The sequence below is a fragment of the Macaca fascicularis genome, chromosome 20 (assembly GCF_037993035.2).
Source record: "Macaca fascicularis isolate 582-1 chromosome 20, T2T-MFA8v1.1".
NCBI classification, from domain to species: domain Eukaryota; kingdom Metazoa; phylum Chordata; class Mammalia; order Primates; family Cercopithecidae; genus Macaca; species Macaca fascicularis.
The window spans coordinates 14,746,171-14,998,391 of record NC_088394.1 but is presented as its reverse complement, the minus strand read 5'-3'; the positions used below and the strand labels follow the sequence as shown (position 1 = coordinate 14,998,391).

The window sequence follows — 252,221 nt, the reverse complement described above, 5'->3', positions numbered from 1 at the left end:
CCCACCCTGGCCTTCTCCCAGGAGGAAGCCCCACCCGCACCCAGGTTTCTGGCCCCAGGGTGATGCCAAGGCCCCAGCCAGAACTAGGGAGCAGCCACACCAGGCAGAAGGAACCCTGGAGGGCCGCAGCTGTGCTGAGCCTCTGGGAAAGGCCTGGACTCCGGGCTCCCAGGCCCACACAGAGAGAGTGGGCGCAGGCCTTGCCTATGGGCGCTTTCCTTGAGGCCTGGGGAAGGAGGACAGGAGGGTACCAGCACCCAGTTACCGCCACCTCCCAAGCCTCCCAAAATACTCGCAATGAGAAACTTCCCAAGCGAACAGACAGAAAGTATTGTATGATAGGTTTTAAACACTTGGATTGAACAAATGTAGGCTTATAAAAAACAGACACACAAGTCCATTGCCATATGGTGATGCTAGCCATGGGACAATGGTGGAATATAGGTGCTTCCAGAGGTATCCTTGGGACAGTTTGGTTTTTTGGTGGTTATTTATTTATTTATTTATTTTGAGTTTCGCTCTTGTTGCCCAGGCTGGAGTGCAGTGGCACGATCTCAGCTCACTGCAACCTCTGCCTCCTGGGTTCAAGCAATTCTCCTGCCTCAGCCTCCCAAGCAGCTGGGATTAGAGGCGTGCGCCACGCCCAGCTAATTTCTTTTGGTATTTTTAGTAGAGATGGGGTTTCGCCATGTTGGTGAGGCTGATCTTAAACTCCTGACCTCAAGTGATCTGCCCATCTCGGCCTCTCTTACTGCTGGGATTACAGGCGTGAGCCACTGCGCCCAGTTTGGGACACAGTTTGAAGTGTTGTGATGGCTTTCTCGTTCAACCACATCAGAAGAAGGCCGTGCCCACCCTGTGATATTCTGGAGAGAACATGAAGAAACGAAGCTAGGCCTGATGCAGTGGCTTACGCCCATGACGATGGAACTTCAGGCATTGGTGGAAGGAGGACCACTTGAAGCCAAGAGCTCAAGATCATCCTGGGAAACATGGTGAGACCCCTATGTAGAAAGAAAGAAAGAGAGAAAGAGAGAGAGAGAGAAAGAAAGAGGAGGGGAGGGAGGGAGGGAAGGAAGGAAAAGAAAGAAGAAAAAGAAGGAAAGAAAGAAGGAAGGAAAGGAAGGAAGGAAGGAAGGAAGGAAGGAGAAAGTGGAAGGAAGGAAGGAAGGAAAGAAAGGTAGAGAAAGAAAATAAAAGAAAATTAAAAAAGAAAAGAGAAGAGGAAAGCAAGCAAGCCCAGTGGCTGGTGGGTACCTGTAGTCCCAGTTGCTTGTGAGGCTGAGGCTGGAGGATCACTTGAACCCAGGAGTTTGAGACTGCAGTGAGCTGTGATCGTGCCACTGCACTCCAGCCTGGGTGACAGAGCAATATCTTGTCTCTAAAAAAAGGAATCTAGTCTAAAAATCTTTCTGAATACAAGATTTTAGGTCAAGTGGCTCTTACAAGATAGATCCAAAGCTACCTAGAAACCAGAAGTGTCTTCACCCACCTCAGCCTTGGACCCTTGACAGGGGGTGACTGGGAGGCCTTTCATTGTGCCCTTGCCCACCTGCCTTGATGGTATTTGCTCCTCTGCCAGTAACAGCAGAAATTGGGGTCAAGGGCGGTAAAGTAAGACCAACTTTCTGTGGCCCAGGCCCTCGGAGCTGAGATGTCAGATGACAAGAGCTGCCTACCCTTCCTTAAAGTCATCCAGGGCCTTATAAAAATATTCCAGAGGCCAGGCACAGTGGCTCATGCCTGTAATCCCCACTTTGGGAGGCCAAGGCAGGCGGATCATGAGGTTGGGAGTTTGCAACCAGCCTGACGAACATGGTGAAACCCTGTCTCTACTAAAAATACAAAAATTAGCTGGGCATGGTGGTGGGCGCCTGTAATCCCAGCTACTCAGGAGGCTGAGACAGGATAATCGCTTGAACCCAGGAGGCGGCGGTTGCAGTGAGCAGAGATCGCGCTACTGCACTCCAGCCTGGGTGACAGAGTAAGACTCTGTCTCAAAAAAAGAAAGAAAAAAAAAAAAGAAATTCCACACCGCAGGCACGGTGGCTCATGCCTGTAATCCCAGGACTTTGGGAGGCTGAGGCAGGTGGATCACTTGTCACTTGAGGTCAGAAGTTTGAGACCTGCCTGGACAACATGGTGAAACCCTGTCTGTACTAAAAATACAAAAATTAGCTGGAAGTGTTGGCGGGTGCCTGTAATCCCAGCTACTCAGAGGCTGAGGCATGAGAATCGCTAGACCTGGGAGGCAGAGGTTGCAGTGAGCCGAGATGGTACCACTGCACTCCAGCCTGGGCAATAGATAGAGACTCAGTCTAAAAAAAAAAAAATTCCAGGCTGGGCACAGTGGCTCACACCTGTAATCCCAGCACTTTGAGAAGCTCGAGGCAGGTGGATTGCTTGAGCCCAGGAGTTCAAGACCAGCCTGGGCAGTGTAGTGAGATCCTGTCTTTACAAAAATAAAAATGAAAAAACTAGCCGGGTTTGGTGGCACATGCCTGTATTCCCAGCTTCTCAGGAGACCGAGGCAGGAGGATCACTTGAGCCCTGGAGGTTGAGCTGGCAGTGAGCTGTGATAGTGCCACTGCACTCCAGCCTGGGCGACAGAGTGATACCCTATCTCAAAAAAAAAAAAAAAAAAAAAATCAGATATACAGAGTCACCAGTTTCTTAAAATAAGAAAGAAAATAATGATCAGGCACGGTGGCTCAAGCCTATAATCCCAGCATTCTGGGAGGCCAAGACAGGTGGATCATGAGGTCGGGAGATCGAGACCATCCTGGTTAACACGGTGAAACCCTGTCTCTACTAAAAATACAAAAAAATTAGCTGGGTGTGGTGGTGGGTGCCTGTAATCTCAGCTACTCAGGAGGCTGAGGCAGCAGAATGGCATGAACCCAGGAGGCAGAGCTTGCAGTGAGCCTAGATCGCGCCACTGCACTCTAGTCTGGGTGACAGAGCAAGACTCCGTCTCAAAAAAAAAAAAAAAAGGAAAGAAAATAATAATAACAATAATAATAGAGTAAAATAAAATTCCAGGTCCCTGTGGACCTCAGCTTAACTTTGCTGTGTGGAATGAAAAACACAGGGCAAGTCAGAGCTGTAGATGCTTCTGCTCTGTGCGGTTGGCCTTCGGGGCAGAGCCTGTGATAGTGCCAAGCTTTTATCATGTCCTGACTGCGTGCTCGGCATTTTCTACACCTGAGACCACTTCACCATCAAAGCAACCCTGCAAAGCAGGAACTGTCATTTATTACCATTTGACAGATGAGGAAACTGAGGCCACAGCAGTGCAGTTACTTGCTCAGGCTCCTCAGTCCAGAAACTGCTAGAAGGATGCTGGGAAACTGAGTGTGAACTGCCAGCCCCCTCATGCTCAGCCCCAAGGGTGGTGTTGACAGCTCCCTGGGGCATCCTAATAGCTTCCAAAGGCAGAGAAGACAAAGACAGGAAGTGACTTGTACAAGGTCCCCCTTTGGGTACCCCCACGTTATTATTTTTTTTTTTTTGAGACAGAATCACGCTCTGTCAGCCAGGCTGGAGTGCAGTGGCATGATCTCGGCTCACTGCAACCTCCCTCTCCTGGGCTCAAGCAATTATCCTGCCTCAGCTTCCCAAGTAACTGGGATTAGAGGTGTGTGCCACCATGCCTGGCTAATTTTCATATTTTTAGTAGAGACAGAGTTTCACCATCTTGGCCAGGCTAGTCTCCAACTCCTGACCTCAGGTAATCCACCTGCCTTGGCCTCCCAAAGTGCTGAGATTACAGGCATGAGCCATCTCACCCAGCCCGGGTACCCCCACTTTTGAACAGATGCCTCTATGTCATTGATGCTAAGGTGTCTGTGTCTGGAGCATCTTCTGCTAGCCCCCGTCCCCACCCCCCGGGCATCTCCTCCACGCCTTCCAAGCCCCACCAGGAGCTTTGGTTAGGTGACTGCTATCTCTGCTCATGCCCATGTGCGTCTGTCCTTTTCTTTTTTCTTTTCTTTTTTTGAGACAGGGTCTCACTCCCATCGCCCAGGCTGGAGTGTGGTTGTGCCATCTCACCTCACTGCAGTTTCGACTTCCCAGGATCAGGTGATCCTCCCACCTCAGCCTCCCTAGCAGCTGGGACTCCAGACACGTTGGCCACCACCAGCTAATTTTTTCATTTTTAGTAGTGATGAGGTCTCACTCTGTTGCCCAGACTGGTCTTGAATGCCTGGGCTCAAGTGATCCTCCTGCCTTGGCCTCCTGAAGTGCTGGGATTACAGGCTGAAGCCACTGTTCCTGGCCTGTGTCGGTCCTTTTCTTATGATCACATTCATTAGTCCCCTGCCATTTGTCTGTGAATCCCCTGGGGGAGGCAACCCATCTCTCGTGACCAGCAGCCCTGGCACCATGCCAGGTCTAGCACATGGTGGGGCACAATGAAGGTGTGTTAGAAAATGAATGACAGGCCAGGCACGGTGGCTCATGCCTGTAATCCCAGCACTTTGGGAGGCCAAGGTAGGTGGATCATCTGAGGCCAGGAGTTGGAGACCAGCCTGGCCAACATGGTGAAACTCCATCTCTACTAAAAACATAAAAATTAGCTGGGCGTGGTAGTGCACACCTGCAGTCCCAGCTCTTTGGGAGGCTGAGGCAGGAGAATCGCTTGAACCTGGGAGGCAGAGGCTGCAGTGAGCCAAGATCATGCCACTGTACTCCAGCCTCCATCTCAAAAAAAAAAAAAAAAAAAAAAAAAAGAAGAAGCCTGGTGCAGTGGCTCACACTTGTAATCCTAACACTTTGGGAGGCTGAGGTGGGTGGATCACTTGAGGTCAGGAGTTTGAAACCAGCCTGGTAACATGGCGAAACCCTGTCTCTACTAAAGAATACCAAAAAGTTAGCTGTGCATGGTGGCAGGTGCCTATAATCCCAGCTACTTGGGAGGCTGCGGCAGGAGAATCGCTTGAACCCAGGAGGTGGAGGTTGCAGTGAGCCAAGATTGTGCCACTGCACTCCAGCCTGGGTGAGAGGGCAAGACTCTGTCTCACAAAAAAAAAAAAAAAAAAAAAAGAAGGGAGGGAGGGAATGGGGTTGGGATTGCAGTGCCTTCCCCCTGTGGTGATGGCAGGGCTCCCAGGAGGCCAAGAGCTCCAGGCGCTGGGTGGACAGAAAGACAAACTGCCCCAGATCTACAAAAGGGTCCATGGTTCCTGGTGGGCTGGGAAGAAGATCCTCGCCGGCTAAGGCGGTGACGCCACAGTCACTCCAGAGGCTGGTTCAGAGCCTGGCTTCACCATGAAAAGAGGTACCAGAAATGCAGCCGTGACCTGGGATCAATTCTTAGCCCTTTCGAGTTTCAGATCCCTTGGTAGCAACGACAGGGATGTGAAAGGGTTAAGTTGCATGGTACCCATAACTGCGTGTATGGTCTGGCATGTACTAAGTGCTCAATAAATTGTAGCAATTATCATTTGCTATTAAATGTGGATAAACGGTTGTGCCTGCATATGCTATGAGTAGATGTAGAAGTGCCTGGAGTGCTCTCTTCTCTCCTTTGAGACATAGTCGGTTGTCTCTGGTTTCAGCTTCATCTTTGCCACTCAGTCCACTGAAATCAAAGTGGAGGAGGCACTGGTCTAGCTGGGTGGGCCAGCCTGGGCCAGCCTGGCCTGGCTGGACCTGGTCACCCAGGGAGGAAAAGTTAGCCTCAGAGTTTTGGCAGAGTGGCCAAAGTGTGTCAAGAAACTAGAGGAAGGCCAGGCACAGTAGCTTACGGCTGTAATCCCAGCACTTTGGGAGACTGAGGCAGGAGGATCGCTTGAGCGCAGGAGTTCAAGACCAGCCTGGGCAACATAGTCAGACCTAGTCTCTACTAAAAAAAATTTTTTTAAGTACCTGGGCCTGGTGGCATGCGCCTGTAGTCTCAGCTACTTGAGAGGCTGAGGCAGGAGGATTGCTTGAGCCTAGGAGTTCGAGGCTACAGTGAGCTATGATCACACCACTGCACTGCAGCCTGGGTGACAGAGGGAAACTCTGTCTAAAAAAAACAAAAAACACTAACATAATTCTAACCCAAGTGGAAATGGAAGAATTGATCAAGTTCCCTATCAGCATAGAACTTTTCTCTGGAACCCACATGACTAGGGTTGCGGCACCGACTCTCAGACCAATACCAACTTAAAAATAAATGCTGCTGCATTTAAAGTTTTTTGACCAGAGGTTGCACTTGGCAGCCTGCAGGCTAAGTTGAGCCCACATATGTGTTTCATTTGGCCTGTGGAGCCTTTAAAAATAATAATAAATTTGACTTAGTGGCCAACATTTTTAAATCAGGAAATTTCATATTTTAAAAATCCAGATTTCTGGCCGCTTCTAAAAAAAGTGGATGATCCAAAGATTTGGCAGCAAAGAGCCTGTGTTCCCACAGGGCCACAGTCACTTGGGGCAGAATAGTGGTATATTTGTTGTGAGGGTATGCTAGCTGCTGTTACAGACAACCCCAATCTTTCAGTGGCTTAGCACAATACATGTTTATTGCTTGCTCATATCACTGTCCGAGGAGTAGGGGACGGGCATGATTCTCAGAAGACAGGGATAACTTGGGGGCATCCTAGAGTCTATTTACCATCCTTCTCAAAGGAAGATGAGGGGCTTGTTATTTGTGTGTTTCAAGAACTGTTACAGGTTTTGCATTTAGCAAGGCCTAAGTTTGGGGGTTCTTTTTTACCCACAGCAAGTAAAAGTCAGCTTGCTCACCTGAATTAGAAGGGCAGGGTGGAAGCCAAAAAAAAAAAAAAAAAAAAACCCCGGAATGGTGGGAAACGTTCATTGTGCGCCAGCCTGGTGATTTGCTCAGCAAAACTCAAGTTGATGTGATATAAACAACGTCTGCTGCTTCCAGGGGCCTGCCACAATATTTTCTTTTAAGTGCTACTCACGCCTGAAATACACTTCTGGTTTTGAAATGTGGTTCTCAGCCCATGTACGTCTACAAACCACCCGCTCCCTTATTAAGAGTTCCATTTCTAATTCTTGAATGTAGGTTTCCTAAGCGCATGATGTCAGCCCAGATGGGAAGTCTGACAGGGCAGGGGGACGGGAGGCCTCCCCTTGGAGAGGGTCAGCGCGATGACAGGGCAGCGGGGCTTTTGCACTGGGAACTTAGCATCATCCCCGTGCAAGTGGCCACTCCCTGTTAACCAGAGCCCAGAGACCTGATTACTCTGCTCCCCAGAGCCCAGAGACCTGATTACTCTTTATATTTTCTCTTTTTTCTGTTGTTAACTTTCTACGTTTTGCTGCAAAAATAGTGAATCCAAAAGCCATATAGCATCTCTTTGCCAAGGCCATAATACTAGGAAAAAACTTGGAATTTTCTCTGCAATTTCCTCCCCACTTCTCACCCCTCCTGGAGATATTATCAACAGCATGAGGCGTGGCGAAGCCTTCACAGGGGTATGGACTTTCTCTACACTCCAAGAAACCAAAACCAACACACATATACACACATATGTCATGACAAATGTATATTTATTTTTACAAAAACAAGATATCAAAAATCAGTGATACAAGATGAATAAGTTTGAGAGATCTGCTGTATATAGCTAACAATAGGATACAGTGCACATAAACATTGGTTAAGAGGGTAGATCCCACGTTAAATATTCTTACTCCACACACAAAAGGACACATGGAAAGTTTTGGAGATGATGGATATATTTATTACCTTGATTTTTTTTTTGAGGCAGTCTTGCTGTGTTGCCCATGTTGGAGTGCAGTGGCGTTCTCTCAGTTCACTACAACCTCCGCCTCCTGGGTTCAAATGATTCTCACGCCTCAGCCTCCTGAGTAGCTGGGACTATGGGCGCACCATACCCGGGTGATATTTGTATTTTTAGTAGAGATGAGTTTTCACCATTTCAGCCAGTCTGGTCTTGAACTCCTGGCCTCAAGTGATCAGTCTGCCTCGGCCTCCCTAAGTGCTGGGATTACAAGGTAATACTTGATTCTTGATTGTGGTGAGACTGTCAACAGGTGCATGCATATGTCCAAATGCATCGAATTATACACATTAAATATGTGCAGCTTTCTGGTATATCAATTACACCTCCAGACATCTTTAAAACAAAACAAACAAACAAACAGAAAAACCAGACTATCAACTTTTCTCACTTAACTATATTCATTATCATGTCAGATCAACCCATCAATCATTCCTTTAAATGGCTTCCTACCATATCACGACATTGATGGGTCAGCATTTACTGAACCGTCCTGGGTGGCGGATGTTTAAAATGTTGTCATCAGAAGAACTCCATGACAGAGGAAGCCAGTTAATGTGTGTCATTCCGAATTTGCAACGGGAGAAACTGAGGCACGGAGCCGTTCATGTGGCCAGTCCAAGGCTCCCACCAGTTCCCAAGAGATGTAGGGGCAGAGCGGACTCTAGCACTGCTCTTGCTTCATGCCTCCACAAGGTGTATTGTTAAACTTGCTCCTGCACTGCCACTGTTGACAAACTGCCCGTCCTTGCTAAAGCTAGGATCCTCACAGAAACCTTGCCTTTCTCTCTTGCTTCAGAAGTCCTGTTAGGCTAGGCGTGGTGGTGCACACCTGTAGTCACAGCTACTTGGAAAGCTGAGGCAGGAGGACTGTTTGAACCCAGGAGTTTGAGGCTGCAGTGAGCTATGACTGTGCTACTGCACTCCAGTCTGGGCAACAGAGCAAGACTCGATCTCTACAAAATAAATAAATGAAAAGTTCTGTGGAACCCTATTCTGCCACTAACTGTACATAACAGACAGGTGGGTTAGAGGAGTTTAATTCCTTCTTTCCCAGAAAGCCACGGGCTTCTTATGCAAATCTACCTCCTCCCTCCCGCATGGTCATTTTTGCATGCTGGGGTCCCTAAGCATCTCTCTAGGCTCTGTCTCACCTGCCTCTCCTCCCCAACCCCAGCATCAGAGCCCTTCTTATCTTCCCTTTACACGCCCAACAGAGGCGAGGGATTGATTCTGCAAAGAACAAAGAGAGTGGACTTCAAGGTGACTTTCAGACATGAAATTCACACAGAAGTTATAGAAGTCCAAACATGGCTTTATAGATTCATGAACACAAGTGGTTTAAATGAACACAACATGTCTTGCTTATTCAGACGCATGATCAACTTCGCCTGTTTCAGTCTAAACAGAACCTGTATCAAGGATTTAGCTCACTAGTTTCCCATACTGCAGCGTGTGCCAAACTGCTTTTGCAGCTCAGGCACCCCCAGATTTCAAGCAGAAGTTACAGTTTTGAGACCTAGGTGTCATCTTTCAGGCTTGAAAAAAAAAAAAACAGCAATCACTTCTTCATACACACATATATATATCCTTAGTCATTTTGTGTAAATTTTTTTTGCATAAATGGTATCTACAGTACATTATGTAAATTGTGTTTTTCTAATACATTCTCCACCTGATGCAGACAGGCAGTGGTGGGGATGGATGAGAATGGGCTCTCTCCCCGGGTGATGTCACAGAGAAGGAGTGCTGGTCTACTCTGTGGATGGGGACAGAAAGACAAGGACAGCACATCTGGGTGGACAATTCCATGCTCTTCACAGATATTGACCTACCTGCCCAGGAGCAGTGTTTGTCTTTGTTGTTGTTGTTTGTTTGTTTTTGAGATGGAGTTTCACTCCTGTCACCCAGGCTGGAGTGCAGTAGTGCAATCTTGGCTCACTGCAACCTCTGCCTCCTTGGGTTCAAGCGATTCTCCTGCCTAAGCCTCCTGAGTAGCCAGGACTACAGTCACGCACCACCATGCCCGGCTAATTTTTGTATTTTTGGTAGAGATGGGATTTCACCATGTTGGCCAGGCTGGTCTTGAACTCCTGACCTCAAGTGATCCACCCTCCTCAGCCTCCCAAGGTGCTGGGATTACCAGCGTGAGCCACGTGCCTGGCCCATACATGATCTTTTGTGGCACCTCTTTAAAAAGAAATGAATGGGCCAGGCACGGTGGCTCATGCCTGTCATCCCAGCACTTTGGGAGGCTGAGGCAGGAGGCTGAGGTGGGAGGATCGTTTGAGCCCAGGAGTTTGAGACCAGCCTGAGCAACATAACGAGACCCCATCTCGAAAGGAAAAAGAAGAAGAAGAAGAAAAAAAAGCCAGGTGTGGTGCTAGCGCCTGTAGTCCTAGCTACTTGAAAGGCTAAGTTGGGAGGATTGCTTGAGCCCAGGAGTTTGAGGCTGCAGGGAGCCTCAATGATAGCACCATTGCACTCCAGCCTGGGCAATAGCACGAGACCCTGTGTCCAAAAAAGAAGTAAAATAAAAAGAAATGAATAGATGCTCCAGTGAAAACAAGAGAACATTCGACATTTCTTCGCTTTAATTCTGAATTGTTCTAATTTGCCTGTGTCCCAAAAGGTTATTGTTGTGTTAGGGTGGGGGCTTTGAGGGACAGAGTGATTCTGGAAAAAAAATTGCACATGTAATACAAATCATCTTGAAGAAAACCCAAACAATATACAGCACACGTTTACCTGGTAAGAAGTGAAGGAACCCTTTCAATAGCTCTCCTAGTCTACCTCCCTCCAAGGGGATGATGCTATTTTGGTGTGTACCCTTCCACCCCTTGTGTACCGCTCCTGGGGACCAGCAGCACCAGCATCACCCTAAGACACTTCTTAGAAATGCGGCGTCTCAGGCCCCACTCTAGACCTACTGAGTCACAACCTGCTTCTTAGCAAGATTCCCCAAATTGAAGTGTAAAAAGCACTGGTATTTGCTATTTTTATATCATTAACTTACCTATTTATATACATGTCTACACACGGGCTCCTTCCTGGGTTTAGAATACGGCTGTCATGGCCGAGTGTGGGGGCTCACGCTTGTAATCCCACCACTTCGCGAAGCCGAGGTGGGTGGATCACTTGAGGTCAGGAGTTTGAGACCAGCCTGGACAATATGATGAAGCCCCGTCTCTGCTAAAAATACAAAAATTAGCCGGGTGTGGTGGCGCACGCCTGTAATCCCAGCTACTCAGAAGGCTAAGACAGGAGGATTGCTTGAACCCGGGAGGCGGAGATCTCGGAGTGAGCCAAGATCGTGCTACTGCACTCCAGCCTGGGCAAGAAAGCCAGATTCTGTCTCAAAAAAAAAAAAAAAAAAAAAAAAAGAATATTGCTCTCGTTTGAACAGTGGTCCTCAAGGTGCGGTCCAACATCAGCATCTCCAGGGAGCTCGTTAGAAATGCAAAGGACCTGGGCCCAGCTCCGAGCTGCTGAATGCAGAATCTGTGTTTAACAAGCCCTCTAGGGGAGGCTGATGCACGCTCACTAGTGTGGAACCCCTGCTGTAGAAGGGGGACACTTACCCCGGGAGCTCCTGCTCCTTCCCTCTCTCCCTGTTACCTCCCGAGAGCCCGTTCTGGCCTGGCCAGTTCACCGAGGGAAGCCCAGAATCCAGTTCCACCAGGCACACACCAGGCGCTCCACGAACGCCTCCTCCAGTTAGGAATCTCAGACTGATAAAGGCTTCCCCAAATTCACTCAAGCTGGGTTTTTCAGAGTGCACGATGCGGCGGTCCTCGATTGGGGTCATTGCATAACGTCTTCAAAGGCATTCCAGCAGCCCCTTGGTGCATCCTTCGTGATGCAAAGAAAACCTGTGTGATCTGACCGGAGCTCCATTTACGGAGGCCGCCTCCCAAGCAGCAGCCTTTCCCGGCAGCTGCTCACAAGCGCCCATTTTACAGAGGGGCAAGCGGGGGCTCAGAGCGGGAGGTTTCAGATTTGCGTGTCAGAATTGCTCCAAGCCTGGGCAGGGTTGCTTCTTTTTCGAATGCAATGCCTACAGTGGATTTCCTTTCAAAAATAGCAAGCCAGACAGACACCAGCTGACTCTGGGTGTGGGCTCTGTATCAGGCAACGGCAGGGCTTTTGTTAGAGCGGATAAAATTGGATTTTCCTGTGCAGAAGAATGTGGAGGAGCCCTTAAGCCAAACGCCAGAAGCTGGAAGTCTCCTTGCCCCAAGGGTGTTGGAGCTTCCCTGAGGCCATGATCTGCAGCCGACCTTTTGAGTTTGCGAGTCCCGCCCCACCCCCGGAGCCCACCACCTTCTCCCAGGGGATAAAGTGTCCCGGGGATAGCTGTGTGTACGGAGCCGATCGCCGGGGCTGGCCAGATTTGCGGCCCAGACGCGCCGAGGCTGGACCACCCAGACTTCTATGTTCTGCGAGGGAAGCAGGGGAACTTGAACCCAAACCCTTGAAGGAAAACAGTTGGTCAGTTCCGCAGTCCAAGGGGAAGGATCTACTCGCAGAATGCGGTAGGAGTCGACCACTCCTAAAAAGTCTCCACCCTACAGGATAAGGCTGGACACCAGGCACGGACGGGGTTCGAACCCGTGATCTTCGGTTTACGAGACCGACGCCTTACCACTTGGCCACCGCGCCTGCGTTACGATGGCGGCTTCGCGAACCTCTATCCTGGCGCTGCTCCCGTGCGCTCGCTCGGCGGGCACGAGCGCGCACCGCCCCCTTCCCCGTTGCGGCCGGCGGGGCGGAGCTTCAACGGGCGCGCGCCGGCGGGTTCGGGGTCTCGGGGGCGCGGCTCGCGGGGTCCTCCGTCTCCCGCAACGGGCTGGGGGACCTCTGAAGCCCGGGCGCGGCTGGATCGGTGTCCCGAGGGTCCCACGGGCGGGGCGCCGGCCGGCGTCTCAGAAGCCGGGTTCGAATCCCAGCCCTGCCAGGGATGTGGCGACTCGGGCAGGCTCGACTCGGAGCTTCAGTTTCCCCTCTAGAGCGAGGCACCCAGGAAGCCAAGGAATGGTGGCAGTTTTCAATGGTGGCAGTTTTCCTTATCAGCCCGACTCCGGGCCGTCCACCGCCGCCTTGCAGGGATCCCACGCCCAGCCAGGGTTGCTGGATGGAGGCGTGAGATTTAAAAAATAAAAGCTCCTGGAATTTCCGCCTTTGGGAGGCCAGGGCGGAAGAATCGCTTGAGCCGAGGAGTTCGGGGCTGCAGGGAGCCGAGATCGCGCCACTGTACACTAGCCTGGGCGACAGAGGGAGACCTTGCCTCAAAGAAAAGAAAAAAATAAACAAACAAAAAACCGAAAGTTTCTTCTTCCCCCAATTTACCTGTTTAGCCTGGATGTGTCCCCGGTCCCAAGACGAGCAGCAGCACCTGGGATTTTGTTAGAAATGCAACTTCTCTCCCGCCCAGACCTGCAGACTCGGCGGCTAAATCAGCCCCAAGGCATCTGACAGTTTAATGTGCACGCTCATATTTATAGATTCAGACATGCCCTTTGATTTCCACACAAACGGACTGATTTACTGTTCTCTGCACTTTGAGTTTTCATGAATTAATGTGTGATGTGTTAATTGAATGGCTCTTGGTAGGTAATACAGTTTAATCACCACAACTAATAGCATTGTTTGAGAAATATAGCAATTTCTATTATTCATGCATATGTTGTGTAATATTAACACAATATAGCAAATCATATGTACTAAAGTATATACTATAATTAGTGGGATTATTATGCATGGGTGGGTTACCTTAGTCTCTAGTAGCTACCTCTTTTCCATTGAGTGGCTGTGCTACAATTGATTTAAACTTGCTGGAAGGTGGGCATTAGGTTGACTGGAGGTATTTTGCGCACAGAACATTCTGCTATGTGTGTCCCTGTCTGCTGGTACCAGTGATGCGGTAGGGTATATAGGGGCCTATACTAAGAACGTGCACAGCCTACCATGCAGGTGTATAGGCAAATAGGAAGCTGAAAAATACCGGGGAGATGCTTTAAATGTCAAGGTTTGGGCAGGTGAGTAGAAAAGGTATAATTTTCCCTCCAGGCATCAGGACTGGAACCCTGAGGCTTTGCACCTGAAGTGCTGTGGCGCTCTAAGTGCAAATCACCGGGTAGCTCCCCAATTAAAAGAAAGACTTGGAGAACATTTTCAGAAAACGTGCACTACCAAGCATTGCTTCTGAATAGCAGATGATAATACTGGCTCCACTGTCCCCATCCCTTTTTTTGTTGGGGCAGGAGGGTGGGTGTTTATTGGGTTATTGGAATTAACAGTGCTGAAGTGGCAGAGGCTTATGAAAAGAAATTAGCAAATGAAGGAAAATCACATGGGGGCTGAATCCAAAACTAACTGGCAGGTAGAATGGAAATTGGATTTTAACGGGTACTTTTAAAATCTTTGTCTTCTGAGGGAAGGGAGGCAGTTGAAAGCCTCAGGTGTCCCAGGCACATGAAAAAGGGGCGTATGTACCTTGATGGCCAGGTGGGATGCCCTTTGTATCCTCAGGGCCTAGGGGGCCCTCTGGCCCTTTGTGAGCCCTAAAATAGAGCACACAGGTGGCAGGTGTTGGGCTGATAAGCCAATTTATCTGGGAGGTGAAAAGGAGACCTGAGGAGCCCTGGATCACAGATAACCTGGAGCGTGGAGCTGTCTGTTCTGGCCCTGGCGTCTGCACAAGGTATGTCCTCGACAAGTATTGTCGAACATGTACGATTCCCTTCCACGTGGTTCTAGGAACCCTCCAACCACTGTACTAACAAACGTCCCAGTGCTGAACTTTCAGCAAGGCTTTTGGTGATCTCGCCAAAACCTTCCATTTCTCAGTCATAAGGAATTGGCCATCGTTCACCCTTAGTGAAAAACGTTAAGCAAACATTCCCTGTCCTCTGACAGGGTCCGTGGTCCAGGTGAGGTCCTGATGGCACACAACTGTGACCCAATCCTAGGCCTCCCAAATGCTAGGGCGAGGAACCAGCGTTGGCTGAAGCAGACGGTGGTTTCAAGGGACTAGAAAGGCGATATTTTAATTGAGGAAATGTCAGAATTGATCTGATGACAAAGCCGAGTGCCATGATGGAATACTTTTCATCTTTTTTTGCTTCTGTATCATTTAGTTGCCTAGACCTGAATAATTTATAAGCATCCACTTTTCCTTTGTGTTGAAACTTAGGCACTCTTGGCCGGGCGCGGTGGCTCAAGCCTGTAATCCCAGCACTTTGGGAGGCCGAGACGGGCGGATCACGAGGTCAGGAGATCGAGACCATCCTGGCTAACACGGTGAAACCCCGTTTCTACTAAAAAATACAAAAAAAACTAGCCGGGCGAGGTGGCGGGCGCCTGTAGTCCCAGCTACTCGGGAGGCTGAGGCAGGAGAATGGCGTAAACCCGGGAGGCGGAGCTTGCAGTGAGCTGAGATCCGGCCACTGCATTCCAGCCTGGGCGACAGAGAGAGACTCCGTCTCCAAAAAAAAAAAAAAAAAAAAAAGAAACTTAGGCACTCTTTTCTACTTTAGATATATATTTTGTTTGTATCTATATCATCTATATATCTATACATATATATGTCTTTAATCTTTTTTGGCTTTTTCTGGCACCTCTATTTCCCTGTGCCTGTCTGTAAAGTAGAAATTCTTAGGCCGGGTGTGGTGGCTCATGCCTGTAATCCTAGAACTTTGGGAGGCCGAGTTGGGTAGACTGAGCTCAGGAGTTCGAGACCAGCCTGGGCAACATGGTGAAACCCAGTGTCTTCTAAAATACAAAAAGTTAGCTGGGCGTGTTGGCATACGCCTATAGTCCCAGCTGCTCCGGAGGCTGAGGCAAGAGAATCGCTTGAACCTAGGAAGTAGAGGTTGCAGTGAGCCGAGACGGAGTGAGACTGTCTCAAAAATTTCTTAACCTGAGCCCACGCACTCAAGCCCAGGAAATGTGTGAATTCCCCAAAAGTATATATAAACTGCGTATGTAGTTTTCCTGGAAAAGGGATGTCACAATTTATCAGGGTTTTTGTTTTTGTTTTGAGACAGGGTCTCACTCTGTCGCCCAGGCTGGAGTGCAGTGGTGCAATCTCGGCTCACTGCAACGTCTGCCTCCTGGGTTCAAGCGATTCTCCTGCCTCAGCCTCCTGAGTAGCTGAGATTACAGGCGCCTGCCACCACACCTGGCTAATTTTTGTATTTTTAGTAGAGATGGGGTTTCACCATGTTAGGCTGGTCTCGAGCTCCTGACCTCGTGACCCACCTGACTCAGCCTCCCAAAGTGCTGGGATTACAGGCATGAGCCACTGTGCCCGGCCGTTATCAGATTTTCCAAAAGACCTCCTGAGGGTCTTAGAAGGCTGAATGCCTTTTTACTTCCTCTCTCCCTTCCTGATGGTGCCTGATTAACCTAAGCCCCACGGGGATACAGTATCTCTCTAAAGTGGTTTAGCTACAACTGTGGGTGTCTGAAAAATTGTTTCTGAACAATTCAATGGCAGTGTCTCCGAGACACTTTCTGGCTCCAGGGACAACCTGGGCTTCCCCCAGTTCCTCCATCCCGGCTCACCTCGTGTGCCTGGTGCCTGCTGCCCTCCACAGAATGAGGGTGGGCAACAGAGGCTCTTCCTGGCCTGTGAGGGGCTGGCACCTGCGTTATGTCAGGTAAGCCTTGGTGGTGGCTGGGTGGCACCTGCAGGTTTCATGAAAATGCAGGCTGATTCAGTTAGTCTGGGCTGGGTCCGTGGGGCTGCCTTTCTGACCTCCCAGGTGATGCTGCTCCCTGGTCCAGGGCCTCACTTTGGGAAGCACTACTTTAAAGTATTCCTGGATACATTCATTTGCTTGTGGAAGAGAAAAAACCCTTGGGCTTGGATATTTAGGTCATCTGAGGTCATGACAGCAGGCTTTTTACTAACACCCTAAATAAAGATTTTATTTAAAGAAGGCACACTTAGCTACTCACAGTATCCCAGCTCCTTGAGGCAGGGGCCCTGTGTTGTGAGGGATGGGCAGGGTTCTTTTTGTTTTTTAAAGAGACCAGGTCTTGCTCTGTCACTCAGACTGGAGTGCAATGGCACGATCATAGCTCACTGCAGCCTCTAACTCCTGGGCTCAAGTGATTCTCCTGCTTCAGCCCTGGGCTCAACTGGTCCTCCTGCCTCAGCCTCCTGAGTAGTTGGGACTAGAGGCACATGCCGCCACACCTACCTGGCTAATTTTTTATTTTTATTTATTTTTGGAGATGAAGTCTTGCTCTGTCACACAGGCTGGAGTGCAGTCGTATGATCTCTGCTCACTTGCAAACTCTACCTCCCAGGTTCAAGGATTCTCTTGTCTCAGCCTCCTAAGTAGCTGAGATTACAGGCATTTGCCACCACACCCAGCTAATTTTTGTATTTCTAGTAGAGATGCTGTTTCACCGTGTTGACCACGCTGGTCTTGAACTCCTGACCTTAAGTGATCCACCCACCTCAGCCTCCCAAAGTGCTGGGATTACAGGCCTGAGCCACTTCTCCTGGCCCCAATTTTAAAATTCTTTTGTAGAGGTCGGGGAGGTGGGGGATCTTGCTATGTTGCCCAGGTTGGTCTTGAATTCCTGTGCTCAAGTGTTCTTCCTGTCTTGGTCTCCCAAAGTGCTTGGATTATAGGTGTGAGCCACCGTGCCCAGCCTCAGCACCATTTGTTGAAATGATTACCCTCTCCCTATTGAATTGCCTGGGTACCTTTGTTAAAATTCCATGAACTGTGTCTGTGTGGTCTATTTTTGGTCTTTTTATTCTGCTCTGTTGATCCATATGTCCATCTTTATGGCAATTACCACCAGTCTTGATTATTGCATATTTATAGTGGTTCAAAATCAAGTGCTGTAAATCCTTCCACTTTGTTTTTCTTTTACAAAATTGTTTTGCCTATAATAGATCCTTTGCATTTCCATATAATTCTTGGAATCGGCTCATCAGTTTCTATAAAATGCCTTCTGGGATTTTGATGGGGAATGCGTTGAATCTACAGATGAATTTGGGGGAAATTGATGACTTAACAGTATGGAATCTTCTATCCATGAATATTTCATTTCCCCATTGTTTGATGCTGATGCCTGTGAATCTTTAATTCTGAATTCATTTCTTTGGAATTGAATTATGTGAGTTTCCTGTGATTTTTCAGTGGAGGAGGAGTTGGAATGATTATGGTAACTGTATTCACCTCCTTTTAACACCCTGTCCAAGTGAAAATCCCCACCACATGTGGGAATTGTGTCAGCACTGACAGAATGCGGCGAGATGTGTGGTCTATGTAACCAAAAATCTTCTGGCTTGAAAAGAGAGGTGATGATGATTGTTTCAACACCCTTAACAAATAATGGCAACTACACACAAAATGTTACAGGGATGAAAAGTAGATTTTTTTCCTGCACAGAAATTACAATTGTACAGGATGCCCTGGTATCACCTCATCAAATCAGTCTTTGAACCTCTCTAACCTTGGAAAATATCTGTTTAAATTGGTTCGTTCCAGAGCCAGAACAAGATCAAGTTGGCAGCTATGAATAATAAAAAGTTTTGTTCTTTTTTTCCTTTCCTTTTTTTCCCCCCCAGATAAGCTGTAAAAAGGTCAACCAGATTATCTGAGCTACAACATTAGCATGCAGAGTAGACAACGGGTTGATCTATATAAGAAGCAGTAGACAGTGAAAGAACAAAATTGCTATTTCTCTTATCATTCTTCCTGCGTGGAGCACAGGGCCCCCACCCTCCCAGCTCTAAATTCCCTTCTTCCCTCCTTCCTCCTCCTCTTTTTCAAGGTTGACCACTGTTAGGAGTTTACTTGGAATCATCACATTATCTTTTCTTTTGCTTTTGTGTTGATATTTATTTATCCATAGGAAATAATTTTGGGTAGGATTTTTTTCTCCCCACAAATGGTATCATATTGTATACTTTTTTGTTGTTGTTGTTGAGACAGAGTCTCGCTCTGTTGCCTAGGCTGGAGTGCAGTGATACGATCTCGGCTCACTGCAACCTCCGTCTCCCGGTTTCAAGTGATTCTCCCTGCCTCAGCCTCCTGAGTAGCACAGATTACAGGCGCCTGCCACCACACCTGGCTAATTTTGGTATTGTTAGTAGAGATGGGGTTTCGCCATGTTGGCCAGGCTGGCCTCGAACTCCTGACCTCAGGTGATCCACCCTCCTTGGCCTCCCAAAGTGCTGGGATTACAGAGGTGAGCCACCGTGCCCGGCCATACACATTTTTTAATGTACATATTTTGGATTCTACAGACCACTGGAGGTCCAGCCATATTCCCTGTGGCTCTAGCTCATTCCTTATTTGCTGCATTCTCATCCACTAGGTGACTGCACCACAGTTTTCATAATTCCCTGCTGGATGCTATAGCTCGCTCCTGTAGTCCCAGCACTTTGAGAGGCTGAGGTGGGCAGATCACCTGAGGTCAGCAGTTTGAGACCAGCCTGCCCAACATGGTGAAACCCTGTCTCTACTAAAAATACAACAATAGCCAGGCATGGTGGTGCGTGCCTGTAATCCCAGGTATTTGGGAGTCTGAGGCAGGAGAATCGCTTGAACCCAGGAGGCAGAGGTTGTGGTAAGCCAGGATCATGCCACTGTACTCCAGCCTGGGCGACAAGATTAAAACTCCATCTCAAATAATAATAATTATTATTATTCCCCTACTGCTGGCCACCTAGGTTGTTTCCAATTTTTCTTCATTACAGCTTGTCTTGCATTGTTGCACGTGTCCCTCATGCACACGTGTGGAGTTCTTGGCCATGGATATAAGGTCCATTGCTTTCCTCAGATGACCTCTGTGTGTTGTATTTTACCAGCCTTATCTGCTAAAAATACCTGCTTACTGGTGAGTGAGCTGGCCATCGGTCCCACTGGACTCCAGGAGTGATGTTTGCTTTTGCTCGAGTCTCTCTCATTTTTAGCTTTGTGTGGGGTTAGTTGAGAGGAGGTGGAAATAATGAGCCTCACCCTTTGTGTAACAACGTGGTCAATGTTTACCCAGCTGCTTGAGATGCGTGTTGTGGGTTGGAGTGTACTGGTATCAAACCAAATTCCTTTGGTTCTTTTTAGTGTTATGAGCTTGTAAGATACAATATGTAAATGTCCAAAATTAGTTCCTTCACATATGTTGCTACTTTCTGTAAAGTAGTAGGAGAATCTCACATGATGAATGATAGATGGTATGCATTTTGCAATATAGGAAATAATCATTTATTTCCCTTTATGTGTATTCATATTATACATTTCAAAAACTCAGACCTTTACTCACATTATTCAGGAAGCGATTTTGATAATGACCTTTTCCTAGACCTTGTATTTTAAGATCCCTGGTACATAAATGACACAATCTTCTGGGTTGCAATGTTTAAGAGACGAAGTCTCACTCTGTCACCCAGGCTGGTGTGCAGTGGTGCAAGCTCAGCTGACTGCAATCTCCATTTCCCAGGTTCAAGCAGTTCTCCTGCCTCAGCCTCCAGAGTAGCTGGGGATTACAGGCGTGCACCACCAGGCCCAGCTAATTTTTGTATTTTTAGTAGAGACAGGGTTTTACCATGTTGGCCAGGCTCCTCTCCCACGCCTGACCTCAAGTGGTTTGCCCACCTCAGCTTCCCAGAGTGCTGGGATTACAGGTGTGAGCCACTGTGCCTGGCCTGGGTTGTAATTGTTTTAAACTAGTACGGTGTTTTTGTGAACTTATGCTTACTCTTGGACCACCTTCCAGATACATACTCAAGCAGTGTATATGTGGTTAAGGATGGGATCTATGTTAGGAAGTTTAAAGTGACTATTTAAAAATGTCATCTCCTGTCATCAGACACCAATTATCATCTCCTCAGCTTTTGGTGTGGGAGGTGATTATTCCCAGTGCTGTTCTTGGCAACTTGAAAAGATAAATGGGTGGAAGGAAATGAGAGCAAAGTGTGATGAATTTACTTACTGAGCCAAACATACCTTTTGTGTTTTTCCCTTGCGGCTTTGCTTTAGTGCTGTAAAACTGTAAATGTCCATGTGAAACTCAGGTGTAAAAGTGTCGAACATGAAATGTGACCTTTATGTTCTTCCTTTATCCATTATTGACACATTAGAATTTCTTGATGGAAACGTGAATAACATTTTATCGGAAACATCTCGTTGTTCTTTTTCATGGTTCTTAAAATGCTGTCATTCTTGCAACACTTTCTTTGCAGCTGTTTGTTGGATGCTAGCTTATTGCCCTGGAAGTCTAAATAGGTTTTCTCTGGTGTTTACATCTGCGTGTTTCCCATTTGTTATGGTATATTAGTATCATTTAATCCTCTGCAGTCTTTAAAAATAGGTGGGGCACAGTGTCTCACACCTGTAATCCCAGCACTTTGGGAGGCCAAGGCAGGAGGATCACTTGAGCCCAGGAGTTTGAGACCAGCCTGGGCAACGTGGTGAAAACTTGTCTCTACAAAAATACACAAATTAGCTGGGTGTGGTGGCATATGCCTGTAATCCCAGCTACTTGGGAGGCTGAGGTGGGAGGATCACTTGAGCCTAGGAGGCCGAGGCTGCAGTGAGCCATGATGGTGCCACCGCACTCCAGACTGGGTGACAGAGAGAGACCTTGTCTCAAAAAAATGAATAATAATTAAAAAAAACCTCGAGGGAAACTATTTAGAGAAAGTATAAATACTGTAGCCAGACCTCATCCTATCTCAAATAAAAGGTACTATTTCCATCCAGGTAAAAGCACCTGTAGAAATCTAGGTGGTCTCTTTTTTTTTTTTTTTTCCAAATTGTTTGCTTTGTTGTTTCTTCATGTCCTTTTGTTATCCTTCCCTCCCACCCCCAACAACTGCCATTCTGCTTTCTGTCACCATATGTTAGTTTGCACTAACAAAGTAATTTTGATTTCTTTTTGAGACGGAGTCTTGCTCCGTCACCCACGCTGGAGTGCAGTGGCAAGATCTCAGCTTGCTGCAGCCTCTGCCTCCCGAGTTCAAGCAATTCTCCTGCCTCAGCCTCCTGAGCAGCTGGGATTACAGGCGCCCCACTAATTTTTATATTTTCAGTAGAGATGGGATTTTGCTATGTTAGCCAGGCTGGTCTCAAACTCCTGATCTCAAGTAATCTACCTGTCTCGGCCTCCCAAGGTGCTGGAATTACTGGCATGAGCCACCATGCCCGACTAGTTTTTGTATTTTTAGTAGAGATGGGGTTTCACCATGTTGGTCAGGCTTTCTCAAACTCCTGAGCTCACGTAATGTGCTTACCTTAGCCTCTGAAAGTGCTGGGATTACAGGCGCGAACCACCGCACCTGTGCTGGGATTACAGGTGTGAACCACCACACCTGGCCCACATCCTGGAATTGTATGTACATGGAATCAAACAGTATGTGCTCTTTTTTCCTGGCCTCTTTCCCTCAGCATAACTGAGACTCACCTGTATTGTATATTATTGTGTACCAAGAATTCATTCCTTCTTGTTGTTGAGTGGTATGGAAATTTGAGTTGTTTCTGCTTTTTGGCTATTACCAATAAAACTACTGTGAACATTTGTGTATAAACCTTTGAATAGACATGTGTGTTCATTGCTTTTAGACAGATACACAGGAATGCCATCCATGGGTCATAGGTTTATCGTTTTAAGAAACTGACAAACTGTTTCCCCAAGTGGCTGCACCATTTTACATTGCCACCAACAGTGGAGGAGAGTTCAGTTCCCCCATATCCTCGCCAACACTTAGTGTGGTCAGTCTTTTTACTTTTAGTCATTCTAATAGGTGTGTAGTGGTATTGCATTGTGATTTTAATTTGCATTTCTCTTTTTTTTTTTTTTTTTTTTTGACGGAGTCTCGTTCTGTTGCACAGGCTGGAGTGCAGTGGCATGATCTCAGTTCACTGCAACCTCTGCCTCCTGGGTTGAAGTATTTCTCCTGCCTCAGTCTCCTGAGAAGCTGGGATTACAGGTGCCCACTGGCACCCCTGGCTAATTTTCGTATTTTTAGTAGAGAGTGGATTTTACCATGTTGGCTAGGCTGGTCACACTCCTGAACTCAGGTGATCTGCCCACCTAGGCCTCCCACAGTGCTGGGATTACAGATGTGAGCCACTGTGTCCAGCCAAATTGCATTTCTCTAGTTCTAAGATGTTGAGCATTTTTTCATGTGTTTGTTTATTTGACATTCATTTGTTGTCTTTGGTGAAGTTTCTGTTCCATGCATTTTTCATTGGGATTTTAAATTACTAAAATGTGAAATGTTAGGCCGGGCGTGGTAGCTCACGCCTATAATCCCAGCACTTTGGGAGGCTGAGGCGGGTGGATCACGAGGTCAGGAGATCGAGACCATCCTGGCTAACACAGTGAAACCCCGTCTCTACTAAAAATGCAAAAAATTAGGTGGGCGTGGCGGCGGGCGCCTATAGTCCCAGTTACTTGGGAGGTTGAGGCAGGAGAATGGTGTGAACTTGGGAGGTGGAGCTTGCAGTGAGCCGAGATTGCGCCACTGCACTCCAGCCTGGGCGACAGAGTGAGACTCCGTCTCAAAAAAAGAAATAAAAAAAAAAAAAAAAAAAAAAAAAAAAAATTGTTGTTTGTTTTTGTGTTTAAGGCTAGCCAAGTGAAGCAGTGGGAATGGATGAAAGAACAAAGAAACTTACAACTGGTTGTGACCAATTGGTTGTAAACTGCACTCAGACCAGTGAGATTCTTGATAGATTCTGAATATAAATCTTTTATCAGATATGATTTCCAAGTATTTTGTCCCAGTCTGTGGCTCTTTTTAGTCTTTTAACAGTGTCCATTAAAGAGCAAAAGTTTTAAATTTTGATTAAATCAAATTATTAACTTTTTCTTTTATGGATCATTCTTTTTTTGTTATAGCTAAGAAATCTCTACCTAACTCAGTCACAAATGTTTTCCTCTACAAATTTTATAGTTTTAGATTTTATATTTAGGTCTATGACTCATTCAGAGTAAATACTGCATATGATATAAGTTACAGATTGAAGTCCACTTTTTTGCATATAGATATCCATTTGTTTCAGTATCTTTTGTTGAATAGACCATACTTCCTCAACTGAATTGCCTTTGCACCTTTGCTGAAAATAAGCTGTAAGTTGTCCATATATGCCTGAGTCTCTTTCTTGACTCCATTTTTTCCTATTGATCTATTTGTCTATCTTTACTGTCTTAATGTAGCTTAAGTCTTTTTTTTTTTTTTTTTTTTTTTTTAAATAGAGTCTTGCTGTGTTGGCTAGGCTAGAGTGCAGTGGCATGATCTCGGCTCACTGCAACCTCCACCTCCTGGCTTCAAGCAGTTCTCCTGGCTTAGCCTCCCAAGTAGCTGGGATTAGAAGCGCGTGCAACCATGCCCAGCTGTTTTGTATTTTTAGTAGAGATGGGGTCTCATCATGTTGGCCAGGCTGGTTTCGAACTCCTGATCTCAAGTGATCCACCTGCCTTGGCCTCCCAAAGTGCTGGGATTACAGGTGTGAGCCACCGTGCCCGGTCAATGTAGCTTAAGTCTTGAAATCAGGTAGCATTAGTCTTCCAACTATTTGTTCCTCCTTTTTTTTTTGAGTCTTGCTGTCGCCAGGCTGGAGTGCGGCAGCACGATCTTGGCTCACTGCAGTCTCCGCTTCCCAGGTTCAAGGGATTCTCCTGCTTCAGCCTCCTGAGTAGCTGGGATTACAGGTGTGCACCACCACACCCAGCTAATTTTTTTGTATTTTTAGTAGAGATGGGGTTTCACCATGTTGGCCAGGATGGTCTTGATCTCATGATCTGCCCGCCTCGGCCTCCCCAAGTGTTGGGATTACACAGTAATCTCACAGGTGTGAGCCACTGTGCCTGGCCTGTTTCTCTTTTTGACTATTCTATTTCTTTATCATTTCCATATGAATTTTAGAACCTGGTGACAATTTCTACAAAAAACCTGTTGGCATTTTGATTGCGAGTATGTTAAATCTGTAGATCAATCTGGGGAGAATTGACTTACTGGCAATATTGAGTTTTCCAATGCCTGGACATTATACATGTTTTGATTTACTTAGGTCTTCAATTTCTCTGTAAAGTGTTTTGTAGTTTTTAGCATACAGACTTCTCATATCTTTTGTCAGATTTATCCCGTGTATTTCATATTTTTGATGCTATTATAAATGGCACTATCAAAAACATCTCAATTCCTGATTGTTTATTGCTAGTAGATAAAAATACAATTGACTTTTGTATATTGATCGAATATTTTGCAAATGTCTTTCTCTCTCTCCACTCCTTAAGGGACTGAAATTACTGATAGAGTAGGCTACCGCAGGTTGTCTCTCACCGTACTAATCTTCATTTTTTTCTTTTAAATTCTTTTTTTTTTCATTTTGCATAGTTATGATGTCTTCATATTCACTATATTTTTTCTGTAATGTGTTATTTTCCATTATTCTCAGTCAGTGCATTTTTCATCTCCAAATATTGTAGTTTTCATCTCTGACAGCTCAACGTATTAAAAAACTTGTTTTTGTTTCTACTTAACTTTTTGATCATATGGAATTCAGTTAAAATGGTTTTAATGTCCTTGTCTGCAAACTGACATTTCTGTCAGTTCTTTTTTTTTTTTCCTAAACAACTTCTGCCTTTAATAATTCTTTTTAAAAACAACTTCCTGGTTCATTATAATTAATTAATTAATCACTAAATATGTCATTTTTTTGCTTGTATTTGTTAGATGGATCTGGAGCAGGGATTAGTCTATAATCCTCAATGCTGGGGAAGGATTTTCCTGAATACTTTTAATGTCCCTTGCATGATGAGTTCTTCCGCTTGGCTGGTGGCAACAGGCACTATTCCCATCACTGTATGAGTACTGGGAGCTGTTAGTAATTTTGGGGGTTGTTCTTTCCCAGGTCATGTGGAATGTGTTTACACCCATATACCTGTTAGTGCTCTGTGCTGAATATTAAAAGAGACCCTCTGTAGATTTCCAGAGTTTTCTCAATGTAGCTCTCTTCTCTAGTATTATGTGCTACAAACTCAAGCTGTCTCGGCCTCCTGGATTCATTGCCCTGGCTGCCAACTTAGGAGTCCACTGGCGCTACCTGACTTCCCTGGGCAACAGTACAGCTCACCTTGTTTCCTGTCCCTCAGAGAGAACTCTTTTGTTGTTTGATATCTAGCATTTTCCAAAAGGTTTCATGTATTTTGTCCATCTTGGTGGTTTCAGGTAGGAAGGCAAGTCTGGCCCCTGTTACTCCATTTTGCTTGAAAGCAGGTCTTCTGTGTCATTGTTTGGAGGTACTAAGTTTTAGAGTGCTTTATTATGCATCACTCAATAACCAGAAGACTAGATTTGAGGGCACAAAAAGTCACTCTTACAATAAATGTGCTTAAAATAAATGGATGTTTACTAAGAAAATTGGATTTCTTTTGAGATGGAGTCTCACTTTGACACCCAGGCTAAAGTGCAGTGGTGCGATGTTGGCTCACTGCAGCCTCCACCTTCCTGGTTCAAGTGATTCTCCTGCCTCAGCCTCCTGAGTAGTTGGGATTACAGGTGTGCATCACCACACCCGGCTAATTTTTGTATTTTTAGTAGCGACGAGATTTCACCATGTTGGCCAGGCTGGTCTCAAACTCCTGACCTCAAGTGATCCACCTGCCTTGGCTTCACAAAGTGCTGGGATTACAGGTGTGAGAGCCACTGTGCTCAGCCTACTTACCATAATGTTTTAAAGGTTCATCCATGTTGTAGCATGAGTCAGTTCATTTCTTTTTTGGCCAAATAATCCATTGTATGAATATACCACATTTTATCCATTCATGAGTTGATGGACGTCTGGGTTGTTTCTACTTTTTGGCTATTAGGAATAATGGTGTGGTAAACATTCAGGTACAAGTTTTTGTGTGGACATATATTTTTCATTCTCTTGGGTGTGTGCCTGGGAGCAGAATTGCTGGGTTATATGGCAACTCTATTTTTAAATTTTTTAGAAGAACTGTTCAATTGTTTTCCAAAACAGTCACATGATTTCTACCACAAGCAGTGTATATGGGTTTCAATTTCTCCACATCCTTGTTGATGCTTGTTATTATCTACCTTCTTAGATTATAGTCATCCTATCATCTGTCAAGTGGTATCTCATGTGGTTTTGATTTGTATTTATCTGAGGTCAAGCATTTTTTCATGCACCTATTGGCCATCTGTATCTCTTCTTTGGAGAAGTGACTTCAGGTTCTTTAGTCATTTAAAAATTGTTTATCTTTTTATTATTGAGCTGTAATAGTCTTTTATATATATTTCAAATACAAGTCTTTTATCAGATACATGATTTGCACAATTTTTCTCCTATTTTGTGGGTTGTATTGAATTTTCTGGGCGGTGCTATTTGGAGCACAGAAGTTTTTAGCCTTGGTGATACCTAACTAACTTGTCTAGTTTTTCTTTTATTGCTTATGATTTTGCTGTCATATTTAAGAAGGTTTAGCCTAACCCAAGGTAACACAGATTTTCTGTTGTCTTCTACAAGTTTTATTGTTTTAGTTCTTTTAGTTTGATCTATTTTAAATTCTTATGGTATGAGGTAGGGAGTCCCAATTCATTCTTTTGCATGTGGATATCCAGTTATCTCAGCACTGTTTGTTGAAAAGACAGTTCCTTCTCCCATTGAATTATTTTGGCTTTTTGTGTGTGTGTGTGTGTGAAAAATCAATTGACCATAATATGATAATTTATCTCTGTACTCTTAGTGCTATCCTATTGATCTTTATGTCTATTCTTATGCCAATACTACACTTTGAATACTGTAGCTTTGCTGTAAGTTTTTAAATTGAGATGTGTGGGTCCTCCAACTTTGTTCTTCTTTTTTCAAGATTTTGGATATTCCAGGTCCCTTGAATTTCATATGAATTTTAGGATCAGCTTGTCCATTCTAGCAAAAAGCCAGCTAAGATTTTGATAGGGAGTGTGTCCAATCTGTAGATCAGTTTTGGGGAATATTAACATGTTAACAATATTAAGTCTTCAGATCCATGAACATGGATGTCTTTCCATTTATTTGTCTTTTAGAAATATTTTCAGAGTATAAGAAGTTTTCAGAGTATAAGTCTTATACTTCTTTTGTTAAATTTATTCCTAAGTATTGTTTGTGATGCTATTATAAATGGCATTGTTTTCTTAATTTCATCTGTGGTTTATTCATTGCTACTGTACAGAAATGCAATTGAGTTTTGTATCCTATGACCTTGATGAATTCATTTTATTAGTTCTAATTGATTTTTAGGAAATTCTTTAGGATTCTCTATATGCAAGATCATGCCATCTACAAATAGAGATTGTTTTATTTCTTCCTTTCCAATCTGGATGCCTTTTATTTCTTTTTCTTGTATAATTGTCCTGAGTAGAAACTCTAGTACAATGTTGAACAGAAGTTCTAAGAGGGGACATCCGTTTTTTTCCTGAGCGCTGGGGACAAGCATTCAGTCTTTCACCACTAAGTATAATGATAGCTGTGGGTTTTGTGTAAATGACCTTTTGACGTGAGAAAGCTCCTTTCTAGTTCTAGTTCATTGCATTTTTATTGTAAAGGGGCGTTGAATTTTGTCAAGTGCTTTTTCTGTGTGTATTGGGATGATCATGTAGTTTTTGTACTTTATTCTATGGATATAGTGTTTTGCATTAATGGATTTTGAGAGGTTAAGCCAACTTTGCATTTCAGGAATAAACCCCACTTGGTCATGCTGTATAATAGTTTTTGCATATTACTGGATTTGATTTGCTAGTATTTTATTTAGGACTTTAGTTTCTATATACATCAGAAATATTGTTCTTACTAATCTTTTTTTACCATGAAATATTTCCAACTCACAGAAAATAGGGATAATTAAAATCAGCTAGTTAACATATTAGTATTTTGCTATATTGGCTGTAGAATTATTAAATGAAATATTAGAAAGTTAAAGCCTCCTTTCAGATGCTCCCCAATCTAATTTTTTCTTTCCAGAAATATTCTGAATCTTGAAACTGACCTGAATCCTTACCACCCATGTTTTTATACTTTATAAAACACACAGCCTTGTTTTAAAATGTTACTTGAATTATGCAGGCTTTATTCTGAACTTTTTCCCCCTTCAGCATTTTGTTTCAAGATTCTTTTACATTGGCACATTAGATTTAGTTAATTCCTGTAAATTGCTGCATTTAATGGTTCTCTAATTGAAAGGCATAGGAGTTGCTTGCAATTTTTGCTTTGTAAATGCTTTAGTGTTCATTCTTATACATGATTTCCTGTGTACGTCTGTGTTTCTCAAGGATGTGTACCAAAAAAATTGATTTGCTGGATCACAGAGTTTGTGTGTCTTCAACCTTGCTAGGTATTTAAAAATCTTATCGCTCTTGAGCTTTGGTATGTGCTAAAATGGTTGCAGAAGTCCCAGCAAGATAATTAAGTGTTTAATAACAAGTCATTTTGCATGGCCCAGTCAGTAGAGTTCACTTAAAATGCTCCAGTCTTGGAATCCATGTTCTGGCTGGATTTAATCTAGTAAAAAGCCATACATTGTATGCCATTAAACATCTGTGAGTAGCTACTTTAGAAAATGTGAGATTGAGGAGGTCTAATCAAGATAGTTAGTGGAACCTCATGATAGACATGAGTTAAGCTGTACTCAGTTGTATTCACAAAATATCTGGACAAAGGCAGAGAGTTGTATATAGAGTCTACAGGAATGGTGCTATGGTTTGAATGTTCGTGTCTCTAAAATTCATGCTGAAACTTAATCCCCACGCAATGTGTTAGAAGTTTGGACCTTTAGGAGGTGATTAAGTGATGAGGGCTCTGCTCTCATGAATGGGATTTAGTGCCCTTATAAAAGGCAGCCTATTTGTGTGTGTGTGTGTGTGTGTGTTTTGGCCTTTCTGTCCCTTCCTCTTTGTGAGGGTGCAGCAAAAAAGCACCATCTTCCAGGCAGAGATCTGGACCTCACCAGACACTGAATCTGCTGGAGCCTGGATGTTGGACCTTACAGTCTCTAGAACTGTGAGCACTACGTTTCAGCTGTTTATAAATTGTCCGGTCTGAGGCATTTTGTTATAGCTCCCTGAACAGACTAGGACAAATGGTTTGGGTTCTGGGGTTTCAGAAGCTTGGTCTCAAATCTGTGCTGTTTCCTTTGTGATTTCAGGCAAGTCATTTGCCTTTTTTTTTTTTTTTTTTTGACATGGAGTTTTGCATTGTTGCCCAGGCTGGAGTGCAATGGCATGATCTCAGCTCACTGCAACCTCCACCTCCCGGGTTCAAGCGATTCTCCTGCCTCAGCCTCCTGAGTAGCTGGGATTACAGGCATGCGCCACCACGCCCGGCTAATTTTGTATTTTCAGTAGAGATGGGGTTTCACCATGTTGGTCAGGCTGGTCTTGAACTCCGACCTCAGGTGATCCACCAGCCACGGCCTCCCAAAGTGCTGGGATTACAGGCATGAGCCACCATGCCTGGCACCATCTTCTCTGTCTTTAGTTGCCCTATTTATTTATTTATTTTTTTTTGAGACGGAGTCTCGCTCTGTCGCCCACCTGGAGTGCAGTGGCCAGATCTCGGCTCACTGCAAGCTCCGCCTCCCGGGTTTACGCCATTCTCCTGCCTCAGCCTCCCGAGTAGCTGGGACTACAGGCGCCCGCCACCTCGCCCGGCTAGTTTTTTGTATTTTTTACTAGAGACGGGGTTTCATCGGGTTAGCCAGGATGGTCTTGATCTCCTGACCTCGTGATCCGCCCGTGTCGGCCTCCCAAAGTGCTGGGATTACAGGCTTGAGCCACTGCGCCCGGCCTAGTTGCCCTATTTATAAAATGGGGATAAGAGTTCCTACCTCATAGACTTATTATTAAATGAGGTTATACATATAAAATGACACAGAGCCTGGCATACAGCAGTGTTTAATACATGTTTGTTGCTATTACTGTTGTCTGTCTCCTACCATGTTTCTGTTGATTGGCACTGTGCAACAACAGCGAGGAAAAGGGTGAAGCAGTATTTGGTCTTTGGTTGTAGCATCTTCTTTTGGTCTCTGTATCGTAGTTTCTCTATCTCTAAGGAATTTATTTCTTTCCAAGTTGCTTAACAGACATAATTTAAGTGAAGAAACTAGGCTGCTTGTTCAACCAGCTTTGTAGACTTTTTGTAATGCTCAAAGAGGTATTGTACCAGAACCATTCTACTTTTTGTCTACGGACTGTCATGTGCAGAAGAGCTTTGTTTGAAATTCTGCTTAAGGTGATTTATGGGTCTATGTATGAGTGAGAAAACACATCAAAGCTCTCAAAGGCCTTTTTTTTTTGAGATGGAGTTTCGTCTGTAGCCCAGGCTGGAGTGCAATGGCGCAATGTCGGCTCACTGCAACCTTCACCTCCCGGGTTCAAGAGATTTTCCTGCCTCAGCCTCCCAAATAGGTGGGACTACAGGCATGCACCACCACACCCGGCTAGTTTTTTTTGTGTGTTTAGTAGAGATGGAGTTTCCCCATGTTGGTCAAGCTAGTCTTGAACTACTGACCTCAGGTGATCCATCTGCCTTGGCCTCCCAAAGTGCTGGGATTACAGGCGTGAGCCACTGCGCCTGGCCTCAAAGGTCATTTGAATCTTGGATGGGAAACACTTTAAATTCTTAACAATTAACCTGACTAAAAGCCCTTTTTTCACCATTAATAAAACTTCAGCTTTGGCCTGGACAGTACTAGCATTGAAATAATTTGGGGTTTGGATGCTTCTGACAAGTCTTCTGTATGTCCAATGGCAAGCAGGAGGATGCTGCAGAGTGAGCACCCATAGGGCCATCATTTGTGGATTTCCCAGTGGAATGACCTGTGACGCAATCGCATGAAACAAAAGGGGCACAGAAAATGTTGATCCATCCTTGTTTCTCATCTCATCACACAATGTAGGTTTAATTTAATTAGCCTGTCATGCATATTAACAGAAAAGATAGGACATCAAGATGAGATTTCTTTCTGAAAGTTAAATTGGAAGTAATATCTGGCCAGGTGCAGTGGCTCACACTTGTGATCCCTGTGCTTTCAGAGGCTGAGGCGGGTGGATCGCCTGAGATCAGGAGTTCGAGACCAGCCTGGCCAACATGGTGAAATCCCATAGTTACTAAAAAATACAAAAATTGGCCAGGCGTGGTGGCACATGCCTGTAGTCCCAGCTACTTGGGAGACTGAGGCTGAGGCAGGAGAATCACTTGAACCTGGGTGGCGGAGGGTTGCAGTGAGCAGAGATTATGCCACTGGACTCCAGCCTGGGTGACCGAGCAAGACTCTGTCTCAAAAAAAGAAAAAAAAAGCCGGGCGCAGTGGCTCAAGCCTGTAATCCCAGCACTTTGAGAGGCCGAGACGGGCGGATCACGAGGTCAGGAGATCGAGACCATCCTGGCGAACACGGTCAAACCCCGTCTCTACTAAAAAATACAAAAAAACTAGCCGGGCGAGGTGGCGGGTGCCTGTAGTCCCAGCTACTCGGGAGGCTGAGGCAGGAGAATGGCGTAAACCTGGGAGGCGGAGCTTGCAGTGAGCTGAGATCCGGCCACTGCACTCCAGCCCGGGCTACAGAGCGAGACTCCGTCTCAAAAAAAAAAAAAAAAAAAAAAAAAAGAAATAAATAAAAGAAATAAATAAAAGTAATAAAATAAAAAAATCTGTTGCAGGAAAAAACAGTTTCTCCAATTAACTCTGACCTTGCCCAAGGGGCTGTCCGCCATGACAGCTTCCCGAGTTCCCTGTGACATCCCTTACTCACTCCTCTTGGGCTCCCAGGGCACGTGCTATGCTTCCTTTGGCACGGTTTTCTCTCACACCAGCAGAGAGGTCTATTTTCTCCCCAAGGGCAGAATCTCTGCCTGGAACATACGATACTTTACAAATGGTTTAACTCTTTGTGCATCATCTCACTGGTCTGTTGAGGCTGCACTCTGGTTCCCTAAGTGTAATGAACATTCTGCTGTGTTTTGGTAATCAATATCTTTCTTTTCCCCCTTTCTGTGGTTGATACTCTGTCCTTTTTTCTTAATCAAATATTGATATATAAATTATAGTTATTAGAGTTTACTCGTTACTATTTTGTTTCTTCAAAGCAAAGAGAAAAAAATATTTTAACAAAACTGTTTTAAATGTTGGCTTCTGAGGTGAAATTAAATGCCATCTTACTAAAATAATACTGAATTCTAAACATCATTTTGTACGGTCTATAAAAATACCTCATATAAATAGTTGCTTTTGAAACTTGGCTAGGTTGAAGGATTATGTAGGTCTTTCAGGAATTGTGGTGGTGGTGCATTTATACTATTGAATCGAGTCGGTTTTCATTGTGTGTGTGTGCGCGAGTGTGAAAATCAACCCCCTACGGAGAACTACGTATTACTAACTTTCACTGTGGAAGAAAGAAACTGACTTTGGTGTAAATCATGACATGTTCAAGTTCAGCTCATGCCTGTGAGTTTCTATTTTGTATCTCATGGTCTTGGATCCAGGGGAGGGTGACAAGTTCACAGGCTTTGCCCGGTGGCTTTCTGTTGTGAGTTGTGTGCTGAAGGTATAGTGTCTCCTCCTAATAAATCCACTCCCGTTCCACAGTCTACCATGGCTCCACCAACCCATAGGGAGTGGTCTTTCCTCTGCACAGCAAGAATCATAGTACATCAAAATGTCTTTTATTTGAGACACAAAAATGCAAAATTGCTGAGATATCAAACATTTCCCGATCAGCTACAATACTGCCACTATGTACAAAAGATCTGATGATAAATGTGCACACATATAAAAATACAGTATGCATTACCTATGTACAGTACATGTGCAAAATGTATGGCATTCAAACATGATATGGAATTGATTTCAGGGGTGCAAACAGCAAATACAAAGGCATCATGGTTTTTCTTTTAAAAAACAACATAAAGGCAATACATGAATGGACCCCCGATTGCCATAATTTTGTGTTGATTAAACGAGTGCTTTAGCAAGCAGGGCTCTGCAGATTGGTATCTTTCTCCTTTTTTTCATAAAGTGAGATGCTAAGACATAATGTGACAATGAAAAGAAGAAGAGAAACACCTATCACATTGCATTTCTACTGCAAGCAAGAAAAGAAAACTAATTTCTACATAGAAAAAAACTTTGTATTACTACTGAATGTTATTCTTAAACCAACAAAACGACTCTATGCTATTTTACATGAAAACAATAGAGAAATATCTACATCTTTGTGAAAATTATAACCTTAGATGGATAATACCTTTTGGGACTGATTTTTGAGATCTCATTAGTCTCAAATTTTAAATAAAAAGTGCCTCCTTTTGGCAAATACTTGGCAATGCCTTTGGTTCCTTTAAAGCAAGTTTGCATTACTGTTGGTTACTTGAGGTCAAGTACTTTTGGTAGATACTAAACCCTTTCCTAAATGCTTCTTCTTCCTACCAAATTAGCAAGATTCCTTACAGCATCACGTAGAGAGGTAATTGTTATGACTTTCAGTATTCTATAAACTTTGTTAAAGCTTTGTCTTAGTTGGCATAAAGCTCTGTTAAACACTATAGATGTGATGATATCTCTGATAATATATTTTATTTGATTCCCGACAGCACCTTGTAGATCCGAGATTGCCATCTTATTGTCACAAAACTGTGACATCACAGAGCAAAGTGTTTGCATGGAGGGTAAGAGTTCTTCTGTAAACATGTGCAGCTTTTCGAATTGTAGGCCTTCCATGAAAGATTTCAGGTAGAAACCCTTTGTAATGATGTGTTTCCTTGGATACTGCAAGAAAGGGTGAATGCGGAAAAAACACGGACCTGCTTATTGCCATGCAGACAGAGTCACTTTACAAATAAAAATGTAGCTCAGAGAGGCTGCTGAATGAGCAAGTTATTGAAGGTTTGAACCAGGAAAAAAAATTACTACCTCTTAGTTGTTTTCCAGTTTTGACTGAAATCACTTAAAAGATGAGTTGAAATGCAGTTAGGATGCTCTCCAGATACACACTGATGCACTTGTCAGCTATGTTCCTTGAAAAACCTGGCCTTCCAGTTAATGTTCTTTGATAAGTTTGGAATAGTTTCGTGGCCTCTAGGGCGGTGGGGTGGTGTGTATGGGTATTCTGTTGTCCGTATTCAACATTCATGTTTACAGCAGCGGATATTGAAAAATGGAGAGTTATTTGTGAATTCGGTTACATTGACACGTGTTGCTCTGCTGGTAGACACTGAATAGCTGTTCTCTCTTTACATTTCTCTAAAAAGTCCCCAGCGGCACCATGAGCTCCCCATCCAGGTGACAGCCAGGACTTCTGTGAGGCTAGCCGCAGGTGGGTGCATGGAAGCTGGTGAGGATGTATACTGAAATGTGGGCTTCTCACAAATATTTTAAACCCTGCCAAAGTGCTTTGCCACGTCTCTAAGGCCTAGTCCATTTGAGGACTGTAAAGGGACTATCCCATCACTTGTGGGGACAGCCATTTTGTCAACTGCTATGGCTGATTTCAGCCTGGGAATTCTGAAAGGACTCTGAAGAAAGCTATGCTGCCTGGAATGATCTGGAGCTGAGGGTCCAGGAAGCCTGAGTCAGCTCTGGTGACAAAATAGGTAGTGCGCTCCTGAGCCATCACTCAGGGTATGCTGACTGCACAGTTCAGAGGTGCTATCTCATTACTATGACTTTGCCTTCCATAGGCAGCAGCTTGCAGGCAACACCACCCCGCCTTTGCCACTGTTTCTAAACAGCGCTGAAAGCCAAAAAGTGTCAGTTACATGGATCACAGAACCATGTGGCTTTTAAGAAGGAAATTTAAATAACATCTCTTTAGAATTACAAAAATATTCATATGAAACAAACACAATAGTATCTAAGCAAGAAATTCCACAAATTCAGAATACATCTATGTACAATTATGTGGCAATATTATACAGTAGATTGCACATTTCAGGAAAAAACACTAGAACGTGAACCACTAACACTGTCCTATGAGGTTTCCTAATAGATGCTTTGCTGAAATGTACAAGATGACCACATACCCCTAGACTTTCAAAGACTTTACAGAAGTTTTGGTATAACTTTTTAAATTCATCCCACCCCCAGTAGGATGATCTGATTATCTACATACAGCACAAAGGTAAGGCTGACACTACTGTGTTTTGAGAACATGTAGGAAAGTAAGATGGGGATGTGAGATAATGCCTTTCTAGGAGTTACTTTCTTGGCAGTATGATACTTTGCAATATGATACACAACAGTACCACTGCTTAAACCACACACGTGCATAATGAAAATTCAACTGGCGACTTTGACTTGTGTTGTAATGGCTGTGACACTAACCTAAACAACAACAACCAGTCTTTAGCCAACATCCACCCTTTCTCACTGCACTCACCATCACGTGCACTGAGTCGGGTCAGAGGGGCCTTGTTTACAGGGCCTCATCTTTGGTCATGTCACATGAGTGTGGGCACACAGCGTGCCCTCACTCTGACCTGGAACATGCAGTGGAGATCCTGGAAAGCAGCAGCACTCGTGTCACAGGTGCCTGGCTGGTGACTCAAGCCAGGGGAGAGGAGGGTCAAGTGGAATGGTGCAAATGAAGTGGCTTGCAGAATTAATGGGCTAGAGACGCCTTGCCTTTTTAAAAATGAAATACTGGTTTATAAAGGTTTAAACACATATGTGAAGTGGGGACTTTAGCAATTCATAGTCAAGAGAGTAGGCTAATGAGATAGCATTTTTTTTGCACTGCACTGTGTATTTTTGGAGAGCAACCTTCCTGTGGCATGTTTCAAACCCTATTTTAAAAAGCAATAAAGGGACCAGAGAGCTAGAAAACTTATCTATACAATTCAGGATTATGGAAATATAAAGTTATTCAATGAGAGTCAATGGCACTAGTGTTCGGTTACCTCCTACAGTCCCACTGATATTTGGTGCTAATTTAATACGCCATTCAAATCTGAATGAAGAAGATGCTCAGGGTCTAAGTATGGACCTGATAAGCCCAGACAGAAACCCTCAGCAAAAACACTGTGGCCAAGAACTGTAAGAAAAATACTTTCCCAAGTAAATAGCCTGGCCCTGGAGACAGGCCCCTCTCAATGGAACTGACTCGAGGATTCACAGAACGTCTAGTGTGGTAAACTCTTGTAGGGCTTGGTCAAATGACGGTGTTCTGGTTAACAGAGAGTTACTGTATCCCATGCGTTGGTTTACCAATTTCTGAACACTTAAACTATTCATCACAGACTACACTGAGCACAGTGGCCTCTGCCTTGAACCACCTGGAAGGCACATGAGCACTGTTAGTGCCTTTGAGTCAGGAAGTGCCAGTGAGCAGAGGGCTTCAGCGTGCTCATGCTGGAAAAGCAGACTTTTGTTACACATAGTAAAATTTATAAACCACACACACACAAATCAGAAATAAGATCAGCTCTTAGGCAAAACACAAACCCAGAAATGATTCACAAATTCTTTCCAAGTAACGGGTCAGGCTGCCTCTCGCATGTCAGTATGGAACATTTACCATTTTGTGACCCAGGGGAACCAACCTGACCCGAGGGTTTACACAAGGGTGAGGTGGAGAGCACAATATTATTACTTAAGAAAAACCTCCATGCTCTTTTGGTAGATTTCAGTTTTTTGTTATTTACATTTTGTCATATACCTCAATGACTAGCTTGAAATAATCCTGTGATAGTTGGCATTTTAGAAAATTCTTAAGAAATGACTTGACTTAACAAATATGTAATAACTGTTTTCTATATAAAAAACACTAATAAAGCCTCCAGTTTTTCAATCTTAGGCTTGACAATATAGTGAGAGCTCTGGTAGAACATCCAGTTACAAGCCTGTAAAATGATAACCAGGGTTAGTGACAGAAGAAAGAGGGCCAGGGCGGGGACCTGGAGGCCCACCTCATGGCACAGTCTGACCTGTACTCATCATGGGAATGTCCTGGTAGATGACAGACCTTCCCCTTACCTTCCATTCTTCTAACTCACCAGCTCAGAAAGATATTTCATGCTAAAGCCTTTTCTTGGTTCTTTGAGATGGGTCTGGTTACCTGAAAGTTAGTCAGCAATTCTTTAAATACAGAAATACACGTGGCTCAAGTACTCTAGAAATATTCGAGCTATTAAAAAAGTAGGACCTTGGATACCCATTTTCTTACCCCAATGTAGGCTGTACATATCACAATGTCAGAGCATACATACAAATGTCTAATATATACATTAAAATCAATCTAAGCAACCCAGAAGGTTGCTAATAGAATTTTCAGTGTTATCAGTATACCTGGACTTCTGACAGTATTTTGTAGGTATCTTCTGTTTATGGTGAAAGATCTTGCATTTAAATTTAAATTTGGAAATATAAAGTATGATTCCAAAAATCACAAAATAAACTACAACATCAAAAAAAAAACAACACAGGTTTCTGAATAGAACCAAAAGTCTTTAGCCAGAAGCGGTCATTGAACTGGCCAGGGCTCTCTACTGCCTTTGATCTCTGCCGTGTCTTGGGCCTGGCTCTGGCCATCTCTAGGAAGTACCAAGTGCAGTGACCTCTCACCTCCCTCATCAGCCTCAGTTTTTGAGTGGAGCTGTCTGCCTTTTATTTAGGGTCTTAAAGTGATCAGAGAGATTTAAATGTAGTTAATTACCAGAATCCTAACGTCACTGCTGCATCTATTACTCTTCTTTGTTTTTTATGTAAAGGTACTTTTCATTCTTTACTGAAGTCTGGAGAAACATATGAGTCGTCTTTGACTGGTGTGTTTTTCAGAAGGCCCTGTGCTATGTTAAACTGTAGAAATTCACTACTGAACACAATGAAATGTTTTCAAACTTGGGTTCCAGGCTATGACCTTCCACCTATTCTTTCTGTGACAACATATTTTGATTGCAACAATGCAACTATAGATCTATCTCTAAAAACTGACCTTTTAGAATCTTCATGTTCTTAAACCTCATCAACTCTCAGATAACAAATCTGTGACGTTAGTCCCATGGTAGTGGTAGGTCCTGTGGGTCTAGAAAGTCGGCGGAGAACATGCTTGGGGTGGTGGTGCTGAGAGGAGTGAGTCCTGAAGAGGAGTTGGGCATGGTAATGTCCAACCACTCCATGTTATCCAAGTTTGAGTCTGACAGGTCGAGAGACAGACAGGGAGTACCTGCAGCAAACTGGGTCTCGGAAGTCTCCATGGGTGAGTGTGAATGGTCCAGCATACCTGAGTGACTCAGCAGGTCATTCTGGAGGTCCTCGATCAGAGAGAAGGGCTCTCTGTCTTCACTGCTGCTTTGTAATGGAGCAATTTCATTGGCTGAGGGTAAAGTTCCATCCAAGAAAGCTTCTAGTTGGTTCTCTAAGCTGGCAGATAAACTGCCCATAGGTTCTAAAGATACAGGTGGTGCCATTTGGACTTGGGGTGGTGGCCGGGACACCACTGTATTCACTGGCATTGTGGTGATGCTGGCTGTCACTGGTCTCATTTTGGAAATAGGAGAAGGTTCTTCTTTTATGGGGAGGGAGATCTCTGTGTAAAATAAATGAAGTAATTAGTAACTAAAGATTTACTACTACTTAAAAATTTTTATTAATTACTAGGACAGTTACTTTACTATTACGCGATTCCTTCTACGCACGTCCATCTTAGAAGTAGGAAGAGAATGCTATTGGTCAGGTACAATCCTTGACAACCTTTAGGATGATGGATCATTTTAGTTAAATAGATAAACATAAAAGTTTATTACATTCTTTTTTATTGTAAATTTAGTCAGCAGATGTCCAAGGCCAGTTTATTACATTCTGATATGCTTTAAATTCTTTTCAGTAAGACTAAGCATTAAAAGCAGTTATATCTCACTAGATAGGAATCAATGGTTTCAGATTATTTTATCTTTGAGTCCTTATTTTGTCATTTAAAGTTTTAAGATAGGGCTCATATCATCCTATGAATCAATCTATAGCAGCATGATACTCCTAATATAAATGTTGAAATGTACATCCTGAGTTTGTGCTGAGACATGAAGTACATCCTCATGTTATAAAAGAGGTAATTCTATTCTTCTTTCCTTTTTTTTTTTTCATCATTACAGTTGGACTGGGTACCCAATTTAGCCAAGTGCATTCTGTGTAAAGTTCTGAAAATATACAATGGCATTTGATTTCATTTCTGAATTAAAGCTAACACATGGTCCCTCTGATCCTTTTCTTTTAAGGTGAGGTGGATCACTTGATTATTTCTTTCACTTTTTGGTCTTGTTTTCTGAGTTTATATAAAATTTTGATTTGGTAAATGTCTTCATTATGTGTTATTCCCTGCCAGATCAAGTAGCAAATTAACAGACCATCTTCTATAAATACTAGTGTTCACTAAACTACATATATGAATACAGTATCTTTTAAAATTTTATGAGGATATGATTGGTTTCATTTATATGCAGATACACTAGGAAAAATAAATTTAATTAACAATAGCTCTTAAAGCTCAATGATTGGTATGTACAAATGGCTGAGAAAAGGAACTTACAATTTGATTCTTATAAATGAATTGTCAACTGTGTGTACTGCATTTATTTTTGAATGGTTTGTTACTTTTAGTTATCAGTAGTCATCTCTAAAACTGTTTTGAAAGCTTTAAGTGTAATCTAAGTAACTATTCTTTTTATTTTTGTTATTTTTATTTTTTTGAGACAGAGTCTTGCACTGTTGCCGAGGCTGGCTGGAGTGCAGTGGCATGATCTCAGTTCACTACAGCCTCTGCCCCTGGGTTCTGGTGATTCTTCTGCCTCTTAGCCTCCTGAGTAGCTGGATTACAGGTGCCCTCCACAATGCTCAGCTAATTTTTGTATTTTTAGTTTCACCATGTCGGCCAGGCTGGTCTTGAACTCCTGACCTCAGGTGATTTGCTTGCCTTGGCCTCCCAAAGTGCTGGGACTACAGGCAGGGCCAGGCACAGTGTCACTACTAACTAGTCTTATAACTAACTATATAAAACTTGGTTCTCATTATTACTGATGTTAGTAGACAATAAGATGAAATAATATACTTATTAGATACTTTGTCATAAAAAAAAATCCCATTTAGAAAATAGCTTGATTGTTTGTATCACATTTTAATTTCCAAGTTTAAGGCGCCTGCCACCACACCGGGCTAATGTTTGTATTTTTAGTAGAGACAAGGTTTCATCATGTTGGCCAGGCTGGTCTTGAACTCCTGACCTCAAGTGATCCACCTGCCTCAGGCTCCCCAAGTGCTGGGATTATAGGCGTAAGTCACTGGGGTTGGCCAGCTTAAATTATTTTTGTAAGGCCAATATAATTCTTAGCAAAAAATACTATTGGCGTTATGTAGAGCTATAGTCAAATATCAATTCTCCATGTCAACGTCAACTTCAGTGTCAAATGATACATGCTATAAATGGAGAACTTCTGATCACTATTTGAAAATTCAAATAAAACTTTCATCAGGGTAATTTTAAGACTATGCTAAATATGCAAATACTATCCAGGATTTTTTTTTTAAATATTGATTTTTATACTTATTTTTAAAGATATGTAAGCTGAGGCAATATCCTTATTCTTTTTGTGGCTAATGTCCCTTTTAAATAAAGATGATATAAATCTAAGATTTCATATTATATTGTAGAAAACGCTTTAGCATTGACTTTGAATTTTAAGAAAGATACTGGAGCTCATGCTAGGTAGCTTGATGTCACATAATTAAGGTAGTATTGTAATGTTTTCATCCCATTACAAAGACATACGCATGGAACAAGTTTTGAAGCTTTTCAACATGGAATTTAAATCTGGTTCTGCTTTGCTATCTTGTCTTTGTTTTTTAGCAGGCATCTATCTGTGGAAAAATCTCACGTTGTATTACTGTTTTAAGCTATCACGGTTCACTGCACCCTTGACCTCCTGGGCTCCAGCAATCTTTCTACCTCAACTCCCTAGTAGCTGGGACCCCAGGGGTGTGCCACCATACCCTGTTCATTTTTAAAATTTTTTGTAGAGACGAGGTCTCATTATGTTTCCCAGGCTGGTCTTGAACTCCTGGGCTCAGATTCCCAAAGTGCTGGGATTACAGATGTGAGCCACCGCGCCTGGCCGTAAGTTCTTTTAATGACCTATATTTAACAGATTTTAAAACAGTAAATTCAGTTGGAAGAACACGTTTCTCAGTGTCTAAAGATAAGCTATGAGTGCTTAAGAAAAGCTTTCATGTACTTGTGTTAAGAGATGCCTTCCTGTGAGGATCTGATGTGACTTTTGACTTACCTCCACTCTTAATGAGGATATCAAAGAGGTCATCCATCTGCTGACTGTGTGCGTTGGAAATCTACAATGAAGCAGAGTACAAATTAGGTTTCTTTCATACAAACCTGGAAGCATTATACAATTAGGAGTCCTAAGGGACTTTCTAGACGATTTAGTTCTAATCTATCATGTGATAATTTTCAAAACACTGAGGTCACCTGAGAAGTTAAGCCATTTACCCAAGCTGTACAGCTGGTTAGTTGACACAGCAAGAACAGGGATAGTTAGTACCCAGCTCCACTGACTTCTATGCTTCCCTTTTTTTCCTATCACTGAATTGTATTTTGAGAGGCCTCTAATACCTTATTTTAAAAGTGTCTTTATTCACTTGTATTTAGGTAAAAATTTGTATAGGTGTATCACACTACATATATTTGTTGAGCTCTTATTGAGATTTACCTGACATACAGTAAGGTGCACTTATGTAAAGCATACAATTTGTTATGTTTTGACATATAAATATACCCATGAAACCATCAACAAAATCAAGATAATGAACATATCCATTGCCCCTAAAGTTTTCTCATCTTCTCATCCCTAGGCAACCCCCAGATCTGCTTGCTTTCACTATGGATTAGTTTTATATGAATGGATTTGTACTGTGTGTAGTTTCTTGGTGGTAGGGGAAGGACCAGCTTCTTTCACCCAGCATAATTATTCTGAGATTTACGCGTCTTGTAGTGTGTACCTCAGGAACAGTTCATTTTTTTTTGGTTGCGTAGTATTGCATTGTATGGAAATAACAGCAGTTTATTTATTCATTGACTTGTGGACGGACATTTGGGTTTCCAGTTTTTGGCTATTACAAAAAAGTTGTGAACATCTGTGTACAGGTCCTTGTATAGACATGTGTTTTCTTTTCTCTTGGGTAATTAAGAGTGGAATGACTGGATCACAGGTTAGGTATAGGTTTAACTTTTGAAGAAATGTCCAAACTGTTTTCCAAAGTGACTGTTCCATTTTATATTCCCACCCTCAGTATATGGTATAAGATTTCTAGTTGTTCTTCATTCTCACCAATACTTTGTAGGGTCAGTCTTTTCAATTTTAGATATTCCATTAGGTGTGTAGTGGTATTGCACTGGGGTTTTAATTTGCATTTCCCTAATGACTAATGATGTTGAACATCTTTTCTAGTGCTTATTTGCCATCCACTTACCTTTGGGAAAATGTATGTTCAAATCTTCTGGCTACTGCAGATTTCTTCTGCTTGCTGTTGGCATGGTCTATCTTTTTCCAACACGTTTGCTTTCAATGTGTCTTTGTATTTAAAGTATGCCTCTTGGAGATACATGCATTAGTTATCTATTGATATATTCTAAATTATACCAAAACATAATGGCTTAAAATTATTTTGTCACAGTTTTGTGGGTCAGGAATGGTTTTGATGGGTGGTTCTGGCTTCGGGTCTTTCATGAGGTTGCAGCCAAGACATTGGTTAGGTTACTGTCAACTGCAGGAGTGGCTGGGGAATGCCCTCGACTGGCAAGTTAGTGCTGGCCATTGACGGGAGGCCTCAGTGCCCCTCCATGTGAGCCTCTCCAGATGGCTGCTGACATGTCCACATGGCGTGACAGCTGGCTTTTCCAGAGTGAGCAATCCAGGGGAGAGCAAGGAAGAAGGGGCATGCCTTTTATGACAGCCTCTGGAGTCACCTACCATCACCTCTGCCAATTCTGTTTGTTAGAAGTGAGTTGCTAAATCCAACCCAGGGAGGAATGTCAAAGAATTTGCAGACATATCTTAGAATTGCACACAGTGAGTATGGCTTTTATATCCATTCTGACAATTTTTTGCATTTTAATTGAATTGTTTAGTCATATATGTTATAATTACTGACATGGTTAAGTTTGGGTTTACTATTTCACATTTGTCTTCTATTCATTCCTCTAGTTTTTTTTGTTATCCTGTTTTTCTTTCCTGTCTCCTTAAAAAAAAATTGACATTTTTGTATTCTAATTTTTCTTTCTTCTTCTTTTTTTTTTTTTGAGACAGTCTCAGTTTGTCACCCAGGATGGAGTGCAGTGGCACAACCTCGGTTCACTGCAGCCTCAACCTCCTGGGATCAAGTGTCACTCCTGCCTTAGCTTCCCAAGTAGCTGGGACTACAGGTGTGCACCACCACACCTGGCTATTTTTTGTCTTTTTTGTAGTGATGAGGTTTCATCATGTTGCCCAGGCTGGTCTTAAATTCCTAGGTTCAAGCAATCCTCTCACTTTGCCTCCCAAAGTGTTGAGATTACAGGTGTGAGATGCCATGCCAGGCCTTTCTATTGATTTTTTTTTAAGCTATCTTGAATTTTTAAAATTGTTACCATTGATATGCAATACATATCCTTAACTTAATGTTAGGCTACTTAATGTTATACACTGAATAAAACATAAGAGATCCTACAACCACACAGATCCACTCATTTCCTCCCCCATCCTTTATTAATTATTATTTTTCTGAGACGGAGTCTTGCTCTGTTGCCCAGGCTGGAGTGCAGTGGTGCCATCTCTGCTCACTGCAAGCTCCACCCCCCGGGTTCACGCCATTCTCCTGTCTCAGCCTCCCGAGTAGCTGGGACTACAGGCACCCGCCACCACGCCCGGCTAATTTTTTTGTATTTTTAGTAGAGACGGGTTTTCACCATGTTTGCCAGGATGGTCTCGATCTCCTGACCTCGTGATCTGCCCGCCTCGGCCTCCCAGAGTGCTGGGATTACAGGCATGAGCCACCGCGCCTGGCCTATTAATTATTTTAAGTATCGTCTACACATGCTATACACTCCTCAAGACAATGTGATCTTTGGTGGTGAACTAACACAATTTTTCCTTATCTGAAAATATCTTTACTTCACTTTCATTTTTAAGGGATATTTTAACTTGATAATAGAATTCTGGCTTGACAGTCTCTTCCACTTCTTCCTCCCTAAAAACTTTTAAACGTGCTGTTACACTCTTTTCCAGTTTTCATAGTTTTTGATGAAAGCTTGACATTAATCAATTAGTTGTTTGCTCTGTGTGAAATGTGTTTTTTCTCTTGATGCATTTAAGATTTTCTCTTTGTTTTGTCAACAATCTGACTGTGATGTGATTTATCCAGCTTGTTTATCGAGCATCTCAAAGCTATAAATTTGTCTTTCATCCTATTTGTGAACATGTCAGCCATTGTTTCTTCAAATATTTGCCTCTCCAGTTCTTTCTCTCTTGTTCCGGGACTTCTCTTCTACCTATGCTAGACTATTTGTTTGAATTATATAAAACAGGGTTCTGAGGCTTTGTTGACTTAAAAAAAATCTTTTGCCCCCATCTCTGTTATTCAGATTAGATACGTTATGATCTATCTTCAGGTTCTTGACATTTTTTCCCCTGCCATCTCCATTCTGGTAAGTTCATCTATATATTTTTTTTCATTTCAGATACTGTACTTTTTTAGTTCTCAAATTTCCATTTAGTTCTCTTAAAAATCATTTCTATATATATATGGATCCCTTTTAATTTATTACAAGCATATTTCCTTTTCCATCACTGAGGACAGTTGTAATAGTAGTTGCTTTGAAAATCTTGCCTGCAAATTCTAACATCAAGATGAGCTCAGGATTGGTCTCAGCCTTTTTCCTTTGAGAACAGGTTACATTTTCCTGATTCTTTGTATGACGCATGTTATGGATAAGTGTTATGGCTGTTAAACTGTGGTGACTATGAATTCTGCTGTTATTCTCAGATGAATGGTTTCTATTGTTTTAACAAGCTATTAACTTGGTTACACTTAAACTTCAAAATGTTTCTTGGGTAGATGTTCCAATCTCATTTTAGATCTTTTGTCTTCAGCTGAGCTGCTATGCGTCTATTCCACGCCTGTATGGCTTAGGGGTCAGCCAGAGATGTGGGCACACAGAATTTGGGGATCTCCCCTCTAGCTCTTTCCCTCTGGTTGCTCTCCATTCAGTTCTCTGGATTTCCAGGCCATAAAGACTATGGCTTTTCCACCAGTAACCATGCCACTTAGCTGGACCCCAGAGTAAAAGCAGCAAGAAGAGGGAAATCATGCCACATCACTCCCTTCCTTTTGAGTGTGGGTTCCCCACCAGAGAATGACTGCTTCTATTTACTCTTCAATGCCTTCAGGTAGTTGCTTTTTGTTATGACCAAGATTAATAGCTATTATCTGTGGGAAGACTGAACCAGTAGGGCCTTACTTAGCCACTCTTGGAATTGCAAGTCTGAGTAAATGTATTTAAATGAACTTTGGTGCTCAGTGGCATATAAGGAAGTCCTACAGGTGGCTACTCATTTGAATAACCAAACCCAATGTAGAACCTCAGTCTATAAACAGGAACCCAGAGACATGTAAATACCAGAGATTCCAATCAGCTGTCTTATGTTACAGTGGAAGATTCGTCAAGTAAGCAGCACTTAGGAAGGATGGGTGCTATCTTTTTGTTTTCTTAAAAACTGCAGTTAAGCTCTTGGCAATTCACTTCATCTCTGCTCCCTGTGGAGACAATAGATACCACTCCGAATGGACCATCAGGAAGGAGTGTAGTCCAGCACCACCTGTTTGATTTCTTATTGCAAATGTTTGAACCTATCTTTGAAATCTGACTTCTCCCTCGCAGACAAGGGCCTTTGCTGAGTCTGTAAGTAAGGAACGTCTTACAACTCAAAGTTATGTCCCCTCAATACAGTTAATACAAAGAAACATACGGCAGGTTCCACCTCCTTCAAGAGGCAGCCCCCCACAGGTCCTGAGCTTCCCTGCCCTGGATGTCCTTGGTGAGGGTGCCAAACTGACAAGGTCGCCTGGACTAAGCAGCTTCTGCAGATGCTCACTCAGGCAACCAAGTGGGTCAAGGCAGCGTAGGCATGACTGCATACTCCCTGGGTGAGGGACTGGCTTGTTAGGTGCTTGCTAGAAAAAGCGCAGAGCCCTTGGCCCCACGTTCCTTGGGTGCAGCTTGACCCACTGCATACACAGCCACCATGTGGCCCCGACAAGTTACCCCATGGAACACGGGAGCGGGGGAACTGGCACAACTGCGCTGATGCTCCTGCTGTTTGCCGTGGATAATAAACAGTCCTGCTTGGATACTGTCTCTTGGTGTCCACCTTTAGCGCCCATGGAGTGGTGGCAGGGCCACTCCTTGAACCCTCTATGAGGCTGGGGTTATTCCCTGAAAGGTTAGTTTTAAGTTTTGACAGAAAGTTTTAGAGAGACAGAAAGATTGGAGGAGTGTTTAGGGTAATGTATGACAAGTGCTGTTGTGACTGGCACCCACCATGGGCCATCTGCTTTTACAAATAGGAACCCTAACTTCTTCCATTGCCTGGTATAGTTGGGGCTACTTCTGTTTTATCAGTGAAACCAGGAAGGCTCAGAGACCACATGGTCACCATGTGTGGTGAAACCAGGAGAACCTCAGGTCTGTTACCTCCAAGCGCATTTGCTCAGTGTATGAGCAAAGTCATTTGGATGGCTGGCCTGCTGGGAGCAGAGGCTGCTAGAGACCAGAGAGATGAAGCAGGACCAAGTCAATTTAGGTGCTGGTGGCCTTGAATGTCAGACAGGTGGAACAGTGATACCATGTGTCATTTTGATGCTGGCCTGACACACGGTGGCTTTAGAAAAGGGACCTGTATAAAATATGTGTCCTGGTCATAATCAGATCTATCTCTAACATGACTGATACCCTTACCCCAAAGGAAAAGTTAAGAGATAAACCCTGAATTTCTGAATAAACAGTAAATGCAGTTATACTGCTGCTGAAAGCTGTTTAAGGTCTTCATGATAAATGACATTTTGATTTTAAATAACCATGTAAAATACAAGGTTATTTTTGTATTTCTACTGAGGCAAGTCAGTTTCATACAAGGGATTCTGTACAGGTCTGCTCGAGACTGAAGATGGGCACATCCACCATAGCCTTATGCACCGTGACCCTGCCCTCACTTACCTCTGGCAGGGGGGCCTGTGTGCTGCGTGTTTGCTTGATGGCCTCCTCATAGCGGGGGGGATCTTTTGTCTTGGCGACTGGGCTCCCAAATAGAGAGTGCTGGACGACAAATTGCTGGGGTGGCGGGGGTGAACTAGGCTGTGTCAAATAAAGGAGGAGTGCATATTACATCTTGATAATAAACCCTCTCTTTTCCTGGCTAGACTCGGCTCTGCTGTTCTCTATGTGGTGGCCAAATCAGGGAATTCATGAGCAGGTTCTTTTAAGCACCTGTGAGGCTGACAGCACTGGTGGCCACCTCATATCACATCTTCACTGTGATAATCGCTGAGCTCCTCCTTCACAAGTTATCACTGAATTTTCAACAATTTTATCCCATTAATATTAGTCACTCCAAGCCCAAAGCACTAGGCTTTGGAATGATTTTATGCCCCTGTAGAACTGTCACAGATGCACAAGCCTCACAGGGTTACCTTGTTGGGTGTGTTAGGTCCATTTTGCAGGGATGGAAGCGGAGCATTTCTGGATTGAAGAACGCTGTTGGAGGCCTTATTGATAAAGGGCTGCTGGACAGCTGGAGCAGGATGTCTCTGATATGGAAGAACTGTATTTGATGCTGAGTTTGTGAAAACCTATAATGAATAAATGTTTCTCCATTAATTTGTTCTTTGGCTTTTCCTAATGAAGTAAAGAAAACCATGTTTTAGGGCAGGGGTCAGCAAACTTTTTCTGTAAAGGGCTGCAGAGTATATAGCTTACGATTTGTGGGTCACCTGGCCTCTGTTGTTACCACTTGGCTCTGCCATTGCAGCCTGAAAGCAGCCACAGATAGTACACAGATAAATGCGTGTGGCTGTGTGCCAATGAAACTATCCACACAAACAGGCGGTGGGTTAGATTTGGCCCATAGGCCAGGTTTTGCTTACCCCTATTTTCGAGCATATGTGGTCCCTTTACGCAGTAACTTGCCTTTGATGGTGGCACAGACAGAGCTATGTGGAAAAACAGTGCTTGCTCTTTATAATTCCCCTCTTAAATGATAGTTGACTTTCTTCTATTCCTCTCTAAGGTGAGCTCATCTCCTCTTTTTTTTTTTTTTTTTGAGACAGAGTCTCGCTCTGTTGCCCAGGCTGGAGTGTAGTGGCGCACTCTTGGCTCACTGCAACCTCCGCCTCCCAGGTTCACACCATTCTCCTGCCTCAGTCCCGAGTAGCTGGGACTACAGGCACCCGCCACCATGCCCAGCTAATTTTTTATATTTTAAGTAGACGGGGTTTCACCGTGTTAGCCAGGATGGTCTCGATCTCCTGACCTTGTGATCTGCCCACCTCGGCCTCCCAAAGTGCTGGGATTATAGGCGTGAGCCACGGTGCCCGGCCTACTCTCAAGTATTTAATGGCCATGACTAAGCTAATAATCCCGAGTCACTGCTCTGTTTCCAACCTTGCTCCCAGGCATCAAAGCCACTTACATCATCTTCCTAGGTATCTCAAATTAAAAATATTCCAAATGATTTTTCTCCTTTTTCCCCACTACCCCCTGCCTCTCAGCTTCTGAGGGAAAATAATTCTTGGTTCTGCCTTTTTAAAAACTTAGGTAAATAGGACTATCAGTCAACTCTGCTTTCTCCCTCAGTGTTCACACATCTCACTGACGCCTCTTGAATCTGCCGCTGCTCTCTGCTGTCCTGCGCCTGGCCCTCACTATCTATCACAGGAATTCTGCAGCAGCCTTGCGGCACAGACCCCCCATCACAACGTGTTCTCAAGGCATGGCCCCTACCACACTCATTGGCTCTCCTGATTTGGGTAAAACCCTAATCTTTGCCTGGCATGTAAGCTGCTTACTACTTGGCCCCCTTTCCATCCTACCTAAAACCTCAACCTGCTATGGTCACTGAATTTTCCAGTTTCTTGAAAATTTCTTCTAATACAAGCAAGGCCCCATTTAAAACTGGCCCCCTTTGGAGAGGCTATTTTCTGTTCTAACAGGCAAAGGTGAGAACTTCTTGCTGCGGAACTCCAAAATGTTTTGTTTAGCACCTCCATCAAGAGCCACAAGTTTTAGGGTCTTTTACAAATATGTGTCTATATTGCTGATATTGTAACTGTATTTCATAGAACTTGGTTTGCTCATAAAAATACTTAACACGTTCTATAATACTAATACTCCAAAAAACCTCTGTATTTTGTAAGCAGGAAAGTCTATGTGTATATACCTCAAACAGTACAACCTCGATGGTGATGAGTTCTGTAAATATACTCCTATTTGAAACAATTAAATTTCCTTATATTTGGTAAAAAATTACTTCCTTTACACTAGAAGTAATCATTCCTAATTCTAGTATCTTGACACTTAGTGAAAAAGCCCTTACTTATCCTATCTACATATTTTTCCCTTTCCTCCCTAAAACAAATTTTCTTAACATTTGAACATTTACTAAGCTTTTAATTACACTAAATGGTATTTTGAGCTTTCCCCAAACTCAGTAACATACAACCATGATTCCTTTAGCAGAGGAGATTCTGAAGCAGCACATCTGTTACATGTGACTGCTGCTTTCTGTCCCCAAAGCTGGTTTCACCCAGACAGTTCACACTATCCTGAGGCAGATCACAGGCACAACTCATTACCTGGGTTCTTTTATGTTGAAGAGTAAAACTCTGGGATTAATAATTTTCAAGGTTTAAAAGAGTAAGACCTATTTTTGAGGCCTAAGATTTTTCTAGCAAGGAGATGTGCACGTAGCTCCACCTACTGGCTACTGGGGAATGTGGGAGAAAGTTTTTGGTAGGTATTTGTGTAGAGGACACTGAATCCTAGACCACCAACTTCATTTTAAAGATGAGGTAACTGACTCTCAGAGAAGGTAAGTGAATTTTGTGTGAGGCCAAACACCTAGGCAATGGTGAAATGGAATTGATGAGACCTTCTGGGCTCTTAATCTGAGATGGCAAAGTCTTACAAATGCATTTCAAGATCTTATTCAACATAAACATTTTGGGAGTATATTTTTCATCTTCAAATACCTTTTCCAAGGGAACAGCATATCTTTTTTTCTACAGTATGTTTAATTTGAAAAAATTTATTTTAAAATTCAGTAAATTTAATATATGAGGATTGAAAACAAATACTTTTGAAACTTTCCCTTGGAAAAGGGGTTAACTGTGAAGGCAAGCTATCTTTCAGTAATGAAAAGCTTTCTCCATTCCAAATAACTGGGAAATCTGCAGCCAAACGGCATCTGACCTAAGGCTCATTCCATCGGAGATGGATCACAGAACAGAATGAACAGGAGCTTCCCAAGGCTAATTTTACGAAGACGCTTGTTGAATGGATGATTGGAGGGTGGTAAAAATCAGTGACAGTTTACTGCTCTTTGGCATTTACAAACCTTTCTGACTTGTTGAGGCTGACTGAGCACATGCTGTGGGAACGTGTCTTGTGTCTGAGGTACAGCTGGGGCCAAGCCTGAGGCCAAGGCAGCAGTTGGTATTTGTGCAGCAGTTGCTATCTGAGGCTGAGTCTGCATTCCTGCTTGTGGTGAAGTCTAGGGAGGTGAATTGAAAAAAAGTCAATTTAATTGTCAGAATCAAAGTTAGAAATCACAATTTAGATGTAGAATCACTGGTCACTTGGGGATTGTATCTAAATGAAGACCAAGGCTACAGATACACACTTCATCTGCACAGAAATCTGAACTTTAATGATTCTAAACCAGAGAGGGAAACACCAGACCAGTCATTGCATGCTCTTACTATTCCTAAGTAGCTAAGATTTTCATTTGAAAATTTTGAGAAAATGGAAATAATAAGAACCTAAGTTCTACACATAATAGCTCAGGTATTGTAATACTTGAAGAGCAACAAGGAAACTTGTGAGACCTAACTGTCCCAATTGCTTTTGGTAAGCTGCGTGTGCATTCCCTGGGAGCCGGCAAGGGGCCAGGGCGCCCTCAGACCCAAGGATAAAAACACGGTTCTCGTTTCTACTACAGCAATGGCAGATTTGGACCAAAAAATTTAAGGATTTATTATGGAATAGACTTTCAATTTTGCAGATACCCTAAAGATAAAACAGAGGAATTAGAATTTTTTGCATGTGCCAAAGGGTCTGCAGGCCCTGCCTCCTAACCACAAGGATACAAGATGACTCCTCTCGCCTGTTTCAGGTATTTGGGTGTCGAGGCTGAGGAGCACTGGTTCAAATGGTTTCTTGTTCACTCGTGGTCCATGTTTGGTTAAAACTTACCAAAACTGCATGACACAGAACAAACTCAGGCAAATACACAGGTTGTGTAGGCACAAAAGGGAATTTCATGCTCATCAGTGTTTTATCTTTTTCAATTACATCCTCACTCCTAAATATTTGGTCATGTTTTCCTTAGTTGAGACATCTTCATATAAGCAGTGACTTTCGAGAACTAAATGTGGGAGGCAGAATATAAAAATGGGCATAAGAATAAAGGCTCTGCGGGCAGAACACCTGGGTTTAAATGCCAGCTCCATCCTTGGGGAACTCACTTGAGTACTCCTAGGCCTCAGCTCCTTATCCAGAGAGGGGTCGTATCACTTACATCTTCTAGGAGAAGGGAGGATGCAGTGAAACCAGCCATTTAAAGTACTAGATGCTGTGCCTTGCCAGAAGAAGTGCTCAGCAGCAGAGACTATGATCACAATGATCAAGTCACTGGTGTGTAAAAAAAAGGTCTGCATGGATGATACTGTGTTCATTCAAGGGAAAAGGTAACAGAACTAGAAAAGCACCCTGTGTTTGTTTTCACTAATAAAAAGTGCTAGATATTCAGATTTCTGAATAACCCTCTCACACATGCATATGTTTCCTCTGTGAGGTCTGCTCTGGATGCATTTATGAAAGAGCTCAGGTATGGTTCCTTCCTTAGCAGGGTTTGCATTCCAAGCATGCTGTAAGGCAAAGTAGTTAGAAGATACACTTCACACCTGGAGTTTGAGGCTGCCTACAGGGAGTTGCACTGAGGTGACACTCGAGCCCTGGATGGACACTGGGAGCAGGAGCTGAGCAGTCTGCGTGGTCAGTAAAGCCTGGGGCTGAGCAACAACAGCAGGCGGTGGCTGTCCCTGGGAACTCACATAAAACTGCGAGACGACACTCTGCTGCTCTGCCTGGGCCACAGGGACCTCTTGCTTGATAACTACAGCCTTTTTGGCAACAAGGGTCTGGCCACCTGTAGAGACGGGCTGGCCTACAGTGTGGCTGGCTACTGGGATGGGCTGCCTGGAGCTGGAGCAGTCGGGGAGTGAGGCCTCGTCTTTGATGGAGGAGCCAAGGCTGCTGTGCTTCTGATCTGACTTGTTGACAGAATGACCTGGGGCACTGGGCTGGGGTTCCAGGGGCCGCTGTTGCTGCCCTCGTTTTTCAACCTCAAGTTGCATTTTCAGCACTTCCACAAGCTTCTGCTCTTGTTCCAGTTTCCTCTTCAGTTCTTCGATTTGCTTCTCTTTCTCCTGAAGCTTGCGATCCTTCTCGGCTGCATCCAGTTCCAGGTTTGACAGAGTGCTGCTGGTAGGACTCAGACTGTCTTCATTATTTGTCATTCTCAAAGGAGATGAACTCAAGAACTGTGAAGGAGACATCATGGTCATAATCTCGGTGAAAGTGTCTGCCATATTTGTGTCATCGGTACTGAGACTGGACTGTTCAGAGGGAGATGGTGAAATGGGCAGAGGGGAATGAACATTTTCCACACGGGCTGCGTTGCTGGTTCCTGTAGATGGCAATTCTGCCTTGAGAGTAGAGACTGGGCTAGTCACAGTGTTGTGTAGTGTTGTAACCGGCAAGGCCACAGTGACTTCTGGGTTACTGGTGACAATGGCTGACGATGACACTGCCACGATGCCCCCAGCAGCAAGGCCGCTGCTGTTCACTTCCTGGTAGGGTTTCAGGCGCTCAATGAGGTCTGGTTTGGTGCCTGACACGGGCAGACCCCTTAACTTCAGTTCTGTCTTCAGTTCTGACACCTGGAGGTACAAACAAAGCAGATCTCTTGGTATTGGAGCTTTCTGGCAAATCTACAGTACACTTTTGTGATGGGAAAGGTGCCTATGTCTGTCAGACAACTCTGTGTTACTGCACACCTGAAAGTGGAACTGGTTTTCTATTTAAGCACACAGAAACAGATAACTACAGACTAGAAGTACTCGGAGCCAGTGATACAGTAAGGGTTTTTAGAGGGTAATTCCGCTTTTATGTCAAATCAGAGAGATACTACCAGGAATGATGACGGTACAGCTGCATTTACTGAGTAGCTGCCATGTGCAAGACACTGTTGGAAGTGATCTATTCTTTCCACTCGTCTTCACATGACCCTATGAGGTATCGGTATCATTATTCTTCCCATTTTACAGATCAGGAGGCAATGGGAAGAGAGAGGTTGGAGCATTCACTCACGGTACCACAGATAATAGAAGGCTGAGCTGTAATAGAAACCTAAAAAGGCTGGCCCTAGAGCTCATATTCTTTTTTTTTTTTTTTTTTTTTTGAGATGGAGTCTTGCTCTGTCACCCAGGCTGGAGTGCAGTGGCGCGATCTCGGCTCACTGCAAGCTCCGCCTCCCGGGTTCACGCCATTCTCCTGCCTCAGCCTCCCGAGTAGCTGGGACTACAGGCGCCCACAACCGCGCCCGGCTAATTTTTTGTATTTTTAGTAGAGACGGGGTTTCACCGTGGTCTCGATCTCCTGACCTTGTGATCCGCCCGCCTCGGCCTCCCAAAGTGCTGGGATTACAGGCGTGAGCCACCGCGCCCGGCAAGCTCATATTCTTAACTGTTACATTTTCCTGCTTCTCCCAAACTTGGCATTGAGCAGGGAAGAAAAAAAAAATCACAGCCTCTGGAATACAGCAGAACTGGCAGGTGCCCGCACAAGGTACACACTCAGTAAACGACAGTTATTGGTTGCTTTAAAAGAAAATTTAGTGGAAGTAAAAAGAAAGTACCTTTATAAAGATGATCATATTGTTGGTAAAGTTGAATGTCTATTGAAAACTACGTAATGTCTGCTAGACAAATCTGGCAAATCATTTACATGTTTGTGGTACTCAGGGGTGAATAAGCTCCAGTTGGAATTGTCACCTTTAAGTCATCCAGGCTAGAAGGCAGAGGTCCTGGCTTTCTCACAGGAGCAGATGTATTCTGTCTTGGTGTGTTAGGTGTGGTATTGTTCAAAGCTGAATTCCCACTGTTACTAGTTTTGTCATTGAGTGGCCTTCAAAAGAAAAAGAAAATTAGAGTTTATAATAAAATAATTTCTAGATTTGACATTGTTTCTATTAACAAGTTGACTAACTTATGAAGAGAAAGATACCATGGTCATGGATTTGGAAGGCTGAATATTGTAAATATGCCAATTACATTAGATCTCAATGAAATCCCTGCAGGTTTTGTTTGTTTGCTAGCGTGGTGGAAATTTAGAAGGCGATTCTAAGCTTTATATGGAAATGCAAAGGACCAAGAATGGCCACGAATCCTTGAAGAAAAGCAAAGCTGGAAGAGTCACACCACCAGACATCAACGCATAATTAACATAGGATGTTGCTGATACAGGGACAGAATGACAGGCAAATGAGAGACTCCCAGCAAATCCAGAAACGGCCCTCTGCATACCTGGACCCTTGAGTTACCAAAAAGAGGACACCGTGATGTAGTGGAGAGAGGGCGGGACTTCTGATGGCACCACGCTACGCTGGAAATTCACACAGAAAAAACATGGCTCTTGATTGGCCCCACCTCACCTTGTTCCCAAAATCTACATGTGAATTATGAAAATCTTTCAGAAAAACAGTCAGAATAGTATCTTCATGGTCTTTGGGTAGACAAAGATTTCGTAAATAGGACATAAAAAGCACTAAGTAAAAGGGACGTCTTTAAGACAGTGAAAAGTCAAGCCACAGTGCAGGACAACAGATCTGTAATATATATTTCTGACAAAGACCTCATATCTAAAGTATATAAAGAGGTCTTTCAAAATCAGTAAGAAAGAGACACAAAACCCAGTGGAAAAGTAGGGGAAAAATCTCAGATGTATCACAAGAAAGCTTATCCCAATGGTCAATAAATTAAAGGAACAATGGTTCAACCTCATTAGGTATGCGGAAAACGCAAATCACAACAGAATAGCCCTGCATTTTCAGCGGAATTGCTATAATAAGTAAGACTGACACCAAGTACCTGGGACAACCACAACAATCACACACTGCTGGCAGAGGTGTGAATGATGCAGCTATTTTGGAAAACTGTACTAAAGAAAAACATCTTTTCTTTGAAACTTTTCTTTCGTAGTACTAAAGGAAAACATCTGCCTATCCTATGATCCTGCAATTCCATTCCTAGATAGACATCTAAAGAAAGACACATGTATGTATACCAAAAGACAGACTATTTGCTACGGGGTGATTCATAATAACCCCAACTGGAAACAACCCAACTATGCATCAAGAGTGAGTTGGATGGTTAAATTACGGTACAGTCAGCCACAAAATATTAAACAAACAAACAAAAGAACTGCTATCGGCACCAACAAAGATGCTCCTAGGTATACTGTAAGACTGCATGTATATAAAGTTCAAAAACAGGCAAAACTACACTTTGGGAGGCCGAGGCGGGCAGATCATGAGGTCAGGAGATTGAGACCATCCTGGCTAACATGGTGAAACCCCGTCTCTACTAAAAAATGCAAAAATTAGCTGGGCGTGGTGGCGGGCACCTGTAGTCCCAGCTACTGTGGAGGCTGAGGCAGGAGAATGGCATGAACCCAGAAGGCGGAGCTTGCAGTGAGCCGAGATTGCGCCACTGCACTCCAGCCTGGGCGACAGAGCGGGACTCCGTCTCAAAAAAACAAAAAAACAGGCAAAACTAATCTCTGCAGATAGAAGTCAGGATCATCACAGAAAAGGGACACAAAGGGGGCTTTTGGGGTGCTGATAATGTTCTTGGTTTGAGTATTGGATACAGGAGTGTATTTATTTTTGTATCAATTTTCACTTACAATTTATGGACTTTTCTGTATGTAAGCTATACTTCAATTTAAAAAGCTTATTTAAGAGAAGTTGGTGCATCACTTGTCAAATTCTACTACAGTTAGGTGCTTTGTACTAATCTCCCTAAACTTTCAGTATTAAAACCAGATCCCCACCTAACATCTTCCAACTGTGATACTCTTCGTAACAGTGGTGTTTCCTTTCTGGATGGTTGCTACCATACAGCCGATTCCACTGCAGCTTCAGACTTGGTGCCGAAGCCAAGAGACTTGGAATTCCACATTCTAAAACAGGGATTTGAGGTGACAGTGCCTATGGGGTGACGGCCATAGTTGGGTGAGCTTTCTCTGAGGAGTTCTGGGAAGTCTGTGGTTGAAGCCAATGCTGGCTTTGTCAATAGCTAACTCTTGGCATTCACTTTGGGGGTATTCTAAAACCTGGCTGAATTTTGTTGAAGTTAAATACTTGAAATCTTTGGGATGAAGTTTCTTGTTATTGGATGAAATGACAAATATTTTATGCATCATTGTTCTCCTTTATAAAAATTCAACTGTAAAATCTCAGAGTTATGAAAACATTTTCTTTAAATCAATGTTTCTCCACCTTATTTTCATTCATTAGTGTGAATGAGCCTTTTAGACATTTTTCTCCAAATCTCTCTCCCCATGAAGTTTCAACACCACATACTGCATGTATTTATGGACTGCACGTAAGTCTGTGCTTTTTTACATAAGAGTAATCTCCCTGCTGAGCCACCTTTTGCTTCCTTGTGAATGGTATTATCCCCTTGAGAATGAATGTAATTATTCTACTCATGCTGTTTTTTTTCCTGTTGAGATTCTATAATACTCTACCTATTATAATGAACAGTTTAGTATTTCGCTCAATCTTTAAAATAATATAAACATGTTATTCTATTTTTCTCCCAAATCATTAGAGGGAGAGAAAAAAAAAAGGAGAGGGTTGCTGATGAATGTGATTGGCAGATGAGAGACCTGAGTTCAGAGGGATGCAGTGGCCTTCGGGGACCTCCAGTGACTTCCCACTGTGCTGACAAGCTGGGCTGGACTAAAGCCCAGTCCATTTGGGCGCTTGCTCCTTTGTGGTGGCAAAGGGCTACATGATTCAGGTAAAATCCTACCACTATGGGCACTGTAGGACTTCCACATTCAGTTTCTTGTAATGGAATTTTGATAAATATAAACAGTGCGTTAGGAAACAAGGTCTCCATTTTTAGGATCTGGAAACTGAACAGGACTTACATTCTTTTTGTGGTTAAATAATAATACACAAAAACAAGTGTTCTTTCTCCTTCTAGTATCCTGGGTCTTTCTGTATGATAGTGTTCTTGGGTGAGCCTGGTTATTGTAGAGGTGCTGAATGTCTGAGGAGGAGAGGGGAATTGAAGCCTTAATAGAAAGACAAAGAACTGGTAACAGTTGAGCAAGCCCACACCTCTGATGGATTCTTCCCATCTACAAAGCCCAACCGCACAGCCAAATTCTTTCATTACAGAAAAGACTGTTTCAAAGATATCAAAAAAATCCTTTGGGATTTTCACCTTAACAGCGTCCTCATCTGGGAATGGGGTCAGTAACAGCAATTCCTCCTAGATTTGCAGCAAAGATGAGGATGATGCACAGTTTTAAGCACAATGCATAGTACATAGTAACTGTGAGCCATCATTACCATTATTATTATTATTGGTGCCCAAAGCCAAAGGAGGATGGCAGTGGAGGAGGCCTCCCTAGGGCCTGGACAAAGCTGCAAAGTAGCAGCAGCTTGTCTCTGATTCTCTTCCAATTCTCTTTGGTCTCTCCTGATTCCCTTCCAATGTCAATAGCTCACTTGGGCCTGCTTGCTGTTAAAATAGTAACTGGATACAAAGTTCTTTCTCTCTTCATCTCCATACCCTGATGTTTTAGATTTAAGTACTTCACAATTAGGTCTGAATTACTAACAGGTTTAATCTTCCTCAACATATCTGAATCTTAAGAGGGAAAAGAGGGGCTACCTATGAGGGAATGCTTAGGCTACATGTAGAAAACAGAAGTTTCTACAGATCATGTAATCGTAAGTTGAATGACTTGATCACGGCTAGTAATTTTTCATTATCATGAACTTTTGCATCTTTTTCAAGAGTCAAATGAAAATATTTCTTTTTCCAGAAAAGTGAGGAAAATGAAGACAACATCTTTGCATTTTTATCTGTTTCCCAGAAAAAGCATATTGGGAATGTATATCCAGAAATTTTCTTTATTACATTAATTAAAATTAGCCATTGATGTTTTGCTGTGAATTCAGTTTCAGAAATTGTCAGAATTCACTCCCTTCTGTCCCCCCTAGTTGGGTTACAACTTTGAAAACACCTTTCTTCTTAGCAGTTGCTGGTCACCAAAGCCTTTAACTGTCTTCTGAAACACTCCCTCTGCTGTCAGAGCTCTTCACTGTCTCTAGACGTCCCTGCAACACCAGCATCCAGGTGTTCTTTCTTACATTGCAGCCTCACCACGTTCGCAGCCTGCTCTGAAGCACTCCGTTGTCTATCTGCTGTGTCGAGTAAGACTCTTCTGCCCAGCTTCAAGTCCCCTTAGACATTGGCTGTACTCGATTTTTGTCTTCCACTTTTTTTATTAAAAATTAATCAGATTCTTTGTTTAGGCAATGTTTCTCATCTTCCAATGAAGAGAGGCACTACTTACTCTATTCTTTCCTCTGTACTAGTGCTCATAGCATTCCCCTGTGCCTGGAAAGGCCCTTCTTGAGCCTTCTATATACAAAGATCCTGCCTTTTCCACCAGGCTTTCCTTTGACCACTCCAGCTTTCATGCCCATCTTTCTCCTATTTTAGCTGTTTATCACAGGTCTTATACTACTTACGCTTTTCTCAGAGCATCTAGTACTATTTTGGTGTTCTAATAATAGGCAAATCTGGATGAATAATTGTGAAAAGGCATTTCTAACTTGTAAAAATTCAGAACCTATTTTGGAGGACAGAAACTGGACTGGAATGCAGGCCATTCTCACCATGTGGACTTCAGACACTGTATGATAAGCTCTGATAACAAAGAAATGAAAATCATCACTGAGCACAAATAAATGACAATATTCAACTTTTGGTAACTTATAGTTCCTCATAAAAAACCACAGAGGCTGGGTGCAGTGTCTCAAGCCTGTAATCCCAGCACTTTGGGAGGCTGAGGCGGGTGGATCATGAGGTCAGGAGATTGAGACTATGATGAAACCCCGTCTCTCCTAAAAATACAAGAAATCAGCCGGGCGCGCTGGCAGGAGCCTGTAGTCCCAGGTACTCAGGAGGCTGATGCAGGAGAATGGCGTGAACTCAGGAGGCGGAGCTTGCAGTGAGCCAAGATCGCGCCACTGCACTCTAGCCTGGGTGACAAAGCGAGACTCTGTCTCAAAAAAAAAAAAAAAAAAAAAACCACAGAAAACCCCGCGTCGAGGACAGCATGGGCCCCGCCGTACTTGAATGGTGCAGGCAGGATGGTCTGGTAGTTGTAGTGCTGCTTCTGCTGACTCAGGATCTGCAGCTGCAGGAACAGCTGCTGCTGCTGGAGCAGGCGGGCGTAGTTGGAGTCCATCTGCGGCTCGTTCTTCTCACCCTTCTGATCTGGTGGAATGTATTGGTGGTATTTTAACTTCTTTACCCGTGGTTTGGGATCTTTGCACTTTTTGCTACGGTGTTTGTCATTTGGATTCTTGGGATGGCTTTGCTATTTTTGAGAAAAAGAAAATAACATTTAAAGAGATGTCACCACATGAAATCTATTGTACTGTACGCCTAAATGATTTGAAATTAAAAAGAAATGTACCTTAGATACGGGTACAGCCACTTTGGAAAGCAACATGCTAAATCCATTTCAAGAGCCATGAAAACTTTTGCATATTAACTCTGACCAAGAAATGTTCTGCTGCTGCACTGTTCCCTCAGGGTATGGGCAAGGGCCTCAGCATGAGCTATTCAAACTCAACGCACACTGACCTTGGGTCTCCTGTGTGAACACGCTACCAAGTGCTTACACATATAATCTCCTAGTGAAAAACAAGCTGCATGCTAAATATCCAATGGGAAAAGATTAAGTATACTTCACCAAAACCATGTAGCAGCTAAAAATTCTGCAGAGAATATGTAAAAATGAAAAAATGCTTACAATGAGAAGAAAACAGAATATAAACTATCTCTAAGGAATATAACACAAAAACTAAAATACTGAGTGTGACATGAACATGAATTTAAACATTTTTCAAAAATATTGCATTTTTCCTTTGAAACTGGGATGTGAGACCATGTATCTCTCATCTTAAGATTAGGAATCAGATGATGTTTTCCTGAGTTCTTGTTGTTTTCTCAGTTTTTAAGTTATCAGATCACTTTATACTTTTCAGTATTCAGATTCTAAGATAGCTTCATCTGAAAAAAACCCACCCAAACAAAAAATATAGGAATGTATTCCTAAGCTTCTTTAGGGAACATATCCAACTTAATACAAAGACTTTGAGAAGTACTTAATTAAATGGAGCTATGGTTATGATCACATCATATTCATATCCAAAGAATTAGGACACTGCAATCAAAGAAGAATAAAAACTCACTGTATTCTGCAGGTTAGGAATAGTCTCATTTCTAATGTTAGGCTATTCTAACATTCATAGAATATGACTATTAACATTCTTTTTTATATCCTTCCTTTGGATATGTTTTAATATAATTGGGATGATACCATATATGCTTATTAGAAACGTGCCTTTCTCTCTCTTCACTTGATATGTCATGAATTCTTAAACCCCTTTATAAAAGAATGATTCTGCAACAAGATTTTTATGGCCATTTCTACATAACAGTTTGCGGACATAGCCAGCGGGGTGCTGGAGCCAGCTCTTACTCATGAGAACCAAATGTGTGCTTCTTCTCCCTACTCCCCATTCAGCAATATCACATGGGTAGCCTGAAACTGGCCACTGTGGGAATATTTACACCATGGGAATTGGCAAAGGTTATAATCTGCCTTCTGAGCCCAGTCAGTTATTAAACATTTACTGCAATACTACTGGACATAATATAATCCAATTAACTAGGAGCCTATTTTTAAATGCTGGTAAATAAGAATTTATAAAAAGTAATTATGTATTGGAAATGATTGGTTCTTGTTAATCTCATCTCATGCTTTCAGACTTGAGCATCAGGACCTGGCCTCCTCCTAGTTCTTTACTGACTCCTATGACACATCTGACACTCCCACTGCTCTTTTACTTTCTTCAACATTACTTCAGTCACTGTTCTTGATGATTTTAATATCCACATGTACATTCCTTCTAACATTCAGGTCTCTTAGTTCCTTGACTTCATTGCTTCCAGATATCTCATCTCCTCTCTCAGCCAGCCACTGTGTGATGATAGCCTAGATCTCAGAATTACTTGAACCTCCCTTGCTTCCCAGCATCCCAATCTCTGATACCCAACATGTGTTTTGTCAATTCACTCCATCCAGGATGCCAACTACAACAATTATTTGATGCCGCTGAGACCTACAATCCCTTTCTGTTACAACCTTTACATGTTTCTCACCTCCCTCCCTACCCAGCTATATCCAACGGTCCCCTCACTTGCACAGTCCCCTCTTTGTCATACATACCTGGCAAAACCCTTATCTAATTAATTCTGTCTCCTTCTGTTTCTCGACAGTGGCTCTACTGATGTTTTGAGCTAGGTAATTGTGTTGTGGGAACCCATCCTGTACACTGTTGGATGTTCAATGGCATCCTTGGCCACCACCCATTAGATGCCCCTAGCAACGTCCACCCACCCACCTCGTCCCCCACATTGTGACAACCAGAAACATCTCCAGAAATTGCCAAATGTCTGTGGTGGGAGGCAAACTTACCCCTGCTGAGAACCAGTGGTCCACTTCATGCCTGTACTCATATAACTGAAAGTGGCTACAGGAAAAACATAAAATCATGCTGACAAGTCTCACTTTAAACTCGTGACCACCAACTTCAAGGGTTCATCAGTGCTACCTGGCCATCCTGTTACATTTTTCTGGTCCTTTAATTTTCCTACTCTTCTAGAATACTGCCTATCTTTTCTTCTCTCGCTAAACCTTTAGTATTTCACCCCCATCCTTACTGTCAACTGATGACCTCGCTGCCTAAACATGGAGAACAACATGTAAGGGATCAGCACAGAGCTGAGTGCCTGCCGGCACCGAGACTCTGCACTTTCCTTCCTGCTGGTGTTGCTGTCTCAGGCTGGCCCTTCCCTCCTCAACTGGATTCTGTGTTCCCTTGCCCACACCTGGCTGTGGTTCCCCAATCTTCTCCTGGATCACTCCACTGGATCACAAACAGCCTTCCTTGACCCTACAGTCCAATAAAGCTACAGACCCATTTCTGTGAGCTCTCAAGAAAAGCTTTCTGTAACACCATCTCCAGCTCTGCCTTTCAGGCTCTCTCGTGCCCACTCCAACTAAGTTTTCAGAAACTGTTCTTGTCAAGGTCGCTGTGCTTCAGCGTTAAACCAAGGCCAGTTCCCAGCACTCATTTTAACTAAGGCACAGCAGCCTTGATACATTTAGTCTCTCCCTTCTTGAAACATCATGTCTGGCTTCAGGGCTGCCTTGCCTCACTCTTGCTGGCTGTTTTTGCTGAGTCTCCTTTGCTGGTTCTCCTCTCGAAAATGGAGGTTCCCAAGGACTCACTTCTTACACAGCTTTTTCACCTGTACTTAGACCGTAGGTAATTTTACTGGGTTTCATGGCTTTAAACACCATTTATACACTGATGACCCACATTTCTATTCCCAACCTAGACCTCTCTCCTAACGTCTGCACTCATCTATCCAGCTGCCTCTAGGACATGACGAGAGGTGCCTGTACAGCATCTCACACTCCAGGTGTACTCCTTTCCATTACAGGATGTGGCAACTGCAAGTTGCTAGTCGCTTAGACATACAACAGTAGATGGTTCACAACTCCTCCTCTTCACACCACACATCCAACTTGTCTACAAATCCGGCCAGCTTAGCCTTCAAATACAGTCAAAATCCAACCACTTCTGTTATCTCGCCAGCTGCCACTGTCTCCTGCTGTGCATTTTACCTGTCTCTGCTTCTACCTTTGTGCACTACTCTTTCTAACACATCAGCTCAAAAATCTTCCAGCACCTTCTTCCCTTAGTGGTAATACAAAGCCTAACTTCTTACAAGGCTCTACAGATGCTGTTCTCTGGCCACACCCTGTCTGCCTCCGCCATTGCTGTTGGAGTCAGCAATGGTGGAGGCGCTCATACTGGCTGCCTTGGTCAAACTTTCTTCCCATAGGTATCTTCATGGCTCACACCCTCACTTCCTTTAGATCTTCTTTCAGATCTCCAAATGTCATCTGCATATCCCCAGACCACTTCAATTAAAAGACACGTCTCTCCTTGTCTCCCCAGCACCCACATCCTCACATTATTCATCACCACCTGGCATACTCTATGTTAGTGATCTTTTGTTCCTTGCTTTATTCCTAGTACCCAGAACAGTGCCTGGCACACAGAAGGTGCTTGAAAAAGTATCTGTTGAACAAATGAATGGTGAATGTGCATGCTAACTGGAAATCACTTTAATTATCAGGCACTTAAAGTATATACCTCGATGTCAGAAAACACTTTCCCCCACTTATTCCTTCAATCTCACAATATTTATCAATTCACTATTTACCTGCTTTTTTCATTATCAATAATTCATCTTATTTGTTTTTGAGGCAGGGTCTCACTCTGTCACCCAGGCTGGAGTACAGGGGCATGATCTTGGCTCACTGCAGCCTTAACCTTATGGACTCAAGTGATCCTCCCACCTCAGCCTCCGAGTACCTGGGAGCATAGGTGTTCGCCTCCATGCCCAACTAATTTTTTTGTACACTTTATAGAGATGGGGTTTTGCCATGTTGCCCAGGCTGGTCTCAAAGTCCTGACCTCAAGTGATCTGCCTGCCCTGGCCTCCCAAAGTGCAGGGATTACAGGCATGAGCCACTGCACCTGGCTATACATTTTATTTTTAGTCTTTTAAAACTGATCATAAGAATGAACGGGGTTTAGGATAATTTATACTCAAAATGGGGTTCGAGTATAACTGTTGTGGAGTGATAAAATAATTGACCCAGCCACAGTCCAGAAGGCACCTGTAGAGGAGGGGCACAGAAACATAGTAACTACTGTTCCTCAGATGGAATCTACTATTACCTATCAGCCCCCACAAGCGAAGGATGGGAAACAGCTTTCCTCATAGAAATACTGAAAGAATTCTGGTCTGTTTCCTAATGTTTTCCTGTCCCCTCCTCTCTTGGCATAGTCCTAGAATTCTCTAACCAATCCCTGAATTTCACATTCTTAAACAATGCTTCTTCCTCTAGAACCAAAGCCTTCCTTAAAGACATCAGTGAAGAGCAGACATTCAGAGAACGGGAGAGGCAGAGAACTCGTTTTGAGGACTGGCAGGGAAGGAGGGCTGTGCATGCAGACCCTCTCTGTGCGGTCAGGGTTGCATGCATAAGGATGTTGGGAGAGGAGGTAAAAACTGATTTCATTGGCAGAGTTGCCACTTGTGACCCTCTGGAATTTCTGACTCCAATGCTAAGCAACAGAAGATGGGGAAATACACTGATGTGTGTTCTGAAGCCACCAATACTCAGCCATGCTGACAAGAGCCTTCTCTCCAAGAAGGTCAAGGACAAGGACAGTCCTGGGGACAGAGGGCTATGAGGATATGCATTGTGTTCATCTGAAAGATGCTCCCTTGCCTCGAGAGTGCTGCAACAGGTAGGGGAGGCAGGAGAGAGCTAGACTTGGATTCGGGAGGTTGGGACCCTTCCTGGCTTTGTCATTTCTTCTTTGGGCCTCAGTCTCCCCATCTGAAAGGTGGTGAGAAGTTAGCTAACTATAATATCCTTTTTTAGTTTTAAAAGTTTGAGATGTATATTCTGCTAAACTATTTCTCACTTTATTCTCCTCACCCACCTTATCTACAAGTTCTAAGCACAATTCTAAAAAGTTTAAATCTGTTTTTCTCTTGTTTTATCTTAGTGGCCTGGGTGGCAGAACTGGGGCTTTCTGCATAGCCCTAGAAGTTTTTTTTTTTTTTTTTTTTTTTAAAGAGACAGGGTCTTGCTCTGTCACCCAAGCTGGGGTGCAATGGTGTGATCGTAGCTCACTGCAGCCTCAAACTCCAGGGCTCAAGTGATCCTCTTGCCTCAGCCTCCTGAGTAGCTGAGACTATAGGCATGCACCACCACCTCTGGCTTTTACATTTTTTGTAGAGATAGTGTCTTGGTATGTTGCTTGCTATGTTGCCCAGACTGTTCTCAAACTCCTGGCCTCAAGTGATCCTCCCACCTCAGCCTTCCAAAGCAATGGGATTACAGAGGTAAGCCACTCCATCTGGCCCCTAGTGTTTTAAACAGACCAAAATTTGTGCCATTTTTCTATGACTATAGCACAATTTCAAACATGAAGACCCCAGTCTAGCAAGTCTTTACATGGCTTGGTTTTTGAGACTTTGGGCTAAAAGGCAGGCTGAGCAAGTTGGATAAATGCCTTTGTCTTCCATTCACAAGGCGACAGACAGAGTCACAAATAAAGCCACCAAACCCACGGTGTATCCAAAGTACCCACCTTTACCAGCGCTGGGCCAGACTTTGCTGAGGACACAGTGTTTGTGGGGAGGACAGGAGCTGCAGGCCGAGGGGGAGGCTGATCTGCAGTTGGAGGAGTTTTCAAGAATTCAGGAACTGTTGGGGACACTGAAGCAAACTGAAGGAAAAGACAAAAAGGAACAAGTCTGTGAAATTAATGATCATAAAAACAGAAAAATTAGAATTACAAGAGAATGACCTAGTTTTTAAGTCCACTAGAAAAGAAGCAAAGGAAAAATATATGTCTGAGGCCAGATGGTGGAATAACATGCTTTACGCCTCAGTGGAGCCAATCATTTAGTCTTTGCTCCAAGAGCAGTGAAGAACTAAAGCCAAGTAAGGTTAGATTGACGACACCGGAGTATTTTCTCAAAAAGACGGTCAGAAGCACTCTTTATTGGCAGGGAAAGAAAAGTCCAAGACACTTGTATATATGATCAAAACAATACATGGTATTCTTTTTTTTTTTTTTTTTTTTTGAGACGGAGTCTCGTACAGACTGGAATGCAGCAGGGCAATCTTGGCTCACTGCAACCTCTGCCTCCCGGGTTCAAGCAATTCTGCAGCTTCAGCCTCCCAAGTATCTGGGACTACAGGCATGCACCACCACACTCAACTAGTTTTTGTATTTTTAGTAGAGATGGGGGTTTCACCACATTGGCTAGGCTGCTCTGGAACTCCTGACCTCAAGTGGTCCACTGCCTCAACCTCCCAAAGTGCTGGGATTACATGCATGAGCCATTGTGCCCGGCCAATATATGGTATTCAAAAAGTCCCTTTGCTATATAGGTCATGCTGACCCTGGCTGATCTAAACATGACGTTCATGCTTCCCTGCAGAGCCTGGTGAATGCCCGTATCACACTCGACCCACCCTCCGGCAGCATCCTTCCCGAATGCCCATGCCCCCCATGTGTCTGTAAATGTGCTTACACCCTCAGTTCCTCTCTCCAAATCTGACTAGAACTCTCATTAACCATATTCCCCCATTTCTTGCAACAGAAGATTTGAAGAATATATTTTGGGAAGGTTGACCTGTTTTACTGACAATATTACCTCTCCATACTTAAAACAAGAAGTTACTTTATTACCCAGGCCAAAATCAACAATTACTGAATCTCAGTTTGGGGTCACATATTAACAAAGGAAGCTACAGAAGTCTTTACTAGGTTTTATCAATTCTCACCAGCAATCTACTTTACATAGATTTTAAGTATTTGTTTATTGTAAAGAACAATTACTACTGTAATAAACTAGTCAAAATTTACATATTGATTACTACTTGGGACTTACTTATACCAGCCTTATCTTAAGGAAAAATGTCCTCCTTTACCACTTTCACTTCCCTGAACAACTCTTGAATTCATCACACCAACAATCAAAATCTTGTTAAAGTATTTGCATTTTAAAATAGCAAACTGTATTTTTCCTTCCTAAAATAAATGACCTGAAAACTTGGAGGGCTATTAGCAGCATGAAATATGAACTTTGGCACATACTGGTTAACTCAAACAAATATTTGTTTAATTGATGAATGGGCATTCCTTCTGGCTTTACTCACGCTAGGTCACGTTCTCAAGCCCAGCTGAGACCGTGTGTGTGCGAGTGTGCAATTAATCGTGCATGCCCGTGTCAGCTCTCTTGCTCCCTGAGGCTTCAGCTAATTTCAGCTTTTCAGTTATTAGTAACTGTGAGTGTTGACAATATGAAAGACCTTACTTTGAAAGACGGCTGCATTCAATTTCATTTTTCAACAGAAATGAAGGGAAAGGGCTCATCTAAGAGACTGGACACCTAAGCTCCAGCAGACTTCTGACCGCAAAGAGCCCTGATATATCTGGATCCTCAGTGAATCTCTGACCAACCAAGACTCACACAAAGTGGAAGATGATGTTAGCTGATCACTTCTTTACTGAATATGACTTTACGTGGTTCTTTTTCCTTTCACCTTGCATATTTTTTTGAAATGGGGATACTTATCTATGGGTCAATGTTCACAGAGGGGAAAACATTCCTTGGCTATTATGTAACTGGTGTGTGAAGCAGACTAAAATGTTTGAATTCTGAACTCTATATAGATTTCCTGGCATATAAATCCTACTTTACCTGGCAAGCTATTTTACCAGTACAACCCCCACTGACTGAGGATAGTGTGATGAATTTGAGAGCAGTAAGTGTTAATCATATGAAAAATAATCCAGGAACATGGATGTGGTATCAAATGTAATATTTATATCTTGCCTAAATTTCTAGACTGTGCCTAACTGTAGCCTTGATTACTGATACACCTATCTTATTAGCTCTTTTGGTATTTCAGCATGACTTTACTACCCAGAAAACCACAGATTCCAGCATAACACAAGAATAACCCAACTGAAATACAGGGATTGTTGACTCTACCTAATCTAAAGATAAATATATCAAAACTTCTAATTTTGCCAGCCATTTTAATGTGCTTTAGAAAGGACCAAAACACAACAAAAGCCCCTCCCTTCCCCTACCAAACCCCACTTAGACCATATCAAGGGCTCAGGCTCCTAGTGGCTAAAGTTAGCAAAAGAATCTAAATGTGAGTAATTCTGAAGTGACGTATTCCGAAAAGGATTAAACGAGTATCCAGGCCTGGAGCTGGGGGCCATTATGGTAGCGAATGAATGCAGGAACAGAAAACCAAATACCACATGTTCTCACAAGTGGGAGCTAACTAATGAGAACACATGGACACATACAGGGGAACAACATACACTGGCCTTCTTGAGCGTAGAGGGTGGGAAGAGGGAGAAGAGCAGAAAAAATAACTATTGAGTATTAGGCTTAGTACCTGGGTGACAAAAGAATCTACATCAAACTCCTGTGACACACAATTTATAAATACAGCAAACCTGCACGTGTACCTGTGAACCTAAAATAAAAGTTAAAGTATTCAGGCCATAGAGATACTTAAACTTACTTTGTTCCATATAGTAAATTCAGCAATATGTCAAATTCTTAAAAGAATACTTTTAAGATTTAAAATGTAAATAGGTTTAAATTGCCACCAAGACCTAAGTTCAACTTATGTTCTACAAAAATTTAATTTCAAAATGATTCTGAATTGCTTCCCCAAAGAAACAAAAAAAGCTGCAAATTTTGCTTTGTCTTATTGGATCCGACTACTGTTTCATTACAGGTTACAGGTCTCACAAGGGCCAGATCTTTAATTTTCATCAGAAACCCATATAAGACAATGTCAGAAAGACGGTTTTTAATGGATATTTATGCATTAAAAAAAAAAAAAACTAAAAAGGCACTGTTGATCATAAAGACTGACTTTTCTCCTACTAGAAACAGCTACAGGAAAGCTTTGCCACAATATAAAAAAACAGAAGTCAGAGCAAACCTCTCAGCTGAGTAAAGCTCTATCCTGTTTCAGATGCCTGCACTGTTCCTGCTGCAAAACGCAGTGCACAGGCCGAGGGCCAGTCATTGCTTCCGGACTGTTCCTTTTTATTAGAATTTCTTTATGTGGTCTTGAGGGACAGAAACTAGATACTTAAAAACAAAGCTTTTCTGTATTACAGATTTTACGTCAATAATAAATGTTTTTAATTTAGGATGCAGCAGAGTTCTTAACTAAGATGGCAATATGCAAATAAGAAAGTCAAAATGCAATTACTCTTTAAATATTGTTTTCATATTCTAATCCCCAAATAAAATGAAAAATGAACGAGTTGAATAAAACAAAAATCACACATTGTATGTTTAATAGATGAATATTTTATGTAAAACTCTAGCTTTGTTAAAATGTATCACCTAGGCCGGGCGCGGTGGCTCAAGCCTGTAATCCCAGCACTTTGGGAGGCCGAGGCGGGTGGATCACAAGGTCAGGAGATCGAGACCACAGTGAAACCCCGTCTCTACTAAAAATACAAAAAATTAGCCGGGCGCGGTGGCGGGCGCCTGTAGTCCCAGCTACTCAGGAGGCTGAGGCAGGAGAATGGCGGGAACCTGGGAGGCGGAGCTTGCAGTGAGCCGAGATCGTGCCACTGCACTCCAGCCTGGGCAACAGCGTGAGACTCCGTCTCAAAAAAAAAAAAAAAAAAAAAAAAATGTATCACCTAGCACTGACCATTTGTTCCTGTAATATATAAGTTTAAGCATTTCACTTTTAGAATAAGTAACTGAATATTAAAAGTGAATTTCCTTGCACAGAATCTAGTGCTTCATGACCTGATTGGTAGTGAGGATGTGCACGTATCCCTGCTTTAAAAGTGCATTTAAAAAATTACACTAAAATGTATATAACATAAAATATACTATTTAACAATTTTTAAGTATATGGCATTAATTACATTTATATTGTTCTGCAACCATCACTACCAGAACCTCCAGACTGGTTCATGTTCCCAAGCAAACTCTATACCTTAACCAGTGTCCCCCTGGTTCCACATTCCCCTCACCCCCAGGCAATCATCATTTTCTTTTCTGCCTCTATGATTTTTACTATTCTAGAATCTTACATAAGTGGAATCATACAGTATTTGTCTTTTTGTGACTGGCTTGTTTCATTGAACATAATGCTAGAGTTTCATTCATGATGGATTGCAGAATCTCCTTCCTTTTTAAAGGCTGAATACTATTCCAACATACATGTATAGCACATTTTGTTTATCCATTCATCTGGCAGTGGACATTTGGGTTGCTTTCACATTCTGGCTATTGTGAATGTTGCTGCTATGAACAGGGATATACAAGTATCTTCTGATCTAATGATCTAATTCCTGTTTTCTATTCTATTTTTTTTTTTTTTTTGAGATGAAGTCTAGCTCTGTCGCCCAGGCTGGAGTGCAGTGGCACGACCTCAGCTCACTGCAACCTCCACCTCCCGGGTTCTAAGAGATTCTCCTGCCTCAGTCTCCTGAATAGCTGGGATTACAGGCATGTACAACCACGCCCAGTTAATTTTTGTATTTTTAGTAGAGATGGGGTTTCACCATGTTGGCCAGGATGGTCTCGATCTCCTGACCTCGTGATCCGCCCACCTCGGCCTCCCAAAGTGCTGGGATCACAAGTGTGAGCCACCGTGCCCGGCCCTGTTTACTTTTGGGCATATACCCATAAGTGGAATTGCTAGTTCATTTAGCAATTCTATTTTAATTTTTTGAAGACTGAACACTGTCTACAGTGGCTATACCATTTCACATTCCCACCAACAGTATACAAGAGTTCCAATTTATCCACATCCGTCCAAACTTATTTTCTGTTCTTTTGATAGTAGCCAATGTGATGGGCATGAGGTGGTATCTTGTGGTTTTGATTAGCATTTCCTTAATGATTAGTGATATCTAGTATCTTATTAGATGCTTACTAGCCATTTGCATATCCTCTTAAGAAAGATGTCTATTCAAGTCCTTTGCCCTTTTTTTTTTTTTAAGATAGATAGACTGCAACAAAAACCACATTCAAACCTTTGCCTCTTTGGAACCAAATTTTTTTTTTGTTGAGTTGTGGGAGTTCTTTATGTACATTAGATATTAGTCCTGTCTTAGTCTGTTTTGGATTGCTTTAAAAAGTATTTGGCCGGGCATGGTGGCTCACGTCTGTAATCCCAGCACTTTGGGAGGTCGAGGCAGGCGGATCACGAGGTCAGGAGTTCGAGACCAGTCTGACCAACGTGATGAAACCCTGTCTCTACTAAAAATATAAAAATTAGCTGGGCATTGTGTTGTGCACCTGTAATCCCAGCTACTCAGGAAGCTGAGGCAGGAGAATCGCTTGAACCTGGGAGGTGGAGGTTGCAGTGAGCCGAGATTGCGCCACTGCACTCCAGCCTGGGTGACAGAGCGAGACTATGTCTCACAAAAAAAAAAAAAAAAAAAAAAGAGGCTGGCTAATTTATAAAAGAAAAGAGGTTTATTTGGGTCATGATTCTGCAGATTTTGCAGGAAGCATGGCACCAGCATGTGCATCTGGCAAGGCCTCAGGCTGCTTCCACTCATGGTGGGAGGGAAATGGGAGCCAGTGTACAGAGATTACAGAGCAAGAGAGAGCAGGGAGGATCCAGGCTTTTCTTTCTTTTTTCTTTTTTTTTTTAACAAGTTCTTTCTCATGGGAACTAATGCAGTGAGAATTCATTTATTTCCAAGGGAGGCCGTTAATTTATTCATGAGGGATCTGCCCGCATGACAGAAATGCATCCCATTAGGCCCTACCTCTAACAAATGGGGATCAAATTTTGACATGAGGTTTAGAGGAGACAAATATCCAAACCATAGCAAATCCTTATAACATATGATTTGCAAATATTTTCTCCCATTTTTTGGATTGCTTTTTTACTCTGTTGATGTCCTTTGATGCACTGAAGTTTTCTTCCTGTTTCTTTCTTTTAAGAGACAGGTTCTTGCTCTGTCACCCAGGCTGGAGTGCACTGGTGCTTTCACAGCTCAATGTAACCTTGAACCTGGGCTCAAGTCATCCTCTCATCTCAGCTTCTGGAGTAGCTAGGACTACAGGTGCACGCCACCATGCCCAACTAAGTTTTTTTTTTTTTTGCGAGGGAGTCTCGCTCTGTCACCCAGGCTGGAGTGCAGTGGCCGGATCTCAGCTCACTGTAAGCTCCGCCTCCCGAGTTCACGCCATTCTCCTGCCTCAGCTCCCGAGTAGCTGGGACTACAGGCGCCCGCCACCTCGCCCGGCTAGTTTTTTGTATTTTTTAGTAGAGATGGGGTTTCACGGGGTTAGCCTGGATGGTCTCGATTTCCTGATCTCGTGATCCACCTGTCTTGGCCTCCCAAAGTGCTGGGATTGCAGGCTTGAGCCACCACGCCCGGCCTAAGTTTTTTAATTTTTATTTTTTGTAGAGATGAGGTCTCACACTATGTTGCCCACGTTGGTCTTCAGCTCCTGGCCTCAAGGGATCCTCCTGCTCTGACCTTCCAAACAGCTGGGATTACAGGCATGAGTCACTATGCCTGGCCAAAACGTTTTGAGGAAATGTAATTACTTTTTCTTTTGCTGCTTTGGTGTCATATCCAGGAAACCAATCCAGTGTCATGAAGTTTTCCCCTATATTTTCTAAGAGTTCCATAGTTTGTTATTAGATTTAGATCTCTGTCTATGGAGTTAATTTTTGCCTGTGATGCTAGGTAAAGGTCCAACTTCATTCTTTTTTGCATGTGGATATCCAGTTTTCCCAGTACCATTTGTTGATGAGACTATCCTTTCCTCACTGAATGGTCTTAGCACCTTTGTTGAAGATCATTTGATCCCATATCTAAGGGCTTATTTCTGGGCTCACTGTTCCATTCTATTTATCTATCTTATGCCAATACCACCGTTTTAATTACTGTGTCTTTGTAGTAAGTTTCAAAATCAGGAAGCATGAGACCTCTAACTTTTTTAAAATTCAAGACTGTTTTGGTTTTTCAGGATTCCTTAAGATTTTTCTATTTCTGCAAAAATCAACATTAGAATTTTGACAGGACTGTACTGAATCTGTAGATTGGGGGTAGTATTGACATATTAAAAATATTAAGTCTTCTATGAACACAGGATGTCTGTGTTTGATACTTTGTAGTGCCTTGTTTTGATTCTCTTCTCCTCTCCTTTTGCATTGTAGGAAAATAGGCTGTTGCATGGCCAAGAGTGTCTGATGCCATCTTGAAACAAAACTACCATGATGACTGGTGGTTGGCCCCTCCACAGCAAGGTATTCTGCAGTAAGGTCTTTAAACAATGCCTATAGCATAGATAACCCCTCATAAAGATGCTATCAAACTTCCCCAGTGGTCACGTCTTGACAAGAAAGTCTGAAGGTGTGACCAGCTGCACATGTTTTATCCCAAAAGCTTGCTATATAAAGAATATCTCTGGGAGGCTGAGGTGGGTAGACTCCCAGAGCTCAGGAGTTCGAGACCAGCCTGGTCAATACAGCGAAACCCTGTGTCTACAAAATTAGCCGGGAATGAATGAATGAATGAATGAATGAATACTTTCTGGATGGTAGGTGTGGACAGCCACCCGAGACATTGCTTCTGTTTTTAAGTTCCTATAAAATATTTCTCTCTGAGAAACTGGATTTTTCAGCCTCTTTCTTTGGCCTCTGAGTTTCCTCAGCTTTTGGGGGTAGGGCTGTTCAGATTCTACAAATTTTTTGTTTGTTTCCATAGGAATTACAAATAGTATCTTAGAATTATGACATTCTATCTTACATTGATAACAACTTCAGTCACATAAAAAAATGCTACTTCTTTACAGCTTCACCCCCTCTGTTATTGACGTCATACAGCTTCACCCCCTCTATGTTATTGACGTCATTCACAAACTACGTTGTTATATACTGTGTGGCCACTAACATAGATTTGTAATTCTTAATGAATGTGTCTTTTAAATTCTGTAGGAAAAAAAGTAGAGTTACAAACCAAAATTATAATATTGTTTTCATATTTGCCCACATATTACCTTTCTTTCTTTCTTCTTTTTTTTTTTTTAGATGGAATTTTGCTCTTGTTGCCCAACCTGGAGTGCAAAGGCGCGATCTTGGCTCACCACAACCTCCGCCTCCTGGGTTCAAGCGATGCTCCTACCTCAGCCTCCCGAGTAGCTGGGATTACAGGCCCGTGCCACCATGTCTGGCTAATTTTCTACTTTTAGTAGAGACAGGGTTTCTCTATGTTGGTCAGGCTGGTCTTGAACTCCTGACCTCAGGTGATCTGCTCGTTCTGGCCTCCCAAAGTGTGCTGGGATTACAGGTGTGAGCCACCGTGCCTGGCCAATTTTATATTTTCCTATAGTTTTGAGTTACTATCTAGCATCCCTTCATTTCAGATTGAAGGATTCTTTTTAGCATTTCTGATAGGGCAATTCTAGTGGTAATAAACTCCCTCTGCTTTTGTTTGGGAATGTTTTAATTTCTCCTTTATTTTTGAAAACAATTTTGCTGGATATGATTTTCAGGTGACTGTTTTCTTCTTTCATCATTTTAAACATATCATCCCACTGCCTTCTGGTCTGCAAGGTTTCTACTGAGAAATCCACTGACAGTCTTACTGAGGATTCCTTGTATGTGACCAGTCACTTTTCTCTTGCTGCTTTTAAGATTCTCTCTTATTTGACTTTAGACAGTTGATTACATTGTGTGTTGCTGTGGGTCTCTTTGAGTTTATCTTCTTCGGAGTTTACTGAATTTCTTGTACAGGCATTGTGGTCAACAAAGGACTGCACATATGAAGATTATAATGGACCTGCTCTATACAGGTGTAGTATTTTAAAAAACCATTTACATGGTAAATGTAGTAAAAAACCATTTACACTGTAAAGGTACACTGTAGTAGGTGTAGTAGGCCATACCATCTAAATTTGTGTAAGTATACTCTATGATGATTCACAACAACAAAACTGTCGAACAATGCTGATATAATGTGGCTCATGACCAAATCTCATGTCGAACTATAATCCCCATGTGTCGGAAGAGGGGCCTGGTGAGAATCATAGGGGCAGACTTCCCCCTTGCTGTTCTCATGACAGTGAATGAGTTCTCATGAGATCTGGTTTTTTGAAAGTGTGTAGCACTTGCCCCTGTGATCACTCGCTCTCTCCTGCCATCATGTGAAGACATACTTGCTTCCCCTTTACCCTTCCACTATGACTATAAATTTCCTGAGGCCTCCCCAGCCATGCCTCCTGTACAGCCTGTGGAACTGTGAGTCAATTAAACCTCTTTTCTTCATAAATTGCCTAGTCTCAGGTAGTTCTTTATAGCAGTGCAAGAGTTGACTACTACAAATGCTTTGCTCAGAATGTATCCTTGTTGTTAAGCAAAGCATGACTGTATTTGTATATCCATGTTGTTCCTCATATTTGTGAAGTTTTGGGCCATTATTTCTTTAATTAATATCTCTGCCCCTTTCGGAACTCTCATGGTGAATACACTGATCTGCTTGATGGTGTCCCATAAGTCTCTTAGTCTCTGTTAACTTTTTCTTCATTCTTTTTTCCTTTTGTCTTCAGACTCAATTTCAAATCATTTGCAGATTCTTTCTTCTGCTTGTTTGAGTCTGCCGTTCAAGCCCTCTAGTGAATTTTTCAATTCCGTTATATCTTCAATTACAGAATTTGTTTGGGTTTAAAAAGTAATTTCTACTACATTCTCAGTTTGTTCATATGTAGTTTTCCTAATTTCCTTTAGTTTGTTGTTCATGTTTTCTTTTTAGTTTTTGAATATATTTAAGATAATTACTTTAAAGCCTTTGTCTAGTAGGGCAGATATGTGTGCTTCTTCTAAGATAGTTTCTGGAGATTTTTTCTTTCTTGTGGGGGCGCGGTGTGTAGGGTCTCGCTGTTATCCAGGCTGGAGTACACTGGTGTGATCTCGGCTCACTGCAACCTCTGCTCCCTTGGCTCAGGTGATCCTCCCACCTCAGCCTCCCGAGCAGCTGGGACCATAGGTGTGCACTACCACGCCCAGCTACTTTTTTTTTTTTTTTTTTTGGTATTTTTAGTAGAGATGGGGGTCTCACTATGTTGCCCAGGCTGGTCTTGAATTCCTGAGCTCAAGCAATCCACCTGCCTTGGCCTCCCAAACTGCTGGGATTACAGGTCTAAGACACGGCACCCAGCCTTTTGTCTGTTTGTTTTAAATGGGATTTTGCTATGTTGCCCAGACCAGACTTGAACTGTTGGATTTAAGTAATCCTCCTGCATCAGCTTCCCAAGTAAGCTGGGATTAAAGGTGTGTGCTATCATGCCTGCCTTCTTTGCATCTTTTGTTGAAAATTTGGAATGTGAAAAAACAGCCACCTCTCCTTATTTCTAGTGTTCTTATTTCTCCGCAGCTTCACCAGCATCTGTTGTTTCTTGACTTTTTAATAATTATTCTGACTGGCGTGAGATGGTATCTCATTGTGGTTTTGGTTTGCATTTCTTTAATGATCAGTGATGTTCAAGTTCTCGCTGTTGCTCAGACTGGTCTTGAACTGCTGGGATCAAGTGATCCTCCCACTTCAGCCTCTCAAAGTGCTGGAATTATAGGCCTGAGCCACTGCCCCCTGCCTCAGTCAGGCATAAAAAAAAAAAATCACATTTTTCTAATTTCTCTGTTTAGTTTAAGCCAGGGGTGTCCAATCTTTTGGCTTCCCTGGGCCACACTGGAAGAAGAATTGTCTTGGGCCACATATAAAATATATTAACATTAACGATAGCTGGTGACCTAAAAGAAAAAAAATCACACAAAACCACTCATAATGTTTTAAGAAAGTCTACGAATTTGTGTTGGGCTGCATTCAAAGCTGTCCTGGGCCGCATGCAGCCTGTGGGCTGTAGGTTGGATAGCTTAGTTTAAGCCATAGGATTAAACATGCAGCACACAATTAGTAATAAATACATGACAAAATTTGGCTCAGGCAAACAAGAAGGAAAGTGAAATCTATGGCAGAGATTTCACTCAAAGTATGGTCTGTGGACCTCTGTTACCTGCGAAAGTCACATAGAAATTTGATGTTACCCCACCACTTGTACTTTACAAGAGGATTAGTCCCCATGCATCAAAAATTAAATAGGCTGGGTGCTGTGGCTCACGCCTGTAATCCCAGCACTTTGGGAGGGCAAGGCGGGCCGATCACCTGAGAAGTTCAAGACAGCATGGCCAACATGGTGAAGCCCTGTCTCTACAAAAATACAAAAATTTGCTGGGCATGATGGTGGGTGCCTATAATCCCAGCTACTCAGGAGGCTGAAGCAGGAGAATCATTTGAACCCGGGAGGCAGAGGTTGTAGTGAGCTGAGATCACACCATTGCACTCCAGCCTGGGCGACAGAGTAAGACTCCCTCCCGCCCCGAAAAAAAAGAGAAATATCTAAAAAAATCAAGCTAGTCCTTCACTACAGCCAATTCGAGGACTGGTCAACAGCAATGAAATTTACCATCAAACTCTGACAATGAGTTATTTTCAAGATTAAAAATTAAGAATCTCAAAGAATGGCCTTCTTTGTCTCTTTTGATCTTTGATGGTTTAAAGTCTGTTTTATCAGAGACTAGTATTGCAACCTCCGCTTTTTTTTGTTCTCCATTTGCTTGGTAAATCTTCCTCCATCCCTTTATTTTGAGCCTATGTATGTCTCTGCGTGTGAGATGGGTCTCCTGAATACAGCAGACTGATGGGTCTTGACTCTTTATCCAGTTTGCCAGTCTGTGTCTTTTAATTGGAGCATTTAGTCCATTTACATTTAAGGTTAATATTGTTATGTGTGAACTTGATCCTGCCATTATGATATTAACTGGTTATTTTGCTCGTTAGTTGATGCAGTTTCTTCCTAGCCTCGATGGTCTTTACATTTTGGCATGTTTTTTATCCCTGATGAACATCGATGCAAAAATCCTCAATAAAATACTGGCAAACCGGATTCAGCAACACATCAAAAAGCTTATCCACCATGATCAAGTGGGCTTCATCCCTGGGATGCAAGGCTGGTTCAACATTCGCAAATCAATAAACATAATCCAGCATATAAACAGAACCAAAGACAAGAACCACATGATTATCTCAATAGATGCAGAAAAGGCTTTTGACAAAATTCAACAGCCCTTCATGCTAAAAACGCTCAATAAATTCGGTATTGATGGAACGTACCTCAAAATAATAAGAGCTATTTATGACAAACCCACAGCCAATATCATACTGAATGGGCAAAAACTGGAAACATTCCCTTTGAAAACTGGCACAAGACAGGGATGCCCTCTCTCACCACTCCTATTCAACATAGTGTTGGAAGTTCTGGCTAGGGCAATTAGGCAAGAGAAAGAAATCAAGGGTATTCAGTTAGGAAAAGAAGAAGTCAAATTGTCCCTGTTTGCAGATGACATGATTGTATATTTAGAAAACCCCATTGTCTCAGCCCAAAATCTCCTTAAGCTGATAAGCAACTTCGGCAAAGTCTCAGGATACAAAATTAATGTGCAAAAATCACAAGCATTCTTATACACCAGTAACAGACAAACAGAGAGCCAAATCAGGAATGAACTTCCATTCACAATTGCTTCAAAGAGAATAAAATACCTAGGAATCCAACTTACAAGGGATGTAAAGGACCTCTTCAAGGAGAACTACAAACCACTGCTCAGTGAAATAAAAGAGGACACAAACAAATGGAAGAACATACCATGCTCATGGATAGGAAGAATCAATATCGTGAAAATGGCCATACTGCCCAAGGTTATTTATAGATTCAATGCCATCCCCATCAAGCTACCAATGACTTTCTTCACAGAATTGGAAAAAACTGCTTTAAAGTTCATATGGAACCAAAAAAGAGCCCGCATCTCCAAGACAATCCTAAGTCAAAAGAACAAAGCTGGAGGCATCACGCTACCTGACTTCAAACTATACTACAAGGTTACAGTAACCAAAACAGCATGGTACTGGTACCAAAATAGAGATATAGACCAATGGAACAGAACAGAGTCCTCAGAAATAATACCACACATCTACAGCCATCTGATCTTTGACAAACCTGAGAGAAACAAGAAATGGGGAAAGGATTCCCTATTTAATAAATAGTGCTGGGAAAATTGGCTAGCCATAAGTAGAAAGCTGAAACTGGATCCTTTCCTTACTCCTTACACGAAAATTAATTCAAGATGGATTAGAGACTTAAATGTTAGACCTAATACCATAAAAATCCTAGAGGAAAACCTAGGTAGTACCATTCAGGACATAGGCATGGCAAAGACTTCATGTCTAAAACGCCAAAAGCAACAGCAGCAAAAGCCAAAATTGACAAATGGGATCTAATTAAACTAAAGAGCTTCTGCACAGCAAAAGAAACTACCATCAGAGTGAACAGGCAACCTACAGAATGGGAGAAAATTTTTGCAATCTACTCATCTGACAAAGGGCTAATATCCAGAACCTACAAAGAACTCCAACAAATTTACAAGAAAAAAACAAACAACCCCATCAAAAAGTGGGCAAAGGATATGAACAGACATTTCTCAAAAGAAGACATTCATATAGCCAACAGACACATGAAAAAATGCTCATCATCACTGGCCATCAGGGAAATGCAAATCAAAACCACAATGAGATACCATCTCACACCAGTTAGAATGGCGATCATTAAAAAGTCAGGAAACAACAGGTGCTGGAGAGGATGTGGAGAAATAGGAACACTTTTACACTGTTGGTGGGACTGTAAACTAGTTCAACCATTATGGAAAACAGTATGGCGATTCCTCAAGGATCTAGAACTAGATGTACTATATGACCCAGCCATCCCATTACTGGGTATATACCCAAAGGATTATAAATTATGCTGCTATAAAGACACATGCACACGTATGTTTATTGCAGCACTATTCACAATAGCAAAGACTTGGAATCAACCCAAATGTCCATCAGTGACAGATTGGATTAAGAAAATGTGGCACATATACACCATGGAATACTATGCAGCCATAAAAAAGGATGAGTTTGTGTCCTTTGTAGAGACATGGATGCAGCTGGAAACCATCATTCTTAGCAAACTATCACAAGAACAGAAAACCAAACACCGCGTGTTCTCACTCATAGGTGGGAACTGAACAATGAGATCACTTGGACTCGGGAAGGGGAACATCACACACCGGGGCCTATCATGGGGAGGGGGGAGGGGGGAGGGGGGAGGGATTGCATTGGGAGTTATACCTGATGTAAATGACGAGTTGATGGGTGCAGCACAGCAACATGGCACAAGTATACATATGTAACAAACCTGCACGTTATGCACATGTACCCTACAACTTAAAGTATAATAATAATAAATAAATTTAAAAAAAAAAAAAAGAATCTCAAAGAACCCCTGAAAGACATGTATGTTGCTCTTTTATTATCTTTGTTTTACAAGCACATTTTAATAAATTGTGTCATAGCTCACCTTTGTGGCAGTGGTATGATGGTAATTCTAAAGCAGGAAAAAACAGACTGCAGAGAGAGTCTCCAAGAATCTGTCATGTGTTAAATCAGTTAAGTAAGTACCTGCTGTGTGCTGGACCCCTGTGCTCAGTATGAGGTTACTAAGATAAATCCCTGCTCTCTAGGAACTTGGTGTCTAAGGAGAAGCAATGTGTCAAGGTCCTTTCCCCTTGAGCTACGAATATGAAAATAAGTATATGTAGGTAGACAAATATATTTTATATACATCAAGTGAGATGCCTGGACAAATTCTATAACCAAACACTGGATAACAGTGAAAATAAAGTACAAAATTTGCCAAAACAAAACTTATCACCTTTAGATGACACAAAAATCCCCAAGACTTTACCAGCATCATAAAGTTCACCTCTGTAGTTAATTTAAAAAAGAAGTCAAAACAAAGCACCTATAGTGTATTAATAATCCTACTTAAGAATTATCTTTCTTTGACATCCGTATGGCATAGTTACCAGGCACATGCTTCTTTAATTACATGAATAAAAGTATAATAATCATCTTTGTCAGATTCCTTACTTATAAATACTAGAACACTTAATACAAGGGGGTTTCATGAAGGACACAATTTTAAGAGGTCTCAAGGCACATAGGACAGAAATGATTTAACAGGCAAAGCTACAGTGGAGCCAACCCTGACTCCAGGTTCTTTTTCTTGAATGTATACATAGGAACTGTTAACATCCTGGAAAGTGGGTCTTTTCCCATCACCCTAGTCGACAGATAAAAAGCTGACTGTTAATGGTCTGCATGTAACAGGTAGAACTGGTACTGCAGCAGCACTGAAGGTACTATGAAAACTACTGCTTAAATTCAGGAGTGACCCAAGGCTTAATGTGTGTTGCACTGGCAAGAAACAGACCATATTTATTCTTCAAGAAACACTGTTATTACTATTTTCCTTCAAGGAATTCTGGAATGTCAGCTCACTGTGTGGGAATGCCTCTGGTTAAAGGGTCTCAATTAAAAACTTAGCTGGAGACCATGTTTTAAGACTACAGAAATAAAACACAGTAGTACCAGCAATATGAGGAAGAGAATTATAATCTTTCATGCAGGTGAAATGGTCTTGAAGTTTAAACAATAGGTGGCTATTGTGACACAAATTCTGTATTACTAAAAGTTAAGGTCATGCTAATTGCTATCTGACATCCTAACCTACTCAAAACAGTAACAGAGAACAAACAACCCAAATGGATAAGTGTAACTGTTTGTTAATGGTATCTACTCACATACTTGACATTCTTTTTACCGAATTTTTAAAGCTCAAAACCAGGGTGCAGCAAATATGTGAGAACACAGTAGGGTTTAGTCTCCCTCGGTCTCGCTTTCTGCCTGCTAAGACCTCAGACTGTGGGCTGGTCACTGACCCTCATACTTCTTCTAGGCCAGGGTCCAGTACAACTGAGGGGCCACGGTCACCCCTGCCCTGTGAACTTGGAGAGGACAATCTGAACTGTAGCCATTCACACTACTGTTGATGAGTCCAAGCTGTAGAGGCTCTACATGCACATGGAAGAACAGAAACAAGCTTCCACAACCATTGTGTCAGTCTGCATTCAAGGTGCTTAATTCAAGTCAGCATTTACTAAGCACCTTTTCTGTACCAGGCCCTGTGCTAGATGCTCAAGATACACTTGCTCTCTCTCTCCTCCTCCCTCCCTCTCCAAAGTAGCTCTAATCTTCTAACAGTCAAAATCCCTCTCACAGGCTCACATTTTAGCTGCAGGCATAGAGACAACAAACAAATTAACATATTTCAGATCATGGTGATAAATGCAATGAAGAAAATAATGCTGAAAGACATAGTTCCTAACAAATCAATGGTCATCAATGAGAAGAAATGCTGTAAGAAAATAGGCATTTTTAATCCCCAAACTTCCATACTTCTGTGAACCCAGGCTGCCTCTTGCATGAGGTTAAAGCACATAATTGCTAAATTCCTTTCCGACTCAAAAATTCTATGATGCCAGGCTTAACAAGAACATTTTCTGCTGACTTGATCACTCCCATTAAGTAGTTCAATAGTTTTGACTTTAAAGTAACACTATTAAAATTTCAGTAAGGAAAAAGTACCATAAGGAGAAAAAACATTATATATAGCACAGGAATTATTATAAAGCCAAAAGAAACATGGACACCCATTAAAAGGTAAGAAATGTACATTTCCAATGCAATTACCAAGATATTTCTTATATTCCTTTGTATGCACTAGATTCTCAGTTCCCAATAAATCTGAAACATAGTAGGTGCTCAATGTGTATTTGTTGAACAAACAAATTCAGTTCCATCAATGATCAAAACATTCAACTCTCCAAGATTTCAGGAAATGGTATTACCTACTTGTGATAAAGACATAGTGGCTAGAAATCTTTATTACCTTCCTAGAGGGCAGTTAAGTGCCTGCCTTTTGCCTAATCAATTTAAATTCAATTCAGAATTTTCTTCTGGTGAAAGTTTATTACCTTAATATATTAAAAAAAAAAAAAAAAAGGCATTTTCTTTCTGTAGGGCTCAAAACCAGAAAGATAATACCTGGGCTGGAGTGTTTGTAGTCACAGGAGATGGCGATTCACTAACTTTTGGCTCACTTGGGGACGCGGCTGACCCCTGTGACTCCTGACTCGCAGGCTGGTCCGGAGACAAAGCGTCACTGCTGTCTTCATCAAATGAGAAATCGCCCTGAGTGTGGGGATAGTCCTCCTTCCCAACGCCTAAAGAAAGAAAGGATTTTTGACTTATGTTGGCTTTGGAATACCAAGCTTAATGTGAAGGAGGAAAACATCGTTTCCCATGAAAATTTATGAAGCTGCTTAAAAAAAAATTGAACACAATGTACTTCCCAGTGCAAGAATACACCACTAACTATAACGTATTCTTGGGTGAAAAAGAAAAATCAAACCTTCATTAGATTAAGACTTCGGGTCCAACTACCAGTTACATGAAGTACAAGTGCCAGGAATCTTAACACCTGGGGACGCAAATGCAATCAGTAAAATCCAGAATGTGGGACATGCTAGAGGACAAAACAAGCCTGTTTCTCAACAAACAAGTAGTAAGAAAAAGAAGAGCCACCCAATAGATTAAGATTTAAGAGAAGTATCAGGCAGAAGCAATGTGTGGACCTTGTTTGGATCCTGACGGGAAATCCAACTGTTAAAAAAAACACGTGACAGGCCGGGCGCGGTGGCTCATGCCTGTAATCCTAGCACTTTGGGAGGCCGAGGCGGGTGGATCATGAGGTCAGGAGATCGAAACCATCCTGGCTAACATGGTGAAAGCCTGTCTCTACTAAAAATACAAAAAATTAGCTAAGCATGGTGGCAGGAGCCTGTAGTCCCAGCTACCTGGGAGGCTGAGGCAGGAGAATGGCGTGAGCCTAGGAGGCGGAGCTTACAGTATGCTGAGATCACACCACTGCACTCCAGCCTGGGAGACAGAGCCAGACCCCGTCTCAAAAAAGAAAACAACAACAACAACAAAACCAAAAAACAAAACACGTGATAAGGAGGAAAATGGGGCCATGACTAGGTGTATGTTAAGTTCCCACTTTAGGGAGCAACCCAGCTACACTGACGTCTCACATGATTTCTTCTTTTTTTTGCTAAAGCTTATGCCAGATATAAAAAGAGAAACATCAGTAACTAAGTGTGATAAGACCAGGATAAAATGGAGAGATACTACCATTCTGAACACATCTGCTATTCACCCTGCTGAACTAACACTGAACATGCTATTTATATTTCCTAGAAGTAGACAGAAATAAAGTTAGTAAAAATATTAAACAGAAACTAAGTTTAACTTAGAAAATTATTTCAATAATAATGCTACTTACTCAACAAGCAATTTTGAAAAGTTAATATCCTATCTTAAAAACTCTTGTCATTTTCATCACCCCTGGGGACTTCCTATTTTGCACTGGTATGACTTTAAAACTTAGGCAATTTGTAGTCAAGAAGTCTAAGCAGTACAATCAACCATGATTCCATGCAGTCCTAAAGAGATGGACCCCAAAAGGTGAGATGAAATCAGAATGTACGAATTAAACCTCAGACCTAACAAGGGAATCTGTTACTTGGCGGCAGATACTAGACTTATAATACGTAATGAAATGACAGTAACAGAAATCACTCTAAGTGTTAATTTCTAATTAACCCAGAAAACAATACGATTGGTGCTAGCCTTTAAATTATATTTGTTTTATCTAAAATTTCCACGTTTCTCTTTCTCCCCCCAAACAGTAAATTTTTAGAGTCTTGCCTATAATTGCTTCTTTAACACTGGAGTCCACAGGAAGGATGTTTTTCTCTACCAGCTCCATAGGGCCAGGTCTTTGAGCAATCTTTTCATTCAGATCATCTGCTAGTCGAGCTCTTTTCAACTTCATCTGAGTAGCCTGCAGGGATGGCTCTGCAAATGTTTCTAAAAGAGGAAACACAATTTTAACCATTACTCGAATTACTATTTCTATTCCATAATGTTATTTCAGGCCAACTAACTGAATTTAAACTGATTTAGACATATTTTTGTGTTCTCGACATATTCATGGAAAGAGAAAATGACTGTTTAAGAATGTTCCAGTATGCATTTTGTATTTTTTAGTTCTGGATAGCTTTACTTTCTCTACGTAATTTGGATGCCCACAGACTCAAATTAACAGGACCTTAAACCAAAAGTAGGGTACTGCTATTGTTTATTTATGGTGGGAGGGTCAAATTCACATTTGTTAGGTATTGGGGATACAGAGGATGAGCGAGACAGATGTGGCCCACAGTTCAAGAAGTTGACAGTTCTGGATTTGGCTTCATTGGAAAGTCAATTCTTAGAAAGGAGACACTGCCTCAGGCTTATAAACTTCTCTTCAGAGGTCAATAGGAAGAGCTATCATTCATATTCTTGAATTGATCCCCTGTGTCTCGGTCGGTCATCATAATTAAGAATTTGGGTTTATTTCTGGATATATATCCTTGTGTCTGTTAGGAACATTCAACTATAATACACACTAATTAATGGTTGTATAGAGGCATCAACTCATCTACTTACAACTGCCTAAAACTGGTACAACCAATGTAAAACTATAAATACCATAATTCATCCATCTGCTTCATTCTGTCATATTTGTGTTTCTGGTAACTCTTGTTAATGCTTTTTCCATTGTTCTAAAAAATGTTTAGAAATGATGAAAAATAATGATGTAGTGTCTACCCAAATTCCAAGTTGAAAGTTGCTTGCCTCTTAAGTTATACAGTAGAAGGTCTTTTAATGAAACTCCCCTTAAGTTGGCTTAGGATGAACTGATATTCTTTATTCTGCAAGTATTAATAGAATGTTCTTGTGAAGCCCAAGGCCCACTGAAAGCACATGGCTAGGAGGTTACCCTGCAGCACATCTGTGCAGCTTCTCTATCCACCAGCTGAGCTGTATGCTTGCCAAAAGTGAGCCTTGATTGTCCACAAAATGATTCATATCTGTTGTGACCGCTATTGTGAGTGAATACAAAATTTAACTAAACGTTATGAGAAAATGATAAAACTTCAAAAAATAAAAGATCATTTCTTGAAAACTTTTTTTTTTTTTTTTTTTTTTTGAGACGGAGTCTCGCTTTGTCGCCCAGGCTGGAGTGCAGTGGCCAGATCTCGGCTCACTGCAAGCTCAGCCTCCCGGGTTCACGCCATTCTCCTGCCTCAGCCTCCCGAGTAGCTGGGACTACAGGCGCCCGCCACCTCACCCGGCTAGTTTTTTGTATTTTTTAGTAGAGACGGGGTTTCACTGTGTTAGCCAGGATGGTCTCGATCTCTTGACCTCGTGATCCGCCCATCTCGGCCTCCCAAAGTGCTGAGATTACAGGCTTGAGCCACCGCGCCCGGCCCATTTCTTGGAAACTTAAATGCTTTGGAAAGATCTGATAAAGGTGAGTCATTAAAAAAATCACTGTCAAATTCATTTGGGCAATTAACAACTGTAAGAAATTTGAGAAAAAGGTTGCAAAATCTGGGATTTTAAAGCTCAGATTGATGTGAACTCCATTTATTAAAGTCTTACCCAAAGAGAAGGCCCTAGCACAATGTTGGAATATTGGTAAATAAATGTAGACATCTACAGGTTAAAATGTGTGTCCATCTTATTTTTATCATTTTCCCATACAACCAACTGTGGCCCCAATCTTCTGAGATAACACTTGTAACCATACAAGATGATCGCTGGGGAGAATCAGAACATAAGAATCACTCTCAGGTTGATATTTCAATGCTTCTGGTTAAGATCTAGGTAGGACAGACTTCTGTCTTTCTCCTCTCTTACATTACCACCACCTAAGTGATAGCAATATGTATGGAAAGAAAATATTCTCAAGTAAGTAAAGCCTGGAATTTTGGTATGTTTCTGTTGCTGGTCTTATTACCTCTATCCCCATGACTGAGGCTGAAGTTTAGCTGCTGAGCTTCAGGAAGTAATTTAGACCTTTGCCTGCCAAATATCCAATCCAATCAAAATTGGGTTAATGTTAAAATACAGTTGGGAGTGGTGGTGGTTTTAAGATACTTTAAAAAATAAAATGACATTCTTTCTTATTTCAAAAATCCCAACTTAAGGACAGATGTCCTAAAAACATCACTTACGGTTCATTCATAAATACAGTTAGATTTTTAAATGGTGGGTAGTCGTAAAAAAAAGATTTCTTTTGAGAGTTAAATGTATTTTCCTTGATTTTAATTATATTAATAAAGCTTGTTACAGTTAGAAGACAAATTGAAACAGATAGCATTGTTACTACAAAAATGTCCCTTATAGGTCAAGATGTTTTCAGGCAAAGAAGCAACCACTTACTTGGCTACTTACCAGTAAACTTGCTTCTTTGAAGATTCACTTATCCCTGACTGGTAGCTGCTCTACCCTACTACTGGAGTTCTGGAAAAGCCTTTTTAGTCCAGCGGACTTCTGAGAACACAACCCAAAGTAGAGAAAGGGACATACCTCTCACCTCCTGCCCCTGGAATGAGGAGGACAGCCATATAATCAAAGATTCTTTACAACAGAAAAGCCCCTACTTGGGGTCGCAGAGACCACCTGGATGCTTTGAAGTTCTTTACCACATCCTTAATATTGAGTTTTTTCTCTATCATAGCAGTCTGTTTACTCCCCACAGAGCTCTTCTCACAATCTGTAATTCACTTGTTTTGCCAGTTTGTTAGCAAAACTAGACTGCAAGCTCCGTGAAGTCAGGCATCCATCTGTCTCGCTCACTTGTTGGGTCTCTGGAGTCTAGCACACTGGCCAATGAAGGAACACCTCTAATCATGCTGGCCATATCACCTCCTGAAGATTTCATTTCTGGACATGTCTGACCTTTAAGATATTATTTCTTACGTTGAGCTACAATCTAATACTTGGTAATATCGACCTAACTTAATACTAACTCTAATCCTATCATTAGGCCCAGAGAACAAACCTCCCTTCTACCTGACAATTGTCTCTCAATGTCTGAGAAGTTTACAGACTGTTTCCGTATCTTCTCAATACTTAACAGACCCAAGGCTACCAAAAAATCAAGCTCCCAGTCTTAATAAATTCGTTGGAGAAGCAAAACAATGAAAGAAAATGTAACTTGGGAGTTGATGGTGGAGGTATAAGCTTTCGAGAATGCTTTGCCTTTAGAGAGAAAAACATCCTGGCCTGACCCATGTGTTAACCAAAGATGCAACGGAACTGTTCTTACTAGCCTCGTAAGTGATGAAGCTAGATGACTGAGATCATTTGGCGGAGGTGGGTGGGAGGTGCTAATGGTCAGCTCAAGGTGGCTTGTTGTGGGTAAGTGGCAATAAAGAAAAAATGTTGGGTGTGGAACTGTCCTTACCAGCCTCGTACGTGATGAGGTTAGATGACTGAGATCATTTGGCGGAGGTGGGTGGGAGGTGCTAATGGTCAGCTCAAGGTGGCTTGTTGTGGGTAAGTGGCAATAAAGAGAAAATGTTGGGTATGGAACTGTACCACGTAGACACAGACAAGGTCCAAGTAGTTGAAAACCTAGGGTTAGACTTGGGCTATTGCATTCTGTAGGACTTATAAACTGGATATATGTTCCTCACTGGACATATATCCACTTTAGATGGGGCCCTCTGGACACTAATTTTTTAATGGAACTTTATGGTAGAGGCATCTGTGGTACCAGCTGGTGTGGAAGTGTTAGTCCGTTAATTGGTTATGTGAAGAATCAAACCTTCCCTGTGTACCTAACATAATGTTTTAGCTTTGGGTCTTCATGTTGCTATCCAGTTTGGAGGAAGTAAGGCTGTGGGGTAAAAAGTTATTCAAATGGGAATAAACAGAAATGGTGGAATTCTCACTTCTTTTTTTTTGAAAAAATACAGCAAATTAAGAAGAAATAAATCCTTTACCTTCTAAAATGTGCATCCTGACAAGTTCAGAACGATCTGGTCGACTCCGAATCTTGTGTTTCAAAAAGTTTTCGGTCTTTAAAAAGAAAAAAAGTCTTACCATAAATTATTTATTATTTATTGTGGTTTTAAATGTTGTTTAAGGTACTCTATTTAAATAAACAATACCCTTATGGTCAGGTATTTGAGAGGAAGAGTAGAAATTAGTACTTAGAAAAACTATTATCCAACACATGATTTAAAGTGTAGCCTTCAAAATTGTACAGGGACTTGAAGAGTATGTTGGTATAAACTAAGCACTTTATAAACTTTTAAAACTTATCAACACTGAAAGGTCATGTTTTGAAGATAATTTTTTAAAGATAATTTTTTAATAAACATAGGATTTAAATCACTTAAATATCTAAAATCAATAAAGTCTATACTTCAGGTCCAGTAAAAATCCACCTAGATAACAAATTTCCTAAAAGTCTTAATGTATTTTCTTTGGTAAGTTCATATCCTTGATCAGATTTTCTTAATTAGAAATGTATTCAACTCTTAAGGAAGAAAGCCTTAATATAGGTTTTATAAGACTATAAGAGATCATTATTGCATTCTAGAAAAATTCTTAAGAAAATTTTGGAATATGTTTATTTTCATGTTGCATGATAGAAATTTTCCCCAAAACAAACAAAATGAATGAATATTCATAATGGCATTTTTAAAGAAAAATCTTAACAATTATCATGTGCAAGTATGATGGTGCCATCTTAAAGAATAAAGCAGAGTTGAATGTAGCATGTTTTCTGATTTAGCCATATTCCCCTACCGTTGGGCAAATGTACAGGTAACAGAGACCCAGTAGGGAAATCACCTAAGGATCTGGTGTCAGCACATCCTTGGCTGTCTCTCTGCAGGGGTAACAAATGACAGAAGTACCCCCTCTTATGCCTCTAAAAACTGTTGTTATGCTCTGAGAGCAAGAAAGCGAAGAAGTATGATTTGTCATTTTTGTACAAAACTAGTAACTGGTTTTAAAAGAACAAAATTTGAATGTCATGTATTTTCTACAAACCTCCAGATCAAACTGTCCCAGAGTAAATATTCTGTATGCCATGTATCCTGAAAATACACTATATTTTTCTCTATTGACATGTTTAGGAGTAAGACTGCTACTTGTACACAGGTATTTTAGAACAGAGGGAGAGAAGGAGAGAGAAGTAGAACATTTTAAAGTGAAATGTCTTACTCTGGCTCGTTCCAAGCTTTTTATCTGTTCATGGAATGCCGCTGGGCTCTTCAAAGCTGTCAGAAAAGAAATGGGTTCCACAGTATAAATGGAGTTCATACTTCAATCCAATGTTATAGTATATCATGTTGACAAACCTATTATTAATAGATCACATCTACAGTTCCATTAATTTACTAGTTCCATTAGGAGACCCACACAATTTGAAATCTTAAATGTTACAAGATAAAAATTATGTATTTCACAAATAAAGTAGACATTTAAAACACAGTTGTATACAAAATGACAATGCAAATATCAGCTCAGACCAGTTTTGACTACTCATAGCAAATCTCCATTGCCAAGGGGACTGTCTGATGACTCCTTGATGAGTCTTTGCTCTTAATGGTCATATAAGCTATAGAAAAAGTCCATATGTCCTTGGGAGTGATGTAACCTTGAACATCACACTGCACTTTGTGTCCAACAGATTTGCGGTATCATTTATTTCGAGCCGGTAATGGGCTCTGTGCTTAACCAAGGCTATGTTGCTGTTGGTCCCTGCAATAACCTTGCAAGGTAGATATAAGCCCCAGGACAGGTGAAAGGCCCAAAGAGGTTAAGCGAATTCTTGAGGCCATACAACCAGATGGTGGTCAAAGTGGTATTTAAATCTAGAATTCTGAATTTGAAAGGTTCATGCTCTTTCTACCACACCACAGGGCAACTCACTGTAAAGACACAGTGACTCCTTAATATGCTAACTGATGGTAAATCAAATATTCTGGAATCCCAGTGTGAGGGTAAGCAGTGCTTACCAAAACATCACCTACAACAGTATTCTATCAATTATCTTTGCAAAATCTTGTCTGTGTATGTCCACCATTGCCTGGTAACACCCTGCACTTATAAGCATGGGCAGTCAGATGAATGGATGGGATAGAGGACCGGGATTCCTTGGGCTGTCACCTCCAAGACTTGACCAATCAGCTCTTACAGCATTATTTTCAGCTCTGGCACATGAAGCACCACAGAGACTCCCATGAGCCCAGTCCAGTCAGGTTTGGCTGAGGACCAGCCCCCAAAAGCAGATTAGAGCTGGCCTAGCAATGGTGTCTTAAATATCCTAATTTGATCCTTTTTGATTGATTGGTTCATAGTCAGGAATGTGGTGGTGGAGAAATCTGGCAGATTATCAAAGCACCTTTTGACTATCACAACGCTAGATTTAAAATATTTAGATTCTCGATTAATAGTAGTACAGGAAAAAAAAGGTTTTACTGGGAAAAATACATACTAAAGAGAAAAATCATTCCATATCACAAACCAAGAAAACAGTTTATCATAGCCGTGATTCAGAAGACTGGAAAGCATAAATTAATTTTGTAATTTCTTTCTAGTGTTTTGAAACTGAGTAAGTTACCTCTTGGAAAGGTCAATTTTTACACAAAATCCAGATACACAATCCTAACGGCCTACACAAAACGGCCATTCCTCCCCACTAAAATATAAAACCACCTCCAAACTTGGTGACTAAAGGTAAAGAAAACAACTAGAACAAACATTCTAAAATTAATCAACTCTCAAAAATTTCTGAAAGGAACAAACCCTAGGGATACTAGGGAAATATCTGTACTTGAGCCAAAAATATGAATTACAAATGGAATGTTTATCAGTCCTGTAACTGAGATACATTTAATTACTATATATAGATGATAGCATAGCACTAAATATAATTAATTGGAATTAAATAAGTCTAAGTAAAAGTTATAAATTAATTTTATGTTTTTTGGCAAGTCTAATGAATTTCAAATCCGTTAGTATAGCGATTACTTTAGTCATTTCAAAACTAAAACAAATATTAAAGTTTAAAGAAAGAATGAATGTTAGCCCAATTACAGTGTAAAAGTGTTCTCTGTGTAATATAAAATTCAAGTCCCTCTTTTAAACTGCATCTGGTTTTTAAAATGTATTCTAAATAGGTGCCTGATTTTTCCTTGGAAATTCATTTGGTAATTGTTGATTAAATGGATACAACTGAAAGCAGAGCAAGATGCAGGCTCTTCTTGGACACGCCCTTCATGTTCTGTCACGTTAGGGATGGCAGTGATGGTATAAATCTTACGTGGCATGATGCCCTGGTCCACTAGTTGTTCTCTCGTCCTCCTTTGTTGCAGCCTCAGCTGGAGCACTGTGAAAAGGAAATAATCACCATTAGAGTTTATTGGCAACTGTGGGATCCAATTTATGTGATTCCAGAGGAGATGCAGTTAAGCTTTATCAAGCATCTTCTATTTCACAATTAAACAAGAAGGATATTACCTGGCACCACGTAAATTGTAAAAGGGAAATTATTTTGTAATTTCTGCCTGTTTAGTGAACACTAAAGTTTACACAGCATAAATGTTTTGTTTAGTTTATCCTAGTTTGATGACCAAAGCTATGTATTTGTTGTTTAAAACATTCATAGTACTCAAGAAAACAAACAAAAATAGTTGGTTTATACATTAAGACTTGCTAATAAATCTAATTCATAGAAATGAGAGACGTGAAATTCTTTGACACATCTTAGTTTTTTTTAAAAAGCAAATTAATAGCAAAAATTTATTTTAAGGAAAGACTGACTGTAAACAGCTTTAAGGAGGGCTGCTTGTGTAATAAAAATTGGACCTATGAGATATTCCTAATGATCCAAAGGGAAATTTCTAAATTAGGAATTTAAAGTTTAGTAATCTTTGCACAAACATAATACCATATCTCATTCTGTAAGTTCTAAGAAAGTCACAAATCAATTGACACCTTATTATTTTAATGAAAGTAAATTATTAGAACTGGCAGAGAATAAGATACACATTATGAAATGCAGACATCCAGTTTGCCAAATTTAATAAAAAATTAATTTTTTCTAGTTTTCTCAAGCAGATTCCTTTTATAAGCATCTACATATTTTTATGTGGAAAATGAGACTATTTCAAAATAAGGGGAATACAGGAGGTGGCTCTGAAAAATATTTTTCTTGCTTTGCTTTACATTCAAACCAAGTTTCCATTGTGATTTTAAGTTGCCACTTTGATTTTTGTTTCAAACCATGGATGAAAACCAAGATTAAAATGATTAAGAGTCTGCTTAAGGGTTGTCAATATGCTTTAAAAAATTACTTATGTGCCTTTCTTAAATGGTGGGAAGAGAAGACAGAATTTTCTAGTGAGTGGTGATGGCTGGAATGAGAGGCTCAAATGCAGTGCACATGGTGTCTCCTCCTTAAAAATAAAACCCTGAGGCCTGCAAACGCAGGCAAGTGGCCTCATCCCTTGTTTTTCAGTTGGTCTTGTGCTGACTGCAGAGCAGAGCACAGTCTTAGGTAAAGTTCAGAAAGAATCTAAGTTGTCACATGGGTTTTAAAAATAATTTTATCATTGTTTGATATGAATGTCATCATCTATCAGATACAGAAATAGGTTTGGGTTTTTGTTTGGTTTGAGGCCAAAGGATCACAAAGCTTCATTGATACCTATTTAGAACTGAAGCAACTGACAAGATTCTGCTACACAAAGCAAAATAAATAAAATTTCTTTAAAAAAGATACGCACATTCCTGACATTAAGATGTTCTGTGATACTTTGAATCAATTGTGCTCAATCAGAAAGATCTTTTTCCTAAGCTGATTGAGGATAGTATGTTCCCACTGTACTTTACTAGGAACAAAATAACCGAGAAGCTGACCTGTGCATGTACAGCACCCAAAGACCTGTGTACTTTAACATTCTTCTAGGAATGCTAAAGTAAATGCTTGTCTGCGTTTAAGATAATCATATTCAAGAAGCAGAATCTCAAGAAAAAGACAACTGAGAGGAGAAAAGGGTTAGAACGGTTCTCCAGTTCAAAGATTGATACTTCTGGAACATGGGGGTCCATGTCTGTTGGAGAACCTCTAGCAGGAAAATCTTTCCTTTCTCCCAAGGGAATCCTCAAAAGAGTAAAAAAGAAAGAATAATGAAAACATCAATGGCCCCCTTTTTGGTTTAAAACAAAAACCAACCAAAGCACACATTTGTGAGACAAATCTATCAGACACAATACGTTTTTTGGGTGAATGACATCTTTGAATGATGCATACATCTGCAACAACTTGATTTGCAAACCAACACTCTGATGACAACAGCTGGTTAGTCTTGGAAGCATCTCTTGATTGTACATTGGTCATTTCAGGTGCCTTCATTTACCAGGACAGCAATCCTGCCACCTGTATCATCTATGACCAGAAATCACACTTTCATGCTAACATGGAAAAAGGTACCTGCTATCAGGAGGGTAACACACAACATGGATGCATGTCACTCACATCTGTTTCTACTTCTAATACTTCTGACACCAGATGTGTGGGTTTTTTCCCTCATACCAACCAATTCTCCAACTCTGGATGCCCAACTGGGTGTCCAATGATTCAATTCTAACACTAGGTACCTGGAGTTAGTGTCAGATCCTACAAGTTAAAGGGCTCTATCCCCAGAGACTGCCCTCACTTCAGATGCCAACTGTTAGTCCAAACCACTCAGACTTTTGACCAGTGAATTATAAAGTTGGGAGGTTCCTATAATCCCCTCCCCAGATTTGGTAATTTGCTAGAACAGCTCACAGAACTCAGGAAGGCACTTAATCTATTATTAGTAGTTTATTATAAAGGATACAACTCAGACACAGCCAAATGGAAGAGACAGATAGGGCATGATATGGGAGAAGTGGCACAGAGCTCCCAGGCCCTCTCTAGGTACACCACCTTTCCTCTGGCCATGCCTTGGTCTTTCTGGTGATCAGCCCCTATCTGGAAGCTACCTAAAGGCTTTCAACTACCTGTCATCTCAGCAGCATACAAAAACCACTCTCATCACTCTAGAGAGTCCAAGGATCTTAGAAAGAAGCTCTTTGTCAAGAACTAGGGACTAAGACCAAATGTATAACAAATGATGCTCCTATTACTCAGGACATTTAGGAGAACTTTAGGAGTTCTGTGCCAGGAACCCGAGACAAAGAACACATATACATTTCTAATTATATTCACAATATCGTAGACACCAACCACCAATTATTAAAATCAAAGAACAAACAAAAAATCTGTGTTTTCTATGTGGCCAAATAAGCAACCAAACAACCGTACTTATACTGCTTGAAGGTAGGAGAATGATTTCCCCAATTAATGCTCTCATCATTGCCTATATAACTTTCCCAAGAAGCAAGAACCTCCCAATACAAGTATTATTCAAAGGAGCTGTGGCCATCAGCCTCCCCCAGGCACATTCATTTATTTAGAGCATATCTGTTAGGTGTCTGGGTACTGTATGGGGTACAAATCCGTGGGAAAGAGCAGCAGCAGTAGCTGTAAACGGATCTTTTTTAAGCGACGTTAGGAAGAACATGAATGGGAGGGGAGGCAGAATTGCAAGTAACTAGCCATTCTGTTAAGTATGTTATTACTCAGTTGTTTTTTTTTTTTTTTTTTAGCTTTTATCTGCACCCATAGGTGGACAGTACTGGACATATTATATTGAATATGAGGCACTATGCCCTAGCAAGAGCTCAGGTACATTGCTACTTTGGGTTAGTATTCAAACGCAATTATACTTTGGGAGGCCGGGATGAGACGGGCAGATCACTTGAGGTCAGGAGTTTGAGACCAGCCTGGCCAAAATGGTGAAACCCGTCTCTACTGAAAATACAAAAACTAGCCAGGCAAGGTGGCAGGTGCCTGTAATCCCAGCTACTCAGGAGGCTGAGGCAGAAGAATCATTTGAACCCAGTGAGCTGAGATTGTGCCATTGCACTCCAGCCTGGGCAACAGAGCGATACTCTGTCTCAAAACAGAAACACACAATTATAGTATTATTTGTTGATGTCAGCTAAAACCAGTTATTCACAATTGACACATGTTATTCTGAGAGCAACTACTACTTATAAAAAGTACCAATCATATAGGTATAGACTCATAATTTTAGCAGATATCAAACTTGCTTTCAGAATTTCTGTTTATCAAATTAGTAACAAAATTAACGTATAAGTCACAGCAGATATCTGCACCCTAGATGGAGACCATCCAAGGCCAGGAAGAACATGGCTTGAATGATACAGACAGCTTAACTGTCATGCCACACAGAAGTTAGGCAGAATGTGCTGGTGCTTATCCAGAACTGAGGAAGGGGTAAGGGACTCTGAAAACAGAGGACCAGACTCTTTTAATGATCAGAGAGGCATTTACGGTTGTGGGATCAGGAATGCTTTATCAAGTTTTCCTGGGATCTTCATGGATTAAGCCTGGAGACCTTCTTCCTCCCTTTTCAGCCTCCATGCTCACCCTCCATGTTTGTATCTGCATGGAGGGAAAAAAGGCTTAGACCACTGAGTATCACCCAGCCTTGCACAGTTGTCTGACACACTGTGCTTGTGTTGACAAGATTTCATATCTGTAGCTGCAACCAAAGACTAGACACCGGCCTGGTACTGCTTTCCTGCGGCAGAGGCAGTCTGGCAATGGCCTCATGTGTCAAAACTGAATCCAAGAGCATCCTCTCCTGGTGACTTGTTGAGTGGATGAACCGTACTCTTGGGTTGACATCATAGCCTCCATCCTCTTAGTAAGTTGAGTAACATTCAGTATCTTCCATGGCCATCTTGCAAATAGTAGCATGCAAGAAAAGGATACACGTACAAACTATAGAATCCTCAGGGGAATAAATAGTTCAAAACACTGAGTGTGTACATCCTTTCAGAAACAAAGGACATAAGTAATAACGAGAAATAGACTTCACGTTACAATTGCTCACATTTGAACATTTTCAAAGAATATTAATTTTGAAAAAGGTAAAGGCTAAACAATCCAACACATGGTCCTAAGAAATCCTGAAGTTTAGAATCATGGTTTAAAACAGGGTATAAACCTGTTTCATTTTATCAGAAAGGGGGGGCAGATATAAAACAGCATATCTCATATAGGTAGCATTGTATTCTCTGGGCAAAACATTAACCCCAAGTTGAGAATTCTACAGTAGTTGTATATTTCCAGATGACAAAACTCACAAGAGGCAGGCAAAGCACCTTCATGGATGGAGGGAGATGAGGTTATACATCCATTTACTTCTGTACGTATCCCATCTTTCCTAACTAGCCTGGGTCCCAGGAATTTTTATTAAAAAAATCTTTTCACACATGATAAGAGCCAAATATGTCCATTACACAAAATATGGAAATAGAAAACAGTAGGATAAAAAACTAGAAAATCACCGATAATATCATCCAGAGACACACAACTAGAGTTACCACATATTTCCTGTCTTTTCTCTTAGCATAAATTTTGATTCTCTGCTTCTACATACTCCAATCACTCTGTAACTACAATGATAAATATTATTTTAGTGGCTACATAAAATATTCTGTTAGGTGGATATGGCATAGTTTACTAAATAGTCCCTGCTTATCACTTAGGTTGTTTCCAGTTTTTTAACTATAAAAAATGCTGTGGTGGAATTTTTGTGTAGAAACTCCTCATTTCAGTTATTCCCTTAATTTGAATTCTTAAAAGGAAGACTATTCCAATATAATCTATATAAAGCATGATCATAAGTAATGAGACTAATTTCTTCAAGTATTAACTGTCATCTTTTGCAATTATAGTAGACATCTGTGAACATGGATACAGATGGCTATTTCATTTAGAGAAAAAAATTTAATTACTGAATTATGATCTTTCATCTCTTAGGGCTAACATTTACAGTTTCCTGTTACATTTCAATAAGGAGAAAAGGGCGTATAATTTTGACATTTTTACTTAATCCTTATTCCTTATCACAACACATAAAAACAATATTATGTCAATAGAGGTGCTGTGAATTTGCTCTACTTTTATGCAAGAAAAGTAAAAATTTGATTTTAATCCCAATTCCAAAAAAATGAAAGGTAGCTTATCCAATGATATACTGAAATGTCATTCCCAGCAATATGGTAGTTTAGATATATAGTATCTTAAGTGTTACAGCTCTTTTAGAATTTGTCTAGCAGGTTTTCCATAAAAAAAAAAAGTATCTTCTTTTAGTTCCTTTCCCCTGCTTCTTAAATGGTTCAGGGTGCTTTTGAACAAAATTTTAAGATTCGTTTCCAATATAAAAAAGCTGTAAGGCCAAACTCGGTGGTTCATGCCTGTAATCCCAGTGTTTTGGGAGGCTGAAGAGGGAGGATGGCTCGAGACCAGGAGTTTGAGAACAGCCTGGGCAAACATAGTGAGACACTGTCTCTACCAAAAAATAAATAAATAAATAAATAAATAAATAAATAAATAAATAAATAAAAATTAGCTGGCATGGTAGCACACACCCGTAGTCCCAGCTACTTGGGAGGCTCTGAGGTAGGAGGATCACTTGAGCCCACGAGTTCGAGGCTACACAGTGAGCTATGATTGTACCACTGCACTCAAGCCTGGGCAATAGAGCAAGAACTCTGTCTCAAACACACACACACACAAAACAAAATCTTTAAAATACAATAACTTCTTGATACTTATAAACCTAATTCAAAAATTTCACATGCTTTTGAACGAAGATATGTCTTTTCTCTTTTGATTCCATAAGCAGAATGTTGAATTTTTTTTTTTTGAAACAGAGTCTTCCTCTGTCACCCAGGCTGGAGTGCAGTGGTGAGATCTCGACTCACTGCAACCTCTGCCTCCCGGGTTCAAGTGATTCTTTGCCTCAGCTTCCTGAGTAGCTGGGATTACAGGTGTGTACCACCATGCCCGGCTCATTTGTTGTATTTTTAGTAGATGGGGTTTTGCTATGTTGACCAGGCTGGTCTCAAACTCCTGGCCTCAAGTGTTCCATACGCCTTGGCCTCCCAAAGTGTGAAATGTTTTCTTAATACGATGTAATTAAAGTGTCTTTTCCCCTTAAAGGAAACAACACATTGTATGCAGCATATTAATAGCAAAGAGCAGCTTAGTTTGAGTTGAGCAAGCCGAAGCAAAGCATGGCTGTGGCCCTGAGTTTTCAGTGGGACATCGAGGATTGCATGTTATCAAAACAAAGCAGAAATGACACTTTCTGGGAAGCATAATGGCAGGCAGCCATGGTCTTGGAAATTCTTTATGAATAGCTGGATTTCAGTTATGGGGTATGAAGGAGGGTGGGAAAGGGGAGAGGGGAGAGGTGATGAGCCACTATCTGTGAGTTAGAGAGAAGCTCCAAAGTATATTACTTAATTACAGGACAATGGACAGAACAAACTTCAGGATCATGAGGAGTAAAAAAAAAAAAAAAAAAAAACACCTGAGCAGTCAAGTGAGGGTTAGAAGAACCATCTCTGAAGATGGAAAACTAAAGAATACTCTAGAATTGACAATGTATTGACTCTGAAGTCAGTACTAGGTAATAAACAGATTCTAGTTTCAGTTGTTTATTTTTCAAACAGATGTCAGGGTAGTTAAGAGAATGAAGTGGTTGGACTTTGGCAAACATTTATTATGCATTGTTTAAACAGTATTAAGTGAAGGCCTGATCCTGTAAAAACAAGACAGTTTAGAAAAGCCAACTTCCTCATATTATCTTTTGAGCTTGGATACAGGAGGGATTAATTGGATTCCATTCAATAGTTGTTTCAGTGTTTCATCAGATAGCAGTGTAGTGGCCAAATGTAGAATTGCACTTGTTTAATCAGCTAAGGACTTGAAAACAATTATACTGAAAGGGCAAAAGACTGATGAACTACTTTTCCTGTCTCTTAAAAATAAATGTTTAAAATGGTGGTGGCTATTACTAATTATTACCACTACTGTTACATTAGACGCTTGGTGAAAAAAATACTTTTTTCTCCAAATATAAAACCATAAGGCTTAAAAAATTTTAGTTCCACAAAGATCCACACACTTATAGTTCTCTGTTGTGAATAGTTTATTTTGCAGTCAAAGGGGAGAAAGTCAAATCATGAAGGGTCTCCTTCTGAGCCCGGGACTCAAACAGAACACGATGTGTACTGCTAGTATCTTCATTTAAGAATCCCTGTTTTATAATACATTTTACTTTTATTTGTTAAAATAAAGTATATATGCACATAAAAGAGATTCTAAAAAGCAAAGTGAAAGTTAATCCATACTACTTCAGACCTCCAGTCCTTCTCCCCAGAGGTAACCGCTGTTAGATTTCTATGGCTCCAGAAGATGTTTTGTGAATTGTCCACCAATGTTATATATAAAATGTGCAAAGGAAGTGTATGTGTCAGATAATACTATTTATATAGTTTGGTAATTTGCTCAAAGAATATCATGGAATCCAGCTCTTTCTTAAAGGCTGTATCTAACATATGGATGTATTATTTATATACTTAAGGTACCAGATTTTTTGCTATTACAAATAATGGTATAATGAATATCCTCATTCATTGTGGGGGCATCCTTTGATGATATACCAATACATTAAATTTCTAATGATGGAACACACACTTAAAATTTTGATAGGGTCACTTTGCCTTCCAAATGGTTGTGCCAATCTGTAGTCCCATCTACAAGATAGTACCTTTTTATTTTTCCCCTTCCCCACAATGTATAACATTAAGTTTTAAGGTAAATTTAAATTCAGAAGCAAAGATTACCTCCTCTCACCTAAGGGTACTGGTGATATTATGTCAAATAATATAAATAACTAATAAGCAGTGAAGAACTAAGATATAAAAACAATTAGTGAGGACAATGGGGCTGGGTTTCTGACTCAATGGGAAATATTTACTGTGGTTGTCAAAAGCTCAGGGTAAGCTTTCTCTTGAAACCAAACATTTATTTCTAAATTTCACAGAATTTTCCGATGTTCCAGGATAGAAACTTTGAGCACAGGACTTATTTTTTTCTTCAACTCCATCATGGCTGAGAGATGTAAAGAATAGATTTGAGATACATTTAGAATAAAATCAACAGTGGATGGTAAGGGAGTGGATAGTGGGTTTGAAGGAGGAGGAGGTCACAAAGATGACCCTGGGTTTCAGGCTTAAGCACCTGGGTAGAGCACTTACTGAGATAAGGAATGCATGCTGGCTATTAGGAAGCGCAGTCTTGGGCATAGCAAGTGGAGAATAGCAAGTGGAGATGTCAAAATGGCAGTTGGCTACATGGGTCTGGATTTCAGAAGGTCTTGGCAGAGACTGGAATTTGGAAGTTGTTGCTTATGTAGTGTTTGAAGCCACAGGAGTTTGCTGAGGCAGAGAATATAAATAGAGAGGAAAAGAAAGCCCGGGGCTGAGCACTTAAGAAAGCCAACAAATAGAAGCCAGTTACAGGTCAGATAGGGAAGGAAGATCCAACAAAGAGGAAGGCAGAGGAAGCTGCCTAAAAAGGTGGAGGAACCAGGAGGGTGTGTGTGAATTTTTAAAGGAGGCATGATCAAGTGTGTCAACTGCTGCTGTTTTAATCCCTGGAGGAGCTACTTTTGTGAAGTGACGGATGTAAGTCAGGCTGGAGGAGGTCAGGGGTGAACGAGAGGCAAGAGTGTGAGTGCACCAAGTGTAAGCATGCTTTCAAGATGATGCCCAGGAAGAGCAAGGGAGAAAGTGAAAACTTGAGGGTGTGACACTAAGTTGGAAAATACTTGAGCAAGTTTATAATTGATGAAGAGCAAGAGAGAGGGAAGGGGAGAAGAAAGAAATGAGAATGAATACAAATGAGAGAATGAACAAGAGCGTAAGAGATAGCAGGTTTCTTGAAGGCAGCAGGAATGGGACAGATGTACAAAGACATCCTTTATTAAGAGACACTTCCTCTATCGTAACAGGAGGGCAATGAGGATTGGCTACTGCTGCAGGAAGCTTTATAGCTTTGGTCTGGGACATCTAGGGAGTTCCCAGATGATGGCTTTTAACTTTTCAGAGAAGTTGAAAGAAAGGTCATCTGTTCCAAGTGAGATGGGCAAAGGGAAAGTTAATTTTGAGGCCAGTGAAGGAGGTCTGGAATAATCATGGTAGACTGTGAAGAGAAAGTCAAAAAGAGAAACATGGTTATGCATTACCGAATGCTCCAACTAGTAAAGGCAACAGCCAGGGGGAGAGAAATCAGGAAACTGCTCAGCAAGTTATTCACTGGCTCTAAATGGTATCATTTTTATCAGAGGAAAATACCACAAGGTACATAATTAGAACATTTAGCAGTTCTTTCTAAAGTCTTTCCTAAAGAAGTTCTTTTCTAAATTGAATATAATTTGAGTTCATAACAATTGCAGCCCAGCAATTCTACTCCTAGGTGAAATAAGAATTGGAAACAAGTACTCAAACAAGTACATATACACACATGTCCATAGCAACTCTATTCACAATAGCCAAGAGGCAGAAACTGCCCAAATGTCATCAACAGATGAATGGATAAACAAATTGTGGCATATCCATACAATGGAATATTATTCAGTCATAAAAAGAAATTAAATACTCATACTACAATGTGGATGAAACTGAAAAACATTACAAGGAAAAAAAGCCAGATATAAAAGCTCACATATTGTATGAGTCCCCATTTACATGAAATATCCAGAATTGGTAAATTCAGAGACAGAGTGCAGATTGGTGGTTGCCAGGGATTGGGGGGAAGGGAGCATGAGAGCAACTGCTTAATCGCTAATTTTATGTTATGTGAATTTCACTTCAACAATTAAAAAAAAGAAACAGCAGAACAGACATTATGAAACTGATTTCTCAATAATCACATCTCTTATTTCCTACCCACCCCTGGCTGGCCCCTCTCACCACCATAATTCCATTAACCACTGATAATGATTTCATCTTTTAACAATTTGGTAACTACAATAACTACATTATATATTCCCCATCACACTGCACTCCAGATATCTATATTTTGCCTCTATTTGCCCTACTAGACCTCATCCTTACATTTCTAGCACCTTCCACAATGCTTACCATATATATAAGTTTTAATAAACCTGTTTTACTCAAGTTTGCATGGTATACTTAGAGCATATAACTGAGTTGCTACTTTCTAAGAAAACAGAATACAATGTCACATTTAAGAATAAATTACCAAAATAATTTTCTATGGGCAAGTGATTATCATGGGGGCAAAACCAACACTGTTTGACTTCACTGTGGGGATCTGGAGTTTGGGGTTACTTTTGAATTGCTGATGATGGTAGGAACGAAGACAAAATGTAATTATGTTGTTCTGAAGGGTAAAAGACTAAAAAGGAGAGGCTATGAGCAAAAAAGTAAAGAAGGGCATGAAAAAGTGGTAGATTTCTCCACTTAGAATTAACGCGAAATTCAAGCCGCACTTAGAATTAATGCGAAATTCAAGCTGCATTAAAGAAGAGAAAGCACTGGCCGGGCGCAATGGCTCACGCCTACAATCCCAGCACTTTGGAAGGCTGAGGCAGGTGGATCACTTGAGGTCAGGAGTTCGAGACCAGTCTGGCCAATATGGTGAAACCGCTATTAAAAATACAAAAATCAGCCAGGCGTGGTGGCGCATGCTTGTAATCCCAGCTACTTGGGATGCTGAGGTGGAGGTGGGGTGGGGATCGCTTGAACCCGGGAGGCGGAGGTTGTAGTGAGTCGAGATCACGGCACTGCACTCCAGTCTAGGCAACAGAGTGAGACTCCATCTCAAAAAAAAAAAAAAGAAAAAAACAAAAAGAAGAGAAAGCACTAACGTACTCTCATGGATGATAAAAAGTAGTAACTGAATATCACAAATTTTGGGTTATATTTCAAGGGTGCTAATTTGCCAATTATAAAATAGGTGCTTCTTCAAAGAATTTAAAAAAGTGGAATGCAAACAGGCCAGAAATAAAATGGTGGTTTGTTCTGTAAAAGCTGTGCTAGCTGCACTGAGTAAGCAAACTTCCACCAGCACTTCCTGTCTGAAACAAAAGCAGAGCTCCACAGTGTGCACATAAATATCAACCCCAGACACTACAAAGAGCAAACAGCATTTTCATCAGGAATTTTGATATTATGACTATTTTCGGATGAAAAATGGAGCAACAACATCAAGTTAACTGAAAAACTATTCAAATTAGTGTTTGAAAAAAGTTAGGCTCTAGACCAAGTGGTAATACTGCCTTTGATTTCAACATAAGAAAGTCTACTGCATTCTTATTAAGTATACAGAATTGGAAAAGGAGGGGAAGTGGCAGGTGGTATAGACCTGGGAATTCTAAACCACCATCCCTTGCCTGTAAGGAAGTCCCACAATCTAGAATGTAGCATCTATCTTCCCTTAGAAATTAAAGAGCAAAATTAAAGTAAAAACTAAAATGCTAACAGGACCGCCATTATTCCAGACTAATACACTTCAAGTTTCCTACAATAATCTGCAGCATGAGGTCAGGAAGACAATGTTTCAACACTCAGCTTTGGAAATTTACAGGAGCTTTGATAACTCTCTGGTTGGCTGCTGCTTCTGTTGCCATGGAAACAGACTGCTAAAAATGGGGCATGTTTCTTTAAACTCATCATACCTTCACACAAATTCCTTTCTCCTTTTTGTCAAAAGTTGGAATGAATTTAAAGTATGCTTCTCGTGATATGACAGTATGATGTCAAGCCAGGGGCCTGGTACAGAATGGCAGAGATAACATTAGCCTGCGACAGATATACATAAAGATATTACAAATATTTGCATTTAAAAATCTCATTTGGCTAAAAAGTAGTAGAAATAAAGTCCACAGTAGGGTAAATGTTAAGTATAACACGAATAACAGGCACTTCAAAAGCAAAATCATCCACTTAATTGTCTGATCACCAACAATGCAGAGGTTAAAACAATACTTGATTTTTCAAACAATTCATTTTTAACCTATAAGATCATGTTGGTTCTATCCTTAAAGTTCTAAATTCCTTATCTATATGGTTCCCAAAGAAGATAATGTTTATTTTTCCTATTTTTGGGGCAATATAAAATTCTACACTCCACCATGGTTTAGAATTTCAGTGTGCAGCTATAGGTAGAGCTAGTGCTATAAGTTAAAGCTCTGCTTCTAAATCCCTCTATAATGGAAAAATGTACATTGTACAGAATGTTCTCACGTTTCTTAATACAAATTCGTAAGGTGGGCCCTCTGAATAAAAGAACAATTAACAACGAAACAGGGAAACAGTGGAATGTTGTTTACCTCCAATTTTTCCCAGAATAGTAAGCACACACTACTCTGTTGACGTCAGATGATCCAGACTCAGTATCTTGGTTTTTCTTGCCATTTTGTGGATTCAGGAATGGGGCTGATACAAACACACACTCAAATATATTTACATATACACATTTGTAGATATACCTGTGTATATATATACACACACGTGTAATTTGCCTAGCAAAACATAAGGACAACTAAGAACTGCCATAACGTGTGTGTTATCCTAATATCATAGCAACTGTGTGAGATGCTCCAGACAATGATGGACCAAGCAGCTATGCGCAGCATGGAGGATTGCCACATTATCCCTTGCCATGCACAAGAGTCAATTGTTTTGGTATTAGAATGTCATGTTTCATGACATGTTTCAATGTCAGTAGTATGTGGTGAAAAGTTCTGATGTTTGGATGTTTTTGGTGTTTAAACTCCAAGATAGACAGTCTCCTTGCTCTACTGTTTAGATTCAAATAAACGAGAAAAAGGGCAACTCTAGCAGATGATCATGCATGCTAGAATGCAGAGACTGGACACTTGCACCTCCTCAGAAATCGTATTCAGTTGGGAAATTGCCAGCCTGTGTACATTCACCTGCTTCAGCAGCCTAGAAATTGGTTTTACTTTGCCCCTCACTGGAAAGGATGGCCAAATGGGTCAAACTGAGCTTTAATGTGGGCTCGTTGCTTGTCAGACTCCATCCTGGGAGCTTTATAGCTATCACCACATCTAATCCTCATAACAACCCTACATGGTGGGTACCAATACTGAGTTTTACAGAGGAATTAAGCATTTATCCAAGATCACACAGCTAGTGAGAAGCAGAGCCAGAATTAAGGGGGAAAATTTAGTCTTTCCACAAGATAATTTTTCAAAAAAAAAAAAAAAAGCAAAGCAAAGCATACAAAAAGAAATATTTCCTAATATGCTAGTAAGTTTTGGCCACTGTACCAACTAACCTCATCAGTGCTTTTGTTCACACTATCTCTATTTTATAAGAAATCTTGTACCTTAACATTCCAATAGAAAAATTCTCACATCAGTAAGAGTTCACTGGTGTTATAGACCGAACTGTATCCCTCTCGAATTCCTACATGGAAGCCCTAACCCCCAATGTGACTGCATTTGGAAAAACGGCTTTTCACAGGTAAAGTTAAATGAGGTCATGAGGTTGGGACCCTGATCTGACAGGGTTAGTGTCTTCATGAGAAGAGACACCAGAGAGCTCACCTTCCCTCTTCCTCTCCCTGCGCATGCACAGCAAGAAGGCTACAAGCCAGGAAGAGACCCACTACCATTAACTGGTCCTACCAGGCTTCCTAGCCTCAGAACTGTGAGAAAAGTGACTTCTGCTGTTTAAGCCATGTACTCCATGGTATTTTGTTATTGCAGTATAAGCTGACTAATACAACTGGGAAGACACAAAGAAATGTTGAGATTCTCTTTGCCATTCTGATGCCTGCTAAAAAATCCTGATAAAGCTATCTTTAGGAAACAATGGAAAACCCAATGTTTCAAACTTATCTATGTTTTTTCCTGAAAGTTTTTAATAAATTAAAGTGGTGTTATGATAGTACAGATGCTCCTTCACTTACGATGGGTTTAAGTCGAAAACTGTAAGTCAAAACGCATTTAATACTTTGATAAACCCATCATAAAGTCAAAAATCCTAAGTTGAATCACTGTAAGCAGGGACTATATCACCTTAATGAGGTGAGACTGACATGATGAAATAGTAATCAAGGCCTATCCTGATGCTGAATGTAGGTTTTAAAATGGTTTTAATGGTAATTTTGATGTGCTTTTTTCCTTTAGTTGATGGAATCAGGATAACCACAGCAGCCCTAGGAACACTTTCCTGATTATTCTATCCCAGGAAATAAACATCCTCCTGTGAAACAATATTTACCAAGTGAGCAGCAGATGTCATGGGCCGGCAGGTGCAAGCACAGTGGTGAACAAAATAGACTTAGCGCCATCCTCATAGATCTTACAGTCTAGAGGGGGAGAGGGATATTGAATAAAATAGTGATAGATACATACAAAGACTACAAGGATCTAAGTCAGTTTGAGGAGGGAGCAGTGGTACTGAAGGGCCTCTGTGAGAAGGCAACATCTGAAGTGAAACTGAAAGGGTGAGCTGCAAGTGCTCAGGCCAGGGGCTGGGGAGAGGAGGCATTCTAGAGAGAAGAGAGATGAGGGAGAGGGAGTCCAGCGGCTTCTGGAAACATAGGCAGGGTCTTTTACCCCATGAATTTTTTATTTTATCCCAAGTACAATGGAAATCAATTACAAGATGTGAGCCAGTGACACAACGGAATAGGATTACATGATCATTCTTTTTTTTTGAGACAGGGTCTCACTCTTGCGCAGGTTGGAGTGCAGTGATGCTCCAACCATTGTATTATGACCATTGTAATACGATGATCACTCCTGACATTGGTGGAGGATGAAGGAATGAAAGGGGCCAGAATGTGTGTAGGGGGAGGGAAAGCCAGCGAGGCCGCGCTCTTTCTGCTGGAGTCAAGATGCCCGTAAATATGTGATCTGAGTAAAGGGGACCTGGACAGGGCTGTTGGCCGTGGTGATACAGTGCTGTGGACAGATGAATCATTTCTGAGGTAGAATTGGCAGCTTTGGCGGCAGGACTTGGTGACAGGTTCTGAGGAGGTCAAGGAAGGTGTCAAGAATTGCTCCCAACTAGGTTCCTGGCAGGAGCCACTGGGTGGACAGAGGTGCTGTTTATTGAGATGGGGAACCCTGGAAGAACGTTTGGTGGGAGGGAATAAAAGGCCCACTGGAAACATCAGGGAGGCAGATGGCTGTGCAGGTCTGCAGCACAAGAGAGGCCCAGCCCCCAATCTGTAATGCTTGCTCATTTGGACCAAAGTGTATACAGTTTTTTTCTGTTACCTCATGAATGTGTTTGTGTTTTAACTTCTATTATCATTTAGTTTCTCACTGTTTAGGCTATCAGCTCCCTGGATGCAGGGGCTTACAGAAGTTTAACATAACCGGCATTGTGCTTTGTGAAAGCACTCAAACTTTGCTAAATAAAATTATTTCTAATAAAAAATTACATAACTTCATCTCAATAGTATGCACCTTTTAAAAATATTGAATAGTATCTGTGAAGAGAGATCTTTCACTTTTTCTTCCCTGTTGTATAAGAACCGTATCTTGTATCTTTTCAAATTTACTTTTTGATACAGAGGTCTTGTTCTGTCGCCCAGGCTGGAATGCAGTGGCATGATCACAGCTCACTGCAGCCTCAAACTCTTGGGTTCAAGGGATTACTGCATCTCAGCTTCCTAAGTAGGTAAGCCCACAGGCATGAGCCACTACACCTGGCTAATTTTTTTTTTTGTAGAGTCAGAGTTTTGCTATGTTGCCCAGGCTGGTCTTAAAACTCCTGGGCTCAAGTGATCCTCGTGCCTCAGACTCCCAAAAGTGCTGGGATTATAGGTGTGAGCCACCGTGCCTCACTCTTTTAAAAAACATTTAGTGGCAACTCACTTGTACAACACTTGCAATTAGTAGAATGTTGGCGGAAAATAAAGAAGACATTCCAAAAGAAATCAAAATAGATGTTGCAAAATTCATGTGCTTATAACACCTTCTATACGTTTTAACCATTTATTTTAATTGTTTATTTTATTTTTGAAGATGATTAGAAGCAGCAATCAGAAACGGAAGAGCAGCCCGAAGTGGCAGATGATTAAAAATCAAACAACAAATAACCATTTGAGTAATCTAGTAATGATCCAGCAATCATTCTGTACATGGACAACAATCTTACATACCTTAACAGTGCCTTTGGGGCACCATGGCATTACATTTGGGGTGAGCCATTAATTTATAATGGAACTATAAATTACATCTGAAGGTGATAATTCCAATTATTATATTCTGTTTAAGAAGGCAGAGGGGGTATAATATTCTTTAAATACTTATGCATAATAATAATGTGTCTATGAGATGCAGGACATTGGGGGATGAGGGGGAAAAATAGGCCAGACAAGAATTCTTTCCCCAAGAAATATTATGGGGCTAATAGCAAAGACAGTACAGATCTATATTACACGAGCATAAGGTGAAATACCATAGAATGGTACAGATACAGTTACTGGGAATACACAGGAGAGAAGAAATTATCATTAGCTGATGGGATCAAGTGCCTTTCTTTAAAAAACGGCACAGGAATTGGGTTTTAAGAGACAGGGCCTGCAAGGCTGGAGCGAGAGGAGCAAAGCACTGAGTAACGTTGTCCGGAGCTTTCTGTGAGGGCAGAAATGGAAATGTTCAATGCAGCAGCCACTAGCCACATGTAGCTCCTGAGTAGTTGAAATGTGGCTAATGTGACTGAGGAGCTCAATTTTTAAAACAATTTATTTCATTTTAATTATTTTAAATTTAAGCAGCCATATATGGAGAGTTGACAGTACAGGTAGAGTATGCATAATTTCCTTCATTTAAAAAAGTTCTGGTGCTTTGGTAAAGTGATTTATTTAATCTTGATGTATTTCCAGGTTGGATTATTCATAATATCTCAGACAAATGTTCATTTTCTTCTCAAAGCTACCACAGACACATCCCAGTACAGTATGTTAATTTACTGCATTGCTGGCTGGGCCACCTACCATAAGCTTTCACGTACTTCATCTTGGCTATTAGCCAGTGTGTGGCAGAACTGGAAATGTGGCCCCCCAAGTCTGTAACTCCTCCCCACTCCCTTGACACTCATGGTTGAACCACACAATGACAGGAGCCCAGGTCCCCAGGTCACTTCTTGGAGGACAGCTGTCTAGGATAGTTGTCCTGCCCACACTGTACTATGTTTTGAGCAAGAAATGCACTTTGAATGGTTAAAACACTGCGATTGGGGGTTGTCTGTTAGGGCAGTTTTAGTCAAAGTAATCAACACATAACTCAATTTTCTTTCTGTAGTATCTTATTTTTCACCATTACAGAGTCCTTTATATCAAATATCATTTTTTCCTCTTAAAATCCATTTGCCTATAATAAATATGGAACATAACTAGCTAGTAGCTTTAGAATTATGATTCATTTATCTCAATAATGACTCAGGTTAAAACATTTATCTGAATTAAATCATCTCAATTTATTTGATTTTTTTCCTGAAAATTCATAATTATCAATTCTTCAGTAGTCATGTGAGAGTGGTTTGTAATACTCTTCTTAGTTGTAGATCCAGAAATTAAAAGCTCATGTATGTTAAGTGTAATTAGAGAATGTTTGAAGCCGTTTGTAGACAAGTTAAAAGTTGAGATTTCCTATTGCTGCTTTGACAAAAGAAACTAGTCTAAGGAGAATTTTCTATTTTGAATTTGTTCAGGGGAATTCATGATATTTATTGCTGTTCTTTCATACAGGAGAAAATAATTAAATTTTCCAACCACATACACTGGCTGGTATTTATCAAAAAGCTTATATAAGCATCAACAAAACCGTGAGATGATATGCTTTATTATCCAAACAATTCTCTGCGTGATGACAACTATTCACAGGTGGTCAGCAGTTAGAACTTTTTCCTCTTTTAAATTTTCAAAAGGTATTGCTAAATTTTCTTGTTAAGGCATTCCATCAATTCTTGAATCCTACAATGTTTGCTAATAAAGGCTGTTTTCCCCTCATAATAATTTCAGCCAACTAGCACTGTCAACAATTACAAGATTCTAAAACATCCCAATATAAGGAAGTAAGCAAGCAACTACTTGAGAAGCAGAGTGGCCTTCCAAGCCCTGAGAGTAGACACATATCAGACATATGAGAGCCCAAGCTTGTGTCTATGTGATTAAAAAATTAAATGAACCCAAATTTATCCCTCCTTCATTACCCAGAAACTTATAATTCAGACATTAAAAAAATTCTAAAGGTTGCTCTTTCAAATAACCCAAAAACAAGTTTTCCAAAAATGAGTAGAAAACCACTGTTGATATAAAATATGATAAATATTTTTAATCAGTGTCCTTTAAAACATGAGGTATAAACTATTGGGGATATTATTAATAGTCATTTATATATTTGTCTCTTTTGACAAAACAGCACAGATCTAATTTGACTCCAGGGTATCTTAGAGTAAAAAGTTAACCAAAAGTATTTGAACAACTGCTGCCATCTCAATCAACTTCCATGGATTCATGTAAACGATGCAGGACCCAATACTTAAAAGCAGATGAAGTTAACCAGGAGTTTGTCCCAAAGTTAAATTCTACAAATCTGATGAGCTAAACATTGTTGTTCATCTGCAGGCAGGATCAGTGACATACTGAATTTTGGGAGTTCAGTTTTGCAAAGAGAACCAAGTTATTTTTATATGACTCCAAATTTTGAAAGTGCCTATCATTTTTATTTTTTCCATTCTAATTAAATCCAGATCTAATCCTTTCAATGTCACTAACTTTGAGGCAGCAAATCGCCCTTAATGTCTATATACGTTATTTTAGCTTCAACCCTATCTATTAGATGAGTAGAATCTATTAAATGAGTAGAAATATTTAGTCTGTTGAGATATAAAGCAAAACCCAGTTCAGTGCAACTACAGAAAGACATTAATTTTATCATCCGATTATTTCTGTGGAGTGTTTTAAAGTTTCTCACCTCTACCTCTTTATATCAATGAATTTAACAAAACAATAAGATATATAAGACTTGTATTTTGTAAATATATGCAGGATTTTAAAATTTAAATTTTAAATAGAAGGAAAAAGAAATATGAAAAAAGCAAGAAGAGAGATGAGAAACTGGTATTAACGAGGCATCTTATAAAATCACTATTAGGTATTGTTTCTCCTCATTGTACAAACGAGGAAGTTAAAGCTCAGAGTAGTAAGCTTGTCCAGGATCACAAACCTGGTAAATGGTGAATGTAGGATTTGAATTCAAGTATTTCTCACTCCAGGGTCTATGCTGCTTTGCCATTATACTATTGCATCTGTATAAATCGAAAGCATGGTCAGAATTGTTATGGAAAGAATCTGTACATTATGTAATTGTCTCAACTCTATTTTGTGGTTCCTGTTGATGATTCCCTTACTCTGTTTTTATATTTTTAATCCTTGCTTTCTATGTACCTTAATCCCATTGCTGTTGTGACATCTTTTTATTTCTCCTATTCTGTTTTCCTCTACTTTCCTAGTTTTTCAAGTACACAAAAATGTTTTAAATTTATAGTATTATTAGGAGCTTGACACTTGAACTTGACTTAAATGATAGATAATTCTCAAACTTTTAAAAAATTAATGATTTAAGAAATTTAGGTTTCCTTCAATGAGTCTCCAGAAATGCGTCCTCAAAATTCCACTGGCATTGATTTTTCTAAAAATCGACAGTAAGACATGCTGTGCACAAGCAGAGGCAACTCCATTGTTTGGTTCCTAGCAACAGCTATTTATACTTCATTGTGTGTCATTTATTTTGACCTAGGAGTTCTTCCTACCCATACACAAAAGTAGTTCAACTCCAGCAAGTCTAACTCTTGTTTCTTCTTCTTATCTTTTAGAAGAAGCTCAAAGCACTACTTAGGCCAATTAAGTGTACATTTACTCTCTGGGTCTCTACAAGACAGGCAAGAGCGAGCGGGGAGGCGAGGGGGTGGCTGATGGCAGCAGCTGAAAAAGGGTTGTTGTGGGTTTTTTTGCTTCCCAAAGATGACTAGGAAACCAATTTTCAAATTAAACAAGCATTGAGAAGAGTGACCCTCATGTCTCAAATTCAGGAAAACTTACTCTCTGTAGACCCTGAATTTCTTCAACACTGGCTACAGGAAGGCAAGCTGTGTACCAGTCTTGCCATGCTTCCGTATGCCAGGACAGAGGACAGCAATGCCCACACATTTGGCTCTTTCCTTAAATCAGTCAGTGAGGTGCCTGTGCAGTGTTTACTAACAATAATAATCGACCGTATTTATTCTCAAGCTTATTCTTTGCTTGCTTTGTTACAAAACAAAATGAAGCTATGCAATGTGCTTTTTAAAACAAAAACGATGCTATGCGCATTACAACCAATTAACCTATCATTTAGGATTTAAGAGCTAGCTACCTTCCTGGTTTTAAACAGTAAAAATCATAAGTATCTTAACTGAAAAAATGAATTTTGCTGGAATTATGTGTTTGGAAACCTAAAAGAAGCAGTGTTCTCACTAACATAGAAAAGGAAATGGCCTCTCCGAAAAGAGAGAGGGAAGAGAAAAAAAAGGAAGAAAATATACAAAATGAACCTGGGAAGATTTTACTAAAATGAGGACAGGCTGTACAAGTACCCTTACTGTATTAATTACTGCAAAAGCCCTACAATTCCATCAGCTAATGAATCTTTAGTAACAGCTACCCAGAACAGCATTAAGCTTTCATTTCAAAGAACTTAGAACGTGTAAGGTACATGAGTGAACAGAGAGAGCAGACACACGGCATGGTAACAGACAGACACGCTCAGTTGGCTGACCAGAATATGAATTTGGCAGTTTTGCCCCTGTCCACAGAGAGACTGACCTTCCTTGAGACTTTTCTGGTTGCTCCCCTCAAGGCATTCCTTTTCTTTTAATGGTTCAAAATCCCCAGCAGTTAAAATCTCTGGGAAGCCCTGTTGCTGCTTCTTGGAGCTATCGATCATGGTGAGAGGCTTCTGGAGACAGGCAGCATCAAGCAGGAGAAAAGCTTAATTTGCAGAAGAGCGAAGTGTGGTGCTCAGAACACTCTGGTCCCTGGGTCCCTGGTTGCTCCCCACAATACCCCAATCACTGGCCAATTATGTCTTTAAGCAGCTGAAGGCAGCCATTACCCTTTAGTTCCCAGCTTGACCTGCAAATACACTCATGCCGCTGGAAGCCCTTAACTCTCTCCCACATCGGGAGGCAGAGCCACACAGGCACGATTCTAAAATCCCACCCCTTTTCCCAGCCAGCCCCCTTTCCCTTGCCATTCCAGCTTCCCCCGCGCTGGGGACTTCAATCTGCAGTTTGATGGTCCGAATCATCTGACAAACACTGAGTCAAGCAGTTAAAAATAAATCTTCTAGTTGTTAAAAGAGAAGACTTTGCTGATACCTAAGAAGACAAATTGCTGCCTGTGGTCTCTCTCCCGCTCTCTATAAACACAGCCACAGGCTGTGGAAATACTTTATACTGGCCAGACAAGCACATCCATTACTCATTAAGTTCTCCAGCTACACAAACGGCAGTCTAGGGCATCTGAAGGAAGCGGCTCTTATCTCCGCAGAGGCACACACTGAATAAACATGCTACCAGCATATGTGAATGAAGACAGAGTCATTTCACTACCAAAGTTCTTTTGTGGTGTGCTTTGTGCTGCATATGGCTCTTCCTGGCAAAGCCGATGCTCTTTGTAATAGGGAAATGTACTGTAATTGCAGCTTTCTTCCTTTGGCAATTCAGACTCAAGCAGCAGTTTTCCTTAGTGCCACTAGTCGGCTGGGAGAGTTAACATCGCCATGATTTTTTTTTAAGGAAAATTCTCCTCCCATGCATTAAAAGTGGCAACACTGAGAGCTTCTATTTCATAACAGAGTGAACCAACGACCAGCCCAAGTTTAATTTTACATGAGCTATCAAGGATGGGCACCTCTCCTGCAAGTCACAGGCTGCTGTTCACTGCGTATAGGGACACTGCTGGCAGGAAATCTCTAGATACAGGAATTCCAGGCAAATGTGGAGATAAGCCTGTCTCCAAATACTCCAGATATATATCTCTGTAGCCAAAATAATCTGATTTTTTAAAAATAGTTCAAAGTGTGTTCCTTTGCAAAGAGTTTCCATAAAACCCATCAGAGGTTATAAGAGCAGTAGACTGTGAATACTGTTACATGAGGTTCTGTTTTGTCCACTTTTTAAAAAATTTTTAAAAATAACTTCTAGCAGAGTGCTTGGAATATTAGGTGTTCTCAATAAACATTTGCAGCATGGTTGAGTGAATGAATTAAAGCAGAAGACAGTGTATCAGGAAAACTTCCTTTAATAATACCCAGAATTCTAAAGAAGTCCTGGGTCAATAACTAAGAGTCACTAATTTTAGATGAGCAACTAAATAAGTTCTCTAAAGGAAGCACATTTTCTCTTTAAAAGAAAATATACAGACACATTTTAATCGTGCACCTGATGAAACCCTCCTGTGGGATAAAGGCTTACATGTTTACAGACAGAAAAATCAAAATTCTTTCCACCACTTAAACACAGGTGGGACTGGATGAAGTATTCTCTCCTTTGTCCTTGATTCCAAGGCTGGTATGCACTAAACCCATATTGTTCTAGAAAGATTGCTATCTATCCTTTTTCAGCATCTCACAGGACATGCTTCTTGTCAACTGAAATTCCTTCTGAAGCAATTTAAGTCTCCATCCTTGGCAGTCCAAACCTTAGCAGGAACAAATATTGACAAGCTTATCACACTCTCAAAAATGCCCTCAAACGTTCTGTTACTATCTCTGACCCCAACACTTGTATTCTAAAGAAACTACTCCTGCACTTTTAAAGGAGTAATAAAAATAACCATAGTTCTTTGAGGACATTCTTTAGGTGGGTCGCTTAATTAGATGTTTTGCAAAGTTCATCTAATTTAACCCTCCACAATCCGTGTGGTCGCTATGATTATTTGTGTACGTTACAGACATTTTACATGCCAAGGCTCGAGTCACAAAGCTTTTAAGTAGCAGGTATGGAATTTAACCAGTCTTAGTTCTCCAAAGCCCAAGTCTGTCTGTGGCCTTGCCCTGCTTTCTGTCTTCTAGAATATGCTCCAGCTCCAGGTTTTAATTTCATCTTGAGACAGGGTTAACAGCAGAAGCCATGACTTTGATGGTCCCCTAGTAATTCTACTCCTGGTGAGAGAAAAGCAAGCCAACATAATCATACTAAAATGATTTTATGAAAGCATTTTAATTACTCATGAAATAATAATAGCAGCCAACTTTATTTAGTGCTCACTGTATGCTACAGACTATATTATCTCATTTATCCTACTGCAAGACTTGTGAGTTCAACATTATTTTCCCGATCTACACATGGGAAAATGCAGGCTTAAAAAAATCAGCGGTGGGTCACGCCTATAATCCCAGCATTTTGGTAGGCCGAGGTGGGCGAATGACTTGAGGTCATGAGTTTGAGACCAGCCTGGCCAACATGGCAAACCCCAATCTCTACTAAAGATACAAAAATTAGCTGGACATGGTAGCACATACCTATAATCCCAGCTGCTCGGGAGGCTGACGCAAAACAATCGCTTGAACCCGGGAGGCAGAGGTTACAGTGAGCTGAGACTGTGCCACTGCACTACAGCCTGGGCCACAGAGTGAGACTCCATCTCAAAAAAAGAAAATCAAATACTTTGTCAGAGGTGGCGTATCTTGTAAGCGGTGGCCAGGATTCCAAAGCAAGCAGCTTGGCTCCAGGGCCTACATGCTTAATTACTTTGCAAAAACAATAAACTTTTTTTTTTTTTTTTTTTTTTTTTTTTAATTTCAGGATGTTGCTTTTAAATTCTGAAAAATGCCCAACTGTTTTTAGGCCACAAGCCTATAAATCTGAGTAGATGCACAACTACACCAACCACTTTAAAATTCTTTACCATATCTGTGTGTGTATGTATCTTCGGTGTGTGTTAAATGGGTTTTTAAAAAGCTATCTTTTAAGAAACCTCTGCATGCTTATTTTTATATCTAATAGATATCAAAATCCCAACAAGAAAACACATTATTCTGCTATAGGTTTATATCAAAAGTTGTGTCTTTGTAGTTCTCAAAGAAAGTAATTTCTCTAGTGGTGAACGCGCCTGAAAGAACATTTAGTTATTTAAAATTTTTTTTTGAAATAATTTCGAATTTACAGAGCATTTCCCCCAGAATCATCTCTGAATAGGTTCTAACATGATACTTCTTTACCCTAAGTGTTCTGGTGTGTAATTCCTACAAACAAGGATATTCTCTTACAGAACCAAAATATTGCTTAGTCAGTATAGATATATCAAATTAACATTGATAAGAAAAAAAGCAAACACATAAAAAGAGGAAACAAATTAACACTGATATATCCGCATTCAAGTTCCATCAATTGTCCCAACAATATCATGTATAGTAAAAGGATCCAAACCAGGATCACATATGGCATTGAGTTCTTAAGTCTCTTTAGTTTTTGTCCATCTCTAACATTCTCTCAGTCTTTCTTCACTTATCTTTCCTTGAATTTTGATGATTACAGGCCAGTTATTTTGTAGTATTATCCTCAATTTGAGTCTGTCTGTTGTGTCCTTATGAAGGTTCTGGTAATGCATTTTCAACAGGAATACCCCAGAAATAATGATGCAATATTTGCATCCTATCAGATAATACACAAATTCAAGTATATTCAGTAATTGTCTCAAAACTGATGATGTTTATTTTGACATCTTGGTACTGGCCAGATTTCTCCATGGCGAAATTATTCTTTTTGTATATAATTATTCTGTAGGAAGGTGCTTTGAGAACAAGTCATTGGTGTACTTGGCTAAATTATTTATCACTATGATGGTTGCCAAATGGTGAATTTGAAAACTCCATCATTCCCTCTTCATTTATTAGTGGCACATCCTGCTATAAGAAAAAAAAATTCTCTTCACATGGTTTATGTTCCCTATTTACAGTCTCCTATTTCATGCAATAGCTTATAATCTGTGACTTTCATTATTTATTTTGATGCCCAAATTGTCCCAGATTTGGCTAGTGGGAACTCCCACAGTTCCTTACTGTCACAATTCTATCATTCTTTGAGCAGTTTCTTATCTTCTTACTCCCTGGCACAAGATGTCCCAGGCTCATCTGGTACTTTTTCCCTGCCTTGTTTAGAACCCAAGGTCTGAATGCTAGGTGTGCTCACTGCTGCAAGGGTGTCGCTGTTCCCAGGCCTTCTCTGCAGACAGAGCTGGGGAACATGTCTGAGTTTATATGTATATGGATGTATACACACACATCTACATAACATGTATATCTCTATATATGAATGGATATAAATATACGTCTATATTTAAGTACATATGTCTGTATTTATTTATATGTATTGAAAACCATGAGTTCATTCCAGTGCCTCCAATTCCATTCCAGTGCCACAGGTTCACTTTTTTTTTTTTTTTTTTCTGTATTTGTGGCCCCTTCTCCTACAGGGAGAAACCTGTCTCCCATAGCTTCTGCCACTCCACTCATGGACACCCTGTATACATCACCACTGCCACTGCCGTGGCTAAAACTGTGCAGAGGCCTCTTTACCCTACACTGTGCAGGGGCCTCTCCCCCTCTCCCACAGGGCAGCTGCCCAGCTCAGCCCCACACAATGCCTTTTGGGATGAATTAGGGACAGATGGAGGAGACCTGCAGTATCCCTCAGTAGGAGAAGCCCACACCACTGTCACCTGAATTGCTTTCCAGTAGGTTTGCCCTTGTTCCTTACTATATATGGTACATCATCTTCACTGTCATTTGGCTCTAATATCACGAGTGACATTTAACTTCAAATAATATGTGATGAAAGTCACTTCTGCTATGATAAATCTGCTTCCACAGTGTGTGTTTGTATGCACACTGAAAAAGAGCTGTTTTAGTATGAAAGAGATGACCATAAATCAAGTCCATTTTCCCACCACCCCAAGCAGATATTTAATAAGTGTGAGAAAAACTGTATGGCTTAGAGAATAGGAACAATCCAAGAAAGTCTTCAGGGAATCAGAATACAAACAAACGCAGCTCAAGGGACTTACACAAAAACTTGGCAGAGTTAATATATGCATATAAAACTACTGATAAAAAGAGTATTGCTGTGATGATACTGTACTTCACTATGAAAAAACCTGATAATATTTTCAACTAGGCAATGTTTCACAATGTAAAACATTCAAGAGTAATGAATAAAATAATTAGTAACAAATGCAAAGAGATGGGGAAATACTGAGGCATACTTTTCTGGTAGCATTCTTGACACAAAGATTGAGTAAAGATGACCTTTTCTTTTCATTTTCTGTGTCTCAGTACTTGGTAATAGATCCTCAGCAGCTATTCACTCAAGTGAATAATAGTAAACTTTGCAACTTCCTTCGCAAAGGCTGAGTCAGAGTATTACAAAATCTACACAGATAATGAGATTGGATGTATTAAGGAAGGAAAATTTCAGTCTAGGGTACACGTAAATTTTTTTTCCTGTTACCATATTTTTAGTAAAATACATATTTGATCCATATTTTTCTTCCTTTTAACTTTATAAACACCACTGTAAAATACTATACCTTTAGATCGTTACTAAATGGTTATGGTAAATTCCAACTGTTAATTAATTTTTTTTTTAAACAAAGGACAATTAAAGAGTGTTATCTCTCAAATCAGATAGCATGTATTAAAAGTTCTTTACAGTTATCACTTTTAAAATATATATTGAAAAAGCCCTTCATTTTATCACTTTAAAAATATATACTGAACATACAGTACTTCAGATGTAAACAGATTAGCAAATTAGCCCCTATGAAAACCGCTGTTTCATAAGGAAGGATACATTTTTCTGACCTTTCTAGGGTAATAACATTTTGAAGGAAAACATCCATGTTTCACAGTTAAGTACTGCAGCAGAATTGAACACCACAACAGGGCAAAACAGTCTGATCATTGGTTTGTCATTTGTGCTTGTTGTCCCCCACCCCGGAACAGACCGGCACACTAGCACATGCGGCACCTCCCTCCCCGCCAGGTTTGCTTCACCCTCTCTGAGGACATGAAAGGCAGTGAAGGTTTTTCAGGGTTGGAATTTCCCCATGCATGGTCTCATGACTGGCCTGTGCTCGGACTGAGGGAGAGTGCTGTGTGGGACAAGGGAATGGCAGCACGGGCAGAGGACAGCTTGCGTGGCTCCTCAGGCAGCCGTTCACATGGCGGCAGCAGTGTACAACACAAATGGCGGCAGTGTGCAACACAAGCGTTCTGACTACACTTGTGTAAGAGACTGGGGCCATTTGTCTCTTCCTGCTCAAATCGTTAGCATGAGTAATCATGAAATGACAGAACACACTTTTATCAACTTAGAAAAAGTCATTCAAATCCTTTCTCCATTTCTAAGCTTTACAGTTACTTATATAAATACAACTGGCTACAAGATTTACAACAAAGAGCTTTCCTCAGATGATATGATCAGTCTTCCTCAAATTCTGAGATAACTTCCCTAGCTATGGATATTTGAAAGACTTTTAATGTCATTTCATCACCTCATTGATACAAATATGTCTAGACCTCATTAATGTAACCCACTGAGGGCCAAAGTGCATTTACTAAGATCATTCTATGCACTGGGGACATGTTAGGTGTATGTGGGACACAATCTCTGTCTCTTAAAGAATATAGTCTATAGCTTTTAACAATTTCTGACTGCCACTTTCCCCTCTTTCCCATTCTTTTGCTTTTATTAGAATGTTCTTTATACTAGTGCTTCTGTAATTAACTGTGGTTAAGAGAAATATTTTAAAACTTCCAATCTGCTGTAGATCAATATGTGGTCCCACCATGCATTGCCAGTATACTGGGTCACGTTAGTTTGGTAATAACCAGACTAATCTGCACTCTGTTGAACAAGAGGAATCCACTAATCAAGCACTTGAGCGTCTCACCAGTGTTGTGCTGCCGTCAAAGTTTCTAAATACTCCCGGTTTCTCAAGTTACCCCACAGGAGAATAACAAAAAGCCTGTAGGATGGCACAGCACATGGACCACGCTGACTAGCACTGCTTTCTACTCATCGACTTCAGTCTAGTCCTCTGACCACTCCCCAGACTACTAGAGTTCATACCCTACTTGCATCCTCTTGAGACTTAGTTTTAAGTTTAAGATAAACTATCTCAACCACTAAAGTCTTTCAATGTCTTGATATTCTGCCATTGCTCCTTGCTTATCCCCTGCTCACAAATGACTAATCTTAGTCAAGCAGTCAATCACAGAGTCTCAGGATTTGGTAGAACAAGCACTAGAACATAAATTTCCCGAGTCCAAAGATGTATTCTTGGGTATTCATGAACTCCTTATGGAAATGTATGCAATTTGTTTTCATTTTGTTAACCTGGAAAAAAAAATCTCCTTGATCACCTGGATGAGTATTTTATAGTCAAGTGTTGTCATACAGTAACAAAACCAGACATTGTGAGAATGACATGTTTGAGCCCAGAGAAGGCAAAATGATAGCCAGACTGTAATAGTTTGAACAGAGAAAAGGAATGGGATCTATGAGTCATGATAGCATAAACCAGTGATAGAGCAGTAAGGACCACTGTCAGGTGTCAAGCAGCAATCACATTTATGTAAAAATGCATCATGTCACAGTAAGTTAATATTGATTTGAATTTCATTAGCATTGTAGATTTCTATAATTAATATGCAAAGTGTTTCAGTTTTGTCATTGTATAAGTGCTACTAAGTACAAGGCGTTTACACTTCATTCATTTATAATTGTACATAATTCAGCAATGTTATATTAACAAAAATTAAGTCATCTGGCTGGCGCGGTGGCTCATGCCTGTAATCCCTGCACTTTGGGAGGCGAAGCTGGGTGGATTTCTTTTATTCGGGAGTTCAAGGTCAGCCCAGGCAACATGGTAAAACCCCATCTCTACAAAAGAATTAGCCAGGTGTGGTGGCATGCACTTCTGGTCCCAGCTACTTGGGAGGCTAAGGTGGGAGGATCACTTGAGCCCAGGAGGTCAAGGCTGCAGTGAACTGAGATGGTGCCACTGTACCTCAGCCTTGTCGATAAAGTGAGAACTTGTCTCTGGGAAAATTAAAAAAAAAAATCCCCTGCCCCCTACACACTGAAAAGTCAAACTAATCATCTAAAAACTGTTTTTAAAAGGTCTGTATATTACTTAAGTTTGTGAAACACTAGTCTACCGTATAACTCAAATGGAGAGAGGAGATCCTAGTGCTTGGCTTACCCAACACTCTCTTAAAGTGGGAATTAAGCATTTGCCTTTGTTTACCTAATCTGACTGACTGTCCTATTTTATTATCTTGGGAGTTATGGCAAAGGTAGAGAACAACAAAAGCACAGCTTGAGAAGTTAAGGAGCCAAGATGACTACCAAATCCAATATGAAGTTATGCCATGCCCCCATATAAACTCCAAAATGTTTCCTTCATCTCTTACTGACTTTGAATCTCCTGCACCTCTGTTCCATAAAGCATTTTCATTTTCCTCAAGATTACACTATGTTACCATCCTCATAGCTTTCTCAGCAAGTAACTTGGGCCCCTAGATTCACTACCAATATTGAGATCTTCAGACATAAATTCTACAGCACGTTCCCACTCCCATCCTTCCTTCCATCTTTGAGGAAGAAGTAAATTTTTTTCTTGCCATATGGAATCCAGACAATTTGTTTAGGTCTGTAATCCCTCCTGCCTACTTACAAAACTGTGATCAATGTACTATACCTCTCCACTAGGATCCTTTGTGCCTACCAAGATATTTGCATTTTCCCTCAACTCCTCTTTTCTCATCTCCTAAGATTTGGACTTTCTATTTCTGCACCATCTCTCTTAATAATTTCAAACTGTGTACTGGCATCAACTATTAACTCTAAACACCCACCAATGCACATATACACATGCATACACCTTACCTCTGGTTCATGTACTTCTTGCTTTCTAAATAGCAGTTTTTTAAAATGAGTTTTCTTTTCATTCTTTTTTTTTTTTTTTTTTTTTTTTAAAGACAGAGACTTGTTCTGTTGTCCAGGCTGGAGTACAGTGGTGCAATTATTACTCACTGCAGCCTCGACTTTTCAAGCAATCTTCCCTTTTCAACCTCCCCAGTAGCTGGGTCTACAGGCTCATGCCACCATGCCCAGTTAATCTTGCTTTTCAGTAGAGACAAGGTCTTGCTATGTTGCTTAGGCTGGTCTCGAACTCCTGGACTCAAGCAATCCTCCTGCTGCGGCCTCCCAAAGTGCCTAAATGAGTTTTCTTTCTGGAGTTCAGATATCCTTGATTTTAAGATTATATACTATACTTAAGACTAAATCATCTAATTTGAAGACAGGCTTTTGCTAGGTGGAAAAACAAAGATTAACAAACAAACAAACACAAACACAAAACCTACAACAGCGAGTAATGGGTTAGCCTAGACCTCATGTTGGTCCAGATCTGGACAATGTACTTAAAAACCATGCCATGCTATCTTATTCATCTCTGCAGTCCCAATGCCTTGGATGCTATGACTGCTTAATTAATGCTGCCTCTATGAATAAACAAATGCCACTCAACTGACCAAACCTCTTCCATGCCTCTCCTCTATCTACCTAAGTCAGTCCACCTTTCCTAGCTTGGCATTCAAAGCCATCAGTGCTTTGTCTCCCACCTTCCTGACCAGCGTTATTAACTCCCTACATTTTCCCTATGCTTCAGCTAATTCGAACTACTTGGTATTCCCTAATATACTCTGTATTGTCCTTGTTTTTGCACAAGTTTTTTCTTCTTGGATTTCCCTATTCCCTATCTCTGCCCATGGAAACTGTACTTAAACAATCTTCAAGAACTAGTTCCAGTACCAGTCTCTATCAGAAGCTTTCCAGATGTCTCTCTCCACGCCTGAGAGTCAGGTCTATTCCTCTGCATACTCTGAACACTCATGATACCTGTCAGAGGACTCAGCACGCCATGTGATGACAATAATGAAGATGATGATGCTAGTTGTTACTGTTTATATGCCACTTACATTTTACAGCACTATATTTATGCATGGTGTTAAGTGCTTTTAATGTATTAATTCAAGATTATTCCACTCAATAGCTTTCTCTACTACTATCTCCATTTTACAGTGAGGCAATGAGAGGTGGAGTCACTTGTCCAGCTACACAGCTTTTAAGAAGTAGAACAGCAGATTTTTAAACTTAGTATGGTCTCAGTCTAGCTTTGTTCAATGGGTTCTGTGAGGAAATTAAGCCCTAATACCCAAAGGCATCCACTGTATATAATAAATTCACTTCTCTCCTAAGAATCTAAAATGGTATTTGCTATGTCATCCTTGGGAGAACTGAGAAAACAGTCACAGAAATCACATTAGTAGGGTTTAATTCTCTGGGCTGAGAAAGGCGGGATGTGTTTAACCTTTTATACTTTCTCTCAACATCAACACTTGTCTGTATACTTTTCATATTCCTGAAATCCCTTACCTCATCTTCATAACTTTTACAATCTTTAAGAGCTGGAACTGCATCTCATTTATCTTATTCCTATAAGATCTATTCCAGTGTTTTAACAATTTTTACATGGTCAAGTTTCTCTTTAATTAAAAAAATTCTTATATTTAGCAGCCCAGGCTAGTTGATAAGCATCTTCCTTATAATCAATCAACTAACAACAAAAACTACTTGTTACATATTTTTTGGTTGTATTTAAAAGACATCTCAAAATCAATTTTGCCGAGATATAATTTAAAGACAATAAGGTGCATCCATTTAAAGTATATAAATTAGTGAGTTTTGATGGAGGCATGCACCTGTGAAACCACAGTCACATTTAAGACACAGGATAATTTCATCATTCCTAAAAGATTTCTCTTGCCCCTTTGCAGTTTCCAGATAATCACTGATCTGGCTTTCTATCACTATCAATTAGTTTATCTCTTCTAGAATTTCAAGTAAATGGAATCATACAATGTGTGGTCTTTTAAGTCTAAATTCTTTCCCTTAGCATAATGATTCTGAGATTCATCCACATTGTTGTACCTCATCGGTGGTTGGTTCCTCTCTCTTACTGAGTAATCCACTGTATGGATATACCATGTTTTGTTTATCCATTCATCTGTTTGATGAACATCTGGGTAGTTTTCAACTTTGAGCTACTAAGTCTGTTATGAACATTTGTCTATTAATCTTTGTGTAGATATTTATACTCATTTCTTCTGTGTAAAGGCTTGGTCATGTAGAAGGTGTATGCTTAGTTTTTAAAGAAACTGTGGTTTCTTCAATATAAATTTATTGGCAGTCTTATTTGTAATAGCCAAAAACTGCAAACAATCATCTACCCATAGTGAATGAATAAATAAAAATAAGTAAATGCATAGAGGAGAATGCTACTCAGAAATAAAAATGAATTACATACAACAAGGATGAAACTCAAAATTATGCCGAATGAAGCAGACAAAAAGAACACATACCATGTATGATTCCATTTATATGTGAATAGTTGCCTAGAGACTGAGATGGAAAGAGGAATGGATTACAAACAGGCGTGAGGAAGTTTCTAAGGGTGATGAAAATGTTTGTTGTCTTGATTGTGGTGATGGTTTCACAGTTGCATACATATGCCAAAATTCTTCAACTTGAATACTTTAAATATGTGCGGTTAATTGTATGTCAATTATAGTTCAATAAATCTGTTTTTTTTTAAACCCACAATGGTACTTGTGGGAACAGAGAAATTCCTATATGTAATACAATAACCCTGGAACAGTCTCTACTATTACAAAACTTTAATGCAAGAGAAGATTATTTACCTGGGCTTCTAAACCATGAAAATGATTGAGCAGAACTGCTCAAAAGGATCTTAAAAAAGAAATAAAGAAAACCAAAACAACAAAACCTATTTATCCATTCAAATAAATCCCACCTGTAATAACTGAAGAATGATTTCTACAGTGCACACTGATGGTATAACGCAATGAGCTGTGACTGACAAGCCTATACTATTTTGGTTAACTGATGTGTGTTACAGATCAGGATGGCAAAGGGGTGGTGATCCTGAAAGCAGAAAATGTAAAATTCAAGTAAAAAAATTTGTATGTGACAAAGGAAGACACTTTTCTGGGGGGTGGGGAGTAGAGTCTCACTCTGCGGCCCAGGCTGGAGTGCGGTTGCATGATCTCGGCTCACCGCAGCCTCCGTCTCCCAGGCTCAAGTGATTCTCCTGCCTCAGCCTCCTGAGTAGCTGGGATTACACCACCAAGCCCTGCTCATTTTTGTATTTTTAGTAGAGACGGGGTTTCACCACGTTGGCCAGGCTAGTCTCAAACTCCTTGCCTCAAGAGATCCACCTGCCTCAGCCTCCCAAAGTGCTAGGATTACAAGCGTGAGCCAACACGCCTGGCCACGAAGACATTTTTTAATGCTAAAAGCTATATAATCAAAATGAAGCTATAACAGTATGACCACGCACAAAACAACACAACAACCACTGTTACAAAACAAAAAGGACAACAGATCAATGTGACATAGACACAATTAATAGGAGGCTTTAATCTGCCACTCTTAGCACAAGACACATGATGTAGATACAAAATAAGGATATATAAGGCCAAAATAGCATAATCAATAAAGAGATCTTATTGATACATGTTGAACTGATCATTGCACTGATGATAGTGAATACATCTTCTCAAATATACATGGAATCCCCCTCCCAAAATTATATATTAAGTCACAGGGAAAACAAGTTCCATAAAGTAAAAATAATTACAAATAACACTCTGATCTCAATGTAAAACCAGTATAATTAATAAAAACTAAAAAGGATTGTGTATCTTGAAATTAATTACATCTTCTATTAACTCATAAAAAGGGAAAAATACAAACTAAAATAGAAGAATTTCTAAAAAAAAAATTGTTTTGTATATCAGGACCTATGGCATGCATTTAAGCAGTGATCAGAGAAAAATTCAAATCTGTAAACCATTATATTGATAAAAATGAAAGAATGAAAATAAAGTACATGACAAAGAGGAAAAAGATTAAAAAACAAAGAACAGAACCCCAGTGACCCATGTGATTATATCAAAAGTTCTATTTTACATGCAAGTGGAGTCCCAGAAGGATGGCAGACAGAGAATGAGGCACAAGACATATTTGCAAAAATAATGCATGAAAATTCCACGAATTTGAATTTGAAAAACATTTTGAATCTGAAAAACATAAATTTACAGATTCAAGAAACCTGGCAAACTTCAAGTAGGGCAAATTCAAACACATACAGAATTCAGTAGCCTTCAGATATACAAATAAATAAGCAGTTAGAGATTATAATAGTGGAGAAAACTCCATTAATTATAGCAAATAAAGACGATAAAAACTCTTAGGAATATACTAAACAGGAAATGTATAAAACTCCTAAAAAATACTGAAATAGGCTAGGGCAAATAGAAAGACAGTCCTTGGTCTTGGATAGGATAACACATCATAAAGATGTCAGTTTCTCTAAGTTAATTTACAAATTTAGTGCAATCCCAGTAAAAACACCAACAAGCGTTTTAATGTAGCTAAGGCAAGTTGATACACAAGTTCATATGGAAAAAAAAAAAAAATCCAAGGTAAGCCAGAAAAACAAAGAAAAAGAAAAGCAATGTGGGGGGAGGGGCCTTACCAGAAAAACAAACAAACAAATTCCAAGTGTATCAGAGATCTGGGATCTAAATGTAAAAAAAGAAAACAAATCAAACCATATGAGTATGCTGAATAAATATCGATGGGATTCTTATGACCTGGACATAGGGAAAAGTTTTCACACTGTGACCCAAAATCTAGATGCAATAAAAACAGGACTGATACATTTTGGCCACATTAAAGGAAAAACCCAAAAACATACTGAAGAGGAAAGGCTAATAGCTCCAATTTGTAAACAACTCTAAAAATTGAAAAGTTCAAAAACCTGACAGAGAAATAAACAGATAATTCATTCTTTCTCTCTCCAAAAGATTCTGAAATGGTCCTTAAACATATTGAAAAGAGGTGTACCCTTATTCATAATTAGAGAAACAGAACCAAAATTATACCAAACATTAGATGGTAAAAATGTCTGACAACACATTCTGTTTATTCCTCCAGGCTGTGGGGGAATAAACCATTCTCTTACAGTGCTGGCTGGAATACAAAGTGATGCAACCCTCTGGGAAAGCAATGTCTAACAAAACTACACATGCATTTTCCTTTTGACCCAGCAACCCTCTCTCTAGGAATTTACCTGACAGATAAATCTCTGACATCATAAAAAAAAAAAAAAAGCCAAAAGTTATTTACTGCAGCAGTTTGTAACAGCAAAATCTTAGAAACAACTAAAATGTTCACACATAGGAGACTGGCTGAATAAAACTATGGTACAACCATACATTGGAATACTATATAGCTGTTAAAAATAAGGAAGATCTTTACAAACTGGTATGAAGTGTTTTTCACAATACAGTGAGTGAAAAAAGCAAACTGCAAAATAGGGTCAATATGTTACTTCTTGTATGAGAGAGAGGAAATAAAATATAGCTGCTTGTTTGTTGGGGGGAAGTGGTGGGGAAGGAAGGACAAATTAGAAATCAATGAGATTTATTACCTTCACTGGGTGGAGACACAGTGTAGAAAGGATGAAGGGATGGGAACGGGATAGGAGAGAAAGGTGAGGAGTGACACTTCTCTGAGGACATCTTTTTGTATATTTTTCACTTTCAGAACCTTACTAATATTTCAGGTGCTCAGAAATGAATAAAATTAGCTAGGATAGAAGACAACCCAAATTTGAACATAAAATAAATGAATGCAACTGCATTTCAAGTAACACGAACATGCTGAAGAAAGGACAGAATCAACCTTAACAACTTTTGAATACAGATTTTGACTATATACCTGTAGGCTAAAACCAAAAAGATATGAACAAATATTGAACTCCAGTTAGTAGGTATTTTAAAAACAGGTTTGCTGAGATATAATTTAGAAACCATAAAGTTCACATGTTTAAATGTAACACATTTATTTTCACAGTGGAATAGGTTAGCAATTCTAAAACTACTTCATGTATATTCTAGAATTAAACACATAAAATATATTGTGGATAATGGGAGCCAGGTTCTAGGTTCTCACTGTCAGAGAGTGGAGTTACAAATACATAAAGGGGAAAGGCTAAAGGAACCCAGTGATGTGGGAATGAAAATGGAGTTATCACTAAGGGGTATCTGGCTTTTAATATATACAGTGATAGTTCCAGAAACAGAGATGTGTGTATATGTATTTTCTTTTCTTTTCTTTTCTTTTTTTTTGAGATGGGAGTCTCACTCTGTCACCCAGGCTGGAGTGCAGTGGCGCAATCTCGGCTCACTGCAACCTCCGTCTCCCACGTTCAAGAGATTCTTCTGCCTCAGCATCCCGAGTAGCTGGGATTATAGCTGCCCACCACCACACCTGGCTGCCTGGGCCTCCCAAAGTGCTGGGATTACAGGCGTAAGACACCATGCCCAGAGTATGTGTATTTTCTATTTCTGTTCACTAAGAGGATCTAGAAACAATGAACACACCTAGTTCCCAGATCTTAGTTTATAAATACTCTACTAAAAGGTACCACACTTTCTTCGAGAAATGGCTGGCTCCAGGGCTGGGGCAAGAAAAGCTCCAGTTGAGCCTGGAATATTTTGTTGTGCCAGAATGCAAATAAATGCTCAGAGAATGACGTCGGGGCCTGTCAAAAGGACATAGAGGCTAGCTTGAAGGAGGTGGCCAAATCTGAGACACTTTGAGCATCAAAATAAATAACAGTAACAGATTATAACCCACAGACTCCATGATTCTATAATCATATAAGTTAATAAAGAGAGGAAGAATGAAAACTTTTTTAAATAGTAGAATGTCATCTGTTAATAAACATAAGGAATGACAGAATTATTACCACTTAGCAATTACCCATATTTAATAACACATTTTTTCAAGGAGACCAGAATACTGTAAAATACTTTCAAACACTGTCAATAAAAGTATAAATAATATATTTCTAGAATAGAAATGGAAATGTATTCAAGAATCCAGAAACAGGTCTAAACTCTTTGACCCTATAATACCTATGACTATTCTAAATGAATATTCTGGAATATATACATACGATACATACTCTGATATGTATGTATAATGGTTTATATGCAATGGTATTCACACCAGCATTAACCATAGCAGTAAATTCTAGGCATGATCTAAACGTTAATCAGGGAGTGATTTAAGTTATGGCACATTTATAATGATATTGTAGAGCCATTGAAATTAGGCTTCAAAATCAAAAAATAATTATTGAGTGCTTACAATGAGCCAAAGAAGTAACAAGTTATTTTATTTCAAAAGTTTTTGTTTTTTAACAGACAGGGAAAGACAGGGTCTGGCTGTGTCACCTAGGCTGTGGTTTCAAGGGAACCTCTCTCTCGCCTTGTGAGTAGCTGGGACTACAGGCGTGCATCACCACGCCCAACTACTTTTAAAATTTTTTGTAGAGGAGTCTTGGTATGTTGTGCAGGCTGGTCTCGAGTTCCTGGCCTTAAATGATCCTCCTACCTCAGCTTTCCAAAGTGCTGGGATAGGTGTAAGCCACCATGCCCAGCTGAGAGGAATATTTAATAACATGGAAGAATGTTCGCTGTAAGGGTGACAGGAGAAAAGGAAGCCATAAAAACATGATCAGTACAGTCTCCAATTAAAAGAAAAAATCATGACAAAATACTTGAAAATGTTACAGTGGTTATCTGAGTGGTAGGGCTTATAGTTTATTGAAATTCCTTGCCTTTTATCATTCTGAATTTTATAAATGGTCTATAATGAACATGTGTTATATCTACGATGGAAAAAGGCCAACCCCTAAAAAGACATTTTGTATGTTAAGATTTCCTTTTTTAATTAAGAAATTTTATTCATTTATTTTTATTGAGATGGAGTCTCACTGTATTTCCCAGGCTGGTCGCAAACCCCTTGACTCATGCAAGCTTCAAGTAGATGGAATTACAGGCATGCACCACCACGCATGGCTTACAATTTCTTTAACTGGTAACCCAAACTGTCTCTTCATAGTAACTGCCTGTGTGTAATTTATTTAAACAAATTTTAAGGTATTATAATTCTAAAAACTGATTTAAAAAATGATAAATTAGACTTATTTAAAACTAAAGTTTTTGCTCATAAAAAGATAATTCAAGAAAATGAATATGGAAGCCACAGATCAGGAGAATATATTTGTAAAACACATAGTTGACAAAGGATTAGAATCAAGGGTATATAAAAAACTCCAAAATTTCATAATTAAAAGACAAAAACCAAGTTAAAAAAATGGGCAAAGTTAAAAAAAGGTGTTTTCGTGCTACTATGTTTTATGAAATATTCAGAATCGGACCTGAATGGGACTGACAATAATCTCAGAGTACAAACAGGTAGGAAAAGCAGAGAATGGATTTGGGGGAAAGAACATAAGAAGGAGAAGCATGGATAATTTGTTCTTACTCAAATAAGGACATTTTAAGCAAACACTGAAGATGATACACTTGCTGGAGTCTTTACAGAGATGTGTAAGATATCTGAAATATATCAAAAAATGACTGATGGTCGGAGGGGTATAGGTGAGTACACATGAGATAAAACAAAGCATGTTAAAATATTAATGGCAGAATCCAAGTGGGGTGTACATGAGAGCTCACTGTAACATTTCTTTAACTTCCTGTATGTTTAAAAATTACTATAATATAAAGTTGGAAAATATGAGCAAAAGATTTGGAAAAAATCTTTCACATGAATACTAATAAGCACATTAAAAAGTACTCAATATCATTAGATATCATGAAAGTGTAAATCAAAACTTCAGTGAGATATCAATACACACCCATAGGAATGGTTAAAATGGAGAAGACTAACTTTGCCAAATATTGGTAAGAATGTGGCACAACTGGAACTCTCATACATTTATGGGAGTATAAAATGATGCAGCCACTTTTGGGCATGCAGATTCAGAAAACTAAATATTCACCCAGCAACTCCTCTCCCACATATACCCAAATAAATAAATACCTGTACAAGACTATTCATAGCAGCTTTATTCATACTAGCCTCAGACTGGAAAGTGTCCAGGTGTCCACTAAAAGGAAAATGAATAAACAAACTGTGATCTACTCATACACTGGAATACCACTAAGCAACAACAAAGAAGGACTGATACATACAACATTAATGAATCTCAAAAACATGCTGAATGCAAGAAGCCTTATACAGGAGCATGCATTGCATGATTCTATTCAGATGAAACTTGAAACTGTAAAAAAAAAAAAAAGATAAACCTACCAAACCACAACAGTAGCTGTCTCAGAGGTGCTAAGGTAGAAACTGATTGGGAAAGAGCAGAAAAAAACTTTCTGGGGTGATGGCAATGCTCTATATCTTGGTAAACGTTTCAGGCACTTAGGCATATGCATATATCAAAACTCACCCAATAGTGTGCCTTAGATTTGTGTATTTTGTTATATATAGATAAGCATACACACACACACACACACACACACAAACATTTTATCTTTAAAAATGTAAACCACTGACCAATGGAACAGAATAGAGAACTCAGAAGTGACACCACACATCTACAACCATCTGATCTTTGACAAACCCGATACAAAACAAGCAATGAGGAAAGAATTCTCTATTTCATAAATGGGGTTAGGAGAACTGGCTAGCCATATGCAGAAAACTAAAACTAGGCCCCTTCTTCCTTATACAAAAATTAACTCAAGATAGATTAAAGACTTAAATGCAAACTATAAAACCCCTATAAGAAAATCTAGGCAATACCATTCAGGACACAGGCACAGGCAAAGATTTCATGATGAAAACATGAAAAGCAATTGCAACAAAAGCAAAAATTAACAAATGGGATCTAATTAAAGAGCAAAATAAACTGTCATCAGAGCGAATAGACAACCTACAGAGTGGGAGAAAATTTTTGCCATTTATCCATCTGAAAAAGGTCTAATGTCGAGAGTCTACAGGAAACTTAAACAAATTTACAAGAAAAAAAAAAGATTAAAAAGCAGGCAAAGGACAGGATATGAACAGACATTTCTCAAAAGAAGACCTTTATGCGAACAACAAACATCTGGAAAAAAGCTCAACATCACTGATCATTAGAGAAATGCAAATCAAAACCACAACAAGAAACCATCTCACGCCAGTCAGAATAATTATTAAAGAGTCAAGAAACAACAGATGCTGGTGAGGCTGGGGAGAAATAGGAATACTTTTACACTGTTGGTGGGAATGTAAATTAGTTCAACCATTGTGGAAGACAGTGTGGCAATTTCTCACAGACCTAGAACCAGAAATACCATTTGACCCAGCAATCCCATTTTGGGTATATACCCAAAGGAACATAAATCATTCTATTATCAAGATACATGCACATGTATAATGGCAGCACTATTCACAATAGCAAAGACTTGGAATCAACCTAAATGCCCATCAATGATAGACTGGATAAAGAAAATGTGGTACATACACACCACAGAATACTATGCAGCCATAAAAAGGAACAAGATCATGTCCTTTGCAGGGACATGGATGCAGCTGGAAGCTGTGATCCTCAGCAAACTAACGCAGGAACAGAAAACCAAACATCACATGTTTTCACTTGTAAGTGGGAGCTGAACAATGACAACACATGGACACAGGGATGAGAACAACACACACTGGGGCCTGTCAGGGGCGAGTATGGGGGGCCAGAGAGCATCAGGAAGAACAGTTAATGCATGCTGGGCTGAATACCTAGGTGATGGGTTGACAGGTGCAGCAAACCACCATGGCGCACATTTACCTATGTAACAAACTCACACATCCTGCATATGTATCCTGGAACTTAAACAAACAACAAAAATGTAAACCACTTTTGTACTTTACATAAGGATGTTCACTCTGAATTGTTTAGAGGTAAAGTGTACTGATGTTGACGTTCTTTTTTGAAATGCATGAAAAATTTTGATGGACTGATAAGTGGATAAAAGAGTACATATGTAATAAATCAAGTATAGAAAAATGTTAATTATAGAATCTAGGTGTTTATTATATGGATATGTACTGTACAATTCTTTCAGCTTCTCTCTATGGTTGAATTGTTTCAAAATAAGATGTTGGAAAGAAAAAAAAAAAGAAAACCTACACAAAACCCAAAAAATTTCCTCCTCCACACACAAGGTATCCTTTAATTTCTGTAATTAGAAAGTAATACGTTATCCCATTCTTCTTAATTTCTAAACAGTAAGATTAACATGCACATTTGGAAGTGGCTGCTCTATTTTGCATAGAAAGCAAGTATTATAATTTCTTCTTTCAAAAATTATGTCCTACTTCTTACTTTCAACTATGGGGAAGGAGAAATAGAAACATATGGCTCTCATTGCACAAATGCTATACCTCTTGTCATTTCAAGTAAAACATCCAAAGAGGGTTAAATTACAAAACAGTATCTGAAAAACAGGGAATGCTAAATATTTTACAGAACAAAGTATACCAGAACTGAAAAGATACATATAACAGTAACCACAAATTCAGGTTTAACACCGAAGGCAAAGGCTGTTAACCATTTTATGGCTCAGAACGACAAGCTAAGAACTATTTTCTCTGAATCATCTAGTTGGATGAACTGGGAGAAAGCAGGAGTGCTGGAAGATGGTGTCACATGAACGAGGTTATAGGGATGAGATGGGGAAAGAGGAGGACAGTGAGAACATGTACAAGAAGGCAAAGAGAACAACATGTACAAAAATACCAAGTCCCAATGCCATACAGAATAATGTATGGCAAAGAGCGAGTAGTGCAGCAGGGCTGGAGCACAGGGTGCAGAAGGCAAAGGCGGCCGCATGGCTAGGCAAAGTCTAGGACATCACAGGACACACAGTCTGTAGGGTGTTTGGTCTTTATGCTAAAGGCAAATTGGTGTCACTGAAGAACTACAGACAAGAGTGGCACGCCTAAATACATGCATCAGAAAGACCACTCAGCCATCTTTAGGGTGTAGAGGAGCATCAGACTAGAAAGGAACAGATCAATTAGCAGCCTATTCCAATTCTCCACGGCAGCAAAGATGAAAAAGGAACAGATCAGAAATCACATCTCAGATCATCCTTCTATGCACCACATGCTCTATCCTCAATTGGCTGTGAGGACTAAACTTTGCGGCAATATATCAAGCAACTGAATTCTCTAAACTTACAACCTACTAATACTAGATACAACCCCATCTGATAGGAAACTAAGCATTGGGACAAAAGATTCATCCCAGAAACTATGTTTCTAGGAGCCAAGATAGCAGCAACCATCTGACCCTTTTTGGCCTGGAAAAAAGTGCTAAAATCTTAAATGTGAAACCTGAAAAGAAAGGATGATGCGATTAGAAATACCAGGTAGTTTTTTTTTTTTTTTAATTTTGTCTTCAGCTTTTTTTCCCTTCTTCTACATGGAGTCAACCCTAACCCTCGATAATTATTTTACTTTAAGAAAGCAAAAATGCTCATAATTGAGCATCAGCTTTGGTGTCATAAAGATGTGGGTTCAGACAGATCCCAGTCTGCCACTTCCAGCCATGTGACTTTGGGTTTCCAAATCTCTCAAAGCTTCAGTTCCTATTAGTTTCTTATTTGTAAAACATAAAAGATAATTCTTATCCTTCTGGCAATTGCTGGGAGGATTAAATGGGACAATGCAAAAAGCACCAAGTGCAGTGCCTGGCACATGTGAAGCCACTAATAAAATTAGGTACCAAAGGAAAGGAAACTAGTCTATCAAGGGGATACCTGCACTCCCATGTTTATGGCAGCACTAATCACAATAGCAAAGATATGGATCCAAATTAAGTGTCCATCAGATGAACTGATAAAGAAAATGTAGTGTGTGTACACACCCACCCACCCCCCACAATGAAATATTATTCAACCATTAAAAAAGAATAAAATCTTTTATTTGCAGCAATATACATGGAACTAGAGGTCATTATATGTTAAGTGAAATAAACCAGGCACAGAAAGACAAATACTGCACATTCTCACTCATATGTGGAAGGTAAAAAAGTTGATCTTAAGGAGAGAGAGATAGAGAGTAACAGAATGATAGTTCGGAGGCTGAGAAGGGTGTGGGGGTGTGGGGCGCCTGCTGGGGATGGAGAGAGATTGGTTAATGGTATAAACATACAGGTAGATAGAAGGAATTAAGTTCTAAAGTTCAACAGCAGAATAGGGTGACTTAAACAATGTATTACATATTTCAAAATAGAAGAGAGGATGTGAAATGTTCCCAACACATAGATCCTAAATACCCAGACTTGGTAACTGCACATTCTCTACATGTAACCAAATATGACACCACTCCCATAAATATGTACAAGTATTATGTATCAAAAAAGGTATTCTTTACATTCCCTCTAGCATGTATGTTTTCTAGTGAACACAAATAAGATAAAATAAATAAAAAAGTTTTTTTTTTTTTTTGAGACGGAGTTTTGCTCTTGTTGCCCAAGCTGGACTGCAATGGCATGATCTCAGCTCACTGCAACCTCCACCTCTTGGGTTCAAGCAATTCTCCTGCCTCAGCCTCCCAAGTAGCTGGGATTACAGGTGCTCGCCACCACACCTGGCTAATTTTTTTGTATTTTTAGTAGAGATGGGGTTTCACCGTGTTGGCCAGGCTGGTTTTGAACTCCTGACCTCAGATGATCCACCTGCCTCAGCCTCCCAAAGTGCTGGGATTACAGGCGTGAGCCACTGCGCCCGGCCAAAAGTTTGTTAAGTGCAATATAGATACATGTGAACTATTTGGAAAAATGGCTTTCATGTGGCCTTGATCTTCCAATAAGCAATATTACTGAACACTAAACACAGCTGTGGCTTATATGTAATATAAATTGATAGGATAATGCTATAATATTAGAAAATATGTTGAAGATAATAACAGTCTAGGCTGCAATGACTTGATCTCCCCACAAACTAAAATATTTTCCTTACATGAGAAGCTGAATCACTTCTTTAGTCTCTTTAAATGGTCATACCTGACTTATTTCCAATTGGGTTTCAAGAAAATCTATCCAAAAGATATCAAACTGTAAAAAACTAGTATGAAATGAAAGAAAGTAGCTTTTGAATGCAGTCTTGATTGTATACCCTCAATGAGATACAGTCTAAGAACAAAAAGAACTGCAAATAAATCTTGACCTTAATAGATTTGTTAGCAGTAGTAACACTGTTGGTGTTGTAATTCTGAAATGATTTTATATACTGTAGAATTGAGCAAATGAATAAATATGTTGATGTTTTTGGGGATCAAGGTTTTTCATTATAGGACAAAAGATAGACAAACAAGAACTGGGGGAAGCAGAAGAAAAAACCCATGGTGTTAGATTGAAATTAGATTTAGGATTTTTATTTGTTACAATACACATGCAGAAAGGTATGCATCATAAGTATACGATTCACTGAATTTGTAAAACTGATCACATTCACACAACTGGCATCAGGAAATCAAACATTTTGCGCATCCTAAGAGCTCCCGCCTTGTGCTTCCCTTCTGGTCACTTCCTCCTGACAAGTGTAACCACTATCCTGATTTCTAATACCACAGAGTAGTAGTTCAGCCTGTTTTTGTACTTTGTGAAAATGGAATCATATGGTATATACTCTTGTGATTAGCTGCCTTTGTCCAATCTTATTTTCATAAGATTCATGCATATTCTTGCAAGTAGTTGTAGTGTATTCGTTCTCAATGCTATACTCCACCGTGTGAAGTATTACAATTCATTTAACCATGCTACTGCAGATGAGCATTTGGGTAGTTTACAATCTTTCTCTACAACAAATAGTGTTGCTATGAACAACCTAGAATGAACCATATAGAATTGCTGACAGTACCTACAAAACACGGTAATGTCATCTAATTAAAAAAAAAAATCATTTTTTTGGGGAAAGAGGGGGAAACAAGGTCTTGCTCTGTTGCCCAGACTGGAGAACAGTGATGTGATCACGGCTCACTACAGCCTCGACATCACAGGCTCAAGTGATTCTCCAGCATCAGCCTCCTGAATGGCTGGGACCACAGGCATGTGTCACCATGCCTGGCTATTAAAAAATTATCTAAATTATATATATATATATATTTTTTTTTTTTTTGTAGAGATGGGGGTCCCCCTATGTTGCTCAGGCTGGTCTTGAACTTCTGGGCTTAGGTGATCCTCCCGCCTTGGCCTCTCAAAGCACTGGGATTAGAGGCATGAGCCACCACGCCTGACCAAAACATCATCTTTTGATGAACATATATATGCATTTCTGTTGACTAAATCTAGCAGTGTAAATCTGACACCCAGGGTAGAATTATACTTACCATGTTTCTAAAATGGTTATACCAGTTTATGTACCCACCAATTGCTCTAAATCCTTGACAAATCTGGTATTTTCTTTTTCATATTTTAGTCATTTTTGAGGTACTAATGAATACACATTTTTACCCATATATATGTGCATCATTTGGATATCCTCTTTTGTGAAGTATCTATATCTGTCAAAGCTCTTGTCCGCTGATGACACTGGCTTGTAGAAGTCCTTCTCTATTCTAAAGAAGAGTCTTCTGTTCAATATACGTATTGAGATTTACCCCTTCTTACTGGGTGGGTTGATTTTCTCTCTCAGTGATGTCTTTTGGTACACAAGAGTGCTTAATGTAAATATAATGCAATCTATCAGGTTTCTTCTTTTATGGGTAGTGCTATTTGTGTCCTATTTTAAATTTTTTGCCCACTTCAAGATTGTGTAGTGAAAACTTTACTATCTTATCTTTTATAGTTGGAATTTTTTGTGTATCAGTTCAATCCAGATGAATTTCTTTCCACAGGATATTCAACTAATCTAGAACCATTTATTTAAAGACCATCCTTTCCCCATTGCACAAATGTGTTACTTTTGTAATGAACCAGGTGACTGAATATTGTCTATTTCTCACTCTCCATTCTGCTCCATTGGTCAGACTGTCTGTCTAAAGTACTATACGTTATAACAGGTCTTCATATCTGGAAATGTAAGTCCTCTGGTTTTGTTCACCTACTTCATGATGGCATGGCTATTCTTGGCCTGAACTCACGATTTAAAAAAAAAAAAAAAAAAATCCTAGCATTGCCTACTAAAACCATGGCCTGAACTCATGATTAAAAAACAAAACAAACAAAACAAAACAAAACAAAACAAAACAAAACAAAAACCAGTCCTGGCATTACCTACTAAAACAGAATAGAAGCAATGACACCCAACTAACAAAAAACATGTCTATTTCTCAGATCTTGGTTTCTAAATATTATTCCTCACTAAAAGGAACCAGAAATTCTTAGAGCAACGGCTAATTCCAAGACGGAGCCAACGAAAGCATAAGATGAATTCTGAAATACCTTGTGCCAGAAGGTAGGAGAGTACTAAAAAATTAAGGGGGATGGGCCAAAAGGACACAAAAGCCACCATGAAAGGGGTCACAGTGGCCAAATTTGGGACAATTTATGCATCAAAAATGCTGACCATAATGGATAGACTCTTTCCAATTAAAAAAAAATAACATATCTGTAAGCCCATAGTGATACTTCCCTTTGAAAAGAAAGCTTTTTTTCCCCTCAGAATAATGCTAGTGAATAAATAGAGAACTAATGTCAGAATTAAAACATCATACTTTTGCAAGTACCTTTATAATGATTTATTTAGGAAATAATCATCATTTGAAACACAAATGAAAGGAGGTTGGGAAACAGAATAGTCTCATAGTCTCAAGGTATTATTATCCCACACATTACTTATTAATTACAAATGGAAACAGTACATTTACATAACAGAAATAGTAGGAACAGGGTAATGCCACCTTAACCTAGTGATCAAACTTAATCTCACCAATAATGAGACAAAACTGTCATGTATCTTCTGATGTGATTCCATGAGGATGCAGCACCTATTTAGTGTTATCACCAACAATATTTAGCATGAACTGATCACTAGGACTGATCAGACAAATTCAAATTGGGGTCATTCTGCAAAATAACTGGCCTAGAGTCTTCAAAAATGCCAAGTCATGAAAAAAATTTGTTAAAGGTGAGGAACTCTGCAATGCTAAATAAGGCATATGACAACTAAATGCAATGAGTGATACTTGAAAAAGCAATAAAGGCCATTTTTTGGGGAAAGTGGGGATATGTGAATATGGGCTGTGTATTAAATAATATTACTATGCCAATGTTAAACTTTTTGAGGCTGATAACTATATTGTGGTTTACAGAAGAATGTATTTATTCTTAAAGATGCATAATGACATATTTGGGCATACCTGTAACTTATTTGTAAATGATTCTTAAATAAAGTTAATAAATTGTTCTAACTCCAGGGGTTAAAAAGATCATGTAAAAAAGACTGCTACCCTACTTTAGGAAATTAGAAGGGGGAAATGTCCATTTGTATTTTTCCACAGAAAAGATACAACTGACTTATAGAACTAGTAAAGGGAGATTTTCATTTTAGTTTTAAAAATGATATAAATTCCCATAATAATCTATTTTCAGGCTTTCAATTTTACTGGCAAATGTGAAAGCACATTTGTTTAAAAGGTAAAAAAAAATTATTTGGACATCTTCCACTAGAGAAATTTTTAAAATTTCTTCATTCATTTAGCTGAGTACCTTCAAAAGTACTGAGCTAGAATGAAAACACACAAAATTGACTACAGCACTGTGTTCTAGACTACCAAGGTCCTTGGTTGTAAAGTAATTCTTCCTAGCATGGCAACATTTTCTGAGAAAAGTATAAAGTAGAATACAACTTGAGAACACTGAGTTTTTCTTTCTTTGTATGAATAGCCACATGAAAACTCCTAGTGAGGTCTCACTCTGTTGCTCAGGCTTGAGCGCAGTGGTGTGATCATGGCTCACCAATTCCTGGGCTCAAGCAATTCTCCCTCCTCAGCCTCCTAAGTACCTGGGACCACAGGCATATGTCACAACACCTTAGTTTCTTTCTTTTTTTCTTTTTATTTTTATGAGACAGGGTCTTGCTAAGTTGCCCTAGCTATCTTGAACTCCTAGCCTCAAGTGATCCTCCTGGCTGAGACTCCCAAGTGGCTGCGATCACAGGCGTCAGCCACCGTGCCCAGCTCTCCACATGAATAAAATTTATATAGCACCTATTATATATGAATAAACTTAAATGAAAGGGAATCTAGGCAAGTTCAACAAGGTAGATGGTTGACTATAGAATGTCTTAACCTTCAACAGGCTTTTAAAATAAAACAATTTGCTCAAGTAAAATCACCTCTTTTTAGCTTTGCATATGATTACACTTATACCTTTTATAGCCATATTCATTATATAAAAAATAAAAGCATTTTAATAATCTTAAACATATCTTTAATTAACTACCTTTCAAATGAAAGTTATTTTTTTTTCTATTGTAATAGCACTATTTATAACCATTAGAGGTAGCTTTAGAACCAACCATATACTTTAAAACTTTATTCCTCATTAGCTAGCTGGGTGTTCTGCATTATTTCATTTCTCTGACCCTCAATTTATAGGTTTTATAAAATGGAAACAATTAAAATCTACTTCAAAGGTAAAATACCTTTGCCTAGTCAGGGAAGACATCCTCTCACTACTGGCAGAATTTAATAGTTTAACTCACTATTTACCAATCAGTTCTAGGCCTACCGTGTAGGCAAGAAAGAAGAATGTGGAAATATGCAGAAACACATGGAAAAATCTAACACAGTGCCTTGTTTGTAGGTGGATCTATAAAAATATGTGTTGATTGGTTACATTACCAAAAGGAATGAGAAAAGAAATGGTTTGTTTTTGTGAGAAGACACATGGTAACTAAGAAAGTCAAAATAGCAGTGTTAGGTATTTAATTTACATGATTATAGTCCTTAACAAAGCAAAAGTGGGGGAACTGTCCCTTATAAAAACTGTATAGCTTAAAAATAAAAATTCTATTGGAAAACATTCTGCAACAACACATTAAAACTAATTAATACATTAATTCAAATAATTAATTTTCAAACATTTGGGCCAATAAAATGAAACTGTATATATAAGTCATTTGATAAAAATAGAATATGATATATTCTAAAGTACAAAGTGTAAGTATACATTGACAATTCTAATTTTCAAAAACACAGTCTTTTCATGTTTCATTTATTCAGTGACATCTCATTTATTTGGCTTCTATCTGTAGTATCAGTATCTGTAGTATCAGCAGGTCACTTGGACCAAATGAACCTGAGAAACAAACTCAATAGTTCCTTGTTGGAGCTGCATCTATCTGCTGTAAATCAGTTATTCTCCATCTCTGTGGCCAGTTTTGACATGGAAGCCTCCCTCACCAAGCCCACTACTAGAGATTCCCATCTGTTCCCTGTCTCCTAACTCCCATGCTGGCTTCTCAGCCACTGTGAGACAGGCACACCACAGCTCATGTGGGCAGTAAGGGGTGGCCCTGTGAACCAAGATGGGAACCTTAAACCACTAGGCCCAAGGCTAAAAAGTAGGGATTACGAACTTTGGGGAGCCAGACCACAGAGATTTTGATCAGATTATGTTTCCATGATTATGCTGATGTATACTTTTGAGTGGTGTTATCAGATAATCTCAGTGATATTCTATCTTATTTCTATCCTACCACTCAAAACTCTTTATCAACCTAAATTCTTCTTTAAAGCTCTGGTGTTAATGAGAACCTATGACATGTTGTGAAGATTCGACTTGACGATTAGTCAGCTCTAAGTAGAATCCTCCCAATATCATGATATAATCATGAGCTACCAACTCACTGTCAATCACTCTGATAGTCCCTATTATATGACATTTGTTTAAAAAAGATTTTTACCTTGATATAAAAGTACTATGTGCACATTATGAAAAATGCCAACTATAGAAAGAGATGGGAATAGTTTATATGTATGTAAATTTCCAAAATAATTTGATATATTTCATTCCAAGACCTTTTCCTTCGCATGGGGGAGTGGGGAGTGGTTGATAGGAGGAACGCATGACGGGAGGGTGTGAAAAGGATGGTTAGCTGGACCTTGTTTTTTTTCTTATTATAACCGAGATTATCCTGACCAGAAAGTTCCCATTTAATATACATGTGAGAAGGAAAATAGTCTTTAGTTGTCTCTTTTAAAGGCTGAATCTTTTGCCAAGTTGAATCAAATTCAAATATTGAGGAAAAGAGAATATTTTAAAATTTCAATATTTCTATAAGAGAAAATAATATACAATCAATTATTTATTAATGAAGAATGGATTCTGCCAATCAGTGAAACCTTTCCTCCTTGAGGCTTCAAATTTAAAAAAAGAGATGACTTCTTGAACCAAAGGAATGACCATGCCATTATCTCCAAGCAATCCCAGAGGCCCTAGCATGGTATCTTCTCTGACAGTCTCGCTGACCATTCTGCATCAACAGCAAAAGTGAAAAGCTACTTGCCATGAGAACCAGCCATAACTATTAGCCTTGGTCTTTAACCAACAATTTGGTTTCATTCATCCACTGATCAAAAAGCAGAGCAACTTGGTACTTCCAGTAAGGTCTGAGCGTTTGGGTGGGTCCAAAAATAAACTGATATTGCTACTGTAATCCTAGTCAGAACGTTCATCCATATGTACTGAGAGGAAGCATGTGTCACAGGAAAAGCAAAGGGCCTATGTGAAAATCCCAATTCCAGACTCTTGTTTTCCAGCCATGATGGAATAACAATCATTGGACTTAACTTCCTGCCATAGGAAACTAGATAACTGGGCAAAATACATGAAACAATTGCTTTCACGCATTGGGAAACAGGTAATGCGGGGCTGTGGCCCCTGAGAGAAGGGAAACAAATGAGATGAGCCCATAACTGCCCTAACTTTCTGCCTGGAGGCAATTTCTAGACTGTGGGTGAGAGGAGGAAGGAATCACAGAGGAGCTTGTTAGGCTTGCTGAACTGAGGAGACAGAGATGAGAGGAGAGCTTAAGCAGGCTAATGCAGCTGAAGTTTCAGGGAAGATTTGTGAAAAACAGGATCTATGCTGAAAAAGAGTTCCAGAAACCTGCCTAATGGTGCCCTGGAATCTTTGCTGAGTGCTAAGCTGTACACAGAGCAAAATTTCACGAGTTTGGGCAAGAAATGGCCAGGGACTATAAGCTAAATAATTCCCAGAGTGGTTATACAAGGTCGGGAAATGTTTGAGCTCCAACCGGCTTGACTGAAATGTCCTCCCTGGGGCACTTAGCAGGGCATGCAGCAGAGATACCTTTAAAGGGGGTCTCCCTGCCACGAATGCTACCCTACATCTTTCCTAAAAAAATTTAAGAAAGGCCTTGAAGGTTATCCAAAAGTAACTTAGCTGCCTACCAAACCAAAGCCCAACTTTCTTTAACTGAAGACAACAAAAACAAATTCCAGACACTCAGTAATGCAACATTCACAAAGTTATATCCAATGAAAAATTACTATACTACTTACACCAGGAAGCAGCAAAATGCAACTCTTAAATAGGAGAAAAATTCATCAATAAAAACAGACCCAGAAGGACAAAAATAAATGAAACTATTAACAGCTACTATAACTATATACAAGTATTTAAAAGAAAACATAAATATAACATGGAGAAACATGGACAGTACAAAAAAGAACAAAATAAAACTTCTAGAGGTAAAACGAAAATAAACTTTTATTGGGTGGGATTAGCTGCATATTAGATATGCATTTTAAAAGATCAGGGAGTACTTGAAAAAAAGAGGTATATCTAATAAGGCACTGTAAAATAAAAATAAAGTAAAATGGGAAAAAAATTAAACAAGGCAAGACAAGAAGAAGTGAGAGAGAACACTTAAGACAAATATATATATATATAGAGAGAGAGCAAGATGATGGATGATGGATTTGAACTCAATTGTGATGGGCAGCCTTTAGGGTAGTCCCAGGGATCCCTGCCTCCTAGTTTTTATGGCCTTGTATAATCCTCTCCCTTTGAGTAATTTGCTTCTAATCAATCGAACATGGTTAAGTTTAAGGAATGTTACAAAAGATTACCACTCTGTCCTGCCAGAAGACTTCTCTCTTACTGGCTTTCATAAAGAAAGCTGTCATGTTGGAGAGACCCAGGTGGCAAGGAACTGAGGATGGCCTCCAGCCAATGGTCAGCAAGGAACTCAGGCTCTGAGTCCAACAGTCCCAAAGGAACGGAATCTTGCTAAGAGCAATGTTAAGTAAGCTTGGACATGAACCCTTCCCTAATTGAACCTTCAAATGAAACTCTGGCCTTGGCTGACACTCTGATTACAGACTCCTGAGAGACTCTGAGGCAGAGGTACTCAGCTAAGACATGCCTGAATTCCTGACCCACAGAAGCTGTGAGAGAATAAATGCATACTGTGTTTGGCTGTTATGGTTTAAAGTAATTTATTACAAAGCAATAGATAACTATTACACCACATATACCAATAATTACCTTAAATGTAAATGATCTAAATATTGCAATTAAAATTGTAAGAGATTGTCAGACTAGATTTTAAAAAGATTCGGCTCTATGCTATCTATAAGAAACCCACTAATTTTTAAAATTTCTTTTTTCATTTCTACTTTAACAGCAAGCTTATCCTTAATATTTAAAAAATCTTTCAAAAATGGAGATGAGGTCTCACTCTGTCACCAGGCTAGAGTGCAGTAGTGTTATCCTAGTTCACTGCAGCCTCAAACTCCTGGGTTCAAGCGATCCTCCCACCTTAGCCCCTCCAAGTAGCAGGAACTACAGGCATGTGTCATCATGCTTGGCTAATTTTAAAAATTTTTTGTAGAGACAGGGCCTAGCTTTATGGCCCAGGCTGATCTTGAACTCCTGGGTTCAAATGATCTTCTCACCTTGGCCTCCCGAAGTGTTGAAATTACAGGCATAAGCCACAATTTCCGACCAGAAACTCACTTTAAATATAAAGATACAGATGGGTTAAAGGTAAAAGTGTGAGAAAAATATATTTCATGTAGTTGTAAGCACATGACACTTAGAAATAATACATGTTGGTGGCTGGAGTTTTCAACATTCCTCTCTAATTGGTAGAACAAGTAAAAAGAAAATCAATAAAGGTATAGAAGATTTGAACAACTTTATTAATCAACTGAACCTAATTGACATTTATATAACCCTCAAAGGTACATGAAACATTTGGGGTCATTTAAGAAATATATATTTTTTCATGAGAGAATTCATTTTAAATAGTTTCATTGTAATAGTTAAAAACAAAAACCAAAGTATTTTCAAACACCACTGGACTCTGACAGTTATAATTTAAGACTAAGTTCTTGAATTTCTTCAAATGAAAAATTTTTAGTCCTAACTTGTTATGATTGAGTTTAAATTCCATTATCTAGAAAATCCTTCAAATTATAATATTTGGGTATTCAAATAAAATCTTCAACTTTCTGAAGGTACAAGCATTTTCCTTCTCTTGAGGGTTCAGAAAGCACTGAGCAATCCATCAAACAGCTACACGATTTCTATGCACAAACAAGTACAAAAGTATGCAACCAGAGGTTTCATTGGTTCATCCGCAAATTGCTATTTAACCAAATTCCATTTCTTTGAAAAAGATGAAGAGACTAACAAATATAGAGAAATAAAAAAGTTGTTAGAAAACATATTAGAAAAGTAATACTTTTTCATATTAAGATCATGTCTAGTTGAATATCGCTGTTATTCTTGGCTTGAGAGAAACAGTAACACACACGTTTATTTTTTTTAGCAGATTTTATTTATATTTTAAACATCAATCAAGAGCCACACAATTCTCTAGTACAGTCAATAACTCAATAACTAATTTTGACCAATTAAGCAATTTATTATTTCACTTTCATGTCTTTCCACTAAGGAGATCTAAAATATGCTAGGTTAATGACAGGTTATTAGAATATGATAACATGAATTTTATTTTTAGTACTAATTTTGTGAAGCTTGGTTGAGAGCATCATAAATCAATTTACTTGCCTGTGTCCCATTTTTAAACTCTTTCCCAAAATATATTACATTCCTACAACAGAATCAGATATCAAATCTTAAGAAATTTTTGATTGTATAGGACTTTTATTTAGCAGTTAAAACTCTGTTAATTCAATTAAAGAATTCATTTAAAGGATTAAAAAGAAACACACAAAGAAGGAAACAAACCATACAAAATTCCCCAACAAACCTGGTCCTCCCAATGTGGAATGCTGTTCACCCTGGAATTTCATACATGCCACTCACAGACTTCAGATGAGACCACCATGAGGCTGTTAGCAGTTAGGGCTAACTACAAGCCAAATAAATCCTAATTACCCATTTCCTTAAGTTCTCCAGGCTCCAAATCTCTTGGGTTCTGCCCTTCTCATTTATTTTTAGCATTATATTCTTCTTTTTTAAAAAAGAAATGCATAAAAATACACAGTAAAATATTTTAAGAGGATCCAGATTAATTGAAAAACAACTTATAGATCCACCCCCTCTAGTGACCTTAGAGCATCATCTAAACAGCTGCCATTACACCAAGATTTCACAGAAGAACATTCTACAACACCGGAACTGTTTCTGTTTCACATATTCTAAAGGTCACTGTAAAACATATGACATATGTATATCATATGTATATATTTATATATATGCATAAACATATTTTAACATATTTGTTTATACAAAGATAATTTCTAAGTTTATTCAATTTCTTTGTTAAATGATTGGGTTTATAATGAAAAAAACTTAATTTAGAGATGTGATTATGACATAGATTTCCTGGAATCAAAAAGAAAAAGAATTTAGAAGACAACTCAGAACACAAAATCTCTTTAAACATTAAAAATAACTGTTTTATTACTTCAAAATACCAAAAGTCTTCTGTATAGTACTTATCATATATATCAAATGCCTTTTAAAAGAGTCTCAGCAACCATATCTACTATCTTAATCTCTTCAGAACAAGTACATAAGGAGAAAATTCTATAAATCAGTCCTCGATGACAGAGGGTTTGTTTAGGAGTTTACCAAATGGAACAACCCTGCTGGAATTCCTTCAAGTAGCCTGTGAAAATGTCAGAATGGAGTCTGTTTTGGAGGTCATAGTCCCTAGAGAGCTCTGAGTTTTGGCCTGTTTGTCTTTTCACATGCTTTAATATTTGAAAATCCTTTTTTGCAGACACTGACTGATGCCTAGAGAATGCTAGGATTGTGGGAACTGGCAGTACCAACAAGAGACGAACTTCATGGGAAATCAGTGCCCACTGCCTTTGCCCTCTCAGCACTCATCAGATAAGCTGCTCTTCAAATGTTATGAAGGTACACGGTGAGACATTAAGAAACTGAATGTCATTTTGCCTTTTTTTAAAAAAAAAATACTTGCAGAAAATGGGAGCAAAAGTCACTGGGACGACAGAAAGAAATGCTAAGTTATAAAACATCATGGTGAAAATTCTGAAAAACTACACTGACTTAGTATGAATTAAAACACAGTTGACCCTTGAACAACATGACTTTGAACTTCATGGGTCCATATATATTTGGATTTTTTTCAATAAATATGTTGCAAAAATTTTTGGAGATGTGTGAAAATTTGAAAAAGTTCAGATGAACCACACAGCCTAGAAATATCGAAGGAATTAAGAAAAAGTTAGGTATGTTGTGAATGTATAAACTATATGTGGAAACTAGTCTATTTTGTCATTTACTACCATAAAATATACACAAATCTATTATAAAAAGTTAAAATTTACCAAAACTTACATACACATATAGACCATACGAGGAACCATTTACAGTTGAGCAATGTAAATGAACATAAATCAACTGTAGTGGATATTGTACTACTGTGACAATTTTGCAGTCACCTCCTGTTGCTATCATGGTGAAGCTCAAGAGCTGCGAGTACCGCTGAGAACACCAAGTGAGGCTCACGATCTCTGCGTGAGCAGTTGTCTCTCCAGGAAACGGTGCATTGAAGTAAAAAGTAATCTCTTAAGGTTCTCACATATTTTTCATCATGTTTAGTGCAGTACCTTAAACTTTGCATAATGAGACTCCTACGAAGTGCCACTAGTGATTCTGGAGGTGCTCCCAAGAAGCAGAAAAATGTCATGACATTAGAAGAAAAAGTTGAATTGCTTGATATGTACCATAGATTGAGGTCTGCAGCTGCGGTTGCCCACCATTTCAGACAGATGATTCATTTTACAAACAGACTGTGTAAACTTCCAGTATTGATAAATACAGTAAAATACTGTAGAAATATCTTCCTCATAATTTCCTTTATTTCTTATGATGAGGTCTTGCTATATATTGTCCAGGCTGGTCTTGAACTCCAGGCTCAAGGGATCTTCCTGAGTAGCTGGCACTATAGCGGGGAGCCACTGACCCAGCTCCTTATGACTTTTCTTAATAACATTTTCTTGTCTCCAGCTTACTTTATTGTAAGAATACAGTACATAATGCATATAACATACATGATATGTGTTAATCAACTGTTTATGTTATAAGGAAGACTGCCAGTCAACAGCAGGCTATCATTAGATAGGTTTTGAGGGAGCCAAAAGTTATACATGGATTTTTTACTGCACGGGGGCTTGGTGCCCCAACCCCTACATTGTCCAAGGGTTAACAATACTGCATTCTCAAAATATACATACTAATAAATAAAGTGCTAATTATGTGCCTGTACTATTCTCAATACTTGGTTTAGATCACTTGATCTAATCCTCATAGCAATCTTATGAAACAAATACTAGTGTGATCCCCAGTTTGCAGATAAGGACACTGAGGCAAAGGGAAGGTAACTAATTGGTCCAAATTCACATAGCTAGTAATGGTATAGCTAAGATCTAGGCTTAGGTTGGCTCCAAAGTTGGTGCCTCCATCATAGTATTCTCACATCAGGCATGCAAGGCTGGGTTAATTATAACATGTACTGAGGGCCTAAGATGTGCCATGTATGTGCTAGACACTTTAGATGCTTTATTTTATTCAATCTTCCCAACAATCTAGGAGGCATATGTAAGATTATTCCGACTATGGCTTTGAGGCGCCTGCCACCACACATTTAGTGCAACAGAGCAGGCTCTTGCTAGGCTTAACTCTATAGCCCTCCTTCTTTAAAACTAGGTTCTTCTTTTCAGTTATCCACAAGAATCATCTCCAATTATTTTTCTGTATACAGTCAGGGAAAAGTCTTTTAAAGATCTTTGTGTAACAAGTTTATGAGAATATACTATATCATAAACTTTCAACATTGTATAGAGGCTTAAAAATCTAAGAATTATTTTAGAGTAAGAGTCACAATGATCATTCAATAAATGTTTGTGAACAATAATTTTAAAAAGTATCATTTCCATTCTTGAAATATCAATTTTTTAATACTTTGGGAGAGCAGAGTATTCTGATACAGCAAACTTTTCCTTCCTATAATATGTGACAGTGGTTTGATCAAGCAGTCCAAGTAACATTCTTCTTAACTGCTATGTCAGGATCAAGGCTTCTGTCAAAGAGGGTCTTCTATTTTGTAGCTACGAATCGCAAATCGGCAGAGAGTGCTGACCAACTGTAACACTTGTCAGTTTTTAAACTTAGACTATGAGAACCAAAGGCAAGCTGTGAATCAGACTTTTTGCTTTTCTTGTTATGTCTTCATTAAACGCAGAGGCCATATATCAAAAATTTAACTGGTGAAATAGACACCCAATGATTAGCATTATCTTAATGGAAACAACAACACAAATACCATAAAAATATGAATTTGGGCTTTAAAAAGAGCTGAAAATTGTCTTTTAACTGACAGTTCGATGCTATCATAAAAATGTTAACACATACCTGCCAACCCTTAAAAACCATCAATAGAAACTACATATTCTAAATTAGACACATTATTTTTGAGAATAACAAATAAGTCAATTACTCTCTTTAAATAGGGCAGGAAAGTCTGACTAATTGAGAGAGCTGGCAAGTATGTTTACTAATACAGCTGTGAGGTCTGTATTAAACAGCAACACCACTAATTTGTATCTAAGGAAAATTCCACTGGTTAGCTGAGATGGAAGTTATCTTCCATGCTTTCTGTTTCTGCTGCCCAATGAATAGCACATGGCAAACATGACAATGAGATATAAGAACACACGATGTAATGAAGAAGGGCTGCAGGGAGACACATGGGCTGGAGGCTGCTGTACGGATGTCATAATGGGCAAGCTGTGACACAGAGCGCGCCTTAGACTTACCCATGCTCACAGACTGAGTCAGCAGAGGAGACCGAAGTCCTGACTCCCAAAAGACTACACTTCCTGTCAATAATAGTGAGGGCAGTCGGTGAGGGCAGGAGAGCCAACGTACGGATTAATGAAAGGAGTCAGAAAAACATGATATTTGCTAATTAGTCTAGGTAATTATTAATTACAAGCCAAAGAGAAAATTCCAACACATTTGTCACTTTAACATATCAGTCTTACTGTTTTCTGTCACAAGAGTACTTTATTATTGATGTCTTAAAATATAAGCAAAGTAACAAAAATTGTCATGGATCACTTTTTTTAAGTACATTCCCTGTATTTACTGGCTCTTCTATAGGTATGGTAGAGAACAGGTGTCCAAAACTATCTTTTCTCTTTTTTAGCTACAAGAGGTCCCTGTGATTGAATTACGTGGCAGACATAAGTAAATGGAGCCCCACTTTAATTTTCCTAAGTCTCTCAGTCCAGTAGAGGAACTAATTATAAGCTAATTACTTAATTCCACAAAGTCTTGTGAGGTCTAAGTAGCTACGAGGTTATAGTGAGTCATACTTATTAAACTAATCATTTATACTATGTATATTATCTTTTATAATTGCTTTCTGAGGAACAGCAAAGACCATTTCTTAATAAATTTGTTTTAGTTTATTCACTGGTCCAATGTGTAATATAAATGATATGGTTGGCTCTACTTTTATGAAAATTACCTCAATCTATATAGAAAATAATGTACTTCTGTGACTTCAGTAACTATAGAAAAGTCATCTAAAATGTTAAGTAAACATAAAACAAGTAAACAAGTTTAAGATGATGTGGTCTCCTCATCGGCTGAAACTGCTAATTACTATTATGTTTTAAATCTTACTGTTAATAAATGTGTTCATTGTGATGCCCCTAGGGTATTTCAACAAAAGGACACAATTTAAAGACTAAATTACTCAAAATGAGTTTCAGGGGTGCTGTAATAGGGTCCATGGTCTTGCTGATGCACAAAGCTTCATCCACCCCTCATCGATAACTAAAGCAAGCCCATGTTAGCATTCTGATGCTGCTACTCCAGCAGGAGAGCAAACTCACTGCCAGCTACAAATGGGAGAAAGTAAAGGTACACACAGCCCCTCCCTCGCTCCAAACACACTGCATGGGTGTGTTCTGCAACGCACTGAAGCAAACAAAATCCTCAGTAACAACAAAAACTGTCTAAACAAGACACTAGAAAAATAGAAGGCAGACAGGGTTACAGGTGCTTCTTTACACTGTGAATCAAAACGTACTAATAGGAGACATTCTAAAGGTTATTATGAAAGAGAATACCTCACCCTTAAGGTACTTACAAGGCTTCTTTTTCATTTTGAAGAGATTTTCACAAACAAAAAGAGTATGAGAGCTGCCACAATTAAGAATTTCATTTGCAGTTGTCAGGAGGCTTATAGCTTGCTTTTAAAGCTATAATTGTGTTTAGTATAAATCCTTTTTTTTTTTTTTTTTTTTTTTTTGAGACGGAGTCTCGCTCTGTCGCCCAGGCTGGAGTGCAGTGGCGCGATCTTGGCTCACTGCAAGTTCCGCCTCCTGGGTTTACGCCATTCTCCTGCCTCAGCCTCCTGAGTAGCTGGGACTACAGGCGCCTGCCACCGCGCCCGGCTAATTTTTTGTATTTTTAGTAGAGACGGGGTTTCACCGTGGTCTCGATCTCCTGACCTTGTGATCCGCCCGCCTCGGCCTCCCAAAGTGCTGGGATTACAGGCGTGAGCCACTGCGCCCGGCCTAGTATAAATCCTAAAGCCCAATTTTTAAAAATATTATTTTAAAACAACTAAGGAAAATTATATTCAGAGTATATACTTCTCTTCTCAGTGTAAGTACTCTAACTCCTGAAAGCAGGAAAATAAGTTACTTATCAGAATGTTTACTGATGTCCTTGAGAATTACATGAAACACTCCACATCCTAAATATGTTAACAGCAAAGTCAATGACAAGATTTTAGAGAAATTTATTCATTTCTATTACTTCCAGTTACAGAAAGGGAAAGCAAGAATTCCACAGCTCTGTCTTGGCTACTGAGCATCTATTTGTTTCCTGCTCGTTTATGACACTATGACAACTTTGTCTGGCTATCCGCTCCACAGTAAAGTAGAAATTTCCTCTCTCTTCCTCACCAATCTCCACTCATTCATTATACTAGCTCACCTACGGCCTCAAGAAACCAGTTTTGCTCAAGACAAATGCTCAATGCCACCGTGTATTTCCAGATACTTGGATCAACAGTAAGCCCAGCAGGTTAATGAGAAGCAGGGAAATGCTCTCAAAGTAAAACCCCCAAAAAAGGCCAGCTGTAAATATATGCCATTCATTTTCTATTGTGTAAGGCAAGCAGTTTTCTTTGGCTGGGTTCCATGGCTAGGCAAAGTTCACCTGACTGTCTGCAAACATGTTAATACACGTATTGAAACCAAAGCAAAGAGCCATCTTGGGTTCCCTTGTGTGCAGCAAACTTCTGAATAAATTATTTTCTCTCTAGTAAGTGATCATTTCAAGAACTGAAAAAGAGATTATCTAAAATTATTCAGTATAAATTTAATGGATGGAAAATCTTAGAAGAAAAGATTTCAAGATGGGACTATAAGCTCAAAACTCTAACAACTGCAGTAACTAGTAATACCAAAGTTTAAAATAAGAACAGCAAATGTAATTCCTCTTTATTGAGGCCTAAAACACACTGACTACTTCATAGTAAACAGAATTTGAAAAAGCCTTTTAGTTCAGGAAGAGGGAGGTAGATGATACTGATTTTACAAAAGTCTAAATCGGCTGGCCTGTGCTGTTTCTGTGACCACGTAAACATGACATGACTGCTCCTCACCTTAAAAATACCTGGACTCAAGACATACCATCAAGTATTGAAATATCAGTTTTTAAAAATGAAAATCTATATTAACGTCTCTGCTTACTCTGTAATAATACTGGCAATGACTTAAAAGCTTAAATTCACCAGCCAGCATCCCTGAGGGTTGCTCTGCCTTCAGCTTACCGGTCTTGCACACAAGCTCAGGAAGGAACAGCTTCTCCCACAGGGTCCCCTTAGAGTGTAGGCACAGGCAAAGGGCTGCAGCTCTTTCAGTGATGTTGTCTCTACCCACTTTGTCTTTCCTTGCTGAGCTTTTCCAGTTTAAACACTAAAGTCCTATTCCTTTGACTAGTTTCCTTTTTATTCCCAGTCTGCTCATGTGAAGGAATGTAAATAGTGAAAAAGATGGATCTAACATGTACTTAAAATGTCAAAATGAAGCTCAATCCCCTGTATACGCATTGTTTTAGTAAAGGTAGACTATGCATGTGTTTCCGTATATCCATTTTCCTTCATTAAGGCCTCACTTGTTAGGAAAAGTTAATTGCTTAAATATGGCTGCTTTACTTTTGAGGTACTATTTTGGTCACATTCAAGGGTAAAGGAAAATCCCAGCTTCTCTTTACTAAGTATCTCCCCTGTGTGCCCCAATAGTGGGAATATCCTGCAGCTCCACTATCGTCAGTAACATAAATATGAATGTAAAACAAGGGAAGATCCTGGAATCATTACTTAAACGTCAACTTCATTTTCCTTGTAAAGTGTATTTATAAACTATTATATATTACCCATTAGACACTAATCCCAAACTGAAATATCTCCATTTTTTCCTCAACAGAAAATAATTCTAGTAAGTGAAATTCAAATGTTTAGGAATAACAATAAAACACAATCACCAAAAAAATCTGACTTCATTTATTTCATAATATCTAAACAATAGTTCGTATTGATTAATTCTGATGCCAACAACTGCATTTTGTATGAGTTAAACATTGCATTAAGAAGACCTAAAACATGAAGAACATGCCTGGAAAAAATCATTAAAGTAAGAATGTTACGGTCTTTTCATCTATACATTACTTGATGTGAATATACTCTGCTCACATAACTGTCAAAAACTTAGATTTAAAAATTTTTTAATATATTTGCTTTTATTTTGAAACTGACAAAAATTATATGTATTTACCATGTCCTTTTTATGAAATATGTATATACTGTGGAATCGCTCAATTGAATTAACGTATCATTACTTCAAATGTTTACTATTTTTTTTCATGATGACAACACTTAAAATCTACTATCTTAGCAATTTTCAATACAATACGTTGTTATTAACCTAGGTTACCATGTTGTGCAATAAATCTCTTGAACTTATTCCTCCTATCTAACTGAAATTTTGTATCCTTTGACCAGCATTTCCCCAAAAACCTGGATTTCTGACAGCCAAATAAAGATGTCTTTTACGCCTCGGAATGTATATGCAAATTAGGTTAATATATCATAAGCCTGAAATTGTATGTCTGAATATAAAATAAGGCTTCTATAATAACTTCCTGAAGTCATTTATTAGAAAAGAGGGAACAATCTCATAGTGGAGTCTTTGCACGGCGTCTCAGAATGAGATATTCTTTCATTTACTTCATATTGAACAAAAAAGGACTCTTGAAGAAAACACACTGGCTTAAAAACCAACTTCATTTGAAGCTATTTTCAGGTTTACAGAAATATTTTAATCAGAATCAGAAAAAAAAGGAAGAGAGAAAAAAATCAATACATTATTCCCAGTTAAAACCTTAAAATTCAAAGTGTTGGGTGTTGTTACAAAGCAGCCGTTTAAAAACTGCTTTTTAAAAAGTAGTCAAATATTATTCTCTCAGAAAGAACGCTAGTAACAGTTATTTCTGGGAAAGTAACTGCAGGTAAGGGACAAGATTGGGAGGGTAACTACTTTTCACTACGTAATCATAACATTTTAAACCACATGAATACATTATCTGCTTAAAAAAGGGCAAAATTCTAAAACAGAAACTAGACCCCATAAAATGTAACAACCAATGACAAATCAAACAAGTATTATGTTATGGAGATTATGAGTATATAACTAAGACAATTTAAAAAAAAACTGTTTTGTGAATGGTACTTGTGATTTAGACATTAAATTTTCAGTGCCAAATCATGCACATGTTACAGAGCTGCTGTAACTCAAACCAAAGAGACAGAAATGAAGATGCACCCTGGAAATTAGTGCCAGATGGATGATGCACAGGGATTCTACTGCTGATAAAAACACTGACCACAAAGATTCACATATACACTTTGAGTAGGATGGTTTTATGAACAATGAGAGTGGTTAAAGCAATCCTACATTACTGCAATGCCTCATAAAATGTAACTACATTAATAAATTAAAATTTTTACCATTTAATCTACTTCCTTAAAAGTTTATAAGGGGAGAATGCTCTATAGTTGGGCTTACCACCTTATATTCTGGCATACATATTAACATTTTGCTGCAAATGACCATAAAGGATAGAGTCTCCTCACACTTCCCTTGCCATTACAGAAGACCAGTATTGTGCACAACTGTGTATTCTGATTTTATAACAGTTCAACTCTTATTTTCTTTCAGGGTAATAATTTGGACATTAATTATACTGGTCCAAGTGTACTGTGTAAATCTGATCACACTTAGTCATGTTTCAGTAAATGTGGCTATATTCTCTCAGCCACTGTCTAAGGTAAATCTGGGTTCTTAAAAGATAGAATGTTTAACCCGGGCGCTGTGGCTCATGACTGCAATCCTAGCACTTTGGGAGGCTGAGGCGGGTGGATCACGAGGTCAGGAGATGGAAACCATTCTGGCTAACACACTGAGACCCCGTCTCTCTACTAAAAATACAAAAAATTAGCTGGGTGTAGTGGCAGGCGCCTGTAGTCTCAGCTACTCAGGAGGCTGAGGCAGGAGAATGGCATGAGCCTGGGAGGCGGAGCTTGCAGTGAGCCAAGATCATGCCACTGCACTCCAGGCTGGATGACAGAGCGAGACACCGTCTCAAAAAAATAAATAAATAAAAAATAAATAAATAAATAAATAAAATAAAAGATGGAAGGTTTAAAAGCCATCACCAGTGAGTTAACCACAGCATCCTGAAGGTTTGATGGCACCTAAGCTAAGATGCTGCTTTAAACCTATCAAAATGGTCAAGGGCTGTGCGTAGCAACAAGATTCAGATACAAAGCAAAACATATTTTATTTGAAGGAGAACAAATACACACCAAAGACATGTACTAAAGGCCCAACAAGAGTGGTATATGTATGGTTTTTTTAATCCATTTTCCTACATAAGGTAAGTCCAATAAGTAGGAGGACTGGAAAACACTCAGCACCCAGGAAAATAAGTGACAAGGTACATAGTGCGGTACTCTGCAGGGAAAGCAGTTTTATTTCTTCTGGCTTTTAAAAAATTGAAATTTACAAATATACTTGTAAGTGTAGGACTCATCAGAACTGTGGAAGGTATAGCAATTCCAGAAAAAATCCTTAATTCTGTTTTTTAATGTGTATGCTTAGAGTGTTTGTAAATTTTAACATTACTTTGTATTTGTTAGATTTTATATCTCAAGCATTAAAAGTATATGTCATCTATCTCTATTTGTTTATGTTTAAAATTGACAGTATTGTGTCTTCTGGAGACTCTGGAATATCTCTGTGAGTGATGAAAATTTCCTGAACAGACAATGAATAGAAAATATTCATTTTGTAGACAAAGATGAGGCAGCCAAAGACTGAGCCATATTGGCTATATCCATACCTATTAATAAATACTCAAATAAGAAGTTCCTGACTTCTTAGTCATCACTGAGACAGCTTTGCCACTTCTGAAATTAAGGTGCAACACACCGGAGATGGAGAAAGTAGGAGGAGAATGTAGTCATATCCACAATCTATTTCCCTGGCATCAGCACAGGAACCTACTTTCCAATGCCATTCCAGCATGAAATCATCTGCTTGTGCTAAAATGGCTGAATCTAAAGTTTATTTCCAAAGGTAACGTCACTACCAAAGATACTTGCTGGGAAAATAATGAAAGAAATGGATGGAAAGTGAAATTCCGCCTGTTATTAAAAACCATCCAGTACTTCTATAGGGTTCTCCTCCATGACAGACTGCTGAACTGACCAAAATACTACTACCAAACAGGAACAAACTGGGCTCCCAAAGAGGGGAAATCTTTAAATCAAAGATCCCATTGCACAAGCTGAACTCACCATTTTTCCTTTCGTTCAGAGGGGGTAAGTTTTGACTGGACTGCAAGGAGAGTTCCTGGAATTCATGAGCCACAGCTTCACTCTGAGGACTCGGAGCAAGATGGGCTAAAGGTCCCACTTCATCCTCGGTGTCTATCGCCCCTGTGTGATCCATTGTGTTCCAGCCACTGGCAACAGGGAGTGCAAGACGCCTCTCAAATGTGGCCAAAATACTGAAGACACTGCCAAAATAAAGAATGTGTAAAGAGATGGTGTAGTTACCTTTCTCCAATTTGCACAAAAGTATTAAAATGGGAATCCTGGGTTCTAGTCCAATTTTACTGCTGTATGGTCACACTAATCCATTTACCCTCTCTGGACCTCAGGTTCTTTATCTAACAGGAATAACATACTTCCCACTTAAAAACAAGCAATTACGAGGTAAATAAAAGTTGAAATACATTTTGTATATTTTTTAATACCACAAATTAAAGAAAGTCATAGCCACTGGTGGCACTAAAGATTTAATGCATGCTAAAATGAAAAACACAGTCAACAAATACTGATGAAAACAAGCAGTCTGGCTTGAAAATTCATCTTAATTCCTACATATGAAGCAAGTTTAAATTAGTCAACATTCACAGCAACCAGTAAGGTTTCAGATAATGACTTCCATCAGCCTGAGTCTCAGGGTGAGAACAACAGAAAACAGAGCTTTCAGCTAACCCACAGTGGACATACGGTTCATGACAAAGAAACAAACTTTTAAGTCACTGAAATTTGGGGTTGTTATCACAGTAAAACCTGGCTCATTCTGACTGATATGAAAATCAGCAACAGAAGTACCAAAGATACATCAAAAATTCTAAACATGTGACACTGGCTTAAGGACTACAAAGTGGGCAGCAGAAAACTGTTACTGGAGGCTAGAAGGATGGTCAGTCCCTGTTATGGCAGTGGCAAAACATTCGATCAAATTCTTTGCTGTCTGCTTATTTAGTAGCATTTCATAGCACAGTGTGTTCATCCTTTCACCTACTGATGGACATCTGGGTTTTTTCTAGTTTTTGACTATTACAAATAAGGATGCTACAAATGCTCCTGCACAGGTATCTATATGGACACATGCTTTCACTTCTCTTGGGTAAATACCAAATATCCAAATGGTAAATACCAAGATGGTATTTGCCCAAGAGAAGTGAAAGCACGTATCCATATAGATACTTGTACAGGAGTGAAATGGCTGGATCACATGGCAGTTCTACGTGTAAATTTTTAAGAAATTGACAAACTGTCTTCTAAAGTGGTTGTACCACTTTACATTCTTACAAGCAGGGTATGAGAACTCCAGTTGTTCCACATCCTTGGTACTTCATATGGTCAGTCTTTTCCATTTCAGTCACTTTAATGGGCAAGTAGTATCTCATTGTGGTTTTAATTTGCATTTCCTGAGTGACTAATGATGTTGAGCATCTTTTAATTTGCCATCCCTATATCTTCTTTGTCTAAGTATCTGAGCAAATATTTCTTTTTTTAAATTAGGTGGTTTATTTTCTTATTATTGAGTTTTCAGAGTTTTAAAAATATATTTTGGACACAAGTGCTTTATCAGATACATGATTTACAAGTATTTTATCCCAGGCTATTTTGCATGTTCTTAATAGTGTTTTATGAAAAATATTTTTAATTTGATGAAATCCACTATTGATCAATTTTTTTTTATGGATAACGTTTTTGTTGCTGTAGCTAATAAATCTTTGATTAGCTCAAGGTAATAAAGATTACTTCCTGTTTTCTTCTAGATCTAGTTTTATGTTTTACATTTAAGTCTACGATCCATTTTGAGTCAATTTTTATTTCTGCAGTGAAATATGAGTCAACTTTTTTTCAGGATTTTTTGGCATATGTGTATCTGATTGTTCTATCATCATTTGTTGACAAGACTGTCTTTATTAAGTTGCCTTTGCACCTTTCCTGAAATTCAACTGAGTATGCATAAATAGATCTATTACTTGACTTTCTATTTAGTTTCCAAAAACGAGTGAGCCACAAAGTGGGGTGGGGGGCAGGTGTCTGCACTGTGCTCCAAGTCTCTGGCTGATCCCTAAACTATATACATGGAGGGCAGACTTCATGCAGCCCAGCTAAGGCAAAAAGAACTGAACTGAGATCTCTGGTGCTGCCCACCAAAGAAAAGCCAGCTTGCAAGAGTTCAGCAAAGTTAACTGCCTGCTCTTAACAAAACACCACTCTTAAGAAGGAACCTAACAGAATCTAGAGTCTCTACAACTGTCAATCTGAATTACATATTCAATGGAAATATCCTTTAATAATGAAGGCAAAATTGTCACCAGGAGATCCACACTACAAGAAATTCTTTAAAAACTGACTGAAGAGAAGTGATACCAGATAAAAACTTAGATTTCAGAAATGGAAAGCATCAGAAATAGTAAATGTGTAGATAAAAAAAACTAAAGACTAGCTTTTCTTCTGAATTTCTATATTATTAGCATTCAAAGCAAAAATTTTAACACCCTGTTGTGAGGTTTACACTACATGTAGATGTAATATATATGACAACTATGGCATAAAAGATGAAAGAGGGGTATGTTCAGTGTCTTTACTTTTCCATATATCATAAGAGAACAGTGTAATTTTAGCTTTAAGTAGACTGAGAAGATCATATACAATTACTTAAAACAACTGTTTAAAAAATACAAATAGTTTTAGCTAAAACGTCGCAGGGATATTAAAATAGCATTCTTAAAAATACCCAATTAACCCAAAAGAAGGAAAACATGAATAACTAAAAAGAGATGGGACAAGCAGAAAACAAACAGCAAAACAGACCTAAATCCAACCTTATCAATAATTACATTAAATGTAAATGATCTCAACACTCCAATTAAAAGAGACAGAATAAATTTTTAAAAGTCTATAAATGTATGCATATAAGTGACATACTTCAAATATGAAGACACAATTAGGGTGGAAAATGGATAGAAAAAAGACAGGTCATGCAAACAGGAATTCCAAGAAGCCTGTGATGACTATTATTATTATCAAATAAAGTAGACTTCAGAAAAGATGTCAGGTGAATCTGCATGACAAATTACTTATTTCACTAAGGAATATTAAAATACAACTCCTAGACTTTTTCAAAACTATGAATTTTCATTTCAAATTATTTATTCATACAAAATAAAATCTGTTCACATCAAATTAATTCTAAGATACAAGTACCATAATGCCCTTATAATGGAAAGATGTACAAGCTCCGAACATCGGTGCTAATGATTTGGAAGATCCTTTAGGCAGAGATTAAAAAAAAATATTTTCATGCAGTATTATCTGTTCTACATACTGAAGAATTTTTTCAACCTATTATGGCTTGACTTTATGCTCACCTTAAACTCCCACACATCCCTCCCAATTATGAAAATTATAAGCTAAGGAAATCTTTATAAAATGTAGCAAAGGCAAATACTAAGTTTTCAAAAAATTTTAACTTAATATTCATGAACATTTTTGAGAGAGTATAGACTAAATCTACTCTGAGATTTTGCAAGCTGTCACCTTAAAGTCTACTTAACTACTTGATGCTTTTCTTTTGAAAATAAGATCCAATATCAAATATAAAATTGACTACTCTCTGTATAGTAGTCAATAATTGAGATATTAAAGAAATGGCATTAGAACAGATTATTTCATTGGGCCATAATTTAGTTACAGAAGTAAAACAATCATTTAGCTTTCACTGGACAAACTGTGATAAAATATTAATTCATCTAGAACTGACAGCATGAATGAAGAAAGTTACTATCTTACAATTTCCAATAACATAACTGCAGCTCAAAATGAAACAAAGCCAACATTTATCCAGCACTAAGTACAAGTACAGCATAATACTGGAAGATCAACCTGGGATACAACTTCTCTCAAAAAACAAACCAGTTCATTGTGAGATACTATGCCAGAGGTAGGGGAAAAAAATACAGGGAAAAAAAAAAAAACCCAAGAGGCATTACACTTTCATTTTTCATCTATTCATTCACTAATTTTTTTGAATGGAGTCAAGATAGAACCAGTAATAATTATCTTATATTTTAAAATATACTGGTCTATTGGGCTAAGAAAGTCCCCAAATCAGTGCTAACGTGTTCACAAGTGCTTCTCAACTCTCCTCACAATATAATAATTTGGGGAGGTTTAAAAAAAAAAAATCCCTGATGGGTAGGGGTTGTTGGCGGGGAATCTCCAGAGATTCTGCTACAATTGGTTTGGGACAGAGTGATCCTACTGTGTACCAAGCATTGAGAATCACTGGTATAGCAGAACCTCTCATCTTATACAGAGAATAAATCATTTGCCCAATGAGTGGGAAGAGAGGTCAAAGGCAATTATTAATACACATGTAAAGAACAGTAGAATACAAATAGGGTAAGTAGGTACAAGGTGCTATTTAGGAACTTTTTTTTTTCTTTTTTTTTTTTTGAGATGGAGTCTCGCTGTGTCACCCAGGCTGGAGTGCAGTGGTACAATCTTGGTTCACTGCAGCCTCCACCTCCCAGGTTTAAGTGATTCTCGTGCCTCAGCCTCCCAAGTAGTAGGGATTACAGGTACCACCACCACGCCTGGCTAATTTTTGTATTTTTAGTAGAGACAGGGATCTCACCTTGTTGGCCAGGCTTGTCTCGAACTCCTGACCTCAAGTGATCCACCCGCCTTGGCATCCCAAAGTGCTAGAATTACAGGCATGAGCTACCGCACCCGGCCTCTATTTAGGAACCTAAAGAATTAAACGTCTAATTGTATTTGGGTAAGTTAGGGAAGTCTTCAAGGATGAGTAGGAGTTCACCAGGCACAGAGTTCTTATCATCAGTAAAAGGAGAGCAGCACAAACAGAGATCACCTAACAGCAAAAAGTTGGATGGGGCCAGTGTAGAGGGCATGACACAGAGTGGTAGAAGATAAGGCTGCTGCAGTAAAGCACAATTGTAAAGGAATGTGGACTCTAAAAACCAGTGATATGATTGATTTTGTATGTAAAAAGATAATTCTGACAGAGATCAGTTACTGATAAAGTCTCATGCTGAAATGCTGAGGAACGAAGACAGTGGAAATGCAGAAACAGGAATAAATTCCAATATAGTCATGCTTAACGACAGGGATACACTGTGAGAAATGCTTTGCCAAGATTATTTTGTTTTGTGCACATCACAGTGTGCACTTACACAACCCTAGATGGTATAGCCTACTACACTCCTAGGCTGCAGGTCATAGCCTATAGCTCCTAGGCCACAAAAACCTGTATAGCACGTTACTGTGTTGAATGCTGCAGGTGACTTTAACACAGTGGTAAGTATGTGTGTCTCTAGACATAGAAAAGGTACAGGAAAAATAAAGCATTATAACTGTATGGGACCAATGTTACATGGTGCATGATTGTATTATTGAAGAGACAAAATGTCAAGGCTTGAGGATGGCCCATTTGCAAGGTAGAGATTAAAGAGTTGAGGATGGCTGAGGTTTCCAGATTTGGGCAGCTGGAAAGGCTGGCGGTATCATTAACACCAAGGCAGGAATGAGTACTGAGGGGCTACTCACAAAGAGTGTTCACTTGGAGAAACTACAGGTCCCCAAGGCCAGAATGCTGAAAAAAGGGTGTGGCTGGAGAGATAGCCATTTGACTTCAGGCAAGTCATTTCTCTCTTAGAGACCTAGTTTCCTAATTTAAAAAAATGGGAATGACAACTGAAAAGAAGAGATGGGAAGAATATTTACTCAGCTTGACGCTAAATCTAATCTAGACTTTCCTTAATTTTGCCCTAATGACCCCTCTCTGGGTATCAACATTTCCATTTTATAGATGTGAAAGCCAAGGCTTGGAAAGATTAAACAAAATTAAGAGACTAACATCAAAGCCACGTTTCCAACTTCAGAGCTCATATTCCTGCCCTGATAACACGGTATGTATGTGCCAAAACGCAAATAAATTGGAGCAAAGAATTGGGAGAGAGAGATGTTGGGGAGTGAGGTGGAGGGAGATGGGAAAGAGGGACACAAGGTTGTGAAAAAAATTCATTTGTACAAATCCTTAACACGTGTACTGAAGGCCTACATTATTAGGCACCGTGCTGGGCACTGGGCTTCCAATGATGAATCATTCATGATCCCTGCTCTCAAAGGGGGCGAGACCTAGTCAAACAGGCAGTTACCACACTTTAGTGCTTAACAGGCGCTTTATGGCCGATGAAGGAAACCCTCTCCTCTCATTCCATTTTGCAAAATGCTGAAAGCGTGACTGGAATTAAACTTCAGAGAGGTAGCAGATGCACTACATACAAACAGGACATCTTTTTGATGTTAGGTTACAATTCTTTCAAATAAACAACTTCTAAGTACAGTTTTTATTTGTAGCTGTTGGATTTTTATGTGTAGCCATTAAGTATACAGAAAAAATGTACTATAAAAATAGCAAATACTGACAATACGCTGTATAGAAAAAGTTATATAACATTCCTGTGCTGGAAGTGGCTATTACAGTTCTAAGAATGCCAACGTGAGGATTTAACTTGTTCACTAGAGGAATAACTTTCAAATGAACACAACATAGAGCAAACTGCACACTAACCCTCCAACATGATACATTCTTAGTAAGTACTGTAACACTTGAGTAAACACCATTTTTTGAAATATTCATTATAATCCATCTATAAAAATTTGAACTAGCAAAAGTTTCAAACACACGTAGCTTTTAAATTACTACATAAAAAGACAAGGAATTAGAAAATGTTATTTATTCTCCAAGTAAAATGGCCCAAACCCAAGTCTTTTCAGTTTGAACAACTGTGTTTTTATGTGTATTCATAATGAATGAATTTCAGAGAATAAGAATTGATTAGAGGATTAATTTTAAGCAAGGATGATTTCCATATTTAGCAAATATTGAGTTAAAAGCAAACTGTAATTTTGTTGAATTATAATTAGCATGATTTAAATAAGTAAATGTTTACAAACAGAGTAAACAAATATTTTATTTAACAGATAAAAAATATATTGTACTCCTATTTCCAAGTTCTCTAAGGCAAGGAGAAAAAGCAGAAGGGAAGAGGACAAAGGGAAGAGATGAAAGAAAGAAAGGGAAAGAGAAAGGGAAACTAAAAAAAGGGAAGACTTTGTTTTCCAGTGTCTAACTTTTGCTATTAGCAATCAATGGAATTTAAATTTACATTTAAAATACATGAAAAAAATGAAGTTTGATTTACTTGTCTCAGACACTATGACTAATTAAGTGCAGCAGTGGGACCATGAGTCCCCTAATTTGTAATCCTGTTCTTTGGCACTTAATTAGCCAGAGTCAGAAACCCTGACGAATCATGCCAGTTAGTTGGTAAACTGAAAAACTAAGTTTAAAGAGGAGTCATTAAAAATGATAAGCACAAATCTGAAAACATTCTTCTTGAATTAGGGTACATAAATGTCAGTTCATTTGCCAGCCTTCTGACACAGGGTCAAGGCGATCTCTTGTCTCTGCAGATGTGCTGGTCTTCTGGCATAAGCCACCACTGTCTATGACTTCGAGTTTTTGCTTCTTCAAAGTGGAGTAAAAATTGAAAAGATTCCGAGTACAGACTGCATCTATATTTTACAATTTTAACCCAATATTTTTAGTTTCTCACCCATACCTGATATACTGTAGTATCATTTAAGCAACATATCTTTGTTTCTAAACATATAAATTTTTTTGCATTCATATTTTGTCAGTTTACATAATATTTAGTTAAATTACTACAACTAGCATAAACACATTTAGGAACAAACACAGCTGACTTCTGGTTAGGACACAAGTCAATTAGTCAGAACAGAACTACATCACCAGATTTTAGCACACCTCCTGGCCATAACCACTCAGCATGTCCTGAAACAAAGGGAATGGAGAGAGTTGGTAATCCAAAAAGCTGGTCAAGTGGAGGATGGCTAACAGAGCTTCTGCCACTAAGCATTGAAAAAAATATGTTAATTTCAGGATCATCTCAAATCAGAAACCTGGGTCTTAGGTTTTCTGGAGTCTGTTAATACAAATTACAACTAAGATATTATTTCATTACTGTTTAACTTCTTGTAAAATGTGTTAATATTGTACTCTTGAGACAACAGCTCAGAGTACATACCAAATAAAAGTTAATCTTCAGAGTTTCACAAAAGCACTTTAGCAGGTAGTAGAACTATAAGTTTCTAACACTGTTAGTTAAACATGAGATCATCTATTCTAATTTTATCAAAGTCCTTCAAAATACTTTTGGGTTCTTAACCATCTTAAAAGTGTAAAATCTGGTAGTCTTTTAATGTATTCAGAAGGTGTGTAACCATCACTATCCAAATCCAGAACATACTCATCACATCTAAAAAAAAAAAAAAAATCCTGCACCCATCAGCACAGCAGTCATTTCTTAATCTCTCCCTCAGCCCCTGGCAACCACTAATCTACTTTCTGTCTCTATGGATTTGCCTGTCCCAGACATTTCACATAAACAGAATCATAGAATATGTGGCCTTTTGTGTGTATCTTCTTTCGTTTAACATATTTTCAAGATTCAGCTATATTGTCCAAGTATCAATATTTTACTCCTTTTTATGGTTGAGTAATATTTCATTGTATGAATTTACCACCCTTTGTTTACCCATTCATCAGATTCGGTAGACTTTGGATTGTTTCTATCTTTTGGCTACTACGAATGTTGCTATGAAATGAGTACACACGTTGTTGTGTGTATATATTTTTTCCATTCTCTTGGGTATACAGGTAAGAGTGGAATTGCTGAGTCACAGAGGAAGTCTATGTGTAACTATTTGAGAGAATGCCCAACTGTTGTTCACAGTGACTATACCATTTTACATTCCCATCAGCAAAAGTTGGGGTTCCAACTTCTCCACATCCTCTTCTTTTTTTTTTTTTTTTAAATTATAGGTATCCTTGTGAATGTAAAGTGGTATCTCATTGTGGTTTTGATTTGCAGTTCCCTAATGACTAATGATGCTGAGTTTCTTTTCATGTCTTACAGGCCATTTACATATCTTATTTAGAGAAATACCCATTTTTATATAGAGTGACTGACTTGTCTTTTCATTGTTGAGTTAGAACAGTTCTTTCTTTCATTGTATGTAAGTCTAATGGATACTAGATCCTTATAGATTTGCAAATATTTTCTCCCATTCTGTGGGCTGACTTTTCATTTCCTGAAAATTAAAAAAAAAATTTTTAATTTTGATTAAGTCAAATTTTTCCATTTTTTTCTTTGGTTGCTTGTACTTTTGATATCATACCTAAGAAACCATCAACAAATGCACATCCGTGAACTTTTGCATCTATTCACAATTCTGGTCACGCTATCCTAAATTAGCTAAAACACAGTTTAACTACATTCTCTTAAGCATGAGATTGTGATCGCCTCACCTACTGATGAGGCTCTTATTAATTTGGTTTGAATTTATATTAGATGAATTTTGAAATCCTTTTCCACAACAGAGACAGTATAGTATAGGGTATCAGTTCAGAGTTCGTGTTTTGGAGTTAGATATGGGGACAAAACCCAGCACTATCACTAATAAATTATATGAACTTGAGCAATGTATAACCTCAACAAAGCTTAATTCCCCATATATAAGCTTGGGTCATTGTACACTGACATGGTTTGGCTGTGTCCCCACCCAAATCTCACCTTGAATTTTAGTTCCCATAATCCCCACGTGTCATGGGAGGGACCCAGTAATTGAATCCTGGGGGCAGTTACCCTCATGCTGCTGTTCTTGTGACAGTGACTTCTCATGAGATCTGATAATTTTATAAGGTGTTTTTCTCTCTTTGCTCACTGTTCCCTCTCCTGCTGTTCAGTGAAGAAGGATGTGTTTGCTTCCCCTTCCACCATGATTGTATAAGTATCCCGAGGCCTCCCCAGCACCATGCTCTTTCCTTTATAAATTACCCAGTCTTGGGTATGTCTTTATTAGCAGCATGAGAATGAACTAATACAGTAACTACCTCATGGATTATTATACAGATTAAATGTACACATACAAGTAGCTACTATTATAGTGCTTTCACCAATCAAAACGAATTTTCATGTATACAGTATTGGCAAAACTCTGAAAGTTTAATAACACACATCACTGGCAAGTCTGGGCTATAACTCACGTATGAGAGGAATATAAATTTTCTCTTTGTAGAGAAAAATTTGCCAGCATCTATTAAAATTACAAATGCATTAATCCTTTGACCCAGGAACTGATTTTCTAGGAATTTATATATTCAGAATGAACCTGCAGGTAGAAAATCCTCTTCCCAAGGGTAGTGTAAAACAGGACAAAATTGTCAAAAAAACAATGGTTTCAGAACTCCAGAAATTGACAAAAGGCATAAAACAAGAGAAGTGTTTATTTTAGACAAAACGACTGACCCCTTAGTAAAAACAAAGGATTCTGTGGCATTTGCAAATCAATTATTTGATAATGACTTGTATCCAGAATATAAAGAAAAAAAGATAAAAACCCCAATTTAAAAATGGGCAAAGGATTTGAATTAACATTTCACTAGGCCGGATGCAGTGGCTCACACCTGTAATCCCAGCAGCTTGGGAGGCCGAGGCGGGCAGATTACTGGAGGCCAGTAGTGCAACACCAGCCTAGTGAACATAGCAAAATCCCATCTCTACTAAAAATACAAAAAAATTAGCTGGGCCTGGTGGCGCAAGCCTGTGTTCCCAGCTACTCAGGAGGCTGAGGCAGGAGAATCGCTTGAATACTGGAGGCAGAGGCTGCAGTGAGCCAAGATCGCACCACTGCACTCATGCCTGGGCAACAGAGCGAAATTCCATCTCAAAAAACAAACAAAAACCATTTCACTAAAGAAGACATATGCATAACTAATAAGTACATGAAAAAATGTTCAATGTAATCAGTTATTAGGGAAATGCAATTAAAACCTACTGGTGGGTTCGAGGTACTAAAAAGACAGATAAAAGCAAGTGCTGACAAAGATGTGGAGAAACAGGAACCCCAGCACAGCACTAGTGAGGATGTAAAACACTACTTTGGAAAATCGGCTGGCATTTCCTTAAAATGTCAAACATAATCTTACCATATGATCCAGCAATCCCACTCCTAGGTATCTACCAAAGAGAAATAAAAACATATGTCCATCCAAAAATTTGCAGGCAAATGTTCATAGCAGCATAATTTGAAAGAGGCAAAACTTTAAATGTCCATCAACTAGTGAATGGATAAACAAAATGTGGTATATCCTAATGAAATAATATTCAGCAACAAAATGGAAAGAAATAATGATACAACATGGATGAAATTTTAAGACTCAAAAGTGATGATGGTACAAACTCTAAATTTACCAAAAAAAAAATCAAATTTTATACTTTAAATAAGTGACTCTTATGGTATGTAAATGACACCTCAGTAAGGCTGCTTTACAAAAAGATATTTTCTATCTGTGTGCAAATGTTCCTAACAGCTATGTTCATAATAGACCCCAAACTGGAAACAACCCAAATGACCTAAACGGATTGGAATAAACAACTATGGCACATGCATCCAATGGAACACTACTGAGTAATAAGAGGAATGAACTACTGATAGGTGAAACAACCTGGCCTGAATCTCAAACGCATTATGCTAACTGAAAGAAGTTGTACTCAAAGGACTTCAATACTTGGACATGCTGGAAAAGCCAAAGCTACAGGGACAGAGAACAGAGTAATGGCTGCCAGGAGTGCGGCTGACAACAAGGGGATTTTTGGGTGATAGAACTGTTTTATATCTTGGTTGTGGTGGTTACCTGTCTCTGTGTCTTTGTCAAAACCTAGAACTTATGCCAAAAATAGTGAATTTTATGATACACAAATTACAAATAATTAAAACAATGATACTGTCCAAGATTATTGTGATATGGTTTTTAATAGCAAATTAGTAGAAATAACTCTAGCCACGATCAACAGGAGATGGGTTAAATCATTGTACATTCATACAATATAATACTATGCAGTTATAAGTATGAATGAGGACGCTCTCTCCAGGTGATACTGATACGGAAAGATATCTAAGATCTGTTGCTAATGAAAGCAGGGGGTTAACTTGGTCAGGTCTGCCTGCCCAGCTTGCTTTTGGTCACCTGCTTTTTATTGCTGTTGCTGTTGTTTTCCTTTTTCTAAGAAGCTGAAGGCCGCAGTGGGTGAAGGCTTTACTGCTAAACATTGAAACTTCACTGGCTATGTTATAGATAACATCATAGGTCATCATGGTAATGGCCATTTCAGTTGTTTTCCAGGAATTTGGGCCAGCTCCTGTCCAGTTCCAACTGGTTGAGACCACCAATCCTTCAACTGGGCCTGTGTTAAGAGCCTAAGAGGTGACCTTTTGAGGTCGGGGTGGGGGAAAACTCCACTCTTAGATCATGCTAACGCCACTTTTGGCACATATGTCCTATGAAATGGCATGAAACCCAACTACACTTGCACAGAATGAACCTCTTACTTCATTTTCCCCCATGCCTTAGACTACCTCACATCCTCAACTATAAATATCCCTAAGCCTTATCTTCAGGGAGGTGGTTTTGAGAGCTGTTCTCCCGTCTCCTTGCTCAGCAGCCTTGAGAATAAATCTTTTCTCTTTTGCAAAACCCAAGTCACAGTAATTAACTTACTGCATGCAGACAGTTATACATATATTCAGTTTTGCTAAAATGAATATATGCTAAAATGACACCCTGGACAAAGACATAGGAAAGACTTGGACTTGGCCAGTAACACCAGTGAATTAGAAAAGGGGAAAAGAAGAATATATATATATATACACACATACATATTTACTTTTGCTAAAAATGACACCCTGGAGAAAGAGGAAAGGAGTAGAGTGGTTCTCAGCTGTGTGTGAGCAGGAGTGGGATGGTGCAATGGAGTGGTCACTGGCCAAGGCTAGAGTGGATTTTAGTCTTTTTTTTTTTTTTTTTTTTTTTTTTTTTTTGAGATGGAGTCTCACTTTGTTCCCCAGGCTGGAGTGCAGTGGCCCGATCTCGGCTCACTGCCATCTCGGCTCCCGGGTTTATGTCATTCTCCTGCCTCAGCCTCCCAAGTAGCTGGGACTACAGGCGCCCACCACCACGCCCGGAATTTTTTTTGTATTTTTAGTAGAGATGGGGTTTCACCACGCTAGCCAGGATAGTCTCAATCTCCTGACCTCATGATCCACCCACCTCTGGCGTAAGACAAAGGTACTTACTAAGCCCGGCCCTTAGTCTTGTTATCTTTGAATGTGTGAATGTGTTGTTTATGCTTAAAAAGCATACAATTTAAGGCTGAAAATCTTTTTGAATATTGTTCCATTTTGTAATATCTTCACTCCATTTTGTATCATCTGAAATTTGTTTGCCTTTTGCATATTCATCTTAGTAACTGATGAAAATACTAAACTAAAGCAATCCTTGCACAAACTAATAAAAATCTTTAATAAATGGATGTTAATCCATTATTCTGCACCATCCCAGCTTCACAAATTACAAAAATCATGACTATGGGCAAGTTAGTTGACCCCCCCAAGCCTCTTTGACAAATGAGTATAAATAATATATCCCTTGCACAGTGCAAATTAAGTGAGATACTATATGTCAGGTGTTTGGAATTACACTTGGCTGTGAGAAACCATTAAAAAATTGCTCATTGGCTTCATTTGTAGCTACGGTTGTTTCCTGGATGAAGTATTCACTTAACGATCATAGTATTTAGCCCCTGTTTCAGGAGAGACCTTGTTAAATCAGAACTGTGATGGTTAAAGTTTTCTCCTCTGTTGTCAGACTGCTTGGGTTCAAATTCCAGCTGTGAAATTTTCTAGCTGGTGGGCAAGTTACTTAAAGTTTCAAAGCCACAGCATCTTTTAGTTAAAGCTGGGGGTGACAAAGGTACTTATTTCACAGGATTGATGGGAGAAGTGAAGAGATAATAGATGTGAGGTGCACAGCAGAGCTATGAATAAATCAGTAAATGTCAATAACGTCAGCAATTAGTGTTATTATTCTGTCTACCACATTCTTGGTTTCCTGAATCGATTATGTGAAATAATATAAAAAGTATAACATTATTATTTTAAAAAATTTAACACCCTTTCTAGCTTGTCTTGACTTTCTAATTAAACTTCAAACTTCCAAATAAAAAAACTTTATTTCTACCAACTGTTCTGACACACACAGAAAAATATTCTGATGAATAAATGATAACAGGGTTTTAAAGTTTTCCTAGCCCAGGCATAATACAGGTTAGCTCTTAAAGTAACAGAGGCTGAAATTAATATTTATATTTTGCATTGTTTTCTCCAATATTTGGGATTTAACAGACATTTGGATTTCTAGGTATCTGGCAACATAACATGGCTATACATATAAACTAACGTTTTTTTAAAAAGAAAAAAAAATCCTCTGGCTTTTAGAGAGTGGGTATTGTTTCTAAAGTTACTTCTTGAAACTAGTTACCCAAACTAATCTTAGTGAATTAAGAATTTCCTAAGGTTTTATTTTCTAAAGTTCGATCAGTAAAATAAATTTCTCCATGTACTTTTTATTCCTTACTACATTATCTCTTTAGCTTTTCTTTAGAGTAGCCAGAGAAGTTAATAAGTTTGAGTTTAGTCCTTGAAAGTAATTATTCAGGGTTACAATTTCTGTGCTGGAAACGACTAAACTAAGGAAGGGGAGGGCAGCTCAGGTTTCTGTGTTCCGTAAACTCTTTGTTTTCCAAGCAGCATTATTTTAATTATTTCCTATAAATACATCGTTGTCCTTAAGATAAATATTTTTCAGATAAAGATGAAAAATTGTTAACCATCACTTGTAAAATCCCTTGGAAATGACCTCAGCATATTATAAACCTCAGAAAGACATAAAGTACAAAAACCCATCTGCCAAATAAGAAAAGCAACCACTGCCAACAATTTCATAAAACAAGTTATTCCAAAAAGAAAAAGATTTAGAAGGTTTTATCAGATGAGTGGAAACAATATGTTTACAAAATTTCTGGGAGATACTGTAAAAAACTACAACTGGAAAAACTGAGGTGCTTGCTAGAGAAGAGTCTGCTCACCCTCACCCATCCCTACTGCTAAACGCAGCACCTCTGAGGGTTCCCCTACAAGCTGCCCACTCCAGCTGACATAACCATTCTGTTTGCCAGGCTAGATTGCCATTAAACCGAATTCAGATTTTCTCTGAAATCTAAGATGAGACCTCAAGCCCACAGTATTTACCCCCAGGAATTTTGCCCATGAAACAGAAATGGTCGTGCCGGAGGGGCTGGCAGCAGGTGTGCCTCGTGCTACATTTGCACATACCCTTGCCGAGGTGGTCTCAAGAAAGGCAGAGGCAGTTGCAGCCAGCCCACATCTCTGAGAGAGACAACAGTAAGCATTCATTCATATTAATGTAAGATCCCAGTCTCTTTCTCTTGAGCACACTGGACAGCAAGCAATCAGAACCATTATTACTGCACTAGTGAAAGACGATATGCCAACCTTAATCTGCAGGCTGCAGCCAAGGATTCCAGTGGGGTCTTTATTTGAAGTTCTAAGGAAATTCTACTAGGTATCAAAGTACAAAAGAAAACACAGATTTCAGTTTTGAACAACTCAACCCTATACACCAGCAAGGTATGCAGAAAACACAAAGGAAAATATATAACAGGAAATAGTGTAGTGGTTAAAAAATATTTTAATAGGGAAAAAAACTGAAAACAACCTACTGCCCATCAGTAGGGTTAATAAATGTTAATACTCATTCCTTCTGAAACTGTTCCAAACAATAGAAAAAGAGGGAATCCTCCCTAACTCATTTTATGAGGCCAGTATCATCCTGATACCAAAACCTGGCAGAGACACAACAAAAAAAGAAAATTTCTGGCCAATATCCCTGATTAACATCAATGCAAAAGTCCTCAATAAAATACTGGCAAACCAAATCCAGCAGCACATCAAAAAGCTTATCCACCACGATTAAGTCAGCTTCATCCCTGGGATGCAAGGCTGGTTCAACATATGCAAATCAATAAACGTAATCCATCACATAAACAGAACCAATGACAAAAACCACATGATTATCTCAATAGATGCAGAAAATGCCTTCAACAAAATTCAACACTCCTTCATGCTAAAAACTCTCAATAAGCTAGGTATTGATGGACCGTATCTCAAAATATTAAGAGCTATTTATGACAAATCCACAGCCAATATTATACCGAATGGGCAAAAACTGGAAGCATTCCCTCTGAAAACTGGCACAAGACAGGGATGCCCTCTCTCACCACTCCTATTCAACACAGTTTTGGAAGTTCTGGCTGGGGCAATCAGGCAAGAGAAAGAAATAAAGGGTATTTGAATAGGAAAAGAAGAAGTCAAATTGTCTCTGTTTGCAGATAACATGATTATATATTTAGAAAACCCCATCATCTCAGCCCAAAATCTCCTTAAGCTGATAAGCAACTTCAGCAAAGTCTCAAGATACAAAATCAATGTGCAAAAATCACAAGTATTCCTATACACCAATAACAGACAAACAGATAGCCAAATCATGAGTGAACTCCCATTCACAATTGCTACTAAAAGAATAAAACACCTAGGAATATAACTTACAAGGGATGTGAGGGCCCTTTTCAAGGAGAACTACAAACCACTGCTCAAGGAAATAAGAGAGGACAAAAACAAATGGAAAAACATTCCATGCTCATGGATAGGAAGAATCAATATCGTGAAAATGGCCATAATGCCCAAAGTAATTTATAGATTCACTGCTATTCCCATCAAGCTACCACTGACTTTCTTCACAAAATTGGAAAAAACTACTTTAAACTTCATATGGAACCCAAAAAGAGCCTTCATAGACAAGACAATCCTAAGCCAAAAGAACAAAGTTGGAGGCATCGCACTACCTGACTTCAAACTATATGACAGGGCTAGTAACCAAAACAGCATGGTACTGGTACCAAAACAGAGATATAGACCAATGGAACAGAACAGAGGCCTCAGAAATAACACCACACATCTACAACCATCTGACCTTTGACAAAGCTACACAAACAAGCAATGGGGAAAGGATTCCCTATTTAATAAATGGGGCTAGGAAAACTAGCTAGCCATATGCAGAAAACTGAAACTGGACCCCTTCCTTACACCTTACACAAAAATTAACTCAAGATAGATTAAAGACTTAAATGTACGACCTAAAACCATAAAAATCCTAGAAGAAAACCTAGGCAATACCATTCAGGACACAGGCATGGGCAAAGACTTCACGTCTAAAACACCAAAAGCAATGGCAACAAAAGCCAAAATTGACAAATGGGATCTAATTAAACTAAAGAGCTTCTGAACAGCAAAAGAAATTATCATCAAAGTGAACACGCAACCTACAGAATGAGAGAAAATTTTTGCAATCCATCCATCTGACAAAGGGCTAATATCCAGAATCTACAAAAAACTTAAAACAAATTTACAAGAAAAAACAACCCCATCAAAAAGTGAGCAAAGGGTAAAGAACAGACACTTCTCAAAAGAAGACATTTATGCAGCCAACAAACATGAAAAAATGCTCATCATCACTGGTCATTAGAGACATGCAAATCAAAACCACAATGAGATACCATCTCACGCCAGTTAGACTGGCAATCATCAAAAAGTCAGGAAACAACAGATGCTGGAGAGGATGTGGAGAAACAGGAACGCTTCCTACACTGTTGGTGGGAGTATAAATTAGTTCAACTATTGTGTAAGACAGTGTAGCTATTCCTTAAGGATCTAGAACTAGAAATACTATTTGACCCAGCAATCTCACTACTGTGTATATACCCAAAGGATTATAAATCATTCTACTATAAAGATACATGCACACGTATGTTTACTGTGGCACTATTCACAATAGCAAAGACTTGGAACCAACCCAAATGTCCATCAATGATAGACTGGATAAAGAAAATGTGGCATATATATACCATGGAATACTATGCAGCCATAAAAAAGGATAAGTTCATGTCCTTTGCAGGGACATGGATGAAGCTGGAAACCATCACTCTCAGCAAACTAACATAAGAACAGACAACCAAACACTGCATGTTCTCACTTGTAAGTGGGAGCTGCACAATGAGGACACATGGACACGGAGGGGAACATCACACACTGGGGCCTGTTGCAGGGGCTAAGGAAGGGATAACATTAGGAGAAATACCTAATGTAGGTGATGGGTTGATGAGTGCAGCAAACCACCATGGCACGTGTATACCCATGTAACAAAACTGCACGTTCTACACATGTACCCCAGAACTTAAAGTATAATAAAAAAATAAAATAAATGTTGGTACATTAATTCCACTGAAATTATGCTATAACTTAAAGAAAAAAAAAAAGACAGATCTATATGTACTGAAAGGGGAAAATGTCCATGATACATAATTAAACAGAAAAAGTTAACTGCTGAACAGAATGTCCTATGTGTATATATATAACATTTACACAGAAAGAACAAGAGAAAGAATGGGGCAGGCAGGGAGATTGGAGGCAGGCTGGCAGGCTGCATGCCAAAGCAACGGAGAGAGAAGGTGAGAAAAAAGGGACAGAGCAGAGGTCAAAGAGAGAAGAAAGTCAGGAGGCTGGTAGAGAGTGACAGAAAATGTACACACCCAACTGGCTATCTCTGAGTATACCATACAGTAGCTACTTGCCACATGTGTCTACTTAAATACAAATCAATTACAATTAAATTAAAATAAACAATTCAGTTCTACAATTGCACCTGTCACATTTTAAGGGTCTGACGGCCACATATGGTTAATGGTTACTATACTGACGGTACAGAATAGAACATTTCCATCATTGCAGAAAACTCTGCTGGGGAGTTCTACTCTATACCCTTTGGTATTGCGTCAAATTTTTACAACGAGCATGTGCTACCTTTACAGTCTGCAAAGAGAATAAAGACATTTCCAATTTGAAAAAAACAAAAACAAAAACACGTTCAGGGCTTTTCCCCTCATTCTGCATCTCTTTTAATACCTCCTTTTCAAACACCAACAGAAGCACTAGAGTTTTCATAAGGGCTTAAGAATCTAAGCAGTAGTCAATTTTTTCTAAGTTATTTAATTTTTACTGACTCAATTCTACTTAATAAGAGTTCAAACGTCACCAAAATAAGGAATACAACAATATACACTTGGAGCATCGTGACATCGCTCTTGTTCTTTAAAACAGAAAAAAAGGTCGTATTACTCATTCTCAGCAGAAGCGGGAGTGGTTGACAGAAACCCCTTACAGTTTAGACAAACATTTTAAATGGAAGCTTTTCTTCAAAAGAATAATGGCACTTAAAAATAGCATTCATTTTTTTTTCTGATTCAATTCAGTACAAAGTAGAAAGGCGAAAAAATAAGCCTAACGCTCAATGTAAAAAAACACACACACACACACATTAACTGAAAAAGAAAACAACAATGCTAAGAACCAGCTTTCAAATGAAGACTATAACACCAAAGCAAAGAAGACTCATAATAACCAGTTTTAAAGACTTTCTGATGTAAGAGAAGTTTGAGGTGAGGTTTTAAGAGAGCAACAGTTTAAAGAAGAGTTAAAAGACTTCTGGAAAAAATACATTATACATACATATGAGTTTATGCGGAATGCACAAACAACTTCTTGAGACCCGAAATCTCCTTTTAAAAAACCACTCACTGCTGCTGCAAGATTATAGCCCAGGCCCTACTGCTGTATCTACCAGCACGCAGTGACCCATGGTCCCACAGACAGACCTAACCTGTGTCCTCAAAGTTCTCCTAAAAGCCCTCCACAAAATCAAGTCCACCTACTTTCCTAGCACAACCACCCGCTACTCTGTCTCCCACACACTAAGTTCCAATCATAACCATCCACTCAAGGTTCTTAACAGGGCCTTGGATAATGTATCAATATACAAAGCCACAGTGATTAAGATAGTGTGGAAGTGACACAAGCATACATTATTTTAAAAGAATGTATTATAAAAAAATGAAGCAGCCCATGTATACTCAGGAAACTGAATACGTGATAAGGTGGCATCACAAATCAGAGAGGAAAAAGATAGACTATGCAATCAGTGACAATGGCTTGTGCAACCAGTTTATTCACATGGAAAATTTTCCATATCTTATATGCACATACAAAAATAAATTGCACATGGATTAGACCTATACTGAAAAAAAACAGAACAAACTTTTAGAAGAAAACATGGTAGGATCTCTTTATGACCCCAAAGTACTTAGAGAACGGAAGGATTAAACATGATGCAAAAAGTATTAACCATAAATGAACAGACTGACAAGTATGACTTGATTATAATGTGAAACTGGCAACCAACAAAGCATACCACAAAGTGGAAAGATAAGCCACGATGGAGAACATACTTGAAATATGGAAAACAGGAAATGGAAAATATCAATAAAAGGTTAATCTGAAGGCCGGGCGCGGTGGCTCAAGCCTGTAATCCCAGCACTTTGGGAGGCCGAGACGGGCGGATCACGAGGTCAGGAGATCGAGACCATCCTGGCTAACACGGTGAAACCCCGTCTCTACTAAAAAATACAAAAAACTAGCCGGGCGAGGTGGCGGGCGCCTGTAGTCCCAGCTACTCGGGAGGCTGAGGCAGGAGAATGGCGTGAACCCGGGCGGAGGAGCTTGCAGTGAGCTGAGATCGGGCCACTGCACTCCAGCTTGGGCGACAGAGCGAGACTCCGTCTCCAAAAAAAAAAAAAAAAAAGGTTAATCTGAAATATATAAGGATATAAACATACATAAGAAAAAAATACAAAAGAAAAACTGACAAGTCCCAAAAGAGGAAATGGAAACAGCCAAATAAACATAAGAAGTGATGCCCAAATTCACTAGAAATGAAGGAAATGTACTATTTCACATAGGCAAAAATTTGAAAGTCTGACAGTACCAAGTCTTGGCAAGAACATGAAGCAACAGGAATTCTGAGACAGTGCTGTCAGGAGCCGAAACCTCAAAGCTGCTCTGGAGAATGATCTGGCAACGTCCAGTGAAGCTGAGGAAATGTAAGACCCTATGTGTCAGCTGTTCCACCTTCAGGTGCTGTTAAATTCAGTTTAGTCTAAAGCTGCTATGCAAGGCCATTATTTTAGACTAAACTCCTACACTAAGCCCCAACAGACCAAACCAACCAAAATACAATCACTTATACTAAATATGACATAATCAAACTAAAACTTAAAAAAAAAAAACAAGTTTGAAACAGACCAGATTTTGTTTTTCTCCTATAAACAACAAATTCCAACAAAAAAAGGTTCCCTCTACTCTAACCCTTAAAAAAAATATTATCTGCAGTCCTTATTCGCACCTTGCAAAGTCCACTGGTCTACTATTTCCTAGTAAAATTTAAAACCAAAGTGACACTAATGCCTAAAGTTTTGGTCAATCTCTCAAAAGTGAAATTTTGAGAGACTGATCAAAAGGGAAAAACTACTAAATTTAATTTAGTCTAAACCTGCCTCATTACATATTTTAAATTCAGCTTAAAGGTTTCTCCATACATAAGAAACTATAACCTAGCTAAATACAAAAACAAACTATAACCTACTCTTGCGCCAATCACCTAGTTTCAGCCAATCAGAGGCAGTCAACTGTCAAACTATGTTCAAATAAGACCAACACTGAACTATAATCAATCTGACTGTTTCTGTACCTCACTTCCAGTTTCTGTATGGCACTTTTCTTTTTCTGTCCATAAATCTTCAACCACATGACTACACTAATCCTACCTTCTCTAATCCTAGTCTAGTTTGGGGGCTGCCTGATCCACAAATTGTTCTTCATTCAATTAAATTCTATTATATTTAATTTGTCTAAGGTTTTTCTTTTAATAGTACAAACCCTAGAGAAGCTGTCAAACATGCACGAGACATGTACCACAATGTTGAAAATAACAAAAACCTCTCATTGACAGAAGAACGGATAAACTAGTATAGTCCTAAAATATCATACAACAAAACTGAAAGAATTACTGCTACACACATCTACATGGCTAAATCTCACACGAAAGGCTAAATGAAAAAAGCAATCCGCAGAAATACATATACAGTATGATACCCTACTATGCAAAGTTCAAAATCTTCAAACCAAATAATTGTTTTAATAATATACAAATATATAGTTTTTATATATATGGGTGTGCATATATATATGTAAATACTTACACTATCTCTCTCTGTCTCTCTCTCTCTCAATAGTGTATAAAAAGCATGCACCATGACATCTGGCTAATTTTTGTACTTTTTGTAGAGACAGGGTTTTGCCAGGTTGCCCAGACTGGTCTTGAACTCTTGAGCTCGAGCAATCGGCCCAACTCAGTCTCCCCAAAGTGCTGGGATGACAGGCATTAAGCCACCATGCCAGACCTCCCCCATCTTTTCACATGGGAGAGACAAATGCACACTTCAGGAAGATGGGGAGGTTTGGCACAGTGGCTTAACGCTGGTAATTCCAGCACTTTGGGAGGCTGAGGCAGGCAGATCGCTTGAGTTCAGGAGTCCAAGACCAGACTGGGCAAAATGGCAAAACCCCATCTCTATAAAAAAAAAAAAAAAAAAAAAATTACAAAAACTAGCTGGGTGTGGTGGTGCGTGCCTGTAGTCCCAGCTACTCAGGAGACTGAGGTGGGAGGATCACTTGAGCCTGGGAGGTGGAGTCGAGATCATGCTGCTGCACTCCAGCCTGGGTGACAGAATGAGACCCTGTCTCACAAAAAAGAAAAAAAAAAAGAAGATGGGGAAATGCCATCTGGGAGAGGCACATGGGGAGAATCAACTCTATATGCAATGTTCTATTTTATTTTTTATCATTTTTTGTTTTAATGTAAATCAAAAGTAGCAAAATGTTAAGATTTGACTAAGCTAGGTGGAGGTTATATTATTCTCTATGTTTTTCTGTATTCATGAAATATTTCAAAGTATGAAGTAACATATTTTTAAAGAAAGAGAAAAAGGGGGAAGAGGCTGAAATTTACCAAAATGGTTGTCTCTTTATATTAAACCTATGAATGGCTTTTCTTTTTTCCTGTCTAGTCTTCCTGATTTTCTAACTTTTTTTTTCCCTATAAAGTCACCCCATGTACCTCTAATCCAGATTATTCTCCATCTCACTCCCAAAACCAACCATGCACTTTCCTGTCCCTTTGGTACAGAACTGAACACTGCAGCCGGCACCATCTCCTCCACTGGAATCCACGTTCTAGGAGGGACGGCCACAAGCATTCTTATTTGTCTATAAATTATGTTTTTAATGCCTATGTGCCAGTTTTTGTGCCAGGAGCTGGAGAAACATAAATGAACACAACAGACATTGTCCCTTTCTCCATTGAACTTAGTCTCAAGGAATAGAAACATTTAAGTAAAACACAGAAAAAACTCTATGATTAAAACTGTGAAAACTGCAGTGAAGGAAAAGAATAGATGCTATGGGACCATATATTAGGAAGGCCTGATCAAGACTGGATAGGAGGAGTAGGAATGTGCCAGGAAAGGAAGGATGTAAGGGTCTTCTGGACAGAGAGGCAAAATCCACCAGTGTCTTTCTCACTGGGCTGGGAGCACCTTGAGGGCAAGGACTGCTTGTGATTCTTATCTGTGCCTATTATTTGTACAGTGCTTTAACAAATGCTTCCTGGTTGATTCTAAGGCAGCCTCCAGCAGATCATGAGATTCTGTGGCCTGTAACTCTAAGGGACGAAATAATTCCTTGGGGGATGGCCCAAAGGCAAAAGGAGTAGTTATTCAAAGAGAAGAACAGAGTTTGATCCCCTTAAGTATGGTACCTCAATCCCTTGAAAATCATTTGCTATATATTCTCACATGCCATGTCCCGAGAGAGCTGAGCTAGACCTGTCTATCCATCCCTTTCCTTGCCCAGTACCCTCCTTCCCACCTTATTAATTTAATTCAATATGATTAAGGTGACCCATGTGTGCCAAGGTAGGAATATGAAGATGCCCTTAAGCACAGCCCCTTCCTCAAAGAGTCTTCCTTCTAGACCTGTAGATCTCAAACATGGGTGACTGTGCCTCCCCACCCCTGAGCATGTCTGACAGTGTCTGGAGACATTCTTGGTTGTTGCAATAGGAAGGAGGGTTACTGGCATCTAGTGGGTAGAGATCAGGGATGTGCTAAACATTCTACAATGGTGCTTACAATGACCACCCCCACCCCACCCCACCCCCACCACCAACAAAGAATTACCCAGTTCAAAATGTCAATAGTGCCAAGGTGGAGAAATCTGGTAAGTATTATTTAGAACCACGTCTAGAAGCTGACTGCTAAAGCAAGGCAAATGTCAGAGGCCAAGTGTGAGACGCACAGCAGGTCAAGTGTCAGAGGCTCAGGAGGGTGCTAAACACCAGGTCATGAAATAAGCATATAAAAAAAGTTAATTGTGCTAAGGCTGAGATGCTTGCTCCAGAGAATTAGTAATATAATTATATCACAATGCAACAGGAGCATAAGACATTGCCCAAACACAAAGGCAGTGTACTTAATCTAGAACTAGGAGTGGAAAGGTTCCCCTGGAAGTGAAATCTAATCCAAGACCTGAAAAATAGACGAGTTAGAAAAGGGACGTGAGGATGGAGGCAGGATAAAGAAGCTATTTCAGACAGAAGGTACAGTCAATAGGCAAGCAGGACTATGGAACAGAAGATACATGTTTGCAAGTAAAAAAAAATAAGGAGTGGATATTGAAGGGCTAGAAAGGTAAAATGGGCCCAGATTACAATGAGTTTTGTATGATGGGTTAAGAAATGTGTGCCCCATCTGTAGAGCAGTAAGAAGTCAATGAAAGGATTTACAAAGAGGAGCAATATGAACCAAACTTGTTTTAGGCCAATTACTCTGGAGACTGGATTGCTAAGGAACAAGAGGCAAGGAGATGGAGTGGGAGGAGGCCCCTGTGATCCAGGTGACAGTCACGGCTTGTCCTAATGGTGGCCCACAGCATGGAGGGGAGGGGAGGATCAGACAGTAGAATCATTACAACACAATGTGCACTTATTACAGTTCTCTGCAAGTAACTCCAAAGACCCAAAAGTCTAAAACTGGGAGTTTTTTCATAATTCATCTGTGGTCCAACCTGACCAGAATTATATGCAGCAAAATCAGAATCTGAGCTGATTTGAGGCTATTTGTAGTGCATTTCCTATTTAGTGTGACTATTTCAAGGCAGAAATATTAATGTTTGATTATGGGGTACTGCCCCAAACTTCACTGGGTAGTACATGTCATCTTTTTAAAATTCAAAAAAACCTGTATTTAAAATGCAGCTGGGCTGCAGAGTTTAAGAAAAGGTGTTGAGGACCTGTACAAGGTGCTGAAAAAACTTTTATCAAACTACATTAAATAGGGCAAATTAGGTTACTGAATGATTACTTGTTCAAAATATTTATCTGTCACTGTGCTTACTTATAGTATGAAACATCCAGATAACACACGATTAATTTTTTGGAACTCTACCTTAAAAATCCAGAAATTTGGCAATGTAATGATAGCAGATTTGAAGTAGTAGGATTTGGGGAAATAACTAAAAATATATATATTTCACAAAAATCTACTTATTTAGTTGATAATTCCTCCTCCTGACATTGCTGCTCAGAAGAAAGAGTAGGTACAATGTGTAGCAAGAACCAGATCCTCCCCTCAGTAGCATAATTCCAAGTAGTGTCAGTGTGGCGCTGAAAAGGACTTGAGGTCATCCTCCCAATAACTGTTAGCACTGGACTTTTCCCAGGAGAGGAGACCTGATCCTTTCCATACTTGTGTCAAGTGCTGCAAATACTTACATTAAGTGGTCACTAGCCATGGCTGTGGTGGCAAGGAGGAAGAATCTAGGACTCACTCTCATTCATTCATCCTTTCATTCAAAAAATATCTATGAAGAGCTTTCTGTGTGCCAGGCACTATTTATTCTAGGTGCTGAAAATATAGCGATTAACAAGATAGACAAGGTAGCCAGATAGCCCCTTGGAAGTTATGGATTTGGACAGGAAGCATATAATTACAGTAAGATGTAACATATTATGATGGGAAAGCACAGTGATGACAATACACAGCAGCAGGGACCCAATGCACTAGAAAGCAATCTACAAAGACCTCCCTGAAAATGCAACATTTAAACTGAGACCTACAGAATAATAATTAGAAATTACTGGTCCAAAAAAACTACAGAGAGAAAGAAACTGAACTGAAGCAAACCAGAGAACAGGATAAAATAATGGTTGAAATTGAGGGTGGGAGGCAAAACTCAGTGAAGCCCAGAGCCAGCACAAGCATGGTGGAATGCAGCCTCAACTGCAGGCAGGAAAGGAGCTTTTACCCAGAAGAAATCCTATTTGAAATTGGACTACTCTTTCTGATGTTCTGGAAGGTAGCTGGAACCTAAAAATAGAATAAATGTGGGAATTGAGATTGAAAATACATACTTAAGAAGTTTTTTTGCTTATTTGGGCCAGAAGAAAATAATCCTTCCATGTATTAAAACATACCTAAAATGCTCTTCAAACGGGTAAAAGGAATAGTTCTATATTGAAACATTTAGAACATTTACAATGAGTCCAAATAATAAATTAGGTCATCAGCAATATGCTGCCAACTTTGTAAAGCACTATGGTCTGGCAGGGCATTTTAAAATAATAAATTTACCAGAAGCATAATTGAGATATTCAGATGTCAATTGGGAAGACATTGGCAACATTAAAGTTTCCAACCACAAATATATCAGTATAAACCATAGTCTATATTTTGAACCTATTACAGTTTGAGAAGCAATTACTAGTACTTGACCCTAAAGATCCAAAGGAACTGGCAATCCATAGCAACTATTTTTACTGACAGGCTCTTGGTATCCCATGTCAGAGTAACAGACTTTTAAAAATTAGCATTGACACATTAGTTCTACGTATGTAATATTTCTTTATTTTTAAAAAAATTCAAGAGACCTGTAAAACCAAGAGTTTACATTTAACTAAATGTACCTGGAAAATTTAAGGAAAAAAACAAGCTTGATGTAGGGAGAGGGCAACACCTCACAACTGCTATTTTCTTTGTGGACATGCTTTTTTAAAAACCAACCCACTTCTCCAATTTTTGTTAAGAGTTCTCTATTGATCATCCACCCCAACCCCTCCTAAATTCCTTAACGATTATGGGCCTGACTGGTAGTTTTTCTCTCCATGTCATCTCCTGCCATCGTGCTGGGAGCTGGAATTCCTTCTAATTATCCAATGTCCCAGTAACTCAACTTCCTCAACAACAGGAACCATCCCATTCTCTCCACTTCAACCTCCCACAATAACAATCACATCCTACACCCACTCTAGATCCTGAATTCTGAAATGACCTCCTGCGAATAAATCATTTCCTCCTCCTTTAGGCCTCCTGTATCTCTTCACTGATCCATTCGTTCATTCATTCTACATTCAACTCATATTTGTAAACATCTGCTATTTGGCAATTTCTCTGCTAGGTGCAGGGAAAAAGCAATTAAAAAAATAAAGACATAGGCTGGGCGCGGTGGCTCACGCCTGTAATCCCAGCACTCTGGGAGGCCAAGGCGGGTGGATCACCTGAGGTCAGGAGTTTGAGACCAGTCTGGCTATCCTGGTGAAACCCCATCTCTACTAAAAATACAAAAATTAGCTGGGTGTGGTGGCAGGCACCTGTAATCCCAGCAACTCGGGAGGTTGAGGCAGGAGAATGGCCTGAACCTGGGAGGCAGAGGTTGCAGTGAGCCGGGATCATGCCATTGCACTCCAGCCTGGGCAACAAGAGTGAAAATCCATCTCAAAATAAATAAATAAATAAATAAAAACTAAAAAACAAAGACATAATAACCTAGACAGAAATTTCTGCCCTCGTGGAATATACCAGTAAGTAAGTAAGTAAAATATATACTGTCTAATCGTGGTAAGTGCTGAAGAACAAACTAAGGCAGGAAAAGGGGCTGTGAGTGCATGGCAAGAGGAGTGCCATTTCAGATAGAGTGGCCAGAGAAGCCCTGACACTTCCGTCCACGGAGACACTGGAACACAAACCAGAAGGAGGTGAGGGAGCAAGCTATAAAGATACCTGGAGAATGAGTGCTGGATGGCAATAGCTAGTGCAAAGGGCCCCCAAGGCAAGAATATTCCTGGTGCGCTGGGCACACCAAGCAGGCCAGTGCCTGGAGCAGAAACAGCAAACTCAGCTAAGGGTCAGGTCACACAGGCCTGGACAGATAGAAATGAAAACATCAGACTTCTACGTGAAGAACAGACTGTGGTGGAATAAGAGAAGAAGCAGGGAAACCTGGCTCTCACCTGGAAGACACTGCTTCCTTTGCAGCTCTTTTAAGTGGTGGTGATTTTTGCCTCTCACAATCCTCCTACATTACTAGGCTTGGAGGCCTGCCAGCTCATCACTGTTGTTTCCAAACCACTCTTCCTGCCAGCTCTCTGGAGCCCTGAGCTTTGAATCTCCTACTTTTGAACCCCTTCACCCACCCTTCCTCAGCCACTCACCTCATGATCATTCCCTAAATCAGGAACACTCCGTGATCTCCAGTTTCACGCACCTACCTCTGACCACTCCCTCCTAGCTATCTCTCAAATTCTGGATCCAACAATCTGTTAACCCCACCAGGGTCTCCACACCATTGATCCTACCACCTTTTTCCTTTCCTACCTCCCTTGATATGGGCTCTTGCTCTTTCTGCTTCAGGGTCACTCATTCAAACCCCACTGTTTCTTTATACCTGTTAAATCCCACTCTGCCCCTACTCCACACTGTCCTTGACAGTGAAGAACTGATGGGGTGGGAGGACACAAATCAGTGAAGCAATGCCCTTGAGAGGTCAGAGGGGATGGTACCCAGTAAGAATGAGTGCCATGGACGGGAGCTGAGAGCGCCCAGCCACCATATGGAGGGACAGGTGAACACAAGCACACACTCAGGTGGGTGGGGCAGTGGAGCCTGCAGATGTTCTCTTCTCATTGCTTCTGTGTTTTCAGCATTTGGAAGCAAAGCCATCAAGTGAGGGTGAAAGGAGGAAAGAGGCACCAGAGGACCGAGAAAAAGGGGGAACCAGAGAGTGAAGGATGAATGGACACAGCAACTCTCTGAGGCTTCAGCCCCTCCCTCTTGTTTGCCTCTTCATCTAGTTTAGAAGCTGGCAGCGGGTGGTGGAGGGGATAGAGCCACTTCAGCAATACCAATACCCAACTCTCAGTTTGCCCATCCAGGTCCTTGTAGCCAAGCACCACTGAGCACATCCAGAAAACTGAAATCAGTCCACCAAATTCACGTTAAGTAACTTCAACTGGATTCTCAATGTTTCTTAAGTCCTTTATTCACCTCTAGTGAATGTTCACCTCAATGTCCACAGCAAGTGGGGATTTTCTACTTCCTTCAAGACCGAGCACCATCCCTCATCACTGAGCAGATAAGCTTGGCTTCTATTTTATTAAGGGCAAAGGCCACTTGATGTGAGTAAGCTTCTTAAAACTTCCTTCTCTCTGACTCAAAATCTCTGCATGTTTAACATCTACTTGTCTTTCCCTCCTGCCTCCCAAATGTTCTTTTCTTCTTTCTAGGGTTAACCCCACCTCTCCTTCTACTACCTGCACCTCCAATCTGCAGAACTTTATTCAGTTATACTATCTCTTTTCATCTCTCAATTTCTTAAATTTATAGGCTAAGTTATTTAGGGGAAAGAAACAAAGGAAGTTACGGAAGTAGGAAAAAACATGGAATGCTTATATAAACAGCAAAAAATTGGTATTGTTACACTGCAGGGTGTGTTAGAAAGAGAAAACAAAGTTAGATAGATAGGGTGGGATCAGATTACAGAGGATCTTAAAAAACCACAGAGCAGGTTGATGATTTCTGAGCAAGAAAATGCTCATGATAGAAGTAGTGTTTAAAGGAGATAAGATTCAGAGCATGGGATGGGGCGGGACAGGATGGTAAAGGAGGGATTCGTGCTGGGAATAGGCGTGAGTTTGGGGCCTTGGGGCAGAGAAAGGGTGGAAGGCAAGAGGGTGAGGTCGTTATCCTGACAAATATAACCAAAGCCTGGTCTCACGTGGAGCAGTGAGGAGGAGAAAGGAAAAAGACAAGACATTTCCTAGAGAAAAAATGGACAGAACCTGGTGACTGATGGCATGCTGTGGATGAGTTTCAAGCCGAAATTCCAGGAGAGGGTGGTGTGGCTGCTGCAAAATGGAAGGCATGGCGCTGTACCGGTAGAGAGCTTGGAATCACAGCACTCTGAAGCTGAACGGGGCCAGGACCTCTGAGGTTATGGGATTCAGCTCCCCCAGTTTATAAAGGAGGAAGTTGAGGCCCAAAGACATGAAGAGATTTGTCTAATGTCACAAAACTAGTTGCTGACAGAGCTGGCACTAGAACCCTACCTCCCTGCCTGCCTTCAGAGCTCCTTCACTACTCTACTGCCTCTTACAGGACCCATTCTCAGTTTCCTGCTTGCCCACCCTGACCCTAGGGGCTAAACTCGCACTGACAAAAACTGTATCAGGGAACCAGCCATGTGGTTTTGGCCTCTGCACATATCTGGTCCAGAAGGGTTAGCTCTTGGCCACCAGGGCTTCAAGGCTGCTGGTCTGGCTTTACCCCACGACCTTCCTGAAGATAAGCTTGCCTTGCCCCTTCACAGGGAGCCCAGCTCAGACTTTGAGACTTCTCCAGACACTGTTTTGATGTTTCTAGTAAGTCCATAATTCAAGGTAGTAGAGTAAATAAGACACAAGCTCTACTCTAAGGATCATTAAAATGATTTTGAGATTAAAGGGCAAACCATATTGATCCTTATGGTTTCCTTCTTCCTCTCCTTTTCTGACTCAGGAACAGAATTTAAGATGCTGTTTCGCTCATTTGTGATGAAAATCTTGAGCCATGTGCATGGTTCCCTGGCAAACACTGGAATTTGTATTTGATATTCTTTATACTGTCAGCTCACAGTAATCTACTGATAACAAGAAGTACTCTATAATTTTTAGCAAGGCCTCTACATTTCTTTACAGGCAACATTCATGAATAAAACAGGAGTTTCTAGATAATTTCCTACTGACTTCAGAACTTTGAAAGAAGTTTACATAAACATAGCATCCACGGTTCTTATGGTAACCAGGGACAATTACTTACACTAAATAAAAATAGACAACTTGGTTATCTCATTTTCTCCATCAGTGTCAACAAGGACTTTAACAACATACCATGGACTTTGGCAAACTGTCCATATTAAAATAGCTATTTAGAGTGGATTGTACTGAACTATTTGAACGTATTAAGTACCAGTACCTGCAGTGATGACAATTCTGCAATTAAAATGTACCCAATTCAGGTATCAAACCTGACCTTTTGGTTTATGTTTTCTTCATGATTTCCTCATACTATTCATTTTGAAATTAAAAAAAATTTTTTAAACCACACACTTCGAGCACCTCAAAAACAAACTGAGTACATCTGTTTGCGTAGTGGCTTTGAGATACTCTCTTTTGTGACTAAGTGGCAGGTGCTGTTCAGTTTATTTTTATGCGTGTAAACTAAGCCCTTGAACTTAGAGTGAGGAAAAGCATTGAGCTTAAACTTTAGAAAGGAAGGAACTACATAACAGCTTCCTTGGGAACAGCCTGCTTTTTCAGCTTCCTGTATAAAAATAATACCATATTTTTATAGAAATTGCTAAGAAACAATGAAGAAATTATATTTAAGCCTTCAGACAGGTAAGCCTTAAATCCTTTAAAGATCAAACAATTTCTTCTAATAATTTTACTATTTAAATCAAGCCAGGAATAGAAAAAATGACGAATAAAATAGAAATGGGTACAAAGTTTAAAATGGATTATATAATTTTCAAATTACAATAGAGGGGTGCACATTTGCTTCCAGTAAATAACAGACATTAATACTTCTGGCCTTAAAAGTCCCAAATATCAAGCTACTGTATTTGGCAGGGGAGATGATGGGGGAAAGGTTTTCTTTGTTGGTGAAGTTGCTGCTATCATCATGAAATCATTTTGCTTAAAACATATAAACACACACATACCAAGTTCACTAATAAATACAGCTTTTCAGAATCTAACTCTAATAATACTTAATTATTTTCTATTCTCAGAAATAACTGAGTATTCTCTTTAAAAATAAAAAGGATCCAGAATCTCCAATCCAAAGGGAGAGAGAAGTAACCTCCTAGGGTACAAGTCTTAAATAATACTTTCCAAACTTCTACAAAGTGGCCAAGTTCCCCAGCAGTTAGCTTACTTGACCATCTCTCACATATTGATTTTAACAGCTAGCATGTACACAGCCAGAGAGATGATTATGTTGTCTATTGGCTCTAAATTCTCTCCCTGCATAATTCAGTATGTTACTACTATGCATTTAGAAATGTTCTATCAAGGGTTGTTAAATGAACTTAAGCTTACAATGAAACTCAACCTCAGGTCCTCACAGTGTTCTTTCCTGAATGCTAAAAGTTCATCTTATTCAGATATTCAAGATTCACATGTGGTAGAGGACTCCATATATACTTGTTTTGTCTAGGAAAGAGCAACAGAGACACGCAAAACTGTAAGTAATTCCATTTCCTGAATGTTCTTTAACCCACCCTAATACTACTCCTTCATAGCATCTAGCATCCGGCCCAGCAGTTCTTTCAAATCCAGGGGTCCCAGAAGCATGTGACCCCGGTCTAAAGACTGAAGCCAGGTAGAAATTGTTAGCTCAATTTACTGTAAGCACCAACCCTGGAAGAACCACAGTCCACTGCTGTGGCCTGGACCCACTGCAGAAAAGGGGTCCCTGGTAGAGAAGCAGCAATGGGAATAGAAGGCAGGGGTGGCGAACATCTGAAACAAAAGTTCAGGTCTTCCTGTCCTTACCTGGGATTAGACACTTGGAGAAGACCATAAAGCGGTGTTAGACCAAAGGCAGGTATGTCTTCTAGAGATCCCAACAATGCCTACTGTGCCCTCTTCCTTGGTGTACCTCACACTGGATATGCTGACTCTGTATCCTCCTCTCCAGCAACTGTTCCCCATATGCATTACATTTATCTGTTTATCTTTATCTTTTCATCTGTCCATAAGCCTAAAGCTCACTGAGGTGGAGGAGCTCATCCTTTCACCTATGCATCTATCCCTAGTTTCTAACACAGTAGCTGGCACATGGCAGTCATGCAGAATTGGTTCTTGAACTATTTGTTGGAGAGTGTCCTAGAGACCAAAATGAAGTTTGTCTTCTAGTACATTCACCCTCTTTCCCCAACTGTGCTAACCATTTATTCTATGCTTAGCGTTCTTAAACCTTATATCTGGTCCAAAACTACTGTCTGGAAAGAATATGATAAACCCCTTTGTGCTAAAATGAAAATGACAGATGTGTGGTTGGCTACTCCTGGTGGTCCTGAAAAATGATGGAATTTCAATTACTTAGATGTGAATGGGAGAGAGATTCTAGGCGCAGCCCCAGAATCACACTACAGGGGCAACTGCTTCTCTCTTATGGCCAGCAGGTCCACCACACAGAAAAGACTTTTTCCTACTTCTCTGTTTTTTTTGTTTGAGACAGACTCTTGCTCTGTCACCCAGGCTGGAGTGCAGTGGAGCAGTCTCGGCTCACTGTAACCTCCACCCCTCAGGTTCAAGTGATTCTGCTGCTTTAGCCGCCTGAGTAGCCGGGATTAATTGCATGCGCCACCATACCCAGCTAAGCTCTTTTCTATTAATTTTTTTTTTTCTGAGTTTTCAACTCTTTTGGTTTTAACTGCCATTTCTATGTTCTGTTCTCTCTCTGGTAACATATGCCTAGACCTCCTGGAAAACAGTAAATGGGCCACATAAGCAATACTACTACTGTGATATACTGAAAACCTGTATACAGCCATTTAGCACACTTACACAACTCTACTCTTATTTTCTATTTGTCCATTTTCATTCTCAACTAAGTTGGAAGCTGCCTAGGGATAGGAGCGATGTATAATTCCTCTCACTGAGTCCTAGCCCAACACTGAGCTCATACTAGGTATTCAATAGGTTACTACAAACAAGATTTGTCATCCAGCAAGCATGGGAAATGTTTTTAAAACATGATACCCTCACTCTTACAAAATTCTTCAAAATTACCAGAAGATAATATTGTTGCTGCCAAAAAGCAATCCATGTTTACTTAGAGCTTACTAAATGTCAAACTTTGAGCTCTGCCCTTTAGAGAGAGTCTCCCATTTAATCCTCACAGCAACCCCATGAGTTTTGGAGAGGCTAAATAACTCACTCATATAGTTACATAGTCAAGTGGAACAGCTGATAGGCTGATTCAGTCTACACTCGATCAGCCCATGAATTCAAAAATTTAAGATCCCCCGAATATTTCCTAACAGTATGGGTAAGAAGGAGGATAGTGATTTGAAAGAACTGATTTAAAAAGTAACTCCTCACCTCTCAGCCCTTACCTATGCAGTTTCCCTTTAGGAACACCACCTTCGTCCCACCTCTCTACTGGCAAATTGCTACACATCCTCTAAAGTCACTGCAAGCATTCCCCAACTCCCCTCAACAGCACTCCCACTGCACCTGGCACTCACTGCTATTCTATCTACCCCCTGCTCTAGTCCGTGTGTCTGTTTATTATTCACCCAGGAGAACCTGAGCTCCATGGGGTTGAGAACCTTGCCTTTTCACCTCCATTCCCAGGTTTCTAGCACAGTACCTACCACACACACAAGTGTACAGTAAATATTTGTTCTTGAAATCATTATTGTGGTAGCATTAAGAGACTTAGTTTGCAACATCTATCTTTCACAGCAGATATGTATCACAATCTACATTATAACTTTCAACAATTCTTATTTGTTTCCATAGCAACTAGGGAAAGTGCTCCTTATAATACTAGGAAAGGCAAGCTCTACCTTAAGGTTCAACCCACTGAAATATTTCACAATCACTTGCTTTTGTTCTTAGTATGAAGAGACAGAATGACAGCATTTAACTTTACCTCTTTAAGAACACCTTAACTTTAATAATAACAGTAAAGCTTATTTGTTCATACGTACTAGAGTTTTCATTAACAAAAGGACAGCATCTTATTCCTTCACAAATCTAAAATACCCATAAGAGTCCAGGTGCTGTGGCTCACACCTGTCATCTCAGCACTTTGGGAGGCTGAGGTGAGAGGATTGCTTAAGGCCAGGAGTTTGAGACCAGTCTGGGCAACATGGTGAGACCCCATCTTTACAAAAAATTTTAAAAATTAGCTGGGTACGGTAGCATGTGCCTATAGTTCCAGCTACTCAGAAGGCTGAGGCAGGAGGATTACTTGAGCACAGGAGTTCAAGGCTGCAGTGAGCCATGGTTATGTCACTGAACTGATGCCTTGGCGACAGAGCGAGACCCTGTTTCGGAAAAAAAAAAAATCGTAAGAGAAGGATACATCTAATCAGGGCATAGCTATATAAAGTGTAACTTTTTTTTTTAAGTAAACATCATTCCTTTCTGACAAATGACCTTTTATAAAAGATGTCATCAACAATTTAGGAAAGAGACAAAGGAGAAACTTCTCTGGTCTAATTTAAAAGACAGCAATGAGGTACAAGGGGTAGTACGAGAACTTCCCAAGGCCTCTACCAGTTCAGTTATTTTCACTCAAAAGAAAGAAATAAAGGGTTCCATTTTTCATTCTTAATTAGAATGCTCACTTTCTAAGAGTTTACTGACTTCTATAACATTAAATTTTCCATTAGTTCTGGGCATCAGTTCACTTACTTTTTTTTAAACAGATGGCCTCGTACTTCCAACTACTCCCTCCATTCTTAATTATCAGACCAAGAAAGGGGCACTGATGGCATCCTGACAGCCCTAAGTTCTTACAAGGCTAACAAAGCAGAAATGTCAATACGCTTCAGTGCAAGCGTCCTCTTAACTACTCAGCTACAGTGTCTTTGGCATGGCAGGCCAACAAAATGTAGATATGATCAATCAAACATCCGAATTGGGAGGGCTATCCAATAAATGGAATAGCTATTCTGTGAAAATGGACTGTGGTGCCTAGATCCATGCATTAAGTAAATCCTAAAGGAAAAGATCTCATATAAAATTTACTGAGGTTCTCATGCCTATGTTTTAAAAACCTTTCTCACAACTTACTGCTGGAAATAACTGCATATAAAAGAAAACAATTCTCATTTTTTTAGTTTGGATTCCTTATGACAAATGGGATACTTTTTGTTTATAAAGTGAAACCCCAACACTTTGAATAATGAAGCCTTCAAATAGTACTGAGATTTACTGATACATCTGAAAGCTAAGGTTCTGCTACAGGAAGAGACTCATAGAACTGCACCATGTCATCCTGCCTGAGTGTAAAATGTACAGGCATCAGTCTACCTAAGTCTGCATAAGCTTCCTTATAAAGTCTACTTGCTTACCAGTGCTTCTGCTGCTGTGGAGAACATGAATTTCAGGAATACATGAGACCATGTCATGTCGCTCCCTGATGTCTCTATCAGAAACCCTTAGAAATGGTGAAAAGGTAACGAAAGAGAAAGTGCTCATTCTATGCTCAGCCCAGACAGTCACACTTTTAGGGGTCCTTCCTATCTGAATAAATACACAGTGTTCAGTCTTTCTGGCTAAATTTCAGTTCAGGGCCTGGCCTCATACCTAAACACACCCTCCACTCTATAACATATCAAAATTCATTTGTAATTTTTATAAGTTTTTTCACTCTGGTTAAGAGCACCCTCTGAAAAGAAACTGTCATCTATGAAGTAGGGAGATTATACTTTAGTACAAATGTCACTTCATCATGTCATTTCATTATTTTTTTCCTCAATCCCAGCCAATGCTAAATCATGGTTTCTATGTCTCAGCAGCCAGAAACCAGGCAGAGTTTCTCCCACAGGGAAGTTACAAATTCATCTGACTGCAGAGAGCTTAAACTCTTAATATTGTTCTACAGCAAAGATAAGAGAAACAGAGGCCAGTTGCCTCTTTAAAACTGCTACTCTTTCAATTTCAATCATTTCTATTTCAATGCCTAATTTATGCCAATCCTTGGCTGGATTGACTTTGATGAAGGCACTAGAAGCAGACGATATTTGTAGCAAACTGGCCAGTGTGTATAACTAATGCAAAAGTGTAGTACACTGCGGCAGGATTCCGTTTCTCCTGATTTCAGCAATGGAAACAGGAATCCATAGGTGTATTCCAGGGTCCCACAAAGTCCCTGAATTTAATCAGCACTGAGTAAAGGCACAAGGGCTGTCAAGGGCACTAAGGAAATCCCCGAACTCATTCTTATAGCTCAGACATTTCCTTAGTGAAAAAACAAACACCCTCCCCCAAATCCCCCCTCCAAATATGGAAGAAGAAATACCCTTGTTAGAATAAATTGTATATTCTCATCACTCTCTGAACTTTATTTATTGAACTCAAGGCTTCCTATTCAATGCAATTTCCCTGAGCACCTTTGATCAGGAGGTTTGCTGGGTGCTGGGGTATGGAGTTGAAAGTTTTGCTGGGTGCTGGGATATGGAGATGAGTAAGACCTATTCCCTCACTTTAAGGTTAGGAAGTCAGACAAGAAAACAGACATCACAACATAGTGTGGTAAAGAATATTAGACAAGAGTAAATTGTTGTGAAAGCAAGGAGGTGTGCAGGGGGAGCGGTTTTAACACAACTAGGCAAGGATCAGCAATGGGATTCTTTGTGTCCTTCTCACAAGTTACTGCTGGAAATAACTGCATATAAACAAAAACAATTCTCATTTTTTTGGTTTGGATTCCCTATGACAAATGGAGTACTTTTTGTTTATAAAGTGAAACCCCAACACTTTGAATAACTTACTCCAGCAGTAAGTTGTGAGAAGAGGAAGTAAGTGTTGAAGCTGAGTCTCAAAGATTAGGATTGTAAAGGAGAGGGAGATGTGGAAGAGAGGGCACTCCTGGCAAAGGGAGCTGATACCCAAATGGTCTCTACTTCAAGACTTGGTATCACTCAACATGCTCTACTTCACTTTCTCCTGTCACCTTAAAGCTTACGCAACAGAATGCCCCCAGATAGAGAAAACTGCACGTTCTAAAGTACCTACCATGACAGGGAAAAAGGCATACACACATACTATGCGAATATTATTAAACTCCAAGGCATGTAACAAGAGAAATAATACCATGTTTTAATACACGGTATTGTTTGCTGGACACAGAAAGTTTGAGAACAAATGAAACTGAAGAGCCAATCTTTAACACTGAAGAGTTAACGGTTTTTAAAGCAAGTATAAACACATGGAAATTCAGTTTCATTTGTTTAATTAGAATAAAGAGTATCTGTAAGTCTAAACGTAGATGTGGTGGGTGAGTTGGATTTACTCTAGAAAACACAAAAACTCTAAAGTAAATAGCTGCTTATCTGTATATGACCCTTAATTATTTTCTTGAGTCCTTGAGAGGGGGAAAATGATGCCCTACCCAAAATAATATTAAATATGTACGAGTGACAACTTAACACATTTTCTCATTTCACCCCCAACTGGCAGAAAGGTATCATTATCATCCCCACTTTACCAATGAAGAGGTGAGGTTAAGCCTGTGATTAAAGGTCAGGATTAGAACCCAGTTTTCTGACTCAAGCGTCTGGATTCTGGTCTTTGCACTGTCACAAAACTAGCTGCTTAGCCCAGTTGCTGTTTTCTCCTCTACAACATTAAGTTTTAACTTTGAAAATCAAACTATCAAAGGAGTAGCTTGCTCTTTCAACCACAATTTCTTTTCTTAAAGACTCAGGTTGCACTGTTTTTTCCTTTAAAGAGAAACTAAAATAATACACACAAACCCTCTGCCCTCATGGCCATTTGAAAATAACTCCTATTTTTCTCCTTTTGTTTCTTCCCTACAATTGACCACCGGTCTCATTAGTGCCTCTCAGCAAACAGCTGTTATGTATTTTTCAAAATACCTAAATATAGTACCTTGATTTAAATTGGAGAGGAACTCAAACTTTCTAATAGGGACACTGAGAAGATGTTATTACATTAGGCTGGTTTCACTCCATTTATTTAAAAAAATCATAGAATTCTATAACTTTTTAATGATGAAAATCCTTTTTTTTTTTAAAAAAAAACTTAGAACTTGTCTTAAGGAATAGTTTGTTGGAGAAATACCTGTTACTAAGTGAGCCTAAGTTTTCAGTGGAATACTGATGTAGATCTTTATAATAATCTCGCCTCACTCTACCCCCAAGTTTTCCTTCTCTTCAACAGAATCTTGTCAGCAACACTTGCCAAAACTATTGCAGCTACAGTTACCATGACCACTGCAAACAGTCTTAATAGAAATTGAAAGTAGATTTGTCAATTAAACCCAAGGGAACATTAGCTGTGTGCAGAATTACTCCTGGCATATTCTAACTCATTTTTCACAATACAGCAACCAAGAAGGAGATCTGTAGTCAATGTAAAATAAACTTAAAGAACTAATAATTTGGGTTTGGTCTGATAGATTTATCCACAGACTTCACCAAAATACGATACCTGAGACATCAGCTTCTCCAAGGGGGTCTCCTCATGGCACTCCTCACAAGCTCAGCACCATTCTGTGTATTCCCTCTGCGCCTCTACTTGCCCTACCATAGTTATTATACTATAAGAAAAAGGACATAGGCTATACATCTTAACTGTCTGTTTTAACTTCTCTGAGCCTCAATGTCTTATATGTCTTAGAGAGGAAATAGCTCAAATCAGCACTTTAAATGAACTACATTTTACCCTTAAAATTAGAAAAACTTGGCAAAAAAAAAAACCAAAAAAAAAACCCCTACATAATTATATATACCCACAGAGAGAGTAGGCAGAAAAGAGAAAGCAATGAAGAAAAGAGTAGAAAAATCAATGAAACAGAAAACAGAAAAATCGAGAAAAATCAATAAACCAAAAGCTGGTTCTTTGAGAAGGTAAATAAAATTGATAAACCTCCAGGTGGACTGATCAGGAAAAAAGAGAGAAGACACAAATTGCCAATATCAGGAGTGAGAGAGGCAACATCACCATAGATTCTATGCTAATAGGGGAATATTATGAAAAACTTTAAGCCAATAAATTCAACAACTTAGATGAAATGGACAAATTCCTTGAAAGATACTACTAAACTCACTCAAGAAGAAATAGATAACCTGAATAACCAGAGATCTATTTTAAAAATTGAATTTGTAGTTTCAAATCCCTCAAAGAAAACATCAGATCCAAATAGCTTCACTAGTGAATTCTAGTAGACATTTAAGGAAAAATGTAATACCAATTCTATCTAAATTCTTTCATAAAACTGAACAGGAGAAAATGCTCCCCGTCTTGTTCTTTTAGGCCAGCATTAACTTGATACCAAAACCAAAGACACTACAAGAGGCTCTTATGTCCCTCATGGGCAGAGATACAAAAATTCTAAACAAAATTTTAACAAATTAAATTCAACACATAAGAAAAGGTACATGACCAAATGGAGTTTATCCTAGGAATGTAAGGCTGGTTTACCACGCAATACACAATATAATTCACCCTGTTAATGAATTAAAAAATAACAGCCATATGATTATCTCAATAGATGCTGAAAAATATCTAACAAAATCCAACATCCATTCCTGATAAAAACTCTCAGCAAACTAGGAATAGAAGAGAACATCCTCAACCTGATAAAGGAGTCCACAATAAACCTACAGCTAACATCACACTTAATAATAAAAGACTTAGTGTTTTCCCTTTAGTATGAGGAACAAGACAAGCATGTCCACTTTCACCATTTCTATTCAACATTACACACTCCAGGTTCTGATGGAGGTTCTGCTCAATTCAATAAGGCAAGAAAAATAAGTAATAGGCACTCAGATTAGAAAGGAAGAAGTAAAACTGTCTTCATTTAAAAAATAACATGATTATGAAAATCCAATAAAATCTACAAAAAAAGCTAGTAGTAAGTGAGTTTAGAAAAGACGCAGAATGGCTGGGCACAGTGGCTCACACCTGTAATCCTAGCACTTTGGGAGGCCGAGGTGGGTTCACCTGAGGTCAGGAGTTCAAGACCCGCCTGGCCAATATGGTGAAACCCCATCTCTACTAAAAGTACAAAAATTAGCTGGATGTGGTGGCCTGTGCCTGTAATCCCAGCTACCTGGGAGGCTGAGGCAGGAGAACTGCTGGAACCCAGGAGGCAGAGGCTGCAGTGAGCCGAGACTGTGCCACTGCACTCCAGCCTGGGCGACACAGCAAGACTCTGTCCCAAAAACAAACAAACAAACAGAACGAAACAAAGAAAAGATGCAGAATACGGCTAGGCACGGTGACTCACACTTGTAATCCCAGCATTCTGGAAGGTCGAGGTAGACAGATCACTTGACCAGTCAGGGCAACAGGGTGAAACCCTGTCTCTACAAAAAATACAAAAAATTAGCCGGACGTGCTGGTATGCACCTGAGGTTCCAGCTACTTAGGATCACTTGAGCCAGGGAGGCAGAGGTTGCAGTGAGCTGAGATTGTGCCACTGCACTCCAGCCTGGGTGACAGAACCTCCGCCTAAAAAAAAAAAAAAAAAAAACACCAAAAATAATAATAATAATGATAACAGTAATTTAAAAAAACCCCACCAAAAAAACCCACATAATTTTAAACTGAAAATTTAAAAAATACTAGAGAATAAATCTGACAAAAGAGGTGCAAGATCTCTACTCTAAAAACACTGCTGAGCGAAATTTTAAAAAATATAAATAAATTGAGAGAAATACATGTTCATGGTTTAGAAGACTCAGACTTAATGTTGTTAAGAAGTCAATTCTCTCCAAACTGACTTATAATGTCAACATCTCAGTCAAAAATCCCAGCAGACTGTTTTGTGTAAGTTGAGAAGCTGATTCTAAACTCCAAATGGATATGCAAAGGACCTAGAATAGCTTAAACAACTTTGCAAAAAAATAAAAAAGTAAGTTGGAGGACTAACACTACTAGATTTCAAGACTTATTATAAAACTACAAAAATTAAGACAGTGTGGTACTGGTGTGAAGACAAACAAATAGATCAATGAAACAAAATAGAGGCCAAAATAGACCCACATATATGAACAACTGATTTTTTTATAAAGATGCAAAGGCAACTCAATGAAGCGAGAACAGTCATTTCAACAAATGGTGCTGGCAACTAAATGGCCATATGCAAGAAATACGAACTTTGATCTACATCTTTCACCACATGCAACAACTAAATCTAAATGGGCCATATTGCAAAATTTAAGTCAAAATGGGCCATATACCAAAGTGTAAACCCAAAACTATCAAAATTCTACAAGAAAACAAAGGCGATAACTTCTGTGACCTCAGGTTAGGTGGAGCTCCTAGTTATAACACCAAAAACACAATGCATAAAATAACAAATTGATAAATTGAACTTTATCAAAATTAAGAACTCCTCTTTGAAAGAATGTTAAGAGGGTGAAAAGGTAGGTCATAGGCTGAGATAAAATATTGCAAATCATAAATCTGATCATCTATATCCAGAGTACACAAAGAACTCTCAAAACCCAGTAATAAGAAAACAAACAACCCAATAAATAAACATATAAAAGATTTGATACTTTACCAAGTATTGGCAAGTAAGTACATGAAAATATGCTCAACACCATTAGTCATTAGGAAAATGCAGATTAAAACCACAATGAGCTACTTCTACACATCTATTAGAATGAATAATGTGAAAAGACTGACCATACCAAATTCCAGACATGGAGCAACTGGAATTCTCATGTACTGCAGGCAGGAATATAAAAGGAAATGACAACTTGGAAACAGTTTGGCAGTTCTGAAAAAAAAGCTAAACAGACACCCATCCATCCTACTCCTAGGTATTTACCTAAGAGAAAACAGAGTCCATACAAAGACTTGTATATAAATATTCAGATTGATTTTATTTGTAATAGCCCAAAACTGGAAATACCCAAACGGCCATCAACAGTAAACACATTGTCAAGAACAACAAAAACAGTAAACGGATATACAAATTGTGGCATATCTATACAACCACGTCTAAGAAGAAACGAACTACTGATGTACTCAACAACATGGACAAATCCCAAAATAATTGGGCTGATTGAAAGAAGTCAAACAAAAAAGAGTACATATGGTATGATTCCACTTATATAAAACCCTCGAACAGGCAAACTAATCTACAGAGACAGAAAGCAGAAACAGAAAGCAGATCAATGGTTGCCAGGAAACAGGGGCAAAGGAGCACGAGGGAAGGATTACAAAGTCATACAAAGAAATTTTGGGGGGTGATGGATATGTTCATTATCCTTATTGTAGTGATAGTTTCATGGGTGTACACATGTCAGAACTGATTAAACTGTACACTTTAAACGTGCGATTTACTGGATGTCAATTATACCTCAATAAAGCTGTTTACAAAAAGAACAGTTTAAATTTTGTAATATCCCATTTAAATTGTCCCTTTTTCATCAGCATACTGAAAATCTTTCACTATTGCAAAGCAATTGCTGTAACTGCTTCAAATACACCCTTTCCTTTGACCTTTACTCTATATAAACAGAACTGCAAAAGTAAATTACTACTGAATGGGAAAGTGAACAAACCGGTCTTCCTGGATTGCACAGTGGTCTGTTTATCAGCTTCAAATGAAACCTGAATGTTTAGCTAAACTATCAGTACCGAATGCTTGGTCACTTAATACTGAAAATATTACAACCGCAATCTGCCCTAAAGGAATTCATTAACTCAAATAAACATTTATTGCACATATACGTCTGGCATTGTTGTAAGTGCTGGATTTCATGCAGAATGGTCAGTACTGAACTGCAAAGCCACTCTGCATCTTCTCTTAGAATAATTTATAAGGTCATAATAATTGCATTTAAATAACACAACTAAAGAAAATAAATGGAAATAGGCTATAGGTAGACTAAAACAATGATTCTTCTAATACAAAGTTAAGATAATAAATGCTAATGACTCAAGAATTGTAATCCAAGAGCTTAAAATTCTAGAATGAGAGGTATCTCTGGAAACCTAAGTGAATTCAGGACAAATATAAAGAAAACTACTTCTACATACAGCAAGAAAAATGGCGCTTGTCAGCTCCAAGAGGTCCTTTTGGCTTGCAAATACCAAAGAATATAAAAAGCTTAGGAACAGAGAACCAAAGTGATTTTTAAAAAAAATACTAGGAAGTTTTAAGTAAATTCTCTAAAGGTTGGTATCAAAGACAACATTCTGTACCATTGCATATTTTTTATTGTTGATTTTAGAGAATTCTATGCTAACTAGACCAAGTATGAAAGTTACATTTTATAGAAGATGTGAGCTTATGAACTTATCACAAATAAAACCCAAAAGGTCCACATCTCTTGCCACAATATGTAGGCTATTTTACAGCTTCTCTAGGGCATCCATTCGAAAACCTTTTATTATCTTTTTTCCCCTGCAGTAGTACTTCTCTTTTAGACTTTTTCTCTAAAAGAATTCAATGAACTCCTACACTGGACATAAAATCAATAAAAATCTCTTCTTAAAGATAACTGCTGGTGACATGTGCTTCAGAATTCCTTAGAAATAGTTATTCCTTTTCTAAATCTCAGGTTGCCAGCCAGGCACAGTAAGTCACACCTGTAATTCAACACTTTGGGAAGCCGAAGTAGGCAGATCACTTGAGGTCAGGAGTTTGAGACCAGCTTGGTCAACATGGTAAAACCCTGTCTCTACTAGAAATACAAAAATTAGCTGGGCATGGTGGCGCATGCCTGTAATCCCAGCTACTCGGGAAGCTGAGGCGGGAGAATTACTTGAACCCAGGAGGCAGAGGTTGCAGTGAGCCAAGATCGAGCCACTGCACTCCAGCCTGGACGACAGAGAGAGACTCCGTCTCAAATTAATTAATGAATTAATTAATTTCAGCTTGCCTCTAAACTGTCATGTTTTTATTCTCAAAAGAACAATTGTACTAACCAATAAACGTTTAGTAAATTTTGCCTGACATGATTCCATCACATGTTCTGAACATATCATACCCAATTTATACCTACATTCGACACTGCTTATAAGCAGTTGTAAATAGCGCATTCAGTACAGTTTGTAAATATTCCCACAGAGAAGCAATAATCATTAAAACAAAAGATGAAAAAATAAACCACAGTATTCAGTCATTTTACCTTCTCTTTTTTGTTTTTCAGCTTTTGAAAAGTGAAGACGTTTCTGTTTTGGGTAAAATGGTAAGAGAAGTATCCAAAAGCAGAGACATTCAACAGCTGATAGTTAAAATGATGAAATTTGTCCATTTCATTTCCAGTATTTACTTTTAAAATGGTGAAATGTCACGCCTGTAATCCCAGCACTTTGGGAGGCCGAGCGGGTGGATCATGAGGTCAGGAGATCAAGACCATCCTGGCTAACACGGTGAAACCCCGTCTCTACTAAAGATACAAAAAATTAGCCAGGCACGGTGGCAGGCGCCTGTAGTCCCCGCTACTTGGGAGGCTGAGGGAGGAGAATGGTGTGAACCCGGGAGGCGGAGCTTGCAGTGAGTGAGCCGAGATCCCGCCACTGCACTCCAGCCCCGGAGACAGAGCGAGACTCCGTCTGAAAAAAAAAAAAAATGGTGAAATGACGCCTGATGCAGTTTGCGTTTCACTCAAGTTCGGAACAAAGGTGCGGTTCTCATGATACCTGCACTGCCAATTATTGCCCTTTCTTTTGAAGGAAGATATTGTTCCATGGCTTAACATCTACGGGCAATTTATAATGTGTACTTTATATGCAGCATCTTCATTCATCCTCAGAACAACTCTATAATGGAGCATTTTACAGGCAGGTAGAGTGTTAACAAGCTTAACTAACGTGCCCAAGGTCACAGAGCCATTTCCCATTACTAATAGCACAGAGGGCATCTTGAATCCTCTACTAGGGAGTCTCCCAAGCCAGGCCCCAAGTGGAACTACACTTGCCTGATAATGTGGACTCATTTCACCAGAAGAACTTGATGTTTAATTATTCTCAGTGTGGTTATTATTCTCTAATTCACTTTAATCTGACTGCATGTCTTAACATGGGAAGGAACGCTGTGGCAGGACTAGGTATATCCAACAATTTACCTTCCATGCACTGCCTTTCAGGTAGCCTTTGTTACCATAATCTTGCAAAGTCAGGCAAGTTCTCTTTGGTAAGATAAGAAGACTATTTTAGACCTATGGGGTGGCCTAACCAGCAATGCTATTATTATTTCTGGTGATGTTTAAAGTGGCTTTATATATTTAAAATAATTCTGATATAAAATGTCAGTGTGTATCATACAAGCAAATAGTTAGCATAAAGCTGTAACAAAAAGGATACATAAATGGGTAATTTATCCTTTGTTTCTCCAAAAAAGACTCCACATTCATTAATGACAGCATGGAACAGTGGCTTTTAGAATGATACTCCTGGAGTGCCGCGGAGCGCCAGCCCGGCTTTCCACTATTCCCTGACTAAAACCCTTATTCTACCTGTTTTATACACTGGAGTTTCATGGAAAACGCATAAATTAAAGAAATTTACAAACCACATAATTCCCACTCTTTTAGAATTTCTGTACACCATTTTGCTAACTTTGAGATGCAAGGTGAAACTCAGATTTTATTAACAGTAGCAAGAACTAGGTGAATAGCTTCTGCATTCTCTGTCCATTAAGAAAGATTATTCAGTAGGGAGCATAAACAAGATTTGTCAGCTACTTAAAACTATAGAAACTACAGATGAAGCACATTAGAAATATCTTGTCTGCTTACATATGTATGCAAAACTTATAATCAATTATCAAATTAATTGCATCTGCTAGGCAACACTTCAGCCTAAATTCTACCTACATTTAAACAAATGCATTTGATTGTTTTATACTTTCTATACTCAGACAAATTCTTCCCTTAATTCAGCTAAATCTAGATAGAGATTGTTTAATGCCCTATTATTTAATACTCCTTTTTGAATTATATTTATCAGTCATTAAAAAAACAGAAATTAAATGAGTGGAAATACTGCATATGTGAAAGCAATCTTGTCATTTTACGTGCAACAGGAGTGAGCCGGACAAGCCCAGAGACAAACTTTGCAAGGGACTCAGGCTTCTTTCATTGGGGCCACATGTTTACCATCATCTAAAAGAGCTGCTTCCTTTCTCCCTGACATCTACTCTGGAACTTTTTTCTCCACTTTGAATGACACTACCTTTGAAGAATTAATGAGCAAAGAACAAAGCTGACTACTTCTTAAATAATAGAATCATTTCAGAAAATAGAAAAAGCTGTATCATGTTAGATACATTGTAATTATTTTTTCCAGGAGCTGATAAGGGGTTCCTCCAGAAATCAACATTTTAAAAACTTCAGCTCTATAACTGATTTTAAAAGTGATACAATTTGCAGGGGTCTGGGATCCTGACACAGAAATTTTCCATGTAATTACTTAACTAAACAATGCAGAACTCAAATCCAGGATTTTGACCTCATCATTAAAATCTAAAATATACTCTCCCAGTCTTTGAGTCGCTTTGGTAAAATTCAAAATATACAAAGTCTTAGTCTATTAGATATTTGTTCAAACTTTATCTGAAAGAACAAACATTAATCTGAGATTCAAATGAAAATCTGTTATTTTTTAAAAGATCATAATATCTATATATCCCTTAGATTAATTTAAAAAGCTGAGATACTGTAACTAGATTTGAGTTCTTAAGAGAGAAATGCTCTACTAAATTACAACTTGCTAAGATACTGACCTGCATTCAAAGCCAAATTTAATGAAAGTTCTTTAGTGAAAAATTAAGTACATAAATAAAAATGGCTCACATCTCTACTGCAAATTTAAAGAAAGGAATCTAGGCAATATGCAAAAACACTAAAAATATATGCAGTTTACTGTAATATCTTGTCATATGGAAGGGTGGCAGGACAAGAATGCTTAGCCTATAAAAGTAATACAATTGTATTTATGCTTTAAATTGTTAAAAAAAACTCAAGTATGAATATCGCTCTTTATATAAATACAACTATGCTTTTCTAATATTTACATAATAAAAATTATAGCATATCTGAGCTACCAATGGTTTGGTTTTCCTGACTACAGAGGTAAGACAGAGTTGGAAGCACACTGACTTCAAAAATTAAAGGGTAAAAAAACCAAAGTCAAATTCCATTTCTAGTCTAGTGTTCCAATAGTCATTAAGAGAGAGGAATCAGGAGTCAGATTTCAAGATGCCAAGATCTGAAGTCTATAATTCATTTTATTTTTATATAAAAGATGAAACTAAGTTAACATCAGCTATTCAGACTACAAAATTTAAGTCTTGATGTAAGCTGACTTCTTACTTTTAAGGTGAACTTCCAATCCTTTCCATTCACAAATAGGACTTGATTTATTAAGTTTCTTGCTTTGTATCTCCCGAGTTGATCAAAGCACACTTTCTTAGTACAATCTGTATTGTTCCAAGTGTTTTATAAACATCTCTTGTGAGAGTTTACAGGAGTGATCTGAAATCATATCCAAGGTTTCATCCCATGAGTCAGTTATTCTTAAAAAGGAAATAGAATCTCTGTCTTTATCACCTTTATTTTCCTATCTATCACAAGTCTAATTATAATCTGTAACAAAATTTTAAAAACATCATTGGCAGGATTGTCAGCAGATAATTACTGGCATTAAAAACTAAACAGGACAAAAAAGGAAAGAAAAGGCACAATTTCATTACCTGGACATAAAAATCACAGGTCTAGACAATATCCAAACTTTTATAAAGGTCCCTTCCCTAGTAACTTTCAAGAGTTGTCAACCATCTAGCCCTACACAGGTAACTAACTCCTAAATCTGTTTCCTACCCTTACCTGAGATCCAATCAATCAACCCAACTGCCTACCGCACATGGTCACCTGCATTTATTCATTCGTACATAGATATATACTGTATACCCACTATGTGCCAAGTTCAGTATGCTGGGCTCTGGAGAGTCGCAGCAAAAAAAAAAACCAGTCCCTGTCCTCTCAGGGCTTCTAATAGTGAAGGAAACCAAGTCAACCAAATAATCACAAAACTATGTAACACAGCCACAATTTCTGAGTAGTGTGGTACTAAGCTGATCTAAACTTTACTCACTGTACTTGGCTTGCATACCCCTGAACCTTTTCACAGGACAGAAGCGGTGCCATCATAGGTTACCAAAGCCACTAACTTGGGAGACATTCTTTTTTTCTTTTTTTTGAGACGAAGTCTCGCTCTGTGGCCTAGGCTGGAGTGCAGTGGTGTGATCTCAGCTCACTGCAACCTCCGCCTCCCAGGTTTAAGCAATTCTCCTGCCTCAGCCTCCTGCGTAGTTGGGATTACAAGCAGGCGCCACCATGCCCAGCTAATTTTTGTATTTTCAGTAGAGCCGGAGTTTCACTATGTTGGTTAGGCTGGTCTCGAACTCCTGACCTCAAGTGATCTGCCCATCTTGGCCTCCCAAAGTGCTGGGATTACAGGTGTGAGCCACCACGTCCGGCCTTGGGAGGCATTCTTGACCTTTCCCTTATTCTCAGATTGTTTCAATCTCTGGGTCCAACCCATATGTTTAGAGTGGATGTGCACAGATGGCTCTGCCAGAATAATCCTTCTCCACTTCTTCTAGGAACTCTCAGTGTGATGGTGATAGAGAGCTTCCAACAAAGACCCCAGTGACTGGCCAGGGGGGCACAAACTCCCAAGGCCAAGAGTGCCCCTGGGATTTTAAAACCAAAGCTGGGAGGGAAAAGCTATTTCCTTCCTCGTGGTTGGTGATGTGAAGATGGCTCCTGCCCTGTGATAACATACCACTTCTAATCTCTGAGGCCCCTGAAATTGTGCTGGTTTCTGCAGCATTTCATTCCTTTTGCAACCTTCTCCAGGAATCTTCCAATTCGCTCCCCTTTTAACTCAAGATAGTTTGAGTGAGGTTTCTGTTCACTTGCAGTCAAGAGCCCTGACTAGTACCACCTAAACATTTCCAGCCTCTGTCTTCTACAACTCTACCACCAGTGCCCTAGTTCACATCCTTATCAACTGTCACCTGGACTCGTGTGACAGTCTAATGGGTTGCCTGTCTCTAGCCCTGCCCCTCGCATCCAGCGTTCATAGTATAGTAACTAGAGTGACCCTATCACCTCCCCGCTGCTGGACTCTTCAACGGCTCCCCATCACTAAGGGCAAAATCTTAAATTCCTTAATGGGACACATCCAACTGTCTATAATCAATCTTCCTCTCCAACCAAGCAACTGTCACTCCTTGCCTTGTATTTTATACTATGACTATACAGAAAACTACACACACACACACACACCATGCTGAACTGATTTTGAAAACCTGAAAAAATTAAAGTGGTTTTCTTTGGGCTCACTTTTAGGCATCAGAGTCATCACACCTCTGTCTACATTTTATTATATCAATAATCCTAGATATGGCTGTTGTGAGATATCTGGACTTGGTGTACATAGCAGGAAATAACCAGAAGACAGACTAATAGACTGTAACAAAAAGTTCTGATCACCCACCCATCTTTGCAGACTGAGCACCAGCACCAACTCTTCTATAAAGCATTCTCACCTGAAAGAGGAGACTGCTCCCTTCCCCATCCTGGCACCACCATGGTCCTCTGTGGAAGCTTCCAGCATGGCAACGTGCATTCCTGTTTCTAAAGATAGGGCCACGTTCCACTCACCTCTGAATCCCCAAGCCCCGCAAAGTGCTCAGTATGTATTAGACACATAAATGTTCATGGGATGATGCGTGCATTCTGAGTGACGCAGAACAATGAAAGACATCTTTCTGATTTAAAAAACAAAAAAGCACATTGGGTGTAAGGTTAGGAAATTTGGTTTTCTCACACTGAATGAGCTGAGAATATCTGAAACACAGACGTTTAATACCTCTTACTCATTGTATAGTTAATAAACTATTTAATTTTGTACAAATTTTTAAAATGGGAGATGTCTAGAAATAAGGTGTAATTTTTTAACTTAAAGAAAATTTCTGACAGAGAGAATGGCACAAGCAACCAAAACAAATTGGAAAATTGGACTTCATAAAAATTAAAACACTACTTGCTTCAGAGAACAACATGAAGAAAGTGAAAAGACAATCACAGAATGGGAGAAAAGATCTTACAATTCATATATCTGATAAGGGTGGGAGTGTTTGGGTGTATGTGTGTGTATACAAAATATATAAAGAACTATCACCACTCTATAAAAAGAGTGCATTTAAAAAATGGGCAAATAATTTGAATAGGTGTTTCTCTAACAAAGATATACAAGTGGCCAAAAAGCACATGAAAAGATGTTCAATACCATTAGTGATCAGGGAAATGCAAATCAAAATCATGAGACACCACTTTACATCCATTAGGATGGCTACTGTGAAAAACACAATCATGGAAAAGCGTTGGCAAGGACGTGAAGAAATTGGAACCCTCGAGTGTTGCTGAGAACGAAAAAGGTGCACCTTCACACAAAAGCGGGTGCACTTTGGAAAACAGTTGGGCAGTTCCTCAAAAAGTTAAATACAGAGTTACCATATAACCCAGCAATTCCACTCCTAGGTATATACCCAAAAGAAATGAAAACCTGTGTCCACTAGAAAATGTATACGCAAATGTTCATAGCAGTATGATCCATAATGACCGAAAAGTGGAAACCACCACAATGTCCATCAACTGATGAAGAAATAAGCAAAATGTAGTATTGTCCATACAATAGAACACTACTCAGCAATAAAAAGGAATGAAGTTCTGATACATGCTGCAACGCAGAAAGAAGCCAGACACAAAAGGTCACATATTTTATGATTCCATTTATATGGCATGTCCAGAATATGTAAATCCACAGATAGAAAGTAGATGAGTGGCTGCTAGAGGCAAGAGAGACAGAGAGGAGAATGGAGAGTAGGTATGGGATTTCTTTTTGGGGTGATGAAAGTGTCCTGGAATTAGTCAGAAGCGATGGGTGTACAACTCTGTGAGTATACTAAAAATCACTGAGTTCTACACTTTAAAGGGTAAACTTTATAGTATATGAATTATATCTCAATACAGCTGTTATTATTTAAAATGGTCAAAGTCATATAGTAACACCTCTGTGCAGAGGCCTGTTGAATCACTCTGCTTGCTACAGGATAACCTGTTGTAAAAACACACAATCTGTTCAAATGAGGAAATAGTTTATTTTCCTACCAATAAATCCCTACAGTGACCAACCATAAAACCAAATCCAAAATAAAAAAGAGGAAAGAACAAAAAAGCATGCAATCTGCAATTTGCAATTTGCTGGCAGGTACAGAATGGAATTAACCAAAGACGGCACAAAGAAAAATGTTTATCAGAACTGCTTACTTCTCTTTGATTATACAGATTTAACAAGTCAAAGTCCTTTCTACTCATGAAAAAATGTGCCAGCTTCTTTATTAGCACAGAGCAAGGAAAAACAAGCATTCTCTCCTATAACCAAATTAACATCCCGCAGAAGGTCTGTTTGTACTTGGCAGTCATGAACCTTTCATCTCAGAGCGCTGCTACATTAAACAAGTCTCTGCTGTATTGAACATGATGAGCCAGACACCCTGGCAGGCTCCTCAGCTTCATGAGTTGATGTTGAAGAGCATTAGAAATAAAGAGGATGGTGAAAATGATGGTGGGGGTGCTCATAAAGTAGCATTATCTTCATTCTGTTCAGCATTTCCATGGTCTACAATGGCAACATTCTAACAACTTTCAGGATTCTACCACCACCTCTCCCTGTCCTAGGGAAGAAAAGCATGGATTTTAGAGCCAGAGATCTGTACTCAAGTCACAGTTTTGTTTTGTTTTGAACCTACAAGCTGCATGCCCAAGTCCTGATTTCACAATCTCATTGAGTCCTTCTACTCTTTAAAACTGGGGTAATTAAATCTATCCTCACAGAACTGTTGTGAAAACAAAATGAGGTAATGCACACAAAAGACATCGCACAAGGCTCAATGTACATCCCCACCATAAAATTCCTCACTGCTCTTAACTCTTCAAAGAACATGCTCATTTTAGAGTTTATATCACACTGTAAGTCATAGCCACCTTCTTCTACCCAAGGACATCTAATCAATCAAAAGATCCTATGAAGATTTTGTATTACATAAATTATTCCCCTCCATCCATCTCCACCTCACATAGACTTGAAGGTAACAAAGCCATGAATAAAGTCTTTCAAATGTATTAAATCAGGGCATGGCACAAAGCATTCATTCACCTAAGAGGTATTTAAAAGCACTGAACTGAGAGACACACCAGGAGAAACACTTACTATTAGAGGAAAATGCATATTTTGCAGTGCAATAATTGGCAACCTTTCCATAAAGATTGATGCAATCTGATTGTAATTCCCAAGTGTCAGTAATCAGTTCTTAAGGTAAAAGAAAAAGGAAGTGGGATGGTTTCAAGTACTCCAGAAAAGATGTAGGAGGATATCCTTTCACACTGACAGCAATTAATGTTTGAGTGATAGCTGCTAGAACAATCAGACTGAAGAACTTTGTTACATTAGAACAGACTGAAATATATTTAAAATAAAACTTACTGGGTTTAACATACACAAACACGTAATCTTCACCTTGAACTAGGTGTCCTCTCTGAGCAAACTGAAGAAGGAAAAGCTTGCATTTCTAGTATTTCCCATTGCCTAGCTATGATATGGAAGGAACTGATGGTTTTCAGCCATATTCCCACGTTGGACATCTATTTAAAGAGAGTAGCCTAGACTCTGCAGCAATACAGTCAGACTCCCTCTCCTCAACTCAAGATAAATTTCCAGCGTGCCACAACACTAAGCAAAGTGCCCAGAGGTAGAAAGGAAAGAAATTTCTCAAGGGGAATAGGACATTCAGAGGTTAAGTACATATCCTTAACCTAGAGAGTTTCACTGACTATTGAGCTCATCATGGAACTTACGGCCCAAAGCTACTGTTCTCTCCTCCCCTTCCCAAACTCTACTCTTAAGACTTCGAGTTGAGAATACTCTTGGGAGAGACCAATTCAGCTGCAGATACTAGAGAAGTAAGCCCTGAGTGTTGGCTTTGCTAGGGATCTATTCTCTGTACTGCATACAAGCACTTCAATTTTTTTCCCCAGGGTTAGAGTTTAATATAACTCCATCTGAATATTCTACTGCTACAAATTCTGTATATGAAGACAAAATTTTTCTCCTCTGCCCAACTTTCCAATCAAATGACTACTTCCCCTGCCAGACTAAACTTTAAGCTTTGTGCCTAAAATAGGAAGAAACTGTTGCAAATGCACAAAATCTAAGTCATTAAAGATGCTGAAAAAGTCTTCAAACTTTCTGTTTAAGTACAATGTAAAAATTATTACAAATGCAGCTAAGAGGAGAAATAAATAATAAAGCCTTAATTTTCATTAAGACTTCTGTTTACTGTAGTAATTCCTCACTTTCCAGGAGTATTTTTAGAATCAGGGCTTTAAAGCATGCAGTTAAATAAAGTCATCAGTAAAATGATAACTACATATAAGCAAATTCCTACAGTGCCACATAAAAAAGATTGAAGAAACCAGAAATTTGGTTATTTTAGAAAACAAATACAAGATTATACCGTTAGCCACAAGAAGATATTAGAGTTTTAAAGCCTAGAAAAACTTCATTAATTTAGTCCCTACTATTGAATACTCAATTATTTCAAGTCTGCCTACATTTAACTCTGGATTATTTATTAAGAAAGGGGATGCTAAGCAAATTAAAGTGCAAATAAAAATTGCTAGAGGATTAGTCAATTTAAGATGTTATACATGGAAATAACTGCTGCTCAAATACTGATTAAAACTAGCTCATGAACTCTCTGGAATCCCATATTCCAACAGAAACAAAGTGTATGAAAAGAGAGGCAAAAACACTGCTTGAATCTATTAATTATTCCAACTCCTCTGTTTAGTTTGGCTGTGAAAAATTGGTTAGGAGTCAGAAAGGCTTAAAAGAGAGGATACTGGACAAAGATTTATTATCCATTCTTCTCAAAGGCTGGCAATCAACATCTCTGCTTCCATTTTTAATGAAATGCTGAGCCACAATTAAAATATAGCTCAATGTATCTCCATTATAATTAAAAATATATTTTGGGACATTCATTTTAGCCTTGTCTTCAAACAACATAACTATGAAAAACTTTCCCATGTGTATACTATGAAACATAAATATGATTATTTAACAAGATCTAGTATCCTACTTAGTTTAGATACTTACTTTTCCCTTGACAACAACAAAAACACACAAACAAAAAAGCAGAGTCGGAAAATAAACGGATACAGGCCAATTCAACATTTCAAACAAAATGTCACAAAATGTTATGGTAGCAAGTATCACTGTAATTGTCTATGTTTAGATTTAGGTACATATAAAAATCACAGATGCTAGTTTTCTTATCCAAATTAAAATTTAAGGCACTTCTCATTTCCATCCTAATTCTAACAATGACAATATTTACCAACCATTAATTCCTTCAAGCACAATGTGGGTGTTTGCCGTGTGCATGCCAGGTATTATATTAGGTGCTAGATGTAAACCGGTGACTAAAATACCAGTTGTACTACCTGGTCCCTGATTTGGTGGTATATGGTCAACAATGTTAACTTGGAATGAAAAGAAAAGCATCAACATTAAAGGCAATCTATATTATTAAAAGCTGTATTTTCCTTTTTTTTTTTTTTTCTTTTTGAGATAGACTTTCGCTCTTATTGCCCAGGCTAGAGTGCAGTGGCGCGATCTCGGCTCACTGCAACCTCTGCTCCCCGGGTTCAAGTGATTCTCCTGCCTCAGCCTCCCAAGTAGCTGGATTACAGGCGCCTACCACCACGCCTGGCTAATTTTTTGTGTTTTTAGTAGAGACGGGATTCCACCATGTTGGCCAGGCTGGTCTCGAACTCCTGACTTCAGGTGATCCACTCATCTCGGCCTCCCAAAGTGCTGGGATTACAGGCGTGAGCCACCACTCCTGGCCTGAAGATGTATTTTCTATCTGAAGAAAAAAAGGTGACTTTTAATTGGCTTTTTTTTAAGAGATGAGATCTTGCTATATTGTCCAGGCTGGTCTCCAACTCCGGGCTCAAATAATCATCTCCCCTCACCCTCCTGAGCAACTGGGATTATAAGTATTTGCCACCATGCCTTGTTAATTTTTTCTTATTTTAATTTAAACTTTTTTTTGGTAAAGACAGGGTCTCACCATATTGCCTACGCTGGCTCTCTGATTTTCTTGTTTGAAATAGCTCCTGATAGTTAATTGGCTTTTTACTAAGTTAAAGAACAAACCATAGGTCAATGACAAAGTTGGTATATGTTTCATATGAAACCTTCCTCAAGTAAATCTTACTTGATTAAAATAAAATCTAAGGCAAATATAAAATTCAAGATCACACTCATATCAGAAACTGTTAAAATCATTTAGACAGAAGAGATTCAACATCAGTAAACATAGGTTTACATATGAATGCATATTCACATAATCCACATAACTCAATAATATCATCACCCAAGTTTGTAAGTCATATTCTACATGCTATTCCACAATTGATATCTATGTTTGAGGCATGTTAAGAAAGTAATCTTTAAAGCTTCTTTCTTTATCTTTTTAATTTTTTTCAAGACAGGGTCTCGCTCTATCGCCCAGGCTGGAGTGCAGTGGCATGTTCTTGGCTCACTGCAACCTCCACGTCCTAGCCTCAAGTGATCCTCCTGCCTCAGTCTCCTGAACAGCTGGGATAACAGGCGTGAGCCACCATGCCCAGCTAATTTTGCATTTTTTGCAGAGATGGGATTTCACTATGTTATTGTGCAGGCCAGTCTTGAACTCCTGAGCTCAAGCGGTCCACCTGCCTTGGCCTCCCAAAGTGCTGAGATTACACGTGTTAGATAACATGCCTAGACTTAAAGCTTCTTGAAACTGCACTACAAGTGAGTAAAAAACAAAGGGAGAGTTCGCTATGGAGGAAAACTTTCAGTATTGGAAACAGTAACAGTCAGTTGACCTATAGTTTAAAAATATTTATAATGAGTTAATGAAGGCAACAGATGAAAAACAAAGAATTCAACATACTTCAACACTCTCATCATATTTAAAGTCCAAGAGCATTTCATCTATGCATGAGAACCACAGGTATCTTCTCAATAAGAAAATTCTTCACGTTAGTAAGAATATCAAATTGGAGGTCTTTGAAAACCTAAAAGGTATATTCCAATTAGAAACCTTGTTGTCTCAAAAAAATACTGTTTTTGTCTCCTACTGGATTGCCAAAGATTAAAAAGATTAACAGGTTACATACAAAAGAAGGCGGTGTAAGATGGTGGAACAAGACTCTCCAGTATTCGTCCCAGGGCAGAAACATCAATTTGAACAACTATCCATCCCGGAAAACACCTTCACAAGAGCTAAGAAAAACAGGTGAGAGATTACAGTACCTGGTTATAGCACAAAAATTAAAAAAGACACACTGAAGGTGGTAGGAAGGATAGCTTTACATTATCCACGTCACCCACCCCCCAACCCTAGGCAGCATAGCGTGGAGACGGATACCATCAGATGGGGGAAAGAGAGGTAAGTAAGCATAGGACTGTGTCTTGAATTCTAACACCAGGCCCAACACAGTAAAACCCAGTACCCAGAAGAGCTCCATGGCCCCTGACTCTAGGCCAATACCCGGGGACTGTGCCTTCAGACCTGTCCTGGATCCAGGTGGAAACCTGTATCCCCTATGAGGCAGACTCCATTTCCAGTCCACATTACTGCCAGCCAACTACAGCAGGGTTGGGCTTCTGATACCCTCAGTGGCTTCAGGATTCAGGCATCCAATTAAGAAAGGAAGAAGTAAAATTGTTCCTGTTTGCAGATGACATGACCTTATATATAGACAACCCTAAAGTCTCCACCAAAAAAAAAAACTGTTGTAACTAATAAATGAATTTAGTAAATTTGCAGGATATAAAAATCAACATACAAAAATCAGTAATACTTCTATATACTAACAATGAACCATATGAAAAAAAAATCAAGAAAATAATCCTATTTACAACAGTTACCAAAAAATAAAATACTTAGGAATAAATTGAACCAAGGAGGTAAAAGATTTCTACACCAAAAACTAAAACATCAGTAAAAGAAAATGAAGACACAAATAAATGGAAAGACATCCTATGCTCATGGATCAAAAGAATATTTTTTAAATGCCCATGCTACCCAAAGTGCACTACTGATTAAGTGCAATCCTTATCAAAACACCAATAACATTCTTCACAGAAAGAGAAAAAAATCCTGAAGTTTGTATGGAACTACCAAAGATATGAACAGCCAAAGCAATCTTGTCATTTTATTTACTTTATTTTATTTATATATTATTATTATTTTATTGAGACAGTCTCATTCTGTTGCCCAGGCTGGAGTACAGTGGTACAATCGTGTAGCTCACTGCAACCTCAAACTCCTGGCTCAAGCAATCTTTCCACCTTAGCCTCATAAGTAACTGGAACTACAAGTACAAATGACCACACCTGGCTAATTTTTATTTTTTGCAGAAACAGGGTCTCACTTTGTTGCCCCACCTGGTCTTGAACTTCTGGTTTTCAAACTATCCTCCTGCTGTGGCTTCCCAAAGTGCTGGGATTTGAGCCACTGCACCCAGCCACAATCTTGAATAAAATAAAAAAGTTGGAGGTATCACACTACCTGATTTCAAATTGTACTATGAAGTTACAGTAACCAAACAGCATGGTACTAGCTCAAAATACAGACACAGACAAATGGAACAGAATAAAGAACCCAGAAATAAATTTATGCACTTACAGTCAACTGATTTTTGACAAAGGTGCCAAGAATAAACAATGGGGAAAGGACAGTCTCTTCCAAATGGTGTTGGCAAAACTGGATACCCACATGCAGGAGAATGAAATTAGATCCTTATCTCACATCATATACAAAAATCAACTCAAAATGTATTAAAGACTTAAATGTAAGATGTGAAATCATAAAGCTCCTAGGAGAAAACATAGAGGAAAAGTTCCATGACATTGGTCTGGACAATGATTTTTAGATATGAACCCCAAAACACAGGCAACAAAAGCACAAATCGACAAATGGGATTATACCAAATTAATAAACTTCCACACAGCAAAGAAAGCAAGCAACAGTGAAGAAACTTCCTAAAGAATGGGAGAAAATATCTGCAAACTACACATCTGGTAAGGGGTTAACATCCAAAATATGTAAGAAACTTAACTCAATAGCAAGAAAAAAATCCGATTAAAAAATGGACAAGGGTGGTGGCTCACACCTATAATCCCAGCACTTTGGGAAGCCGAGGCGGGTGGACTGCTTGAGCCCAGGAGTCTGAGACCAGCCTGGGCAACACGGCGAGACACTGTCTCTACAAAAATACAAAAAATTTGGCAGAGTGTGGTGGCATGTGCCTGTGGTCCCAGCTACTTGGGAGGCTGAGGTGGGAGGACCACTTGAGCCTGGAAGGTCAAGGTTGCAGTGAGCCGTGATTGCACCACTGCACTCTAGCCTGGATAGACATTTCTCAAAAGAAGCATACAAATGGCCAGGTGTGGTGGCTCATGCATGAATCCCAGCACTTTGGGAGGCTGAGGAGGGTGGATCATCAGAGGTCAGGAGTTCAAGATGAACCTGGTCAACATGGTGAAACCCCGTCTCTACTAAAAACACAAAAGTTAGTCGGGCATGGTGGTGGATGCCTGTAATCCCAGCTACTTGCAAGGCTGAGACAGGAGAATTGCTTGAATCCGGGAAGCGGAGGTTGCAGTGAGCCAAGATTGCAGCACTGCATTCCAGCCTGCGTGAGAAGAGTGAAACTCCATCTCAAAAAAAAAAAAAGAAAAAAAAAGCAGCATACGAATAGCCAGCAAATACATGAAAGTGTTAAACAGCACTAGTAAATCCAAGTTAAAGCCACAATGAGATACCTCCTCCTGTCGGACTGGCTACTAAGATAAAAGGTTACTGGCTAAGATAAAAGGTTACTATAACTTCACAGTACAATTTGAAATCAGGTAGTGTGATACCTCCAACTTTTTTATTTTATTCAAGATTGTGGCTGGGTGCAGTGGCTCAAATCCCAGCACTTTGGAAAGCCAAGGCAAGAGGATGTTTGAAAACCAGAAGTTCGAGACCAGGCGGGTCAACAAAGTAAGACCCTGTTTCTGCACATTCGACTCCTGTCGGAATGGCTACTGTCAAAAAGATAAAAGGTAACAAACGCTGGCAAAAATGTAGAGACAAAGAAACCCTTGAACACCGTTAGGAGGAATGTAAATTATTGCCATTATGGAAAACAGTGTGAGAGTTTCTCAAATAAATTAAAAATGGAACTACCATATGATACAGCAATCCCACTATTGGGTATTTATGCAAAGGAAATGAAATCAGTATGTCAAAGAGATAATCTGCACTCTCATGTTTATTGCAGCACTATTCACAATAGCTAAGATATGGAAGCAACCTAGGTGTCCATCAGCAGATGAATGGATGAAGAAAATGTGGCATATATACACAATGGAGTACTTAATTCAACTATAAAAAAGGAAATCCTGTCATTTGTGACAACATGGATGAACCTGGAGAACATTACCTTAAGTGAAATAAACCTGATACAGAAAGACAAATACTACATGTTCTTACTCATACAAGGAATCTGAAAAAGTTGATCTCATAGAAGGAGAGAGTAGAATGATGGTTACCAGAGGTGTTAGAAGGTCGGGGGCGTGTGGTGGTGATGGTGTGGAGATGTTAGTCAAAGAATACAAAATTCCAGTTAGGAGGAATAATTTAAAGTGATCTATTGTACAGCACAGTGACTACTGTTAATTATGATACATTGTATTCTTCCAAAAATAGAGTAAATACAAAGACAGTAAACGTTCAGCGTTCTCACCACAAAAATGGTAACCATGTGAGGTAATGCATAATTTAATTAGCTAGATTGAAACATTCCACGACGTACACATACTTCAAAACATGTTGTACACAATACATATATACAATTTTACTTGTCTATTTAAAATAAACAAATAAATTTGGAAAAAAGTTACATACACATAAACATTAACAAAACTGTGTGGGCAAGCGTATGGAAAGCAGGACTCTTGTGGATTCTGAGTGGGGTTAGAAACTGGTAGTCTCTTTGGAGGACAGGTTAGCCATGTCTCAACATTTTATATGTGTATAATCTCTGAACAAGCAGTTACACGTCTAAGAAAAGAAATGAACAAGTATACAATGATATAAGCAGAGGGTCGATCAATACATCTTTATCTACAACAAGGGAAAACTAGAAACGATCTAAAAGGTCATCAAAGGCATAAAGTATGGTGCCTCTAAAAGATGGAACATTAGGCAACCAGTAAAATCATCATGTATGATTATGCATATCTTTTCCAATTCCTGCAGAGAGATGTACAAAACATATTTTTGCATTAAAAAAGGCTACTATATACAGGTAAACCAATTTATTTAAAATTTTGTATACAAATTCTTCTATATCCATAGATAGATTTCTAAAAGTATGTTCACCAAAATATTAATAGCAGTCATTTCTTCGTGGTAGAAGTTGGATGCTAACTTCTATCATTATGTTGTTTTACACTGATAGAAAGTTTTTTCATTATTATAATAAAAAAAACCCAGAATTTTATTTAAGAAAAAGAAGTGTTCCTATCTCACCAAAAGTAGCTTAAAATTCTTTCAACTCCCTATTTTAAGAAAAAAGTATTCACTGAATGTTGTAAAGTATATATAACCACTAAATAGCTATGGGTTTCTACTTGCTAGATTTCCTTCTCAGTACCATGCTTTAAAACCATGAGAAAACAGGAATTTAAAGATTAGATTCAAAGAGGTCGAGAACGTCAAATGAACTTATTTGAACAGCCCACATTACTGGCATCTACCTTAAGAACTCTAGGTTCTATGAACTTCACCGTTCCTAAAACAAACTCCCTGTTAGACCTCAAGAAAGCAGGCTGTGAGAGGAAGTAAAAAAAAATAAATAAATTACAGCTTCTTTGTTAAAAAAATTATTAAAAAACTTACCTCAGTAAGAATATTTAGTTATTTTCCTGTCTTACATTCTCTTTCTTAGCACCTTTATGGTGAACCTGAAAAAAAAAAAAAAAAGGCAAAAATTACTTTTTATTGAGCACCTACTGCATGCCAGACATGATGGTGTCTCCTGGAGAATGTGAAGTCTAAGATAAACTGGAAATAACAAAACAGAAGTTATTAAAATGGAATCGTCAGGAAGGAAAGTAAAAATTTCAAAGTATAACTAAAACTTTTCCTAAATTGTTCAAGAATCTATAAATAACTGTATTCAAAGAATTGTATTCAAGAAACAAGCCTGGAGAACTGCAGCAGGTTAAGAGTTGGAGTGCTAGGCTCAGAGCATCTGCATTATAATCCCAGTTCTACCACTTTCCACCTGTGTGATCTGGGGTAAGTAACTTCTCTGTGTGCCTGTTTTCCCATATGTGTAACAATAGTACCCAATTCATAGGACTGCTGAGGATTATATGAAATAATCCACATCGGGGACTCTAAAGCAGTTCCTGAAATATATGTTCAATAAATACTATTTTTATTATAATGTTATTATATAATAATAAATCTGCCTCTCACCATCTCCACCACCAGCATTGTTCATGATGACAATAATTATTACTAATTGGCTGGGCACAGTGGCATACACCAGTAATCCCCAGGCTTGATGAGGCCAAGGTGGGCAGATTGCTTGAGCCCTGAAGTTTGAGATCAGCCTGGGGCAACACAGTAAGACCGTCTCTCTTTAAAAAAAAAAAAAAAAAAAAAATTTTTGCCAGGAGTGGTGGTGCCCCTGTAGTCCCAGTTGCTCGGGAGGCTGAGGTAGGATGATTGCTTGAGCCAAGGACTTCAAGGCTGCAGTAAGCATAATTGTGCCACTGCCCGTGTCATGTACTCCAGCCTGCATGAGAGAGACTCCGTCTCTAAAAAAAAGGGGAGAGGGGTGGGCATGAGCTTTGTACTCCAGGGGTTTACCGTATCCTGGGTGAAATAAGAGCTACCTAGACACATTATATAAAGCAAAAGAAAGATCAAAGTCAATTATTCATTCATTTAACAAACATCTGAATGTCCAATCTTTGCCAGTATTTTGCTGTGTGCAGGGCATTATCTGGTGTGCAGGACGAACACAGTTTCTCTCCTTACCGAGTTTACAGTACATCAAGGCCCAAGCTGCATGATGGACAAGCTATATGCAGAGACAGATACTGTTTTTGACTGGGTGGGGGACAATAACAGATCTGAACTGGCAGAATTAGGTAGCACTATATTCTGGGTGGGAGGAATGTGGTTCCAGGAAACACAGGGCCTCTAGGAAACAGAAGCAGCACCATTGTTAGGGTGCATCCAAGACAGACTAAGGCAGCAAGGCAAGAAGCAGGAGGGGGCCTTGAACACCAGGCTGAGTTTGTTCTCTGTTTTCAGGTACATTAATTGTCCTGCTGAAATTAAACAAGAGCTTAGTTTTAACTTCAATTCTACTGTCTTGTAACTCTTTTTCTCTATGGGTCCTTTCTTTTTTTCTTTTTTGAAAGTGAGAAGGGTAAGAGTGGGAAAAAAACGAGGGAATGGCAACCTCAGCCCATGTTGGTAACAATGGTGGGAGCGGACCAAGGGCACTAACAGATGAGTTTCACACGTTTTCTCTTTTAATCCCTCTAGCATTCTTACAGACATTATTGCTCCTTTTACAGGTTAGGAAACTGAGGCTCAGAGAAGTCAAATAGATTTTAAGTTCATAAACTTAACATGATCTTTATTCTTTAAAAGGTGCTTTCTGGAACTAGACAAAACGATTCTAAAGTTCACATGGAAAAATAAATAAGCAAGAATTGCCAAAAAAAAAGAGCAACAAGGGAAAACTAGTTTTAAAAGACATTAAAACATTTTATAAAACCAATGTAGTACTGGTATATGAATAGAAAGACTAATGTCATACAATAGGAAGTGCAGAGATGTACCCCAGTACATCCAAAAACTCACACCACCATAAACTGGATTCAGAGATGAACACTGAAACAAATGGGTAACGATAACTGGTGGCCACATGGAAAAAGGAAAAGTTAAATTATATATCACTCTGAACACCAGAATAAATCCTAAATGGATCAGAGATCTAAGCGTAAAAATGAAACCATAAAAGCACTAAAAGAAAACATGGGCGGATTCCAGAAGTCGTGGAGGCCTTTGACGTAAAATCCAGATACCGTAAGAGATTAATGTTAAGTACATAAAATGTAAAGAAAGCCATATTTAAGCCTTCTTTATATCAAAATACATGAAAGTCATTTTAAAAAACAAGTAACAAGTTGAGGGAAACTGCAACCTCACAAAGGGCTAATCTCTCTAATTCAAGCATTTATAGAAATTGGTAAGAAAAAGCAATCCAAAAGAAAAACGTGCAAAGGGCATGAACAGATAGCTCACAGAAAAAGGAATACAAATAGCCTTTAAGCACATGCAAAGGTGCTCAGCCCAATTCATAATGACAGCAATGCACATTAAGTTATCGTGATAACTACATGGAGTTATCATTTTTCATCTACAAGACTGACACAAATTCAAAGGTTAACCGTCGGAGAGGTTATGGAGAAATAAGGAGTCCCATACATTACTTATGCGAACTCAAAATAGTGCAGCTCTAGAAGAAGAAAGTATTTATACCAATTATAAATGCATTGCCCACTAACCAGCAATCCCACTTCTAGGAATGTATCCAACAGATAATGCCTGCAGATATACAAAACACGTGCACAAGGTTATTCAGCGCAGTGTCACCTGTGAGTCTCGGACTGGAAACAACTCAAATACTGATCACTGGAGGCTAAACAGCCAAACAACGCATATTTTACAATTGTTTAGAAAAACCTTTTCTGGGCCAGGTGCAGTGGCTCTTGCCTGTAATCCCAGCACTTTGGGAGGCCGACGTAGGTGGCTAACCTGAGATCAGGAGTTCGAGACCAGCCTGGCTAACATGGAGAAATGCCATCTCTACTAAAAATACAAAAATTAGCCAGGTCTGGTGGCATGTGCACCTGTAGTCCCAGCTACAGGTGGGAGGTTGAGGCAGGAGAATCGCTTGAACCTGAGAGTTGGAGGTTACAGTGAGGTAAGATGGTGCCACTGCACTCCAATCTGGGCGACAGAGCGAGACTCTGTCTCAAAAGAAGAAAATAAAAGAAAAACAGTGTAAAAAAAAATGTTTCCTATATACTAATTTGAAGATATGTCAAGATAATATTAACTTTTAAAAAAAAGGAGAATATTCAGTCTGTATATTTTATATAAAAACAGTATATATAGTATATTAGTATTTGCTTGTATCTGTATCTATAAAAAAAAAGACATCTATAAGAAACAAATGAAAGGTTATTTATGGAGGGAATTAAGACAATTGGAATTTAGATTTCTCAAAATATGCCTTGTATCATTTTAATTTTTGAACCATATGAACATTTTATCTACACAAAAAGAATTTCTAAATGTTAAGAGCACCTTGCAAAAAGAAGTGAAAAAGAACTACCTATAAACCAGAGTCTAAATTTTCTCTGAAATTGGTGTCAAGCAATTTTAGTGTGGCCATCACCATAAATTATAAGACAAGGTGCTTTTCTTTCCTCCAATTGAGCCAAAGTATATGATTATAATAATCTATTTTTAAAAACTGGGGTGAGGAATTAGAAGAGAGAACAGAAAAAGGTGAGAAGAGAAGGAGCTCTACTCTAATGGTTCTCAAAGTATGGTCCTTGGACCAGCAGAATCATCATCACCGGATAATTTGTTAACAATGTAAATTCTATGGGCCCAGCCCAGACCTACTGAATCAGAGTCTCTGGAGGCGGCGGCTAGCAATCCTTTCAATACACACTCAGGTTTGACAGACACAGATCTGGTCCCATGATTTTTACATATTCATGTGCATTGCCCAGGAAGGGATCTTTTAAAATGCAAATTCTGGGCCAGTTGGTCTGGAGCTGAGCTCAGAGTCCACATTTCAAACAAGGTCCAGGATGCTGCTGATGTGCTGATGGTGTGGGGACCACATTTTAAGACGTAAAGCCCAGGTCCATCTGGGGAAGAAGGTACGCAAAGGGTCTTCACGTGATTGAGTTTGCTGTGAAACCTGCACTCAACATTAGACAGAAAAAGTCCTTACACAGGTTTCCTAGCTAAGGTATACCATGGAACTAGCTTCCCATAAAAACTGTGTACTTCACACAGAGTAAGTACGTTTTCAAATATATTTCTTAAACAACAATAACAACTATGATTCACTGAGATCCAATTTAAGGATGTCCCATTTGAGAAAACTTTCATTTATAAGTGGGTCTTCCAGAATGGAAACAAACAAAAAAAACCATATTCATACAACTGCCAGGTTATATTATCTGATTAACTTTACCTCAAACACACTAACCATACCATCTGCTCTTCGTGAAAATTCATCAAGCAGTTTGTTTCCTTTTAAACATTTTCAAAAAAAAAAAAAAAGGTTCTTATATTTACAAACATTGATTCTCCATTTCTTTTACATGAAGGGAAAATCTCTACAGGAATCTTCTTAGTAAAGAATTCTAGTTTAAATGGAAGGGTCTAGAAATGCTATGTATCTTCATATTGCAAGTCACCCTTTGAATCAAGTTTTTGGTGTTAAACATTAATCACTGGCCGGGTGCGGTGGCTCACGCTTGTAATCCCAGCACTTTGGGAGGCCAAGGCGGGCGGATCACAAGGTCAGGAGATCGAGACCATGGTGAAACCCTGTCTCTACTAAAAATGGAAAAAATTAGCCGGGCGCAGTGGCGGGCGCCTGTAGTCCCAGCTACTCGGGAGGCTGAGGCAGGAGAATGGCGTGAACCCAGGAGGTGCAGCTTGCAGTGAGCCGAGATTGCGCCACTGCACTCCAGCCTGGGCGACAGAGCGAGACTCCGTCTCAAAAAAAAAAAAAAAAAAAAAAAACCAAAACATTAATCATCGTTTCATATTCCCTATTCATGTAGTAAAATTATGTAATAATTTTTACATATTCCCTATTTCATTGACTCTAACATGCCATCAATTTCAAGACACATTCCTATTTAATGTCCTACTAAGAAGTTGCCAACAACATGCTAATTTTAAGATGTCATTCTATCTCACATACGTATCTTAAAAATCAATAAAACACCTTAATTACAAATCAGAGATATGTGCATAGTATTCATTTTCTAGTTAACATTTGTGTCTCTCAAATGTAAAACTTCATAAAGGCATGAACTTTTATCCATTCGACAATCCCCTATGACTAGAAAAATGGAACATTTTCAATCAATATTTTTTACATACAGGTGAATATTTTTTAAAGTTCTGATTTTAAAACCCAGTAATGACCTCTTTTACCCTGGAACAAGATACTACTTGCTCAAATTAATATAAATTCATTACTCTCAATTTGGATAAATTTCCATCTCAAAGGTGTTCAATGTCTCTGACGCTAGATAATTTAAAGTATAACCTTCTGTTTTGACAACAGTCAAAACCTACATGTCTGTTTCCATAGCACCTTTCAAACGTAACATGCAACTAATAATAAACATCTTACATCAAGAAACAACTTATCTATTCAACAAAAAAAAGCCAAATAAACTTTTTTTTAAAGCAAGAGTTAAATATATAATGTTACAATGTAGGGAACACTGTAACATATATAAATTTCATACTTAGGTAACATATAAATGGTCTGAGCTGAACTTTCTTAACTCTATTTGCATTTTCCCCTATGCAGCAAGACTAGCAGAGTTTGAAATGAAAAGACAATTTCTAACAAATCACACCGTGAGGACTACTGGCGTATGTGAGTACAAGCAATTTTAATTTTTACCTTTGAATACATCTACATTTTCCAAATTCGCTAATACAGGTATTAGTAAGCAGAAGCAGCTATTTAAAAGGTGATTACACTAGTTTACATTACACTTAGCTAAGACTTATTTCTACACATTATTGCTGTTGCTTCCCAACTCCATTCTAACCTCAATCTGCTACTTGATTCAAGTGTTTAGTTGTCAACATTTCCATTAAACACAGCCAATCTTTCAGACAGAGGGACACAGGTACTAACCTGGCCTCCCATCTGAGATTCTAGAATAATCAATGACAGCGCCACTAACCAAAAGCATGCTTTTGTACGTCAGACACTTCTGAAAGAAAGAAGAAAAAAGAAACTCTCAGCAAAAACTGTCAGTTAAATTTCCTTTTATAATTCCTACAATAATTTACTAGATAACATTGTTGTTTGTAGTGGTTCTCCAAGGAGCTGGAACTGCCCCCAAGGAACATTTTTAGTTATCAAAGAGACTGGGGGACACCGCTGGCATTTAGGGCTTGGGGGCCTGGATCTAAAAGACTTCACACAACACATAGGTGGGACACATCTGTATAACGAAGATTCACCTGGTACAAGAGTCTTTCAAATGAACGGGCAGATTAAGCCCACTATAAACTGGCATTACTTTATAATATTTAAAAGTTTTTACAAGAAATTGCAGGGAAACGCCAGTAATGTAGGAGAAAGTAGCAAGGGAAGCTTAAAGAGAGTAAGGGAAAACTGTCTAAACATTAGGGATCGTTTCCTCACACCACACACCATTAACATACAATTGTAATATCAGAATACTGAGCATATATAAACAAGTGAGATACTGATACTGAACCCAAAATTTTCAACCTTAATATTTTATTATTACCAATGGTAATTGCTAGGAAGCCAGTATTGTCCCTTCGAGTGTGTGACACAAAAGATATTCTACAATATAATTTAAAAATATGGATCCGTGGAGGGCTTATGCTAATATTTATGTGTGGATTGAGACAGTCCGTTATTTGTCTTGCCATGCTATCTCTAGTTCAATCTTGGTTGTTTTCTCTCTTTAATTCGCAAGAAACAGGTTATTCCAGCCTAGGTGTTTTCCCCCCCAACCTCCGTCTGCATCTCTGCTCTTTCGTTGAAGTGGGGGCCTCACTCTGTAGACCAGGCTGGAGTGCAGTGGTGCAATCATAGCTCACTACAGCCTTGAACTCCTGGGCTCAAGAGATCCCCTCACCTCAGCCTCCCCAGCAGCTGAGACTACAGGTGTGCGCCACCACACCACGCTCATTTTTTCTTTTTTTTGTAGAGACAGAATCTTGCTATACTGCCCAGGCTTGCTCTTGTTTGAAACAGCGCCTCAGAATTTTTTTAACCAATACAAACGTACTCATTAGAAGCTGACACAAGCACCCCAGTATATGCTGTCTTCTAGCATAAGAGTATGCCCTAGATGTGAATGATACATCAACATGTCATATACTGTTCTCTATTTCACCCTTACACTTCAATCAAACCATTATATTGCTTTTCAGTGATGTGGGTAGGGAGGTTACATTGTTTATGAATTTCATTTCAGGGTAGTAAAGTGGGCTTTAGACATGTTTGCTGCAAAGGGGAAGAAGGGACCTTGATTCTGACGAGGTTGAGAACCACTGTTCCCAAGAGTGGAATCGCGTGCTGAAACGAAAATTAAACTTTTAGAGAAGTGTTTCTTTTGCCTAAGGCAAGCCCTGGGCTCCAATACTCCACTTCATTGGGCCTGACATCCCACCACCAGCACACGCCCGCTGCTCTCAGCCCACCTCTGCTTCCCTGCAGAGCCAAACAATGGTTCTTGACCGCTTGGGGATGGGGACCCTTTTAGGAACAAGACAAAAGCCCTGGAAAAACTCTCTCCCGAAAAACCCATACACCAAGCCGCATTCAATTTCAGGGCGCTCCCAGACACCCCCTCTACAGCCCCATCGGGATCCTGGGAGAAAAGGGCTGAGGGGAGTGGGAAGTGGGAGGAGGAAGGGGGCGCCGGGGTCCGGGTCCCCTCCCACCGCCTCTCCGCAGTGTGGCTTTGGCCCGGGCGCTCCACCTCTCTGTGCAGCCCCGGGGTGGAAGCGCGCAACTTAAGTGCTCGGCACACAGCAGAGGCTCAATAAATGCTGCTGCCACTGTCAGCGGGGCCAACCCCGCAGTCGAGAGGGACACTGAGGCGGCCCCGGGGTCGCGCCCGGGCGCGAGGTCCGGTTGAAGGGGGCACCGGCCCGCGGCCCCGGCCGTCCCGCCCCGCGCGAGTCCCAGGGACCGCGCGAACCAAGCGGCGCCGCAGCTGCTGCGGGGACGAACAGGGATGGCCGCCTGGGACGCGGGACGTTCACCGGGCCAGCTCCCCCACCCAGCCCTCGGTCTCGGCCGCTCTCACCCGGCCTCAGCCCCCAACGGCCGCCACCGCCCGCCGCTCACCTCCCCGGCCGCCGCCGCCGCCGCCGCTCCCGCCGCCGCCGCGCGATCTCGCGAGACTTCGCTCCCCTCGGCACTCCCCCTCCCTCCCCGCGGCGCTCGCGGACCCCAGGCTGGAAGCGGCTCGGCGCGCTCTCCAGACGCCGCCCACCCCGCCTCAAGGGTCAAGCCCGGCTGCTCTCGCTACTTGCCCCCGACTCCTTCCCTGCGTGCCCTCCGCCCACTCCCCGTGATGGAGAAGGGTTAAAGCCCAGGTGCAAGGCGGCCGCCTCCGTCTCACCTGGCCGGCCGGTTGCGCGTGCGCATGCGCATATCTGGGGCTCGGCCCTGAGCCTCTGCAAAGGCTTGGTCGGCGGCGACAAAGGTGACCGCTACCACCCGTCCTGAGTGCTCGCTGCGCGCCAAGCACTTAACAGCCCCCTTCGGTCCTCACACTGCCCCCCATAGTGGGTATTACCAGCCTCCCCATTCTAGAAAGGGGAAAAATGGAGGCCTGGCAAGCAAAGTACAGTAACGGCTGCATGTCACACAGCCAGGAATTGGCTGAGCCAGTGTTGGAATCTGGTGTTGTCTGATGCCCAGCCCAAACCCCATTTCTGCACCTCAGTGACAGCCCCCAGGCCCTGTCCCTCCCGCTCAAGGCTCAAGGCGCTGCTTCTCAGCCCCAGTCTTCATTCTCTCCCAAGATTCACCAAGGTGAGAGGAGGAGCTCCTGGGAAGTCATTTGCTACAATCTCTGTTTTCAATGGAGCTGGCGACAGTAAAGTGCTTCTCCCTCACTGCACAAACTTCCTAAGGCTTGTGAAGCCCCTGTGCGAGCCCCTGTGCAGGCTCTGAAGACTGTGGCTATTTTTATTGGGTTCTGTCTCCTCCTTAGACTGGTGGCATTTTGCTGGTAGACAGCATGATGGAATGGCACACAGGACAGAGAATCAGAACGTACATGATGTTAGCACAGAGGAAAGTGTGACTTCTTCCCAGGAGTAAGTCTTAATGTAATAATAATTGTTTGTAAAGAGGAGGGGCTAACATTTACTGCGGGCATATCAAGGTCATACCAATCTTCCTGCAATCCTGGAGGTGGAGAAAGTAGCCTGTTTCCATTGTGAGATAGGATTTGAACCTGGGTCTGAGTCCGGAGCCCAGCACTACCTTGTAGGAAGGTCGTGTTCTGCAAGCAAGCGAGCATGAGCTAGCTCATTTGGGCCAGCTGCTGTAAAATCAGGAGCCCTGGAGGTTCTAGGTAGCCTTCCACCTGCAACAGGGTCTGCATGGGCTTACCCAGCCCACCTGATAATCACGTCATTGCCAGCAAGTGCTGGCCTGCCCTGCTCCAAACCTGTCCACTCTCCGCGGCAACAATTGCTTTGTACAGGCCAGAGCATATGGGTGCCCTTGCATATTTCAACCTCACTCGACTCACCAGATGGAGGAAGTGGGTGAAGAAGGAAAATCACACCTGATGGGCACATCACAAAGTGGTGAGCCCTGCTCCAGGTGCTATTTATTGATTTATTTAGTCTTCCCAACAACCCTGTATTAGGGTTCTCCAGAGAAACACAACTACTAGCTTATAGATACAGATGTAGGCTGGGCACAGTTCTCATTCTTGTAATCCCAGCACCTTAGGAGGTCCAGTCTGGAGGATCGCTTGAGCCCAGGCGATTGAGACCAGCCTAGGTAACATAGTGAGACCCCATCTCTACAAAAAATAAAAAGAATTGATCGGGTATGGTGACACATGCCTGGAGTTCCAGCTACTCTGGAGGCTGATGTGAGAGGATCTCTTGTGCCCAGGAATTCGAGGCTGCAGTGAGCTCTGACTGTGCCACTGCCCTCCAGTCTGGGCAACAGAGTGAGACCCTGTCTCTAAAAAAGAAAAAAATATATTGATTTATAAGAGGGGTTGTATTATGGAAGTTGAGAAGTCCTACGATGTGCCATCTGCAAATTGGAAAGCCAGGGAAACTGGTGACATAGCTCAGTCGCAGTCTCGGCCTGAGAACCAGGGAACCTGATGGTGTAACTCTCAATTCGAGGCGGCAGGCCTGAGAACTTGGGAGCCACTGGCACAAGTCCTAGAGTCCAAAGCTAGAGAACCTGGGCTGGGCACAGTGGCTCACACCTGTAATCCCAGCACTTTGGGAGGCTGAGGCAGGTGGATCACCTGAGGTCAGGAGTTCTAGACCAGCCTGGCCAATATGGTGAAACCCCCGTCTCTACTACAAATACAAACATTAGCAGGGCGTGGTGACAGGTGCCTGTAATCCCAGCTACTCAGGAGGCTGAGGCAGGAGAATTCCTTGAACCTGGGAAGAGGAGGTTGCAGTGAGCTGAGATTGCACCATTGAACTCCAGACTGGGCGTCGAGTGAGACTCAGTCTGGAAAAAAAAAAAAAGGGCTGGAGAATCTGGAGTTCTGATGTCGAGGGACTGGAGAAGATAGTGTCCTGGCTCCGGAAGAAAAATAGAGAATTTATCTTTCTTCTACCTTTTTGTTCTATCCAGGCCCTCAACTGATGGTGATGAGGGCAGATCTTCCTTACTCAGTCACTGATTCAAACACCAGTCTCTTCTGGAAACATACACACAGACACACCCAGAAATAATGCTCTACCAGCCATCTGGGTATCCTTTAATCTAGCCAAACGGATGCCTAAAATCAACCATCACAAATCCCCTGTGGAAGTTGTGGTTGTCCCCATTTTACAGATGAGGAAACCAAGAACCTAAGAGGTGAGAGGACATGTCCAACAACGCACACAACACACGACAATACGCACAACAACACTGGACACACAGTTGTAAGTGGTTCCTTCCACCCCAGATCAGCCTGTTTCCAGATGCACAAACTTTGGCTTTCATGACCAACAAGGCTATTCCCTACCCCAAAAGCCTGTATCTTTATGAAACAGAAAATCCCCAAATCCCCTGAGGTCAGGACTCCAGTGTAAGATGCTGTTATGTTCTCCTCTGGGTGGCCAGTGCCTCAGTGTTCTCATCTAAAATAAGGACATGAGTAGGGAAAACTAACCAACTTGATATATGTGAAGCATATGGAAAAGTGCCTTACAAGATTAAGCACTCAGTAAATCATAGCTATTATTACCGTGGGTGGATTCTCTGTGATATTTCATCCTTTCTTCATTGCCCAATAGAAACAGCAATTCAAGTAGGAGGATGGGCTCAGCTATAGATATAAAATTAGTTTTTAGGCCAGGTGTGGCAGCTCATGCCTGTAATCCCAGCGCTTTGGGAGGCTGAGGTGAAAGGATCACCTGGGGACAGGAGTTTGAGACCAGCCTGGCCAACATGTTGAAACCCCGTCTCTACTAAAAATACAAAAATTAGCCAGCCACGGTGGTGGACGCCTGTAGTCCCAGCTACTTGGGAGGCTGAGGCATGAGAATCGCTTGAACCCAAGAGGTGGAGGTTACAGTGAGCCGAGATTACACCACTGCACTCCAGCCTGGGTGATGGAGCAAGACTCTGTCTCAAAAATAATAAAAATAAAATTAGTTTTAAAATTATATTTCTGAACGAAATAAATAATTCTGAGAACAATAAATATTTTCGAAATGGACAGAATTACTCCAGTGCTTCCCCCTAATCATGAAAGGATACCAGCTGTCCTAAAGCAATCTCTTCCCAGTTTCCTGGGGGAGGGGCAGTCTGCTTTATAAAGGACTCTACTTATATGGTAAAAGCCACCCAAATATTTTTAAAGTATGACTTGGAAGTCACTTCATAGGCAAAAACAAAAGCAAAGAAAAAATGGAGCTGAAACTTATTAAGAGAATTTTGGTGTGGTTAAGAGTTAACACCAGGCTGGGCACCATGGCTCATGCCTATAATCCCAGCACTTTGGGAGGCTGAGGCATGCAAATCACTTGAGGTCAGGAGTTCGAGACCAGCCTGGCCAACATGGTGAAACTCTGTCTCTACTAAAATTACAAAACTTAGCCAGTTGTGATGGTGCACGCCTGTAACCCCAACTTCTCTGGAGGCTGAGGCATGAGAATCACCTGAACCTGGGAGGCAGAGGTTAGCAGTGAGCAGAGATCACACTACTGCACTCCAGCCTGGGCAGCAGAGCAAGACTGTCTCAAAAAAAAAAAAAAAAAGAAAGAAAGAAAGAAAAGAGAAAGAAAAAAAGGGGTTAACACCAAAGTGACATCATGATTATTTGAGGGAACGTTTTATAGGAACTGAAGTTGCCACTACCCTCAGGCCTTGCTGTGCCAAATTCAGGTTTCTTTCCTGACACAAGATGTGCCATACTTTCCTATCAATGAGAATGGCTCCCTGTGGAAGTGACCCTCACGGGGAAGGGGCAGGCATAACAAGACCACGGGGCTTCTGGTCAGGCATGGTGGCTCACTCCTGTAATCCCAGCACTTTGGGAGGCTGAGGAGAGAGGATCGAATGAGGACAGGAGTTTGAGACCAGCCTGGCCAACATAATGATACCCTGTTTCTACAAAAAATTAAACATTAAAAAATTAGCTAAGCATGGTGGTTTGTGCCTGTAGTCCTAGCAACTGGTGAGGCCAAGGTGGGAGGGAGAGGGAGTTGGAGGTTGCAGGATGCTATGATCGTGCCACTGCACTCCAGCCTGGGCGCGAGAGAGAGACCACATCTCTATAAAAAACAAAAACACAAACAGAGATGATTCTCATATGCACACCCCTAAAGGTTTAAGGTATGGTTTCCATCAAGTCCAACAGAGCTTAAAAATAAGAGATTTTAAAAAATAAAAAATAGGCAAGGCACAGTGGTTCATGCCTGTAATCCCAGCACTTTGGGAGGCTGAGGTGGGCAGATCACAAGGTCAGGAGTTCACGACCAGCCTGACCAACATGGTGAAACCCCTGTCTCTGCTAAAAATATAAAAATTAGCCGGGTGTATTGGCATGCATGTGTAGTCCCAGCTACTCAAGAGGCTGAGGCAGGAGAATCGCATGAACCCAAGAGGCAGAGGCTGCAGTGAGCCGAGATTACGTGACTGCACTCCAGCCTGGGCAACAGAGTGAGACTCCATCTCAAAAAAATAAATAAATAAAAATAAAAATAAATTAAAAATTAAAAAAAAAGGTATGGTTTCCATAAAAAGCACTATTAAAATGTCTTTTGATCCAAGAGGAATTGTATAAAGTCCTCTAATGGGGTTTGTTTTATGCACATTCATTCAATAAAAAATGTATTAAGCACTTAAGTGCCAGTTAGTATGTTAATAACTATGAGCAAGACAGGTATAGTCCATGCTTTTGTGGCATTTATGGTCTAGAGAAAGAGAGAGATGTTAATTAAATAATTAAACCAATAAAAGTTGAAATACAATGTAGTAAGTAGAATGAAAAAGAAGAGCAAATGGCAAAAAAAAATGGCTGGATGGAAGGGTAGGAAATAACTTGCTTGGACTGTGTTCTGAAGGATGCATCAGAGAGAACTAGGCAGGAAGAAGAGGGGAGAGCATTCTAGAGATTAGCAAACAGTAGGTAAGTGCTAAGTGTTGGTGGCTGGGCGAGCAGGGTGGACTAGAGCCTTAAAATACATTAAAAAAATTTTTTTAGGGATGGGGTCTTGCTATGTTGCGCACGCTGCAGTGCAGTGGTGTGATTATAGCATACTACAGCCTTGAACTCCTGGGCTCAAGTGATCCTCCTGCCTCAGCCTCCTGAGTAGCTCGGACAACAGGTGCACCATCACACCTGGCTTTAAGAGGCATCTTCAACATCCTACTGAGTGGGCAAAAGCAGGAAGCATTCCCCTTGAGAACCAGAACAAGACAAGGATGCCCACTCTCACCACTCCTATTCAACATAATACTGGAAGTCCTAGCCGAGCAATCAGGCAAGAGAAAGAAATTAAAAGCATCCAAATAGGAAAAGAGGAAGTCAGACTACCCCTGTTTGTAGATAATATGATGATTTTATACCTAGAAAACCATAGGCTCAGCCCCAAATCACCTAGATCTGATGAACAACTCTAGCACAGTTTCTGGATACAAAATCAATGTAGAAAAATTCGTAGCATTTCCATACACCAATAGCATCCAAACTGAGTGCCAAATCAAAAATGCAATCACATTTGCAATAGCCACACAAAGAGTAAAATACCTAGGAATAGAGCTACCCAGAGAGGGAAAAGAACTCTGCCGAAAGAAATCAGAGATGACACAAACAAATGGAAAAACATTCCACGCTCGTGGACAGGAAGAATCAAAATTGTTAAAATGGCCATACTACCCAAAGCAACCTACAGAATCAATGCTATTCCTATCAAATTACCAATTACATTCTGCACATACTTAGAAAAAAACTATTCTAAAATTCATATGGAACCAAAAAAGAACCCAAATAGCCAAAGCAATCCTAAGCAAAAAGTACAAAGCCAGAGGCATCACATTACTGACTTCAAACCATACTACAAGGCCACAGTAACCAAAACAGCATGGTTCTGGTACAAAGATAGACACATATACCAATGGAATAGAATAGAGCTCCCAGAAATAAAGCTGCACATCTACAACCATCTGATCTCTGACAAAATTGACCAAAACAAGCAATGGGGAAAGGATTCCTTTTTCAATAAATGGTGCTGTGACAACTGGCTAGCCATATGCAGAAGACTGAAACTGGACCCCCTGAAGAAAACCTAGGAAATACCATTCTAGACATAGGCCCCAGCAAAGATTTTATGATGAAGATGCCAAAAATAATTGCAATAAAAATCAACAAATGGGACCTAATTAAACTAAAGAACTTCTGCACAGCAAAAGAAACTATCAACAGACTAAACAGACAAACCACACAATGGGAGAAAATATTTGCAAACTAAGCATCTTACAAAGGTCTAATTCAAAATCTATAAGGAACTTAAATTAACAACCAAAAACAACCCCATTAAAAAGTGGGCAATGGACATGAACAGACACTTTTCAAAAGAAGACATATACACAGCCAACAAGCATATGAAAAAATGCTCAACATCACTAATCATCAGAAAAATGCAAATCAAAACCACAGTGAGATACCATCTCCGGTCAGAATGACTGTTATTAAAAAGTCAAAAAATAACATATGCTGATGAGGCTGTGGAGAAAAGGGAATGTTTATTCACTGTTGGTGAGAATATAAATTAGTTCAGCCACTGTGGAAAGCACTTTGGCAATTTCTCAATAAACTTAAAACAGAACCACCATTGGACCCAGCAATCCCATTATTAGGTATGTATCCAAAAGAATATAAAACATTCTGCCATAAAAACACATGCATGTGTATGTTCATCGCAGCACTATTTACAATAGCAAAGACATAGAATCAAACTAAATGCACATCAACAGTATACTGGATAAAGAAAATGTGGTACATATACACCATGGAATACTAGGCAGCCATGAAAAAGAACAAGATCATGTCCTTTGCAGGATGGACATCTCAATACAGATAGGCTACAGATAAGACAGCTGTTTGCTGCATCCTGCCCATCCTTGACCTAGCACTGGGTGCAGTAAAGGTGGTAGGACTGAGTTCAGATTGACCAACAGGAACCTTGGATGGAGCTGGAGGCCATTATCCTAAGTGAACTCGTGCAGGAACAGAAAACCAAACACCACATGTTCTAACTTATAAGTGGGAGCTAAACATTGAGCAGACGTAGACACAAAGAAGGGAACAACAGACACTTGGGTTTATTTGAGGGTTGAGTTGGGGAGGAGAGTGAGGATCAAAAAACTACCTATTGGATACCATGCTGATTATCTGGGTGATGACATAATATGTACACCAAACCCTGTCGACATGCAATTTATAGAACCAATCTGCACATGTGCCCCTAAAACTATAATTTAAAAAGCAATAGGTTATGTGATTTGGGCATAATATATAATAATACATGTGATTTTAAAACATAATAAGACATCTTGAGACACATGTGCACCCTGAGTACATGGAGGCAGTGGAGAGAAAGAAACCAAACCAGAACAGAAGGGTGTTGTGAGCAACGTGGTTGGTCCTCAGATACTCATCGTTCCTGTTGGTCAATCTGAGCTCAATCCTGTCACCTCTGCCGCACCCAGTGCTGGGTCAAAGACGGGCAGGATGTAGCAGACAGCGTCATTATCTGTAACCTATCTGTCTTTGAGGAAATCTCACATTGTAAATCCGGGCACCCCAGAGAAGATTTTCAGATGTAGATCTCCTGCCTTCCTTGCAACGAACACAAGCCATATGATGTCGGCTCTGTCACCCGGAGGCACCCCATGAGAATGTTGAAGTGTTAGTGGCAGAAGCAGCCGGCTTTGGGGATAGTGGTTCCAGGGTCAAGCTCCCAGTGGCATAGTGGGCCCCGTGCTGACGGCAGCGGCAGCTACAGTGAGGGCAGGCTCCTGGCACTGATGCTTCATGGCGCAGGAGCAGGGTGGAGGTTAGTTCATCCGGCCAGGCCTGCAGTGTGGTTTGGGGCATTTTTCCTAGAAGCTTAGCCTCAAGTTCTTTTCTCTGGCCCTCCCAGTGATTCTGTGGGATACCTAACATCCTCTCTTGCATTCCCGATTCTACTTAAACCAGCTCGCGTTTTCATCCAAGGACGTCGACCCCCTACAAGCCAAAACCAATCAGAGCCTGTGAGACTTGGACAGAGGCTCACTGGGGATAGTGGGGAGGCAAACTTTCTCTGCTGTAAGGGAGAACCCAGGAAGCCAGCCCACTCCCGCTGCTTACCTGGAACCTCCGTTGCCACCAATGGCTTTCCCCGCAGCTGTGATGGGAATGAACCCTAAGATAGGGTGTGCATGGCAGAGACACCAAAAGATCCTGGAGGCTGGGTGGGTGGCTCACACCTGTAATCCCAGTACTTTGGAAGGCTAAGGCACGGGGATCGCTTGAAGCCTGGAGTTCAAGGCCAGCCTAGGCAACGTAGCGAGACCCTCATCTCTACAAAAAATAAAAATATAAAAATTAGCCAGGAGTGGTGGCATGTGCCTATAGCCTCAGCTACTCAGGAGGCCGAGGCAGGAGGATCGCTTGAGTCTGGAAGGTTGAGGCTGCACTGAGCTGTGATTGTGCCACTGCACTCCAGCCTGGGTGACAGAGCAAGACCCTATCTCAAGAAACAAAACAAAACAAAACAGAATCTGGGTCCTTGATGACATCACCAAGCTGCTGGACTGACCCCAGACCCACAGAGCCCTGGCCACTCTCTTCCCTGAGCTAATGTATGTGGTCAAACCAACTCTAGTTGGCTTCTCTGTTCTTTGAAGCCCAAATATTTACACTGGTACAGGAAGGAAGGGAGCAATTTCTGGGGAATAAGCATGCATCCTTCCTGGCTATGTCAGGAACCACCTTAAATTCTGTGCAATTTTAAAATCTATTCCCTCCCACCTTACCAATCCTACTCAGGCAAGTCCTACCTGGTTCCAAACACTTCATTCCAGAAAACACATCCTTCCTTGGCCCTCCCCCTCCATTGACTCTTTCTTTGATGAGTGTAAAGTGGTTCCTTTACTTGCCTAGCTTGCACATCTGGTAAGTGGTAGAGATGAGGGTCTGGAGGCAGTACAGATTCCAGGCTTTTAACCACTAGGTTGAGTGCCATGCACTATCCAGCTTTGTTACATTAAAAAAAAAAAAAAAAAAAGTATGACCTTGAGCCAGACTGAAAAAAAAAAAGAGCTCAAATCCAGCTCCGTATTTGCTATCTGGCCTTGAACAAGCTTCTTAAGTCTCACTGTGAAATGAAGTCAGTGATGCCAGCTTCATAGAACCTGGTAGTTATCTGTGCTGTTCACCAATGACTTCAGGCTCCCTAGCTTCTGGGCACATGCAGGGCTGTACTTCCTGTTCCACTTGGGTGAGATTATCTGAGTAGCTCTGGCCTAGGAGTGTGAATGGAGGGAGTACGTATCTCTTCTGGGCCAGAACTCTGTCTCTCTGGCAGGGCAAATAGCAATGCCCAGGATGGCAGTGGCTCTGTTGAGAAGAGCCCTCAGCCAACCCATCATGGGCACATAATGAGCAAAACACGAACTTTGGTTTGATGGCTGTCATAGCATGCGTTCGCCTATCCCGCCTGATATATCTAGGTTGGTCACTTGCTCACTGAGTCCCTTGGACATGTTTCTGCTGTGGTTCCAAACGCCACCTGGATAAGAGAAAAAGCTCAGGCAGCAGTCCTAAAGATTCTGGTTCAACACACCTTGGATGAGGCCCAGATCTCTGCAGATTTCTGGAGCGCCCCAGTGATTCTGTTGCACTGCCCAGCCTGAGACCCCTGTATTACCATGGACCACTCGTGATGGTACAATAGGATGCGGTCCCTACCCTTGAGGGCCACATAGATTGGAGAAGACTGGTGCCGAGAGAGAAAAATGACAATTCAGATGGGGTAAGAGACCTGAAACCTGCAAAATGAAGTGAGAATGTATGAGAGCTTTATGAACTATAAAGCTTGACCTGTAATAAAAACAGATGTGATTCCTGGCAAATCCATTCATCAACTGTGTGACCCAAGACCGGGTGTATAGGTTCTCAGCCTACCATATATATCATAAAATTATGTGTCTCAGCCGGGCATAGTGGCTCACACCTGTGATCCCAGCACTTTGGGAGGCCGAGGCGGGCAGATCACTTAAGGTCAGAAGTTCGAGACCAGTCTGGCCAACATGGTGAAACCCCATCTCTACCAAAAGTACAAAAGTTAGCCAGGCGTGATGGCAGGTGCCTGTAGTCCCACCTACTCTGGAAGCTGAGGCCTGAGAACTGCTTGAACCCAAGAGGCAGAGATTGCATTGAGCTGAGATTGTGCCAATGCACTTCAGCCTGGGTGACAGAGCGAGACACCATCTCTAAATAAATAAATAAATAAATAAATAAATAAGTGTCTCTCTGTTTTCCAGATATGAATATTGAAGTTGAGAAGGGTTCTGAAATGTAGCCTATGATCATACAGTGAGCACATTGGTGAACTGGAATTCAGACCCAGGTTCTTCTATATTTAAAGTCTGAGGCCCTACTGGTTCGCACAAGGCCCCTGCTTGTCTCTCCAGCTTTAGCTCTTGTCTTCCCCTTCACCGTGAACCCTATCTTCTATCCAACTCCAAGCTTCTCTTTCTAGGCACATGCTGTGCCATTTCCTCTGTGTTTTGGCTCACGCCTGTCTTTCTGTCATGCATGATTTTCCTCCATTCTCACAACCTTGCCTCCAAACACTGGAACACTCAGGGTTTGCAGGCGTAATCCTTGAACACTCAGTTTGATGTGCTGTGACCATCTACCACGGTGTGGCCCTGCAAATGGCCTTGCATCTGCCAACTGGATGCCTCGGTTGTTAGATTGCATCTGTGTGGAGGGCAGAGCTTGTCGTCCTGTCCTTGGGTCATCTGACTAGCATCCTAACACTTATACTAAAATATCAGCCATGACCACCTGAATACTTAGCTCAGCAAAACCAAAGCCTACAGCTTTCAAGGCAGACCCTTCCAGGTAGCGGGCAGAGGGGGCAGGGAGAGGTTGATTAACGGATTAGCAAAATTACAGCTAGATGGGAGCAGTAAGTTCTAGCCTCTGTAGTACTGTATGCTGACTATAATTAACATACTTTATTGTATGTTTTCAAAAAGCTAGAAGAGAGGATTTTGAATATTTACAACACAAAGAAATAATAAATGTTTGAGGTGCCCGATATGCTAATACCCTGATTTGATCATTACACTGATTCAAGCATTGTCTGTCTGTATCAAAATGTCTGTATCCCATAAATATGTACAATTATTATGTGGCAAATAAAAATAACAGGAAAAAATATTATGTCAATAATGAGTTATACAAAGGATTAAATATGTATTAGTTTAGGCCAGGTGTGGTGGCTCATGCCTGTAATTCTAGCACTTTGGGAGGCCAAGGCAGATCATTTGAGGCCAGGAGTTCAAGACCAGCCTGGCCAACATGGCAAAACCCTGTCTGTACTAAAAATAGAAAAAATTAGCTGGGCGTGGTGGCAGGCACCTGTAATCCCAACTACTCGGGAGGTTGAGACACGAAAATCTCTTGAATCCAGGAGGCAGAGGTTGCAGTGAGCTGAGATCTCACCATTGCACTCCAGCCTGGGAGGCAGAGTGAGACAAAAAATAAACATTAAAATTAAAAATAAATAAATATGTATTAGTTTAAAGAAAGGCCCTTTCAGTAAGACCACACAGAAGAATATTTAAGAAGGCAAGTTGAGAGTTCTGATCCAGTCTTTGCCACTTTGTCGTTCTGCAGCTACAAGCACCATATTTCATTCCTCTGGACCTCTTTCCCAGATGTGAAATGACACATCTGAGACAGTACCTACCTCACACAGTCATTGTGAGAATTCAAGGAGATTAATGTGTACCACAAACTCGGCACATTGCCTGGCTCATAAGGAAGAGTTGGACAAAATTCCAGCTGCCTTCGTTATTTCTATTATTGTTGCCTTCTTTTTTTTATTATTACAACTACGTAGCATGCCCCTGTAGCTACCGTTATTCCTATGATTACTCACCACATCCGCCCTCTCTTCCCGCCAACCCTGAGTGACTTTTGCTAAAGATTCCTTCCGAGAATGGATAGTGTTCTTGGAATTCACGAAATGAGTTCTTCATTGTCTTGTGATGGTTCAGTGCCCCAGTGGTGATTTTGCACTCCTGGCACCCCCAACGAGCTGCCCAGTTGGCTCCCCAGGAAGTTGGTGCCTGCCAAGCCCATTCCATCCAGGCTTCCTGGATATGGCTAAGAAAATACGAGTTCTCCGTCCGTAGGCTCTCCCTCCCACTGACTTGACATCTCCCCGCTCCGGGGTATTCTGGGTTTATTCCTGGTCAGCTCAGGTCACTGTGAAGGTGGCCCCCACCCCTGGCTCTGGGAATGGCAGGATACCAAACAGGACCATGGCCCTCTGGAATTGTTGATAACACTAAAAGGAATAATACCTGGAACACGCTTATTTTCTTTCCTCCCAGGAGGAGCTCAGAGTTGGACTTTTTAGTTTTGAATAACAAGTGCTCCATTTGCCATCAGAGTGAGCCAATCTCGCCTTTCCTTACTTATTTTTCACATATCCAGAGTGTGGTAGGCGAAATTTGGGTTTTCAGCGAGGCATTCCTTGGGGTTTCATAGTGAACAACTCTGAACTGTTATGAAAGGACGGAAAAACAGAAAATTCCTCCACACCCAAAGTATTACAAGAACAGGGAACTTAAGGAAAAAAACAAGTCTCAGACAACAAAATAAAGGGAAATGTAAACTTGGCTTTTTGGATTGAAAAGATTCTGATGATCCAGCCATGAATGGTTTCCACTAGGATCTGCTTGGAGGTGAAAATTCACAGGGTCTGTGAAAAGGAAAATAAAGATGGGAAGTCAGAAGGAAAGAAAAGGGAACAACATGTGTGTTGGAAGATGGAGGGGACAGAAATCAATGAGAAGGTTAAAAGATAAGAGGTAAGGTGCCCCCAGGAATAAAGATTGTTGCCAAAGTAAGAGGGCCATTGGGTGACAGTATTTTCCAGAAGACTGGAGCAGAAAACAGGCACGCACACAATTTTTTTTTTCTTTTCCGGAACTATGTTGACACACAACTGCTCAAATAAATTTGCATTCCCATCTCAACTGACTCATTTTTTGGCTGGAACAATGAGCTCACATTCCAGAGCCCGAGCCGACCCTCTTGCACCCCCACTGCCGATAAAGTATAAAATGTGTAATTAGTGCTTTTTGCAGTAGGATGGACCATGATGTCAGCTGGGCTCTCTTTCCTGTAGCCTCTGTCTGCAATATCTAGCATTTAGTGTTGCATTCTTATGTCAACCACTTCCACAAGAGAAAAGATGAGAGGAAGGGTGAGAGGGGAGCATATTTTTACAACTTACCAGGATTTAAGCATCAGTCTTTCAATTAAAAAACAAAGTTACAAATAGGGAAAAGATGGATGTTAGACTGAGTACTGTGAGGATGAATTGAAATCAGCAGTATCAGTATGAACTAAAGGTTTCTTAATATGTAGAGATAGGTATAGGTGGATAGATGTGTGAATGGATAGATAGATAGATAGATAGATAGATAGATAGATAGATAGATAGATAAACAGATAGATAGAGATATCCATGCATGCATGGATTGGTATACATAATATATTCTCAAGCTCTGAACACTGAGAGACCCCAGCAGCAAAGATTTTCCAGTAGCAGTGAGCACACCTACCACTCAGATCTTGGTTTCTAAATACCATTCTCCAAAAAAAGAGAGACCAGGGCTCCTTGGAGAAGTGATTACTTCCAGAACTGGAGCAGAGAAAATACAAAATGCCCCTAGAATATCCTGCGGTTCCAGAAAATAGGGAATTGCTCAAAAAATAGTGGGGGCTTATTGGAAGGATATAGAGCTCCTCATGGCCAGAGCTGGAACAATTTGAGCAACAAACTAATGGTAATATTGGATTATATGTCATAGAATAAATACCCATGAGTCCATAGTAATAAGAAAGGAAGAAAAGGAGTAAGCAAGAAAAGGAGGAAGGAAGGAAGGAAAAGAGGAAGGAGGCAAGGAAGGAAAGGAGGAAAGAAGGAACTCTTTCCTTAAGAAGAATTACAATTAATAGGCCAGGCGTGGTGACTCACAGCTGTAATCCCAACACTTTGGGAGGCCGAGGTTGGGGGATTCCTGGAGGTCAGGAGTTCAAGACCAGCCTGGCCAACATGGCAAAACCCTGTCTCTACTAAAAATACAAAAATTACCAGGGCATGGTGGTGTGCACCTGTAATCCCAGCTTCTTGGGAAGCTGAAGCATGACAGTCACTTGAACCCAGGAAGCGGAGGTTACAGTGAGCCGAGATTGCACCACTGCACTCTAGCCTGGGTGACAGAGTGAGACTCTGTCTCAAAAACAAAACAAACAAAACAATTAATAAATGTGGAAGCAATGAGGGAAATAAAAAAAATCACCATTAGAACACCACAGTAGAAATTGCTGCAGGTAAGATCCATGAATGGATGCTAAAGTTTAAGTGAGCAAACGTTTGGGGAGAAACAAGATAGTCTTGAAGTATCTCCCCTGAGAGATTAATTAATGACAAAAAGAAAAATGGTAACTTTATAGCGAGGAAACCCAACGGACACCACATTAATCAAGTGCTTGAAGTTAACATCCCTAGTAATAAGTCACGTTGATATATTGATATGATAGATATGATTCAAAGAGAAGGGCACTTCGCCTCTATGATTCTTCCCCCAAACCCATAACCCCTGTCTAATCATGAGAAAACATCAGACAAACCCAAGTGGAGGGACATCCTACAAAACGCCCCTCCAGTATTTTTCAAAAGTGTCAGAGTCATAAAAGACAAGGAAAAGGCTGAAGAATTGTCAGAGGCTGGAAAAGACTAAGGAGAACTGATGGCTAAATGCAATGTGGGACCCTGGACAGAAACAGGTCATTACAGGGAAAACTTAGTGAAAGCTGAATACAGTCTATAGATAAGTTAATAATAATAATATTGTACCCATGTTAACTTCTTCTTCTTCTCTCCCTTCTCCTCCTCCTCCTCCTTCTCCCCCTCCTCCTCCTTCTCCCCCTCCCCCTTCTTAATCTTCTTCTTCTTCTTTCTTTTTCTTTTTTTTTTTTTGAGATGGAGTTTCACTCTTGTTGTCCAGGCTGGAGTGCAGCAGCGCAATCTCGGCTCACTGCAACCTCCACCTCCCGGGTTCAAGTGCCTCAGCCTCCTGAGTAGCTGGGATTACAGGCGCCCGCCACCAAGCCCGGCTAATTTTTGTATTTTTAGTAGAGACAGGGTTTCACCATGTTGGCCAGGCTGGTCTTGAACTCCTGACCTCATGGTCCGCCCACCTTGGCCTCCCAAAGTGCTGGGATTACAGGTGTGAGCCACTGTGCCTGGCCTAATTTTTTTTTTTAATATTTTTTGTAGAGTCAAGGTCTCACTGTGTTGCTTAGGCTACATCAATGTTTATTGCAGTGCTATTCACAATAGCCAAGATATGGATTCCACCTAATTGTCTAACAAATGAATGGATAAAGAAAATGTAAATGTGTATATAGACATGATATAAATGGATATTATATATATCCATTTATACACACACACACACACACACACACACAGGGCTGGGCACAGTGGTTTGTGTCCATTATTTCAATGCTTTGGGAGGTCAAGCTGGGAGGATCACTTGAGGCCAGGAGTTTGAGACCAGTCTGGGCAATGTAGTGAGACCCCATCGCTAAAAAAGAAAAATGTATATCTACAATGGAACAACATTGTATGTCAGTCAGCCATAAACAAGAATGAAATCCTGGCATTTGCAGCAACATGGATGGAACTGGAAGTCATTATGTTAAATGAAATAAGTAAGGCACAGAAAGACAAATATCGTATGTTCTTACTTACGTGTGAAAGCTAAAAAAGTGCTTTCAAGGAGGCAGAGGGTAGAATGGTGGTTTTCCAAAGTGTTGGAGTGGGGATGCAGAGAGCTTGGTTAATGGGTACAAGCATAGATAGAAAGAATAAATCTGAGTGTTTGATAGTACAGCAGGATAACTGTGGTTAACAACAATTTATTGTATATTTCTTTTTTTTTTCTTTTTTTTTTTTTTGAGACAGAGTTTTACTCTTGTTGCCCAGGTTGTAGTGCAATGGTGCAATCTCAGCTCACTGCAACCTCCGCCTCCCGGGTTCAAGTGATTCCCCTGCCTCATACTCCCAAATAGCTGGGATTACAGGCATGAGCCACCGTTCCCGGCTAATTTTTTGTATTTTTAGTAGAGACGGAGTTTCAACATGTTGGTCAGGTTGGTCTCGAACTCCTGACCTCAAGTGATTCGCTCGCCTCGGCCTCCCAAAGTGCTGGGATTACAGGCATGAGCCACCTGCCCGGCCTGTATATTTCAAAAGAGCTAGAAGAGAAGATTTGAAATGTTCCCAGAACAGATAAATGATACATGTTCAAGGTAATGAATCCTTAAATACCCTGATGTGATCATTACACATTCTATACATCAAAAGGTCACATGTACCCCATACATATGTACGATTATTATGTATCAATAAAAATGTTTTAAAAGAAGAGTAGAATCCTTAATCCTTGTCTACACCACCACTGCCACCATGACTCCCCCTCCTTCATTTCATGTAATCCTCCCAACAATCCTACCAGGTAAAGAACAAAGGAAGCATCAGCATCCCCCATGCAAAACCCTCTCTAAATGGTCATAACAAAACAAAGTATGACCACGTTGTATTTTAAGGTTGTGTAAGGGTGTGTGGCGCGCTTCACCTCGATGGGGAAATGCATTTCTCTGCTGATCTTTTCCCCTTGCAAAATTTGATGTGAGAGGAAGAGACCAGATTGGAAGGCCTGGGTCTTAGCAGAGCACATTCACGAGAGGGAAGACGTATAAAGGGAAGTCCAGGGCAGAGTTCAAAACCAGGGAGTTGAAAAGAAATGAATCGTTCTGATCAGAAAAAAAGGTGGAGAAGAATATTTGGGAGGCAAGGTAAAAGAAGATTGGAAAGGAAGGATGTTTGGGGGATTCTGAAGAAAGATACCCAATACTCATAAGTGTGCGTTGGAAACTCCTTCCAGAGCCCCTGAACCTTGTAAAGTCCGCCACATAGGTAGGTCTGGTGTGTCTGTGAATAAATGTGTTCTGTATGAGTGTATTTGTGTGTGTGTCTGTGTCTGTGTATGAGTGTGTGTCTATATGAGTGTGTTTGTATATCTATGTGTCTGTATGTGTGTGTATGAGTGCATATACGTGTGTCTGTATGTCTGTGTGTGTGTATAAGTGTACTGTCTGTGTGTCTCTATGTCCATGGGTGTGTATTTGTATGAGAGTATCTATGACTTTGTGTCTGTATGTGTGTATGTGTGTGTTTGTATGAATGCTTCTGTGTTTGTATGTCCATGGGTATGTATGAGTGCGTCTGTCTGTCTGTGTCTGTGTATTTGTATGAGTGTGTCTGTGTGTTCGTATGCCTATAGGTATGTATGAATGCGTCTGTGTGTCTGTGAATGTTTGTGTGTGCATGTGTCTGTACATCTATGGGTGTGTGTCTATATGAGTGTGTCCATGTGTGTCTGTATGTCTGTAGGTACATGTCTGTATGACTGTGTCTGTGTGTGTCTTTGTGTGTCTGCGTCTGTGTCTGTGAATGTTTCTGTCTCTGAGTCTATGTGTACCGTTGTGTCTGTCTCTGCTTTGGTGTGTCTTTATCTCTGTGTGCCTCTGTTTGTGAGTTTGTGTGTGTCCAGGTGTGTTTGTGTGTGTCTTTGTCTTTGTGTGTGTGTTGGAAATCACAGCACAGGACTGAATTCCCGTGATGGTAAACACAAATAAATCGCCATAAGAATCAAAGGGGGAACAATAAGTCAGACAACACAGGAGGAAGTCGAGCCCTAGGTGACAGTGAGAATGTAAGGTGCCAGGAATTCGATGACATCTTTGCAAGGGAATTTCCCTGGGTCTGGAATGCGGGTGGGGATGGCGAGTCGAGACAGTATTATCGAGACTTCCAAGACCAGGGAGACCCACCCCCATTCTGCACCTGGAGTATGCTGTGTTATTTCCATTTTGTAGCTGAGAAAACTGAGTCTGAAAACTAGTTCTTTTATTGGACTGAAGAGAAGGGCCCGACTGCTGAGCCAGCAGCAGCCTCTGGCTGGACTGACCCTTGAGTGAAAACACTGAATCACAGTGAGAAAGTCATTCCCCTTTCTGTTTGCTTTCAATCCTTTTAAATTTCTTTTTTCTTTTCTTTTTTTTTTTTTTTTTGAGATGGAGTCTCGCTCTGTCACCCAGGCTGGAGTGCAGTGGCGCGATCTCGGCTCACTGCAACCTCCGCCTCCTGGGTTTACGCCATTCTCCTGCCTCAGCCTCCTGAGTAGCTGGGACTACAGGCGCCTGCCACCATGGCCAGCTAATTTTTTGTATTTTTTAGTAGAGACGGGGTTTCACTGTGTTAGCCAGGATGGTCTCAATCTCCTGACCTCGTGATCCGCCTGCCTCGGCCTCCCAAAGTGCTGGGATTACAGGCGTGAGCCACCGTGCCCGGCCAATCCTTTTAAATTTAATTTTTAGAGATGGAGGTCTTGCTATGCTGCTTAAGCTGGACTCAAACTCCTGGGCTCAAGAGATCCTCCTGCCTCAGCCTGTGGAGTAGCTAGGATTACAGGCGTGCGTCAAGGGAGATGGGAGAATTGCCGAAGCCTGGAAAGTCAAGGCTGTGGTGAGCTATGATCGCACCACCGCACTCCAGCCCAGGTGACAGAACGAGACTCTGCATCAAAAAAGAAAAAAAAATTCAGACTTTGGTCATGTTAGAGGTAAACTTAGGAGCGTTTTTATTTGTTTGCTTGCTTGCTTTTAATTTCTATTTTACAAAAATTCAAGACTACAGAAAAAGTTGCAAGAACTGTAAAAAAATCTCTTATACACACTTTATCTAGATTCCACCTCTGTTTACATTTTTGCCACATTTGTTCTCTCTGTGTGTGTCTGTCTGTCTGTCTTCCTGGGTATATGCATATCTATAAGTCTATGTATATATACACATGCATACAACATACACACACACTTTTTAAAAAAGCATTTGAGAATCAGTTGCCAATATCATGATCTTTAATTCCTGGCCAGGTGTGGTGGCTCATGCCTGTAATCCCAGCACTTTGGGAGGTTGAGGCGGGTGGATCACCTGAGGTCCAGAGTTTGAGACCAGCCTGGCCAACATGGTGAAACCCCATCTCTACTAAAAACACAAAAATTAGCCGGGCCTGGTGACACATGCCTGTAGTTCCACCTACTCGGGAGGCTGAGGCAGGAGAATCGCTTGAACCAGGGAGGCAGAGCTTACAGTGAGCCGAGATCATGCCATCGCACTCCAGCCTAGCAACAAGAGTGAAACTCCGTCTCAAAAAAAGAAAAAAAATCCTAAATACTCCATCTATCTCCTAAGAACAGGACATTCTCTTCCATAACCACACTGTAGTTACCAAATTCAGCAAATTTAATATTGATACCATGCTATTATCCAATATACAATCCATATTCAAAGTCTGCCAATTGTCTCAATGAAGTCATTTCAGTCATTTTAGTTTTTTCTGATGCAGGATCCAATCCGCAATCATATTGCATTTATATGTCAATTTTCTTCACTCTCATTTAATCTGGAACAGTTCCTCAGTCTTTCATGACATTGACCCAACTCTCTTTTTAACAAAGAGAATCCAAGCCTCAGGCTCAGAGCCTCATACTAGTAACAATATCCAGCTAGAATAAAATCAGTTTTTGTTTTCTGAGTATTTATGTTTCAATTATCATCTATTTATGGCAAGTGACACTGGCTTCTTATTTAGGGGAGTGATATTTGATTTCTTTAATGTTTTTCATTTAAGAAGTAAGTTAATTTAAAGGAAAACATTAAGGAAGTCATAGAACTGGCATGTAGATTTAGTCCAAGTTTTCTCAACCTTAGCACTTTTGGCACTTGGGGCCAGATAATTCTGTGTTGTGGGGGCTGTCCTAGTAACTGTAGGGTGTTTAGCAGCATCCCTGGCCTCTACCCACTAGATGCCAGTAGCATCCCCTGCTCTATCTCTCTCTCTCTGGTTGTGACAACCAAATATGGCTCCAGACATTGTCAAATGTCCCCTGGGAGGCAAACTCACCCAGCTAAGAGCCACCGATATAGCCCAAAACCATGAGACTGGAGTGTGATTGACAGGAGTTGGGAATAGAGTAGAGCCTCTGTCCAGTTCGGCTCAACCGGTGTTTACCAAGTGCTGCCACATGCCTGGCTCTGCATAGGTCCTGGGGAGGCAGATGAGAAGGACGCAGTCCAGCCATCCAGGATCTCCATTGAAACCAAAAGGGGGTGGTGGATGTCCAAGAGGCAGAAAAGGTGGGAGCTGGGAAAAGCTATATCATCACCCAGAATTAAGTCTCAACCTCGTGACTCTCACAACAGCTCTTCTGCCCCAATAATTCCTTTGAAGACATGAATCAGATCATATGATTCCCCTGATTAAAAGCTTCCAGTAACTTCCCACCACACTTAGAATAAGATCCAAACTTCTTTTTTTTTTTTTTTGAGACGGAGTCTCGCTCTGTCACCCAGGCTGGAGTGCAGTGGCCGGATCTCAGCTCACTGCAAGCTCCGCCTCCTGGGTTTACGCCATTCTCCGGCCTCAGCCTCCCGAGTAGCTGGGACTACAGGCGCCCGCCACCTCGCCCGGCTAGTTTTTTGTATTTCTTAATAGAGACGGGGTTTCACCGTGTTAGCCAGGATGGTCTCGATCTCCTGACCTCGTGATCCGCCCGTCTCGGCCTCCCAAAGTGCTGGGATTACAGGCTTGAGCCACCGCGCCCGGCCAAGATCCAAACTTCTTAAAGGACCTCAAATACTCTGCACACTCTGACCCCTGTGTCTTCCTCTGTGGTCTGGATTTGCCTCACTGCCCATTATTCCCAGGCTCCAGCCACCCTGGACTTCTCTCTCTCCCAAGGCCTCACCACACTTGTTTCCAAGTGAGGGTCTTAGCACTGTGATGTCCTCTGTATGGAATATTCTGTCCCAAGTCTTTGCAGAACTGGCTCTTGGTCACGAGGTCTCTGTTCAAACGTCACCTCCCCCAACCACTTTATATACGGGAGCCCTCTATCCCATTATCCTGTTTGAGTTCTTCCATTGCATTTCCTGTGTTTGACACTGTAGGTTGGCTGACCCACCTTCACCATCAGTGCCTGCCCAAGACCATGGGAACCCATCTCCTGCATCAGTGAAACCTGGATGTGAGACATGGCGTCAAAGGAGATCATTTTGGAGCTTTAAGATTTGACTGCCTATTGGATTTTGAACTTGGAGCCTTTAGCACCGCCAATTTCTCTCATTTGGAATGGGTGTATTTACCCAATGCCTGTACCCTCATTGTATCTAGGCAGTAATTAACTTGCTTTTGATTTTACAGGCTCATAGGCAGAAGGGACTTGCCTTGTCTCAGATGAGACTTTGAACTGTGAACTTCTGAGTTAATGCTGAAATGAGTTAAGACTTTGGGGGACTGTT

General features: G+C 40.1%; 1 protein-coding gene, 2 long non-coding RNA genes, 1 other non-coding gene and 1 pseudogene across 42 annotated transcripts; 2 read left to right on the top strand and 3 right to left on the bottom strand.

Annotated features, from left to right (window-relative positions):
• Positions 1–12,347: 12,347 nt before the first annotated feature.
• On the bottom strand, positions 12,348–12,419 carry TRNAT-CGU (transfer RNA threonine (anticodon CGU)). Its single transcript has one exon. It is a non-coding gene; the product is annotated as a tRNA-Thr (tRNA).
• A 1,935-nt stretch (positions 12,420–14,354) lies between these two features.
• On the top strand, positions 14,355–75,330 carry LOC141409338 (uncharacterized). Its single transcript, XR_012429492.1, has 3 exons — positions 14,355–14,460; positions 74,320–74,409; positions 75,193–75,330. It is a non-coding gene; the product is annotated as an uncharacterized lncRNA (long non-coding RNA).
• Positions 33,417–239,344, bottom strand: MRTFB (myocardin related transcription factor B). Of its 39 annotated transcripts, none has more exons than XM_045381736.3 (20): positions 230,128–230,171; positions 227,926–228,004; positions 221,820–221,884; positions 217,042–217,147; positions 159,580–159,800; positions 152,456–152,518; positions 93,390–93,455; positions 91,286–91,341; positions 90,055–90,130; positions 85,922–86,083; positions 84,197–84,375; positions 66,704–66,841; positions 60,518–60,765; positions 55,128–55,260; positions 52,977–54,014; positions 51,410–51,565; positions 48,489–48,647; positions 48,016–48,153; positions 42,038–42,098; positions 33,417–39,291 (listed from the first exon to the last, which is right to left on the bottom strand). In XM_045381736.3, exons 5-20 carry the CDS (start codon positions 159,731–159,733, stop codon positions 38,756–38,758), a joined length of 3,363 nt encoding a protein of 1,120 aa, XP_045237671.1. In that variant the 5' UTR covers positions 159,734–159,800; positions 217,042–217,147; positions 221,820–221,884; positions 227,926–228,004; positions 230,128–230,171; the 3' UTR covers positions 33,417–38,755. The 39 variants fall into 39 exon arrangements, with proteins under 39 accessions (XP_045237671.1, XP_045237672.1, XP_065392720.1 ...); XM_045381737.3 differs by lacking the exon at positions 217,042–217,147 and adding an exon at positions 170,696–170,726; XM_065536648.2 differs by lacking the exons at positions 217,042–217,147; positions 227,926–228,004; positions 230,128–230,171 and adding exons at positions 170,696–170,726; positions 238,847–239,344.
• Positions 67,179–71,609, bottom strand: LOC135968707 (uncharacterized). The gene is made up of 2 exons (XR_010583649.2): positions 70,820–71,609; positions 67,179–70,514 (listed from the first exon to the last, which is right to left on the bottom strand). It is a non-coding gene; the product is annotated as an uncharacterized lncRNA (long non-coding RNA).
• Positions 99,277–99,320, top strand: LOC123570699 (U7 small nuclear RNA; annotated as a pseudogene).
• Positions 239,345–252,221: the final 12,877 nt, after the last annotated feature.

What these genes read in the sequence shown, in the direction of transcription:
- MRTFB (XM_065536648.2), bottom strand. Translation starts at nt 159,733, where the DNA reads ATGGATCACACAGGGGCGATAGACACCGAGGATGAAGTGGGACCTTTA. An exon ending in ATCCTGCCTGCACCATTCAA is followed by an intron (nt 55,261 to 60,517) that starts GTACGGCGGGGC and finishes TTTCTTTTGAAG; the next exon opens with GCCACTCAATGACAAAACTA. An exon ending in CTAGCCTGGATGACTTAAAG is followed by an intron (nt 54,015 to 55,127) that starts GTGACAATTCCA and finishes TTGTACCTCCAG; the next exon opens with GTGTCAGAACTGAAGACAGA.